A 288,358-nucleotide genomic window follows, 5' to 3' on the forward strand; every position below is an offset into this window, starting at 1 on the left:
ATAAAACAAACTCTATCAGCATTGAAAAGTGAGATAGACAGCTCCACAACAATAGTAGCAGACATCAACACACCACTTTTGGTGAAGGACAGGACATCCAAAAAGAAGCTCAATAAAGACACGGAACATCTAAATGCCACAATCAACCAACTTGACCTCGTAGACATATACAGAACACTCCACCCAACAGCAACCAACTATACTTTCTTTTCTAGTGCACATGGAATATTCTCTAGAATAGACCATATATTAGGTCATAAAGCAAGCCTTACCAGAATCCAAAACACTGAAATATTACAAAGCATCTTCTCTGACCGGAAGGCCAGAAAAGTGGCAATCAATAAAAGGAAATGGAATCAAACACTTGGAAACTGAACAACACCCTGCTCAAAAAAGACTGGGTTATAGAAGACATTAAGTATGGAATAAAGAAATTCATAGAATCCAATGAGAATGAAAACACTTTCTATCAGAACCTTTTAGACACAGGAAAAGTGGTGCTCAGAGGCCAATTTACATCAATAAATGCACACATCCAAAAAGAAGAAAGGGCCCAAATCAAAGAATTATCCCTACAACATGAACAAATAGAAAGAGAGCAACAAAAGATACCCACAGGCACCAGAAGAAAACAAATCATAAAAATTAGAGCTGAACTAAATGTAATAAAAAAAATTTTTTTTAATGTAATAAAAAACAGAAAAACAATTGAAAGAATTAACAAGACCAAAAGCTGTTTTTTTAAAAAACTCAACAAAATTGAAAAAACATTGGCCAAATTTAAAAAAGAAAAACAGGAGAGGAAGCAAATAACCTGAATAAGAAATGAGATGGGCGATATTACAACAGACCCAACTGAAATTAAAAGAATCATATCAGATTACTATGAAAAACTATACTCAAACTTGAAAACCTAGAAGAAATGGATGAATTCCTAGAAACACACTACCTACCTAAACTAACACAAACAGAGGTAGAACAACTAAATAGACCCATAACAAAAGAAGAGATTGAAAAGGTAATCAAAAAACTCCCAACAAAAAAAAGCCCTGGTTCGGACGGCTTCACTGCAGAGTTTTACCAAACTTTCAGAGAAGAGTTAACACCACTACTACTAAAGGTATTTCAGAGCATAGAAAACGATGGAATACTACCAAACACATTCTATGAAGCCACCATCTCCCTGATACCAAAACCAGGTAAAGACACCACAAGAAAAGAAAATTATAGACCTATATCCCTCACGAAACTTAGATGCAAAAATCCTCAACAAAATTCTAGCCAATAGAATTCAACAACATATCAAAAAAATAATTCACCATGACCAAGTGGGATTCATACCAGGTATGCAGGGGTGGTTCAACATTAGAAAAACAATTAAAGTAATCCACCACATAAATAAAACAAAAGACAAAAATCACATGATTTTATCAATTGATGCAGAAAAGGCATTTGACAATGTTCAACACTCATTCATGATAAAAACTCTCAGCAAAATAGGAATAGAAGGAAAATTCCTTAACATGATAAAGGGCATTTATACAAAGCCAACAGCCAACATCACCCTAAATAAAGACAGCCTGAAAACATTCCCATTGAGATCGGGAACCAGACAAGGATTCCCTTTATCACCGCTCTTATTCAACATTGTGCTGGAAGTCCTAGCCAGAGCAATTAGGCTAGATAAAGAAATAAAGGACATCCAGATTGGCAAGGAAGAATGAAAAGTATCTCTATCTGCGGATGACATGATCTTAAACACAGAAAACCCTAAGGAATCCTCCAGAAAACTACTGAAACTAATAGAAGAGTTCAGCAGAGTATCGGGATACAAGATAAACATACAAAAATCACTTGGATTCCTCTACACCAACAAAAAGAACATGGAAAAGGAAATCAGCAAATCAATACCATTTACAGTAGCCCCCAAGAAGATAAAATACTTAGGAATAAATCTTACCAGAGATCTCAAAGACTTATACAAAGAAAACTACAGTACACTTCTGCAAGAAACCAAAAGAGACTTACATAAGTGGAAAAACATATCTTGCTCATGGATAGGAAGACTTAAGATTATAAAAATGTCTATTCTTCCAAAAGCGATTTATACATTTAATGCAATTCCGATCCAAATCCCAAAGACATTCTTTAATGAGATGGAGAAACAAATCACCAATTTCATATGGAAGGGAAAGAGGCCCTGGATAAATAAGGCATTACTGAAAAAGAAGAACAAAGTGGGAGGCCTTACTTCACCTGATTTTAGAACCTATTATACCACTGCAGTAGTCAAAACTGCCTGGTACTGGTAGAACAACAGATACATGGACCAATGGAACAGAATTGAGAATCCAGACATAAATCCATCCACTTGTGAGCAGCTGATATTTGACAAAGACCCCAAAACAATTAAATGGGGAAAAGACAGTCTTTTTAACAAATGGTGCTGCCATAACTGGATATGCATCTGCAAAAAAATGAAACAAGACCCATACCTCACTCCATGCACAAAAGGTAACTCAAAATGGATCAAAGACCTAAATATAAAATCTAAAACGATAAAGACCATGGAATAAAAAATAGGGACAATGCTAGGAGCCCTAATACATGGCATAAAAAGTATAGAAAACATTATAAAGAAAGTAGAAGAAAAACCTACATAACTAGGAGCTCCTAAAATTCAAACACTTAGGCTCATCCAAAGACTTCACCAGAAAAATAAAAAGACTACCTACAAACTGGGAAAAAGTTTTTAGCTATGACATTTCTGATCAGCGCCTGATCTCTAAAATCTACATGATAGTGCAAAAATTCTACTGCAGGAAGACAAATAACCCAATTAAAAAATGGGCAAAAGATATGGACACTTCACTAAATAAGAAATTCAGGTAGCTAACAGATATATGAGGAAATGTTCACGATCATTAGCCATTAGAGAAATGCAGATCAAAAGTACAACGAGATTTCATCTCACTCCAACAAGGCTGGCACTAATCTTAAAAACACAAAATAATAAATGTTGGAGAGGCTGTGGAGAGATTGGAACACTTAAACACTGCTGGTGGGAATGTAAAATGGTACAACCACTTTGGAAATCGATTTGTCGCTTCCTTAAAAAGTCAGAAATAGAACTACCATAGGATCCAGCAATCCCACTCCTTGGAATATACCTTGGAGAAATAAGAGCCTTTACACGAACATATGCACACCCATGTTTATTGCAGCACTGTTTACAATAGCAAAAAACTGGAAGCAACCAAGGTGCCCATCAACGGATGAATGGATAAATAAATTATGGTATATTCACACAATGGAATACTATGCATCGATAAAGAACAGTGAAGAATCTGTGAAACATTTCATAACTTGGAGCAACCTAGAAGGCATTATGCTGAGTGAAATTAGTCAGTTGCAAAAGGACAAATATTGTATAAGACCACTGTTATAAGAACTTGAGAAATAGTTTAAACTGTGAAGAAAACATTCTTTTGTGGTTACAAGAGGGGGGAGGAAGGAAGGGTGGCAGAGGGGTATTCACTAATTAGATAGTAGATAAGAACTACTTTAGGTGAAGGGAAAGACAGCACACAATACAGGGGAGGACAGCACAATTGGAATAAACCAAAAGCAAAGAAGTTTCCTGAATAAACTGAATGCTTCACAGGCCAGCGTAGCTCGGGCAGGGGTCTGGGGACCATGGTTTCAGGAGACATCTAAGTCAATTGGCATAATAAAATCTATTAAGAAAACATTCTGCATCCCACTTTGAAGAGTGGCGTCTGGGGTCCTAAAACACTAGCAAGCAGCCATCTAAGATGCATCAATTGGTCTCAACCCACCTGGATCAAAGAAGAATGAAGAACACCAAGGACACAAGGTGATTATGAGCCCAAGAGACAGAAAGGGCCACATGAATCAGCGATTACATCATCCTGAGACCAGAAGAACTAGATGGTGCCCAGCTACAACTGATGACTGCCCTGACAGGGAACACAACAGAGAACCCCTGAGGGAGCAAGAGAGCAGTGGGATGCAGACCCGAAATTCTCATAAGACCAGACTTAATGGTCTGACTGAGACTGGAAGGACCCCGGTGGTCATGGCCCCCAGACCTTCTGTTAGCCCAGGACAGGAACCATTCCCGAAGCCAGCTCTTCAGACATGGATTGGACTGGACAATGGGTTGGAGAGGATGCTGGTGAGGAGTGAGTTTATTGGATCAGGTGGACACTTGAGACTATGTTGGCATCTCCTGCCTGGAGTGGAGATGAGAGGGTGGAGGGGGTTAGAAGCTAGCAAAAAGGACCCAAAAAGAGAGAGTGGTGGGAGAGAGCAAGCTGTCTCATTAAAAAAAAATGGGAGAGTATTTGTGAGTGTGTAGCAAGGTGTATATGGGTTTTTGTGTGAGAGACTGACTTAATTTGTAAACTTTCACTTAAAGCACAATAAAAATTATTTTAAAAAAAGATAAAAAAGTAGATGGAAGGAATACACAGAGTCATTGTACCGAAAACAATTGGTCGATGTTCAACCATTTCAAGAAGTAGCATGTGATCAGGAACCGATGGTGCTGAAAGAAGTCCAAGATGCTCTGAAGCCACTGGCGAAAAACAAGGCTCCAGGAATTGATGGAATATCAAGTGAGATGTTTCAACAAACAGATGGAGCTCTGGAGGTGCTCATTCGTCTATGCCAAGAAATATGGAAGACAGTTTTCTGGCCAACTGACTGGAAGAGATCCTTATCTATGCCTATTCCCAAGAAAGGTGATCTAACCAAATATGGAAATTATAGAACAATATCATTAATATCATACGCAAGCAAAATTTTGCTGAAGATCATTCAAAAATGGCTGCAGCAGTATATTGACAGGGAACTGCCAGAAATGCAGGCTGGTTTCAGAAGACGACGTGGAGCCAGGGATATCATTGCTGATGTCAGATGGATCCTGGGTGAAAGCAGAGAATACCAAAAGGATATTTACCTGTGTTTTATTGACGATGCAAAGGCATTTGACTGTGTGGATCATAACAAATTATGGATAACATTGCAAAGAATGGGAATTCCAGAACACTTAATTGTGCTCATGAGGAAACTTTACATAGATCAAGAGGCAGTTGTTCGGACAGAACAAGGGGATACTGATTGGCTTAAAGTCAGGAAAGGTGCGCATCAGGGTTGTATTCTTTCACCATACCTATTCAGTCTGTATAGGCTGTGCAAATAAAACCAGAAGCTGGGCTGTATGAAGAAAAACCGGGCATCAGGATTGGAGGAACACTCATTAACAACCTGTGTTATGCAGATGACACAACCTTCCTTGCTGAATGTGAAGAGGACTTGAAGCACTTACTAATGAAGATCAAAGACCATAGCCTTCAGTATGGATTGCACCTCAACAGAAAGAAAACAAAAATCCTCACAACTGGACCAATGAGCAACATCATGATAAACGGAGAAAAGATTGAAGTTTTCAAGGATTTCATTTTCCTTGGATCCGTAATCAACAGCCATGGAAACAACAGTCAAAAAATCAAAAGACGCATTGCATTGGGTATATCTGTTGCAAAGGACCTCTTTAATGTGCTGAAGAGCAAAGACGTCACCTTGGAGACTAAGGTGCGCCTGACCAAAGCTATGGTATCTTCAATCACATCATATGCATGTAAAAGCTGAACAATGAATAAGGAAGATCAAAGGAGAACTGATGCCTTTGAATTGTGGTGTTGGCGAAGAATATTGAATATACCATGGACTGCCAAAAGAATGAATAAATCTGTCTTGGAAGAAGTAAAACCAGAATGTTCCTTAGAAGCAAGGATGACGAGACTGCGTCTTACATACTTTGGACATGTTGTCAGGAGGGATCAGTCTTTAGAGAAGGACATCATGCTTGGCAAAATACAGGGTCAGCGGAAAAGAGGAAGACCCTCAAAGAGGTGGATTGACACAGTGGCTGCAACAATGGGCTCAAGCATAACAACGATTGTAAGGATGGCACAGGACCGGGCAGTGTTTCGTTCTGTTGTGAATGGGGTTGCTATGGGTCAGAACTGACTCGACGGCACCTAACAACAACTAACTACAAAGAAAACATTCTGAATCCCACTTTGGTGAGTGTCATCTGGTGTCTTAAGCACTAGCAAGTGGCCATCTGAGATGCACCAATTGGTCTCAACCCACCTGGAGCAAACGAGAATGAAGAACACCAAAGACACAAGGTAAGTATGAGCCCTAGAGACAGAAAGAGCCACATAAATCAGAGACTACATCAGCCTGAGACCAGAAGAACTAGATGGTGCCAGGTATGCCCGATGACTGCAACTGAGAATCCCTGGTGGAGCAGGACACACAACAGAGAATCCCTGATGGAGCAGGAGAGCAGTGGGATGCAGACCTCAAACCTCATAAAAAGACCAGACTTAATGATCTGACTGAGACTAGAAGGACCCCAGAGATCATGGTCCCCAGGCCTTCTGTTAGCCTGAGACTGGAATCATTCCCAAAGCCAACTCTTCATACAGGGATTGGACTGGACTATAAGATAGAAATGATACTGGTGAGGAGTGAACTTCTTGGCTAAAGTAGACACATGAGACTATGTGGGCAGCTCCTGTCTGGAGGGAAGATGAGAAGGCAAAGAGGGACAGAAGCTGGCTGAATGGGTAAGGGTAATACAGGGTGGAGAGAAGGAGTGTGCTGACTCATTAGGTGGAGAGCAACTAGGACTACATAGCAAGGTGTATATAAATTTTTGTATGAGAGACTGACTTAATTTGTAAAATTTCAGTTAAAGCACAATAAAAAAAAAAGAAAGGAACACCGCCCCGCTGACACCTTGATTTTAACCCAGTAAGCCTTGTGTTGGCCTTCTGACCACAGAAGTGTGAGGTAATAAATTTTTGCTGTTTTAAGCCCCCTCCCAAAAAAAGCTCCTAGTGACCCTATGTACAATATAATGAAACATTGCCTGGTCCTGCACCATTCTCATAATCATTGCTATGTTTAAGCCTTTATTGCAGTCACTGTGTAAATCTATCTCAATGAGGGCTTTCCTCTTTTTCACTGACCCTTTACCAAGCATGATGTCTCCAGGGACTGGTCTCTCCTGATTAAAAAAAAAAATCCTGATAACATGCCTAAAATACTCGAGATGAAGTTTTTCCATTCTTGCTTCTAAGGAGGGTTCTCCTGTACTACTTGCAAGACAGATTTGTTTGTACTTCTGGCAGTATATGGTATATTCAACGTTCTTCACCAACACTATAATTCAAAGGAGTTGATTTCTCTCCAGTCTTCATTGTCCAGATTTCCTATGCAGATGAGGCGATTGAAAATATCATGGTGTGGATCAGAAGCACCTTAGTCCTCAAGGTGACATCTTTGCTATTTAATACTTCAAAGAAGTCTTTTGCAGCAGTTTTGCCCGATGCAGTGCATCATTTGATTTCTTGCTTGCTGCTTCCACGGGTGTTGATTGTAGATCCAAGTAAAAAGAAATCCTTGATAGCTTCAATATTTTCTTCGTTTATTGTGATGTTGCTTATTGGTTCATTTGCGAAGATTTTTGTTTTCTTTATGTTGATGCGTAATCCATCCTGAAGGCTTTAGTCTTTGATCATCAGTAAGTGCTTCAAATCCTCTTCACTTTCAGCAAGCAAGGTTGGTCATCAGCATATTGTAGGTTGTCAATGAGTCTTCCTCCAATCCCGATGCTGCATTGTTCTTCATGCAGTCCACGTTCTCGGATTATTTGCTCAGCATGTGGATTGAATAAATATGATGAAAGGATACAGCCCTGACACACACCTTTACTGATTTTAAATCATGCAGTATCCCCTTGTTCTGTTCAAATGACTGTCTTAGTCTATGTTCAAGTTCCTCAGGAGCACAATTGTGTTCTGAAATTTCAATTCTTTGCAGTGTTATCCACAATTTGTTACGATTCTCACAGTTGAATGCCTTTGCAAGGTCAATAAAACACAGGTAAACATTTTTCTGGTATTGTCTGCTTTCAGCCAAGATCCATCTGACCCTTGCTCCACGTCCTCTTCTGAATCTGGCTTGAATTTCTGGCAGTTCCCTGTCAATGTACTCCTGGAATCATTTTTATATCTTCAACATAACTTTACTTGCATGTGATATTAATGATATTGTTCAATAATTTCCACATTCTGTTGGATCACCTTTCTTTAGAATGGGTACAAATATGGATCTCTTCCAGTCAGTTGGTCAAGTAACTGTCTTCCAAATTTCTTGGCATACATGATTGAGCGCTTCCAGCACTGCATATGTTTATTGAAATATCTCAATGGTATTTCATCAATTTCTGGAGGCTTGTTTTTCTCCAGTGCCTTCAGCGCAGCTTGGACTTCTTCAGTATCATCAGTTCTTGATTATATCCTACCTCCTGAAATGCTTGAACATCATGTTCTTTTGATGCATCCTGAGTCATTCAATATTTTGCCCATAGAATCCTTCAATATTGCAACCAGAGGCTTGAATTTTTTCTTCAGTTCTTTCAGCTTGAGAAATGCCAAGCATGTTCTTCCCTTTTGGTTTTCTTACTTCAGATCTTTGCACATTTCATCATAATACCTTATTCTGTCTTCTTGAGCTGTCTTTTGAAATTTTTTGTTCAGCTTTTTTGCTTCATCATTTCTTCTTTTCACTTTAGCTATTCTACATCCAAAAGCAATCTTCAGAGTCTCTTTTGACATCCATTTTGCTGTTTTTTTTCCTTTTCTGTCATTTTGCTTTCTTCATGTATGATGTCCTTGATGTCATCCCACAATTTGTCTTGTCTTCAGTCATTAGTGCATCAAATCTATCCTTGAGATGGTCTCTAAATTCAGGTGGGATATACTCAAAGTCATACTTTGGTTTTTATGGACTTGTTTTAATTTTCTTCAGCTTCAACGTGAACTTGTAGAGGGGCAGCTGATGGTCTGTTCTGCAGCCAACCCCTGGCCTTATTCTGACTGATGATACTGAGCTTCTCCATCATATCTTTCCACAGATACTGTCAATTTCATTCCTGGGTACTCAATTCAGTGAGATCTATATGTATAGTAGCCACTTATGTTCTTGAAAAAAATGTATTTCCAATGAATAAGTCATTAAAAAGGTCTTGCAAAATTCCATCATACAATCTCCTGCATTGTTTTTATCACCAAAACCATATTTTCCAACTACTGGTCCTTCTTCTTTGTGTCCACCTTTCACATTCCAATCACCAGTAATTATCAACCCATCTGGATTGCATGTTTAAACAATTTCAGACTCCAAAAGTTGGCTAAAATCTTCAATTTCTTCATCTTTGGCATAAGTGGTTTGTGCATAAATTTGAATAACAGTTGTATTAACCTGTCTTCCATGCAGGCGTATGGATATTATCTTATCACTAACAGTACTGTATTTCAGGATAGGTCTTGAAATATTCTTTTTGACAATGAATGAGACAATGTTCCTCTTCATCATTCCTGGCACAGTAGACCATATAATTATCCAATTCAAAATGACCAATAACAGTCCATTTCAGCTTACTAATGCCTAGAATATCTATCTTCTAGCATTACATTTTATTTTTGACAACTTTCAGTTTTCCCTAATTCATACTTTGTACATTCCACATTCTGATTATTAATGGATGTTTGCAGCTGTTTCTTCTCATTTTGAGTTGAGACACATCAGCAAATGAAGGTCCTGAAGGCTTGACTTCATCCACATCATTAAGGTTGATTCTACTTTGAGGAGACTGCTCTTCCTCAGTCGTATTTTGAGTACCTTCCAACTGGATGGGCTCATCTTCCGGCACTATATCAGACAATGCTCCACTGCTGTCCATAAGATTTTCACTGGCCAATTTTTTTCAGAAGATCACCCAGGTCCTTTTTCCTAGTCTTCTTAGTCTGGAAGCTCCACTGAAACCTGTCCACCATGGACAACTCTGCTGGTATTTGAAATACCAGTGGCATACTTCCAGCATCATAGCAACATGCAAGCCACCACAGTGTGAAAAATGGACAGACAAGTGGTGGTTACTTTTTGGACTGGACCACTAATACATTTTTACACTGCTTTCTTGAAGTTTGTATCCAAAGATGACAATGATTCTGTTATAGCTCATCACTGGATGAAGGACTAGCATGACTTAAAATGGAAGAAATTTGATACCAATAAGCCAGACCAATTGCATCTATCAGAGACCAGTGCATATGCCATATACAATGAAATCCGACCCCAGAGTAGTGGAGGCAGTCATCTCTGTAATAGGTTTAAAGGAGGAGACCAGAAAAACCTTCCAACACCTCTGGCCTGCTCTGTTCCTAATTCTAATATTGAAGTCTCATCCTTTAGGATCAAAGCTTTGCTTCTCAGCTGGGACATGTGAAGCCCTAGAAGTAAGCCACAGGTAATATAAAACCACAGAATAAAGGTGGTACATCTTCTCTGAGAATATGTTTCACCTAAAGGTTTGGAAAGAAGCACATTCTCTATATGTTAAAACAGATATACGTGTATATTTCAGAGTGAAATTCAGCATTCACATTCATTTTTAAATCTCTATTGAGGCACAATGTACATACAGAAAAGTCCATTTTGATGAATTTTCACAAACTGACAATATCCACGGAACTAGCACCAGATTAAGAAACAGAACATTATCAACACCCCAGGAGTCACTCTTATGCCACTTCTAGATGCTACTCCGCAAGAGTAACACTATCCCAACATTGAACTTTATATTAATGGACTCATACAATGTGTTTTATGTCTGGCTTCTTTTGCTCAATATTATGTTTGTGAGACCCATGCATACTGTTTTGTGTGGTTGAAGGTCCTCCATTCTCTTTGCTGTATAGTATTCCACTGTGCTAATATACCATAATTTATCTATTCTGATGTTGATGAACATTTAAGTAGTTTCCAGTTTGATGTTATTATGAAATAATGCCACCGTGATTATACTTGTATGGTCTTTTGATAGAAAAAAGTACTTATTTTGACTGGGTATATAACCAAGAGTAGAATTGTAGGATCATACAGTAGGTATATCTTCAGCTTCAGTAGACACTGTGAAACAGTTTTTCAAGGTAGTTGTACCGAGTTCTATTTATTTTTAAGATTAAAAAAAATAGGACTGTAAAGAAATTCAATGCTTGAGTTGATGTCTTCTCTAGCCTTCAGAAGGTATCAGTTTATACTCTTTTGTTTCAAGATTTTGCACTGGTGGCTAGAAAAACAGCACCCATTTTTATCCAAGTATGCCATAGTTATTGGGGCTAATTTTCCCAATGATTTATTTAATAAATTATAATAACAACTATTTCTACTTGTGCCTTATCTAGTGCTGCTATAATAGAAATACAGCAAGTGGATGGCTTTAACAAACAGAAATTTATTCTCCCACAGTCTAGGAGCCTAGAAGTCCAAATCTAGGGTGCCAGCTTCAGGGGAAGGCTTTCTCTCTCTCTGTCAGCTCTGGGGGAAGGTCCTTGTCATCAATTTTTCCCTGGCTTGGGAGCTTCTCAGCGCAGGGACACCAGGTCCAAATGATGCACTCTTCTGGCTCATCTTTCTTGGTGGTATGGGGTCCCTCTCCTCTCTGCTCATTTCTCTTTTATGTCTCAAAAGAGATTGACTTAAGATACAATCTAATCCTGTAGATTAATTCCTGCCTTATTAACATAACTGCCTCTAATCCTGCCTCATTAACATCATAAAGGTTAGGATTTACAACACATAGGAAAATCACATCAGATCACAAAATGGGGGACAACCACACAATACTGGGAATCATGGCCTAGCCAAGTTGATACACATTTTTGGGGGACACAATTCAATCCATAACAACCTATATTAGTTACCTATTGCTGCAAAACAAATTATTTTGCAAACTTGATGGCTTAAACAATACATATTATCTCATAGTTTCTGTGGCTCAGGAGTCTAGCCATGGCTTAGCTGCGTCCTCTTCTCAGGGTCTCTCACTAACTGCAGTCGAGGTGTGGCCCAGGGCTGGGTTCTCATCAGAGGCACCACTGGAGAAGGATCTTCTTCCAAGCTCCCTCAGATAGTTGGCAGTGTTCATTTCCTTGCAGCTGTATGACTGAGGGCCTCAGCTTTTTTCTTGCTGTCAGTCAGAGCCCACCTTCAAGTCCTAGAGGCCACCCATAGTTCATTGCCACATGGGCTTCCTCAGCATGGCTACTTACTTCATCAAGCCCTCAAGGAGAATCTCTCCTGTCTGCTACCACAAAGTCTCATACAATGTAACCTAATCACAACAGTGACATCCCATAATGTAACCTATTTTATTCTATTGGTTAGAAGCAAGTCACAGGTCCTGGCCACACTCAAGGGGAGGGGACTACACAAGGGGGTGGACACCAGGAGGCAAAGATCATGGGAGTTGCCTTAGGGTTTGTCCACTATACTACCGATTGAGCTCCTGTTGGGTTCTAAGCCCGTATAAGCATTTTATCCCTCACCTAATCCTCACAGAAATCTTCAGTGATAAATATTTGTGCTTGTCAGGGTTCCTAGCTGCAGACAACCAACAACAGCTGTGGATAATTTTAGTAGAGATATTGTCTATTGGAAGGAACTTGAATCGACTGCACTGGGATTGAGTAGTTCACTGTATCTACTTAAAAGGCTAGAAAGCCCAGCTTGAAGAATGAGTAAAAACAGCAGCAGCAGCCAGAAACCAGCCAAGTCACACCACAGGAGGGATTTGGTTAAGGCGCCTCCACAACTTCCCCTGCTGCTGAACATCACATTTCTGCCCCTGCCTCCTACCAAGAATGAAGCCTAAATCACTGCCACTCACAGGGTGGTCTCCCAAATGTTTTTTTCCAATCAGTGACAAGTACATAAGTTTAAAATAAGCATTTAGAAATTTTATAGTATTTTGATGGAGTAATTTTACCTCTTGAGAAGCTAATAATACAAAATTGGGATTTGTAGCTCTTATGACTGTTTCATTTATTATTCATTTTTATAGTGATTTATTTTTTATTGTATATTATAAAACTATCAGTCCACAGCAGATTGGAAGTTTTTAAAACCTGGTCCTTCACCACAGACAGCTTGTGAAGCCCAGATCTCAACAGTCATGGTTGGCATTAGTGACTGATTTTAAAGGTGAAGTCACAGGTAAAGCACTTTGGTTTTGGACCTTTGTGTTTGCTGCTGTCAGGAGTGCAAGAACCTGTTGTTTTCTATGTCTGTGCTAGAGCAAAGAGCTTCCTCTCTCAAGAACCTCTCAAAGGTGGACTCTCCAGCTGGAGAAAGGGGTACAAATGTCAAGTAGTCAAAAATGTGACACATTCACTAAACGTTACTATGACTATTTTGCACACTGTTAGAAATTCTGGTGGGAAAGCATGACAACTACTCTCAATATTACTCTATGTAAAACGCTCCTGTTAAGTGAAAAAGCCCAGGCACTAGCACCTTTCCATGAAGGCACTGATGAAATAGCTGGTTCTCTAAGGGACAACATTCAACAGGAAATGCAAGGCATAAGGAAATTGTTCCTAGGAAGGAGAAAAGGGCCAGGATTTGATGGAGGCAGGCTTGAGGAAAGAGGGTAGTGTAGGCTCCAGCTGTGAGGGAGATGTGTGGAAAAAGGCAGAGGGGATCCCTGACTCCAGACAGAGGGAAAGAAGCTAGAGAGGAGAAAGAATTGGCTCCACCAAAAGGCTTCTCTCTAAAGGGGCACACCTGCCCAGGGGCAAGGACAAGAATGCAGGAGGGGGCAGGAAAGCTGGTAATGGGGAACTCAAGGACAAGAAGGGAGAGTGTTGACATGTTGTGGGGTTGTTAACCAATGTCATAAAACAATATGTGTACTGTTTAATGAGAGGGTAGTTTGTTCTGTAAACCTTCATATAAAGTACAATTTAAAAAAGAAAAATAAATAAATTGTTGTCCAAAGTAAAAGAAAAAAAGGCTTCTCTATTTCATCACATTGAAGGGGCCAGCCTTGGCAAATAGCATGAAACATGTTAGTCAATCCTTCTAGATTTGAAACTCCAGGAGTTTATTTTTTATATATAAGTAGAAAAGAAGAAGACTATGTTCATCAGAACAGAAATTAGTCAAAGGATTATGCAACTGGATGTTTAAGGTTGTCCCATGACTGGATTATATTTTTACTTGAGTTTGGATTTTTTGGTGTGGTGTTTCTGGTGTGGAGCCCCTGGGTGGTGAAAACAGTTAATGCACTCAACTGCCAAATGAAAAGTTGGAAATTCAAGTCCACCAAGTGGCACCTCTAAGGAAAGTTCTGGTGAACTACTTCTAAAAAATCAGCCAATAAAAACCACATGGAGAAGGTGGGGCCAAGACAGTGGAGTAGTCAGATGCTTCCAGTGATCCTTCTTACTACAAAGACCTGAAAAAACAAGTGAAATGATTATATTTATGACAAGCGAGGAGCCCTGAACATCAAAAGCAAAGTTAGAAAGTGGACTGAGCAGCAGAGGGAGGGAGAGATGGTTCAGAAGCAGAGAGGAGTTACCGGACCTGAATCACCAGGAGCCCTCAGTCACCATTGCTGCGAGTGACTGCAGTGGGCTGGTGGTAGATTCGGCCACAGTTTCCTCACAGAGAAACAGCCAGCTACACAGCCTACTCACACCTCCGGAACCAGAGAAGAACATCACTCTCAGTAAAAGCTAAGTACTTGTGTATATTTTACCACACCTTTTTTTTTTTTCTAGCCCCCAAGCCTGCTTCGCTGGCTGTTGATTTCCCTGGGCCTGAGATAGGCCCTGCTGAGTGCCTGAGCCATTTTTCCTGCCTTGGAGAAGGAATAAATTCACAATTGGTGGAAAAAATAATCTGCCAGCTCCACTAACCTGAAGAACCCAGGACAGAAGAGGATTTGAATACCATTCCCCACTGGATGGACCTGTGTGGGCCTATATCAGGAGAATAGGTCCTTGTTGGCAGACTGCAACTCTTTCAATTGTGCAGTGGAGAGGTGAGTGTTTGATGTCTGACACCACTTTGCTTATTAAACAGGGTACTCACCTACTGACATCAGAGGCCTAAGGACTGGTGACTCCATTCAGGTCATCCAGCCACACGCGAAGGGATCCAAGAATAACTGGCACCCCCCAGTCCTTACAACCAAAAGCATTGTGTGCCTATGGTCCACCTGCAGAACCCACCCTCCTGTACACTCTAGGGAAAAGGGAGGCGCTTTCCTCACAGATACTCAAGGGGAAGATTGTCAGCCCCCTGCCTTGTTCAGACTGTGACCACCTGCTGAACCAGGAACCAGTACCTACACCAAACAACCCTGCCCCTCTAAGACTGTACGACAGAGCCTGCACCACGCACTTGATGACCAACTACCTGGACACCTGAGCTGAATCCATTAAAGAAAAGTGAATGGGCTCCTAGGCTGATATACCTGGTAACAGCTCTAGCCACCTGGTGACAGGACTTTAGAGCTTCAAAGGTGAAAATATTCAAGCTACCTAACTCTAGCAACCTATTTGGGCTTATCAAAACAAAACAAAGCAAGAAGCTAAGATACGCTAAACAAACATAAAATAAACTAATACAATAACCTGTAGATGGCATGGAGACAACAGTCAATATCAAAACACATGAAGAAGCAGATCATGATCTCTTCAACAAGCTCTCAGAGCAAAGAATCAAGAGATCTTCTGGATGAAGGTGCATTCCTAGAATTACCAGATGCAGAATGCAAAAGATTACTATACAAAACTCTTCAAGACATCAGGAACAATATTAGCAAGGCCATATGCAGAATGAGCCAAGGAACACACAGATAAAGCAGTTGAAGAAATTAAAAAGGTTATTCAAGAACTTAATGAAAAATTTAATAAGCTTTAAGAATCCATAGAGAGCAATCAGAAATTCAGAAGATTAACAATAAAAATTACAGAAAAGCGAGAGGAGCAGAATTGAGCTAGTGGATGGCAGAATTGGTGAGATTAAAGCTAAAGCACATGGCACCAATATATTTGAAGAAAAATCAGGTAAAATAATTTTACAAAATGAAGAAACCCTAAGAATCATGAGGGACTCTATCAAGACAAGTAACCTACGAGTGATTGGAGTACCAAAACAGGGAGGGATAACAGAAAATACAGAGAGAATTGTTGAAGATTTGTTGGCAGAAAACATCCCTGATATCGTGAAAGATGAGAAGGTATCTATCCAAGATGCTCATCGAACTCCACATAAGGTAGATCTCAAAAGAAAGTGACCAAGACATATTATAATTGAACTTGCCAAAACCAAAAATAAAGAGAAAATTTGAAGAACAGCTAGGGATAAATGAAAGGACACCTACAAAGGAAAGTCAATAAGAATAAGCTTGGACTACTTGGCAGAAACCATGCAAGCAAGAAGGCACTGGGATGACTTATATAAAAAATTGAAGGAAAAAGTTGCCAGCCAAGAATTATATATCCAGCAAAACTGGCTCTCAAATATGAAGGCGAAATTAGGATATTTCCAGATAAACAGAAGTTTAGGGAATTTGTAAAAACCAAACCAAAGCTACAAGAAACACGAAAGGGAGTTCTCTGGTTAGAAAATCAATAATATCAGATATCAGCACAAGACTAGAACACTGGGCAGAGCAATCAGATGTCAGCCCAGATAGGGAAATCATAAAAATAAATCAAGATTAAAAAATGCTCAAAACAGGGAAACAGTGATGTCATTACGTAAAAGAAGACAACATTGAAACAATGAAGAGGGACTAAGAAATGCAGTCATAGATCTTTCATATGGAGAGGAAGACAAGGCTATATAAGGAAAATTTAGGTTTACACTTAAAAATATAGGGGTAAGTGTTGAGGTAACCACAAAGGACACTTTATGTATCTTGCAGCTCTCTCACTGGGAGTATAAATATTTAATATGGTTATATCTTCTTGGTATATTGTCTCTTTAATCATTATATAGTATCCTTCCTTATCCTTTATGATGAATTTAACTTTAAAGTCTATTTTGTCAGAAATTAATATTGCCACTCCTGCTCTTTTTTGATTGTTGTTTGCTTGATATTTTTTTCCATCCTTTGAGTTTTAGTTTGTTTGTGTCTCTAAGTCTAAGGTGTGTCTCTTGTAGGCAGCATATAGACGGATCGTGTTTTTTAATCCATTCTGCCACTCTCTGTCTTTTATTGGTGCATTTAGTCCATTTACATTCATCGTAATTATGGGTAGGTATGAATTTAGTGCTATCATTTTAATGTCCTTTTTTCTGTGTTGTTGACAGTTTCTTTTTCCCTCTTAATTTTATGTGCTGAGTAGATTATATATTGTCGTTTCCTCATATTCGTTGCTGTTGATTTTGTTTCTGCTGAGTCTCTATTTTTTTTCTTGTATTTTATTTTGATGACCAGGATAGTTTGTTTCCTTTGTGGTTACCTTATTATTTACCCCCATTTTTCTGAATTTAAATCTAACTTTTATTTATTTGTATTGCCTTATCTTCCTCTCCATATGGAAGATCTATGACTGCATTTCTTAGTTCCTCTTTATTGTTTTAATGTTGTCTTCTTTTACGTAAAAACATTGCTGTTACCCTGTTTTGAGTGTTTTTTTTTTTTTTAATCTGGATATATTTTTGTGATCTCCCTGTCTGGGTTGACTTCTAATTGCTCTGCCCAGTGTTCTAGTCTTGGGTTAATGCCTGATATTATTGATTTTCTAACCAAAGATCTCCATTTAGTATTTCTTGTAGTTTTGGTTTGGTTTTTACAAATTCCCTAAACTTCTGTTTATCTGGAAATGTCCTAATTTCACCTTCACATTTGAGAGCCAATTTTGCTGGATATATGATTCTTGGCTGGCATTTTTTCCTTCAATTTTTTATATAAGTCATCCCAGTGCCTTCTTGCCTGCATGGTTTCTGCCAAGTAGTCCAAGCTTATTCTTATTGACTCTCCTTTGTAGGTGACCTTTCATTTATCCCTAGCTGTTCTTCAAATTTTTGGTTTTGGCAAGTTCAATTATAATATGTCTTGGTCACTTTCTTTTGAGATCAGCTTTAAGTGGAGTTCGGTGAACATCTTGGATAGATATCTTCTCATCTTTCACGATATCAGGGATGTTTTCTGCCAACAAATCTTCAACAATTCTCTCTGTATTTTCTGTTATCCCTCCCTGTTCTGGTACTCCAGTCATCCATAGGTTATTTCTCCTGATAGAGTCCCACATTTTTTAAATTATTTTATCTGATTTTTCTTCAAATATATTGGTGCCAAGTGCATTATCTTCAAGTTCAGAAATTCTGCCTTCCACTTGCTCAGTTGTGCTCCTCTGACTTTCTATTGAGTTGTGTAATTCTGTAATTTTATTGTTAATCTTCTGAGTTTCTGATTCTTGTCTATGGATTTTTCCAGTTTATTAAATTTTTCATTATGTTCCTGAATAATATTTTTAATTTCTTCAGCTGCTTTATCTGTGTGTTCCTTGGCTTGTTCTGCATATTGCCTGATTTCCTTCCTGATGTCCTGAAGGGCTCTGTATATTTATCTTTTGTATTCTGGCTGTGGTAATTCCAGGAAGGCACTTTCATCTAGAAAATCCCTTGATTCTTTGTTTTGAGAGCTTGTTGAGGTGAGCGTGCTGTGTTTCTTTATATGACTTGATATTGGCTGTTGTCTCCAAGCCACTTATAAGTTATTGTATTAGTTTATTTTATGCTGGCTTACTGTGTCATAGCTTCTTGCTTTGTTTTGTTTCGATATCCCCAAACGAATTGCTTGAGTGAGCTCGCTTAATTATTTTCACCATTGGAACTCTGACGTCCTGTCCCCAGATGGCTAGAACTGTTATCAGATATATCAGTCTAGGAGTCCATTCACTTTTCTTACATGAATTCAGCTCAGGTATCCAGGTAGCTGATCATCAAGTGTGTGGTACAAGCTCTGTCCTACAGTCTTAGAGGGGCAGAAGTGTTTGGTGTATGTACCAGTATCTGATTCCAGTAGGGGGTCATGCTCTGAACAAGGCAGGGGGCTGAGAACCTACCCCCAAATGTCTCTGAGGAAAGCGTGTCACTGTTCCCTAGAGTGACAGGTGGGTGGGTTCTGCAGATGGACCATGAGCACCCATTGTTTTTGGTTGTAAGTACTGGGAGGTACCAGTTATCCTTGGACCCCTGTCGCGGGTGGCTGGGTGACCTGAGTGGAGCCACCATTAGGCCCCTGATGTGGGTAGTAGGGGACCCTGTTTAATAGTGAAAGCGGTGTCAAACATCAAACACCCACCTCTCCATCGCACAGCTGAAACAGTTGTAGTCTGCCAATAAAGGCCTATTCTCCTGAAATAGGTCCCCACAGGTCCATGCAGAGGGGAAAGGTATTCAAAGTCCATGGATCGTTTATGCCTGGACAGGAGCCACTTCTGTCCTGAGCTCCCCCAGTTAGTGGAGCTGGAAAATTATCTTTTCCCCCAGTTGCAAATATATTCCTTCTCCAAGGCCAGGAGGATGGCTCTAGGTGCTCAATGGCATCTACCTCAGGCCCAGGGAAATCAGCCACTGAAGCTGGCTTGAGAGTAGGGGAGATGGGTGTGGTAAAATATACGCAAGTACTTAGCTTTTGCCGAGAGCACCATTCTTCTCTGGTTCCAGAAGTGTGAGTAGGCTGTGTGGCTGGCTGCTTCTCCCTGAGGAAACTGCCACCGAATGGTAGTACCAGCCTGCGACAGACTCCGGAAGCGGTGCCTGAGGGCTCCCGGCTATTCAGGCCCAGTAACTCCTCTCTGATTCTGAATTGTCTCTTCCTCTTCCTTTCCCTCAGTTCTTTTTCTAACCTTGCCTTTTATGTTCAGGGCTCCTAGCTTGTCGTAAATATACTTTTCACTTGTTTTTTCAGGCCTTTGTTGTAAGAGGGCTTGCCAGAAGCGTCTGTCTATTCCGCCATCTTGGCCTCACCCCCCTCTATTTGTTTCTTGCAGTAGTGTTTGTAGTTTTCTTTGTATATGTTTTTAGGTCCCTGGTTAGATTTGTTCCTAAGTATTTTATCTTTTTAGGGACTGTTATAAATGGTATTGCTTTCTTGATTTCCTTTTTGTAGTTCTCTTTATTGAAGTATAAGAATCCAACTTATTTTTAGGTTTATCTTGTATCATGTTACTCTGCTGAGTTTTTTTGTTAGTTCCAATAGTTTTCTTGTGGAATCTTTAGGGTTCTCTACGTATTCTATCCTAGCATCCATGAATAAGGATAGTTTTACCTCTTCCTTACTAATTAGAATGCCATTTGTTTCTTTTTCTTGCATTATTGCTCTAGGTAGGACTTCCAGCACAACGTTAAATAGAAGTATTGATAAAGGGCATCCTTGTTTTTTCCTGTTCTCACTGGGAATGTTTTCAGTCTCTCTCCTTTGAGAATGATGTTAGCTGTTGGTCACTGGGAATGTTTTCAGTCTCTCTCCTTTGAGAATGATGTTAGCTGTTGGTTTTGTATAGGTGCCCTTTATTATGTTGAGGAATTTCCCTTCTATTCCTATCTTATTAATAGTTTTTATCAGGAATAGGTGTCAGAGTTTATCCAATGTCGTTTCTGCATTGATTGAGATGATCATATGATTCTTTTCTTTTGATTTATTTATGTGGTAGATTATGTTGATGGATTTTCAAATCTTGAACCATCCTTGCATATCTGGTATGAATTCCACTTGGTCGTGATTTTTTTTTAATTGTGCTGAATTCTGTTTGCTAGAATTTTGGTGAGAATTTTTGCATCTATATTCATGGTGGATAATCGCCTGTAATTTTCTTTCTTTTTTTGTGATGTCTTTGCCTGGTTTTTGTATCAGGGTTGTGCTGGTTTCATAGAATGAATTCAGAAGTGTCCTTTCTTTTCTATGTTCTGAATTAGTTTAGGTAGTACTAGTGAAACTCTTCTCTGAATGTTTGGTAGAATTCTCCAGTGAACTGTCTGGGCCAGGACTTTTTTTGTTGGAAATTTTTTTTTATACCTTTTCAATCTCTTCTCTTGTTAAGGGTTCTGTTCAGATTTTTGACCTCAGTTTGTGTTAGTTTAAGTCAGTAGTGTGTTTCTAGAAATTTGTCTATTTCCTCTAGGTTTTCAAATTTTTTTTGGAATACAGTTTTTCATTGTACTCTGTTATGATCCTTTTTATTTCAGTTGGAAATGTTGTAATGTCCCCTGTTTCAATTCTTTTTGGGTTGTTTGCTTCCTCTCCTATTTTTCTTTTGTCATTTTGGCCAATGGTTTCTTGATTTTCTCGATCCTTTCAAAAAACCAACTTTTGGTTTTGTTGATTCTTTCTACTGCTTTTCTATTCTATTTCATTTATTGCTGCTCTGATCTTTATTTCCTTTCTTCTGGTGGCTGTGAGCTTCTTTTGCTGTTTCTCTTTCTATTTGTTTGAGTTGTAAGGCTAATTTTTTGATTTTGTTCCTTTCTTTTTTTTTGATGTGTGTGCCTATTGCTATAAATTAACCTCTGAGCACTGCCTTTACTGTGTCCTGAAGGTTTTGGTATGATATGCTTTCATTCACATTTGTTTCTAGAAATTTCATTGTTCCATCTTTGATTTCATCTATTACCCAATGGTTTTTAAGCAAGGTATTTTTCAGTTTCCATGTATTTGATTTTTTCCCTTGCTCTTCCTGTTATTGGAAACACTGGTGGTGTAGTGGTTAAGAGCTACAGCTGCTAACCAAAAGGTCAGCAGTTCGAATCCACCAGGCGCTCCTTGGAAACCCTGTGGGGCAGTTCTACTCTGTCCAGTGGGGTCACTATGAGTTGGAATTGACTTGACGGCAATGGGTTTTTTTTTTTTTTCCTGTTATTAATTTCTACTTTTATGGCATTGTGATCAGGGAAGATATTTTGTAGTATCTAAATGTTTTGGATGTTGCTGAGGGTTGCTTTGTGACCTAAGATGTGGCCTATTCTGGAGAATGTTCCATGGGCATTGGAGAAGAATGTATACTTTGCTGCTGTTGGATGGACCGCTCTATATACGTCTATAAGGTCAAATTTGTTGACTGTGGCCTTTAGATCTTCTGTATCTTTGTGGAGTTTCTTTCTCAATGTTCTGTCCTTTACCAAGAGTGGTGTGTTGAAGTCTCCTACTATTATTGTGGAACTGTTAATTTCTCTTTTCAGTGCTGTTAGTTTGTTTTATGTATTTAGGAGCCCTTTTGTCGGGTGCTTAGATATTTATTATGGTTATGTCATCATGGTGGATTGTCCCATTAGCCATTATATAATATCCTTCCTTGTCTTTTTTGGTGAATTTCTCTTTAAAGTCTGTTTTATATGAGATTAGTATTGCCATTCCTGCTCTTTTTTGGTTGCTGTTTGCTTGACATATTTTTTTCATTCTTTGATTTTTAATATATCTACGTCTTTGTGTCTATAGTATGTCTCTTGTGGGCAGCACATTGATGGGTCATTTTTTTTTTTACCCATTGTGTCACTCTGTCTCTTTTTAGAGGAATGCAAGCCATTTATATTCAGCATGATTATAATAGGTGTGATTTTATTGCTGTCATTTTGTAGCTTTTTTTTTTTTAATGTTGCTGATTTCTTTTATTCCTCTTACTCTCCTGTGCTGAGTTTGTTTTGTTTGTGAAAATTCTTTTAGCTTCTTTTGTTATTGTAGATTTTGTGTTTGCTGAGATTTTGTTTATCTTCTTTATTTTGTCGAGTAGGTGTGTTAACTTTCTTTGTTGTTACCTTGAAATTTGCCCTTAACTTCCTAAGTTTGAACCAGTGTTTTATTACCTGATATTGCCTTGACTTCCCCTCCATTTGAAAGTTCTATATCTACACCATGTATTCCCCCTTTTATTGTTCTGATGTTTTTGTCATTTATAGGTTTTTTATCTCTAGCTCCCTGTTTTGAATCTTTTAGTTTTGTTTTATCCTTGAGAGTTCATTACCTATGTCAGTATTTGGCTGATACTGACCTGTGTCCTAGATTCAGGTTGTTGTCTGAGTTGTTGGTTCTCTAATGAAGGAGTCCTTTTAATAATTCTTGTAAATTTGGTTTGGTTTTTACAAATTCCCTTATTTTCTCTTTATCTGGAAATGTCCTAAATTCACCATCGTATTTGAGAGAGAGTTTTGTAAGATATATTATTCTTGGTTGGCAATTTTTTTCCTTTTGAAGTTTTATATATATACATCATTCTATTGCTTTCTTGCCTGAATGCTTTCTGCCAGTAACCAGAGCTTAGTCTTATTGTTTCCCATTGTATATGGCTTTTTTTTCCTCAAGATTCTCTCAGGATTCTTTCTTTGTGTTTGCTTTTAGCAAGTGTGATTATGTCTTGGTGACTTTCTTTTGGAGTCTATCCTCTATGTAGTTCTTTGAGCTTCTTTGATGGTCAGCTTTTCATCTTTCATGATATTAGAGAAGTTTTCTATCAGTAAATCTTCAATGACTCTCTGCATTTTCCATTTTCCTCCCCTGTTCTGGAACTCCAAACACATGCAAATTTTTGTCCTTGATTTTATCTCACATAGTTCTTAGGTTCTCTTCATTCTTTTCTCTGATTTTTTCTCAAACAAAATGGCATCTGTGGATTTGTCTTCAATTTCACTGACTCTATCTTCCATTGGTTCAAATTTGCTCCTAAAACCTTCTATTGCATTGTCCACTTCTAAAATTTTGATGTTTATCTTCTGGATATCTAATTGCTGTTTTTGTGTGATTTCTAATTTTTTATTTATTTTGACATTTTGTTCTTGTATTGTTTTCCTGAATTCTTTTGCTTCATCTGTGTTTTTCTTGATTTCGCAATGTTTTGGTTGGTTTTGTCTTTGTTTTCCATGATTTGTCTGTGTTTTCCTTGATACCTTTCCTAATCTCTTGGAGAGCCCTGAATATTAGACTTTTGAATTCCCTATCAGGTAATTTCAGTGTCTTTTCTTCTGCCAAAAGATCAAATGATGCTTTATTCTGGTTGCTTATTGGAGCCATTTTATCCTGTTTTTTTTTTTTTTAAATATGTTTTGATATTGCCTGCTGCCTCCAAGACATTCAGGTATCATTTTCTTTATTTATTCATTGTAATTTTGTTTGTTTTGTCTTTTTTTTTTTTTTTTTTTTTGGTTATGTCTGGGTAGGTGTGCTGGGACTGCTCTGTTGCTTGCTTATCTGTGGGCATGATAGTTCTCACTATCTTGTCCTGGTGTGAAGGGCCAGTCAACTCAGCTATGGTGCAGCATGGAAGGTCCAGCAGGAGGGAAGGGGCATAGATGTGTCATTTGCAGCATGAATGAGGCTAGGCGCTAGAGCAGGGCAGTGGGGGTTGGTGGGGGGAGAGTCTGGAGCTGGTGGGGAAGGGCTTGGGGTCTGGGCTGGGTCCCTTCAGGTCCATGGTGGGTGGTGGGAGGAGTCCAGAGTTGACAGGAAGGGGCCTGGGGTCTGGGCTTGGTCCTCTTGGGGCTGCAATTGGTGGAGGGAGGTGTCCGGAGCTGGCAGAAAGGGGCCTGGGGTCCCGGCCGGGTCCCCTTGGGGCTGCAGCTGGCAGGGCAGAGGAGAGAAGTAGGAGGTGGGGCGAAGGCAGGGGAAGAGAGGGATAGATGGAGGAGAGCAATAGGGTGGGTTATTATTGTGCTTCCAGCAGTTGGGGTTGCCGCAATGGGGCAGTTATAGCTGCTGTTCACCAGAGGGGTGAAGGCTGTAGGAGCACGCTCCTGTGGTTACTGAGTGAGAGAATCTGGGCTTCTCCTTGAGTTGCAGCCAGGAAACATAGTCTTACTTAGTCCTGTGTGTGTCCATGCCATACCTCTACCTCCTATTGAGAATTCCGTGGCGGTGCCTTTCTATATGCTGGGTTGTTGGCTTTATTCCAAGATGACCAGGCTGAATCACGTTGTTTGGCTGGGAAACTCCACTCCGTATCTATATGCCTTCCCTGTTTTCTACCAGTTTCTTCTTCTCCTCAATGGCTTCCAATCTAATACTTGGTCCCTTCATTTAAGGTTCAGGATTCCAGGATTGATGTATCTGTTTTACTTGATATTTGGGTCTCTGTTACAGCAGGATGGCTTAGTGTGGCTGACTAGACCACCATCTTGGCTTCACATCCACAAAAGCAATTTGTAATAAAATGTCTAAGTCCATAAATAAAAAACTACCGTAACAAGAGCATTCAGACTGTTTTCTTTGTGCTCTACAGAGAGACTGTTCTGCCTCCATTTCTCCCATGCATTTCACTCATACTTAACTAATAATTTCTCACATTCCTACTGGCCCCTTAAACTGATGACCTTGAAGTTTCATGCAGCTTGCAGGCTGTGGCATAGGCCACAGCACAAGTGGCTGGTACACTAAGTGACCAGCAGATAAAACGACATCAAATACACCACCTAAGATCAGGACTTAGCAATCTCTAGCTTCTGGAGTCCAAGAGAATTTTGCTTTATAAGCAAGCTCCTGAAGGCTATCCTTCAAAGGGAAGTGTTTGTTACATTGCATCTGGAAAAAGTTGTCATCTTTCACATTTAGCCATGTGTTAAAAAGAGAACTCTGTACACTGCCCATGCATCTCAAACACTACTATATGAGATATTTTTTGTTCTGAAATCTATTTTCCCTGATAATAATATAGCCACCTCTGCTTTTGTTGTTGTTGTTAGTATTTGCATAATACATCCTGTCCTATCCTTTTATTTTCAACCTATCTGTGTCATTGTATTGGAAGTGAGTTTCTTGTACACATTATTTTTTTTTAAATCTATGTTTTATCATTTTCTAATCCACTCTGCCAATCTGTGTTTTTTAATTGGCATATTTAGACTATTTAAATGTAAGGTAATTATTGAAATATTAAGGCTTATGGCTGCCATTTTATTATTTGTTTTTTGTTTATTTCCTATATTTCCTCTTCCTCTGTTTCTCTTTTCTAGCTTTCCATTGGGTTACTTGAACATTTGTTAGGTTTCTATCTTGATTAATTTTAGGTCTTTCGAGTATATCGCCTTGTACAGTTTAAGAATAAGGCACGGATGCCACTCTTATTCAACATAGTACTGGAAGTTCTAGCCAGTGTAATAAGGCAGGAAAAAAGAAATAAAAGACATGTATATTGGAAAGAAAGAAATAAAATTGTCCCAATTTGCAGATGGCATATTGTCTACAAAAAAATCTCAAAGAATCCACAAAATAAAAAGCCCTAGAAACAATAAGTAAGTTCATCACAAAGTCATAGGATATGAAATCAACACTCAAAGATCAGTTGCTTTCTATATAGTATCAGCAAACATGTGGAAACCAAATTGAAAAAAAAAATACCATTTGTAACTACGCCAAATAAAATGAAATACGTAGATAAAAATCTAACAAAACATGTACATGATGTGTATCCTGAAAATTACAAAATGCTGATGAAAAAAGTCAAAGAACTAAATAAAAAGAGAGATATATTCTGTTCATGGATTGGAAGACTCAATGATGTCAATTCTCCCCAAACTGATTTATAGATTTAATGCCATTTCTATCAAAGTCTTAGCAGAGATTTTTGTAGACATCGAGAAGCTCTTTCTAAAATTTATATAAAATAACACAGGACCCAGATTAGCTAAAACAATTTTGGAAAAGAAGAATAAAGTGAGTGGAACCACTCTACCCCATGCTAAGGCTTACTATATAGCTACAGTAATCAAGACAGTGTGGTTTGGCAGAGGACTAGATACACTGATCAATGGAACAGAATAGAGAACATAGAAATAGACATACACAAATATGCCCAACTGATTTTTTTACAAATGTGTAAAAGCAATTTGTAATAAAATATCTGAATTCACTTCTGATGTTTCACCACTGACAACTTTCAAATCCCACCACTTCCCCTTCTCTCACCCTATATCTGGGCAAGCTGGTAAGAAACCCTGGGCACTCTCTTCCTTGGCCCCACCAAGGAAGTTCAAACTAGGCAAACCCCAGGGCATGCAAAAATCCTTAGACCAGTCCCATATCCTAAAGACAATAAAATTCAAAGCCAGTTGACTCAAGCCATTCCAAACTCACTTGGGTGCCTTTCCTGCTCTCCTCCAGAAAGTCCCATTAAAGACCTTTTCATACTCTCTTAGTGTGTGTGTTTAGCATCATCAGGGTTAACATCTGAACGAATTTTGGGTGGAGGTTGATTCCACCTCACAGAGCAACCACAAAACAATTAGCACGGTGCAAGATTGTGCAGGTCATCCCTACACACTTACCAGAATGGCTCAAATAAAATACACTGATAACACCAAAAGCTAGCAAGGATGAAGAAAAACTATATCACTTATACATTGCTGGTGGGAATGTAAAATGGTATAATCTCTCCGGAAAAGAGTGTGGTAGTTTCTTACAAAACCAAACACGCACTTACTATAGAGCTTAGACATTGCATTCTTGGGCATTTATCCTCAAGGAATGAAAACTTATGTCCATACAAATGTGGTATTCAATACTCATAGCATATTATTGATAATAACTCAAAACTAGAAATAACCCAAATGCCCATCAGCTGACGAATGGATAAACGAAATGTGGTACATCCAATGTGGTACATCCAAATGTGGTACAACCATTGAATGGTATAAAAAAGAGCAATAAAAGCATTAAAAGGACAAACACTCCAATTTTAAAATGGGCAAAGGACTTGAATAGACATTTTGCCGCAGAAATGAGATGTTCAACATCACTAGTCATTAGGGAAATGTGAGTCAAAACCACAATGAGAAGTCACTTCACACCCACTAGAATGGCCATTATCAGAAAAATGGAAAATAACAAATGTTGGCAAGGATGTAGAGAAATTGGAACCTTCATCCATTGCTGGTAGGAATGTAAAATGGTGCAGCTGCTGTAGAAAACAATTTGGTAGTTCCTCAAAAAGTTAAACATAGAATTACCATATGACAAATACTTGTACACCAATGTTCACAGCAGCATTATTTACAATAGCCAAAGGTGGAAGCAACTCAAGTGTTCACCGACAGAGGGATGAATAAACAAAATGTGGTATATCCGTACAGTGGAATATTATTCAGCCATAAAAAGTGATGAAGTTCTAGTACATGCTACAACATGGATGAAACTTGAAAACATGCTGAGTGATAAAATCAGTTAGATACCAAATAACAAATAGTGTATGATCCCACTTACATGAAACATCTAGAATAGGCAACTTCATAGAGACAGAAAGTAGGCTGGAGTTTACCAGAGGCTGGAGGTAGGGAGCAATGAAGAGTTACTACTTAATGGGTATAAAGTTTCTATTTGGTGTAATGAAAAAAGTTTTAGAAATTGATAGTGGTGATGGTTGCACAACATTGTGGATGTAATTAATGTCACTGAAGTGTACACTTAAAATGGTTAAAATTGCAAATTTCGTGTTATATATTTTTTCATTTGATTTTTTGGAGAAAATATATACAGCAAAGGATACACCATTTCAACAAATTCTACATATACAATTTATTGACATTGTTTACATTTTCAAGTTGTGTAACCATTCTTGCTATCTTTTTCCATATTATTCCACCACCATTAACATTAACTCACTGCCCACTAAGCTTCTCATCTAACCTTTCCAAGATGCTGTTGTCAGCTTGATCCCACATAAATAATTCTTTGAAAATGTACAATGCTCAAGGCAGACATACTTTACTAACTAAGCTATTGTTTAGTTCAAAGCACACTTCAGGGGATAGTTTCGGATTGAGGTTTAAGGTTTAAAGATTACCTTGGGGCAATAGCTTCAGGTGTTCATCCAGCCTCAAAGGCTCCAGAAGGTCTGGAATTTGAAATTATGTTCTGTCTTTTCCCCCTTTTCCTCAGGATTCTTCTACGGAATCTTAGATTAAAATGTTCAGTAATGGCAGCTGGGCACCATCCATTTCTTCTGGTATCATGGCACAAGAGGTTAGTGTTCATGGAGGCCAAAAAAAAAAAAAATCTGCTGATGCTGCTTATGTACAACAAAACGCCTCACAGGATATTTTTGTTTGTTTGTCTGGAAGTCTACAGTCATGATTTCATAGGACATCTCAGTCAATTAGCCTAATACTGTTTTTCAATGCTTCTGTTCCACCTCCTACTCGTTGCATAGTGCCAGGGGTCTTAAAAGTGTACAAGCAGCCATCCAAGCTATAATAGATTTCTGTTCACCTTTTATATATTTTTTATTACAATGATTTTTTTTTAAAGCAACAAAATACATATAATAACTTGGATATATCTCAAGGGAATTATGCTGAGTAAAAAGAAACCAGTCTCAAAAGGTTACATCATGTATGATTCCATTTATATAACATTTTTTGAAAACACAAAATTACAGAGATGGTAAACAGATTAGTGGTTGCCAGGGTTTGGGAGGGTGGGGTGGGAGGGAAGTGACTGTGGTTTTACAAGGGCAACATGATGTATACTTTTGATGAAACTGGTCTGTTTCTTAACTATGGTGATGGCCATGCTATTCTACACATGTGATAAAATTGTATAAAAAACACACACACAGCAAGTGGGAGGAGGGGGGCCAAGATGGCTGACTAGGTAGATGCTACCTCGGATCCCTCTTGCAACAAAGACTCGGAAAAACAAGTGAATCGATCACACACATGACAATCTACGAACCCTGACCAACAAACACAGATTTAAAGAGTTGACCTGAGTGACAGAGACCTAGAACAAACAACTACGGGGAAGCAGCGACTGTTTTCGGAGCCTGGAGCCAGCGTCCCAGTCTGGTAACCTTGGTGCCGGGCTTTGGACTGGGCACAGGGAGCTAAGCACGACATCTGTGATGGTGCAAACACGGGGCGCGGCCCTACCCCCCTGAACTGACCTCGGGAGGGGGCCCAGCCAGTCCGCGCCGGTGGCGCAGCGACGCGGCTGGCGGGAGGAGAAGTCCCCGGGAGGCACCGACCGGTTCTGGAGCCAGGAGTGCAGTGTCCCAGGTGGGGAACCTTGGCGCCGGGCTTTGGACTGGACGCAGGGGAGCTGAGCACCACATCCTGTAACAGTGCAAACATGGGGTGCAGCCCCAGCCCCCTGAAGTAACCTGGAGGGGGCCTAGCCGGTCCACACAGGCAGCGCAGTAATGCGGCTGGCAGGACGAGAAGTCAACGGGAGGCACCAACTGTATTTGGAGCTGGGAGTGCAGCATCCCAGCTGGGGAACCTTGATGCTGTGCTTTAGACTAGCAGCAGAGGAACTGATGGTGGCTTCTGAGACAGCGCAAGCACGGGACGTGGGCCTGGCCCTCGGGAGCAATCTCTACCCAACCAGCACGCACAGGCAATGCACCCCTCGGGAATCTCAGATAAAACAGTCACCCCAAGCAAGATAAGTAACTTTGTCTATATTCCAGGGTGCTACTCTCTCCTGTTTTTCTGAACTCTCCCCTCCCCTTCCTAGGTGGCTTCATTAACATTGGAACAATACAAGTTAGGTTTTTACTTAGAAAAATAGGGGTAAATATTAAGGTAACCACAAAGACGTATAACAACTCCATAACTCAAAATAAAAACCAAGAAAAACATAACGACTCAGCAAACATAAAGTCAAATACTAGGAAAATGAGGAACACACAATTTACAAAGAAAAATGTCTCAGCACAAAAAAGTAAGTGGAAAAATGAAATTGTCAACAACACACATAAAAAGGCATCAAAATGACAACACTAAACAGATAAAAAAAAAACAGATACTTATCTATAATTACGCTGGATGTAAATGGACTAAATGCACCAATAAAGAGACAGAGAGTCTCAGACTGGATAAAGAAACACGATCCGTCTATATGCTGCCTACAAGAGACACACCTTAGACTTAGAGACACAAACAAACTAAAATTCAAAGGATGGAAAAATATATCAAACAATAAGCAAAAAAGAGCAAGAGTAGCAATATTAATTTCTGACAAAATAGACTTTAAACTTAAATCCACCACAAAGGATAAAGAAGGACAGTACATAATGATTAAAGGGACAATTCACCAGGAAGATATAACCATATTAAATATTTATACACCCAATGACAGGGCTGCAAGATACATAAATCAAATTTTAACAGAACTGAAAAGTGAGATAGACACCTCCACAATTACAGTAGGAGACTTCAACACACCACTTTCGGAGAAGGACACGACATCCAGTAAGAAGCTCAATAGAGACACGGAAGACCTAATTACTACAATCAACCAACCTGACCTCATTGACTTATACAGAACTCTCCACCCAACTGCTGCAAAGTATACTTTTTTTTCTAGCGCACATGGAACATTCTCTAGAATAGACCACATATTAGGTCATAAAACAAACCTTTGCAGAAAAACATCGAAATATTAAAGCATCTTCTCAGACCATAAGGCCATAAAAGTGGAAATCAATAACAGAAAAATTAGGGAAAAGATATCAAATACTTGGAAACTGAACAATACCCTCCTGAAAAAAGACTGGGTTATAGAAGACATTAAGGAGGGAATAAAGAAATTCATGGGAGGATAGAGAGAGTTGGAAGCTGGCAAAATTGTCACGAAAGGAGAGACTGGAAGGGCTGACTCATTAGGGGGAGAGCAAGTGGGAGTAAGGAGTAAGGTGCATATAAACTTATACGTGACAGTCTGACTTGATTTGTAAACGTTCACTTGAAGCTCAATAAAAGTTAAAAAAAAAAAAAAAAAAGCTAGCAAGTGGCCATCCAAGATCCATCAATTTGTCTCAACCCACCTGGAGCGAAGGAGAATGAAGAACACCAAAGACACAAGGAAAATATGAGCCCAAGAGACAGAAAGGGTCACATAAAGTGAGACTCCATCAGCCTGAGACTGGAAGAACTAGATGGTACCCGGTTACCACCAGTGACTGCCGTGACAGGGAGCACAACAGAGAATCCCTGATGGAGCAAGAGAAAAGTGAGATGCAGACTTCAAATTCTAGTAAAAAGGCCAGACTTAATGGTCTAACTGAGACTGGAGGGACCTCAGAGGTCATGGGCCCTGGACTCTCTGTTACCCCAGAACTAAAACCATTCCCAAAACCAACTCTTCAGACAAAGATTAGACTGAACCATAAGACATGAAACGATACTGGTGAGGATTGTGCTTTTTAGCTCAAGTAGACACATGAGACTATTTGGGCAGCTTCTGTCTGGATGTGAGATGAGAAGGCAGAGTGGGCAGGAGCTGGTTGAATGGACACGGGAAATACACTGTGGAGAGGAGTGTGCTGTCACATTGCAGGGAGAGCAACTAGGGTCACATAACAATATGTGTATAAGTTTTTGTATGAGAAACTGACTTGAATTATAAACTTCCACTTAAAGCACAATAATGAAAACATCTTAGACATCTGGTTAGGGCTGTTCAACATCAACTAGTGATGTTTTTTTGACCCCTCCTGAAGGACGAATAACTATGATTGAGAACCTCTGTAATTACTAAAATCAATCACTGTAAGTCTCTGTACCCAATTATGCAACAGACGCCCACTCCCCTCCTCTTAACCCATCCTTTTTGTGACCTCAACCAAAGACTAACCAATCAAAATACTGTAATCCCTGTTCTTTGTCTGAGCCCTATAAAATGTTTGTGTAATTATTGTGCCTTGAATGTCATGGTTTCATTTCAAAGGGCCACCTAGTTCTCAATTTGAATCATTCTTTAAGGCTTAATAAACCTCACTGTTTTACTCTAAAAAAAAAAAAAACACACACACACACACAAATGAGTGTATGTAAAACTGGTGAAATCTGAATAAGGTAGGTGGATTGTATCAATGTCCTGATTGTGATATTGTACTATAGTTATGCAAAAGTTATTATTGGGGGAAACTGGGGGACAGGGAGAAGGGATCTTTCTGTGTTCTTTCTTACGACTGCATGTGAATCTACAGTTATCTCAAAATAAGTTTTTTAAAAAAAACTTTTCCAATATCTAGGTTAAAAAATATTAACAAGTGTTTCAATTTGGACCATGTCTTCGTCTCAGTTCTCTAGCAGAGCAAAACCAGTGATACATAAAGAGAAAGAGAGAGATTGATTTACTTCAAGGAAATAGCTCATACAATTGTGGGGGCTGGCAAGTACCAAATCCATAGGTCAGATAATAGGCTAGAGACTTCTGCTTGCTCACAGGGCTGTGGGGGTTAGCAAATCCCAAATCTGCAGATTAGGTGGCAAGCTGGAGACTTCTGCAGGCTTACGCCCCAGGAACCAGAGGTCAGGCAACGAGAACAGTGCAGGGTCAAGAGAGAGAGTGGTCATTGCCAGGACATCCATTTATATACTGAAGATAAGCCACACCCCCAAGAAAACACCCACTTTGACTGATTGACTGATCACATCAGAGAAGATGATTGGATTATATTACATTATGGAAGAGCAACCAGTCCAGTGTCTGCCAAACCACTGTGAATAACAGACTAGCCAAGTTGACACATAACGTTAACTATCACGACCATAAATTTTAAGCTCATCCTCATTACCATCCCCAACACAAAATCATTGTGGAACTTGCTATTGCCAGGAGCTACACACGGCTACTGACAGAAGGGAAGGGGGAACCACTTCTGATGGGAGAAAATTCTGAAGGTCAATACCAGTCTTAAATGTGGCCAGTGAAGAATGGAGGGGGGGAGCAGGGAGGGAGGATAACAGAAAATACAGAAAGAGTTGTTAAAGATTTATTGGCAGAAAACTTTCCTGATATCATGAAAGATGAGAGGATATCTATCCAAGATGCTCATCGAACATTCCATCCAACAGCAGCCAAGTATGCTTTCTTTTCCAATGCACGTGGAACATTTTCCAGAAGAGACCACATATTAGGCCACAAAGCAAGCCTTAACAGAACCCAAAACACTGAAATATTACAAAGATTCTTTTCTGACCATAAAGCCATAAAAGCAGAAATAACAGAAAAAGCAAGGAAAAAAATCAAACACATGTAAACTGAACAACACCTTGCTCAAAAACTACTGAGTTATAAAAGAAATTAAGGATGGAATAAAGAACTTCATATAATACAAAGAGAATAAAAACACATCCTAGTAGAACCTTTGGGACACAGCAAAAACCATGCTCAGAGGTCAATTTATAGCAATAAAAGCACACACCCAAAAAGTAGAAAAGGCCAAAATCAAAACATTAACATACAACTTGAAAAAAATGAAAGAGAACAGCAAAAGGAGCCCATGGGCACCAGAAGAAAGCAAATAATAAAAAATAGAGCAGAATTAAAAGAAATAGAGAATAGAAAAGCAATTGAAAGAGCTAACAAGACCAAAAGCTGGTTCTTTGAAAAGATTAACAGAATCAATAAACTATTGGTCAAACTGACAAAAGAAAAACAGGAGAGGAAGCAAATAACCTGAATAAGAAATAAGAGGGGCAATATCACAACAGACCCAACTGATTAAAAGAAGCATGACAGAATAGTATGAAAAACTGTACTCTAACAAATTTGAAAACCTACAGGAAATGGGCAAATTTCTAGAAACAACTACCTACCTAAACTAACACAAACAGAGGTAGAACAACTAAATAAATCTATAACAAAAGAACACATTGAAAAGGTAATTTAAAAACTCCCAATAAAAAAAAAAGGCCTGGCCCTGACAGCTTCACTGGAGAATTCTACCAAACTTTCAGAGAAGCGTTAATACCACTACTACAAAAGGTATTTCAGAGCATAGAAAATGATGGAATACTCACAAACTCATTCTATGAATCCAGCATAACCCTGATACTAAAACCAGATAAAGACACCACAAAAAAAGAAAATTACAGACTAATATCCCTCATGAACTTAGATGCAAAAATTGTCAACAAAATTCTGGCCAAAAGAATTCAACAACATATCAAAAAAATAACTCACTATGACCAAGTGGGATTCATACCAGGTATACAGGGATGGTTCAACATTAGAAAAACAATCAGTGTAATCCATCACATAAATAAAAGCAAAGACAAGAACCACATGATCTTATAAATTGATGCAGAAAAGGCGTTTGACAAAGTCCAACACCATTCATGATAAAAACTCTCAGCAAAATAGAAATAGAAGGGAAATTCCTCAACGTAATAAAGGGTATTTATACAAAGCCAACAGCCAACATTATCCTAAATGGAGAGAGTCTGAAAGCATTCCCTTTGAGAATGGGAACCAGACAAGGATGTCCTTTATCACCACTCTTATTCAACATTGTGCTGGAGGTCTTAACCAGAGCAATTAGGCTAGGAAAAGAAATAAAAGGCATCCAAACTGGTAAGGAAGAAACAAAAGTATCCCTATTTGCGGATCATATGATCTTGTACACAGAAAACCCCAAACAATCCACATGAAAACTACTGGAATGAATAGAAGAGTTAAGCAAAGTATCAGGATAAAAGATATACATAAATGAGTTGGATAGTTCTACACCAACAAAGAGAACTTTGAAGAGGAAATCACCAAATGAATACCATTGACAATACCCCCAAGAACATAAAACACTTATGAATAAATCTAACCAGAGATGTGAAAGACTTTTATAAAGAAAACTACAAGAAACCAAAAAAGACCTACATAAGTGGAAAAACATACCTTGATCATGGATAGGAAGACTCAACATTGTGAAAATGTCTATTCTGCCCAAATCAATACATAGATACAATGCAATCCTGATTCAAATCACAATGGCATTTTTTCATGAGATGGAGAAATAAACAACCAACTTCATATGGATGGGAAAGAGGCCCTCGATAAGTAAAGCACTGCTGACGAAGAGGAACAAAGTGGGAGGCCTCACACTCCCTGATTTTAGAACCTATTATACCACCACAGTAGTCAAAACAGCCTGGTACTGGTACAACAACAGATACATAGACAATGGAACAGAATTGACAATACAGACAAAAACTCACCCACCTATGAGCCACTGATATTTGAGAAAGACCCAAAGTCTGTTAATTGGGGAAAAGGCAGTCTCTTTAACAAATGGTGCTGGCATAACTGAATATCCATCTGCAAAACAATGAAACAAGACCCATACCTCACACCATGCACAAAAACTAACTCAAAATGGATCAAAGACCTAAAAATAAAATCGGAAACAATAAAGATCACAGAAGAAAAAATACGGACAATGCTAGGAGCCCTAATGCATGGCACAAACAGTATACAAAACATTACTAACAATGCACAAACGCCAGAAGAGAAACGAAATAACTGGAAGCCCCTAAAAATCAAATACTTATACTCATCCAAAGATTTCACCAAAAGAGTAAAAAGACAACCTACAGATTGGGAAAGAATTTTTGGCTATGATAAATCTGATCAGCATGAAATCTCTAAAATTTACAAAATACTGTAAAACCTCCACAACAAAAAGACAAATAACCCAATCAAAAAATGGACAAATGATATGAACGGGTACTTCACCAAAGAAAACATTCAGGCAGCTAACAGATACATGAGGAAATGCTCACGATCATTAGCCATTAGTGAAATCCAAATCAAAACTACAGTGAGGCACCATCTCACCCCAACAACAAAAAAATGGTTGTCATTAATCCAAAAAATACAAAATAATAAATGTTGGAGAGGTTGTAGAGAGACTGCTGGTGGGAATGTAAAATGGCACAGCCACTTTGGAAATCAATTTGGAGTTTTCTTAAAAAGCTAGAAATAGAACTACCATACAACTCAGCAATCCCACTCCTTGGAATATATCTCAGAGAAATTAGGGCCCTCACACAAACAGATACATGCACACCCATGTTCATTGCAGCACTGTTTACAACAGCTAAAAGATGGAAACAACCTAGGTCCCCATCAACAGATGAATGGATAATCAAATTATGGTATAGTTGCACAATGGAATACTATGTAACCATGAAGAACAACGATGAACCTATGAAATATCCCATAACATGGAGGAATCTGGAAGGCATTATGCTGAGTGAAATTAGTCAAGAAAGGACAAATATTGTATGAGACCACTATTATAAGAATGCAAGAAAAGTTTTAAACAAAGAAAACAATTTTTGATGGTTACAATGGTGGGGCAGGAGCGGGAGGGGTGTTCATCTACTAGATAGTAGAAGAGAATTATTTTAGGTGAAGAGAGGGACAGCACACAATACAGGGAAGTCAGCACAACTGGATTAATCCAAAAGCTAAGAAGTTTCCGGAATACAACCAAACACTTCAAGGGACAAAGTAGCAGGGGTGGGGGCCTGGGGACCATGGTTTCTGGGGGCATCTAGGTAAATTGGCATAACAAAGTTTATTAAGAAAATGTTCTGCATCCCATTTTTGTGAGTGGTGTCTGGGGTCTTAAAAGCTGGCAAGCAGCCATCTAAGATGCATCAATTGGGCCTAACCCACCTGGAGCAAAGAAGAATGAAGAACACCAAAGACACAATGAAAATATGTGCCCAAGGGAAAGAAAGGACCACATAAACCAGAGACTCTATCAGCCTGAGACCAGAAGAACTAGGTGGTTCCCAGTTACCCAAATGACTGCTCTGATAGGGAACACAACAGAGAGTCCCTAATGGAGCAAGAGGCAAGTGGGGTGCAGAGCTCAAATTCTAGTAAAAAGACCAGGCTTAATGGTCTGACTGAGACTGGAGAGACCCCAGAGGTCATGGCCCCCAGGCCCTCTGTTAGCCCCAAACTAAAACCATTCCCGAAGCTACCTCTTCATACAAAGATTAGACTGGACTGTAAGACGTAAAATGGTACTGGTGAGGCGTGTCCTTCTTAGCTCAAGTAGACACATGAGACTAAGTGGGCAGCTCCTTTCTGGAGGTGAGATAAGTAGGCAGAGGGGGACAGGAGCTGGTTGAATGGACATGGGAAATACAGGGTGGAGAGGAGGAGTGTGATGTCACATTATAGGGACAGCAACTAGGGTCACATAACCACGTGTGTGTAAGTTTTTGTATGAGAAACTGACTTGAATTGTAAACTTTCACTTAAAGCACAAAAAAAAAAAAAGTTCAAATCTATTAAAAAGTGGCTGGTGAAATATCCTGCTGGAAGTTTTCATCTGGAGTCCCTGCTGGAGTTTCCTGTTTTGAGGGACAGAGCAGTTGAGAGAAAATGATGGAGGGTCTTGCTATTCCAATCTTGTTTCTAGCAAATTAGAGTTTTCTTGACATTCAGAAGTGGAGGTAGTTGGTCTTTTGGTATATTTCCCACCCTTTGTACAGAAAAACACATTTATACTAGAAGACATGGTGGGAGTTGAGGAAGAGAAAAGGCAAGCAAGCTCAGAGCCTCTGGTGAGAATTTTAGCCAGAATCCTCTATTGTAATCTGGCCCCATGATCCTGGGAAGGGGATGGTGCTAGAAAAGAAATTTACATAGGATATCATATCACTTTGTTGTTGTTAGATACATTGAGTCAGCTCTGACGCATGGTGACCTTATGTATAACATAACAAAACATTGCCTGTCCCTGTGCCATCTTCATGATCATTGATGTTTTTTATAGTTCATTGTTGTGGCCACTGGGTAGTTTCTTCCAACCTAGGGGGTCATCTTCGAGTACTATATTGGACAATATTCTGTTGTGATACATAGGGTTTTCATTTGCTAATTTTCAGAAGTAGATCATCAGGCTTTTCTTTCTAGTCTGTCTGAGTATGGAAGCTCCACTGAAACCTGTCCACTATGGGTGATCCTGCTGGCATTTGAAATACTGGTGGCATAGCTTCCAATATCATAGTAACATGTAAGCCACCACAGTAGGACAAACTGTAGCCAGATCTAAATGGTTGTGATTCTTGCTTTCCCATTTCTCCTTTCTTATCCATAGCCTTTGGTTCCTACTTCTTCAGTTCGAATAAGTACATCTCTTTTTCAAATGCTCTATAAACTTGGCACCTTCCATATTGCAGTTTTATTATTATTATAAAGAGAAAGACTACCTCTACTCTTTGCCCCTATCCCAAGAACAGGCAATATCTGAAGATAAATATTCCATTAGTATCAACAACCTCCCAGTCAAATACCAACCAAAAAAAGCCTGGAAAACACACCATTTTTTCTTGAGACTATTTAACATTGTACAGGCTTTTGCATAGGTACTGTTCTTATATATGTCGCCCAAGGCACAATAGTGTCTCTGTTATAAGGGAGGGACTGCTAAGTGGGCAGAAAGCTAGAAAAGTGTCTGTTACATGGAATTTCTCGTGTATACAAAACTCAAGGCATCCACATTAATCCTTCAATATGCAATAGGGGTTCTTACCCAGATATCAATATAGAATTCCACCCCACCTTGCCCCTGTTTTCCTCAAGGATGATCAGTAAAATAAGAAGTCTAAAAGGGAAAAATGAGGTTCTCATACTTCCATGAAAAAATTCCATTGTGTGAGGTGTTTATGAAGCTCAACTAAATTCGCAGTAACAGTTTAGTCCAGTATCACTTTGAAATTTCTGGAAATCACTTTCTCCAAAAGACTCAGCTCTTGAAGTTCCTCTGTTGCTAAAAAGGTCTTTCTTGACACTGTTTTCTATACTCAGAATGATTCTCATGACAATGACATTTGCAATCACAATTTAAGCACATTTGATTCACTTGGACAACATGCCATGTTTGTAGACAGTTGCGAGGAGAAAATCATAATTGTTTTGATGACAATAATTGAGGACAATTGTGAAAAGTTTTAGGATATTGGATTCTTCTTGGTGAATCATGAATAACCCATGACTTGTCATTTTAAAGCAAATGTTCTCTGTGTAATTTACAATCTTCCCTTACTCCTCCATTGTTCTCCAAGTCTGTTAACGGCATTAGCCACTATTGCCTTCTGCCTTCCTCAGCACTGCTCAGGGTGAGCCCTTGAGACCTTCACCCAGTCCTGATCCATTCCCAGCCAGAGAGCAATGGGAATTTCAGCCACAAACAGGGAGTCAGGAGTTACTAGTGTGACCATCAACCTAACATCCTGGGTGTCTCCAAGTGTAAAACTAAACTTTTTTTTTTTTTTACTTTCATCAGACCTCTTTGGGGTGTGCACATCAGATCTATATCTGCCAGCATAATAATCAGTCTCTAGATCTGATGGATTTTCACCCACCCATGTCTCTCTTAGCTCCTACATTCTCCTCTTCCCCACTAACCGTTCCACCACCACCCCCATACACACACACACATACACACACTTCCTGGGTAAAACATGGGTCTTGTGTTTTTCTCCTTAGTTCCTTCTCCTTTGGAGCAGGATATCACACAATAATTGCTCTTAATACCTGTTTGCTGAATTTATTGAAGATAACTCACCAAACCCACTGCCATCAAGTTGATTCCAACTCATAGGGACCCCATAGGGTTTCCAAGGCTATAAATCTTTAAGGAAGCAGACTACCACATCTTTCTCCCACAGAGTGGCTGGTGAGTTTGAACCACCAACTTTCTGGTTAGCAGTCAAGCTCTTGAACCACTGCACCACCAAGCCTCCTCATTGAAGATAAGCCATTCTAAATAATGCATAGTGGAATAAAGGAAGGAATCAATTGCTCTTGGAAATCTGCTCCTGCTTATAAACTTGGAAGACCTATGAGGCTGAGGGAAGAGGGAGATTAATGGGAAAGCACTATTGTGGTTAGTTGCCATCAAGTCAGCTCTGATTCATGGTGACTTCGTGTATAACAGAATGAAATGTTGCCCAGTTCTGCACTATCTTCCTTCCAACCTAGAGGGCTTATCTTCCAGCGTTAGATCAGACAATAGTCTGTTGTGATCCATAAGGTTTTCACTGGTTAATTTTCAGAAGCAGATTGCCAGAGTTTTCTTCCTAGTCTGTCTTCCTCGGGAAGGTCCACTGAAACCTGTGAACCAAGGATGGCCCTGCTAGTAGATGAAATACTGGTGGCATAGCTTCCAGCATCTCAGAAACATGAAAGCCACCACAGTACAACAAACTGACACATGGGTGGTGGTAGAAAACACTAAATTCCCAATAAGGATGCAAACAAAACATAAACACACCACCACTAAAATAAAACTGCAAGATACTTCACAGATGCAATACTGGCTAAATAAAATATACCTCAGAGTTCAGACTCCTGGAGTAAATTTTTCCCCAGGTGTATAAATGAGATTCTTCCCTCCCAAATTTATTTCCCATGTTGCAAAAACCACCTTGAGTCAAAAAGCCTGGACAAGGAAAGTGACTTCCTTACTCCACTCCTCCAAAAAATAGCTATTAGGCTGAAGCTGACTAAATCAGGAAGCTATAGAAAGCTATGGATGTCCTAATGAACATTCTATTCTGATCACTGCTCCGGCCCCAGCTGTAATTTATGCAGTTAAAGCAACCAGGGCTCCAAGTGGCCAGGAAAGGACAGAATATGAATGCTGAAAGTGCCTCATCTTTGTTGAGAGCACAAAACTCATAGGGCAGAGGGTGGGGCCAAGGTGGAAGAGTAGTCAGACAATTCCAGTGGTCCCTCTTACAACAAAGACCCAAAATAACAAGTGAATCAATTATATATATGACAAGCTAGGAACCCTGAACAACAAAGGCAAACTTAAGAAATTGGACTGAGTGGCAGGGAGAGGGAGAGATGGTGTAGAAGCAGCGAGGAGTTGCTGGACTTGATTCGGCGGGAACTGGCGCCCCTCAGCCCCGATCCCCTAGTGTGACCGTGGCGGGGCCGACCCAGTGCACAGAATCTATGCACACCTCCAGTATCAGTGAAAAAACATCACTCTCAGCACAAGATAAGTGATTTTGTCTTATTGCACAGATCTAATAGCTTCTCCTTTTGAAAAAAACCCTCTCCCATCTATCTGATCCCTCCACCCTCTGTTCCAGCCAGCTTCAGTGACAGTTGATTTCCCTGGGCCTTAGATAGGTCTTGTTGCACTCCCTGAGCCATTCACTTAGCCTTCGACAAGGAACAAATCAACAAATGGGGGAAAAATAATCTGCCAGCTCCCCTAATCTGGGAACTCAGAGCAGAAGCAGCTGCTGTCCAGGCATAAGCATTCCACAGACTTCGATTGCCTTTCACCCCTGTGTGGACCCAGGTTGACCCATTTCAGCAGCTAGGGTCTTGCTGTTATATTTCAAGGATGAATATGCTTGAGTTCTGACTGTAACTGTTTCAGCTGTGTGTTGAAAAGGTAGGTTTTTGACATTTGATACTGCTTTGCCTATTGAATATGATCCTCACCTACCCACATCAGGGCCCTGAGGACTGGTGGCTCCACCCACGCCCCCTAGCCACCAGCAACAGGGGTCCAAGGATAAGTGGTGCCTTCCAGTCCTTAAAGTTAAAAGCAATGGGTGCCTATGATACAGCTACAGAGCCCACCCACCAGTGCACTCTAGAAAACAGGGATGTGCCTTCCTCACTGACACTCGGGGGAAGGTTTTCAGCCCCTTGCCTTCCTCAGAGTGTAACCCACTGCTGCAACCAGAAATCTGTGCATCCAACAATCACCACTGCTCCTCTAAGATCATAGGTGAGAGCCTGCCCCACACATTAGGTGACCAAATACCTGGACACCTGAGCTGAATCTATACAAGAATAGTGAATGGACTCCTAGGCTTATATACCTGATAACAGCTCTAGCCATCTGGTGACAGGACATTAGTGCTTCAAAGGCTCCAATAATCAAGTTAGCTCACTCTAGTAGCCTATTCAGCTATTTCAAAACAAAACAAAGCAAAAAGCTAAGACATAGTGAGCAAACATAAAATAAATTCATCAATGACTTATAGATGGCTCAGAGACAAGAGTTGATATCAAATCACATAAAGAAGCAGACCATGATCACTTCAACAAACTCCCAAAAAAAGAATCAAGGAATCTTCCAGATGAAGATGTCTTCCTGGAATTACAAGATGTAGAATACAAAAGATTAATATACAGAACTCTTCAAGACATCAGGAAGGAAATCAGACAAAATGCAGAACAAGCCAAGGAGCACACAGATAAAGCAGTGGAGGAAATTAAAAAGGTTATTCAAGAACACAATAAAAAATTTAATAGGCTACAAGAATCCAGAGAGAGACAGCAATCAGAAATTCAGAAGATTAACAACAAAATTTCAGAATTACACAACTCCATAGAAAGTGGAGCAGAATTGAGGAAATGGAAGGCCAAATTAGTGAGATTGAAGATAAAACACTTGGCAACAATACATTTGAAGAAAAATCAGATAAAAGAACTTTTAAAAAATGAAGAAACCCTAAGAATCATGCGGGACTCCATCAAAAGAAATAACCTACGAGTGTTTGGAGTACCAAAACAGGGGAGGGAAACAGAAAACACAGAGAGAATTGTTGAAGATTTGTTGGCAGAAAACTTCCATGGTATCATGAAAAATGAGAAGGTATTTATCCAAGATGCTCATCAAACCCCATACAAGGTAGATCCCAAAAGAAAGTCACCAAGACATATTATAATCAAACTCGCCAAAACCAAAGATAAAGAGAGGATTTTAAGAGCGGCTAGGGATAAACGAACAGTCACATATGAAGGAGAGTCAATAAGAAAGAGCTCGGACTACTCGGTAGAAACCATGGAGGCAAGAAGGCAATGGGATAACATACATAAAATATTGAAGGAAGAAAATTGCCAGCCAAGAATCATATATCCAGCAAAACTGTCTCTCAAATATGAAGGTGAAATTAGGATATTTCCAGATAAACAGAAGTTTAGGGAATTTGCAAAAACCAAACCAAAATTACAAGAAATAATAAAGAGAATTCTCTGGTTAGAAAAGCAATAATATCAGATATCAACCCAACACTAGAACAGAGGACAGAGCAACCAGATATCAACCCAAATAGGGAAATAACAAAGATAAATCAAGATAAAAAAATGCTCAAAAGTGGGAAACAGCAATTTCATTATGTAAAAGATGACAACATTAAATCAATAAAGAGGAAGTAAATAAAGTAGTCATAGATCCTTCATATCGAGAGGAAGTCCAGGCGATATAGAGAGATAAAAGTTTGGTTTAAGCTTAGAAAAATAGGGGTTAATAATAAGATAACAACAAAGGAAACTAACAATCCTACACATCAAAATAAAATACAAGAAAAACATAAAGATTCAGCAAAAACAACATCAATAACAATGAAAAAGGGGAAAACACAATTTACAAAGAAAAACTCAGAGGAAAAAAAGAAACTGTCTACAACACACACAAAAAAAAAACATTAAAATAACAGCACTAAACTCATAAAAAAAAAACTCATACCAATGCATAATTACGCTGAATGTAAGTGGACTAAATGCAGCAATAAAGAGACTGAGAGTTTCAGAATGGAGAAAGAAACACGATCCAAATATACACTGCCTACAATAAAAAAAAAAAAAACAAAGTTTCAAACTAAAACTAAAAAAAGGACAGAAAAAATATATCAAGCAAACAACAATCAGAAAAGAGCAGGAGTGGCAATACCAATAACTGACAAAAGAGACTTCAAAGTTAAATCCACCACAAAGTATAAAGAAGGACACTATATAATGGTTAAAGGGTCAATACACCAGGAGGACATAACCATAATAAATGTTTATGGACCCAACAACAGGGCTTCGAGATACGTAAAACAAACTCTAACAGCATTGAAAAGCAAGATAGAAAGCTCCACAATGACAGTAGGAGACTTCAACACATCATTTTCAGTGGAGGACAGAACATCCAAAAATAAGCTAAATAAAGACACAGAAGGTCTAAATGCCACAGTCAAACAACTTGAGCTCACAGATGTATACAGAACGCTCCATCAAACAGTAGACAATTATGCTTTCTTTTCCAATGCACATGGAACATTCTCTAGAACAGACTATATATTAGGTCATAAAGCAAGCCTTAAAAAATCCAACACATCGAAATACTACAAAGCATCTTCTCTGACCATAAAGCCATGAAACTAGAAATCAATAACAGAAAAAACAAGGAAAAGAAATAAAAAACATGGAAACTGAACACTTTGCAAAAAACAACTGGATTATAAAAGAAATTAAGGATGGAATAAAGAAATTCATCAAATCAAATGAGAATGAAAACACTTCCTATCAGAACCTTTGGGACACAGCTAAAGCAGTGCTCACAGGTCAATTTATAGCAATAAAAGCACACTTCCAAAAGAAGAAAGGGACAAAATCAAAGAATTACCCCTACAACTTAAAAAAAATAGGCAGTGCAACAAAAGAAACCCTCAGGCACCAGAAGAAAGCAAGTAATAAAAATTAGAGCAAAATTAAATGAACTAGAGAACAGAAAAACAATTGAATGAGTTAACAAGACCGAAAGCTGGTTCTTTGAAAAGATTAACAAAATCAATAAAACATTGGCAATACCGACAAAAGAAAAACAGGAGATGAAACAAATAACACAAATAAGAAATGAGATGGGCAATATCACAACAGACCCAACTGAAATTAAAAGATTCATAACAGAATCCTGTGAAAAACTGTACTGTAACAAATTCATAAACCCAGAGGAAATGAACAAATTTCTAGAAAAACACCACCTACCTAAGCTACCACAAACAGAGGTAGAACAACTAAGTAAACCCATAACAAAAGAAGAGATTGAAAAGGTAATTTTAAAACTCCCAAGAAAAAAAAGCCCTGGTCCAGACGGCTTCACGGGAGAATTCTACCAAACTTTCAGAGAAGAGTCAACACCACTACTACTAAAGGTATTTCAAAGCATAGAAAACAACGGAATACTCTCAAACTTATTCAATGAAGCCAGCATACCCCTGACACCAAAATCAGGTAAAGACACCCCCAAAAAGAGAATTACAGACCAATATCCCTCATGAACTTAGAAGCAAAAATCTTCAACAAAATTCTGGCCAACAGAATTCAACAATGTATCAAAAAAAATAACTTACCATGGCCAAGTGGGATTCATACCAGGTATGCAGGGATGGTTCAACATTAGAAAAACAATCAATGTAATCCATCAAATACATAAAACAAAAGACAATAACCACATGATCTTATCAATTGATGCAGAAAAAGCATTTGACAAAGTTCAACATCCATTCATGATAAAAACTCTCAGCAAAATAGGACTAGAAGGAAAATTCCTCAACATAATAAAGGGCATTTATACAAAGCCAATAGCCAACATCATCCTAAATGGAGAGAGATTGAAAGCATTCCTCCTGAGAATGAGAACCAGGCAAGGATGCCCTTTATCACCACTCTTATTGAACATTGTGCTGGAGGTCCTAGCCAGATCTTTTAGGCTAGGTAAAGAAATAAAGGGCATCCAAATTGGCAAACAAGAAGTAAAATTACCTCTATTTGCAGATGACATGATCTTATACAAAGGAAAACCTAAAGAATCCTCAAGAAAACTATTGAAACTAATAGAAGAGTTTAGCAGTGTATCAGGATACAAGGTAAACATACATAAATCAGATGGATTCCTCTACACCAACAAAGAGAACGTCGAAGAGGAAATCACCAAATTAATAGCATTTAGAATAGCCCCCAAGAAGATAAAATACTTAGGAACAAATCTAACCAGAGATATAAAAGACCTATACAAAGAAAACTATAAGACGCTATGGTAAGAAACCTACATAAGTGGAAGAACATACCTTGCTTGTGGATAGGAAGACTGAACATTATAAAAATGTCTATTCTACCAAAAGGAATCTATAGATACAATGCAATCCCAACCCAACTTCTAATGGCATTTTTAATGAGATGAAGAAACAAATCACCAACTTTATATGGAAGGGAAAGAGGCCTTGGATAAGTAAAGCATTACTGAAAAAGAAGAACAAAGTGGGAGGCCTCACACTACCTGATTTTAGAACCAATTATACTGCCACAGTAGTCAAAACAGCCTGGTATTAGTACAACAAATATATAGAAAAATGGAACCGAATTGAGAATCCAGACATAAATGCATCCACTTGTGAGCAGCTGATATTTGACAAAGGCCCAAATGTAATTAAATGGAGAAAAGACAGTCTCTTTAACAAATGGTGCTGGCGTAACTGGACATTCATCTGCAAAAAAATGAAACAAGACCCATACCTCACACCATGCACAATAACTAACTCAAAATGCATCAAACACCTAAAAATAAAATCTAAAAAGATAAAGATCATGGAAGAAAAAATAGGGACAATGCTAGGAGCCCTAATACATGGCATAAACAGTATACAAAACATTACTAACAATGTACAAACACCAGAGGAGAAACTAGATAACTGGCAGTTTCTAAAAATCAAAGAGTTATGCTCATCCAAAGCTTCACCAAGAGAGTGAAAAGATTACCTACAGACTGGGAAAAAGTTTTTAGCTATGACATTTCCGATGAGCGCCTGATCTCTAAAATCTACATGATACTGCAAAAACTCAACCACATAATGACAAATAACCCAGTTAAAAAATGGGCAAAGGGTATGAACAGACTTCACGAAAGAAGACATTCAGGCAGCTAACAGATACATGAGGAAATGCTCACGATCATTAGCCATTAGAGAAATGCAAGTCAGAACTACAATTAGATTCCATCTCACCCTAACAAGGCTGGCATTAATCCAAAAAACACAAAATAATAAATGTTGGAGAAGTTATGGAGAGACTGGAACACTTATACACTGCTGGTGGGAATATAAAATGGTACATCCACTTTGAAAATTGATTTGGCACTTCCTTAAAAAGCTAGAAATAAAGAACTACCATACAATCCAGCAATTCCACTCCTTGGAATATATCCTAGAGAAATAAGAGGCTTCATATGAACAGATATATGCAATCCCATGTACCTTGCAGCACTGTTTACAGTAGCAAAAAAATGGAAGCAACCAAGGTGCCCGTCAATGGATGAATAAAGTATGGTATATTCACACGATGGAATACTAGGCAACGACTGAGAACAACGATGAATCTGTGAAACATAACATGGAGGAATCTGGAAGGCATTATGCTGAGTGAAATTAGTCAGTTGCAAAAGGATAAATATTGTATGAGACCACTACTATAAGAACTCTAGATAATGTGTAAATACAGGAGAAAATATTCTTTGATTGTTACAAGGGTGGGGAGGAAGGGAGAAGGATATTCACTAACTATATAATAGGCAAGAATTATTTCAGGTGAAGGAAAGGGCAATACACAACACAGGGGAAGTCAGCACAACTGGACTAAACCAAAACCAAAGAAGTTTCCTGAATATAACAGAACACTTCAAAGACCAGAGTAGCAGGGTTGGGGTTCTGGGAACCATGGTTTCAGGGGACATCTAGGTCAAATAGCATAACAAAATGTATTAAGAAAATGTTATGCATCCCACTTTGGTGAAAGGCGCCTGGAGTCTTAAACGCTAGCAAGTGGCCATCTAAGATGCACCAATTAGTTTCAACCTACCTGGAGCAAAGGAGAATGAAGAACAACAAAGACATATGATAAAGATGAGCCCAAGAGACAGGAAGGGCCACATAAACCAGAGACTCCATCAGCCTGAGACCGGAAGAACTAGATGGTGCATGGCTACCACCAATCACTGCCATGATAGGGAATACAATAAAGAATCCCTGATGGAGCAGGACAACAGTGGCATGCAGATCTCAAACTCTTGTAAAAAGACCAGGCTTAATGGTCTGACTGAGACTGAAGGGACCCTGATGGTCACTGTCCCCGGACCCTTTGTTAGCCCAACATTGGAACCATTCCTGAAGCCAACTCTCCAGAGAGGGATTGGACTGGGCTATAAGATAGACAAAGACACTGGTGAGGAGTGAGCTTCTTGGCTCAAGTAGACACATGAGATTATGTGAACAACTCCTGTCTGGTGGTGAGATGAGAAGGAAGAGGGGGGACAGGTGCTGGTTGAATGGACATGGGGAATACAGGGTGGAGAAATGTGTTGTCTCATTAGGAGGAGAGCAGCTAGGAGTACATAGCAAGGTGTGTATAACTTTTTGTATGAGAGACTGACTTGATTTGTAAACTTTCACCTAAAGCACAATAAATAAATAAATAAAACACATAGGGCAGGCAAAACCTAACCAATATCACCTCAATCTAGAAAATTCACACCATGGTCTATTGCTCTGGTATTGAAGTGTGAAATTCTCCCCGTTTTCAACCCTGCAACTCATTACACCAACTGCCTGTCGAAGCAGACAAAACCACCCTTGGAGTTTGAATTTATATTTTCCTACTCTAGAATCAATACTGTCCTACTCTAGAGATCACCCCCCACACGTCTGTCAGTCTGTCCTACTGTGGGGCTTGCATGTTGCTCTGACTCTGGAAGCTATGCCACTGGTATTCAGATATCAGCAGGGTCACCTGTGGAGGACAGGTTTTAGCTGAGATTCCCGACCAAGGCAGACTAGGAAGAATGGCCCGGCAGTCCACTTCTAAAAAGATTTAGCCAGTGAAAACCTTATGAATAACAGTGGAACACTGTTTGATGTACTGCCAGAAGATGAGCCCTTCAGGTTGGAAGGCACTCAAAAGACAATGGGAAAGAGCTGCCTCCTCAAAATAGAGTTGACCTTAATGTGTGGATGGATTCAAACTTTTGGGACCTTCATTTGCTGATGTGGCACAACTCAAAATGAAAAGAAATAGCCGTAAACATCCATTAATAATCGGAATGTAGAATGTATAACGTATGAATCTAGGAAAATTCGAAGTCGTCAAAAATGAAATGGAATGCATAAACTTGGATACCCTAGGCATTAGTGAGCTGAAATGGACTGGTGTTGGCCATTTTGAATCAGACAATCATATGGTCTACGATGCCAGGAACCACAACTTGAAGAGGAATGGTGCTGCATTCATTGTCAAAAAGAACATTTCAAGATCTATCTTGAAGTACAACACTGTCAGTTATAGGATAATATCCACATGCCTATGAGGAAGATCAGTTAATTCAACTATTATTCAAATTTACACACCAACCACTAAGGCCAAAGATGAAGAAACTGAAGACTTTTACCAACTTCTGCAGTCTGAAATCAATCGAACATGCAATCAGGATGCATTGATAATCACTGGAGATTGAAATGTGAAAGCTGGAAACAAAGAAGAAGGCTCTGTAGTTGGTAAATATGGCTTTGGTGATAGAAGCAATTCCAGAAATGGTACAATAGAATTTTGCAAGACCAACGATTTCTTCATTGCACATACCTTTCCTCAGCAACATCAATGGCAACTATACACATGGACCTCACCAGATGGAATACACAGGGATCAAATCGACTATATCTTTGTGAAGTGACAATGGAAAAGCTCAATATCATCAGTCAGAACAAGGCCAGGGGCCACCTGCAGGACAGACCATCAACTGCTCATATCAAGTTCAATTTGAAACTGAAGAAAATTAGAATAAGTCAATGAGAGCCAAAGTACAAACTTGAGTACATCCCACCTGAATTTAGAAACCACCTCAAGAATAGATTTGACATATTGAACACTAATGACCTAAGGCCAGATGAGTTGTGGAATGACATCAAGAACATCACACATGAAGAAAGCAAGAGGTCATTAAAAAAGAGGAAAAAAAGAAAAGACCAAAATGGGTGTCAGAAGAGACCCTGAAACTTGCTCTTGAATGTCAAGTAGCTAAAGTGAAAGGAAGAAATGATGAAGTAAAAGAGTTGAACAAAAGATTTCAAAGGGCAGCTTGAGAAGACAAAGTAAAGTATTATAATGACATGTGCAAAGACCTGGAGGTGGAAAACCAAAAGGGAAGAACGTGCTCAGCATTTCTCAAGCTGAAGGAACTGAAGAAAAAATTCAAGCCTCAAGTTGCAATATTGAAGGGTTCTATGGGGAAAATATTAAATGACTCAGGAAGCATCAAAAGAAGATGGAAGGAATGCACAGAGTCACTATACTAAGGAGAATTGGTCGACATTCAACCATTTTAGGAGGTACCACATGAGCAGGAACTGAGGGAAGATTCCAAACTGCACTGAAGGCATTGGCAAAAAACAAGGTTACAAGAATTGACAGAATACCCATTGAGATGTTTCAACAAATGGATGCAGCACTGGAAGTACTCACTTGTCTATGCCAAGAAATTTGGAAGACAGCTACCTGGCCAATTGACTGGAAGAGATCCATATTTATGCCTATTCCCAAGAAAGGTGATCCCACCAAATGCAGAAATTATCTAACAGTATCTTAATGTTACACACAAGTGACATTTTGCTGAAGATCATTCAAAAGCACTTGCAGCAGTATACTGACAGGGAACTGCCAGAAATTCAAGCTGCATTTAGAAGAGGACACGGAACCAGGAATATCACTGCTGATGTCAGATGGATCCTGGCTGAAAGCAGAGAATATCAGAAAGATGTTTCCCTGTGTTTTATTGATTATGCTAAGGCATTCAACTGTGCTGATCATAACAAATTATGGATAACATTGCGAAAAATGGGAATTCCAGAACACTTAATTGTGCTCATGAGGAACCTTTACATAGATCAAGAGGCAGTTGTTAGGACAGGACAAGAGGATACTGATTGGTTCAAAGTCAGGAAAGGTGTGCATCAGGGTTGTATTCTTTCACCATACCTATTCAATCTGTATGCTGAGCAAATAATCCGAGAAGCTGGACTATATGAAGAAGAACAGGGCCTCAGGATTGGAGGAAGACTCATTAACAACCTATGTTATGCAGATGACACAACCTTGCTTGCAGAAAGTGAAGCGGACTTGAAGCACTTACTGATGAAGATCAAAGACCACAGCCTTCAGTATGGATTACACCTCAACATAAAGGAAAAAAAATCCTCACAACTAGAACAATAAGCTTCATCATGATAAATGGAGAAAAGACTGAAGTTGTCAAGGATTTCCTTTTACTTGGATCCACAATCAACACCCACAGAAGCAGCAGTAAAGAAATCAAAAGATGCTTTGCATTGGGCAAATCTGCTGCAAAAGATTTCTTTAAAGTGTTGAAAATCAAAGATGTCACCTTGAAGACTATGGTGTGCCTGACCCAAGTCATGATGTTTTCAATTGCCTCGTATGTGTGGGAAAGCTGGGCGATGAGTAAGAAAGACAGATGAAGAATTGATGCCTTTGAATTGTGGAGATGGTGAAGAACATTGAATATACCATAGACTGCCAAAAGAACGAACACATCTGTCTTGGAAGATTACAACTAGAATGCTCTTTAGAGGCAAGGATGGCAAGACTACATCTCATATATATACTTTGGACATGTTGTCAGGAGGGATCAGTCCCTGGAGAAAGACATCGTGCTTGGTAAAGTAGAAGGACAGAGAAAAAGAGGAAGACCCTCAATGAGATGGATTGACAGTGGCTGCAACAATGGGCTTAAGCCTAACAGTGATTGTGAGGATGGCACAGGACCAGGCAGTGTTTCATTCTGTTATACATAGGGATGCTATGCATCAGAACTGACTCAATGAGACCTAACAACAACAGCTGTAGAGTTCCACCACTTTGTAGTTCTGTGGTAGGTTATGTATTATGATGCTGGAAGCTATGCTACCATTATTTCAAATATCTACAGTGTCACTCATGATGCGCATGTTTCAACAGAGCTTCCAGACTAAGACAGACTAGGAAGAAAGACCTGGAGATCTATTTTTGAAAACTAGCCCATGAAATCCTATGGAGCACAACAGGATATTGTCCGATATAGTGGTGGAAGATGATCTCCCTAAGTTTTAAGGAAGATAATTCAGGACCAGGCAATGTTTCGTTCTCTTATGTGTAAGGTCACCATGATTCAGAGCCTACTGGACGGCAACTAATAACAGCAACTCTAGAGTCAGTTCAGCCAACCCACAGCCAAGGGGCTCCTAGAAAGCCCTCAAATGGGCTCTAGGGGCTATGTGAATTCCTTACATTGTAAGGAAAACTTTGAGCTCCTGTGCATTTTTTGGAGGAAGAAGGACCAAAATTTTCGACAGATTCTCAGAGGAAACCCTCACCCCAAAAAGGTCAAAAACATTAGACTAGCCCTAAACAGACTCCATGACTTTTCTGTTATCATAATTTCAAGGGGAAAATGAGCCATGAAATTGGGTTTAAACCTGGGCAAGACCTAAATTCACAGCCCCCAGCTCCAGAGGAAGTTTACACGATGCCTATACAGCTAGATCCATGATGGTCACTTCTCTGAACATTATTATTTTCTAAGGACACAAAGTGAAATGGACATTCACAGGGCTTGGCTTGGGTCAAATGGTCTCTCAGCACTGGAAACACTGTGACCTTCTATTTCCCAGAATTTTCTTAATCCATTGCCACTGGGAGAAATGGAGTGATTGAATAAAAGGGAAAAAGAAAAACGGACGGTGGTGTTGGTTAAGGTTTGGAGGAGGGAATAAAGCTGAAAGAGGTTATAAAAAAAAAAAAACCTGGGTGGGAGTAAAGGCATGGAGAGAGGGGAAGAAAGTGAACAAGAAAAGAAGAAACATGGAGAAGATAATAGGGGGAATAAAACTGATATGAGGAATGAAAAGAAGATAGAAGGTGGATAGACAAAGGTTTTGAGGAGGAGAATGAGCATTCGCTGCAAGACAGTGAAAAAAGGCAAAGAAGGTATTAGAGGACAGGAGAAAAAACTGAAAGGAGATGAGAAGTAGAAAGAACAGAGGGATGACAGAGATTTTAAAATTGTACAAAGTGCTACTAAGTGTAATTAACGAGTATAAACCCGTTGCCATCAATTTGATTCTGACTCATAGCGACCCTATAGGACAGAGTAGAACTGCCCCATATGGTTTCCAAGGAGCATCTGGTGGAGTCAAACTGCCAACTTTTGGTTAGCGGCCATAGCTCTTAACCACTATGCCACCAGGGTTTCCATTAAAAGTATTAAAAGTATAGATATCATCAAATGAAAGTCAATGCTATAGGCAATATGCCAGATCCTGATGTCTCTGTAACAGCAACAGGACCACTGCTAGCCATTAGGGAATTTTGAGTGCATTGGCGAATGGCCTCTCTTCTTCAAGTAAAAATCTATTAATATATTGTTGCCAAACTGAATAAACTCACACAGCTGGGCCAGAGTGTGGCATACGACCCTTTATGTGGCATAACCCACCTATAAAAGGGGGAGGGGACTGTGTTGGTATGCTGGGAGGAGCACTGCCCTTCAGCTGAAAATTGCCCCAATGGCAGTTCCATGGATCTCTTTTAGCCATTGTCTAGAACATGAAAGTCCTGCGAGGACTCTATACAGGAGCCCCCACTATCTCCTGCTCACCTGGGCCACTTGGGCTCTTGTAATACCAGCTTATTCCCTGCCCCTCCCCACCAAAGCAGAAGGGACAACTCTTATCAGGTTCCTATTTGGAGAGCAAGGGGACAGTCAATGTAGAGAATAGCCTTGCAGATACATGCAATAGTTCATGTATGGCCATGTGATTGCCTCAATAAGCATACTGCTACACGAGCCAGTGTAGGTTGATGTAGAGAGGGGGCATTTCCCTGTTGCTGTAGGGCTCACCTATGTTCATTTGCATTCAGATGTCTACAGTGTAAATGGCACTCCATGAATGTGATACCTTGTTCAGTGTACAGCCTGAACACCCCTAGATGACTTCTCCCGCAGTAATAACCATTAGTAGGCACTTCCCAAGCACTGGGCACTTTAATACATTGTCTCTAATCCTCAACAGCCTGGAATAGATACTATTAGATTAAGAAGCTGGCCTAAGGGTACGTAGCTAAGAAAGGATAAAGATAGGATTCAGTCCTAAATATGGCAGCTGCTGAGGCCCTAGCTCTTTTTATGCTATGCTGCCTTCCTCTCTAAGGGAAGTTGCTCTACTAAGCGGAGCATCCCATTCATTTGGGTATTGCAGTAGACTCCTGGTTAATGTTTCCTTTGTGTTTCAGTCCCTCACATCTAAGGATAGTGCTTACATTGGAATGATAGCTTACTAGAGTTCAAAGAAAATTATTAAAATTCCAAATTGTGGTTCAACTATTTAAGATGGGCTTAAGAAGAGGGAATACATACTTTGTTAAAGGGATATGTAAATAAATTTATTTATACATATCTTGTTGATTTAACCCTTTAACCTTGGAAGCTGATGGAACCCAAGTCTGAGAACAACCACACAAGCCTACCCCTAAGGCTTGCCTGGCGTCCATGAAGGTTTTGCAGGATGGAGGACACAGCTTCTCTTCACCTTCTTCTTTCCCCACTAGGATTGCAGCCAGGCTTGACCAGCCTTCACTTTACAAATTCACTGACTTTGCTTCAAAACTTTGTGGTTCAAGGGTGCCATCTTGAGGCATGTTCTATTTCTCTCAGTGCCTCTGAATTTGAGAAGAAATGCGAAACATAATTAGGAATTTTCCTGCATAGCTCAGTGAGTTCTATTTGCTAATTTTTTTCTTCAGTCTTCATGGCAAAAATTCAAGCTATAAGACAATGACATGTTTTTGAGAAGACGCAATGAATTCACTTTGACAAATGATGGCTCCTCCTACAAATATATTTTATCTTTTAATGATAATCACAGTATAAACCAAAAAAACCAAACCCAGTGCCATCGAGTCCACTCCGACTCACAGCGACCCTATGGGACAGAGTAGAACTGCTTCACCGAGTTTCCAAGGAGTGCCTGGCAGATTCGAACTGCCGACCGTTTGGTTAGCAGCCGTAGCACTTAACCACTACGCCACCAGGGTTTCCAATCACAGCACAGAGGTCATTTATTTATTTATTTATTTGCTTGCTTGCTTTTGTTTACAATAAGGTACTTACTTCATTTGTTGGGAACAGTTTACAAAAGCCACACTATTAGGATTGCTGTGTTCCACAGGAAGGCACAAATCAAATCCCCAAACAGCCCAGAGATCTGAGCTCCCATTTAAAGTCGTCTGAGTGTCCCTTCATAGGATCCTAATTCCAATGGATCTACCAGACATTCAGGCCATGATTCAGCCTCCCAGGTGTATCTGAACAGGATATCAAGCCCCCAGACCAACCACCTAGTGCCCTACTGTGCCCCCAGCCAACCGCTCCCCAGTTCCACAATCCCACTAATACAGCTCTTGTCCTACCGGCCAATCATTCTCCCTGGCTCTGTTTAACTCATGATAGAGCAAGTACAAATGCAGTATTAGAAACCTTTCCACTTGAAAAATGTTCTGGGCCTTTCCAGGTGTGCCAGGGTTTCATTAGGCCCCAATTTTACTCTCCCCTGGACATACCATGTGTTTTTACACTGTCTTGCCTTTATCTGTGCTACTTCTTCTGTAAGAATTCCCACCACTCACCTACACCAACATCACCGTTTGTTTGTCTAATTACTACCCAATCTTTCAAATAGTAGCTTTCAAGAAACCTTCCACTCACTCACTTAGCCACTGCAGGAGTAACTAAAGCCTTCTTGTAAGATTAAGTCCAAACCTCCATTGTTACTTTCATTACGTTATATCATAGGATAATTTTTAATGTAATTTTCCCTTACTTTTTAGAGTGTGGACATCTTCAGGTACCCTCTTATTCATCTTTGTATTCCCATAGACTGGCTCAACGCAGCTCAATGCTCAGCAGATAATACACACATAATATATGTTAGACAATATTGCCTTATAAAAAAGGGAAATTCCATTACCGCAATCACTAAATGATGTATTTGATTAAAACATCTAGCATTTTCCCCTGCCCTTGCCCAAACTCCAAATCACTATCCCACAGGAAGATGACCATATCACAATAAAGAATAGTTCTGAACTTTTGTAGCTATTTTTTTGCAAACAGGGTAGGAAACAAGGAAAAGAAAGGAACAGTAGAATTCCCCCCTCCTCTAGTGCCAACTCAACACCTCCACCTGGATGTCTTCTTGTCCCTTAAACTCAAGATGTCCAAGACGAAATTCATTGTCTTAACCAGGAGTACGCAAACGATAGCCCCCAGGCCAAATCTGGTCCACTGCTTGTTTCTGTAAATAAAGTTTTATTGGAACACAGTCCTGCCCATTTGTTTACATATTGTTTATGATTGCTTTCACAGCAGGGTTGTGTTGTTGCAACAGAGACCATATGGCTCACAAAGCTGATAATATTTCCTATCTAGCCCTTCACAGAGAAAGTTTGCCAACCCCTGGATTCTTAATCATCTAGATTGCTCCACTGACTACACTCCTCATTTTAACAGCTGGCACTGCTATTCATTCAGGGGCTCAAACATAATCATTCTCTTCTCTCACTCTCACCCACATAGGCAATCAATCGTGAAGCACTGCTGTTTCAACCTTCCAAATATCTCTAGAATGTTCCCCCATCCCCATTCACCACATTGGTCTAGGTCAACATCTTCTTTCATCTGGACTACTGCTCAGCCTCCTACCTCCTCTTCCCACCACCAGTCTGGAGTGACTTTTCTAAACCATAAATCTGATTGTTGTTGTCCTAATTAGAACTCTTCAGAAACCTTCCATTGCCTTTAGAATAGGGTCTAAAGTCCTCAACATGGCCTGCAAAGCCCTTTGTGACCTGGACCAGACTTCATACCCAGCCCTGTCTCCAGCAACATTACCTGCTCCTCACCACAGCCATTCTTCTGTCACAGTATTTCTTCTGTTCCCTTCATGCTGTTCCTTATTCTGGATTTACCTCCTCCCTCTTTCACATCCTTCATCTTCCACTTCTAATTCCCACTCATCCTTAAATATTACTTACTCCAGGAAGCCTTCCCTGATGCCATAGGAGATTAGGCCTCCCAGGTATATTATCCATAATACCTTATAATTCTTTATTAAAACACTTACTGTAATTTATTATACTCTTTACATGCCTAGCTCTCCTTCTAGGCTTTAAGCTTTCTACATACAGGGGCTGTTCATCCTAAAGCCTGTCTCATCCACAATGAACAGTATGTCATAGGTATTCAGTTCTACACATAATGGAGATTTCCTACCCAGGGCCTCCCCTGTTATCTTCCTCCCTTTCGTAACAACATCTATGGCTGGAGTAGCCTCAACAAAGTCATTACTTTTACTGTACATTTTCTCTCCAATTCACTCTTCACTCTTCCTTTGCTCCGCTCTGTATCATGGTGGTTTGAACCATACAAATTATACTTCCCAGGCTTCTGGTTACACTCACCCAGTTGGTTTCCCTGCCAAGAGACTGGATGAGATAGAGGGGAAAACCAGGATTTCTCTCTCTCTCTCTGCTTTGGGTGGCACTTCTAACAAAGGCTTTGTCTCTTCCATAGTTCCAACAGTTGCTGGGCAGCCTCTGCCATGATTCCAGTCCCATATCACTACCCTTTTCAGTTGTCCTTTCAGTCATGGAGGTAGGGATGATTTCCTGCAGTTGCTAAGTCTCTGAGTTGTCTCATCTTTTCCAATTGGCTCTTTGTAACTTAGCCCCCTCTATTAAATTCCTTCAATTAAACTACCTGGCACAGTTTCTTTTATTCTGACTAGGTTCTGACTGATGTAGTTACTGCAGCTAGTTTCTTAACATTTAGAATTCTACCTGACATTCATGTATTGAAAAACACCTATATTAAGCACACAAATTTGGAATAAATTTCACTGGACAAAAACTGAAATCTATGTAAAAGGACATGGACAGAGAGAGTGTGTAAAATCCTAGATTTTATGAAGAAGAGGAAGGACTTCAAAGATGGAATCAAAAAAACACTACCTGTTCTATAACGTTTCAACATCAAGGTTTATTGCAATAGATAGGCTCAAATCCACAAAGCAGAAATACAGAAAGAAGACCTGGGATGAAAGGAGGTGGGAGAGAGTGACATTGGGAATGATTTGGTGGGTGGGGGGATATCAAATTCTTAAACAGATAAATTCAAGCTGAGGAGTAATTTTTAACTTGGCACTGTTAATCAAGATCCAGGCAGAAGTAAAAATATTCATCAACTAAAGAACAATTCTTAGCTGACTGCAGGAAACTCTGTTCCTACAGAGAATAACGTGGGAATAATAACCTGCCCTCTAGAACAGTGGGGAAACCGTTCATAAGATCCCAGGAAACCCTGAGAATAAGTAGACACTGAAAGTCAGCTGAATCTTTGAGGGCCAAAAATGAAAATATTAATGCACATGGGAGGCGAGGCCAAGATGGCAGAATACACAGATGCTTCTGGCGAGCCCTCTTACAAAAAAGACACAAAAAAACAAGTGAAACAAGGATATTTATGACAAGCTAGGAGCCCTGAACATCAAAGGCAAAGTTAGAAAACAAACTGAGTGGCAGGGGGAGGAAGAGTTGCTTCAGAAGGGGAGAGGAGTTACTGGACCTGAATCGCCAGGAGCCCTCAGTCACCATTCCTGGGAGCAGCTGCAGCAGGCTGGTACTAGTATCAGGCTGCGGTTTCCTCAGGAAGAAACAGTCAGCCACACAGCCTACTCACACCTCTGGAACCAGAGAAAAACAGCGTTCTCGGCAAAAGCTAAGTACTTCCACATATTTTACTGCGTCACCCACTCCCAAGCCAACTTCAGTGGCTGTTGATTTCCCTGGGCCTGAGATAGGGCCTGTTGAGTGCCTAGAGCCATACTCCTGGCCTTGGAGAAAGAATAAATTCACAGTTGGGGAAAAAGATAATTTGCCAGCTCCACTAACCTGGAGAGCTCAGGACAGAAGTGGCTCCTGTCCAGGCATAAACAGCCTGTGACTTTGAGTACTTTCCTGCCTGCATGGACCTGTGTGGGCCTGTTTCAGAAGAATAGGCCCTTGTTGGCAGACTACAACTGTTTTAGCTGCACAATGGAGAGGTGGGTGTTTGATGTTTGACTCCGCTTTGCCTGTTAAACAGGGCCCTCACCTACCCACATCAAGGGCCTAAGAACTGGTGGCTCCAATCAGATCACCCAGCCACCCGTGACAGGGGTCCAATGATAACAGGTACCTCCCAGTCCTTACAACCAAAAACTTTCCATCTGCAGAGCCCACCCACCTGTACACACTAGGGAAGAGAGAAGCAATTTCCTCAGAGACACTTGGGGGATGATTCTCAGCCCCCTGCCCTGTTAAGAGTGTGACCCCCTGCTGCAACCAGATACTGGTAGCTATACCAATCACCCTTACCCCTCTAAGACTGTAGGACAGAGCCTGTACCACGCACTGGATGAGCAGCTACCTGGACACCTGAGCTGAATCCATACAAGAAAAGTGAATGGATTCCTATACTGATATACCTGACAACAGCTCTGGCCATCTGCTGACAGGACATCAGAGCTTCAAAGGTGAAAATAATCAGGCTAGCTCACTCAAGCAAACCATCTGGGCATATCAAACAAAACAAAGCAAGAAGCTCTGATACAGTAAGCAAACATAAAATAACTAATACAATAACTTATAGATGGCTCTGAGACAACAGTCTATATCAAATCACATAAAGAAAAAGACAATGATCACTTCCACAGGCTCTCAAAACAAAGAATCAAGGGATCTGCTAGATGAAAGTGCCTTCCTAGCATTATTAGATGCATAACAAAAAAATTAATATACATAACCCTTCAAGACATCAGGAAGGAGATCAGACAATACACAGAACAAGCCAAGGAACATAGAGATAAAGCAGTTGAAGAAATTAAAAAGGTTATTCAGGAACATAAAGAAAAAATCAATAAGTTGGAAAAATCCATAGACAGAGAGCAATCAGAAATTCAGAAAATTAACAAAAAAATTACAGAATTAGAAAATTCAATAGAAAGTCAGAGGAGCAGAACTGAGGAAGAGGGAGGTAGAATTAGTGAACTTGAAGATAAAGCACTTGGCACCAATATATTTAAAAAAAAATCAGACAAAATAATTTTACAAAATGAAGAAACCTTAAGAATCATCTGGGACTCTATCAAGAGAAACAACCTATGAGTGACTGGAGAACCAGTACAGGGAGGGATAACAGAAAATACAGAGATAATTGCTGAAGATTTCTTGTCAGAAAACATCCCTGATATCGTGAAAGATGAGAAGATATCTTTCCAAGATGCCCATCGAACTCCACATAAGGTAGATTTTAAAAAAAAGTCACCAAGGCATACTATAATCAAACTTGCCAAAACCAAACATAAGGAGAGAATTTAAAGAGCAGCTAGGGATAACTGAAAAGTCACCTAAAAGGAGGTCAATAAGAATAAGCTCGGATGACTCAGCAGAAACCACGCAGGCAAGAAGGCAATGCGATGACTTATATAAAGCATTGAAGGAAAAAAATTGCCTGCCAAAAATCATAGATCCAGCAAGACTGTCTCTCAAATATGAAGGTGAAATTAGGACATTTCCAGATAAACAGAAATTCAGGGAATTCGTAAAAACCAAACCAAAACTACAAGAAATACTAAAGGGAGTTCTTTGGTTAGAAAATCAGGTATCAACCCAAGACTAGAACACTGGAGAGAGCATTCAGATGTCAACCCAGACAGGGAAATCACACAAAAAAAATCAAGATTAAAAAAAACCCTTAAAACAGGAAAACAGCGATGTTATTATGTAAAAGAAGACAACATTAAAACAATAAAGAGGGACTAAGAAATTTAGTCATAGATCTTTCATATGGAGAGGAAGACAAGGTGATATGAAGAAATAAAAGTTAGGTTTAAATTTAGAAAAAATAGGGGTAAATATTAAGGTAAACACATAAGGAGACAAACTATCCTACACATCAAAATAAAATACAAGAAAAAAATAGAGGCTGTGCAGAAAAATATCAACAACAATGAATAAAAGGAAAAGGCAATATATAAAGATAAACTACTCAGCACAAAAAATTAAGTGGGAAAAAGAAACTGTCAACAACACACAAAAAGAGACATCAAAATGACAGCACTAAATTCATACCTATCCATAATTATGCTGAATGGAAATGGACTAAATGCACCAAAAAAGAGACAGAGAGTGGCAGAATGGATTAAAAAGCATGATCCATCTATATGCTGCCTACCAGAGACATATCTTAGACTTAGAGACACAAACTAAAACTCAAAGGATGGAAAAAAATGTATCAAGCAAACAACAACAACAAAAAAGTAGGAACTGGACGATGGGATAGAAAAAGATGCTAGTGGAGAATGAGCTTCTTGGATCAAGTAGACACTTGGGACTATGTTGGCATCTCCTATCCGGAGGGGAGATGAGAGGGCACAGGGGTCAGAAGCTGGTGGAATGGACACAAAAAGAGAGAGTGGAGGGAAGGAGCGGGCTGTCTGATTAGGAGGAGAGAAATAGGGAGTACATACCAAGGTGTATACAAAGTTTTGTATGAAAGAATGACTTGATTTGTAAACTTGCACTGAAAACACAATAAAATTTTTTTTAAAAAACAATAAAAATAAAAACAGGAGCAGCAATATTACTTTCTGACAAAATAGACTTTAAAGTTAAATCCACCACAAAGGATAAGGAAGGACACTATATAATGATTAAAGGGACAATATACCATGAGGATATAACGATATTAAATATTTATGCACCCAATGACAGAGCTGCAAGATACATAAAACAAACTCTACCAGCATTGAAAAGTGAGATAGCTCCACAATAATAGTAGGAGACTTCAACACACCACTTTCGGGGAAGGACAGGGTATCCAGAAAGAAGCTCAATAAAGACATGGAATACCTAATTGCCATAGTCAACCAACTTGACCTTATACACATATACAGAACACTCCACACGACAGCAGTCAAGTATACTTTCTTTTCTAGCGCACATGGAACATTCCCTAGAATAGACCACATATTAGGTCATAAAGCAAGCCTTAGCAGAATCCAAAACATTCAAATATTACAAAGCATCTTCTCTGACCATAAGGCCAAAAAAGTAAAAATCAATAACCGAAAAAGCAGGGAAAAGAAATCAAACACTTGGAAACCGAATAATACCCTGCTCAAAGAAGACTGGGTTACAGAAGATATTAAGGATGGAATAAAGAAACTCATAGAATCTAATGAGAATGAAAACAATTCTTATCAGAACCTTGGGGACACAGTAAAATCAGTGCTCAGAGGTCAATTATGTCAATAAATGCATATATACAGAAAGAAGAAAGAGCCAAAATCAAAGAATTATCCCTACAATTGAACAAATACAAAGAGAGCAACAAAAGAAACCCTCAGGCACCAGAAAAAAGCAAATAACAAAAATTAAAGCAGAATTAAATGAAATAGAAAACAGAAAAAACAATTGAAAGAATTAACAAGACCAAAAGCAGGTTCTTTGAAAAAATTAACAAAATTGATAAACCATTGCTCAAACTGACAAAAGAAAAACAGGAGAAGAAGCAAATAACCCAAATAAAAAATGAGATGGGCGATATTACAACAGACACAACTGAAATTAAAAGAATCATATCAGATTACTATGAAAAATTGTACTCTAACATATTTAAAAACCTAGAATGGGTGAATTCCTGGAAACACAGTACCTACCTATACTAACACAAACAAAGGTAGAACAACTCAATAGACCCATAACAAAAGAAGAGATTGAAAAGGTAATCTAAAACTCCCAAAAAAAAAAAAAAAAGCCTGTGCCAGATGGCTTCCCTGCAGAGTTCTACCAAACGTTCAGAGAAGAGTTAACACCACTACTACTAAAGGTATTTCAGAGCACAGAAAAGGACGGAATACTCTCAAACTCATTCTATGAAGCCAGCATATCCCTGTTACCGAAACCAGGTAAAAGGCACCACAAAAAAAGAAAATTACAGACCTGTATCACTCATGAACTAAGATGCAAAAATCCTCAACAAACTGCCAGCCAATAGTATTCAACAAGATATCAAAAAAATAATTCACCATGAAGAAGTGGGATTCATACCAGGTATAAAAAAAATTTTTTTTATGCAGGGATGGTTCAACATTAGAAAAACAATTAATATAATCCATCATATAAATAGAATAGAAGACAAGAATCACATCATTTTATCAATTGATGCAGAAAAGGCATTTGACAAAGTTCAACACCCATTCATTGTAAGAACTCTCAGCAAAATGAAATAGAAGGAAAATCCCTCAGTATAATAAAGGGCATTTATACAAAGCCAACAGCCAACATCATCCTAAATGGAGAGAGCCTGAAAGCATTCCACTTGAGAATGGGAACCAGACAAGGATGCCCTTTATCACCACTCTTATTCAACATTGTGCTGGAGGTCCTAGCCAGAGCAATTAGGCTAGACAAAGAAAGAAACGGCATCCAGATTGGCAAGGAAGAAGGAAAAGTATCTCTGCTTGCAGATGACATGATCTTATACACAGAAAACCCTAAGGAAGCCTCTGGAAAACTACTGAAACTAATAGAAGAGTTCAGCAGAGTATCGGGATACAAGATAAACATACAAAAATCAGTTGGGTTTCTCTACACCAACAAAAAGAACATCGAAGAGGAAATCACCAAATCAATGCCATTTACAGTAGCCCCCAAGAAGATAAAATACTTAGGAATAAATCTTACCAGAGATGTAAAAGGCTTATACACAGAAAACTACAGTACACTTCTGCAAGAAGCCAAAAGATACTTACATAAGTGGAACAACATACCTTGCTCATGGATATAAGACTTAACATTATAAAAATGTATATTCTACCAAAAGTGATCTATAGATACAACTCTGATCCAAATTCCAGTGACATTTTTTAATGAGATGGAAAAACAAATCAGCGATTTCATATGGGAGGGAAAGAGGTCCTGGATAAGTAAAGCATTACTGAAAAAGAAGAACAAAGTGGGAGATCTTACTCTACCTGATTTTAGAACCTATTATACTGCCACAGTAGTCAAAACAGCCTGGTACTGGTACAACAACAGATACATAGACCAATGGAAGAGAATTGAGAATCCAGACACAAATCCATCCACATATGAGCAGTTGATATTTGACAAAGGCCAAAAGTCAGTTAAATGGGGAAAAGACGGCCTCTTTATCAAATGGTGCTGGCATAACTGTATATCCATCTGCAAAAAAATGAAACAAGACCCATACCTCACACCATGCACAAAAACTAACTCAAAAATGGATCAAAGACATCAATATAAAATCTAAAAAGATAAAGATCATGGAAGAAAAAATAGGGGCAACTTTAGGACCCCTAGTACATGGCATAAATGATATACAAAACATTACTTACGATGCAGAAGAGAAACTAGATAACTGGAAGCTCCTAAAAAGCAAACACCTATGCTCATCCAAAGACTTCACCAAGAGTAAAAAGATTACCTACAGATTGGGAAAAAGTTTTTAGCTATGACATTTCTGATCAGCGTCTGATCTCTAAAATCTACATGATACTGCAAAAACTCAACTACAAAAAGACAACCCAATTAAAAAATGGGCAGAAGATATGAACAGACACTTCACTAAAGAAGACACTCAGGTAAGGTAACAGATACATGAGGAAATGCTCATGATCATTAGCCATTAGAGAAATGGAAATCAAAACTACAATGAGATTCCATCTCACCCCAGCAAGGATGGCATTAATCCAAAACACACAAAATAATAAATGCTGGAGAGGTTGTGGAGAGACTGGAACACTTATACACTGCTGGTGGGAATGTCAAATGGTACAACCACTTTGGAAATCAATTTGGCACTTCCTTAAAAAGCTAGAAATAGAACTACCATACGTTCCAGCAATCCCACTCCTTGGAATATATCCTAGAGAAATAAGAGCCTTTACAGGGACAGATATATACACACACATGTTCATTGCAGCACTGTTTACAATAGCAGAAACATGGAAGCAACCAAGGTGCTCATCAACAGATGAATGGATAAACAAATTATGGTATATTCACACGACAGAATACTACACATCAATAAAGAACAGTGATGAATCTGTGAAACATTTCATAACATGGAGGAATCTGGAAGGCATTATGCTGAGTGAAATTAGCCAGGTGCAAATATTGTATAAGACCACTATCATAAGAAGTCGAGACATAGTTTAAAAAGAGAAGAAAGTATTCTTTGATGGTTTTGAGAGGGGGGAGGCAGGGAGAGAGGTATTCACTAATTAGTTAGTAGATAAGAACTATTTTAGGTGAAGGAAAAGACAACACACAGTACAGGAGAGGTCAGCACAACTGGACTAAACCAGAAGCAAAGAGGTTTCCTGAATAAACTGAGTGCTTCGAAGGCCAGCATAGCAGGGGTAGGGGTTTGGAGACCCTGATTTCAGGGGACATCTAATTCAATTGGCATAATAAAATCTATTTAAGAAAACATTCCGCATCCCACTTTGGAGTTGCATCTGGAGTCTTAAGCACTAGCAAGCAGCCATTTAAGATGCATCAGTTGGTCTCAAACCCCCTGGAGCAAAGGAGAATGAAGAACACCAAAGACATATGGTAAAGATGAGCCCAAGAGACAGCAAGGGCCACATAAACCAGAGATTTTATCAGCCTGAGACCAGAAGAACTAGAAGGTGCCCGCCTACAACCGATGACTGCCTCGACAGGAAACACAACAGAGAACCCCTGACGGAGCTGGAGAGCAGTGGGATGCAGACCCAAAATTCTCGTAAAAAGACCAGACTTAATGATCTGACTGAGACTAGAAGGACCCCGGTGGTCATGGTCCCCAGACCTTCTGTTAGCCCAAGACAGGAACCATTCCCAAAGCCAACTTTTCAGACAGGGATTGGACTGGACAATGGGATAGAAAATGATACTGGTGAAGAATGAGCTTCTTGGATCAAGTAGACACATGAGACTATGTTGGCATCTCCTGTCTGGAGGGGAGATGAGAGGGCAGAGGGGGTCAGAAGCTGGCCAAATGGACACAAAAAGAGAGAGTGGAAGGAAGAAGTGTGCTGTCTCATTATGGGGAGAGCAATTAGGAGTACTTAGCAAGCTGTATATAAATTTTTGTATGAGAGACTGACTTGGTTTGTAAACTTTCACTTAAAGCACAATTTAAAAAATTTATGCACATGGATCTAGAAAAGCAACTTACTTGCATTTTGGTTTTGAAAATAATATTGTTTTTTATTTCAGTTATTTGGGTTCCAGTAATTTGTATTTTTCAATAGTTCCATTTAGTAGGTTGAAATTTTATATATTCACCCTTATGGAGAAATTTTCTGAAAAGAAAGTTAAGCATTTTTAAGATCACAGGCAGTCATTAAACCAATCAATCAATCAATAAGTAATTATTTTTAATTTTTTGCAAATACTTTTTAAGGATATAAAAAAAAGTTTTGTTTGCTTTTTTATTTTTGGTAAATTTAAACAGTAAGTAGAGCCTGAGACATGGACTAGAATGCAGATAGTTTATTTAAGAGTGATTCCTGGAAGCAGGAATGAAGAAGGACAACCAATAAAGAGTACATTATTGAGCTGGTTACCTCTGTGGACAAGTGAGGCTGAATACCATTGGTGACCCTCTGAGAAATCATATAGAAGAGTATCTTAGAATTATCGTTCTGAAGAACAGAGGCTGAAGCTTTTATCCACCAACTCCTAACCCTCTCTTGGGGAGTTAATTCCACTTTGCTTCTGGGTGGAGCAAGAGAAATCCCTAAAGCAGAACAGGAAGCCAGCAGCAAGCATAGGAACTGTCCACATCAATCGAAGTCAGGCGGACCAAGGGGATGTAACACAGGGAACAAAAGAGCTCAGCTGCTAACCAAAAGGTCGGCAGTTCGAATCCACCAGCTGCTCCTTGGGAACCCTATGGGGCAGTTCTATGGAATCGACTTGACAGCAACTTTTTGGTTTTTTTGGTTTAGCACCACCCAGATCTGCTTCTGCCCAAAGAAGGTGCACTCTGTCAGTAAATCTTCAAAGTGGTGACCAGCTGCAATCTCTAATAAAAGACTTAAGACACAAAGGTTAGTAGAATAACCTATGGTCCTTGGTGCTCCCACTAGCCCCAAAGCTATAATTGATATTCATCATCTCCCTCCTCTGCCATGCGTTCTAGATTTCCCTCACCCTCAGTCAACACTTCAACTGATCTAGGTTGCTTACCAACGTGGGTAACTACACTTTCCCTTAGTTCATATTGACCTGGTGGCACAGTGGTTAAGAGCTCAGCTGCTAACCAAAAAGTCAGCAGTTTGAATCCACCAGCCACTTTTGGAAAACCCTACGGGGCAATTCTACTATGTCCTATAGGGTCACTATGAATCAGAATCGACTATGGCAACAGGTTAGGGTTTTCTTTTTCTTTTTTTCAGTTTAGTGAGAATTTGCTGTAGGGTCTCTTATACTTACAGAGTATAGGCAAGATGGAAAAAGAAGCACACAGTATCCAGAATTCAGACTGTGCATGTTAGAGAGACATGAAGTCCAATTCTGGAATCTCAGACCATCTTTCTCAAATAAAACAAGACACTAAAATGATAATATATATGATATACTTATTTACAATAAATTTGGCATTAAATACCAAATTGTTCAAATTCACGTAATGAAAATGAGCTTCATTGGGCCCCAGTTTCTATGAGCAAAAGTAATGTAAAGACGGAAGGAAAAGAATTATATGAACAAATCCTCAATTTTGGTCATTTTTCTCTCAGACCAAAAACATCTCTTGCTGAGTGAATATTATCTAGATTACAATTTTAAAATGGCAGTAAACAGGACCCAGGGAGCTACTATACAGTTTCCAAATTAAATAACAGGCCTGCTTGAACAAGATTGAAAGTGGGAAAAAATCCAAATACACCATTCACGCCAAATAAATCAGCTTTGGATGTCAACAGTTCAAACCTAAGCACTACATAATTACATCCACCACACTTATCTAAGCCGGATTTGAACTCAAATGTACTGCTTCTCATGGTCCAAAAAACCAAGCAGGACTTAAGTTGGCTATTTATGATATTGATAGGCATGCTGGCTTCTGTTCCTGCTGCTCCAAGGAATCATCAGAGCAGTGGTTCTGCTTCCTGGATGGATCTTCTCACTAGGGGGGATGCCCAGTGCTGGTGATTAGTCACAAATGTATTTCCCATCATTAAGCTTGCCAACTTATGACTCAGAATCATCAGAATAAATCCCTCTAAGATTGACCACTCCAGGTAATAAATCTGATCTTCCAGAGTCCCATACACACAAGTGCACAGCCTGTCTCTTTTCTCATTTCCTTCCTCACCTCTTAACCACATAAATACCTTATTTCTACATCAAATCACAGAGATGCAGCATGTGACACACGGTCTGGAAACAGTATAGAAGATTTGAAATAAGGTTATATGATTGCAGTAGCAGTGGCTTATTTAAACCCTTAAAGACCTTTAGAATCATCTATCAAAATTATGTTATGCCTTCCCACAGAACTATGAGACTGATTTTATATATATTATAAACTTCTCCAGCCTTATTATTCCATTTAGGAAGAGTGACAACTTATTTTGTGAAGAGTGCTCTACCTTGGAAAGGGGGAGCATGCTGTCACATTATAGGGATTGCAACTAGTGTCACATAACAATATGTGTATCAATTTTGTATGAGAAATTAACTTGAGCTATAAACTTTCACCTAAAGCACAATAAAAAAAAAAAGAGTATTCCACCTCTACTAAAAAATCTTCAGTAGAAATGGCAATTGTTCCCTACTTGTATTAACAGGATTATTTCCATGTAAAAATGCTAATTAAGAATTATCACTAAAATTGTTTCCATGTAAAAATTCTTATTAAGAAATATCTATCAGTCAATATTGCAGTTCAGTGAGGAAAGGATGATCTTTTTAACTAATTACACAAGATCAACTGAATAGCTATATGAAAAATATATGTATCTTACTCTTAAATCACTGTTTATACCAGAAGTAAAAAGAAAAATTCCAGATGGATTGCAGATCTAAATGTAAAAGGTAAAACAATAAACCTTTTCAGAGGAAAACACAGGAAAATATCTTAGAATAGGCTAAGATTCTTTAAACAGGACACTAAAGGCAATAACCATAAAAGAAAAACAAAAGATAAATAATGTTACATTAAAATTAATAACTTCTACTTATCAAAAGGAGCTCTGGTGGCTCAGTGGTTAAGAGCTACAGCTGCTAATCAAAATGTCGGCAGTTCAAATCCACCAGATGCTCCTTGGAAACCCTATGGGGCAGGTCTACTATATCCTATATGGTCACTATGAGTCAGAATCGACTCAATGGCAACGGGTTTGGTTTTTGGTTATTCATCAGAAGGAAAAATAAACAGAACGCAGAGGCAATCCACAGCATGGGAGAAGATACTCGTGACGTTAATGTTGTTGTTAGGTGCTGTCAAGTCAGTTCCTACTCATAGACACCCTATGTACAAAAGAATGAAACACTGCCCAGTCCTGTGCCATCCTCACAGTCTTTGTTATGCTTGAGCCCATTGTTGGAGCCACCGTGTTGATCCATCTCCTTGAAGGTCTTCGTCTTTTTCACCAACCCTCTACTTTACCAAGCACGATATCCTTCTCCAGGGACTGGTCCTTCCTTGATAACATGTCCACAGTACATGAAACGAAGTCTTGCCATCCTAACTTCCAAGGAGCACTCTGGCTGTACTTCTTCCAAGACAAAATTTGTTCATTCTGGCAATCCATGGTATATTGAATATCCTCCACCAACACCATAATTCAAAGGCATCAGTTCTTCTTCGGTCTTCCTTATTCATTGTCCAGCTTTTGCATGCATGTGAGGTGATTGAAAACACCATGACTTGGGTTACGTGCATCTTAGTGCTTAAAGTGACATCCTTGCTTTTTAGCACTTTTAAGAGGTCTTTTGCAGCAGATCTGCCCAACGCAATGTATCATTTGATTTCTTGACTGCTGATTCCAGGCGTTGATTGTGGATCCAGGTAAAATGAAATCCCCGACAACATCAAACTCTTCTCCATTTATCTTGACGTTGCTTATTGGTCCAGTTGTGAGAATTTTTGTTTTCTTTATGTTGAGGTGTAATCCATACTTGAAGGCTGTGGTCTTTGATCTTCATTAGTAAGTGCTTCAAGTCCTCTTCACTTTTAGCAAGTAAGGTTGTGTCATCTGCATGATGCAGGTTGTTAATGAGTCTTCCTCCGATCCTGATGCCCCATTCTTCTTCATAGAGTCCAGCTTCTTGGATTATTTGTTCAGCATACAAATTGAATAAGTATGATGAAAGGACACAACCCTGATGCACACTTTTTCTGACTTTAAACCACACAGTATCCCCTTGTTCTGTTCAAACAACTGCCTCTTGGTCTATGTACAGGTTCTACATGAGCACAATTAAATGTTCTAGAATTTCCATTCTTCACAACGTTATCCATAATTTGTTATGATCCACACAGTCAAATGCCTTCGAATAGTCAATAAAACACAGGGAAACATCTTTCTGATATTCTCTGCTTTTAGTCAAGATTCATCTGACATCAGCAATGATATCCCTTGTTCCAAATCCTCTTCTGAATCCGGCTTGAATTTCTGGCAGTTCCCTGTCAATGCACTGCTGCAACCACTTTTGAATGATCTTCAGCAAAATTTTACTTATGTGTGACATTAATGGTATTGTTCAATAATTTCCACATTCTGTTGGATCACCTATCTTTGGAATGTGCACAGATATGGATCTCTTTCAGTTGGTTGGCCAGGTAGCTGTCTCCCAAATTTCTTGGTATAGATGAGTGAGTACTTCCAGCACTGAATCTGTTTGTTGAAACATCTCAATTGGTATTCCATCAATTCCTGGAGGCTTGTTTTTTGCCAATGCTTTCAGTGCAGCTTGGACTTCTTCCTTCAGTGTCATCAGTTCTTGATCATATGCTACCTTCTGAAATGGTTGAATGTTGACCGTGATACATGAATCCAAAAAGGTCTCATATTCTGAATATATAAAAAACTCCTACTAGTCAGTAAGAAAAAGACAACAACTTAATGGAAATTGGGCAAAACACTTCCACAAATACTTTATTACAGAGGATAATCAAATCACAAAAGAAGAAGAAATGCTCAACTTATTTTTCATCTCAGAAATGCAAGTTAACACTACAGTGGAGGGGCTTTTGATCCAGTCAGAATAGATTAAGCCCCCTAAAGACTTTCTCACTGGTCATAACTAAAAATACTGGAAGAAATACAAAAAGCAACTTCCTGAGGATTCTGAGAAGTAAACAAAAGCAGGCCAAATGTGGAAGGGAGGTAAAACTTGGAAAAGTGATTCACAGAAGACTGAATTTCTTGCAACATTGCTCAGAGGGCAAGCTCCAGTCATGGAGCTGTGTAGAGGCACCAATGTGAGCAACTAAAGCTCAGATAGAAAGCTCACTTTCAGGTCAGAGGAACCAGGAAAAGGAGGTACTACAGTCCAAAGAGTTTGAGAGAAATTTCTTTATGGTCTCGTTTCTCTTGCATCTTTGTGCTGGAATGGTCCCCTGTTACAAAGCAGCAGTGCAGTGGCAGTATCGATGGCTAAAACTGATATAAAGCCCAATTTTCTGGCCACAGAAAACAAGAAAAAAGACCCCTGAGAATCAGAAAATTTAGGAGACATCCCAGAAAAGACAGCTGGAGAAAAAGATCCTCTGATTCTGTGTATGAACCCATGCAAGTGCTGGGTTTGTCTTTGAGTTGTGTGTACACAGGGAAGACCCAAAGAAGCAAAATAAGACTTTGAGAACTGTAAGTACAGTCAGTACACTGCCACATCTCAATCTAACACTGAGTGGCATATGTGAGGGACATACTCAAAGAAATAAAGCAAAGATTTTGAAAACCATAGATTAGAAACACTTCCCACATAAGGTAAGACAAAACTTCCATTCAGAAACTTACTGGGTTGATTGCATGATAAGCAAAATAAATCAACACTCTCCAGAGAATTACAACAGGATCTAGAAGCTACACAATGAAATGTCCAAAATGTCCAGGATACAACAGAAAGTTACATGACATAAAAGTAATTTTTAAAATGTGATCAATTCTCAACAGATGCCAGCTCTACAGATACCAACTGTGCAATGACCCAGGTAGTGGAAATATCGGACAAAGACTTAAAGCAACAATCATAACTATGCTCAATGAGGTAAAGGTAAACACATTTCATATGAATAGAAAGAAGTTCTCAGCAGAGAAAAGGGAACTGAAAAAAAAAATCAAATGGAAATTTTAGAACTGAAAATATAATCTCTGAAACTTTAAAATTCCTGATAGACTCAACAGCAAAATGTAGACAACATAGGAAATTGTGAACTTGAAGATATAGATGATAGATAGATAGATAGATGCTGTTGAGCTGACTCTGACTCATGGCAACAGAGCAAAACATTGCCCAGTCCTGCATCATCCTCATGATCACCGGCATGTTCAAGTCCATTGTTGAGGCTACCATGCCAATCCATTTAACTGAGGATCTCCCTTACCCTCACTGGCCCTCTATCTCCGCTTCACCAAACATGATGTCCTCCTCCAGTGATTAATCCCTCCTGATGATGTGTCCAAACTAAGCGAATCAGGAAACGTTCTGTTGTGATCCAGAAGGTTTTCATTGACTAATTTTTGGAAGTAGCTCACCAAGCCTGGGAAAGGTTAGGTAGGTGTATTGTAACCTATAGAGCAGTGACTAAAAAAAAAAAAAAAAAAACACAAAGAAATGTAGCCAAAAAGCCAATGGATAAATGAAAATGGAATCCAAAAATAATCTAGAAAAAGGTACAAAGGAGGGAGCAAAGAAACAAAAGAAGATGAGAAACATGCAAAAAAAATGGCATTCTTTAAGTCCAACTATATCATCGATTATTTTAAATGTAAAAAGTCTAAAAAAAAAAACCCAAATACATGCTGTCTACTTTAAATGTAAAAGGATGCAAAAATGTATCATGCAAACAATAACCCAAAGAAACCTGGAGGTCACATTAGTACCAGACAAAGTAGATTTAAGAGCAAGGAATTTTACCAGAGACAAAAAAGGAAATTACAAAATGATAAAAGGGTCAGCTCACCAAGAATACATAACAATACTAAATGTGTATGCCTTTAACAAAGAAACCATAAAATATTTGAAGCAAAAATTGATAGATCTGAAGGAAGAAATAGAAAAATCCAGTGATTCTCAGAGATACAATACTCTTCTCTTGTAATATACAGGAGCTGCCCACATAGCCTCATGTATCTACTTGAATTAAGCAGCACACTCCTTACCAGTATCATTTTATGTCTTATAGTCCAGTCTAATCTTTGTCTGAAGAGTTAGCTTTGAGAATGGTTTTAGTTTTAGGCTAACAGACAGTCTGGTGGCCATTACCTCTGGGGTTTCACCAGCCTCAGTCAGACCATTAAGTCTGGCCTTTTTACTAGAATTTGAGTTCTACACCCCACTTTTCTCTTGCTCCATTAGGGACTCTCTGTTGTGTTCCCTATCAGAGCAGTCATTGATCGTAACTGGGCACCATCTAGTCCTTCTGGTCTCAGGCTGATGGAGTCTCGTTTTTTGTGGTCCTTTCTTTCTCTTGGGTGCATATTTTCCTTATGTCTTTGGAGTTCTTCATTCTCCTTTGCTCCAGGTGGGTTGGGACCACTTGATGCATCTTAGATGGACGCTTGCTAGCTTTTAACACCCCAGACACCACTTACCAAAGTGGGATGCAGAATGTTTCCTTAATACACTTCGTTATGCCTGTTGACCTAGATGTCCCATGAAACCATGGTCCCCAGGATGCCGTCCCTGCTACTCTGTCCCTCAAAGTGTTTGAGTGTATTCAGGAAACTTCTTAGCTTTTGGATTAGTCCAGTTGTGCTGACTTCTCCTGTATTGTGTGTTGTCCTTCCCTTCACCTGATAATTCTTGTCTACTATCTAGTGAATATCCCTCTTTCTCCCTTCCCACACTTGTAACCAAAGAATGCTGTCTTCTGTGATTAAGCCTTTTCTTGAGGTCTTATAATAGCGGTCTAATATAATATTTGTACTTTTGTGACTGACTAATTTCATTCAGCATAATGCCTTCCAGATTCCTCCATGTTATGAGATGCTTCATGGATTCATCGTTGTTTATCATTGTTTAGTATTCCATTGTGTGACTATACCATAACTTGTTTATCCATTCATCTGTTGACAGGCACCTTGGTTGTTTCCATCTTTTTGCTAATGTAAACAGTGCTGCAATGAACATGGGTGTGCATATATCTACTTGTGTAAAGGCTCTTATTTCTCTAGGATATATTCCGAGCTGTGAGATTGCTGGATTGTATGGTACTTCTATTTCTAGCATTTTAAGGAAGCGCCAAATCGATTTCCCAAGTGGCTGTGCTATTTTACATTCCCAACAGTAATGTATGTGTTCCAGTCTCTCCACAACCTCCCCAAAATGTATTATTTTGTGTTTTTTGGACTAATGCTAGCCTTGTTGGGGTGAGATGGTTATCTCATTGTAGTTTTGATTTGCATCTCTCTAGCAACTAATGATCATGAGCATTTCCTCATGTATCTGGTAGCTGCCTGAATAACTTACTTGGTGAATTGCCTGTTCATATCCTTCTCCCATTTTTAATTGGGTTATTTGCCTTTTTGTTGTGGAGGTTTTGCAGTATTTTGTAGATTTAAGAGATTAGATGCTGATCGGATATGCTGTAGCCAAAATTTTTTTTCCCAATCTGTAGATTGTCTTTTTATTCTTTTATTGAAGTCTTTGGATAAGTATAAATGTTTGATTTTTAGAAGATCCCAGTTATCTACTTTCTCTTCTGGTGTTTGTTCATTGTTAGTAATCATTTGTATACTGTTTGTGCCATGTATTAGGGCTCCCAGCATTATCCCTACATTTTCTTCCATAATCTTTATAGTTTTAGATTTTATATTTCAGTCTTTGATCCATTTTGAGTTAGTTTTGGTGCATGGTGTGAGGTATGGATCTTGTTTCATTGTTTTGCAGATAGATATCCAATTATGCCAGCACCATTTGTTAAAGAGACTGTCTTTTCCACAGTTAACAGACTTTTGGCCTTTGTCAAATACCACCTGGTCATAGGTGGATGAATTTATGTCTACATTCTCAATTCTGTTCCATTTTCTATATATCTGATGTTGTACCAGTACCAGGCTGTTTTGACTACTATGACAGTATGTTGTTGTTGTTAGGTGCCGTCGAGTCAGTTCTGACTCATAGCGACCCTATGCACAACAGAACGAAACACTGCCCAGTCCTGTGCCATGCTTACAATCCTTGTTATGCTTGAGCTCACTGCTGCAGCCACTGTGTCAATCCACCTTGTTGAGGGTCTCCCTCTTTTCCACTGACCCTGTACTCTGCCAAGCATGATGTCCTTCTCCAGGGACTGATCCCTCCTGACAACATGTCCAAGGTATGTAAGACGCAGTCTCACCATCCTTGCCTCTAAGGAGCATTCTGGCCGCACTTTTCCAACAGAGATTTCTTCGTTCTTTTGGCAGTCCATGGTATATTCAATATTCTTCGCCAACACCACAATTCAAAAGCGTCAACTCTTCTTAGGTCTTCCTTATTCGTTGTCCACCTTTCACATGCATATGATACGATTAAAAATACCATGTCTTGGGTCAGGCGCACCTTAGTCTTCAGGGTGACATCTTTGCTCTTCAACACTTTGAAGAGGTCCCTTGCAGCAGATTTGCAATGCGTCTTTTGATTTCTTGACTGCTGCTTCCATGGCTATTGACTGTGGATCCAAGTAAAATGAAATCCTTGACAATTTCAATCTTTTTCACAAAAAGACCAGACTTAATGGTCTGACTGAGACTAGAGGAATCCCTGCGGTCATGGTCCCCAAACCTTCTGTTGGCCTAGGACAGGAACTATTCCCGAAGACAACTCATCAGACATGGAAGGGACTGGACAATGGGTTGGAGAGAGATGTTGATGAAGAGTGAGCTACTTGTATCGAGTGGACACTTGAGACTGTATTGGCATCTCCTTTCTGGAGGGGAGATGGGAGGGTAGAGAGGGTTAGAAACTGGCAAAATGGTCATGAAAGGAAAGACTGGAAGAAGGGAGCGGGCTGACTCATTAGGGGAAGAGTAAATGGGAGTATGTAGTAAGGTGTATATAAGCTTAAATGTGACGGACTGACTGGATTTGTAACTTTCACTTAAAGCACAACAAAAATTATTAAAAAAAAAAAAGACAATCCATATGGATCCAAAATCCATAACAAAAGAAGAAATTGAAGAGGTCATAAAAAACTCAGGAAAAAAAAAGCCCTAGCACAGACAGCTTCACTGGACAATTCTACCAAACATTCAGAGAAGAGGTGACATCAAATATTACTCAAACTATTCCAGAACACAGAAAAGGAAGGGACACTCCCAAATTTATTCTATGAAGTCAGCATAAACCTGATATCAAAGCCAGGCAAAGACACCAAATAAAAAAGAAAACTACAGAACAATATGGCTCATGAACATAGACGTAAAAATTCTCAACAAAATTCTAGCCAATAGAATTCAGAGACATATCAAAAAAATGATACACCATGACCAAATGGGATTCATCGCATGTATACAAGGACGGTTCAAGGTAGAAAATCAATCAACACAATCCACCACATAAATAAAACAAAGGAAAAGAATCACATGATCATCTCAATCCATGCAGAAAAGACATTTGATAAAGTCCAACACCAATTCCTGATAAAAGCTCTCACCAAAATAGGAATAGAAGGGAAATTTGTCAACATAATTAAGGTGATATATACAAAACCAACAGCTAATATTATACTCAACATAGACAGACTGAAAGTACTCTCCTTGAGAATGGGAACCAGACAAGGATGCCCTTTATCACCACTCTTATTCAATATTGTACTGGAAGTCCTAGCTAGAGCAATAAGGCAAGAAAAGGAAGTAAAGGGCATCTATATCAGTAAGAAAGATGTAAATCTATCCCTATTCACAGGCGATAGGATTCTATATGTAGAAAATCCAAGCAATTCCACAAGAAAGTTACTGGAACTAATAGAAGGATTCAGCAAGTGGCAGGGTACAAGATCGACATACAAAAATCAGTTGGATTCCTCTACACTAACAAAGAGAACTCTGAAAAGAAAATCAGGAGAACGATACCATTTACAATAGCTGCAAAAAAGATAAAATACTTTGGAATAAATCTAGTGATGTGAGAGACTTATACAAGAAAAGTACAAAACACTACTGTAAGAAACCAAAAAAAAGAACTTCATACATAGAAAAACATACCATGCTCATGGATGCCAATACTACCCAAAGCGATCTAGATCCAAATTCCAACAACATTCTTTAAAGAGATGGAAAAAGTAGTCATCCACATTATTTGGAAAGGAAAGAACCCACAGATAAGAAAGCATTGTTGCAAAATAAGAACAAAATAGGAGGCTTCACACTACCTGATCTCAGAACCTAGTATACAGCCACAATAGTGAAAACGGCCTGGTACTGAGCCACAATAGTGAAAACAGCCTGGCACTGGTACAATGACAGACATATAGACCGATGGGACAGAATTGAGAACCCAAATGTAAGTCCATCCAGCAATGGACAGCTGATCTTTGACAAAGGGTCGAAATCCGTTCAATGGGGATGAGATAGTCTCTTCAACAAATGGTGCTGGCAAAATTGGATATCCATTTGCAGAAAAATGCAACAGGATTCATACATCACACCATGCACAAAAACCAACTCAAAATAGATCAAAGACCTAAACATAAAACCAAAAACTATAAAGATCATGAAAGAAAACATAGGGACAAGCCTATAGGTCCTAATCTATGGCATAAATAGAATATCAACCATAGCTAAAAGTGCAGAAATTCCAGAAGATAAATTAGATAACTGGAACCTCCTAAAAATTAAGCACTTACACTCATCAAAGGACTTTACCAAGACAATATAAAAAGAAACTACAGACTGGGAAAAAAATCTTTGGCAACAACATATCTGATAAAGGCTTAATCTCTGAAGTATGTGGAAAACATCAACAACAAAAAGACAAAAAACCCAATCATAAAATGGGCAAAAGACATGAACGGACATTTTACCAAAGGGACATTCAGGCAGCCAACAAATACATGAAAAGATGATCGTGATCATTAGCCATTAAAACCAAAACCAAAACCAAAACAAAACCCATTGCCATAGCGACCCTATTAATAGATATTAAATTAAAGATGCAAATCAAAACTATAATGAGATACAATCTCACCCATGCAAGAATGGCACAGATCAAAAAAACAATAAATGCTGGTGAGGTTGTGGGGAGATTGGAACTCTCATACATGGCTGGTGGGAAGGTAAAATGGTACAACCACTATGGAAAATGATATGGCACTTCCTTAAAGCTAGAAATAGAAATACCATACAATCCAGGAATGCAACTCATAGGTATATATCCTAAAGAAATAAGAGCAGTCACACAAATAGACATATGCACACCCATGTTTATTGCAGCATTATTCACAATAGCAAAAGACAGAAACAATTTAAGTGCCCATTAACGGATGAATGGATAGGACAATATTATGCTGAGCAAAATAAATCACAAAAGGACAAATATTGTATGAGACCACTATTATAAAAAGTCAAGAAAGATTTACACACTGAAAGAAACAAGCTTTTATGGTTACCTGGGGGAGTATGGGGGTGGGGGGAAAATCACTAACTAGATAGCATACATGTGTCAACTTTGGTGAAGGAAAAGGCAATACACAATATAGGGGAAGTCAGCACAATTTGACCAAGGCAAAGGAAGAAACTGAGAGGAACACACACACACACACAAAAGGCAACCACAGTAAATACTATAACATATACAACCCTACAACAACAGTAAAAACAAACAATAACTTTACAAGTGGATACATAGATAAATACATATGCTGAATAGGGGTAGGAAGGAGTGTAGGAGTACACCACGTGCATATACAGGTTTGGCTGTGGATGTTTTCACACAGGTATTTGTATGTGAAGCATGTATATTCATGTATATAATAGAGCACACAGGCGGCACAGTCATAGACGCTTCCTAGAGGCAACCAAACACCTCGCGGGACCAATTTGCTGAGGCTGAGGGCTAGGGACCATGGTCTCGGGGGACTTCAGAAAGAAATTGTTCTACATCCTACTTTGGTAAGTAGTGTCTGGGGTCTTAAAAGCTTGCCAGCAGCCATCTAAAATACAATAATTGGTCTCATCATCCAGAGCAAAGGAAAATAAAGAAAACCAAAGACACAAGGAAGCAATTAGTCCAAAGTACTAACGGACCACATGAACTACAGCCTCCACTATCCTGAGGCCAGAAGAACTAGATGGTGCCCAACTACCACCACCTACCGCTCTGACCGGGATCACAACAAAGGGTTCCAGACAGAGGCAGAGAAAAATGCAGAACAGAATTCAAATTCACGAAAAAGACTACACTTACTGATCTGACAGAGGCTGGAGGAACCCATGAGACTATGGCACCTAGACACCCTTCTAACTCAGAACTGAAGCCACTCCCAAAGTTCACCTTTCAACCAAATATTAGACAGGTCTTTAAAACAAAAAATAACACCCGTGAGGAACGATCAAGCATACGAGACCAAATGGACAACACCTGCCCAAAATCAAACATGAGAAGGCAGGAAAGGGGCAGGAAAACCTGATGAATGGAAACGGGGAACCCAGGGTAGAAAGGGGGAGAGTGCTGATGCTTTGCAGGAATTGCAATCAATGTCATAAAACAATTTGTATATAAATTATTGAATGGAAAACTAATATGCTCTCTAAACTTTCACCTAAAACACAATAAAATGCTCCCAAAAAATGATTATATACTAGACCATGGAGTAAATCTCAATAAATTTCAAAAGGCAGAAATTGTACAGGTTACATTCCTAACCATATTGCAATAAAATTAAATGCAAAAGAACATTTCAAATGAAAAAAATTCCCAACCACCCGGAAATACAAAATCACTCTGTTCAATAATTCTTAGCTCAAATTTGAAATCAAAACAATATTTACCAACCACTTAGAAATAATGAGAGTTAGATAAATCAGAAGATAAAAACCCCAATATAAAAATGAGCAAAGAATATGGACAAGCAATTTAGAGAAAAAGTATTAAAGAAAAAGTATTAGTGGACAATAAACAAATGCAATGATCCCCAATCTCACAAATAATCAAAGAAGTGTACGTTAATATGAAATGTTGTTGTCGTTAGGTGCAATCGAATTGGTTCCGAATCACAGCAACCCTATGTACAACAGAATGAAACGCTGCCCAGTCGTGTGCCATCCTCACAATCATTGTTATGCTTGAGTCCATTGTTGAAGCCGCTGTGTCAATCCATCTCATTGAGGATCTTCCTCTTTTTCGCTGACCCCTTACCAAACATGATGTCCTTTTCCAGGACTGATCCCTCCTGACAACATGTCCAAAGTATGTGAGGCATTGTCTTGCCATCTGTGCTTCTAAGGAGCATTCTGGTTGTCCTTCCAAAACAGATTTGTTCATTGTCTTGACAGTCCACAGTACATGCAGTATTCTTCTCCAGCACCACAACTCAAAGGCATCAATTCTTTGGTCTTCTTTATTCATCGTCCAGCTCTCACATGTTTAGGAGGAGACTGAAAACACCATGGCTTGGGTCAGACTCACTGTAGTCCTCAAGGTGACATCTTTGCTTTTAAACAAGTTTAAGGTGGTCTCTTGTAGCTATAGGGTCGCTATGAGTCGGAATCGACTCTGCGGCAGTGGGTTTGTAGCAGATTTGCCCAATGCAATGTGTCTTTTGATTTCTTGACTGCTGCGTCTACGGGTGTTGATTGTGAATCCAAGTAAGATGAAAACCTTGGCAACTTCAATCTTTTCCCTGTTTATCATGATGTTGCTTCTTGGTCCAGTTATGAGGATTTTTGTTTTCTTTATATTGAGGTGTAATCCACACTGAAGGCTGCAGTCTTTGATCTTCATTAGTAAGTGCTTCAAGTCTTCTTCACTTTCAGCAAGCAAGGTTGTTTCACCTGCATAAAGCAGGTTGTTAGTGAGTTTTCCTCTAATCCTGATGCCGAGTTCTTCTTCATATAGTCCAGCTTCTCGTATTATTTGTTCAGCATACAATATGAATAGGTATGGTGAAAGGGTACAACCCTGACACACACCTTTCCTGAGTTTAAACCACGCAGTATCCACTTGTTCTGTTTGAATGACTACCTCTTGATCTATGTACAAGTTCTTTATGAGCACAATTAAGTGTTCTGGAATTTCCATTCTTTGCAATGTTATCCATAATTTGTTACGATCCACACAGTCGAATGCCTTAGCATAGTCAATAAAACACAGGCAAACATCTTTCTGGTATTCTCTGCTTTCAGCCAGGATCCATCTGACATCAACAATGATATCCCTGGCTTCACATCCTCTTCTGAATCCAGCTTGAATCTGGCAGTTCCCTGTCAATATATTGCTACAGCCGTTTTTGAATGATCTTCAGCAAAATTTTATTTGCATGTGATATTAATGACATTGTTACATAATTTCCACATTCGGTGGGATCATCTTTCTTGGGAATAGGCATAAATATAGATCTCTTCCAGTCCGTTGGCCAGGTATCTGTCTTCCAAATTTCTTGGCATAGACGAGTGAGTGCTTTCACTGCTGCATTTGTTTGACGAAACACCTCAACTGGTATTCCATCAATTCCTGTAGCCTTGTTTTTCGCCAGTGCCTTCAATGCAGCTTGGACTTCTTCCTTCAGTATTACTGGTTCCTGCTTATATGGTACCTCCTGAAATGGTTGAATGTCAACCAATTCTTTTTGGTATAGTGATTCTGCGTAATCCTTCCATCTTCTTTCGATGCTTTCTGAGTCGTTTAATATTTACCTCATAGAATCCTTCAACATTGCAACTCGAGGCTTGATTTTTTTTCTTTCAGTTTGAGAAATGCTGAGTGTGTTCTTCCCTTTTGGTTGTCTATCTCTGGCTCTTTGCACATGTCATTATAATACTTTACTTTGTCTTCTGGAGCCACCCTTTGAAATCTTCCATTCAACTCTTTTACTTCATGATTTCTTCCTTTCACTTTAGCTACTCAACGTTCAAAAGCAAGTTTCAGAGTCCCTTCTGACATCCATTTTGGTCTTTTCTTTCTTTCTTGTCTTTTTAATGACCTCTTGCTTTCTTCAAGTACGATGTCTTTGATGTCATTCCACAACTAGTCTGGTCTTAGGTCATTAGTGTTCAGTGTGTCAAATCTATTCTTGAGATGGTCTCTAAATTCAGGTAGGATATACTCAAGGTCGTCATTTGGCTTTTGTCAACTTGTTCTAATTTTCTTCAGCTTCAGCTTGAACTTGCATACGAGCAATTGATGGTCTGGTCCACAGTCAGCCCCTGGCCTTTTTCTGACTGATGATATTGAGCTTTTCCAGCGTCCCTTCCCACAGATATAGTCAATTTGATTCCTGTGTATTCATCTGGTGAAGTCCACGTGTATAGTCACCATTTATGTTGGTGAAAAAAGGTATTTGCAATAAAGAAGTGGTTGGTCTTAAAAAATCCTATCATGCGATCTCTGGCATTGTTTCTATCACCAAGGCCATATCTTCCAACTACCGATCCTTCTTGTTTCTAACTTTTGCTTTCCAGTCTCCAGTAATTATCAATGTATTCTGATTACATGTTTGATCAATTTCAGACTGCAGAAGTTGGCAAATGCTTCAGTTTCTTTATCTTTGGCCCTAGTGGTTGGTGCCTAAGTTTGAAAATTAGTCGTATTAACTGGTCTTCCTTGTAGGCATATGGATATTATCATATCACTGAAAGCGTGCGCTTCAGGAAAGATCTTGAAATGTTCTTTTTGAAAATGAATGTGACGCCATTCCTCTTCGAGTTGTTCCCAGCATAGTAGACCATATGATTGTCCGATTCAAAATGGCCAGTACCAGTCCATTTCAGCTCACTAATGCCTAGGATATCCATGTTAATGCATTCCATTTCATTTTTGATGACTTCCAATTTTCCTAGAATCACACTTTGTACATTCCACATTCCGGTTATTAATGGATGCTTGTAGCTGTTTCTTCTCATTTTGAGTAGCACCACATCAGCCAGTGAAGGTCCCAAAAGCTTGATTCCATCCACATCATTAAGGTCAACTCTGCTTTGAGGAGGCAGCTCTTCCCCAGTTGTCTTTTGAGTGCCTTCCAACCTGAGGGGCTCATCTTCCAGAACTATATCAAACAATGTTCCACTGCTATTCATAAGGTTTTCACTGGATAAATCTTTAAAGAAGTAGACTGCTGGTCCTTCTTCCTAGTCTGTCTTAGTCTGAAAGCTCAACGGAAATCTGTTAGCCATGGGTGACTCTGCTGGTATTTGATTACTGGTGGCACAGCAACATGCAAGCCCTCACATGACAACAAACTGGCAGACACATGGGGGTTAATTTGAAATATAATGTACTTTTTTTCCTGTCAATTTGGCAAAAATTAGAAAAGACACATCCTCTTCAATGCTGTATAAAGTATTGGAAAACATATCCCTTGGAAGTAATGTAAACTAATAAAATATCTTTAGAGGACAATTGGCAAGTATATATCTACGGAATATTAAAAGAGAAACCAACTTATACAAAAATATGTAAAACATGAATAATACCTATAAGGTGTAAGCCATATGTGTGTGTGTATATGTCTCATTATATAAACATAAATACACACATAGATACATGTTTGCAAATGCACAGAAATGGGTCTGGAGTGATATATACCAAATTGTTAAAACTGTTTTTCTCTGGGCAAGTAAAAAGCTGTAATAGGGAAGGAATGCAAACAGGAATGTCACTTTTATCTTCCGTACATATGCATACATTTGCATTTTTTATGAACACATTTTCATTTAGGGAAAAAATTTAGTTATGACAATAAATAAACTACCTTTAAAATGTATGGGCTAATTCCAATGTTCAAAGGCAAGTTCATAGCTGTAAATGTCTTACTCCTAACCCAAAACATGGATAAAAATGAATAAAATTAAGAATTAACATAAGTCATGAAAATCACAAGTAAATACAAAATCGAGGTACGCAAGAGGCAGGAATTAACGAAGGTAAACCCAGTAAATCGGAACGAAGAGGACAGGAGAACTGCTAAGTAAAATAAAAACCTGCTAAGTCAATCAAAGAAAAGCCAAGAAGGTGGACAAACTTCTGACTGGTTTTACCGGGAAAAAAAAAACCCTGAAGACGTAAATATGTATTCTTAGGAATAAGGATGAAAACTGACATAACCAATCAAATAAACTATCAGATCTTACAGTAATTGATAAAATATTAATACATTTTATTTCTTCATGGGTTGCATTGCCATACAGCATTTTAGCTACAGTTTCTCAGGGTTCTTATACTCAGACTAGTCATTTTTATGCTTCCTGATACTTTTAAAGCTTTGATTGTATATAGACAATTTTTTAAGGCAAAAAATTACTTGTTTAAATAAATGCTCCAAAAATGCATGTCATTTTATGCACCAAATTAAGTTTAAAATGGATATTTCAGTTACTCATTGTCTTAATCATCTGGTATTGCTATAACAGAAATTCCACAATTAGGTGGCTTTAACAAACAAATTTGTTCTCTCACAGTTTAGGAGGCTAGAAGTCCAAATTCAGGGTGTCAGCTCTAGGGGAAGGCTTTCTCTTTCTCTCAGCTCTGGGTGAAGGTCCTTTTTCCTTGGCTCCTTGGTGATCTTCATGTGCCATGGCATCTATCTTCCCCTATCTCTGCTTGCTTAACCTGCTATTTTATATTTGGTTAAGAGATTGACTTAAAACACACTAATCCTGGCTCATTAACATAACAAAGACAACCCACTCGCCAATGGGATTATAACCACAGGCGTAGAGGTTAGGATTTACAATACATATTTTGGGGGAACACATTTCAATCCATAACACTCACTGTAGACACTGGAAACTTCATTTCAAATAGATTAAGTAAATAAATGTTCGGGCATTTCTTAGAAGCCTTCCCTACCTTCCTGGCACTTACAAAGTCAGGTTTATAAGAAACAAGCATTCCCACAGACACTTAACCATTTGTGTAACTCGAGAAATCATGTCACACCCAGCAGTTTGTTGGGTAAAACATTTTATATAGAGAAGTTATAAAATGATATAATGTTAATGGTCATGTAAATTGCTGCAAACTTTCTGAAGGGCAATTTGGCAAACTTAATTACAAAATTTTTTAAAGTTCACATTTTTTACCTAAATTTTCTACAATCAGGAATTTCTTCTAAGAAAATAAGGTAACAGACAAAGGGTTTGTACAGAAAGGTGTTCAGTATTACATTTTTAAATAATAGTAAAAAATAAATAAAACTAAAAGCAATCTAAATGACTATAACCGAAAAGTGATTAAATTCAACTGTGTCACAATGTAGAATACTATACACTAGCTCACAGTAACGAAAAACCATGTATTAACAAAGATAGATCATTAAGACATACTGGTGAGTGAAAAACGCAAATTACAAAATGAAACACACGTATAGCATGATGCATAAAATAAAAGTGTATACCTAAAAGACACAGGATACCCTGGTGGCATAGTGGTTAAGAGCTATGGCTGCTAACCAAAAGGTTGGCAGTTCGAATCTACCAGGTGCTCCTTGAAAACTCTACGGGGCAGTTCTACTCTGTCCTATAGGGTCGCTATGAGTTGGAATCAACATGATAGCAATGGGTTTCTTTTTTTTTTTTTTTCAATAAGACACAACTAACCATAAGAAAAAGATTCATAAATTTGATCACATTAAAGTTAAGAAATTCTGTTCATCAAAAGACGCCACTGAATGAAAATTTCAAGATACAGAACGGGAGAAGATATTTGCAACACGTACAAACTGATAAAGGACTGGTATGCAGAATATATAAATAACTCCTATAAATCAATAAGAAAAAGGCAACTTAATATAAAAATTAATAAAAGATATTAAGAGGTACTTCCATAAAAGAGAAACTACAAATGGCCAATAAACATATGAAAATATTCTCAGCCTTATTAGTAATGACGGGAATCTAAATTGTACCACAAAACTACCACTACACACCCACCAGACTATAACAATCAAAAAGTATGATAACATGAAGGGTTGGAAAGGATGTGGAAAAACTGAACCTCTCATGCATTTGGAGTGTAAATTGACACAAACTTTTTGAAAAACAATTTAGCATTATATAATAAAGCTGAAGTTACACATACCCAATGGCCCAGGAATTCCACCCCTAGAATTATACAGCCTAGAAAAATCTATGCACATGGGTATCAGGACACATATTTTTAAAAAATTTCTTCCAGCATTTTTTGTAATTTTCCAAAACTGGAAACAATCCATATGTCCATCAACAGCAGAATGGCCAAACAGTGGTATATTCATATAATGGGATACTAGACTATGATGAAAATGAACAAGTGATAACTGTAGGCAAAAACATGGATTAATCTCACAGACATAATGTTCAGTGAAAGAATCAATACACAAAAGAATTTATTACATACAGCATAATTCTATCTATAGAAAGTTAGAAACCAGGCAAAACTAAACAATAACATTTATGTGGTAAAAAAAATTTTTTTTAAAGCAAGAAACTTATTACCATAAAGTACAGGATAATAGCTAGGAGACACATGGGAAGCTAGGAATGCTGACAATACTCTGCTTTTTGACCTAGGTTGTGGTAACACAAGTGTTCACTTTTTTTTTTAATTTTTATTGTTCATAAGTGAAAGCTTACAAATCAGGTCAGTCTCTCATAAAAAAAAATTATATACACCTTGCTATATATTTTTTTATATACTCCTAGTTGCCCTCGCCATAATGAGTCAGCACACTCATTCCCTCCACTCTCTATTTTCATATCCATTCAACCAGCTTTTGACTCCCTCTGCTCTCTCATCTCCCCTCCAGACAGGAGCTACCCACATAGCCTCATGTGCCTACTTGATCCAAGAAGCTCACTCTTCACCAGTATCATTTTTACCAATAGTCCAGTCCAATCTCTGAAGACCTGGCTTAGGGAATGACTCCTGTCTTGGGCTAACAGAATGTCGGGGGACCATGACCTCCGAGGTCCTTCTAGTCTCAGTCAGAACATTAAGTCCGGTCTTTTTACCAGAATTGGGGTCTGCATCCCATTGCTCTCCTGCTTCCTCAGGGGTTCTCTGTTTTGTTCCCTGTCAGGGCAGTCATCGGCTGTACCAAGGACCACCTAGTTCTCCTGGTCTCAGGCTGATGTAGTCTCTGGTTTATGTGGCCTTTCTGTAGCATGGGCTCATAATTACCTTGATCTTTGGTGTTCGTCATCCTCCTTTGCTCCAGGTGGCTTGAGACCAATTGATGCATCTTAGATGGCCGATCGCTAGCGTTTAAGACCCCAAACACCACTCTCCAAAGTGGGATCCAGAATGTTTTCTTAATAGATTTTATTACGCCAGTTGACTTAGATGTCCCCTGAAACCATGGCCCCCAAACCCCCACCCCTGCTATGCTGGACTTCGAAGCATTCAGTTTATTCAGGAAACATCTTTGCTTTTGGTTTAGTCCGGTTGTGCTGATCTCTCCTGTATTGTGTGTTGCCTATCCCTTCACCTAAAATAGTTCTTGCCTACTATCTAATTGGTGAATACCCCTCTCCCTCTCTCCCTCCCTAACATCAAAGAATATTTTCTTCTCTGTTTAAACTATTTCTCGAGTTCATGTAATAGTGGTCTCATACAATATTTGTCCTTTTGCAACTAACTCCAACTGTCATAATGCTTTCCAGATTCCTCCATTGTTCTTTATCAATGTGTAGTGTTCCACTGGGTGAATATACCATAATTTATCCATTCATCCGTTGATGGGCACCTTGGTTGCTTCCATCTTTTTGCTGTTGTAAACAGTGCTACAATGAACATGGGTGTGCATATATCTGTTTGTGTAAAAGCTCTTATTTCTCTAGTATATATTCCAAGGAGATTGACTGATCGTATGGTAGTTCTAATTCTAGCTTTTGAAGGGAGCACCAAATTGATTTCCAGAACAGTTGTACCATTTTACATTCCCACCAGCAGTGTATAAGTGTTCCAGCCTCTCCACAACCTCTCCAACATTTATTCTTTTGTGTTTCTTGAATAAATACCAGCCTTGTTGGAGTGAGATGGAATCTCATTGTAGTTTTGATTTGCATTTCTCTAATGGCTAATGATCATGAGCATTTCCTCATGTATCTGTTAGCTATCTGAATGTCTTCTTTAGTGAAGTGCCTGTTCATACCCTTTGCCTATTTTTTAATTGCATTATTTGTCATTACATGGTTGAGTTTTTCCAGTATCATGTAGATTTTACAGATCAGATGCTGATCAGAAATGTCATAGCTAAAACCTTTTTCCCAGTCTGTAGGTACTCTTTTTACACTTTTGATGATGTCTTTGGATGAGCATAGGTGTTTGATTTTTAGGAGCTACCCGTTATCTACCTTCTCTTCTGCTTTGTTAGTAATATTTGTATATCATTTATGCCATGTATTAGGGCTTCTAGAATAGTCCTATTTTTTCGTCCATGGTCTTTATTGTATAAGATTTTAAACGTAGGTCTTTGATCCATTTTGAGTTAGTTTTTCTGCACGGTGTGAGATATGGGTGTTGTTTCATTTTTTTGCAGATGTATATCCAGTGATGCCAGTACCATTTGTTAAAGAGACTGTCTTTTCCCCATTAAACTGACTTTGGGCCTTTGTTAAATATAAGCTGCTCATACATGGATGGATTTATGTCTGGATTCTCAATTCTGTTCCATTGGTCTGTGTTTCTGTAGTTGTATCAGTACCAGGCTGTTTTGACTACTGTGGTGGTATAATAGGTTCTATAATCAGGTAAACTGAGGACTCCCACTTTGTTCTTCTTTTTCAGTAATGCTTTACATATCCAGGACCTCTTTCCCTTCCATGTGAAGTTGGTGATTTGTTTCTCCATCTCATTAAAAAATGTCGTTGGACCTTGGATCAGAATTGCATCGTATCTATAGATCACTTTTGGTAGAATAGATATTTTTACAATGTAAAGTCTTCCTATCCATGAGCAAGGTATGTTTTTCCACTTATGTAAGTCTCTTTTGGTTTCTTGCAATACGTCTCTGGTAAGATTTATTCCTAAGTATTTTATCTTCTTGGGGGCTACTGTAAATGGTATAGATTTGGTGATTTCCTCTTCGATGTTCTTTTTGTCAGTGTAGAGGAATCCAACTGATTTTTGTATGTTTATCTTGTATCCCCATGCTCTGCTGAACTCTTCTATTAGTTTCAGTAGTTTTCTGGAGGATTCCTTAGGGTTTTCTGTGTATAAGATCATATCATCTGCAAATAGAGATACTTTTACTATTTCCTTACCAATCTGGATGCCCTTTTATTTCTTTATCTAGCCTATTTGCTCTGGCTAGGACCTCCAGCACAATGTTGAATAAGAGTGGTGATAAAGGGCATCCTTGTCTGGCTCCCAATCTCAAGGGGAATGCTTTCAGACTCCATTTAGGATGACGTTGGCAGTTGGCTTTGTATAAATGCCCTTTATTATGCTGAGGGATTTTCCTTCTATTCCTATTTTGCTGAGAGTTTTTATCATGAATGGGTGTTGAACTTTGTCGAATGCCTTTTCTGCATCAATTGATAAGATCATATGGTTCTCGTCTTTTGTTTTATTTATATGATGGATTACATTAATTGTTCTTCTAATGTTGAACCATCCCTGGATACCTGGTATGAATCCCACTTAGTCATGGTAAATTTTTTTCAGAAATTAGTATTGCCACTCCTGCTCTTTTTTGATTGTTGTTTGCTTGAAATATTTTTTCCATCCTTTGAGTTTTAGTTTGTTTGTGTCTCTAAGTCTAAGGTGTGTCGCTTGTAGGCAGCATATAGACGGATCGTGGTTTTTTATCCATCCTGCCACTCTCTCTTTATTGATGAATTTAGTCCATTTGCATTCAGTGTAATTATGGATAGGTATGAGTTTAGTGCTGTCATATTGATGTCTTTCTTGTGTGTGTTGATGACAGTTTCTTTTTCCCACTTAATTTTATGTCCTGAGCAGTTTATCTTTGTGTATTGTCTTTTCCTCTTATTCGTTGTTATTGATTTTATTTTTGCTGAGTCTTTGTTTCTTTTATTTTGATGAGTAGGATTGTTAGTCTCCTTTGTGTTTACCTTAATATTTACCCCTATTTTTCTAAGCTTAAACCTAAGTTTTATTTCTTTATATTGCCTTGTCTTCCTTTCCGTATGAAAGATCTATGAGTACATTTCTTTCCCTCTTTATTGTTTTAACATTGTCTTCTTTTACATAATGATATCGCTGTTTCCATTTTGAGCATTTTTTATCTTGATTTATGTTTGTGACTTACCTATCTGGGTTGATATCTGATTGCTCTGTCCAGTGTTCTAGTCTTGGGTTGATATCTGATATTATTGATTTTCTAACCAGAGAACTCCCTTTAGTATTTCTTGTAGTTTTTGTTTGGTTTTTACGAATTCTCTAAACTTCTGTTTGTCTGGAAATATTCTAATTGCACCTTCATATTTGAGAAACAGTTTTGCTGGAGAGGTGATTCATGGCTGGCAATTTCTTTTCCTTCAATTCTTTATATAAGTCATCCTATTGCCTCCTTGCCTGCATGGTTTCTGCCAAGTAATCCGAGCTTATTCTTATTGACTCTCCTTTGTAGGTGACTTTTTGTTTATCCCTGGCTGCTCTTAAAATTATTTTTGCTTTTGGCAGTTTGATTATAATATGTCTTGGTGACATTCTTTTAAGATCTACCTTATGTGGAGTTCAATGAGCATCTTGGATAGATATCTTCTCATCTTTCACAATATCAGGGAAGTTTTCTGACAAGAAATCTTCAACAATTCTCCCTGTATTTTCTGTTATCCCTCCCTGTTCTGGTACTCCAATCACTCTGTACGATATTTCTCTTGATAGATTCCCATGTGATTCTTAGGGTTTCTTCATTTTTTTTAACTCTTTTATCTGATTTTTCTGCAAATATATTGGTGCCAAGTGCTTTATCTTCAGTCTCACCAATTCTGCCTTCTACTTGCTCAGTTCTGTTCCTCTGACTTTCTATTGAGTTGTCTAATTTTGTAATTTTATTGTTAATCTTCTGAATTTCTGATTGCTGTCTCTCCATGGATTCTTGCAGCTTATTAAATTTTTCATTATGTTCTTGAATAACCTTTTTAATTTCTTCAACTGCTTTATCTCTGTGTTTCTTGGCTTATTCTGCATGTTGCCTGATCTCCTTCCTGATCTCATTCCTGATGTCTTTAAGAGTTCTGTAAATTAATCTTTTGTATTCTACATCTGGTAATTCCAGAACGCACCTTCATCCAGAAGATCCTTTGATTCTTTGTTTTGAGAGCTTGTTGAAGTGATTTTGTTCTGTTTCTTTATGGGATTTGATATTGACTGTTGTCTCCAAGCCATCTGTAAGTTATTGTATTGGTTTATTTTATGTTTGCTTACTGCATCCTAGCTTCTTGCTTTGTTTTGTTTTGATATGCCCAAATAGGTTGCTTGAGTGAGCTAGCTGATCATTTTCACCTTTGAAGCTCTAACATCCTGTTACCAGGTTGCTAGAGCTGTTATCAGGTATATCAGTCTAGGAGCCCATTCACTTTTCTTGTATGGATTCAGCTCAGGTGTCCACGTAACTGGTCATCAAGTGTGTGGTACAGGCTCTGTCCTACAGTCTTAAAGGGGCAGGGGTGTTTGAGTAGGTATTTTTATCTGGTTGCAGCAGGGGGTCATACTCTGAACAAGGCAGGGTCTGATAACCGTCCCCCAAGTGTCTGTGAGGAAAGCACATCCCTGTTCCCTAGAGCGCACAGGTGGGTGGGTTCTGCAGATGGACCATGGGCACCCAATCCTTTTGGTTGTAAGGACTGGGAAGTACCAGTTATCCTTGGATCCCTCTTGTGAGTGGCTGGGTGATCTGCGTGGAGCCACCAGTCCTTATGCCCTTGATGTGGGTGAGGACCCTGTTTAACAGGTAAAGTGGTGTCAAACATCAAACACCCACCTCTCCACCACAAAGCTGAAACTGTTGCAGTCTGCCAACAAGGGCCTATTTTCCTGAAATAGGCCCACACAGGTCCATGCAGGGGGAAAGGTACTCAAAGTCCATAGACCATTTGTGCCTGGAGAGGAAACACTTCTGTCCTGAGCTCCCTCAGTTAGTGGGGGTGACAAATGATCTTTTCCCACAAATGTGAATTTATTCCTTTCCCAAGGCCAGGAGAATGGCCCAGGGGGCTCAGCAGGGCCTCTCTCAGGCCCAGGGAAGTCAACAGCCACTGAAGCCAGCTTAGGGGTTGGGGGCATGGTAAAATATACTCAAGTACTTAGCTTCTGCAGAGAGCACCGTTCTTCTCTGGTTCCGGAGGTGTGAGTAGATTGTGAGGCTGGCTTGTTCTGCCTGAGGAAACTGTGGCTGAATGCTACCACCAGCCCACTGCAGTCACTCCCGGAAATGGTGCCTGAGGGTTCTTGGTGATCCAGGTCCGGCAACTCCTCTACGATTCTGAACTGTCTCTCCCTCCCCTCTGCCACTCAGTCTGTTTTCTAACTTTTCCTTTGATATTCAGTGCTCCTAGCTTGTCATGTATATAATAGGTTCACTTGTTTTTTCGTGTCTTTGTTGTAAGAGGGATCACCGGAAGCATCTTACTACTCTGCCATTTTGGCCCCGCCCCTCAAGTGTTCACTTTTTAATTACTTGTATTATTGAACATTTATGTCCCATGACTCTCTGAATTGATATTGCAATTAAATATTTAAAGTATACAACACATACACACACCCACTCACGTACATCCTAATTGTAATATAAACGTATGAAACCTCTTTGAAAGACCGCACATCAAACGGACAATAGTGGTTATCTCTGGGGAGGGAAGGAAGAGGATAGGGGCCAGGGTTTAGGGAAAGAGTGATCAAAGGGGACTTTGACGTTACCTATCATGTTTTTAATTTTGAAATGATATTATTCAAGCATACTTGCGTAAAGGTAAATTCTAATGGAAGCGAGAAAACAAAGAAAAACAAAAAGTATGTTTATTCTGAATTTGTAAATTTCTTAATACACAAAAGCACAGATACATCTGGAGGAAAACCGGCCCAGACATTAACTTTGTATATCACTGGGTCATGGTATTGTGGATGTTCTTTTCCGTTCTTTGTGATTTTCCTGTATTTTCTAACAATTTTATAATAAATACGTGTAAAAAAAAAAAAGTGTACATTTAGAATAGAATAAAATAACTAGTATCAATAAGAAAACTATAACCCCTCCCCCGAAAATGGGCAAAGGACAAGACAAAAGAAAGAATTTAGAGGCTTCGGCCAACATGGCACCATAGACAGAAGCACCATACCATCCCTCATGAGCAAAGACCGGAAAAACTAAGCAAAACAGAGAATGACAACAAGAGAAAAATAAAAGAGGGAATAAACAGTGTAGATACAGAACTTTCTAATGGAGAGGAAAGCAAGGTGATACCAAGTAATAATAGACTGGTTCAAACCTAGGAAAATAAAGGTAAATTTCTAGGTAACCACAAAGAAAGTTAACAAACGTACTCATCAAAATAAAGAAGAAAAACATAAAGTCTCAATAACAAAATCTACAAAAACAAAAGAAATGAAAAAGAAACCCACAAACAAAAGGAACTCAGCACAGGAGAGTAAGAGGAACAAAGAAAATGTCAGCATCACAAAAAAAAGCACTACAAAATGGCAGCAATAAACTCACACCTATCAATAATTACACAGAACATAAATGGCCTAAACGCACCCATAAAGAGAAACAGAGTGACAGAATGGATTAAAAAAAAAAAAACAGGATCCATCTATATGCTGCCTACAAGAGACACACCTTAGAAACAAAGTCATAAATTTATTAAAAATCAAAGAATGGAAAAAATATACCAAGCAAACGGCTACCAAAAAGCAGCAGAAGTGGCAATACTAACTTCAGATTAAACAGACTTTAAAACAAAATCCACCATAAAAGACAAAGAAGGGCACTAGATAATGATTAAAGTGAAGATCCAACATGAAGACATAACCGTAATAAACATCTATGCAACCAATGACAGGGCTCAAAAATACATAAAACAAACAGCACTGAAAACAGAAATTGACAGTTCCACAATAATAGTATGAGACGTCAACACACCACTCTCGGTAAAGGACAGAACATCTAGAAAGAAACTCAACAAGGTTGCAGGAGAGCTAAAAGGCATAATCAGACAACTTGACCTCATAGACATATACAGAATACTCAACCCAAAAGCTGCAAAGTACACATTCTTTTCCAATGCACATGGAATATTCTCCAGAATAGACCACATCTTAGGTCACAGAGCAACCCTCAACAAAATCCAAAACACTGAGATAATACAAAGTATCTTCTCTAACCACAATGCCATCAAGTAGAAATTAACAGGAAAAGAAAGGGAAAAAAAATCAATTACATAGAAACTGAATAACATCCTGTTTAAAAACTATTGGGTAATAGAAGAAATCAGAGATGGAATCAAAAATTTCCTAGAATAAAATGAGAATGAAAACACATCATACCAAAACCTTTGGGACACAGCAAAGGCAGTGCTCAGAGGTCAATTTATAGCAATAGATGCACACAACAAAAAAAGAAAGGGATAAAATCAAAACTTGAACAAATACAGGATAGCAAAAGAAGTCCACAGCCACCAGAAGAAATGAAATAATAAAGATCAGAGCAGAAATAAATGAAATAAAAAAAGAGAATAGAAAAACAATAGAAAGAATCAACAAAACTAAAAGTTGGTTCTTTGAAAGGATCAACAAAATTGACAAACCACTGGCCAAATTGACTAAAGAAAAACAGGAGAAAATGCAAATAACCCAAATAAGAAATGAAATGGGGGACATTACAACAGACCCAATTGAAATAAAAAGGATCGTAACAGAGTATTATGGAAAACTATACTGCAACAAATTTGAAAACCTAGAGGAATGGACAAATTTCTAGAAACACACTACCTACCCAAACTAGCACAAAATGATCTGAAAATCTGAACAGACCCATAACAAGAGAAGAGATTGAAAAGGCGATTAAAAAAAAAAAACTCCCAACCAAAAAAAGCCCTGGCCCAAATGGCTTCACTGGAGAATTCTACAAAACATTCAGAGAAGAGCTTATGCCAGTACTATTCAAACTACTTCAGAACATTGAAAAGGAAGCGACACCGCCAAATTCATTCTATGAATCCAGCATAATCTTGATACCAAAATCAGGCAAAGACACTACAAAAAAAAAGAAAATTACAGGCCAATATCTCTCACGATTATAGATGCAAAAATTCTCAACAAAATTCTAGCCAATAGAATTCAGTTAGCATATCAAAAATATAATACACCACGACCAAGTAGGATTCATACCAAGTATGCAAAATAGTTCAACATTAGAAAATCAATGTAATCCACCATGCAAATAAAAGGAAAGAAAAGAATCACATGATCATCTCAATTGACACAGAAAAGGCATTCAACAAAGACCAACACCCATTCCTGATAAAAAAAAAAACTCTCAATAAAATAGGTAAAAAAAATTTCTCCACATAATAAAGAGCATCTATAGAAAACCAATGGCCAACAGAACTCTTAACAGAGAGAGGCCGAAATCATTCCTCTTGAGAACAGGAACAAGACAAGGATGCCCTTTATCACCACTTCTATTTAACATTGTGCTGGAGGTTCTAGCTAGAGCAATAAGGCAAGAAAAATAAAGGGCATCCAAACTGGGAATGAAGAAGTTAAACTGTCCCTATTTGCGGATGATATGATACTACATATAGAAAACCCAAAAGACTCCAGGACACAGAGCGGCAGGATACAAGATAAACATACAAAAATTAGTTGGATTCCTATACACCAATAAAGAGAACGATGAAAAGGAAATCAAGAAACCAATACCATTTATAACAGCCCTTAAAAAAAAATAAGGAAACCCTGGTGGCATAGTGGTTAAGTGTTACGGCTGCTAACCAAAAGGTCATCAGTTCGAATCTCCCAGGCGCTCCTTGGAAACTCTATGGGGCAGTTCTACTCTGTCCTGTAGGACACTATGAGTTGGAATTGACTCGACGGCAGCAGGTTGGGTTTTTTGGGTTTTAAAAAATAAAATACTTAGCAATAAATCTAACCAGGGAAGTAAAGGACCTATACAAAGAAAACTACAAAACACTATTGCAAGAAACTAAAAGAGATCTACATGAATGGAAAAAAACATATCATGCTCATGGATAGTGAAAATAACATTCAACATTGTGGAAATGACAATTCTACCCAAAGTGATTTACAAATACAATGCAATACTAATCCAAATACCAACAACATTTTTTAAAGAGATGGAAAAACTTTTCACTAACTTTATATGGAAAGAGAAGAAGCCTCAGATAAGTAAAGCACTATTGAAGAAGAAGAATAAAGCAGGAGGACTCACACTACCTGACCTCAGAACCTACTATACAGTTACGGTAGTCAAAACAGCCTGGCACGGGGCAATGACAGATACATTAACCAATGGAACAGAATTGAGAACCCAGGTGTTAAACCATCCACCTATGGTCACCTGATCTTTGACAAGAACCCGAAGTCCATCAAATGGGGAAAGACAGTCTTTTTAACAAATGGTGCTGGCAAAAGTTGATGTCCATCTGCAAAAAATGAAACAGGACCCATACCTCACACCATACACAAAAACTAACTCAAAATGGATTAAAGACCTAAATACAAAGCCAAAAACTATGAAGTTCTTAGAAGAAAAGATAGGATCAATGCTAGAGACCCTAATACACGGCATCGACAAAATAGAAACCACAACCAACAACACACGAACTCCCAAAGAGAAGCTAGATAACTGGGATCTTCTAAAAATTAAACACTTATGCTCATAAAAAGACTTCACGAAAAGAGTAATAAGAGAACCTAGAGACTGGGAAAAAATTTTTGGCTATTACTAATCAGACAAAGGTCTAATCTCTAAAATCTGTAAGAACATCCAACTCCTCTACAACAAAAAGACAAATAATCCAATTTAAAAATGGGCAAAGGAATGAACAGACACTTCAAAGAAGATATTCAAGCAGCCAACACACTCATGAAGAAATGCTCACGATCACTAAACCATTAGAAAAACACAGATCAAAACCACAATGAGATACCATCTCACCTCGGCATTACTGGCAAGAACAAAAAACCAAAAAGTAACAAATGTTGGAGAGGCTGCAGGGAGATCAGAACTCTTATGTACTGCTGGTGGGAATGCAAAAGGATACAACCATTTTGGAAAACAATATGGCACTTCCTTAGAAAGCTAGAAATAGAAATACCATATGATCCAGCAATCCCAGTCCTAGGAATATATCCTAGAGAAATAAGAGTCATCACACGAATAGACATATGCACACCCATGTTCATTGCAGCATTGTTCACAATAGCAAAAGATGGAAACAACCTAGATGCCTATTCTAGGAAGAATGAAGAAAACTAAAGATACAAGGGAAAGATTAATCCAAAGGACTAATGGACCACATCTACCACAGCCTCTACCAGACTGAGTCTCCTACAACTAGATGATGCCTGGCTACCTCCACTGACTGCTCTGATGGGGATCACCATAGAGGGTCCCGGACAGAGCTGGAGAAAAATGCAGACAAAATTCTAACTCCAAAAGAAAGACCAGACTTGCTGGCCTGACAGAGACTGGAGAAACCCTGAGAGTATGGACCCCAAACACCCTTTCAGCTCAGTGATGAAGTCACTCCTGAGGTTCACCTTCAGCCCGTAAAGATTAGACAGACCTGTAAAACAAAATGACACTAACGGGGCATGCCAGCCCAGGGGCAAGGACTAGAAGGCAGGAGGGAACAAGAAAGCTGGTAATATGGAACCCAAGGTTGAGAAGGGAGAGTGCTGACATGTCGTGGGGTTGTTAACCAATGTCATAAAACAATATGTGCACTAAATGTTTAATGAGAAACTACTTTGTTCTGTAAACCTTCATCTAAAGTACAATAAAATAAAGAAAAAATGTAAATGACCCATCATAATGCAAAAAAAAAAAATCCACTCCATTACTAGGAATTTGAATTAAAATGAAAATGTCTTTTTAAACCAAGACAGGCAAAGATTACAATACTGAGACTATCCAGTATTGTCTAAGCTGTAGGAGTAATTTCATATGCTTCCTGGTGGAAGTATAAATGGAAGCAGCCTCTCTGGAAGAGCCTTTAAGATATCTGCATCCTCTGATCCAATGAAAAAGAATCAAAGATGTTCAAAATTGCTGACATATAAGAATGGTCATAGCAATATTATTTACTATCAAATATTCGAGAACACCTTAAATGTACAAATAGAAGACAGATAAAACGAAAAATACACATACCCACACATGCACACAAACACACATGTAAGCTATCCCACATATGCTAAGTTAGAAATCATTTCACAAATATTTAATAATATGGGGAAATGCTAAGAATATGTTAAACAAAGCAAGACACACAACTGTATCCCCAATTTGATTCCAGCCTTCTAAAAAAAATTCCCCAATTTAAAAGAGTATATGTGTATGATTGTGTGTAAGTGAATAAAGAAAACAATTTTTTTTTCTTTATTTATACGTAGAAAAAAGTCTAGAAGGAAATACAATGGAATATTAACAAGAGGTTTCATTAGGTGATTTTTATTTTCATCTTTATGTATTTCAATATCTCCAGATTCTCTTCATTAGAAACATTTAAATGGATATTTTTAATCTTTAAAAGCTTTATTTAAAGAGCAGACAGTACAGTGGTCTGATGATTTCTTTTCTAAAAAATTACCTCTGACATGCTAACTACTTTCATGCCTCTTTCCAGCCAACTCTGTAATTCACTCTGATCTCACCAGAAGCCTCTTCCTTGCTCTGTAAATCTTGCACTGGCCTTTAGCCAAGAGCAATAAAACCTGACTTGACCTGTTCTGGAAGTTCAGTCAGTGGAAACAAAAGGAATTTATATCTTTGCTCTGCTAAATGCTCTCTTTTCTTCCTACCACAATCCCTGCAATTGCTGACCTGCTGGCTACATACCAAATGATGTTGGCCATCAGGGACTAATGGGCAAACTGTTAGGATATCTACTGATCTTAACATGCCATTCCTGTTGACATTAGAATATTATGAAAAATACATCTATTGTAAATAATGACTTCGTGTGAATGAAATGCCAGTCTTCATAAATATTAGAAGCAGCACACTCCACATGGGTCAGCATACATCTATATATCATTACTCATTTCTTTCCCATGGGGCCCCAAAGCTAAGTTAATCAAGTTTAGGTCACCAACAGGTCATCTGACCCTGGAGAGTTGTGAACGGTGCTGGACAATTCGAAATAATGCACACCTCACCGTATATATTTCTTTGGCATATCAATGAATATCAGGAACTCTAAAAAGCAGAACTTATCTCCTATTTCAGCACTGACTTCTGACCATGTTTAATACTGCATCAAGTATTCACTAGCATTCACCAAGCACCACTCATTCGCAAGTATCCATTGAGTGTCCACTAGTGCCAGGAAACATTCTAGACACTTAGGATGCATTCATGAACAAAAGACAGAAATCTCTGCCCTCACGTAGCCTACATCTAGGGAGGCAGACTACAAACAAAAATCAGAGTAAATAGGTAAATTATATAGTTTGTTGGACTGTGATTACCAATTTCCGTTGAATCAGTTCTGACTCATGACGACCCTGTATGTGCAGAATAGAACTGCATTCCATAGCGTTTTCAAGGCTGTGACCTTTCTGAAGAAGATTACCAGGACTTTCTTTCTGGGTGGGTTTGAATTGGCAACCATTAAGGTTAGTATTCAAGTACTTAAGCATTTACCCAATCCAGGGACTCCAGACCGTGATTGTTGTTGTTGTTAGGTGCTGTCAAGTTGGCTTTGACTCATAGCGATCTCGTGTATAACAGAATGCCATCACAATTGTTACTATGTTTAGCCCAGTTTTGCATCCACTGTGTCAGTCCATCTCATTGAGAGTCTCCCTCTTTTTTGCTGACCCTCTACTTTACCAAGCATGATGTCCTTCTCCAGCAACTGGGCTCTCCTGATGATGTGTCCGAAGTAAGGAAGACAAAGTCTCATCCTCGCTTCTAAGGAGCATTCTGACTGTACTTCCCCCTGGCTGTTTTGTTCGTTCTTCTACAAGTCCATAGTATATTCAATATTCTTCTCCAAAGCCATAACACAAATGTGTCAATTCTTCTTTGGTCTTCCTTTTTCATTGTCCACATTTGTATGCATATGAGCTGACTGAAAATGTATGGCTCGGGTCAGGTACACCTCATCAAAGTGACATCTTCGCTTTTTAAAAATTTTAAGAGGTCTTTTGCCGGAGATTTCCTCAATGCAATACATCATTTGATTTTTTGACTGCTGCTTCCATAGGCGTTGATTGATGATACACATAAAATAAAATCCTTGACAACTTCAATTTCTTCACCATTTATCATGATGTTTATGGGCCCAGTTATGACAATATTAATTTTCTTCACATTCAGGTATAATCCATACTGAAGGCTGTAGTCTTTTACCTTCGTCAGTAAGCGCTTCAAGTCCTCTTCATTATTGGCAAGTAAGGTTGTAGTATCATCTGCATATCACAGGTTGTTAATGAGTCTTCCTCCAACCCTGATGCCAAGTTCTTCTTTATACAGTCCAGCTTCTCAGATTATTTGTTCAGCATACAGATTGAATAAATATGGTGAAAGGATACAATCCTGATGCACACATTTCTTGATTTTAAACCACACAGTATCCCCTTGTCCTGTCTGAACCACTGCCTCTTGATGTATGTACAGGCTCTTCATGAGCACAATTAACTGTTCTGGAATTCCCTTTATTCATAATGTTATCCATAATTTGTTATGATCCACACTGCTGAATGCCTTTGCATAATTGGTAAAACACAGGTAAACATCTTTCTTTTATTCTCTACTTTTGGCCAAGATCCATTTGACATCCACAATGATATCCCTTGTTCTATGTCCTCTTCTGAATCGGGCTTTAACTTCTGGCAGATCATCTTCAGCATAAATTTGCTAGCATATGATATTAATGATATTGTTCAATAATTTTCACATTCCATTTGCTCACCTTTTTTGGGGATAAGCACAAGTATGGATCTCTTCCAGTAAGTTGACCAAATAGATGTCTTACAAACTTCTTGATATTGACGACTGAATGCTTTCAGTGCTATATCTGTTTGTTGAAATATCTCAGTTGGTATTCCACCAATTCCTGGAGCCTTGTTTTTTGCCAATGCCTTCAGTGCAGCTTGGATTTCTTCCTTCAATACCAACGGTTCTTGACCACATGCTACCTTCTGAAATGGTTGAACATCAACCAATTTTTTTTTGGTACAGTGACTATGTGTTCCTTCCATCTTCTTTTGATGCTTCCTCTGTTATTCAATTTTTTGCCCATAGAACCCTTCAGTATTGCAACTTGAGGCTTGAATTTTCTCTTTAGTTCTTTAAGCTTGAAAAATGCCAAGTGTGTTCTTCCCTTTTGGTTTTCTAACTCCAGGTCTTTGCGCATTTCATTTAAATATTTTACCTTGTCATCTCAAGCTGCCCTTTGAAAGGTTCTGTTCAGCTCTTTTACTTCGTCATTTCTTCCAATCACTTTAGCTACTCTGCACTTAAGAGCAAGTTCCGGAGTCTCTTCTGACACCCATTTTGGTCTTTTCCTTCTTTCCTGTATTTTTAATGATCTTTTAATTTCTTCATATATTATATCCTTGATATCATTCCACTGATATTTTTGATATCATTCCACTACTGTTCTGGTCTTTGGTCATTAATGTGTCAAATTTATCCTTGTGATGGTTTCTAAATTCAGACAGGATGTATTCAAGGTGTTCTTTGGCCTTTGTGGACTTGATTTTATTTTCTTCAGCTTCAGCTAGAAATTGTTTATGAGCTTCAATTGGCCCCTAGCTTCACCTTGACTGATGATATTGAGCTTTTCCATCATCTCTTTCCACAAATGTAGTCAACTTGATTCCTGTGTAATCCACCCAGTGAGGCACACATGTTATAGTTGCCATTTGTGTTGCTGAAAAGTATTTCCAATGAATAAATCATTGGTCTTGCAGAATTCTATCATGAGATCTCCGGCATCATTCCTATCACCAACGCCGTATTTTCCAACTTTCGTATTCCAACACCAGTAATTATTAATGCATCTTGATTGCACATTTGATCAATTTCAGACTGCAGCAGTTCATACAATCTTCAATTTCTTCATCTTTGGCACTCGTGGATGGTACATAAATTTGAATAATAGTTGTGATAACTGGTCTTCCTTGTAGGCATATGAATATTAACCTACCACCGACTGTGTTGTACTTCAGGACAGGCCTTGAAATGTTCTTTTTGATGATGAATGCAATGTTGTTCCCCTTCAATTTGCCATTCCCAGCATAGTAGACCAAAGGACTGTCAGATTCAAAATGGCCAATATCAGTCCATTTCAGCTCACTAATGCCTAGGGTATCAATCTTTATGCATTCCATTTCATTTTCTATTACTTCCAATTTTCCTTGATTCATACTTCATACATTTCACATTCCAATTATTAATGGATGTTTACAGCTGTTGCTTCCCACTTTGAGTTATGCCACATCAGCAAATGAAGGCCCCAAAGGTTTTACTCCATTGGTGTCAGTAAAGTTGACCCTACTTCGAGGAGGCAGTTTTTCCCCAGTTGTATTTTGAGTGTATTCCAACCTAACGGGCTCATTTTCCAGCACTACATCAATGTCATGTTGCTATCCATAAGGTTTTCACTGGCTAATTTTCAGAAGCAGATTGTCAGGCCTTTCTTCCCAGTCTGCCTTAGTCTGGAAGCTCTATTGAAATCTGTTCACCATAGATGACTGCTGGCATTTCAAATACTAGTGGCATAGTTTTCAGCATCATACTAATACACAAGCCACCACATTATGACAAACTGACAGATATGTGGTAGAGACTGTGATTAGTGCTATGGAAAAACAAAGCAAGGTAAAGGAGATAATTTGAGAATGGGGCACAGATTGCAAGTAGAAATGAAGTAGTTAGGATAAGAATTATTAAGAATGTGACTATGGTGGACACAGTAATGTCCAGATCTCCCTTCAAGAAAGGAGTTGTTGCCACAGCTTCGGAGAGTGGTGTTAATTCTTTCAGGAAGAGTTTCAACTTCAGAAGGCTACCATGCACGAGGTCACATCCTGATAGAACAGAGGGATATAAGAGGCTAACCCTTTTGGCTCAATGGAGGGAAATGCTGACAGGCCATTTTATCTCCAAAGCTCACTGTAGGACCAACTGAGGTTGTGGTCAGGCCTAATTCACAACTCAGCTTCTCTGTCTGCCCACTTCTGCTTTCTTTCCCTTCCTCCCACACATATGGATACCAAGGTCACTTCCTAATAAACATTTACACACCAAACATCATCTCAGAGTCTGCTTTACATAGAAGCCAACCTGCAGCCATAACATTTAAGCAAAATATTCAAGAAGATGAAGGAGTGAGCCATGCATACATCTGGAGAAAGAGTATTATAGGCAAAGGGACTAGCCAGTGCAAAGATTCTAAGGCAGGAGCATGCCTGTGGTGGCCAAAGAACAGTAAGACAGTCAGTGTGACTGGAGTGGAATGAGTCTGAAGGAATTAATAGGAGATGAGGTCTTTGGCTTTTACTCAACATGAGATGAGAAGCTAAGGGTGGGTTTTAACTAGAAGCATAACATGATCTGGCTTACACTTTTAAAAATCACCCTGGCTGCTTGATGCTGTATGGAGAGTACACTGTAGAGGGCAACATGGAAGCAGGAGGCTATTTAGGAGGATATTAAAGCAATCCAGGTGTGAGAGATAATAATGGCTTGGACCAGAGAGGTAGCAGTGGTGGTAGAGAGAAGTGGTCAGGTTCTGGGGACATTCTGAAGATAAAGCAAGCTTTCTAGGATTTCCTGATGAATTGGGTGTAGAACCTACGAGAAAGAGCAGAGTTCATGTTTCTACATGTTAAATTTAAGATGTCTCTATCCATTTAAATGGAAATATCTAGTATACAGTTGATAATATAACCTGGCAATCAGGAAAGAGGTCAGGAGACAACGTCCTTCAGACTGGGTGAAATCATCAAGGGAGTGAGTGCAGATGGAGAAGAAAAGAGGACCAAGGCATTGCAATGTTGAGACTTCAGGGAGAAGAGGAAAAACTAGCAAAGGACACTGAGAAGGAAAAACTAATAAAGACAGAAGAAAGTGAAGAGAGTGTGGTGTATTGGAAGCCAAGTGAATACCACGTGATTTTTGTTGCTCGTAGGTTAAGTAAGATAAAGACTGAGAAGCAATCACTGGATGTAGCAAGGTGGAGAACATTGGTGATGTTGACAGAAGCAATTTGAGAGGAGAATGAGAATCACTGGAAGAGAAGAGAAGGAACTTTTTATATGTTCCTCTCTCTCTTTTTGTTTTTTTTGCTTCCTCTCTTTATCAAAATAGGGAGCCCTTTCTGGAAAATTTATTCTCATAGAAAACCTTTTCAAATCAAGGTGGCAACACAACTTAAGGGAGGAAATTTAGTAAAGAAATAATAGCCTTTACTTCCTTTTCCTCAGAGAGCCAATGATAAATGAGCCTTCTGTTCAACTCATTTGTCAGTCCCTTCAGGACCAAGGAAAGGCCGTCTGCACTAGGATGGAAAGATTTCAATTAAGTTCCTATGTGTGGGCTTCCCAGAACTCAGCTCTGTAAAGTAAAATCAGTTCTGTACTATCCAAAGCAGTAAACACAGGCCAACCAGGGAGTGAGCCTCCAACAAACCAGGATAGAAAGAAAACATACAATTAACACTCTTTACAACAGTCATTGAGCTATATGAATGGAAAGAAACGACTCATATTCAGCTGATGACCATCCAACAGTTTAGACTCCAATGACCTCACCCACCACCCCCACACTCCTCACCTCCCTCTATAGTCCCATCCCACACACCTACTCTTCAGCAACTGCAGGCAACTGCCGTTCCCCCCACAGACTCTGGATTTTTTACTTCACTGTCATTTTGCATAGCAATCATGTGCTCATTCAAACACTGTTGTTGTTATTACCCACCACCGAGTCAGCTCCTCGGCTCACAGCAACCCCACGTGAACTGAAACAAAATGCTTCCCAGTCCTGTGCCATCCCCATGATAAATTGCAGATCGGACCATTGTAATCCATAGAATTTTCACTGGCTGACTCTTGGAAGTAAATTACCAGACCTTTCTTCCTAGTTTATCTTAGTCTAGAAGATACAATGAATCCTCTTCAGCAACAAATGGCTGACAAATGGTTGGTGGCTGCACATGAGGTGCAGTGGCTGGGAATGGAACCTGGGGCTCCTGCATGGAAGGCAATAATTATTCCACTGCACCACCAAACTTAAAAACCCACTTCAAAAATGCTCCCTTTTCTGAGAAGCCTGTCCTGATGTTAAATACAGAGACACCCCCTTTGACTTTCTGAAGGTGCCCTATTTGAATAATAAATGAATGATCATCCTATTAATAAGCATTTTTTAAAAACAATTTTTCTTCTGCTTTAAGTGAAAGTTTACAAATCAAGTCAGCCTCTCACACAAAAACCCATATACACCTTGCTACACACTCCCAATTACTCTCCCCCTAATGAGACAGCCTGCTCTCTCCCTCCACTCTCTCTTCTCCTGTCCTTTCGCCAGCTTATAACCCCCTCCACCCTCTCATCTCCCCTCTAGGCAGGAGATGCCAACATAGTCTCGTGTCCACCTGATCCAAGAAGCTCACTCCTCACCAGCAACCCTCTCTAACCCATTGTCCAGTCCAATCCATGTCTGAAGAGTTGGCTTCGGGAATGGTTCCTGTCCTGGGGCAACAGAAGGTCTGGGGGCCATGACCACCGGGGTCCTTCCAGTCTCAGTCAGACCATTAAAGTCTGGTCTTATGAGAATTTGGGGTCTGCATCCCACTGCTCTCCTGCTCCCTCAGGGGTTCTCGGTTGTGTTCCCTGTCAGGGCAGTCATTGGTTTTAGCTCGGCACCATCTAATGCTTCTGGTCTCAGGATGATGTAGTCGCTGATTCATGTGGCCCTTTCTGTCTCTTGGGCTCATAATCACCTTGTGTCCTTGGTGTACTTCATTCTCCTTTGATCCAGGTGGGTTGAGACCAATTGATGCATCTTAGATGGCTGCTTGCTAGTGTTTAAGACCCCAGACGCCACTCTTCAAAGTGGGATGCAGAATGTTTTCTTAATAGATTTTATTATGCCAACTGACTTAGATCTCCCCTGAAACCACGGTCCCCAGACCCCTGCCCCTGCTACGCTGGCCTTTGAAGCATTCAGTTCATTCAGGAAACTTCTTTGCTTTTAGTTTAGTCCAATTGTGCTGTCCTCCCCTGTATTGTGTGCTGTCTTTACCTTCACCTAAAGTAATTCTTATCTACTATCTAATTAGTGAATACCCCTCTCCCACCCTCCCTTCCTCCCCCCTCTCGTAACCACAAAAGAATGTTTTCTTCTCAGTTTAAACTATTTCTCAAGTTCTTATAATAGTGGTCTTATACAATATTTGTCCTTTTGCAACTGACTAATTTCACTCAGCAAAATGCCTTCCAGGTTCCTCCATGTTATGAAACATTTCACAGATCCCTCACTGTTCTTTATCGACACGTAGAATTCCATTGTGTGAATATACCATAATTTATTTATCCATTCATCCGTTGATGGGCACCTTGGTTGCTTCCATCTTTTTGCTATTGTACACAGTGCTGCAATAAACATGGGTGTGCATATATCTGTTCATGTAAAGCCTCTTATTTCTCTAGGATATATTCCAAGGAGTGGGATTGCTGGATCCTATGGTAGTTCTATTTCTAACGTTTTAAGGAAGCGCCAAATCAATTTCCAAAGCGGTTATACCATTTGACATTCCCACCAGCAGTGTAGAAGTGTTCCAATCTCTCCATAGCCTCTCCAAAATTTATTATTTTGTGTTTTTTGGAATAATGCCAGCCTTGTTGAAGTGAGATGAAATCTCATTGTAGTTTTGATCTGCATTTCTCTAATGGCTAACGATCGTGAACATTTCCTCATATATCTGTTAGCTACCTGAATGTTTTCTTCAGTGAAGTGTCTATTCATATCTCTTGCCCATTTTTTAATTGGGTTATTTGTCTTTTTACAGTTGAGTTTTTACAGTATCATGTAGATTTTAGAGATCAGGCACTGATCAGAAATGTCATAGCTAAAAACTCTTTCCCAGTCTGTAGGTAGTGAAGTCTTTGAATGAGCATAGGTGTTTGATTTTAAGGAGCTCCCAGTTATCTAGTTTTTCTTCTACGTTCTTTATAATGTTTTCTATAATGTTTATGCCATGTATTAGGGCTCTTAACGTTGTCCCTATTTTTTCTTCCATGATCTTTATCATTTTAGATTTTATATTTAGGTCTTTGATCCATTTTGAGTTACCTTTTGTGCATGGAGTGAGGTATGGGTCTTGTTTCATTTTTTTGCAGATGGATATCCAATTATGCCAGCACCATTTGTTGAAAAGACTGTCTTTTCCCCATTTAACTGCTTTGGGGCCTTTGTCAAATATCAGCTGCTCATATGTGGATGGATTTATGTCTGGATTCTCAATTCTGTGCCATTGGTCCATGTATCTGTTATTGTACCAGTACCAGGCAGTTCTGACTACTGTGGCGGTATAATACGGTCTAAAATCAGGTAAAGTAAGGCCTCCCACTTTGTTCTTCTTTTTCAGTAATGCCTTATTTATCTGGGGCCTCTTTCCCTTCCATATGAAATTGGCGATTTGTTTCTCCATCTCACTAAAGAATGTCCTTGGGATTTGGATCGGAATTGCATTAAGTGTATAGATCGCTTTTGGTAGAACAGACATTTTTATAATCTTTAGTCTTCCTATCCACGAGCAAGGTATGTTGTTCCACTTATTTAAGTCTCTTTTGGTTTATTGCAGAAGTGTACTGTAGTTTTCTTTGTATAAGTCTTTTACATCTCTGGTAAGATTTATTCCTAAGTATTTTATCTTCTTGGGGGCTACCGTAAATGGCATTCATTTGGTGATTTCCTCTTCGATGTTCTTTTTGTTGGTGTAGAGGAACCCAACTAATTTTTGTATGTTTATCTTGTATCCTGATACTCTGCTGAACTCTTCTATTAGTTTCAGTAGTTTTCTGGAGGATTCCTTAGGGTTTTCTGTGTATAAGATCATGTCTTCTGCAAATAGAGATACTTTGACTTCCTCCTTGCCAATCTGGATGCCCTTTATTTCTTTATCTAGTCTAATTGCTCCGGCTAGGACTTCCAGCACAATGTTGAATAAGAGTGATGATAAAGGGCATCCTTGTCTGGTTCCCAATCTCAATGGGAATGTTTTCAGGCACTCTCCATTTAGGGTGATGTTGCCTTTGGCTTTGTATAAATGCCCTTTATTGTCTTGAGAAATTTTCCTTCTATTCCTATTTTGCTGAGAGTTTTTATCATGAATGAGTATTGAACTTTGTCAAATGCCTTTTCTACATCAATTGATAAATTCATGTGATTCTTATCTTTTGTTTTATTTATGTGGTGGATTACATTGTTTTTCTAATGTTGAACCACCCCTGCATAACTGGTATGAATCCCACTTGGTCATGGTGAATTATTTTTTTGATACGTTGTTGAATTCTATTGGCTAGAATTTTGTTGAGGATTTTTGCATCTACATTCATGAGGGATAAATCTAAAAACTATAATTTTCTTTTCTTATGGTGTCTTTAGCTGGTTTTGGTATCAGGGATATGTTAGCTTCACAGAATGAGTTTGGTAGTATTCCATCCTTTTCTATGCTCTGAAATACCTTTAATAGTAGTGGTGCTTACTCTTCTCTGAAAGTTTGGTAGAACTCTGCAGTGAAGCCTTCCGGACCACGGCTTTTTTTGTTGGGAGTTTTTTGATTACCTTTTCAATCTCTTCTTTTGCTATGGGTCTATTTAGTTGTTCTACCTCTGTTTGTGTTAGTTTAGGTAGGTAGTGTGTTTCTAGGAATTCATCCATTTCTTCTAGGTTTTCAAATTTGAGTATAGTTTTTCATAGTAATCTGATATGATTCTTTTTTAATTTTAGTTCGGTTTGTTGTAATATCGCCCACCTCATTTCTTAGTCGCGTTATTTGCTTCCTCTCCTGTTTTTCTTTTGTCAGTTTGGCCAATGGTTTATCAATTTTGTTGAGTTTTTCAAAAAAACAGCTTTTGGTCTTGTTAATTCTTTCAATTGTTTTTCTGTTTTCTATTTCATTTAGTTCAGCTCTAATTTTTATTATTTGTTTTCTTCTGGTGCCTGTGGGTTTCTTTTGTTGCTCTCTATTTGTTCAAGTTGTAGGGGTAGTTCTTTGATTTTGGCCCTTTCTTCTTTTGGATATGTGCATTTATTGATATAAATTGGCCTCTGAGCACCGCTTCTGCTGTGTCCCAAAGGTTCTGATAGGAAGTGTTTTCATTCTCATTGGATTCTATGAATTTCTTTATTCCATCCCTAATGTCTTCCATAACCCAGTCTTTTGAGCAGGGTATTGTTCAGTTTCCAAGTGTTTGATTTCTTTTCCCTGCTTTTCCTGTTATTGATTTCCACTTTTATGGCCTTCTGGTCAGAGAAGATACTTTGTAATATTTCAATGTTTTGGATTCTGCTAAGGCTTGTGGTCTACTCTAGAGAATGTTCCGTGTGTACTAGAAAAGAAAGTATAGTTGGTTGCTGTTGGGTGGAGTATTCTGTATATGTCTATGAGGTCAAGTTGGTTGACTGTGGCATTTAGATCTTCCGTGTCTTTATTGAGCTTCTTTCTAGATGTCCTGTCCTTCACCAAAAGTGGTGTGTTGAAGCCTCCTACTATTATTGTGGAGCTGTCTATCTCACTTTTCAATGCTGATAGAGTTTGTTTTATGTATCTTGCAGCTCTGTCATTGGGTGCATAAATATTTATTTTGGTTATATCTTCTTGGTGTATTGCCCCTTTAATCATTATATAGTGTTCTTCCTTATCCTTTGTGGTGGATTTAACTTTAAAGTCTCTTTTGTCAGAAATTAATATTGCCACTCCTGCTCTTTTTTGATTGTTTGCTTGGTATATTTTTTCCGTCCTTTGAGTTTTAGTTTGTTTGTGTCTCTAAGTCTAAGGTGTGTCTCTTGTAGGCAGCATATAGACGGATCTTGTTTTTTAATCCTTTCTGCCACTCTGTCTCTTTATTGGTGCATTTAGTCCATTTACATTCAGGGTAATTATGCATAGGTATGAATTTAGTGCTATCATCTTGATGTCTTTTTTTGTGTGTTGACAACTTCTTTTTCCCACTTGATTTTATGTGCTGAGTAGATTTTCTTTATATATTGTCTTTTCCTCATATTTGTTGTTGTTGATTTTGCTTCTGCTGAGTCTGTATTTTTCCCTGGTATTTTATTTTGATGAGTAGGATAGTTTGTCTCCTTTGTGGTTACCTTATTTTTTACCCCTATTTTTCTAAATGTATAACTTTTATTTCTTTGTATCCCTGTATCTTTCTCTCCATATGGAGGGGTATGATTACATTTCTTAGTCCCTCTTTATTATTTTAATGTTGTCTTCTTTTATATAATAACAGCGCCGTTACCCTGTGTTGGGCTTTTTTTTTTTTTTTAATCTTGCTTTTTTTTTTTTTTTTTCTATTTCCCCGTCTGGGTTGACTTCTGGTTGCTCTGCCCAGTGTTTTAGTCTTTGTTCAATACCTGATATTATTGAGTTTCTAACCAAAGATCTCCCTTTAGTATTTCTTATAGTTTTGGTTTGGTTTTTACAAATTCCCTCAACTTGTATTTATCTGGAAATGTCTTAATTTCACCTTCATATTTAAGAGACAGTTTTGATGGATATATGATTCTTGAGAGGCAATTTTTTTTCCTTCAATTTTTTAAATATGTCATCCCATTGCCTTCTTGCTTGCATGGTTTCTGCCAAGTAGTCCGAGCTTATTCTTATCGGTTCTCCCTTGTAGGTGACTTTTCTTTTATCCCTTGCTTCTCTTATAATTCTCTGTTTATCTTTGGTTTTGGCAAGCTTGATTATGTCTTGGTGACTTTCTTTTAAGATCTACCTTATGTGGAGTTCGATGAGCATCTTGGATAGATATCTTCTCATCTTTCCCAATATCAGGGAAGTTTTCTGCCAACAAATCCTCAACAATTTTCTCTGTATTTTCTGTTATCCCTCCCTGTTCTGGTACTCTAATCACTCGTAGGTTATTTCTCTTGATAGAGTCCCACATGATTCTTAAGGTTTCTTCATTTTTTAATTCCTTTATCTGATTTTTCTTCAAATATATTAGTGCCAAGTAGGTTATCTTTGAGTTCCGAAATTCTAGCTTCTACTTGCTCAATTCTGCTCCTCTGACTTTCTATTGAGTTATCTAATTCTGTAATTTTATTGTTAATCTTTTGAATTTCTGTTTGCTCTCTGTCTATGGATTTTTCCAGCTTATTAAACTTTTCATTATGTTCCTGAATAATCTTTTGGATTTCTTCAGTTGCTTTGTCTGTGTGTTCCTTGGCTTGTTCTGCATATTGCCTCATTTCCTTCCTGATGTCTTGAAGGGTTCTTTATATTAAACTTTTGTATTCTGCATTTCATAATTCCAGGAATGCACTTTCATCTAAAAGATTCCTGGATTCTTTCTTTTGAGAGCTTGTTAAGGTGATCATGGTCTGTTTCTTCATGTGACTAAATATCTCAACTGTTGTCTCCGACCCTTCTATAAGTTATTGTATTAGTTTATGCTTGCTTACTGTGTCGCAGCTGATTGCTTTGTTTTCTTTTGGCATACCCCTATGGGTTGCTTGAGTAAGCTAGCTTGATTATTTTCACCTTTGGAGCTCTGGTGTCCTGTCCCCAGCTGGCTAGAGCTGTTATCAGGTATATCAGTCTAGGAGTCCATTCAGTTTTCTTGTATGAATTCAGCTCAGGTTTCCAGGTAGCTGATATCAAATATGTGGTACAGGCTCTATCGTACAGTGTTAGAGGGGCAGGGGTGATTGGCGTATATACCCGTATCTGATTGCAGCAGGGGGTCACACTCTGAACAAGGCAGGGGGCTGAGAACCGACCCCCAAGTGTCTCTGAGAAAAACGTGTCTCTGTTCCCGAAAGCGTGCTGGTGGGTGGGCTCTGCAGAGGGACCATGGGCACCCAGTGTTTTTGTTGTAAGGACTGGGAGGTACCAGTTATCCCTGGATCCCTGTCGCAGGTGGCTGGGCAACCCAAGTGGAGCTACCAGCCCTTAGGTCCCTGTTGTGGGTAGGTGAGGACCTTGTTTAATAGGCAAAGCAATGTCAAACATCAAATACCCACCCCTCCACCACACCACTGAAATGGTTGTAGTTTGCCAACAAGGGCCTATTCTCCCGAAATAGGCCCACACGGGTCCACGAAGGAGGGGAAGGTGCTCAAGGTCCACGGACGGTTTATGCCTGGACAGGAGCCGCTTCTGTCCTGAGATCCCCCAGTTAATGGAGCTAACAAATTATCTTTTCCCCCCAGTTGCAAATTTTTTCCTTCCCCAAGGCCAGGAGGACAGCTCCAGGGGCTCACCAGGGTCTATCTCAGGCCTCGGGATTCAGCCGCTGAAGCTGGTTTGGGGGTGGGGGGGCGTGATAAAATATACGCAAGTACTTAGCTTTTGCCAAGAGCGCCCTTCTCCTCAGGTTCCAGAGGTGTGAGTGGGCTGTGTGGCTGACTGCTTATCCCTGAGGAAACTGTGGCCGAACGCTAGTACCAGCCCACCGCCACCGCCGCTGCTGCTTCTGCTCCGGGAATGGTGCCTGGGGGCTCCCCGCGATTCAGGTCCGGTAACTCCACTCCGCTTCTGAAAGGTCTCTTCCTTCCCCTGCCCCTCAGTTAGTTTTCTAAGCTTGCCTTTGATCTTCAGGGCTCCCAGCTTGTCACAAATACACCAGTTTCACTTGTTTTTTTTGGGTCTTTGTTATAAAGAGGGCTCAACGGAAGCGTCTGTCTATTCCACCATCTTGGCTCCGCTCCTATTAATAAGCATTTTGATGGTAGAAGCTAGACCTCATTCATCCAGTTAACTTCCACAGTGCCAGACACATGGTCGGTGATTGAGAAGTGTGTAATAAAAATCTGTTTGACTAAGTATTTATCTTAAGAATGTGTGATTGGCCAACATGGCACCCTAGACAGAAGTACCATGCCATCTCTCTACAGCAAAGACCTGAAGAACTGAGTAAAACAGACAAGTGCCAGTCCTGGAATCCTAAGTATAAAATGAAGGGATAAAGAACTAGATCGAACACTGAATAGAAGAAGACACTGATGGAAAACAGTGAATGAGGAGAGATATGTAGTGGAGGTCCCCTGCCAACTAACATTGCACAGTGTTACTATCTTGAAACACAGCCAGCAATGACCCTGGTCAGGGAGAACGGGGATGCAACTTCACAGAGCTTCCAATGGGAGACAGAGCACCTGGTAACCAGAGAAACTCACTTTCCCAGCCCTCACACTTCTGGTGAGTAGATGCAAGAACCCTCCTATCCCAGCTGTCCCCAATGCCAGGGTCCACAATACAAGATCCCTTCTTCCCCTGGGCCCAACCCACCACCTCCCACTGCAGTGTTTTTTTTCCCCCTCTCTTTCTTCCTTTTCTTTCTCTTTCCACGTAGCTTTTTTTAGCACCATATGGCACCTCCCCACCTTCCTGCCAGCCCTCACTGTGCCACTGCAGCCAGAGAGCTAGTGGCCCACTTCCACCCCAGGTCCAGCACACCCCTACCTACCAGCTCTCCCCAGGTCGCCATTTTTTTCCTTTTTTTCCTTCTCTCTTTTCTTTCTCCCTCCTACCTAGCCCCATACGTCACCTCCCCTTCCTTCCCACTGCCCCTTGGGTCAGTCTGCCCCACTCCCACTTGCTGGCCCCCACCATGCCACCAGTTTTTTAAAAATATTTTTTGTCTTTCTTCCTTTTCTTTATCCCTCCCACCTATCCCTATACGTCACCTTCACCCCTTCCCACTAGACCTCACTCACTGCAGCAGCTAGGGAGCCAGTGACACACCAGCCTGCAGCTGCCCTGGTTCTGCCCCATCCCAACCCACAGCCCCCACCATGCTGCCACTTTTTTCTTTCTTTTTTTCTCCCCACCACCTAGCCCAGTAGGTCAACTCCCCTCCCTTCGCACTGGCCCCCAGACCTGCCCTGCCTCTACTCGCTGGCCCCACTGCACCACCACTTTTCTTTTCTCTTTCTTCTTTTTTTACCCTCCCACCTAGCCCCATATGCCACCTCCCCTCAACCACCAGCCCCGCAGTGCCACCATGGCTAGAGAGTCACTGGCCCACAGCCACCCCAGGTCAACCCCACCCACACCTGCCGGGCCCTGCTGCACCACCATATTTTTTCTGTTTTTTCCTCCTTTTCATTCTCCCTGACACCTAGCCACATATGTCACCTCCCCTCCATTCTCACTGGCACCCAGGTCCACCCTGTCCCTATTCACCAGCCCCAGCCACACTGCCAATTTTTTTCTTTTTCCCTTCTTACTTTTCTTTCTTTCTCCCATTTAGCCCAATAAACCACCTCGCTCTCTTGCCACCGGCCCCTGCCATACCAGTACAGATAGACTGCTACTGGTGCACTGGCCCACCACTGCCCAGGGTCTGCCCAGCCAGCCCCCACTGCACCATCATATATCACCATCATATATTTTTTTCTTTCTTTTCTTCATACCTCCCACCTAGCCCTGTACACCACCTCTCACCCATCTGGCCAGCCTCCAGGTCTGCGCAGCCCCCACTCAACAGCTACTCTTTTCTTTTTTTCCCTTTCTCTCTTTCCTTTTCTTTCTCCACCACATCTAGCCCCATACAATACCCCCCCCTTCTGCCAGCACCTGCCATGCCACCACAGCTAGAGCATCCTTGGCACTCAGGTGTAACCACTCCTCCCTCCCACCACTCAACCAACTACTGAATGGTGAAAAGTGAGCCCATACCACTCCTGTCCCACACACCTGCCTATCTGGTGAGGGGCTGTGAATTCTCCCATACTGTTGGAGCAAAATCAGGAGGCAGACAACACTCACCAAGTCCACCCTCAGCAACCTTGCTAAATCAGTGTATGGCAAAGAGAGTTTGCCTTGCCTGCTGCTGCACTGCCCAACCAGACAAGGCGGTAAGAGCTATCCTGCCCACAGACTAGCAAGAAGTAAAGTGTATCCTGACTGTCCACAATGACATACCAAACAAAACAAAAAGCAGGACAAAATTAACGAAAATTCAATCAAAGTAGTAATGCCTTAATGCCTGTGAGACAGAAGGCAATATTAAAACATATAAAAAAAGCATGACAAGATGGCTTCAGCAAGTGACCAAAATAAAGAATCAGATAATCTTTCAGTAGAAGAAAAGGCACTGGAACGCCCTGATATGGAATTCAAAAAACTAGTATTTAGGGCTCTTCAAGGGATTCAGAGAGAGATTAAGGAAAACACAGACAAAACCAAGAGAAAATAGACAAAGTAATGGAAAAAGCAGACAAAACAAAAACATAGCCAAAATCAAAGAAAACAAACAAAGCAATAGAAGAATTCAGGAAAATAACACAAGAACAAAATGTCAAAATAAACAATTAGAAATCATACAAAACAACAACTAGAATTCCAAAAGATAAACAAGAAAATTTCAGAAAAGGACAATTCAATACAATGTTTTAGGAGCAAATTTGAAACAATGGAGGACAGAATCAGTGAGATTGAAGACAAAACCACAGATGCCACTTTGTTTGAGGACAAATCAGAAAAATGAAGAAAACCTAAAAACTATGTGGGACCAATCAAAAGCAAAAATGTGTGTGTAACCCTGGTGGTGTAGTGGTTAAGCGTTATGGCTGCTAACCAAAAGGTCGACAGTTCAAATCCATCAGGCACTCCTTGGAAACTCTAAGGGGCAGTTCTACTCCATCCTATAGGGTTGCTATAAGTTGAAATCGATTCGATGGCAATGGGTTTTTTTTTTTTTTTTTTGGTTAATCAGAGTTCCAGAACAGGGGGAGAAAATGGAAAACTCAGAGAAGATTGTTGAAGACTTATTAGCAGAAAAATTCCCAAATATAGTGAAAGACAAAAGCTGACCATCCAAGGATCTCAATGAACTAAAACAGCAGAGACCCCAAAATAAGTCACCGAGGTATCATAATCCACACTTGCCAAAACCAAAGGCAAAGAGTCTTGAGAGCAGCTTGTGAAAAACAAAGTCACTTACTAAGCAGAAAAAATAAGACTAAACCGATTATTCAGCAAAAACTATACAGACAAGAAGGCAATGGAATCATTTATTCCATTAAAACCTTGAAAGAGGGGGGCCAAGATGGCTGACTAGGTAGAAGCTATCTCGGATCCCTCTTGCAACAAAGACTCGGAAAAACAAGTGAATCGATCACATACATGACAATCTACAAACCCTGACCATCAAACACAGATCTAAAGAGTTGACCTAAGTGATAGAGACGGAGAATGAACAACCACGGGGAAGCAGCAACTGTTTTCGGAGCCTGGAGCCAGTGTCCCAGTCAGGAAACCTTGGCACCAGGCTTTGGACTGGGTGCAGGGGAGCTGAGCAGGGCATCCTGAGACGGCGCAAACACGGGACACAGCCCTACCCCCCAGAAGTGACCTCGGGGGAAGCCCAGCCAGTGCATGCAGGCAGCCCAGCCACGCGGCTGAGGAGAAGTCACCAGGACGCAGCGACTGGTTCTGGAGCCGGGAGTGCAGCGTCCCAGCTGGGGAACCTTGGCGCTGGGCATTGGACTGGGAGCGGAGGAACTAACCACGGCTTCTGAGACAGTGCAAGCACGGGACAGGGGCCTGACCTTCGGGGGCAATCTCTACCCAGCCAGCGCACACAGTCCACATGCCCCTCGGGAATCTCAGATAAAACAGTCATCCCAAGCAAGATAAGTAACTTTGTCTATATTCTGGGGTGCTACTCTCGCCTGTTTTTCTGAACCCTCCCCTCCCCTTCCCAGGTGGCTTCATTAATACTGGAATTTCCTGAGCAAGAGAGTGAATTGCACTGCGGGTTTTCTTTCTTTTCTTTTTTTTTTTTTCGTCTTTCCTAACCCATTCTCCTGGCCTGAGAGAAGCAACTACAAAAAACCCAGGGACCAAAAATCCTTCCCTAATTGGACTAAAAACACAGAACCAGCTCCAGCCAAGCATATGTGATCCACAGTCCTGGGCTTCCATCCCTACAGGGAACAAGGTGGCTATTATACTGCAAAGGCATTTCTGATAGGGATCTGACTGTAATTGTTTTAGCAGATTACTGGAAAGATAAGTTTCCCAGGTCTGATATCTCTGCGTATTCAACAGAGCCCTCACTGACCCACAACAGGGAACTGACGGATGAAGCTCCTCCCAGACCACCTAGCCTCTTGCCTTAGGGGTCTAAGGAGGGTGACACCTACCAATCTGTAGAGGTACTTGCACTGGGGGCCTAAGGTACAGCTGCAGAGCCCACCCACCAAAGTGCTTTAGGAATAGAGACACACCTACCTCACTGGCACTTGGGGGAAGCCTGTCAGCATCCTGCCCCCTCTGGAGTATGAACCCCTGCTGCTACTAGAATCTGGTGCATACAACTATCACCACTACTTCTCGAGGTGGATAGGTGACAGTCTGCACCACACACCTGATGACCCAAAATCAGATTCTACTCAAGAATAGTGAATGGACTCTTAGGCTTATATATCTGGTAACAGCCCAAACCAGCTGGTAATAGGTCATAAGTGATTCAAGGACTACAACAATCAAGACAGCGCAATCTAGTAGCCCATCTACGTATACAGAAAGAAATCAAAACAAGATAAGACTCAGTGAGCAAATATAGAATAAATCACTACAATATCTTAGTGATGGCTCAGAGACAGCAGTCGATATCAAACCACATAAAGAAGCAGACCATGATTGCATCTACAACTCCCCAAACTAAAGAATCAAAATCTTTCCCAAATGAAGATACAATCCTGGAATTGCCAGATACAGAATATAAAAAACTAATTTACAGAATGCTTCAAGGACATCAGGGATGGCCTCAGAAATGAAATAAGGCAATCTACAGAAAAAGCCAAGGAACACATTGATAAAGCAGTTGAAAAACTCAAAAAGATTACTCAAGAACATAGTGGAAAAATTAATAAGTTGTAAGAATCCATAGAGAGACAGCATTCAGAAATCCAAAAGATTAACAATAAAATCACAGAATTAGACAATGCAAGTCAGAGGAGCAGACTTGAGCAATTGGAGTGCAGAGTGGGAGATCTGGAGGACCAGGAAATTGACACCAATATAGCTGGAAAAAAATCAGATAAAAGAATTAGAAAAAATGAAGAAATCCTAAGAATCATGTGGGACTCTTTCAAGAAGAATGACTTGCGTGTGATTGGAGTCCCAGAACAGGGAGGAATAACAGAAAACACAAAGAGAATACTTGAAGATCTGTTGGCAGAAAACTTCCCTGACATCATGACAGACAAAAGGATATCTATCCAAGATGCTCATCGAACCCCATTTAAGAGTGATCCAAAAAGAAAATCACCAAGACATATTATCATCAAACTTGCCAAAACCAAACATAAAGAGAAAATTTTAAAAGCAGCCAGGGATAAATGAAAGGTCTCCTACAAAGGAGAATCAATAAGTTCAGACTACTCAGCAGAAACCATGCAGGCAAGAAGGCAATGGGATGACATATACAGAGCACTGAAGGAGAAAACTGCCAGTAAAGGATCATATATCCAGCAAAACTCTCTCTCAAATATGAAAGCAAAATTAAAACATTTACAGATAAACACAAGCTTAGAAAATTTGCAAAAACCAAACCAAAGCTACAAGAAATACTAAAGGAAATTGGTCGGAAAACAAATAATATCAGATACCAGCACAACACAAGGTCACAGAACAGAACATCCTGATATCAACTCAAATAGGGAAATCACAAAAACAAATTAAGATTAATTTTAAAAAGAAAAAAACACTTAAAACAGGGAATCAATGAAGTCAATATGTAAAAGATCACAATAATCAAAAAGGGGGACTAAATACAGGTGGCATAGAACTGCCATATGGAGAGGGATACAAGGCGATACAGGACAATACAAGTTAGGGTTTTACTTAGAAAAATAGGGGTGAATATTAAGGTACACACAAAGAGGTATAACAACTCCATAACTCAAAATAAAAACCAAGAAAACTGTAACGACTCAGCAAACATAAAGTCAAATACTATGAAAATGAGGAACACACAATTTACAAAGAAAAACGTCTCAGGACAAAAAAGTAAGTGGAAAAGTGAAACTGTCAACAACACACATAAAAAGGCATCAAAATGACAACACTACTTATCTATAATTACGCTGAATGTAAATGGACTAAACACACCAAGAGAGAGACATAGAGTCTCAGACTGGATAAAGAAACAAGATCCGTCTATATGTTGCCTACAAGAAACACGCCTTAGACTTAGAGACACAAAGAAACTAAAACTCAAAGGATGGAAAAAAATATATCAAGCAAACAATAAGCAAAAAACAGCAGAAGTAGCAATATTAATTTCTGACAAAATAGACTTTAAACTTAAATCCACCACAAAGGATAAAGAAGGACACTATATAATGATTAAAGGGACAATAGACCAGGAAGATATAACCATACTAAATATTTATGCACCCAATGACAGGGCTGCAAGATATATAAAACAAACTTTAACAGAACTGAAAACTGAGAAAGACACCTCCACAATTATAGTAGGAGACTTCAACACAACACTTTCGGAAAAGGACAGGACATCCAATAAGAAGCTCAACAGACACACGGAAGACCTAATTGCTACAATCAACCAACTTGACCACATTGACTTATACAAAACACTCCACCCAACTGCTGCAAAGTATACTTTTTTTTCTAGCGCACATGGAACATTCTCTAGAATAGACCATATATTTGGTCCTAAAACAAACCTTTGTAGAATCCAAAACGTCGAAATATTACAAAGCATCTTCTCAGACCAGAAGGCCATAAAAATGGAAATCAATAATAGAAAAATTAGGGAAAAGAAATCAAATACTTGGAAACTGAACAATACCCTGCTGAAAAAAGACTGGGTTATAGAAGACATTAAGGAGAGAATAAAGAAATTCATAGAATGCAACGAGAATGAAAACACTTCCTATCAAAACCTCTGGGACACAGCAAAAGCAGTGCTCAGAGGTCAATTTATGTCAATAAATGCACACATACATAAAGAAGAAACAGCCAAAATCAGAGAACTGTCCCTACAACTTGAACAAATAGAAAGTGAGCAACAAAACAATCCATCAGGCACCAGAAGAACACAAATCATAAAAATTAGAGCTGAACTAAATGAATTAAAAAAAAAAAAACTTTTTTTTTTTTTAATAATTAGATAACAGAAAAACAATTGAAAGAGTTAACAAAGCCAAAAGCTGGTTCTTTGAAAAAATTAACAAAATTGATAAACCACTGGCCAGACCGACTAAAGAAATACAGGAAAGGAAACAAATAACCCGAATAAGAAACGAGAAGGGCCACATCACAACAGATCCAACTGAAATTAAAAGAATCATATCAGATTATTACAAAAAATTGTACTCTAACAAACTTGCAAACCTAGAAGAAATGGATGAATTCCTAGAAAAACACTACCTACCTAAACCAACACAATCGGAAATGAAAAAACTAACACAATCAGAAATAGAACAACTAAATAGACCCATAACAAAAAAAAAGAGATTGAAAAGGTAATCAAAAAACTCCCAACAAAAAAAAGCCCTGGCCCGGACGACTTCACTGCAGAGTTCTACCGAACTTTCAGAGAAGAGTTAACACCACTACTACTAAAGGTATTTCAAAGCATGGAAAATGACGGAATACTACCTAACACATTCTATGAAGCCACCATATCCCTGATACCAAAGCCAGGTAAAGAAATCACAAAAAAAGAAAATTACAGACCTATATCCCTCATGAACATAGATGCAAAAATCCTTAACAAAATTCTAGCCAATAGAATTCAACAACATATCGAAAAAATAATCCACCACGACCAAGTGGGATTTATACCAGGTAGGCAAGGCTGGTTTAATATTAGAAAAACAATTAATGTAATCCACCATATAAATAAAACAAAAGACAAAAACCACATGATCTTATCAAATGATGCAGAAAAGGCATTTGACAAAGTCCAATACCCATTTATGATAAAAACTCTCACCAAAATAGGAATTGAAGGAAAATTCCTCAACATAATAAAGGGCATCTATACAAAGCCAACAGCCAACATCACTCTAAATGGAGAGAGCCTGAAAGCATTTCCCTTGAGAACGGCAACCAGACAAGGATGCCCTTTATCACCACTCTTATTCAACATTGTGCTGGAGGTCCTAGCCAGAGCAATTAGGCTAGACAAAGAAATAAAGGGCTTCCGGATTGGCAAGAGAGAAGTAAAATTATCTCTATTTGCAGATGACATAATCTTATACACAGAAAACCCTAAGGAATCCTCCAGAAAACTACTGAAATTAATAGAAGAGTTTGGCAGAGTATCAGGTTATAAGACAAACATATAAAAATCACTTCGATTCCTCTACATCAACAAAAAGAACATCGAAGAGGAAATCACCAAATCAATACCATTCACGGTGGCCCCCAAGAAGATAAAATACTTAGGAATAAATCTTACCAAAGATGTAAAAGACCTGTACAAAAAACTACAAAATACTAGTGCAAGAAACTAAAAAGGACCTACTTAAGTGGAAAAACATACCTTGCTCATGGATAGGAAGACTTAACATAGTAAAAATGTCTATTCTACCAAAAGCCACCTATACATACAATGCACTTCCGATCCAAATTCCAATGACATTTTTTAATGTGATGGAGAAACAAATCACCAACTTCACATGGAAGGGAAAGAAGCCTCGGATAAGTAAAGCATTACTGAAAAAGAAGAAGAAAGTGGGAGGCCTCACTCTACCTGATTTTAGAACATATTACACAGCCACAGTAGTCAAAACAGCCTGGTACTGGTACAACAACAGGCACATAGACCAATGGAACAGAATTGAGAACCCAGATATAAATCCATCCACATATGAGCAGCTGATATTTGACAAAGGCCCAGTGTCAGTTAATTGGGGAAAAGATAGTCTTTTTAACAAATGGTGCTGGCATAACTGGATATCCATTTGCAGAAAAAAATGAAACAGGACCCATACCTCACACCACGCACAAAAACTAACTCCAAGTGGATCAAAGACCTAAACATAAAGAATAAAACGATAAAGATCATGGAAGAAAAAATAGGGACACCCTTAGGAGCCCTAATACAAGGCATAAACAGAATACAAAACATTACCAAAAATGACGAAGAGAAACCAGATAACTGGGAGCTCCTAAAAATCAAACACCTATGCTCGTCTAAAGGCTTCACCAAAAGAGTAAAAAGACCACCTACAGACTGGGAAAGAATTTTCAGCTATGACATCTTTGACCAGCGCCTGATCTCTAAAATCTATATGATTCTGTTAAAACTCAATCACAAAAAGACAAACAACCCAATCAAGAAGTGGGCAAAGGATATGAACACGCACTTCACTATAGATTATATTCAGGCAGCTAACAGATACATGAGAAAATGCTCTCGATCATTAGCCATGAGAGAAATGCAAATTAAAACTATGATGAGATTCCATCTCACGCCAACAAGGCTGGCATTAATCCAAAAAACACAAAATAATAAATGTTGGAGAGGCTGCGGAGAGATTGGAACACTTATACACTGGTAGTGGGAATGTAAAATGGTACAACCACTTTGGAAATCTATCTGGCAATTTCTTAAAAAGTTAGAAATAGAACTACCATAAAAAATATACAACCCAGAAATCCCACTCCTCGGAATATACCCTAGAGAAGTAAGAGCCTTCACACGAACAGATATACGCACACCCATGTTTATTGAAGCTCTGTTTACAATAGCAAAAAGCTGGAAGCAACCAAGGTGTCCATCAACGGGTGAATGGTTAAATAAATTGTGGTATATTCACACAATGGAATACTACGCATCGATAAAGAACAGTGATGAATCTGTCAAACATTTCATAACATGGAGGAACCTGGAAGGCATTATGCTGAGTGAAATTAGTCATAGACAAAAGGACAAATATTGTATAAGACCACTATTATAAGATCTTGAGAAATAGTAAAAACTGAGAAGAACACATACTTTTGTGGTTACGAGGGGGGAGGGAGGGAGGGTGGGAGAGGGTTATTTACTGATTAGTTAGTAGATACGAACTACTTTAGATGAAGGGAAGGACAATACTCAATACACGGAAGGTCAGCTCAACTGGACCGGACCAAAAGCAAAGAAGTTTCCGGGATAAACTGAATGCTTCAAAGGTCAGCGGAGCAATGGCGGGGGTTTGGGGACTATGGCTTAAGGGGACTTCTAAGTCAATTGGCAAAATAATTCTATTATGAAAATATTCTGCATCCCACTTTGAAATGTGGTGTCTGGGGTCTTAAATGCTAACAAGCGGCCATCTAAGATGCATCAATTGGTCTCAAACCACCTGCATCAAAGGAGAATGAATAACACCAAGGTCACACGATAACTATGAGCCCAAGAGACAGAAAGGGCCACATGAACTAGAGACTTACATCATCCTGAGACCAGAAGAACTAGATGGTGCCCAGCCACAACCGATGACTGCCCTGACAGGCAGCACAACAGAGAACCCCTGAGGGAGCAGGAGATCAGTGGGATGCAGACCCCAAATTCTCATAAAAAGACCAGACTTAATGGTCTGACTGAGACTAGAGGAATCCCGGCGCTCATGGTCCCCAAACCTTCTGTTGGCCCAGGACAGGAACCATTCCCGAAAACAACTCATCAGACATGGAAGGGACTGGACAATGGGTTGGAGAGAGATGCTGACGTCAATAGTGAGCTACTTGTATCAGGTGGACACTTGAGACTGAGTTGGCATCTCCTGTCTGGAGGGGAGATAGGAAGGTAGAGAGGGTTAGAACCTGGCAAAATTGTCACAAAAGGAGAGACTGGAAGGGCTGACTCATTAGGGAGAGAGTAAGTGGGAGTATGGAGTAAGGTGTATATAAGCTTATATGTGACAGACTGACTTGATTTGTAAATGTTCACTTAAAGCTGAACAAAAATTATTTAAAAAAAAACCTTGAAAGAAAAAAAACTTCCAGTCAAGAATAATACAGCCTTTAAAACTCTCTCTCAAATATGATGGCAAAATTCAGATATTTCCGGATAATCAGAAAATAACAGAATTCATAACAACCAAACAAAACTCATGAGAAATATTAAAGGGAGAATCAACAAAATCAACAACAACTGGAGCCTAGGATACAGGATAGTATCAGCCAGTTACTAACCTAGGTAAGGAAATCTCAATAAATATAATAATAAAAAGCTAAGAGACTTAAAACAGGGAAACAGACACATCAATATGTAAATGACAACGTCAAAACAATAAAAGGAGGGATAAATGGTGTATGTACAGAACTTTCAAATGGAGAGGACGTCAAGGTGATATGAAGTAATAAAAGACTGGTTCAAACATAGGAAGATAAGTGTAAATTTCAAGGTAACAACAAAGAAAGTTAACAAACCTACTCATCACAGCAAAAAAGATAAACATAAGGGCCCAGTAAACACGAAATCTATAATAATGAAAGAAAAGGAAATCCACAGACAAAAGGAACTCAGCACAGGAAAATAACAGGTACAAAGAAAACATCACCACCACATAAAAAAGCACAATAATATGACAGCAATAAACTCATACCTATTGATAATCACATTGAATAGAAATGGCTTAAATGCACCTGTAAAGAGACAGAGAATGGCAGAATGGATTAAAAAAAAAAAAATGACCCATCAATACGCTGCCTATAAAAGACTTACCTTAGAAGCAAAGAAATAAATATAATAAAAATAAAAGGAAGGAAAAAAATATACCACGCAAACAGTAATCTAAAAAGGGTAGAAGTGGCAACACCAACCTCAGATAAAATGGACTTCAAGGCAAAATCAACCATAAAAAACCAGGAAGGACATTATATAATGATTAAAGGCACAATTCACCAAGAAGACAAAACCTTAATAAATATCTACACACCCAAGGTCTGGGCTCCAAAATACATGAAACAAACTCTAATAGCACTGAAAAGAGAAATAAACAGTTCCACAATAATAGCAGGAGGCTTCAACACGCCATTGTCAGCAAGGGATAGAACATCTAGAAAGAAACTCAGCAAATGTACAGAAGATCTAAAGGTGAAAATCAACCAACTTGATCTCATAGACATATATAGAACATTCCACCTAGCAGCAGCAAAGTATACATTCTTTTTCAATGCACATGGAACAGTCTCCAGAGCAGACCACATTTTAAGCCATAAAGCAATCCTCAATACAATCCAAAACATCAAAATAATACATAGCATTCTCTCTGATCACTACACCATAGAAGTAGAAATCAATAACAAGATGAGCAAGGGGAAAAAATCAAATACATAGAAACTGAATAACACCTTGTTTAAAAATAAGTAAGTAATAGAAAAAAAGAGGGAATAAAAATATTCCTAGAATTTATCCATCTGCAAAAAAAATGAAACAAGACCCATACCTCACACCGTGCACAAAAACAAGCTCAAAATGGATCAAAGACCTTAATACAAAATCTAAAATTATAAAGATCATGCAAGAAAAAACAGGGACAACGTTAGGAGCCCTAATGCATGGCATAAACAGTATACAAAACATTACTAACAATGCAGAAGAAAAACAAGATAACTGGGAGCTCCTAAAAATCAAACACCTATGCTCATCCAAAGACTTCACCAAAAGAGTAAAAAGATTACCTACAGACTGGAAAAAGTTGTTAGCTGTGACATTTCCGATCAGAGTCTGATCTCTAAAATCTACATGATACTACAAAAACTCAACTACAAAAACACAAATAACCCAATTAAAAAATGGGCAAAAGATATGAATAGACAGTTCACTAAAGAAGACATTCAGGAAGCTAACAGATACATGAGGAACTGCTCACAATCATTAGCCATTAAAGAAATGCAAATCAAAACTACAATGAGATTCCATCTCACTCCAACAAGGATGGCATTAATCCAAAAAAACACAAAATAATAAATGTTGGAGAGGTTGTGGACAGATTGGAACACTTATACACTGCTGGTGGGAATGTCAAATGATACAACCACTTTGGAAATCAATTTGGCGCGTCCTTAAAAAGCTGGAAATAGAACTACCATACGACCCAGCAATCCCACTCCTTGGAATATATCCTAGAGAAATAAGAGCCTTTACAGAAACAGATATATGCACACCCATGTTCATTGCAGCACTGTTTACAATAGCAAAAAGATGGAAGCAACCAAGGTGCCCATCAATGGATGCATGGATAAATTATGGTATATTGACACAATGGAATACTACACATTGATAAAGAACAGTGATGAATCTGTGAAACATTTCATAACATGGAGGAATCTGGAAGGCATTATGCTGAGTGAAATTAGTCAGTTGCAAAAGGACAAGTATTGTATAAGACCACCGTTATAAGAACTCGAGAAATCGTTTAAACAGAGAAGGAAATATCCTTTGATGGTTATGAGAGAGGGGAGGGAGGAAGGGTGGGAGAGAAGTATTCACTAATTAGATAGTAGATAAGAACTTTAGGTGATGGGAAAGACAACACACAATACAGGGGAGGTCAGCACAACTGGAATAAACCAAAAGCAAAGAAGTTTCCTGAATAAACTGAATGTTTCGAAGGCCAGAGAAGCAGGGGTGGGGCCTTGGGGACCATGGTTTCAGGGGACATCTAAGTCAACTGGCATAATAAAATCTATTAAGAAAACATTCTGTATCCCATTTTGGAGAGTGCCGCTGGGGTCTTAAACAGTAGCAAGTGGCCATCTAAGATGCATCAATTGGTCTCAACCCACCTGGATCAAAGGAGAATGAAGAATACCAAGGACACAAGGTGATTACGAGCCCAAGAGACAGAAAGGGCCACATAAACCAGAGACTACATCATTCTGAGACCAGAAGAACTAGATCGTGCCTGGCTACGACTGGTGACTGTCCTGACAGGGAACACAACAGAGAACCCCTGAGGGAGCAGGAGAACAGTGGGATGCAGACCCCAAATTCTCATAAAAAGACCAGATTTAATGATCTGACTGAGACTAGAAGCACCCTGGTGGTCATGGCCCCCAGACCTTCTATTGCCCGAGGACAGGAACCATTCCCAAAGCCAACTCTTCAGACAGCGTTTGGACTGGACAATGGGATAGAAAGGGATGTTGGTGAGGAGTGAGCTTCTTGGATCAGGTGGACACTTGAGACTGTGTTGGCATCTCCTGTCTGGAGGGGAAATGAGAGGGTAGAGGGGGTTAGAAGCTGGCGGAATGGACACGAAAACAGAGAGTGGAGGGAGGGAGTGGGCTGTCTCATTAGGGGGAGAGCAATCCGGAGTAAGTAGCAAGGTGTATGTAAGTTTTTGTGTGAGAGGCTGACTTTCACTTAAAACCAAAACCAAAAACCCACTGCCATCAAGTCGATTCCAACTCATAGCGACCCTATAGGACAGAGTAGAAGTGCCTGATAGAGTTTCCAAGGAGCGCCTGGTGGATTCGGATTGCCAACCTCTTGGTCAGCAGCCATAGCACTTAAAGCACAATAAAAAAATTTTTTTTTAATCCTACAATCAATTGAGAGTGAAAACCATCCTACCAAAACCTTTGGGACATTGCGAAGGCGCTGCTCAAAGGTCACTTTATAGAAATAGACACACCCATCAAGAAAGAAAAATAGGCCAAAATCAATATGTTAGGCCTACGACTAGAACAAATGGAAAGAGAATAGTAAAACAAGCCCAAAGGCATCAAAAGAAAGGAAATAATAAAAGATTAGAGCAGAAAGAAATGAAATAGAGAACAGGAAAACAATAGAAAGAATCAACAAGACCAAAAGTTGGTCCTTTGAAAAGATCAACAAACCACTTACCAAACTGACAAAAGAAAAACAAGAGAGGAAACAAATAACCCAAATACGAAATGAGATGGGGGCCATTACAACAGACCAAACCGAAATAAAATGGATCATAACAGAATACTTCAAAAAATTGTACTCCAACAAATTTGAGAACCTAGAGGAAATGGATAAATTTCTAGAAACACACTACCTACCTAAACTAACACAAACTGAGATAGAAAATCTGAACAGACCCACAACAAGAAAATAATTGAAGAAGTAATAATAACAATAACTCCAAACAAAAAAAGCCCTGGCCTGGAAGGCTTCACTGGAGAATTCTACCAAATATTCAGGAAAGATCTCACACCAGTACTACTCAAACTATTTCAGAACATAGAAAAGGAAAGGATATTCCCAAATTCATCCTATGAAGCCAGCATAACACTGATACCAAAGTCAGTCAAAAATGCCACAAAAAATAATGAAAATTACAGACCAATATCTCTCATGAGTACAGATGTAAAAGTTCTCCACAAAATTCTAGCCAATAGAATTCAGCATCATAACAAAAATAAATAATACGCCACGACCAAGTGGGATTCATACCAGGTATGCAAGGGTAGTTCAACATTAGAAAATCAATCAACCTAATCCACCACATAAATAGAACAAAAAAAGAGAATCCCATGATCATCTCAATCGACACAGAAGAGGCATTTGATAAAGTCCAGTGTGCATTCCTAATAAAAAGTCTCAATAAAATAGGAACAGAAGGGAAATTCCTCAACAAAATAAAGGTCATCTATACAAAACCAATGGCAAAGGTCATCTATACAAAACCAATGGCCAGCATAATTTTCAATGGAGAAAGGCTGAAAATATTTCCCCTGAGAACGGGAACAAGACAAGGATGCCCTTTATCACCACTCCTATTTTCTACTGAGCTGGAAATCCTAGCTAGAGCATTAAGGTAAGAAAAAAGAAATAAAAGGCATCCAAATTGGAATGGAAGAAGTAAAACTATCCTTATTTGCAGATGACATAATACTATACATAGAGAACCCAAAAAATTTCACAAGAAAAATGCTGGAACTAATAGAAAGATTCAGCAGAGTAGCGGGATACAAGATGAACATAAAAAATCATTTGGATTTCTATACACCAACAACAAAAACCTCAAAAAGGAAAACAATAACATTTATAATAGCCCCTAAAACAGTATTAAAAAAAAAAGATAGGAATAAATCTAGCCAGGGACGTAAAAGGCCTATACAAAGAAATCTACAAAATACTACTGAAAAAAAGAGAGAGAGAGAGAGAGAACTACATAATTGGAAAAACATACTATGCTCACCGGTAGGAAGACGCAACATTATGAAAATGTGAATCCTACCCAAAGCGATCTACAAGTATAATGCGATCCTGATCCAAATTCCAAAACATTCTTTGAAGAGATGGAAAAACTAATCACCCATTTTATATGGAAAGGAAAGAGGCCCCAGATAAGAAAAGCATTATTGAAGAAAAAGAACAAAGCAGGAGGCTCCACAATACCTGATCTCAGAGCCTACTATACAGCCACGGTAGACAAAACAGTCTGGTACTGTTACAAGGACAGACACACAGACCAAAGAAACAGGACCAAGAACCCAGGTGCAAATCCACCCACCTATGATCATTTGATCTTTGACAAAGAACCAAAGTCCATTAAATGAGGAAAAGACAGTCTGTTGAACAAACAGCACTGGCAAAACTGGATGTGCATCTGTAAAAAAAAAAAGAGGACCCATACCTCACACCATACACAAAAACTAACTCAAAATGGACCAAAGATCTAAATATAAAACCTCAAATGATAAAGATCATGGAAAAAAAATAGTAACAATGCTGGGGCCCTATTACATGGCATAAATAGAATACAAACCATAACTAACAATGCAGAAACTCCAGAAGATAAGCTAGATAACTGGGAGCTCGTAAAAATTAAACTTATGCTCATCAAAAGACTTCACCAAAAGAGTAAAAAGAGAACATATAGACTGGGGAAAAAAAATTGGCTACTACATATCTGACAAATGTCTAATTTCTAAAATCTATAGAATGCTTCAACACCTCAATAAAAAGACAAATAATCTAATTAAAAAATGGGTAAAGGGTATGAACAGACACTTCACCAAAGGAGACATTCAGGCAGCTAACAGACCGATGAGAAAATGCTCGAGATCTCTAGCCATTAGAGAAATACAAATCAAAACTACAGTGAGATACCATGTCATCCCAACAGTACTGGCGTGAATCAAAAAAAAAAACAAAATAACAAATGTTGAAGAGGCTGCGAGGAGATTGGAACTCTTATGCACCGCTGGTGGGAATGCAAAATGGTACAACCGCTATGGAAAACAATATGGCACCTCCTTTAAAAGCTAGAAACAGAAATACCTTACAATCCAGCAATCTCACTCCTAGGAATATATCCGAGAGAAATAAGAGCCATCACATGAATAGTCATACGCATACCCGTGTTCATTAGAGCATAATTCACAATAGCAAAAAAGATGGAAACAACCTAAGTACCCATCAACAGATGAATGGATAAACTATGGTATATACACACAATGGAATACTACACAACGATAAAAAAGATGATGAATCTGCGAAACATCTCACAACATGAATGAATCTGGAGGCCATTATGCTGAGTGAAATAAGTCAATCACAAAAGGAAAAATATCATATGGACCATTATTATAAAAGAAACAGTTTACACACAGAAAAAAACAATTTTTGATGGTTACAAGGGAGAGGAGGGGTGGGTGGGGATCACTAACTAGACAGCAGACAAGTGTTAACTTTGGTGAAGGGAAAGACAACACACAATATGGGGGAAGTCAGCACAACTTGACCAAGGCAAAGTCATAGGAGCTTCCTAACAGAAAAAAAGACTTCCAGCCAACATGGTGCCATAGACAGTGGTACCATGCCGTCCTTCTACAGCAAAGACCCAAAAAACTAAGTAAAACTGAGACAAACATCATTCCTGTAAACCTGAAGTGTCAAATGAAGAGATAAAGAACTCAGCCAAGCACCAAATGGAATAAGAAACTGACAGAGGACAGAAAGCGAGGAGAAATACCTGTGGAGGGCCCCGTCACTAATGCAGCATGAGACCACCATCTTGGACTCCAATCAGGGACCGGTAGATAGGGAGCACCAGAAAGCAACTTCACGGAACTCCCAGCAGGAGACAGAGCTATATATGCTTTCCCACCCGCCATTCTCTCCCCACTGCTCTACCTCTGAGCTTCCTGGCTGGCTGCAGTGGCTCCGCCAGCCCAGAAGTGCAGCATCAGTACCACTTGGATTCGCCCCACCCATGTCCACGCAGTAACGAGGAGTGTACACTTTCCTAGCCCCCCTTCCTCCCCCATCCCTTCGGCCTCCTCTGCTTCCCGCCAGCCACAGTCTCTTGGCCGAGAGGTAAGTGCTTTGGCCTCAGGCTGCTTGGATTTGCCCTGCCCACACTGGACAGGCTCCTGAGTTGGTGTTGGTTCTTTGTGTCTCTTTTGGTTTCTTCTGTGCCTCCTACCACCTCCCCCTCCTTTCTCTGGAACACCTGGCTCTCTGTGCCATCTTTGCTTCTTCTTGAAAGGCTGTGACGCCACGCTCAACTGGGGAACCACTCCCCCAGCCCATGATACCACACTGGTGGGCTCCCTAGGGTTCTTTTTTTGCCTTGTTTTGCTTTGTTCTGTTTTCTTTTGTTTTCTTTTCACAGCTTGGGAGCCCCATCTAGCCGAGCTGCACCACATTGCTTAAGAGCCACTCCCCCAATCTGGGCAGCCACATAGTTGGGATCCTTGGTGCATTTCTTTTTTCTCTCTTTCTTTTCTCTCTGTTTTTCCCTTTCTGCCTTTCTTCATTTCTCAATTCCCATCTCTCTACACTTATCTCCTTTTCCTATCTCCTGAATACCTGGTGCTGTATGACATCTACACCCCCTCTGGCCAGGATATACTGTGCGGCCTGGGAGCCACTTCTCCAGTCATAGCAGCCCCACCAGTGCGGCTCTGGGACTCCTGGTGGCTTTTCTTTTCTTTTTCTTTTCCAATTTTTTCTAGTTCTTTCTTTCTTTCTTTTTCCCTTTTTTTTTTTCTTTTTGCTTTCCTCTATTTCTTGGTTTCTTTTCTCTCCACTCCAATGGCAAGCTCCCTTAGTACTCTTTTTCTTTCTTTCTTTGCTTGTTTGTTTTTAGCTCCTGTTTTTCTCTCCTCTTTCCTGTACCCCTATTAGCTCCATACATCGCAACCTCCCCACTCTTTCCTGCCTACCTGCACTGTGCACTGACCATTACACCCCTGAGCAGCACAGGCATGGCCTACAGGAACCTGCCCAGCACTAGTTCCTAGCCTGCACTGTCGGCCCTAGTACATGCCACAAACGACCCATCCCAGCCCCTCCCCTTCAGCAAGACCTGCCCTGCTGCACCATAGCTAATTGACTGGCCCTGCCCGTTGGACAAGGAGGTGAAAAGTTTGTGACTACCATCGAGCAAACAACAAAGAATGCACAGCCCGCCTGCTCAGACATAGCCAAATAAAACAAAAAGAAGGACAAAACAAATCTTCAATCAAAAAATGAAGAAAATAACTACCAAATGTCCTGAACACAGCAGACAATATCAAAACATATTAAAAAAAAAACAGGACAGGATGGCTCCAGTAGGCATCCAAAATAAAACACCAGATGACTTTCTAGTAGCAGAAAAAGCACTAGAACTACCTGACAGGGAATTCAAATCTCTAATATTCAGAGCTATCCAAGAGTTGAAGCAAAAAGCAGACAAAAATGAGGAAAAAATAGACAAATTTATGGAAAAGGCAGACAAATTCATGGAAAATACAGACAAAAAAATGGAACAATTCAAGAAAGTAATACAGGAACAAAATGCCAAAATAAACTCACTACTAGAAATCATACAAAAAAAATTAGAAATCCAAAAGATAAACAACAAGATTTCAGAAACTGACAGTGTCATAGAAGGGCTGAGGGGCAGGTTTGAAAACGATGGAAGACAGAATCAGTGAAATTGAAGACAAACACTTGGATACAACTCTGAGGAAAAATCAGAAAAAAGAACAAAGAAAAATGAAGAAACCCTAAGAATTATTGGGATAAAATCAAATGCAAAAATTTGCAAGTGATTGGAGTTCCAGAACAGGGAGAGAAAACAGAAAACGCAGAGATCATTGAAGAATTGCTGACAGAAAACTTCCCTAACATCATGAGTGATGAAAAGCTGCCATCCAAGAGGCTCAACAAACCCCACATAGGATAGACCCCAAAAGAAAAACACCAAGGCATATCATAATCACACTTGCTAAAACCAAAGAAAAAGAAAAAATCCTGCAAGCAGCTCGAAAGAAACAAAAAGTCACATACAGAGGAGAAACAATAAGACTAAGCTCTGATTATTCAGCAGAAACCCTGCAGGCAAGAAGGCAATGGGATGACATATAAAAAACTTTGAAAGAAAAAAATTGCCAACCAAAAATAATATATCCTGCAAAACTTTTGTCCAAATATGATGGTGAAATTAGGACATTTCCAGATAATCAGAAATTAAGAGAATATGTAAAAACTAAGCCAAACTTACAAGAATTATTAAAGGGAGACCTTGGGTCTGAGAACAAACAACATCAGACCACAGCCTGAATCTAGGAGGCAAGATTGTACCAGCCAGATACCAACCTAGGAAATGAATTCTCAAGGACTATCCAAAACCAAAACAATTGCAGCAGGGAACCAGAGAGGTTACTCTGTAAATGACAACAATGTCAGAACAACAAACGAGGGAATAAATGGTGTAGGTATAGAACTTTCTAATGGAGAGGAAGGCAAGGCGATACCAAGTAATAATAGACTAGTTTAAACCCAGGAAAATAAGGTTAAAGTTCAGGGAAACGACAAAGAAAGTTAACAAACCTACTCAACAAAATAAAGAAGAAAAACATAAAGCCTCAATAAAAGAAAAATCTACAAAAACAAAAGAAATGAAAAAAATCCACAAACAAAAGGAACTCAGCACAGGAGAGTAAGAGGAACAAAGAAAATGTTAGCGCCACAGAAACACTACAAAATGATAGCAATAAACTCACACTTATCAATAATTACACTGAATGTAAATGGCCTAAATATACCCATAAAGAGACGCAGAGTGACAGAATGGATTAAAAAAAAAAAAAGACCCATCAATATGCTGTCTACAAGAGACATACCTTAGAAACAAAGTCATAAATTTATTAAAAATCCAAGGATGGAAAAAAATATATCAAGCAAACAGCTACCAAAAAAGAGCAGGAGTGGCAATACTAACTTCAGATTAAATAGACTTTAAAACAAAATCCACCATAAAAGACAAAGAAGGGCACTATATAATGATTAAAGGGATGATCCATCATGAACGCTTAACCATAACAAACATCTACAAACCCAATGACAAGGCCCCAAAATACATGAAACAAACTCTAACAGCACTGAAAACAGAAATTGACAGTTCCACAATAATAGTAGGAGACTTTTACACACACTCTCAGTAAAGGACAGAACATCTAGAAAGAAACTCAACAAAGATACAGAAGAGCTAAGGAGCATGATCAGCCAACTTGACCTCATATATAGAATACTCAACCCAACAGATACAAAGTACACATTCTTTTCCAATGCACATGGAATGTTCTCCAGAATAGACCATATCTTAGGCCACAGAGCAACCCTCAACAAAATCCAAAACATTGAGATAATACAAAGTATCTTCTCTGACCACGATGCCATCAAAGTAGAAATTAACAACAGGAAGAGCAAGGAAAAATAAATCAATTAGATGGAAACTGAATAACACCCTGCTTAAAAACCACTGGGTAATAGAAGAAATCAAAGATGGAATCAAAAAGTTTCTAGAATCAAACGAGAAAGAAAACACATCACACCAAAACCTTTGGGACTCAGCAAAGGCAGTGTTCAGAGGTCAATTTATAGCACAAGATGCATGCGTCAAAAAAGAAGAAAGGGACAAAATCAAAACATTAGTTACGCAACTTGAGCAAATAGAAAAAGAACAGCAAAAGAAGCCCACAGCCACCAGACAAACGGAAGTAATAAAGATCAGAGCAGAAATAAATGAAATAGAGAATAGAAAAACAATAGAAAGGATCAACAAAACCAAAAGTTGGTCCTTTGAAAGGATCAACAAAATGGACAAACCACTGGCCAAATTGACAAAAGAAAAACAGGAGGGAATGCAAATAACCCAAATAAGAAATTAAATGGGGGGACATTACAACAGACCCAACTGAAATAAAAAGGATCATGACAGAGTATTATGAAAAGTTATACTCCAACAAATTTGAAAACCTAGAGGAAATGGACAAATTTCTAGAGACACACTACCTACCCGAACTAACACAAAATGATGTTGAAAATCTGAACAGACCCATAACAAGAGAAGAGATTGAAAAGGTAATAATAAAAAAAAAAACTCCAAGCCAAAAAAAGCCCTGACCCAGATGGCTTCACTGGAGAATTCTACCAAACATTCAGAGAAGAGCTTACACCAGTACTACTCAAACTATTTCAGAACATGGAAAAGGAAGGGATACTTCTAAATTCATTCTATGAAGCCAGCATAACCCTGACACCAAAACCAGGCAAAGACACCACAAAAAAAGAAAATTACAGACCAATATCTCTCATGAAAACAGACGCAAAAATTCTCAACAAAATTCTAGCCAATAGAATAATACACCGTGACCAAGTAGGATTCATACCAGGTATGCAAGGATGGTTCAACATTAGAAAATCAATCAACATAATCCACCACATAAATAAAAGGAAAGAAAAGAATCACATGATCATCTCGATCGATGCAGAAAAGGCATTTGACAAAGTCCAACACCCATTCCTGATAAGAAAGTCTCAACAAAATAGGTATAGAATGGAAATTTCTTGACATAATAAAGGGCATCTATGCTAAACTAATGGCAAACATCCTTCTCAATGGAGAGAGGCTGAAAACATTCCCCTTGAGAACAGGAACAAGACAAGGATGCCCTTTATTACCACTCCTATTAACATTGTGTTGGAAGTCTTAACAAAAAAAAAACCAAACCCAGTGCTGCCGAGTCGATTCCGACTCATAGCAATCCTATAGTAGAGCAATAAGGCAAGAAACAGAAATAAAGGACATCCAAATTGGTAACACCCATTGCCATCGAGTCAATTCTGACTCATAGCGACCCTATAGGACAGAGTAGAACTGCCCCATAGGGTTTCCAAGAAGCACTTGGATTTGAACTGCTGACCATTTGGTTAGCAGCCAAGCTCTTAACCGCTATGCCACCAGATCATCTCCCTATTTGCAGATGATACGATACTATACTTAGAAAATCCAAAAGACTCCACCAGAGAACTACTGGAACTAATAGATTCAGCAGCGTAGCAGGATACAAGATCAACATACAAAAATCAGTGAGATTCCTATACACCAATAAAGAGAACGGTGAAAAGGAAATCAGGAAAACACTACCATGTATAAAATAGCCCCTAAAAACATAAAATACTTTGGAATAAATCTAACCAGGGATGTAAAAGACCCATACAAAGAAAACTACAAAACACTACTGCAAGAAACCAAAAGAGATCTACGTAAATGGAAAAATATACCATGCTCATGGATAGGTAGACTTGACATTGTGAAAATGACAATTCTACCCAAAGCAATTTACAAATACAATGCAATACCGATCCAAATACCAACAACGTTCTTTAAAGAGATGGAAAAACTTATCATTAACTTTATATGGAAAGGGAAGAGGCCCTGGATAAGTAAAGCACTAGTGAAGAAGAAGAATAAAGTAGGAGGACTCACACTACCTGACCTCAGACAGCTTGGTCCTAGTACAGTGACAGATACATTCACCAATGGAACAGAATTGAGAACCCAGATGTAAATCCATCCACCTATGGTCACCTGATCTTCAACAAGGGCCCAAACTCCATCAAATGGGAAAAAGACAGTCTTTTGAACAAATGGTGTTAGCAAAACTTGATGTCACCTGTAAAAAATGAAACAAGACCCATACCTTACACCATATATAAAAATGAATTCAAAATGGATCAAAGACCTAAATATAAAGCCAAAAACTATGAAGTTCACAGAAGAAAAAATAGGATCAATGCTAGAACCCCTAACACATGGCATTAACAGGATATAAATCACAACCAACAACACACAAGGGCCAGAGGATAAGCTAGATACTGGGATCTACTAAAAATTAAACACTGATGTTCATCAAAAGACTTCATCAAAAGAGTGAAAACAGAACCTACAGACTGGGAAAAAAATTTCGGAAAACAAATCAAAGGTCTAATCTCTAAAATCTACAAGAAAATCCAACAACTCTACAACAAAAAGACAAAGAATCCAATTAAAAAATGGGCAAAGGATATGAACAGACACTTCACCAAAGAAGACATTCAAGTACCCAACAGACACAGGAGGAAGTGCTCACAATCTCCAGCGATCAGAGAAATGCAAATCAAAACCACAATGAGATACCATCTCACACCAATATTACTAGCAAGAATCAATAAAACAGAAAATTATAAATGCTGGAGAGGCTGTGGGGAGATTGGAACTCTTATGCACTGCTGATGGGAATGCAAAATGATACAACCATTTTGGAAAATGATATGGCACTTCCTTAGAAAGCTAGAAATAGAAATACCGTATGATCCAGCAATCCCACCTAGGAATATATCCTAGAGAAATAAGAGTCATCACACAAATAGATACATGTACATCCACATTCATTGCAGCATTGTTCACAATAGCAAAAAGATGGAAACAACCTAGATGCCCATCAACAGATGAGTGGATAAACAAACTGTGGTACATACACACAATGGAGTACTATGCAATGCTTAAGAGCAACAATGAATCTGTGAAGCACCACATAACATGGATACATCTGGAGGACATTATGCTGAGTGAAATAAGTCAATCACAAAAGGACAAATATTGTATGAGACCACTACTGTAAAAACTCATGAAAAGGTTTACATACAAAAAGAAACAATCTTTGATGGTTATGAGGGTGGGGAGGGATGTGGGGATGGAAAAACAATAGGCAATAGATAAGTGGTAACTTTGGTGAAGGGTAAGACAGTACGCAATACTGGGGAATCCAGGACAGCCTGTACAAGGCAGGGCCATGGTAGCTCCATAGACACACCCAAACTCCCAGAAGGACCAAATTGAGGGCTGTGGGGACCATGGTCTCAGGGAACATCTAGCTCAATAGGCATAACAGAGTTTATGAAGAAATTGTTCTACATTCTGAGACAGGGAAGAGATCGGGCTGGCTGAATTAAATAAGGGCTACATTTCAAGGCCCTGTGTGCTTGACCAGCTATAATTAAATAGCCTCTGACTCAGTATTTTTGGAATCTAAACCTAAGTGCAGACCACCATATAACTTTTACTGCTGGCACCTGAGAACGACTTTTGATTAACAAACTAGGTACTTAGATAAGATAAGGGGCTACATTTCAAGGCCCTGTGTGCTTGACCGGCTATAAATTACTAATAATCCTCCTGAGTTGTTTTTCAAGGCCTCACCAGGTGCAGAGCATGCACAGTAAAAATCAACGTGGTCTATGAATGACCTTCCACGTGAAACAAACATGAGCAGGGACCCCTCGCCAGGGCTCGAACCAAGATTCAGAGGCATCACTCATGCACAACATCCCAGAATAAGTCCTGTTTGACATCTCAGCAGCCTTTGTGACAGACTCCATCTTAGTTCCAGCAACCTCTGCAAGGAAATCCATCTTGAATTCTAACTGTGCACGCATTTGATTTTCATAACCCCTCCTTTTCTTCTGGAAATCTCCACCCATCTAATGAATAAAGATAATGCCTTTTTCCCACCTAAAAACTTGTATAAGCCCTAGGAAATCCTTTGTTCAGGGAGAGGCTGGAGGCTAACATGGGTGGAAACCCCTCTTCCTCTCTCCCTCTCAAGCCTTTTACTTTCTTTCTGTCACTAACAAACCTTTGTTCATGTGGAACCGCTGAGCCTCTCCTGGTCATTCTTGGTCAGAAGAAGGTAAGAACCTAGGCAGTGCTTAGTCCTGAGCTGGGAAGCCTTGCCCTGCAGCAATTCTACTTTGGTGAGTAACGTCTGGGGTCTTAAAAGGCTGTGAGCAGCCATCTAGGATATTCCACTGGTCTCATCCCTTCAGGAGCAAGGAAAAATGACGAAAACTAAAGACACAAGGGAAAGATTGGTTCAAAGGACTAATAGACCACATCTACCACAGCCCCCACCAGACTGAGTCCAGTACAACTAGATGGTGCCCAGCTACCACCACTGACCGCTCTGACAGGGATCACAATAGAGGGTCCCGGACAGAGTTGGAGAAAAATACAGAACAAAACTATAACTGAAAAAGAAAGACCACACTTGCAGGCCTGATAAAGACTGGAGAAACCCTGGGAGTATGGACCCCAGACACCCTTTTGGCTCAGTAATGAGGTCACTCTTGAGGTTCACCCTTCAGCTAAAGATTGAACAGACCCATAGAACAAAACAAGACTAAAAGGGGCACACCAGCCCTGGGGCAGGAAGTGGAAAGTAGGAGGGAACAGGAAAGCTGGTAATAGGGAACCCAGGGTTGAGAAGGGAGAGTGTTGGCATGTCGTGGGGTTGTTAACCAATGTCATACAACAATGTGTGTACTGTTTGATGAGAAACTAGTTTGTTCTGTAAACCTTCATCTAAAGTTCAAAAAAAAAAAAGACCCTTTGTTGAGTCGATTCTGACTCATAGGGACCCTAATAGAACAGGGTAGAACTTCCCCATAGGGTTCAAGGAGTGGCTGGTGGATTTGAATTGCTGACCTTTTGGTGAGCAGCCGTAGCTCTTAACTACTTCACTACTAGGGCTCCAGAAGTTTCCTAGACACATCCAAACACCCTGAAGGACCAAGTTACTGGAGCTGAGGGTGGGAATCATGATCTTCAGGGACATTTAGGTCAGTTGGCATAACATAGTTCATAAAGAAAATGTTCTGCAACCTACTTTGGTGAGTAGCGTCTGGGGTCTTAAAAGCTTGGGAGTGGCCATATAAAATACATCTATTGGTTCCATCCCATCTGATGCAAAAGAGAATGAAGAAAACCAAAGACTCAAAGAAAATATTAGTCCAAAGGACTAATGGACCACATGAACCACAGCCTCCACCAGCCTACCAGCACTGTTCACTCTGACAGGGATCACAATAGAGGGTCCTGAACAGAGCAGGAGAAAAGTGTAGACCAAAATTCAAATTTACAAAAAAAGATCAGACTTACTGGTCTGACAGAGACTGGAGGAACCCCCAAGGCTATGGCCCCCAGACACCTTTCTAACTCAGAACTGAAGCCACTCTCAAAGTTCACTTTTCAGCCAAAGATTAGACAGACCTATAAAAAAAAAAAAAAGCAATAACACACGTAAGGAACGTGCTTCTTAGTTCAATCAAGCATACGAGACCAAATGGGCAGCACCTGCCCAAAAGCAAAGACCATAAGGCAGGGTGGGACACAAAAGCTGGACAAATGGACATGAGGAACCCGGGGTGGAAAGGGGGTAGTGCTGACATATTTCAGCAATTGCAACCAATGTAACAAAAAATTTGTATATAAATTTTTGAATGAGAAACTAATTTGCGCTGTAAAAAGTATTTCCGACAAATAAGTCATTGGTTTTGCAGAATTCTATCATGCAATCTCTGGCATCATTTATATCACCAAGGCCAAATTTTCCAACTACTGATCCTTTTTCGTTTCCAACTTTCTCATTCCGATCACCAGTAAATATCAATACATCTCGATTACATGTTCAATCAATTTCAGACTGCAGAAGTTTGTAAAAATGTTCAATTTCTTCATCTTTGGCATTAGTAGTTGGTGTGTAAATTTGAATAATAGTCATATTAATTGGGCTTCCTTGCAGGTGTATGAATATTAACATATCACTGACTAATGGAATATTAGGCCATAAATGGAAGTACTGATGTGTTACAACATGGATGGACCTTGAAAACTCTATGCTAAATGAAAGAAGCCAGTCACAAAAGGCCACATACTATATAATTCCTTTTATATGAAATGTCCAGAATATTCAAATCCGTAGAGACAGAAAGTAGATTAGTGGTCATCAGGTGATGGGTATAGTAGGGAATGGGGATTGACTAGTAATGGGTATGAGGTTTCTTTTGGAGATGATGAAAATATTCTAAAATTAGATAGTGGTGATAGTTGTGCAACTCGGTGAATATACTAAAAACCACTGAATTATATATTTTAAAAGGTTATATTTTATGATATGTAGATCATAACTCAATAAAGCTGTTATTTAAAAAACCTAACTTGTTCCCACAAAAAGTTAAGGCCACAACTTTCATGATTCATGGATCAGAGTTTTCTTTCCCCGGTATTTGTATGCACAATCACATAATTTAAGGTTTTATACTTCATTTATACTTCATTGACCCCTGATAAAGACTTAAGACCTACTACAAAAAACTGAAAATAAACAAAGGTAATAAAAAGTAAGGAAGCTGAGGCTTTGACTGAAACACAACTTAGGCTTTCAGTAGATAAACTCTAACAGCTTTTTTTTTAATGATTATATCTATTTCATTTTGTCTGTAGATGTCTCTCTCTTCCTGTTTTGTGTTTTCTTTCCTTTATCTTTCTCTCCACACAGCTTTTAAAAACCAATTAACAAAACAAAATCAAACAAACAAACAAAATAGTAATCAATATACTTACCCAGAGCAAGAGGGAGGTAAAATAGATAAATGGATGGATGGACGATTGGGTAGATGGATACACACATAGGAAAAGGAAAGAAAATAGCTTTACAGAGAAAGTAGCAAGTTGGTTTTAGCACTGTCTTCCCAAGGCTTCCTCTCCCTGTCGTGTGTCCTATACCTGCAACTCTGCCTGGGTTTGCCAGAAGGCTCACATACCAAAATAAGATGGAAGGTGCCTGTACTGTTGGTGCCCGTCTAGACCCCCTTGTCAGCTGATACACCCAGCTCCCAGCAGCCACAAGTGTTGGCTGATAACAATTCACAGCTGTCTGTCCCCTTCTCTGAAAAATTGCCCTGGACCAAATGGGAAAAACCTTGACCAGAAGACTCTGCCAACATGCCCCTCGCCCTAAAGGCAGACCTCCACCAATGAATGGCTGACTCAGGGATACAAAAGGCTAGCCCCTCGCCTCAAGATATGACCAATTTTGTGAAGCATTTTGTGCTGGGTAATTTTCCCATGCAATCAGGCTGAAGATAGTCTCCAGCTGAGACCCCATCCTTACTCAACATTCCTGTCCTACCCTATCCTGCTTCCCCAATCCCCTTCTCCTGAGAGCACTCCTCCAATGAATCACTCTCACAGAATCCAGAACACAGGCTCTGCTTCTAAGACAATGTGTCACCACAGGCCTTGCTTTTCTTGTCTGTTGTTTAGGCTTGCTGTAGGGCTCTATGGTCTGTGAGACAGCCCCTGCCCAGAGGTATTATGCTCTGGTCTGTTCTCACAAACTCCTGGTTAATTTTGTGTGTCAAGCTGGCTAGGCTATGGTGCCCAAGTGTTTGGTCAAACACTAGTTTCAATGTTGCTATCAGGGCTTCAAATGGGTTTGTTGTGGTTAGAACCCCAGCTGAGAATTTGCATTTCTAAAAAGTTCTCAGGTGATGCTAATGCTGCTGGTTAGAGACCAATTCTGAGAACCACTAATAGAGCAGTAATTCTCAAAATTTATTATACATAAGAATCACCTGTGGATCTTGTGAAACTGTAGATTCTGATTCAGTATATCTGGGGTGGGAATGCAAATTCTCAGCAAGGGTTTGAACTGAAGGAACTAGTTCAAAGCCCTGGTTGCTGTCACATTTACAATCAGTTGACCTTAAGTAAGGCAGATTACCCTCCATAATGTGGGTGGGCCTCATCCAATCACTTGAAGACCTAAGGAACAAAAACTGAGGTTTCCCAAGGGAGAAGGAATTTTGCCTCAAAACTGTAACATAGAAATCCTAGTGGAGTTTCCAGCCTATCACCTGACCTGCAGATTTTGGACTTGCCAGCCCCTTGGTTTTTTTTTATAGTCACATAAGCTAATTCCTTAAAATAATGTATCTATATCTATATCCATCCTATTGGTTCTATTCCTCTGAAAAACCCTGACTGATACATCCACTGTAGAATTTGAGTGACTGCCTCTCCTCCTCCCTCTTCCTCCTATAATTCTACCAAAGGAAACTCATATCCCACAAATCATGTTACAACAATTCCCCAATATCTCTCTGAAGAGTACAGAAGGAGTGGGCAGGACACATTTCCAGAGTCCAGGATTTTGATGTCGTTCAGAAGGGGGAGAATGCAGGATTCATGAAGCCTATTTTGTTTTCAATTACACATAACAAGTCCTGGCTCTGGTTTGTACCACCCTCTCCTTGTCCACTAGATACTATTAAGTTTTATTGAGTCATCAGTATTATGACTTACCTTATTCTTTGTGAGAAATTATAACCCAACTCCCTCTACTTCTTGCCCACTCTGAATAAAGTTGGTTCTTACTCTGCAAAGTACCTTGTTATGGTCTAAAACTTCCCCTGTCTCATCCTGGGAAATCACCTTTCACTCTCTATAAACACCTTTGTAATTTCTTTAAAAAATAAATGACAATAAACAGTAACAGGAAATGAAGTGTCAAAAATCAGCTTGAGTAGAGGAAGTGAAGGTCCACTGGTAATTTAGGTCTGTGTTTCTCAGACTCTAATATGTGTAGGAATCACCTGCAGATCTTATAAAATGCAGATTCTGGGGTGGGGCCTGAGATTCTGCATTTCTCACATGTTCCCAGGTGATGCCTATGCTTCTGGCATGGACCTCACATACAGTAGCAATGGCTTAGGATGTTGTTAATTTTGCAGTTGTTGTTATGTGCCGTCGAGTCTATTCTGACTCGTAGTGACCCTGTGGAGCAGAGTGGAATTGACCCATAGGGTTTCCAAGGAGTGGGGGAGAAAGAGAAAGAGAACCGTTGCCGTCGAGTCAATTCCGACTCATAGCGACCCTATAGGACAGAGTAGAACTGCCCCATAGGGTTTCCAAGGAGAGCCTGGTGGATTCGAACTGCCGACCTCTATGGTTAGCAGCAGTAGCACTTAACCACTACACCACCAGGGTTTCCTCAAAGGAGTGGAGAGGAGGTAAATATCTGCTTTTGTGACTGCTACTGAACAGAAGGCTGCTGTGTACAAAGGTGTGAAAATAAAGATGGAGTTTTGCCTTCTCCCAAATATGCAAGAACACATACAGACACTGTTCCCTGTGGAATAGAGTCTGGTGTTGGCAGACCCATTCAGGGCTTTCATAATTGTCAAAGTAAAGCAGCCTCCCCTGATGGGGCATTGTATTAGTAGGGACCAAGAACATCTTTGGATAATCCTCCAGGGTAGGCTCTGGCAGAAGCATCACCTGGAAGTTAACACCCTCTGAAGGGGAGAGAGTGCCTTGCTGTGTCTAGATATGTTTCTGATGTACTCAAAAACACCTGGGTTCTACAGGCCCTGGCAGAACACCTGAGAGCTGGCCCTAGAGCCACAGCCCAGGAGACAGGTGCTGTCTGAGCTCAGGCTAGCTCACCCTGGAGTCATTCCCAAAAATCTTGTTCAGATGAGCACTTTCCTGTAAGTAATAATAATAAAAGCTATCTATACAATAACCCATTTAATCTTCACAACTTCCCTGTGAAACAGTATGGCAGTTTTAAGACTTGACCCTCAAATTTTTTGACACTTCTTCCATTTAGAGGTAGAGTCTATGTCCCTTCTCCTTGGATCTTGGAAGGCGTATGACTATTTCGACTGATAGAATATGGCAGACATGACACCATGCGATTTCTGAGGCCAAGAGATTATGTCTGATTCTCATGGAACACTCACTCCCAGATGCTCCTTCTTGGAACCCAGGCTGTGAGAATTTCAAGCCACATGAAGAGGACACATGGCAATGCTCTGGTCAGCAATCTGCCTCTTCAACTATCCCAGCCCAAGAGTTGGATATGTGAGTGAAGAAGCCTCTAGATGATTCTAGCCCCTAGCCTTTCAGGTCAACCCTGCCTTTCACATCTTCCCAGATGAGACCCCAGACATCATGGAGTAGAGACGAACTATCTCCACTGTGCCGTTTGAATTCTCAACCCACAGAATTAATTAGCATAATAAAATGGTTATTGTTTTACAACACTAAGCTTGGGGTGGTATAACCAGAACAGATAGGTACTATTGGTAGATCCATTTCATAGATGAAAAATTAAGGCATAGAAAAGTTAAATGACTTTCCCAAGGTGAAACAGCAGTTGAGACTCAAACCTAGGCAGTCTGGCATCAGAGCCTCTGTTCTTAACCTATACTGCACAGAATAACCAACTCTTTCCTGAAAAAAGAAAATTAAAAATTCCTCATCTTTCCTCCTCTCACTATCCAACTACGTTCTCTCTCAACAAAGAACCCTCCTGACAAAGCCCTGGTCCTGTTCTTAGTTCCATCTCCAAAGCCTGAGGAGAAATGAAGTCTCTCCCAAATTCATGCTTCCAGCCTGAGAAGGGTCCTAAGACTCCTCCGGAGACCTGATGGAGCCACGGTTAAGAGCTGAGCTGCTAAGCAAAATGTCGGCAGTTCTAATCCCCCAGCTGCTTCTTGGAAACTCTATGGGGCAGTTCTACTGTGTCATATAGGATCACTATGAGTCAGAATTGACTCAAGAGCAACAGGTTTTTTGGTTTCAAGGATCCTCTCCCTGAAAGACTAAGCTGATTTGTTCCTCTAAAATCAGTTCTATTCTGTTGTATCCTGACATTAACTGCAATGCAGTATCAGCTCTTCAATTCTTCTGACCCTAACCACCCAGAATTAGGTTAGATTTCACACATTAAAAGGCCCAGTCCTCCAGACTGCCAAGTCTGCCCAAGACTTCAGACACGATCCGCAAGTTCAGGGGTTCTAATTCACTTGGACTTCAGGCCAACTGACTACATATTTGGGAGTTCCTACTACCCCTTCAGGACACTAGCTGCAAACTCAGAATTTCCCAGGACACCCTCACTTCTGATCTGCTGGCTACAAACTTAGGGGTTCCCACTACCTCCTCAGGATACCAGCCTCAAACTCGAAGGTCCCCAAAGCACCCACACTTCTGACCTGCTGACTACAAATTAAGCGGTTCCCACTAACACTTCAGGTTTGATAACTTACTAGAATGATTCACAGAACTCGGGAAAGTTCTGCAGTTACAATTACAGCTTTATTATAAAGCATACAAATCAGGACCAGCATAAAGAAGAGACACATAGGGTGAGGGAGGGTCCCCAACATGGAGCTTCCGTGTCTCCAGTGAAAAGCTACCCTCTTGGTGCATCCATATGTATCACTAACTGGGAAGCTTCAATTTCCAGAGCTTTTATTGGAGGTTCAGTATGTAGGCATACTGGTTGATTGACTCATTGCCCATGTGGCTGAGCTCAAACTCCAGCCCCTCTTGTTAGGCTGATATTACATGGTGGGTCTTCTAAACCCCACACCCTGATTCACCTCATTAGCATAAGATGTCAGAGTAGTCTGAAGTCCATATGAATAAAAAAGACACTTCACTCAGGAAACCCCAAAGGTTTAGAGGTTACTGCCCAGGAACCAAGGACAAAGACCAAATTCTTTGGGTAAAGTAATTCTTCACCCTACAGTCCCCCTCCTGGCAGCTGGCTCCACAAGGAGGGCCTTAGGGCCAGAGGCAAGACCTCCAGGCTGTAGCACACTGGGTAGGAGGGGACTTTTTCCCCTCTGATATTCACTGTGGACTTGCCTGCCTACCAGATATCCAGCATCCTCCTACCACACACTCATAATAGGTCATTCCTTGAGGTGCTTTCCTAACTTACCCTCATTTTGGACTTCCCATTAGTGACTTGACTGTCAGTGGCCAGAGGCCTATAATATGATATCTTTTAGAGCTTTTTTATTCCCTGGCAGTCACATGTTCCCAATAAGAGGTTTGTCCAGGAAGAGGTGAATTCAAGGTATCTCAGGGGGATGGAGCTTGAAAACTGTGGAGATTGGCCTCTAGAGAGGAGATAGTGAGGAAGAGAGGACTGCATATTAGACTTCCATTTGGGTACAGTCAGGCTTTGTGGGGCTTGAGGCCTATATGATTTGCAGGACCCCTCTTTGAGTAAAAGAATACAAAATTACAAAGACAAAACGAAGTCGAAAAGTGAGTTATTTATTTAGAATGAGAATGAAGTCTCAGCAAATTACAAATTTAAAAGGCCAATAAATATCACAATATTAAACCTTTTTCCAATGTCTTCTTAAAACTCCCTCCTCTTCATCGATTGGATTGTCAAACAATCCAGGAGACTGTTCATTGCTTTTACTAGAAATTTATCTCTACCTCTTCATGAGTGGTCCTGCGCTTTCCTGTCACAATGCCCGGCTAGTCAGTACTTTGGGCAGTAGGATTACTCCTAGAGGTCATTCTTACACTGGGGCAGCTAGAAATAACTACACTCAAAAGTGACTAAGAACCACGTAAATGTATCCCACTAAAGCCAAATTATAGAGTCCCTGGTGGTACAAATGGTTACTTGCTCGACAACTTTCCTAAAGGTTGATGTCTTGAACACACCCACGGCACCTCAGAAAACAGGTCTGGCAATCTGCTTCCAAAGGGTCACAGCTTTGAAAACCCTACGGAACACAGTTCTCCTCTGCACACACACACGGGGTTGCCATGAGTTGGAATCAACTCTATGACAAGTAATAACAACAACAAACCAAAATTAAATGTGTCTTCAACGCAACTTCCCCTTAGCTGGATTCCTAACACTACCCGCAGCCACTTCAATTGTACTGGCCACAAGAGGAAGTGGAGCAGAGGAAAGTCAGAGCACAAAGAGACAGCAATCTTAACCAATTCAAATTTTAAAGGCCTACTTCTGTGTGTTTTAAATATATATATATAGTGGAGATGGCTGTACAACAATGTGAATATAATTAATGTCACTGAATTGTACACTTAAAAGTGGTGAAAAGGGCAAATTTTACATTATATATATGGCAACCCCAGTGGCGTAGTAGTTAAGTGCTACGGCTGCTAACCAAAAGGTCAGCAGTTCAAATCCACCAGGCGCCCCTTGGAAACCCTGTCCTACAGAGTCACTATGAGTTGGAATCAGCTTGATGGCAGTGGGTTTGGTTTTTTGGTTTTTGAGATATATACAAAACATATATATACCACAACTAAAAAAAAAAAGACATTACTGGGGAAGGGGTGAGGATCTAGGTTTTGTGAAACGTAAAGTTTATACCTGCCACCCATCTATCAGTTTGTCATACTGTGGTGGCTTATGTGTTGCTACGATGCTAGAAGCTATGCCACCTGTATTTCAAATTCCAGCAGTGACTGAGTGGGTAGGTCTCAGTCCTTTCTTCCTAGACCACCTTAGTCTGGAAGTTTCACTGAAACCTATTCAGCATTTTAGCGATTTGCAAGCTTCTACTGACAAGCAAGTGGTGGCTGTGCTTGAGATGCAGTGGCTGGGAGTCAAACCCAGGTCTCCTGCATGAAAGGCAAGAATTCTACCACTAAACCACCCCTGCCATCAAAGTTAACCTTAGTCCTTACAAGTGGCTTGTTACACCTGATTAAATGAGCATCATTCTCAAATATGACATTCTAAGCAAGGTTGTATAACCAATTTTTCCAATTATATCCTGGTTTAAAAAAAGGCAGATTATTATTGAACTTATGTAAATAATGATATTTTCATGAAAAGTAAGAACTCAGTAAGAGTTTCTGAATTTTGCGAGGAGGTCAGGCAGAGAGAATAAAATATATTTACAAATATTTCACTTCAGTTTACAAAAGCAGAGTCTACTAAGTTGTTATGGAATTACAAATAGTTTATAAAGAAGGAGCCCTGGTAGCACAGTCGTTAATCACTTGGCTGCTAACTGGAAAGTCGGCAGTTTGAATCAACTCTACAGGAAAAATGATGTGGCAGTCTGCTTCCAAAAAGATTACAGCCTTGGAAAACCTATGGGGCAATTCTACTCTGTCATATAGTGTCAGTTTGAGCCAGAATCAACTTGACAGCAATGGGGGAGGGGCATGAGGAAAGAGAAAGGGCTTCCTTATAAATAGAAAATAGAACATTAAAATAACAGCAACAATATTCCCAACGAAAACTATCATCATCCCTCATCAGTTCATTTAGTCCTATGTAATTAATTCTTGTTCTTTTTGTCTCAGTTACCTAGTGCTGCTGTAACACAAATACCAAAAACAGGTGGCTTTAAAGAACAGAAATTTATTTTCTCGTGTTCTGGAGGCTAAAAGTTCAAATCAGGGTCTTGGCTGTGTCAGTTTCTTCCTTATCAGTAGCCCCTGGCATTCTTTGGTTCCTTGGCTTGTATATGATCCTCAGAAGGTGTCTGTCCCCAAGTATGTGCATATCCCTTGGTCTAATCTGTTCTTTTTATAACTTAGAAGTGATTAGATTTAGAACCCACCCTACTCAGGTAGGATCTAATTAACATAACAAAGAAAAGCCTACTTCCAAGCAAGATTGCATCCACAAGTATGGGGCTTAGGATTCCAACACATATTTTGAGGAGAGACACAATTCAATCCATAACACTCTAGATCTTGGGTAAGCAGTCTCATGAACTTGTCTACTTCTCACCTGAAGAGTTCTGGAAATCCTGACTCAGCCCCCTGAAATGGTCTCAAAGTTTTCTAAGCAATGTCATAAGAATCCTGTACCCAGGAGTCTATTTTCTGAAATACCTGGTACAGTCCTTTTCCACAGGGCTCTGAGTCAGTCCATCATTGTTGAACACAACAACTCTGACCTATAGCTATTTGTGGAGCCTTCAGGAAAGCATCATAATAAAACAAAAAACTATCTGTAGATGACAGATCTCAAATGGCTGTGTTTAATGTACTACTGATAATTTTCAAAAGTGAAAGAGTTCATAACAAGAATAATTCAACTGACAACTGACAAGGAAACTTTGTTTTTTCCCTGTGGCACACAAAACAAGATAATAAAGTCAATCCAAAAAGCTTTAAACAAAATGCCTATAAGCATAATGATTAAGGCTATTTTCCAAGAAGACAGTCAATGTTACATCAGATTTATAAAAATGGATACATTAGTTTCCTAGGACTACTATAATAAAGTACCACAAACTGGGTAGCTTAAAACAATAGAAACTGATTCTCTCACAGTTCTGGAGGCTAGAAGTCCAAATTCAAGGTGTCAGCAGGGCCATGCTCTCTCTGAAGGCTCTAGGGGAAGATCCTTCCTTTCTACTTCTAGCGCCTGATGGTCCCAGGCATTCCTTTAGTTACAGCAGCATCACTCCAATTTCTGCCTCCATCTTCACATGGCTGTCTTCTCTCTGCATCTGTACCTGTGCCTTCACATGGCCATCTTTCCTCTGTGTACCTATTCTCTTTTATAAGGACACTATTCATGTTGGATTTAGACCCACCCTACTCCAGTATAACCTCATGTTAACTATTTCTGCAAAGATGCTAATTCCAAATAAGATCACATCCACAGGTACAGGGAGCTAGGACTACAACATATCTTTTAGGGAACACAATTCAATCCATAACAATGGATAAACTTAATTTTTACAGAGCAAAAGTCTTGAGACATGATATATGTTTATATATATATATATATATATATATATATATATATGGGAAACCCTGGTGGTGTAGTGGTTAAGTTGTGCTACAGCTGCTAACCAAGAGGTCAGCAGTTCAGATCCTCCAGGCGCTCCTTGGAAACTCTGTGGGGCAGTTCTACTCCGTCCTATAGGGTCGCTATGAGTTGGAATCAACTCAAAGGCAGTAGGTTTGGTTCTGGTTTATACATATATGTGTGTGTATATATATATATAAAATCCTGAGATATAATATCATGCATATACCAAGAATATACCAAGATTATCAAGTAAAGAGATTCTGTTGAGTCTGGAGTAAATCTTAGACATCTGTATTTTTCTAAAACTCCATGGGTAAGTCTGATTTGCATTCCCAATTGAAAACATTGGCCTAGAAGACGCTAGATTCAAATCTAAACAGAAAGGCTGTGACCAAGTAAGCATTTTAAATAATAGCCAAAATATGACTTATAACACTATACTGTCATTGCCTAATATCATCACACAAAACAGCATCCGGGCTCTGGTAAACAGAAACGTAGAGAGCAAAAGTGCTGACAATTCTCCGGAAACTTCTCATACAGCATATGATTACTTAAATATTTATATTAAAAACATTTTACCTATGCACATTTAACCTAGGGAAAGCTGAGTGTCTCTTCTGATTTGGCAACTCTTTCCATGCAACTCATCAATAGTGACATATCAAATAAACCTACTTTTTTTTCTACCACACCTTTTTTATAAAGTGGAAAAAGAAAGAAATCTTTGTAAATGTCCAGGGATCCTCTGGGAAATCTCAAAGATAGTTTTAGATGTAAAAATATAACCTGAAAGAGCTATTTTATTTCATATTTTATTTAGGATTCAAGTTTGAGGAAGGCAAAACTTAAGAAGTTGTCAAAGGAGATTTGGACACTTGATTAAGAGAAGGTCATGGGTGGCTGAGAAAAAATACTCAGTTACCTATTTAATCAAAGTGACAATAAAACATTTTTAAATATATATTTTAACATGATTTTAATGAACTTTACCTCTTTAAAGAAGAGACTGTTTCCTTAAATGATCAAGAATATAATAAAGTCAATATATGACATAGAAAATTGTTATCTAGGCAGAGTACAGAGAAAAAGTAACCATTCATACTGTAGGTTAAGGCAAACAGTAAACCAGGGAAACAAGCTTATCAAAACTCAGCAACCTTTGCTAAGATTTTAACACATTTCATACCTTTTCAGACTCAAGCATTATAAACCAAACCAAATAAAATTTACTTTCTAAGTTTTGTCCTTTGTTATACTCATTCATATTCTGGAGCAAACTGACACTTTAGGATAAATCTTAGGAGGTCTGCAAGGTCAGAACTAATTTAATAACAACACTAAAATGCTGTTCACACGCAATGCATTCATTGTTGTCTTTAACTGATTCAATACTTACGCATTGAAAAAATTTCTCAGTTTCAATTTCCAACAGTAAATATCAATAGTAACCCACAAAATAACAATGGAAAACAACCTCTTTGGGGTCCTCAATAAATGTGAAGAGTGTAGAGATTTGAAGACCAAAAAAAAAAAAAAAAACTCTGAAAACTGCTGCTTTAGAACAAAATAATTCTTTTCCTTGAAAAACAGAAGCACGTCCGCAAACATTTATGTTTCTGAAACTATTACTCCTAACTATAGTTTCATTCACTTATATTAATTTATAAGGCACCCTGGTGTGCAGTAGTTAAGCGCTCAGCTGCTAATCAAAAGGTCGGCATTTCAAACCCACTAGCCACTCCAAGGGAGAAGGATATGGCAGTCTGCTTCTGTAAAGATTACAGCCTAGGAAACCCTATGGGGCAGTTCTACTCTGTCCTATAGGGTCGCTATGAGTCGGAATCAACTTGACAGCAGTGGATTTGGTTTTTATGTTCATTTATATTAATTTTAACAATTAACCAAAGTAACTTCTATTTCACAGAGAAAACTGGGAGGTGGATAATTGAGAACTGTCCCATACCAGTCTTAGCTGACTTGCAGAGCTCGTGAATACACATAACACAACTTTCTACAACCACACACAATTCTTATACAACCTGTCAATGTGGCAAAAATGAGCACATTCATTAACAGAACCAAACATATAGCTTCCCTGTAGCAGATAAACTGGAAGCAAAAGCATATAAACTTAAAATTATAATTAATAATCAGTGTTTCAATATTCTCTCTTATTTAGAAATGATCTAGGCATACATTGAATATCCATTGATTAACTCAATTTAATATCAATCCAAGTTTTGAGTTACCTAAAAATCCTGGAAAATATCTTCAAGCTGACATACTGCAAAACATAATTACCATTAAACAAAATTTGTCAGAGTAATGATTCAACTTGGTTAAATGCAAATTTATGATTTTCTAACCTTAAACATTAAGCAGAAGTAATGCTAGCTTAAAGAGCCCTGGTGGAGCAATGGTTAAGCACTCAGCTGCTTAGAGAAAGGTTGGTGATTCCAACTCAGCCAGCAGTTCTGCAGGAGAAAGACCTGGCAATCTGTGTCCATAAAGATTACAGCCAAGAAAACCTTATGGGGGGGGTTCTACTTTATCACGTGGGGTTGCAATGAATTAGAATAGACTGCATAGCGCCCAACAACAATGCTAGCTTATTTTTTCAATAAATCTCTACAAGTTAAGAAGAGCATACCTAAAAAAAAAATACCTAAGTAGAATAAAATTGATAAATCAGAAGACACAGCTATTTTTATTAAACCAAAAACAGTAAAATAGTCTTATCTGCTAAAGATTTACCTAAATTATGTAAAATTGGATTCCTAGACATTTCTGAGCTAGTTTTGGTAAGAATACCTTTTTTAAAATTTTTTAAATTCTACCACATTTAAAGTATTAGAAGTCTAATTTCCTTATTTTCTGTAAATATTCAACTTACATGTTTATTGTCTCTATAAGCCAATCAGAACAGAGTTCCTTCAATTTAAGAGACCTTATAATCTAGTATTATAAATACATTATCTGGAGGTAGGAAAACATTACACCCTCACACAATGAAAAGCAAAGGTCTTTCTGAATTTCAGACACATAGACACACATACACAGAGCTTATAGCTTCAATTCTACCATTTCAGCCATGAGTCAAGAATAAACACCAAAAAAAAACCCAATGCCATCGAGTCGATTTTTTACACAGAAACACAAAAACTCGCTGGTACAGATATCAAAGAGCTCTTCTCAACTGTGGACATGAAATTCTTAATTGATTTGAGCTCAAAATAGACAAATAGAGAAACAATCAAAAAGATTGTCAAACCAGGTTCTCTGTTTTCTCTCACTCAGCAGAGAGTCCAAACGAGTTGCCATCGAGTTGGTTCCGACTCATAGCAACCCTATGGGACAGATGAGAAGCTGCCCCATAGATTTTCCAAGGAGTGGCTGGTGAATTTGAACTGCCAACATTTTGTCTTAGTTATCTAGTGCTGCTATAAGAGAAATGCCACAGGTGGGTGGCTTTAACAAAGAGAAATTTATTTCCTCCCAGTAAAATAGGCTAGAAGTCCAAATTCAGGGCGCCAGCTCCAGGGGAAGCCTTTCTCTCTGTTGGCTCTGGAGGAAGGTCTTTATCATCAATCTTTGCCTGGACTAGGAGCTTCTCCAAGCAGGAAGCTCAGGGCAAAAGGACGTGCTCTGCTCCCAGCACTACTTTCTTGGTGGTATGAGGCCCTCCTGTCTCTCTGCTCACTTCTCTCTCATATCTCGAAAGAGATTGCTTCAAGACACAATCCAATCTTGTAGATTGAGTCCTGCCTCACTAACACAACTGCCATCTACCCCACCTCATTAACATCATAGAGGTGGGATTTACAACACATAGGAAAATCACATCAGACGAAAAAATGGTGGACAATCACACAATACTGGGAAACACGGCCTAGCCAAATTTATTCACATATTTTTGGGGGACATAATTCAATCTATGATAACAGCCAAGCTCAGAAACTTCCAAATGATCAGCCTGTAACGCCAAATTTCCAACCATTGCTTCCAGCAATAGGAAGCACTTATCTGCTGAAAACAAACCAAAACATAAAATTAGTATACAGAAAATTAAAATTAGAAAAACAGAGTCAGCAAAGTATTCACCTGTGGAAACCAAGAAAAATGTGTCTGGGCTTAAACCACCCATGAGGTACACTTCTCTGGTGATGAAGTTACCTGATGCTGTCAGGTGAATCCATTGGGTATCTTGATGGAAGAGATCCAAAACTGTTAAAAGACATTTTTTTTTAAAGTTTAAATCCTTACTTTCATATACATATAAAAATAATGCATGTGATTTTATTTAACTTGATCAACCAGACAGATATTGTAATCGAGTCAAAGCAGAAGTCAAAAAGTACAAATTTATATGGAGTAGAAGAATGTTGAAATGAATATGAAAATGGTGACAAAACCAGTGTTTCTACAGAAATTAGGCAAGTCAGTTGAACATCTACTTGACAGAACAGAATTTGTATGTCTTTAGACAAAAATTATTTTGCATTGCTATCCAGCTGTTCCAAAGGAGAAAGATTTGGCAGTCTGCTTCCATAAAGATTACAGCCTGGGAAACTCTATGGGGCAGTTTTACTCTGTCCTATAGGATCACTGGAAACCCTTGTGGCATAGTGGTTAAGAGCTACAGCTGCTAACCAGAGGGTCGGCAGTTCAAATCCGCCAGGTGCTCCTTGGAAACCCTATGGGGCAGTTCTACTCTGTCCTTTAGGGTCGCTATGAGTCTGAATCGACTCGGCAACAATGGGTTTGGTTTGGTTTATAGGAACACTATGAGTCAGAATCGACCTGTTGACAGTGGGTTTGGATTTTTGGATTTTTTATGTTATCTGGAGGCCCTGGCTATAGTCATGGAAGTGACTTTATACAACTTAACAATATTTTTTATTAACAATATATATCCCACTATGATGGTTAATTTTATGTGTCAACTTGGCTAGGCTATGGTTCCCAGTGGTTTGACCAAACAGTAGACTAGTTGCTGTTCCATAATATAATATAATGTAAATACCCTACATTATATGATCTAATGTAATTACTCAGTTGAAATAGTCATATTAACTGGTCTTTCTTGTAGGCGTATGGATATTATCCTACCGCTGACAGCACTATACTTCAGGATAGATCTTCAAATGTTCTTTTTGATGATGAATGCCACACCGTTCCTCTTCAATTTGTCATTCCCAGCATAGTATGCCATGTGGTTGTCCAATTCAAAATGGCTTATACCAGTCTATTTCAGCTCGCTATTGCTTAGGTAATCGATGTTTATGCATTACATTTCACTTTTGACAACTTCTGATTTTCCAAGATTCATACTTCATACATTACACATTCTGATTATTAATGGATGTTTGCAGCTGTTTCTTCTCATTTTTGAGTTATGCCACATTAGCAAATGAAGGTACCAAAAGCTTTTCATACTAAAAGCTTAATGAGATCCACGTCATTAAGATGGACTATACTTTAAGGAGGCAGCTCTTTCCCAGTCGTATTTTGAGTGTCTTCCAACCTGAGGGACTCATCTTCCAGCACTATATTGGACAATGTTCCATTGCTATTCATAAAGTTTTCACTGGCTAATTTTTTCAGAAGTAGGCCGCCAGGCCCTTATTCCTAGTCTCTCTTATTCTGGAAGCTCAGCTAAAAGCTGTTCACCATGGGTGACCCTGCTGGTATTTGAAATACCGGTCGCATAGCTTCTAGCATCACAGCAACACGCAAACCACCACAGTAGACAAACTGACAGATGTGTGGGGTCATGTATATTTATATAGTTTGTATATATATATAGGTCAAATCCACCAGCTACTCCTTAGAAACCCTGTGAGGTAGTTTTATTCTGTCCTATAGAGTTGCTATGAATCTAGATCAACTCAACAGCAATGGGTTTGGTTTGGTTTTTTTGGTGGTGTTGTTGTTGCTAGATGCTGATGAGTCAGCTCTGACTCATGATGACCTCACGCACAAAAGAACAAAATGTTGCCTAGTCCTGCACCACCTCCTTGATCATGGCCATGTTTGAATCCATCCAACCTAGGGGCCTCATCTTCCATGATGGCAAAGAGATCCAAAGGTGTAGGTATGTCCTGAGAGAGAGGGAACCAAGCAGAATCTGTATGGAATTTTATGACAGACTGAGAAGTAGCACTGCATTTTATTCCTTAGAAGCAAATCACTAAAGCCAGTCCATACTCAAGTTAGACTCTACTTCTTATTGGGAGAAGGGTTAAGGAATTTGCAGACATGGTTTAAAACCACCACACTATCTCATTGTTCCCCAGTAGGTGGCAGGGGGCCAATCATATCATCTGACCCCTGACAGCATCTTAGCTGACAAGCTTCTCTCCCAATAACCACTCAATCAAACTAATGTTCAGTCTTCAGAAAACTTTTAAGGAACGAGATGTCAGTACTTTTTATGGTTTTACAGTTTAACATAGCACAGGGAGACTTGTGCTTTCTTCCCTCACTTCAAAATCACAACGACTGCAGGCACATGCAGATATTGTGCAGATAAAACTCTCTGTTTTTTCTTGTTTGTCATATAAATGTACACTAATTTGCTTAAAAGCAGCCAAGAAGTAATTAATTGTACTAGTACATTTCTTTAATGTATATTCCAATAAGAGTAGGTTTAAAGTGATCAGGTAACAGTCTAAGACTAAATGTTCTCTGAGAAAACCTCTTTTGACATTAACTCAATTCGATTTTCTCTTCTAAGCAAAACTGCTCCACCATAGCCTGGTCCTGACAGGGAGGTACCCAGAGCCTGTGGCTAGTGTCTTCTGTTCTTCAGCCCCACGAGCACTTTACAAACATTAATTGAAACCTCTTGTCTCAGTTATCCAGTGCTGCTATAACAGAAATACCACAAGTGGATGGCCTTTACAAATAGAAATTTATTTTCTCACAGTTTAAGCAGCTGGAAATCCGAATTCAGGCCTCCAGCTCTAGGAGAATGCTTCTCTCTTTGTCAGCTCTGGAGGAAGGTCTTTGTCTCTTCAGCTTCTACTTCCTGGCTACTTAGAGATTGATTTAAGACACACTTCACACTAATCCTGTCTCATTAACGTAACATTCCCAAATGGGATTATAACCAAAGGCATAGAGGTTAGGATTTACAACACATATTTTGGAAGGACATAATTCATTCCATAACATTCCACCCTTTGGCTCCCCAAAATTTATGTCTTTGTCACATGCAAAACACATATACCCTATCACATAATCCCAAAAGTCTTAAATCAACTCCAAGTCAAAATCTCATCTTCTGAATCATCTAATCAAACATGGGTGAGACGTTGGGCTATTCCATCCAGGGGCAAAATTTCTCTTTATCTGAGAACCTGTAAAATCTAGCACACAGGTTATCTACTTCCAAAATACAACGGCAGAACAGGCACAGGTTAGACATTTCCATTATGAAAGGAATAAATTGGAGGGAAAGAAGGAATAATGGGTACCACACAAGTCCAAAATCCAGCAGAACAATTTACATTAGCTCTCAAGTCTTGAAAATGATCCTCTGTTCTCTGAAACCATCTAGGCAATAGCCCTGCCCTCCAGACTGAGTGTTGGCCAGCTCTCTGGATTCTGGGTGGAGGACCCCCAGCTCTGGACTTCAGCTCCGCCTTCCAGGCCCACTGGGATGACAACTCTGTTTGCTTGCAATTGGGCAGCCCCATTCTCCTAGTCCATCTGAGTGGCAATCCCATCTCCTCAGCCCCAGGAGGCCCCGTTCTTCTGCCCCTTGGGCATGGCAGCCTCACCCCTCAGCTTTGAGTGGTGGCCTCTTCCCCCTGGCATGCCTTAGCGGTAGTCCCACACTCTGAAACTGAGTCGGCAAAGATCCAACTCTTTGAAACCTAAGAGGCTGTGGCCCCACCTTTGAGATCCAGGAGACTGTGGCCCCACACTTCGAAAGCAAGAATGCCCTGCATCCTGTGCTCCTTCCAACAGTTCTGCTGATCTCTGAGCTGCTCCAGGGATGGTTATTTTCTTTTTTTAGAAGGTGACAGGTGTAGCTCCTTTAGCCTGTTTCCTCCCTGTAGAATTCCAAGAGGCAGACAGCATTCTTTCATTCTTTCTCCATCCCCTTCAGGTTAAACTGATGGATTTTCTGCTGTAGTGATTGGTTAGATCCATCAGTCACAGGCTTAATCTCTTTAACAAAAGATTGTGTAGCCACATCCTTGGTGAAAATTCTAGGGCACTTGTCCTTAGTTTGTACAACAGAATTTTCCAAATCTTTAAGTTTTGTTTTCATTTTGCACAGTTGACTTTTAAGTCCATCTCTTTTGTCTCACGTTTTATATAAGAGGTGAGGAGAACCATGCGGCCCCTTTAAGATCTTGCTTAGAAATCTCACCAACCAGATACCCAAGTTCATCACTTACAAGTTCTACCTTCCACCAAATATTTGAACATAATTCAGACAAGTTCTTTGCTACTACATAAAAAGCATCACCCTTCCTCCATTGTCCAATCACATGTTCATCATTTTCTTTTAAAGCCTCACCAGAAGCACCTTTAACCTCCACATTTCTAGCAACATTCTTTTGCTGGCACCATATGTATTCTCTGAGACGATAGAGACTTTCTCTATAGCTCTCCTCACTTCCTTCTGAGCCCTTACAAGAATTGCCTTTAATGCCCATAATTCTACTAACATTCTCTTCAAGGCAATCAAGCCTTTTACTATCAAGCACCTTACAACTCTTCTATCCTCTACCCATTACCCAATTCCAAAACCACTTCCACACTGTAGGTATTTGATGGAGCAGCACCCCCACTTCTCAGTACCAAATTCTGTCTTAGTTACTTAGCGCTACTATAACAGAAATACCACAAGTAGAAGGCTTTAACAAACAGAATTTTATTTTCTCCAGTTCAGGAGGCTAGAAGTTTGAATTCAGAGTACTCACTCTAGGGGGAATGCTTTCTTTCTCTTTTGGCTCTGAAAAAAAGTTCTTGTCTCTTCAGGTTCTGCTCCCTGGTTCCTTAGAGATTTCCATGTGGCTTGGCATCTGTCTTGCCCCATCTCTGCTTCTTTTGCTTCCTTGTTTAATCTCTTTTATATCTCAAAAGAGATTGGTTTAAGACACACCCTACACTAATCCTTTATCTCATTAACATAACAAAGACAACCCATTCCCAAATCCCATCACTGGAATTATAACCACAAGCATAGAGGTTAGGATTTACAACACATATTTTGGGGGGACACAATTCAATCCATAGTACCTCCCAATAGCCCAGCAAGGAAGATATTATTAACCCCCAATGTAGAGACGAGGAAAATGATGTTCAGAGAGTTTAGCTACTTCCCAGGTTCCCCCAGCTTATACTGGCTGAGCCAGAAAGGAAATCACTTCTCCCTGATTCTTTTCCACTCAGGGGCTTTACTGCTAACCTCCATCCATGCAGAGTGAAATAAAAGGGGATGTGAAACCTCTAGCATGGTTGTTAAGCTTGCTGGGCCAATGTTGGACAGACCTCAGTTCTAAGCCTGACTCTGTGTATATTAGTTTCCTGTGGATGCCATAACAAAGTACCACAAACATGGTGGCTTAAAACAACAGAAATTTATTCTCTCACTATTCTGGAGGCAAAATCAAGTTGTTACAGATCTATGCTCCCTCTGAAGGTTCTAAGGGAGAATCCAATTCTTGCCTCTTCCAGCTTCTGGTGGTTGCCAGTATTCCTTGGTGTTCCTTGGGTTGTGGAAACATCACTCCAATCTCTGCCTCCATCTTCACATGGCCTTCTCTGTGTGTCTGTGTATGTCCAAATCTCTCTTTCCAAATAAGAACTCCAATCATTGGACTTAGGGACCAGCCTAATCCAGTAGGATCTCATTTTAACTTGATTACATTTCCAAAGACCCTGCTATGGATTGAATTGTGTCCTCAGAAAATGTGTATCAACTTGGCTAGGCCATGAATCCCAGTATTGTGCAGTTGTCTCCGTTTTGCGATCTGATGAGATTATACTATATGTTGTAAATCCTAACTTCTATGATGTTAATGAGGCAGGATTAGAGGCAGTTATGTTAATGAGGCAGGACTCAATTTACAAGATTGCATTGTATCTCGAGTCAATCTTTTTTGAGATATAAAAGAAGTGAACAGAGAGAAAGACTTCCCCTAGATCTGACACCCTGATTTCAGACTTCTAGACTCCTAAACTGTGACAGAATAAATTTCTGTTTGCCAAACCATCCACTTGTGGTATTTCTGTTATAGCAGCACTAAATAAGACAGACCCTATTTCCAAATAAGGTCACATTCACAGGTACCAAGATTTAGGATTTCAGCATATCTTTCAAGGGAACACAATTCAACTCACAACACTGGACAAAATTATTAGCCTTCCTAGTCTTGGTTTACTTTTTTTGTAAAATAAGGCTAATACGTGCTTTCCTCATCATGTTGCTGAGAGGATTAAATGGGCAGATACTGTGCTGGTTATTACCTTCAAAAAAAAAATATGCCCAGAATTCACCCACTTCTCACTACCTTCCCAGTTATACTCTGATTTAAGCCAGCATCACCTCTGACCTAGATTTTTGCCACAGCCTCCTCTCTGGCCTCCCTGCTTCCCCCTTTGCCCTTTCTCTTCAATCTATTCTTGACACATTAGCCAGAGGGATCTTTTTTAAAGTAAGTCAGATGATATCATCCCTCTGTGCAAAACTCTCCAATGGCTCCCAACTCACTCAGAGTAAAAGCCAAAGTCTTTACATGGTCTCTATCAGACCCTAAACAACCTGTCCCTCTACTACCTTTCTGGCCTTGTCTCCTACCACTTCCTGCTTGCTCACACTACCCTAAAAACATCAGTTTTCTTGCTGTCCCTGGACTCTTTAACATGCTCCTGCCTCAGGGCCTTTGTACTTAGTGTTCCTCTTGATATCCATGTGGCTCACTATTTCACTCTATTTAGGTCTCTCTGGTCAAATGTCACCTTCTCAGAAAGGGCATCCACCTACATAAAGATAACATCCCGACACCAGTCACTGCATTTCCTTACCTGCTTTATTTTTCTTCATATAATTTAACATATGATAAATGTGTTTGTTGATTGTCTATCTCTTTCTCAACAGAACATAAGCTCCAGAAGAGCAAGGACTTTGTTTTGTTCACTGCTGTATCCCCAGTGCTCAGAACAGTGCCAGACACATAGTAAGTATTCAATAAATATTTGTCAAATATGTGAACATGTTCTTGAATAATGTCAACAGAGCACTAAAAAAGGGCTCACGCATAGTAAGCGCTCTATAAATTATAACGATTATTATTGTTTTTAATCATTTTCACTAAGCCCCTTTTCTTCAAGTAAATGTTTCTTTTCACATATAGTTCCCTAACCTACCAGCCACCAGTCCTTTGTCTCCGCTACACCTTCCTCAGCATGATGGATTGACTCAGAAAGTTACCAAGGAAAGATTACAATTATTTTCTCCTTTACTTTACATACTCCAATTTCTAGCCCACAGAATACTTAAATTCAATATCTATAAGTCCCAAAAGTAATCATAATATTCCTTGCCATCTCTATCCAGATTTTTAGCAAAACTTTTTTAAAAGAAGGGTTTCTCTGTGCCTCTGACATCACAGCATGTACCAGCTGTTGTAGATCAATTTCACCTAGAAGCAGATTCTGAGATAAGGATTTTTGTGCAAGTAACTTATTAATGAAGTGCTCCCAGAAGAAGTCATTAAGGGAAGCAGGATGAGAAAGGGAAGGAAGCCAAGCAGGGTTGTTAATTTCATGTGAAGTCCCAGATTTAGCCTGTTCCCCAGAAGGAGTTCTACAATGAAAATTACACTTTGAAATTTTTAAAGACAAAAGATCTGGGTTTTGTATTTCCACCCAAGTCTATCATTGGCTGCATGACAGTAGGCAGGGGGTTGGGGTGAGAATATAAACTCCCAGGCCCTTCCAACCAGTGGTGTGCTGGGACTGGTTTGTACTGACTTGTATGAGGCAATTATTCTCAACTCTGAATTCAGTAAAGTCATATTAGTAGTGTGAAATTGGCAGTAGTGGGAGTATTTACATCATGGAAAACAATAAATGCTACAAATCAGGACTTTTTTTTTTCCAGAGAGTCACTTGTTAAACATTTACCAGTACACCACTACTTCCAACTCTGTGCAAATGAGGTGACTTTTATGCCCAAGGACAATCCACTGAAGGTCACAGTTGCCAGCCATTAGCAGCAAGGCACACAGAAGCTGGGGTATAGTCACAGAGTTAGTAAACCATATGGTGGGGAGAGTGATATCACCAAGAAATCAGAAGCTCCATGCTCCAGTTCCCCAAAGAAACATTAAAAACAAGTAGAAACTGTCAGAACCAATTTTGTCAGAACTCTGGTAAACAGTCAGAAGTTCACAGCAACCAAGTGAATGATGAATCAAGAAAAAGGCAAGGTTAGGAAATGGTAGGAAAGCTCTATACCTTTTGTTACTGAACCATGCACCTCCCCTGCCCTGGCTTGGCAGCTAGATTAGAGTGACAGCACACATTTCCAGCTTGGGACCTTGGTCCTGGGATCTGAAAGAAGCAGAACACATCTAATGCACAAATTACTGTGTTTGCCTCTTTGAACCTGTCAAGTGGCTACCTAAAAGACTGAAGCAAAGCAAACATCTCTGTTCCATCCAACTTGGAAGTAGTGTAAGGCGGAAGAGCTGCAGGCATAACCCCAGCACTGTTGTTGTTGTTGTTGTTAGGTGCTGTCAAGTTGATTCCGCCTCATAGCAACCCCTATGTACAACAAAACAAAACACTGCCCAGTCCTGTGCCATCCTCACAATCATTGTTATGCTTGAGCTCATTGTTGCAGCCACTGAGTCAATCCATCTCCTTGAGAGACTTGCTCTTTTTCACTGACCCTCTACTTTACCAAGCATGATGTCCTTCTCCAGGGACTGATCCTCCTAATAATATGGCCAAAGTATGTAAGATGTAGTCTTGTCCTCCTTGCTTCTAAGGAGCGTTCTGGCTGTACTTCTTCTGAGACAGATTTGTTCATTCTTTCGGCAGTCCATGGTATAGTCAATATTCTTTGCCAACACCATAGTTCAAAGTCATGAATTTTTCTGCAGCTTTCACATGCACATGAGGCGATTGAAAACACCATGGCTTGGTTCAGGCGCACCTTAGTCTTGAAGGTGACATCTTTGCTTTTTAACACTTTAAAGAGGGCTTTGCAGCAGATTTGCCCAATGCAATGCGTTGTTTGATTTCTTGACTGCTGCTTCCATGGCTGTTGATTGTGGATCCAAATAAAATGAAATCCTTGACAACTTCAATCTTTTCTCCGTTTATCATGATGTTGCTCATTGGTCCAGTTGTGAGGATTTTTGTTTTCTTTATGCTGACATGTAATCCATACTGAAGGCTGTGGTCTTTGAACTTCATCAGTAAGTTCTTTGAGTCCTCTTCACTTTCAGCAAGCAAGGTTATGTCATCTGCATAAAGCAGGTTGTTAATGAGTCTTCCTCCAATCCTGATGCCCTTTTCTTCTTCATATACACCAGCTTCATGGATTATTTTCTCAGCATACAGATTGAATAAATATGCTGAAATGATACAACCCTGACGCACACTTTTCCTGACTTTAAACCATACAGTATCCCCTTGTTCTGTTTGAACAACTGCCTCTTGATCTGTGTACAGGTTCCTCATGAGCACAACTAAGTATTCTGAAATTCCCATTCTTTGCAATGTTGTCTGTAATTTGTTATGATCAATGCAGTGGAATGCCTTTGCATAGTCAGTAAAACACAGGAAGACTTCTTTCTGGTATTCTCTGCTTTCAGCCAGGATCCATCTGACATCAGCAATGATATCCCTGGTTCCATGTCCTCTTCTGAATCCAGGTTGAGTTTCTAGCAGTTCCCTGTGGATGTACTCATCCAGCAACTTTTGAATGATTTTCAGCAAAACTTTACTTGTGTATGATATTAATGATATTGTTTGATAATTTCCACATTCAATTGTATCACCTTTTTTGGAATAGGCATAGATATGGATATCTTCCAGTCAGTTGGCCAGGTGGCTTGCTTCCAAAATCTTAGCATAGACAAATGAGCACTTCCACCACACCTCTATCAGTTTGTCGTACTGTGGAGGCTTGCATGTTTCCAAGATGCTGGAAGCTATGCCACCTGTACTCAAATACTAGAGGCGTCACCCATTGTGGACAGGTTTCAGCTGAGCTTCTAGACTAAGACAGACTAGGAAGGAAGGACCTATTTCAGGGAAAAAAAAAGCCAGTGAATACGAATAGCAGCAGAACATTGTCTGATACAGTGCTGGAAGATGAGCCCCTCAGGTTGGAAGACACTCAAAAGACGACCGGGGAAGAGCTGCCTCCTCAAAGTAGAGTTGACCTTAATCACGTGGATGGAGTCAAGCTCTTGGGACTTCATTGGCTGATGTGGTACTATTCAAAATGAGAAGAAACAGATGCAAACATCCATTAATAATCAGAATGTGGAATGTACGAAGTATGAATCTAGGAAAATTGAAAATCATCAAAAATGAAATGAAAGGCATAAACATTGATATCCTATATATTAGTGAGCTGAAATGGACTGGTATTGGCTATTTTGAATCAGACAATCATATGGTCTACCATGCTGGGAATGAGAACTTGAAGAGGAATGGCGTTGCATTCATGGTCAAAAAGAACATTTCAAGATCTATCCGGAAGTACAATGCTGTCAGTGATAGGATAATATCCATAAGCCTACAAGGAATAGTTAACACAATATATAACACAACTATTATTCAAATTTATGCACCAAACACTAAGGCCAAAGATGAAGAAATTGAAGCTTTTTCCCAAATTCTGCAGTCTGAAATTGATCAAACATACAATCAGGATGCATTGATAATTACTGTTGACTGGAATGCTAAAGTTGGAAACAAAGAAGGATCAGTAGTTGCTTAATATGACCTTGGTGATAGAAACAATGCTGGAGATCACATGATAGAATTTTTGCAAGACCAATGACTTCTTCACTGGAAATACCTTTTTCAACAACATAAGCAGCAAGTATACATGTGGATCTCACCAGATGGAATACACAGTAGTTACACTGACTACATCTCTGGAAAGAGATGATGGAAAAGCTCAATATCATCATTTGGAAAAAGGCCAGTGGCCGACTGTGGAACAAACCATCAATTGTTCATATGCAAGTTCAAGTTGAAGCTGCAGAAAATTAGACCAAGTCAATGAGAGCCAAAGTACGACCTTGAGTATATCCCACCTGAATTTAGACATCTCAAAAATAGATTTGACATGTTGAACACTAATGATGGAAGTCCAGATGAGTTCTAGAATGACATCAAGGACATCATACATGAAGAAAGCAAAAGGTCATTAAAAAGACAGAAAAGAAAAAAAAGACCAAAATGAATGTCAGAAGAGACTCTGAAATTTGCTCTTGAACAAAGAGTAGCTAAAGCAAAAGGAAGAAATGATCAAATAAAAGAGTTGAACAGAAGATTTCAAAAAGCGGCTCAAGAAGACAAAGTAAAGTATTATAATGACATGTGCAAAGACCTGGAGTTAAAAAACCAAAAGAGAAGAACATGCTCGGCATTTCTCAAGCTAAAAGAAATGAAGAAAAAATTCAAGCCTCGAGTTGCAATACTGAAAGATTCTATGGGGAAAATATTAAGCAATTCAGGAAGCATCAAAAGGGGATGGAAGGAATACACAGAGTCACTATACCAAAAAAAATTGGTTGACTTTCAACCATTTCAGGAGGCGGCATATGATCAGGAACCCAGCACTGTAGAGTCAACTAAAAGCTCCCTGGGGCAAGAGAGGGTGATGGAGGCACACAATAAAAACTTAGGGCTAAGGCCAAGGAGCCAAGAAGAGAGTTACTTTGGGGAAGCTGAGGCATTCAGAAGCACTTGTGTATACTAAGAAATTCAGATAACCGTATACATGCCCAGGGCAAGATGTATGACCAGAAAAGACTTGAGAAAATCCTAAACTTTTACCTTGGGATGATCTCTAGAAGCAGTTTAAGCCTGGCTAAGAGTTGAAGGAGTGCCACTAGCACATAGCCAATCTGTAAAGACTTCAAGAAGTTTTTCTTCTACTGATTTTCTTTTGTTTGCTTTTTTCCTTTTATTTTCTTTTCAACTCCTAACATTGAAGGAAATCTCTTCAAAACAATAGCTGAATACAAACTAACGGAATAGAAACTTCATGTAATCCAGTCTTTGCAAAAATAATTTGGAAAAGTCACTAAACCATTGAATTAATACAGCCTTCAATTATAAAAAAATAGAGAGAAACCAGCAAACCCCAAGGGTAGAATCTAATTTCCACAGTTACTACATTATATTACTCAAATGTCCCATTTTCAACAACAATAACAAAAAAAATCACAAAGCATATAGAGAAATGGGGAAGGATGGCCCATTCAAAGGAAAAAAATATGACAGAAACCATACCTGAAAAAGCCAAGACATTGGACTTACTAGATAAAGACTTTAAAACAACTGTCTTAAATACACTCAGAGTTTATCAAGGAAAGCACAGACAAAGGACTAAAGGAAATGAGGAAACCAATTCAAAAAAATTAAAATATCAATAAAGAGGTAGAAATTATGAAAAGGAACCAAACAGAAATTCTGAAGCTGAAAAGTACAGTAACTAAAATAAAAAATATCACTAGAAGGGCTCAACAATAAATTCAACCTGGCAGAAGAAAGAATCAAGGAACTTGAAGATAAAAAAAAATTGAAATGATCCAGTCTGGGTACAGAAAGAAAAGAAAAATGGACAAAGCCTAATGGACCTATGGAACACCATCAAATGGACCAACATACACATTGTGGGAGTCCCAGAAGGAGAGAGAGAGAAAGGGACAGAAAGAATATTTGAAGAAATAATGACTGAACACTTTCCAAATTTGAGTAACTTACACATACAAGAAGTTGAATGAACTCCAATTGGATAAACTCAGAGATCAGAGACACTTTATAAGCAAACTCTCAAAAACCACAGATAAAGAGAAAATCCTGAAAGCAGCAAGAGAGAAGCAAATTATCACATACAAGGGATCCTCATTAAGACTAAATGCAAATTTTTCCTCAGGCACCATGGAGGCCAGAGGACAGTGGAATGACATATTTAAAGTGCTGAAAGAAAGCAGAAAAAAAAAACGCAACAGTTCTATACTCAGAAAAACCATCCTTCAAAAATGAGGGTGAGAGGCAGGGTCAAGATGGTGGAGTAGTCAGACGCTTCAGGTGGTCCCTCTTACAGCAAAAAAGCAAAGACCCGAAAAAACAAACCAATCAATTATATATATGACAAGCTACGAACCCTGAGCATCAAAGGCAAAGTTAAGAAATCAGACTGAGTAACAGGGAGCGAGTGATGGTACAGAAGCAGCAAGGAGTTGCCGAGTTGGCGGCAGTGCCTCAGCCCCTATTCCCCTGCAGCGAGGCTGGCAGTAGTGTTCCAGGATGTGGCTACTTCAGCAAAAGAAGGCAAGAGAAGTGGCGCAACCCCTGACCCCCTAGTGTGACTGTGGCAGGGCTGGCGGTGGCGTTTAGGATGCAGCTGCTTCAGTGAAAGAAGGTAAGTGAGGTGCTTCAGCCCTACCCCCTGGTGAGACCACGGAGACAGTGCACGCAATCTACACAAGCCTCCAGAATCTGAGGTAAAACACCTCTCTCAGCACAAGATAAGTGATTTTGTCTAATTTACTGCGTTAGCTCTTCCTTTTGAAAGAATTCTCTCCTATCTGATCCCTCCTCCCTCTGCCCTGGCCAGCTTCATTAATAGTTGATTTCGCTGGGCCTGAGATAGGTCCTGCTGCACTTCCTGAGCCATTCCCCTGGCCATGGAGAAGGAATAAATTAACAAACAGGGGAAAAATACTCTGCCGACTCCCCAAATCTGGAAACTCAGAGCGGAAGCAGCCCCAGCCCATGCACAAGCAGTCCACAGACTTCATCTTCACTCCTGCATAGATCCAGGTGGTCCCATTACATCAGATAGGATCTACCTGTTATAGTGCAAGGGCAAATCTGTTAGAGGTCTGACTGTAACTGTTTCAGCTGTGTGATCGAGAGGCAGGTTTTTGACATTTGATACTGCTTTGCCTAGTGAACAGGGCCCTCACCTACACACAGCAGAGGCATGAGGACTGGAGGCTCCACTGACGTCACCTAGCCACCTGTGACAGAGCTCAAAGGATAAGTGGTGCCTTCCAGTCCTTACAGTTAAAAACATTGCATGCCTATGGTACGGCTGCAGAGCCCACCCACCAGAGTGCTCTAGAGAACAGGGATGTGCCTTCCTCACATTCGGGGAAAGCTGTCAGCTCTCTGCCTTCCTCAGAGTGTGACCCCCTGCTGCTGCCAGAAACCTGTGCTTACACCAATCACCACTGTTCCTCTAGGATCATAGGTGAGAGCCTGCACCATGCACTAGGTGGCCAATTACTTGGACACCTGAGCTGAGTCTATATAAGAATAGTGAATGGACTCCTAGACTCATATACCTGGAAAGAGCTCTAGCCATCTGGTAAGAGGATATTCGTACTTCAAAGGCTCCATTAATCAAGTTAGCTCACTCTAGTACCCTATCTGTGTATACCAAAACAAAACAAAACAAAGCAAGAAGCTAGGACATAGTGAGCAAACATAAAATACAATAAACTAATACAATAACTTATAGATGGCTTGGAGACAACAGTCAATAATCAAATCACATAAGGAAGAAGACCATGATTGCTACAACAAACTCCCAAAACAAAGAATCAAGGACTCTTCTGGATGAAGATGTATTCCTGGAATAAACAGATGTAGAATACAAAAGATTAATATACAAAACTCTTCAAGACATCAAGAAGGAGATCAGGCAAAAGGCAGAACAAGCCAAGGAGCACACAGATAAAGCAATCAAGGAAATTAAGAAAATTATTCAAGAACATAATGAAAAATTTAATAGGTTCAAGAATGCATAGAGAGACAGCAATCAGAAATTCAGAAGATTAACAATAAAATTTCAAAATTAGACAACTCAGTAGAAAGTCAGCGGAACAGAATTGAGGAGCTGAAAGTCAAAATGAGCGAGACAGAAGATAAAACACTTGGCAACAATATATTCAAAGAAAAATCAGATAAAAGAATTAAAAAAAAATGGAGAAACCCCAAGAATCATGTGAGGCTCTATCAAGAAGAATAACCTACGAGTGATTGAAGTACCAGAACAGGGAGGGATAACAGAAAATACAGAGAGAATAGCTGAAGATTTGTTAGCAGAAAACTTCCCTGACATCATGAAAGATGAAAGGATATCCATCCAAGATGCTCATCAAACCCCATACAAGGTAGATCCCAAAAGAAAGTCACCAAGACATATTATAATCAAACTTGCCAAAATCAAAGATAAAGAGAAAATTGTAAGAGTGGCCAGGGATAAGCGAAAAGTTACCTACAAAGGAGAATCAATAAGAATAAGCTCGGACTACTCAGCAGAAACCATGCAGGCAAGAAGACAAGGGCATGACATATGAAGGTGAAATTAGGACATTTCCAGAAAAACAGGAGTTGAGGGCATTTGCAAAAACCAAACCAAAACTACAAGAAATACTAAAGGGAATTCTCTGGTTAAAAAACCAATAACATCAGATATCAACCCAACACTAAAACTCAGGACAGAGCAACCAGGCCCAGATAGGGAAATCATAAAAATAAATCAAGATAGAAAAACACTCAAAACAGGGAATCAGCAATCTCATTACATAAAAGATGACAACATCAATAGAGAGGGACTAAACAAAATAAATTTCTATTTATTTTAAATAAAGTAGTCATAGATCTTCTATATGGAGAGGAAATCAAGGAGATATAGGGAAATACAAGTTAGTTTTAAACTCAGAAATACAGGGGTAAATATTAAGGTAACCACAAAGGAGACTAACAATCCTACACATCAAAATAAAGTACGAGAAAAACATAAAGACTCGGCAAAAACAAAACCAACAATGAAAAACAGGAACATACAATTTACAAAGAAAAACTACTCAGCACAAAAAAAGGTGGAAAACTGAAACTGTCAACAACACAAAAAAAGGCATCAAAATGACAGCACTAAACTCATACCTATCTATAATCAAGCTGAATGTAAATGGACTAAATGCACCAATAAAGAGACAGAGTTGCAGAATGGATAAAAAAATATGACCCATCTATATGCTACCTACAAGAGACACACCTTAGACTTCTACCTTAGACTTAAAGACACAAAAAAACTAAAAGTCAAAGGATGGAAAAAACATATCAAGCAAACAACAATCAAAAAAAGAGAACGAGTAGCAATATTACTCTCTGACAAAATAGACTTTAAAGCAAAATCCACCAAAAAGGATAAGGAAGGATGCTACATAATGATTTAAAGGGTCAAGACACCAGGAGGACATAACCATAATAAATATTTATGTATCCAAAGACAGGGCTTCAAGATACATAAAACAAACTCTAACAGCATTGAAAAGCAAGATAGACAGCTCTACAATGATAGTAGGAGACTTCAACACACCACTTTCAATGAAGGACAGAGCATCCAGAAAGAAGCTCAATAAAAACACGGAAGAGCTAATTGCCACAATCTACCAACTTGACCTCACAGACGTACGCAAAACACTCCACTCAATAGCAGCCAAGTATAATTTCTTTTCCAACGCACATGGAATGTTCTCTAGAATAGACCACATATTAGGCGATAAAGCAAGCCTCAACAGAATCCGAAACATCGAAATATTACAAAGCATCTTCTCTGACCATAAACCGATAAAATGAGAAGTCAGTAAGAGAAAAATCAGAGAAAACAAATCAAACACGAGGAAACTGAAAAACACTTTACTCAAAATGATCGGATGGGAGGGGGGCCAAGATGGCTGACTAGGTAGACGCTACCTCGGATCCCTCTTGCAACAAAGACTCGGAAAAACAAGTGAATCGATCACATACATGACAATCTACGAACCCTGACCAACAAACACAGATTTAAAGAGTTGACCTGAGTGACAGAGACGGAGAATGAACAACTACGGGGAAGCAGAGACTGTTTTCGGAGCCTGAAGCCAGCGTCCCAGTCAGGTAACCTTGGCGCCGGCCTTAGGACTGGGCGCAGGAGCTGAACACAACATCCTCTGACAGCACAAACACGGGACGCAGCCCTACTCCCCTGAACTGACCTTGGGAGGGGGCCCAGCCAGTCTGCGTGGGTGGCGCGGCGACGCGGCTGGCAGGAGGGGAAGTCGCCGGGAGGCAGCGACTGGTTTTGGAGCCGTGACTGCAGCGTTCCAGGCAGGGAACCTTGGCGCCGGGCTTTGGACTGGACACAGGGGAGCTGAGCACCACATCCTGTGATGGTGCAAACACGAGGCGCAGCCCTACACCCCTGAACTGACCCCGAGAGGGGGCCCAGCCAGTCTGTGAGGGAGGCGCCGCGACGCGGCTGGCGGGAGGAGAAGTCCCCAGGAGGCAGCAACGGTTTTTGGAGCCAGGAGTGCAGCGTCCCAGCCGGGGAACCTTGACGCTGGGATTCGGATTGGCAGCGGAGGAACTGACCATGGCTTCTGCGGGCCTGACCCTCGGGGGCAACCTCTACCCAGCCAGCACACATAGGTGACACGCCCCTTGGGAATCTCAGATAAAATAGTCATCCCAAGCAAGATAAGTAACTTTGTCTATATTCCAGGGTGCTAAAAAAAAAAATTTTTTTTTTACTCCCTCCTGTTTTTCTGAACCCTCCCCTCCCCTTCCCAGGCGGCTTCATTAACATTGGAATTTCCTGAGCCAGAGGGAGAACTGCTCCACGGTTTTTCTTTTCCCTTTATTGGTCTTTTCCTAACCCATTCTTCCGGCCTGAGAGAAGCAACCACAAAAAACCCAGGGACCAAAAATCCTTCCCTAATTGGACTAAAAACACAGAACCAGCTCCAGCCAAGCATATGTGATCCACAGTCCTGGGCTTCCATCCCTACAGGGAACAAGGTGGCTATTATAATGCAAAGGCATTTCTGATAGGGATCTGACTGTAATTGTTTTAGCGGATTACTGGAAAGATAAGTTTCCCAGGTCTGATATCTCTGTGTATTCAGCAGAGCCCTCACTGACCCACGACAGGGAACTGACGGATGAAGCTCCCCCCAGACCACCTAGCCTCTTGCCTTAGGGGTCTAAGGAGGGTGACACCTACCAATCTGTAGAGGTACTTGCATTGGGGGCCTAAGGTACAGCTGCAGAGCCCACCCACCAAAGTGCTTTAGGAATAGAGACACACCTACCTCACTGGCACTTGGGGGAAGCCTGTCAGCATCCTGCCCCCTCTGGAGTATGAACCCCTGCTGCTACTAGAATCTGGTGCACACAACTATCACCACTACATCTCAAGGTGGATAGTGACAGGGTGCATCACACACTTGATGACCCCAAATCAGATTCTACTCAAGAATAGTGAATGGACTCAGGCATATATATCTGGTAACAGCCCAAACCAGCTGCTAATAGGTCATAAGTAAGTCAAGGGCTACAACAATCAAGACAGCACAATTTAGTAGCCCATCCATGTATATTGAAAGAAAACAAAACAAGATAAGACTCAGTGAGCAAATATAGAATAAATCAGTACAATATCTTAGTGATGGATCAGAGACAGCAGTCGATATCAAACCACATAAAGAAGCAGACCATGACTGCTTCTACACCCCCCCAAACAAAAGAATAAAAATCTTTCCCAAATGAAGATACAATCCTGGAAATATCAGATACAGAATATAAAAAACTAATTTACAGAATGCTTCAAGACATCAGGGATGACCTCAAAAATGAAATAAGGCAATCTACAGAAAAAGCCAAGGAACACACTGATAAAACAGTTGAAGAACTCAAAAAGATTATTCAAGAACATAATGGAAAAATTAATAAGTTGCAAGAATCCATAGAGAGACAGCATTCAGAAATCCAAAAGATTAAGAATAAAATTACAGAATTAGACAATGCAATAGGAAGTCAGAGGACCAGACTCGAGCAATTAGAATGCAGACTGGGAAATCTGGAGGACCAGGGAATTAACACCAACATAGCTGAAAAAAATTCAGATGAAAGAATTTAAAAAAATGAAGAAACCCTAAGAATCATGTGGGACTCTATCAAGAAGGATAACTTGCGTGTGATTGGAGTCCCAGAACAGGGAGGGAGGACAGAAAACACAGAGAAAATAGTTGAAGATCTGCTGACAGAAAACTTCCCTGACATCATGAAAGACGAAAGGATATCTATCCAAGATGCTCATCGAACCCCATTTAAGACTGATCCAAAAAGAAAAACACCAAGACATATTATCATCAAACTTGCCAAAACCAAAGATAAAGAGAAAATTTTAAAAGCAGCCAGGGAGAAAAGAAAGGTCTCCTACAAAGGAGAATCAATAAGAATAAGTTCAGACTACTCAGCAGAAACCATGCAGGCAAGAAGGCAATGGGATGACATATACAGAGCACTGAAGGAGAAAAACTGCCAGCCAAGGATCATATATCCAGCAAAACTCTCTCTCAAATATGAAGGCAAAATTAAGATATTTACAGGTAAACACAAGCTTAGAGAATTTGCAAAAACCAAACCAAAGCTATAAGAAATACTAAAGGAAATTGGTCAGAAAACCAATAATATCAGATACCAGCACAACATAAGCTCACAGAACAGAACATCCTGATATCAACTCAAATAGGGAAATCACAAAAACAAATTAAGATTAATTAAAAAAAAATGCTCAAAACAGGGAATCATTGAAGTCAATATGTAAAAGATCACAATAATCAAAAAGGGGGACTAAATACAGGAGGCATAGAACTGCCATATGGAGAGGGATACAAGGCGATATAGGGCAATACAAGTTAGGTTTTTACTTAGAAAAATAGGGGTAAATATTAAGGTAACCTCAAAGACGTATAACAACTCCATAACTCAAAATAAAAACCAAGAAAAACATAACGAATCACCAAACATAAAGTCAAATACTAGGAAAATGAGGAACACACAATTTACAAAGAACAACGTCTCAGCACAAAAAAGTAAGTGGAAGAATGAAACTGTCAACAACATACATAAAAAGGCATCAAAATGACAACACTAAACACATAAAAAAATTAAAAAAAAAAACATACTTATCTATAATTACGCTGGATGTAAATGGACTAAATGCACCAATAAAGAGACAGAGAGTCTCAGACTGGATAAAGAAACACGATCCGTCTATATGCTGCCTACAGGAGACACACCTTAGACTGAGAGACACAAACAAACTAAAACTCAAAGGATGGAAAAAAATATATCAAGCAAACAATAAGCAAAAAAGAAGAGGAGTAGCAATATTAATTTCTGACAAAATAGACTTTAAACTTAAATCCACCAAAAAGGATAAAGAAAGACGCTACATAATGATAAAAGGGACAATGGACCAGGAAGATATAACCATACTAAATATTTATGCACCCAATGACAGGGCTGCAAGATACATAAATCAAATTTTAACAGAACTGAAAAGTGAGACAGACACCTCCACAATTATAGTAGGAGACTTCAACACACCACTTTCGGAGAAGGACAGGACATCCAGTAAGAAGCTCAATAGAGACACGGAAGACCTAATTACAACAATCAACCAACTTGACCTCATTGACTTATACAGAACTCTCCACCGAACTGCTGCAAAGTATACTTTTTTTTCTAGTGCACATGGAACATTCTCTAGAATAGACCACATATTAGGTCATAAAACAAACCTTTGCAGAATCCAAAACATCAAAATATTACAAAGCATCTTCTCAGACCACCAGGCCATAAAAGTGGAAATCAATAACAGAAAAATTAGGGCAAAGAAATCAAATACTTGGAAACTGAACAATACCCTCCTGAAAACAGACTGGGTTATAGAAGACATTAAGGAGGAAATAAGGAAATTCATAGAATGCAACGAGAATGGAAATACTTCCTATCAAAACCTCTGGGACACAGCAAAAGCAGTGCTCAGAGGCCAATTTATATCGATAAATGCACACATACAAAAAGAAGAAAGAGCCAAAATCAGAGAACTGTCCCTACAACTTGAACAAATAGAAAGTGAGCAACAAAAGAATCCATCAGGCACCAGAAGAAAACAAATAATAAAAATTAGAGCTGCACTAAATGAATTAGAGAACAGAAAAACAATTGAAACAATTAACAAAGCCAAAAGCTGGTTCTTCGAAATAATTAACGAAATTGATAAACCATAGGCCAGACTGACTAAAGAAATACAGGAAAGGAAACAAATAACCCAAATACGAAACGAGATGGGCCACGTCACAACAGACCCAACTGAAATTAAAAGAATCATATCAGATTATTACGAAAAATTGTACTCTAACAAATTTGCAAACCTAGAAGAAATGGATGAATTCCTGGAAAAACACTACCTACCTTAACTAACACAATCAGAAGTAGAACAACGAAATAGACCCATACCAAAAAAAGAGATTGAAACGGTAATCAAAAAACTCCCAACAAAAAAAAGCCCTGGCCCGGATGGCTTTACTGCAGAGTTCTACCAAACTTTCAGAGAAGAGTTAACACCACTACTACTAAAGGTACTTCAAAGCATAGAAAATGACGGAATACTACCTAACTCATTCTATGAAGCCACCATTTCCCTGATACCAAAACCAGGTAAAGACATCACAAAAAAAGAAAATTACAGACCTATATCCCTCATGAACATAGATGCAAAAATCCTCAACAAAATTCTAGCCAATAGAATTCAACAACATATCAAAAAATTAATCCACCATGACCAAGTGGGATTTATACCAGGTATGCAAGGCTGGTTTAATATTAGAAAAACCATTAATGTAATCCACCACATAAATAAAACAAAAGACAAAAACCACATGATCTTATCAATTGATGCAGAAAAGGCATTTGACAAAGTCCAACACCCATTTATGATAAAAACTCTCACCAAAATAGGAATTGAAGGAAAATTCCTCAACATAATAAAGGGCATCTATACAAAGCCAACAGCCAACATCATTCTAAATGGAGAGAGCCTGAAAGCATTTCCCTTGAGAACGGGAACCAGACAAGGACGCCCTTTATCACCGCTCTTATTCAACATCGTGCTAGACGTCCTAGCCAGAGCAATTAGGCTAGACAAAGAAATAAAGGGCATCCGGATTGGCAAGGAGGAAGTCAAATTATCTCCATTTGCAGATGACATGATCTTATACACAGAAAACCCTAAGGAATCCTCCAGAAAATGACTGAAACTAAAAGAAGAGTTTGGCAGAGTCTCAGATTATAGGATAAACATACGAAAATCACTTGGATTCCTCTACATCAACAAAAAGAACATCGAAGTGGAAATAACCAAATCGATACCATTCACAGTAGCCCCCAAGAAGATAAAATACTTAGGAATAAATCTTACCAAAGATGTAAAAGACCTATACAAAGAAAACTACAAAGTACTACTACAAGAAACTAAAAAGGACCTACTTAAGTGGAAAAACATACCTTGCTCATGGATAGGAAGACTTAACATAGTAAAAATGTCTATTTTACCAAAAGCCGTCTATACATACAATGCACTTCCGATCCAAATTCCAATGACATTTTTTAATGTGATGGAGAAACAAATCACCAACTTCATATGGAAGGGAAAGAAGCCTCAGATAAGTAAAGCATTACAGAAAAAGAAGAAGAAAGTGGGAGGCCTCACTCTACCTAATTTCAGAACCTATTATGCAGCCACAGTAGTCAAAACTGCCTAGTACTGGTACAACAACAGGCACATAGACCAATGGAACAGAATTGAGAACCCAGATATAAATCCATCCACATATGAGCAGCTGATATTTGACAAAAGCCCAGTGTTAGTTAATTGGGGAAAAGATAGTCTTTTTAACAAATGGTGCTGGCATAACTGGATATCCATTTGCAAAAAAAAAAATGAAACAGGACCCATACCTCACACCATGCACAATAACTACCTCCAAGTGGATCAAAGACCTAAACATAAAGACTAAAACGATAAAGATCATGGAAGAAAAAATAGGGACAACCCTAGGAGCCCTAATGCAAGGCAGAAACAGAATACAAAACATTACCAAAAATGATGAAGAGAAACCAGATAACTGGGAGCTCCTAAAAATCAAACACCTATGCTCATCTAAAGACTTCACCAAAAGAGTGAAAAGACCACCTACAGACTGGGAAAGAATTTTCAGCTATGACATCTCCGACGAGCGCCTGATCTCTAAAATCTACATGATCCTGTCAAAACTCAACCACAAAAAGACAAACAACCCAGTCAAGAAGTGGGCAAAGGATATGAACACGCACTTCACTAAAGAAGATATCCAGGCAGCTAACAGATACATGAGAAAATGCTCTCGATCATTAGCCATGAGAGAAATGCAAATTAAAACTATGATGAGATTCCATCTCACTCCAACAAGGCTGGCATTAATCCAAAAAACACAAAATAATAAATGTTGGAGAGGCTGCGGAGAGATTGGAACTCTTATACACTGCTGGTGGGCATGTAAAACGGTACAACCACTTTGGAAATCTACCTGGCGTTTTCTTAAACAGTTAGAAATAGAACTACCATACAACCCAGAAATCCCACTCCTCGGAATATACCCTAGAGATACAAGAGCCTTCACAGGAACAGATATATGCACACCCATGTTTATTGCAGCTGTGTTCACAATAGCAAAAAGCTGGAAGCAACCAAGGTGTCCATCAACGGATGAATGTGTAAATAAATTGTGGTATATTCACACAATGGAATACTACGCATCGATAAAGAACAGTGATGAATCTGTGAAACATTTCATAACATGGAGGAACTTGGAAGGCATTATGCTGAGCGAAATTAGTCAGAGGCAAAAGGACAAATATTGTATAAGACCACTATTATAAAATCTTGAGAAATAGTAAAAACTGAGAACACATACTTTTGTGGTTATGAAGGGGGGAGGGAGGGAGGGAGGGAGAGGTTTTTTTATTGATTAATCAGTAGATAAGAACTGCTTTGGGTGAAGGGAAAGAGAACACTCAATACATGGAAGGTCAGCTCAATTGGACTGGATCAAAAGCAAAGAAGTTTCCGGGATAAAATGAATGCTTCAAAGGTCAGCGGAGCAGGGGCGGGGGTCTGGGGAACTTGGTTTGAGGGGACTTCTAAGTCAATTGGCAAAATAATTCTATTATGAAAACATTCTGCATCCCACTTTGAAATGTGGCATCTGGGGTCTTAAATGCTAACAAGCGGCCATCTAAGATGCATCAATTGGTCTCAACCCACCTGGAGCAAAGGAAAATGAAGAACACCAAGGTCACACGACAACTAAGAGCCCAAGAGACAGAAAGGGCCACATGAACCAGAGACCTACATCATCCTGAGACCAGAAGAACTAGCTGGTGCCCGGCCACAACCGATGACTGCCCTGACAGGGAGCACAACAGAGAACTCCTGAGGGAACAGGAGATCAGTGGGATGCAGACCCCAAATTCTCATAAAAAGACCATACTTAATGGTCTGACTGAAACTAGAGGAATCCCGGCGGCCATGCTCCCCAGACCTTCTGTCGGCACAGGACAGGAACCATCCCCGAAGACAACTCATCAGACATGAAAGGGACTGGTCAGCAGGTGGGAGAGAGATGCTGATGAAGAGTGAGCTAATTATATCAGGTGGACACTTGAGAGTGTGTTGGCAACTCTTATCTAGAGAGGGGATGGGAGGATAGAGAGAGAGGGAAGCTGGCAAAATTGTCATGAAAGGAGAGACTGAAAGGGCTGACTCAATAGGGGGAGAGCAAGTGGGAGTACGGAGTAAGATGTATGTAAACTTATATGTGACAGACTGATTGGATTTGTAAACGTTCACTTGAAGCTTAATAAAAGTTAATAAAAAAAAAGTGGGCAAAGGATATGAACACGCACTTCACTAAAGAAGATATTCAGGCAGCTAACAGATACATGAGAAAATGCTCTCGATCATTAGCCATGAGAGAAATGCAAATTAAAACTACGATGAGATTCCATCTCACTCCAACAAGGCTGGCATTAATCCAAAAAACACAAAATAATAAATGTTGGAGAGGCTGCGGAGAGATTGGAACTCTTATACACTGCTGGTGGGAATGTAAAACGGTACAACCCCTTTGGAAATCTATCTGGCGTTATCTTAAACAGTTAGACATAGAACTACCATACAACCCAGAAATCCCACTCCTCGGAATATACCCTAGAGATACAAGAGCCTTCACAGGAACAGATATATGCACACCCATGTTTATTGCAGCTCTGTTTACAATAGCAAAAAGCTGAAGGCAACCAAGGTGTCCATCAACGGATGAATGTGTAAATAAATTGTGGTATATTCACACAATGGAATACTACACATCGATAAAGAACAGTGATGAATCTGTGAAACATTTCATAACATGGAGGAATCTGGAAGGCATTATGCTGAGTGAAATTAGTCAGAAGCAAAAGGACAAATATTGTATAAGACCTCTATTATAAGATCTTGAGAAATAGTATAAACTGAGAAGAACACATACTTTTGTGGTTACGAGTGGGGGAGGCAGGGAGGGTGGGAGAGGGTTATTTACTGATTAGTTAGTAGATAAGAACTGCTTTAGGTGAATGGAAGGACAATACTCAATACATGGAAGGTCAGCTCAACTGGACTGGACCAAAAGCAAAGAAGTTTCCGGGATAAACTGAATGCTTCAAAGGTCAGCGGAGCAAGGGCGGGGGTTTGGGGACCATGGTTTAAGAGGACTTCTAAGTCAATTGGCAAAATAATTCTATTATGAAAACATTCTGCATCCCACTTTGAAATGTGGCATCTGGGGTCTTAAATGGTAAGAAACTGCGATCTAAGATGCATCAATTTGTCTCAACCCACCTGGATCAAAGGAGAATGAAGAACACCAACGTCACATGATAACTAAGAGCCCAAGAGACAGAAAGGGCCACATGAACCAGAGACCTACATCATCCTGAGACCAGAAGAACTAGTTGGTGCCCGGCCACAACCGATGACTGCCCTGACAGGGAGCACAACAGAGAACTCCTGAGGGAGCAGGAGATCAGTGGGATGCAGACCCCAAATTCTCACAAAAAGACCATACTTAATGGTCTGACTGAGACTAGAGGAAACCCGGAGCTCATGGTCCCCAAACCTTCTGTTGGCCCAAGACAGGAACCATTCCCGAAGACAACTCATCAGACATGAAAGGAACTGGACAGTGGGTAGGAGAGAGATGCTGATGAAGAGTGAGCTATTTGTATCAGGTGGACACTTGAGACTGTGTTGGCATCTCCTGTCTGGAAGGGGGATGGGAGGATAGAAAGAGTTGGAAGCTGGCAAAATTGTCACGAGAGACTGGAAGGGTTGACTCATTAGGGGGAGACCAAGTGGGAGTACGGAGTAAGGTGTATATAAACTTATATGTAACAGTTTGACTTGATTTGTAAATGTTCACTTGAAGCTCAATAAAAGTTAATAAAAAAAAGATTGGATTATAAAACTAAGGATGGAATAAAGAAATTCATTGAATCCAATGAGAATGAAAACACTTTATATGAGAAACTTTGGGACACGGCTAAAGCAGTGCTCAGAAGTCAATTTTTATCAATAAATGCATGCATACAAAAAGACGAAAGGGCCAAAATCCAAGAATTATCCCTAGAACTTGAACAAAGAGAAAGAGAGCAACAAAAGAAACCCTCAGGCACCAGAAGAAAGGAAATAATAAAAACTGGAGGAGAATTAAATGAAATGGAAAACAGAAAAACAATCAAAAGAGTTAACAAGACCAAAGGCTGGTTCTTTGAAAAGATTAACGAAATTGATAAATGACTGGCCAGGCTGACAAAAGAACAACAGGAGATGATGCAAATAACCCGAATAAGATATGAGATGGGCGATATCACAACAGACCCAACTGAAATTAAAAGAATCATAACACAATACTATGAAAAATTGTACTCTAAAAATTTGAAAACCTCGAAGAAATGGACAAATTTTTAGAAACACGTTACCTACTTAAACTAACACAAACAAACAGAAGAGCTAATCAAACCCATAACAAGAGATTGAAAAGGTAGTTTAAAAACTCCCATCAAAAAAAAACCCTGGCCCGAAAGGCTTCACTGCAGAGTTCTACCAAACTTTCAGAGAAGATTTAACACCACTACTACTAAACATACTTCAGAGCATGGAAAAGGACGGAATACTCCCAAACTCATTCTATGAAGCCAGCATAACCCTGATACCAAAACCAGGTAAAGACACCACAAAAAAAGAAAATTACAGACCTATATCCCTCATGAACTTAGACTCAAAAATCCTCAACAAAATTCTAGCCAATAGAATTCAACAACGTATCAAAAAAATAATTCACCATGACCAAGTGGGTTTCATACCAGGTATGCAGGGATGGTTCAACATTAGGAAACCAATCAGTGTAATCCATCACATAAATAAATCAAAATAGAAGAACCACATGATCTTATCAATTGATGCAGAAAAGGCATTTGACAAAGTTCAACACTCATTCATGATAAAAACTCTCAGCAAAATAGGAATAGAAGGAAAATTCCTGAACATTATAAAGGGCGTTTATACAAAGTGAACAGCCAACATCATCCTAAACAGAGAGAGACTGAAACCATTCCCCTTGAGAATGGGAACCAGACAAGGATGCCTTTTATCACCACTCTTATTCTACATTGTCCTGGATGTCCTAGCTGGAGCTATTTGGCTAGATAATGAAATAAAGGGCATCCAAATTGGCAAAGAAGAAGTAAACATATCTCTGTTTTCAGATGACATGATCTTATACACAGAAAAACCTAAAGAATCCTCAAGAAAACTGCTAAAACTAATAGAAGAGTTTAGCAGAGTATCAGGATACAAGATAAACACACATAAATCAGTTGGCTTTCTCTACACTAACAAAGAGAACGTCGAAGAGGAAATCACCAAATGAATACCATTTATGATAGCTCCTAAGAAGATAAAATAGTTAGGAATGAATTTAACCAGAGATGTAGAAGACCTATACAAAGAAAACTATACGACACTACTCAAAAGACTATAAGACAGTTCTCAAAAGAGAACTACATAAGTGGAAAAACATACCTTGCTCATGGATAGGAAGACTCAACATTGCAAAAACGTCTATTCTACCCAAAGCAATCTATATATACAATGCAATCCCAACCCAAATATCAGTGACATTTTTTAATGAGATTCAGAAGCAAATCACCAACTTCATATGGAAGGGAAAGAGGCCCTGGATAAGTAAAGCATTACTGAAAAAGAACAAAGTGGGAGGCCTCACACTATCTGATTTTAGAACCTATTATACTGCCACAGTAGTCAAAACAGCCTGGTACTGGTACAACAACAGATACATAGAGCAATGGAAGAGAATTGAGAATTCAGACATAAATCCATCCACATATGAGCAGCTGATATTTGACAAAGGGCCAAAGTCTGTTAATTGGGGAAAAGACAATCTCTTCAACAAATGGAACGGGCATAACTGGATATCCATCTACAAAACAATGAAACAAGACCCATACCTCACACCGTGGACAAAAACCAACTCAAAATGGATCAAAGGCCTAAATATAAAATCTAAAACGATAAAGATCATGGAAGAAAAAATAGGGACAAAGCTAGGAGCCCTAATACATGGCACATACAGTATATAAAACATTACTAACACCAGAAGAGAAATTAGGTAACTGGGAGCTCCTAAAAGTCAAACACCTATGCTAACCAAAAGAGTAAAAGGATTACCTACAGATTGGGAAAAAGTTTTTAGCTACCACATCTCTGATCAGCGTGTGATCTCTAAAATCTACATGATACTGCAAAAACTCAACAACAAAAAGACAACCCAATTAAAAAGTGGGCAAAGGATATAACAGGCACTTTACCAAAGAAGACATTGAGGCTGCTAACAGATACATGAGGAAATGCTCACGATCATTAGCTACTAGAGAAATGCTAATCAAAACAACTATGAGATTCCATCTCACCCCAACGAGGCTGGCATTAATCCAAAAAACACAAAAGAATAAATGTTGGAGAGGTTGTGGAGAGACTGGAACACTTATATACTGCTGGTGGGAATGTAAAATGGCACAGCCACTTTGGAAATCTATTTGGCATTTCCTTAAAAAGCTAGAAATAGAAGTACCATACGGCCCAGCAATTCCACTCCTTGGACTATACCCTAAAGAAATAACAGCCTTTACACAAACAGACATATGCACAGCCATGTTCCTTGCAGCACTGTTTACAATAGCAAAAAGTTGGAAGCAACCAAAGTGCCCATCGATGGATAAATGGATAAATAAATGATGGTATATTCACACAATGGAATACTACGCAACGATTAAGAACAGCGATGAATCTGTGACACATTTCGTAACATGGAGGAATCTGGAAGGCATTATGCTGAGTGAAATTAGTCAATTGCGAAGGACAAATATTATATGAGACCACTGTTATAAGAACTCCAGATAAAGTTTAAACACAGAAGAAAATATTCTTTGATGGTTACGAGGGTGGGGAGGGAGGGAGAGGGATATTCACCAACTAGATAGTAGACAAAAAATTTTAGGTGAAGGGAAGGACAACACCCAACACAGGGATAGTCAGTACAACTGGACTAAACCAAAAGCAAAGAAATTCCCTCAATACAACAAAATCTTTGAAGGCCAGAGTAGCAAGGACAAGGGTCTGGGGACCATGGTTTCAGGAGACATCTAGGTCAATGGGCATAACAAAATGTTTTAAGAAAACGGTCTGCATTCCGCTTTGGTGAGTGGTGTCTGGGGTCTTAAATGCTAGCAAGCGGCCATCTAAGATGCCTCAATTTGTCTTAACCTGCCTGGAGCAAAGGAGAATGAAGAACACCAAAGACACAAGGTAAATATGAGCCCAAGAGACAGAAAGGGCCACATAAACCAGAGACTCCATCAGCCTGAGCCCCGAAGATCTAGATGGTCCCCGGCTACCACCAATCACTGCCCTGACAGGGAACACAATAGAGAATCCCTGATGGAGCAGAACAATATGATGCAGATCTTAAATTCTCCTTAAAAAAACAGGCTTAATGGTCTGACTGAGACCAGAGAGACCCTGACAGTCATGGTCCCCAGACCCTTTGATAGCCCAAGATTGGAACCATTCCTGAAACCAACTCTACAGACAGGGATTGGCCTGGACTATAAGATAGACAATGATGCTGGTGAGGGGTGAACTTCGTGGCTCAAAGTAGATGCATGAGACTATGCGGTAGACTCCTGTCTGGTGGCGAGATGAGAAGGAAGAGGGGTACAGAAGCTGGTTGAATGGACACGGGGAACACAGGGTGGAGAGGAGGAATGTGCTGTCTCCTTACGGGGAGAACAGCTGGGAGTGCATGGCGGGGCGTGTATGGCTTTTTGTATGAGAGACTTAATTTTTAAACTTTCACCTAAAGCACAATAAATAAATTTTAAAAAATAAAGATAAGAAGCCGGGGGCTTTAAGTACTAAAGGATTTGGAGTGATGCCAGGGGATGGAGCATGATGAGAGAAAGGACTGGGTAAGGGCGAAGGGGAGAGGCAACCCCACAGAAAAAAGACACAATGCTGACTGGGAGGTATTGCTCCAAAGGGCAGTCTATAGGGTAGAGGAGAGAGAAAACACCAACATAAGCTACTGAAATAAAGAATTTGGGGAAAGTACAGTGCATCAAGCCTTGAGAGGAAGAGAGATGAAAACACAAGGTGGCAAAAGGCAAATTGGTGGAATGGCTTGTAGTCTTTTAAATCACAAGCCTGAGTTGTTGAGCTGGCTTGCACTCATTGCAACCCATGTACAACAGAACAAAATATTGCTAGGTCCTGCACCACCTTCCCGATCGATGGTATTATGCTCAAGTCCATTGTTGCAGCCAGTGTGTATTCTGAGTGCCTTCCCGCCTAGGGAGCTCATTTTCCAGGACTGTATTGGACAATATTCTCTTGTGATCCACAGGGTTTCATTGGCTGATTTTCAAAAGTAGATTGCAAGGCCTTTCTTCCTAGTCTGTCTTAGTTTGGAAGCTCTGCTCAATCCTGTCCACCATGCATGACCCTGCTGGTATGTGAAACTATGGCACAGGTTCCAGCTTAACCTTTTGCACCAACCAGGGACTCCAAATAGACTAAAAAAAAAAAAAAAAAATGGTGGCGCGAACAGTGAGATCAATCTGGTGAAGGTTGATTCCTGCCAAATCTGGGTAACTGGTACATGAGGTTCATTATTCTATTGTCTCTACTTTCATGGATATTTGCAAATGTCTATAATAAAAAAATATTTAAATTTTGAAAAAAATGAGGGTGACATTAAGACATTTCTAGATAAACAAAAGCTGAGGGAGTTTGTGATGACTAAACCTGCCATACAAGAAATGTTAAAGAGAGTCCTTCAGGTTGAAATGAAGGAATACTAGATAGTAACTCGAAGCTGTATGAAGAAATAATTATCTCCAGTGAAAGTAATTTCGTGGGTAAATATGAAGTTTCAGTTTTACTGTATTTTTGGTTTGTAACTCTACTTGCTACACCCTATGTGATATAAAAGACAAATACATTTACAAAATCATAAATTTGCGTCATTTGAAAGATGTAATATGTGACAACAATATAAAGGAGTGGATGGAGCTTTATAGGTATAGAATTTTTTAATATTATTGAAGTTAAAATGGTATCAATTCAAACTAGATTGTTATAAAATTAGGATGTTAAGTGTAATTTCCATGTTAACCACTATGAGAATATCTTAGAATTAACACAAAATGAGATGAGAAGAGAATCAAATGGTTCACTATAAAAAATCAACTAAACAAAAAAGAAGACAGTATGGAAAAATATGGGGGTCAAAAAACACATAAGACACACAGAAAGCCCAGCAAAATGGCAAAAGTAAATCCTTTCTTATCAGTAATTACTGTACATTGCAAGGGACTATTATTCAGCCATAAAGAGAAATTAAATTCTGATACATGCTATGACATGGATGAACCTTGAAAACATTGAGCTAAGTGAAATTAGTCAGACACAAAAGGACAAATAATTGTATGATCTCACTTATATGAAATATCTAGAATAGATAAATTCAAAGACAAAAGTTTATTAGTGGTTACCAGTGGATCAAGGGAGGGGCGAATGGACAGTAATTGCTTAAGGAGTACTGGTGATGAAAAACTTTCAAAACTAGATAATGGTGATGGTTGCAAAACATGGTGAATGCAATTAATGTCACTGAATTGTACACTTAAAATGGTTAAAATAGCAGTGTTTTATATACATATTTTACCACAATAAAATAAAAGAGCAGTAAGTAAGTAAAAGTTTAAAAAAACAAAAAGCTGTGGAAGGAAGGGATCTGGGTGGGGTATCAGCAGTGTTTACTACACCAGCACAAATCCCTGAAGTAACAGCCGAACAGCTATAGTTTTATGTTCAACCCTAGGAGCACTTCTGTTTCTGAGTCTCTAGAATGAACTTGGAAGTTAGGCAGACTGGATCAACCCTGCCCCCCACTCCCTGGCTCCTCCACCAGGTGCGTGGTGAGACTGATGAAGAAGAGGGTGTTTCTTTTGAAAGCTTTACATTCCTCTCTGCTTGGCCCAGTTCATGGTTCACTGTCTGCCAGGGATGGATGCTTTGCAATGAGAGCACCTTGTCCATTGACAAAGGACAGATGAAAATAAAGGTGTTTTTCTTCACGGAGAAGGGAACATAATACAACCATTGCAGCCATTGACTTAACGACTTGTAACTAGTTCCATCTCCATGGAAACAGAGAGCAGAGCAGGAAAAATAAAGGCTTTTTAGGATAATAGAGGGTTTTGTATTATGAGTTACTTTTTTTAAACAAAGACAGCAAGGTAGATCCATTCTTTCAGCCCTGACCCCTGCACTGCACTCCAGAGAAGCCAGTAGACAATGATTGTGAATGGCAAGAGGGCACCTGCCCACTCACCAGCACTCCCCACCAGTGGAGGCAACCCTAGCTGGCAGACCATACAATGTCAGCCCTGAAGAGGAGGAGACATTCTGAAAAAAAAAATAATAATAATTACCACCAAGGAGAACACAGCCTTATGTGAAGAGCTAGCTGCTTTTTGCATGTCTCTTTGACATAGAAAAAAAATTATATACATGTCTTAGAGAAAAAGAAACATCCCTCATGGAAACATCATTTTTAAATCAAAGCTTCGTACGTTGAGATGCTACAATTGCACTGGCCCTTCCCCACCTTTACTGCGCACTTTAGGGGAGAGATGGTCAGAGCACCAGCCTGTGAAGCACAGGGCTGTGTTTTCTGCCTTGGTCTCACTCAGAGGTCAGCAGCATCTGTGCTCTGCCCCTCAGCATCTAGCCTGGGCATATGCAGCTCTGCCTCAAGAGCAATCCAAGCAGCAACATCTCAGGTAACATGCCTGATTTGCTTTGTGCAAGTTTCATTTAAAGAATCAATTTTAAAAGAAATGAAGAATCCTACAGCCCACACACAATTGCCTTGGAGAGAACTGAGAAAAAAGACAACAAGATAAGTGAAGAGTGCCGCTCTCTCTTTTCAGAAAGTCAAGTTTGCCTTGGTAACCATAACTAATAGTTGCCATAGTAATGAGAACGGTTGCTAAGGAAACCTGATTTTATAGGTAGAACCTGATAAAAAGAATTCTACAGAGCTCTTAAGTTTGGCCGCATAAGTTCTACTGTGAGTGGTGGGTTTTTCCTGAAGTAGGCTCTGAGATAAGGAGTCTGGTGCAAGTGATTTATGAAGGGAATGCTCCCTGGAGAAACTGATAAGGGAGCTGAGGAAGCAGGACAATGAAGGGGAAGAGACCAAGCAAGGGTGTGAGTTCAGGTGATGTCCCAGCCTAAGCCTGATACTGCAGGGCACTCTGAGGCAAGAATTGCTCTTCAGAGTTTGTTAGGTCTGAAGGCAAGTGAGCTGGGTTTTTTATACTCTTGCACCTGGCAGTCATTGGCTAAGGGTCACCCCAGGGATGTAAACCTTCAGGCATTTCTGGCTTCAGCAGCCCAAAGGGAGCTCTCTTGAAGAAGGTCACAGCAAAGCCCACGGAAAATGGGGGAGAGACACACGGCACCAGTAAAGGGGGCCTAAGAGGACTCAAGAGATGTACCAATAACACCTGCTCTACTGAGGAAGTAGCTTTTTAAAATATGGCCAAACTACTTGCTAAACAACTCTTTGCCCATGCAACTTCTCAAAGAAATCAGCTTCCTTAAGGCCTTTCTCAGGTAGCAGGGCTTGCAACTAGGGTGAGGCAAGTAAGGCACTCATCTCAGGTGCAAAATTTAAGGGAGCACCAAAAACCTCAGTGATTAAGATAAATATTTTGATGCAATTCTTTTAAAAATAAAATTAATGCAAAAAACCCATTATGAAGAAAATACCAATATTTTAAATAAAGACAAGATCCAACCCTGTGTATGCATGACCCTGCCTCGCTTTGCCTCACCCTAATCCTGGCCCTAGCTCCAATAAAACTTTATTTACAAAAACAGATAGGTAGTCCATGGGCCATAATTTGCCCGTTTGATTTTTTTAAATAATGCATTAAAATGTTATCTATTTTTTTTAATTATATATCTTGATTACTGAGTTTTTTCAGTGCCCCCCCCCTTAAATTTTGCACCGTAGTCCTGACCATGCTCAGGCAAGTAACAGCTTCCAGAGAAGTGGGCAGCATGTAAGAATTCCTGTTCTTATGACAATTACCCTCTTCAACACACACATACACAAATATACTCTTAAATCTCTCTTTTTTCTCACTCTCCAACCCAGATTATTAATCCATAGGAATTAAGAAATTTAAAAATTTTTTTTCTGTTAAGCAAATGCACTTTTTGTGCTTTTAATATCCTCCAGCCCCTGGGAAGACTCCTATCCCACACTGGTCATTCCTTCCTGGAGGGATTTAACCCTCAACTCACCCCAATTTTCCCAGGATTTTCGCAGTTTTAGCATTGAAAAATCTTCTAGGAAACCTGTTAGTTCCAGGTAACCAATATGGTTGGTCACCCTACTTGTAATGCTGCATTTCTAGAACAAGATTGTGTCTTTTCTTCAGATTCTGGACCCCAAGAGAGAGTCTCTGGTCCAGTTACTATTGCTGCTAACTTGGTGATGTAAAACAACAAATATTTTATTTTGTTCATGGAATTGATGGATCAGGAATTTGGACAGAACACACTAGAGACAACTTGTCTCTATTCCATAATGTCTGGAACCTCAATTGGGAAGAATCAAATGCTGGGAGTGACTTGGCTATCAGCTAGAACCTCAGCTGGGCTGCCCTCCGGAACACCCCCACACACTGTGATGTAATGTCTATAATTAAGGCCCAGTATTATATGTCTTGACATCTGGGGGAAATGGGAGCACCTCAAATGGCCTAACCACAAGTTTACTTCCCCACTCTGCTCCTGCAGATAAGGTACCCTATCCAAACAACTCTCCTTGTCACAGGGACCAGGCACAGTGCCTGCTTATCCCTGAGTAGCTCCCTGCCAGATAGGAAATTATTCACACAAGCCAATGAACCATTAGCCACCACACCCTCTTGTTACTACAAAGACTGCCTCCCACAGTTCCTGCTTGTCCACTCAGTTCCAGAGTGAAACCCCCAGGTGGCCCTGTATAGCATACACAGTACAACATACTTTGTCCTCTTCCCCAGGGCTGTGAGTATATGTGACTAATAAATGGCCATTGATCTTATCTGTCCAGAGTCTGTGTGTTTGGTCATCTGCATACCCATAACCCTACGGTGGGAATTTTTCCCCACCAATAAGGTGAAGAGGAAGAGATTTTCACCAAACAATGGACTCTACGTGTGTTCTATGCACAGATTAGTTTGGGCTTCCTAAGAGCATAACAGCTGGTTCCAAGAGTGAGCATCCCAAGAGACTAAGCAAAGCAGTTTTATGATCTAGCCTCAGAAGTCACATAGTATTCACTTTTTCCATATGCTATTGGTTGAGGCAGTCAAAAAAGATTTAGCCAGGTTCAAGGGGAAGGGACATAGACTCCACCTCTTGATGGGACAGTGGCACAGTTCTAGAAGAGCATATGGGATGGAAGATACTGTTTCAGCCATATTTGGAAAATGCCGTTTTCCACAGCCACATGAGTAACAGCGTATCTCCAGAGGAAGGAAAAGGGTTGTGGAGAGGTTCCCCTGCCCAGTATGGCCTCCACCCTCTCTGAGGCTCCTGGGTGGTGTGAAGTGGCACAGGACTAGAAGTGCTGGGCAGCACGAGGGGTCTGTAGTCCTAAGGGCTCTCAAGTTGGTACCAGGCACCTGTACAATGACTGGGAAGTGGAGAACAGGAGCAAATTGTCCTTCTATGGAGTGAGGATTCCTGGCCCCTAGGAGCTCTGATCCCTGCCTGTGTACCCCAGACCACCACTTCTGACACAAAGCTCAAGTTCAAGGAAGTAAAATAGAAGCATTTGCGAGTCCCCTCACACCTACAATAGTGTGTGCCTCATAAGGTGTGGCATCGCACTGGCCTCTAATTGAACTTGACTACTAACCCCTGGAAACTTGGCAGTTTGAATCCACCAGGCGTTCCTGGGAAACTCTATGGGGAAGTTCTACTCTGTCCTATAGGGTCACTATGGGTCGGAATTGACTCAACAGCAATCAGTTTGATTTTTTTTTTTTAACCCCTGGGAAGGACCACAGGGCCTCCAGCTACTGGCCACAGGAACTCCAGGCCTGGTTGCCTGGGCTGCTGGATAAAGAGGTCCCTCCTAGAGTACTTTTAACCATGGAGGGGTACTCTTCAGAGTTCCCTCTCTGGCTCCTGTGCCAAGGCCCTCATCCGTGTTTGACTTCTAAATATTTTTAAGAGCTGGATCACAAGCCATTGAATTAACATAATTTGCAGGAAGGAAAGAAAGTAATCAGAGGCTTTAAGTACAAAATTAGAAGACACATTTTTAAAGTTCTTTGACAGTAAAAGCATCAAAATCCCATTATGTGAGGGTTTTTAAGACCAAACTAAGATCCCTGAGGGCAATTTTAGAAAGGAGAAGTTCTGCTTTTTTTAAACTTATATACTCAGGAGACGGCACACACGCTGTGTGACTTTGATTCTTCTGTTAAAAGTATAGAAAAAAAGCCACTTTTTCTCCTCTACATTTCAAGTCTGAATAGTGATGGGGAGAACAACCCACAATATATTTATAATAGCCAACTAAAAGAAAAGAATAAGAAACAAACAGCCCTTATTAATGATTTCCACAAATTGGTCTAGTCAGAAAGACTAGCCATTCCTTAAAAGAGTTTAAGTGTGGTCTGCTGAAACATCTACCAGTCACTCTCTTAAACAGATTTTGTATTTTCATGTTTTTTCCTATGCTCAAATGCAAATCAATGATGGTGTGTGATTTTGGTGGTGGTGGTGCTGATGGTGGTGTTTGACTGAGCTGCTTAGGTCCTGTAGAAATGAGTTGTTTTCTTATATTTGATTCAGACTGCCTTACAATGGCTAAATTTTTATAAAAGCATAAATTAACAACCAACCCTACAATGAATTAAAGTGAGTCCAATTTAGAGGTTATATCAGTGTAATGGATTGAACTGTGTCCCCCCAAAATATGTGTCAACTTGGTTAGGCCATGATTCCCAGTATTGTGTGGTTGTCCTCCATTTTGTGATTTTCCTATGTGTTATAAATCATAATCTCTGCCTGTGGTTAAAGAGGATTAAGGTGGGATGTAACACTCTTGCTCAGGTCACATCCCTGATCCAATGTAAAGAGAGTTTCCCTGGGGTGTGGCCTGTACCGCCTTTTATCTCTCAAGAGATAAAAGGAAAGGGAAGCAAGCAGAGAGTTGGGGACCCATACCACCAAGAAAGCAGCACCAGGAGCAGAGCACATCGTTTGGACCTGGGGTCCCTGTGCCTGAGAGCTCCTCAGCCAGGGGTAGATTGATGACAAGGAATCTTTCTCCAGAGCTGAGAGAGAGAGAGAAAACTTCCCCTGGAGCTGACACCCTGAATTTGGACTTTTAGCCTACTTCACTGTGAAGAAATAGATTTCTCTTTGTTAAAGCTATCTGTTTGTGGTATTTCTGTTACAGCAGCACTAGATAACCAAGACAACCAGTTACTACTGATTCTCTGTGTCCTATATTGGGGTTCCAGTGAATCAATAGCATAATGTGGTAGATTAGAAAGAGGGCTATGAATGTTTCCCCTCCTAACACCCATGACCCTGAAATGTATGTTGCAGACTTTTGCATCCAGAGCTGGAGTCTATATTCACACCAGTTTAATCTGAGTTTGACCATGTGACTTGTGTTGACCAATGAGACATTGGCATGTGTGACACAAGGAGAGACTAGAAAAGCATTTGTGCGTTGGGGCTTGGATTTTCCTGCTGCTCTTGAAAATGTACCACCTCTATGTGAACAAACCCAAGTCTAAGAGACAGATGACCCAATCACACCCGTCACCACAGCCACAGCCAACCAACCTCCCAGAAGTAGAGCTATTAGCTGACTGGAAGACAACCGCAAATGTCTGAGTTAGCCCAGTTGAGATCAACAGAAGAACTACCCACTGAGCCCAGCCCAAATTATTGACCAACAGAGTTGTGAGCTAAATAAATGGAAGTGTGTTAAGTCACTATGTTTTTGGGGTAGTTTGTTATGCAGCTGTGGAGTCCCTGGGTGGTGCAGTTGGTTAATGCGCTTAGCTGCTAACCAAAAGATTGGTGGTTGGCATGCAGAGGTGCCTCAGAAGAAAGCCCTGGCAATCTACTTCTGAAAAATCAGACATTAAAAACCCATTGGAGCACAGTTCTACTCTGATACACATGTGGGAGCCATGAGTTGGAGTTGACTTAATGGCAACTTGTTTCTGGTTGTTGCAGCAATGGTTAACTAATACACATAGACTCTCAGGCTTTTTATTTTACTTTAATATATAGAGGATGATTCTTTGTAGTCAACACCAACTGATAGGCATTCTTGAGACAAGTGCCACAAGACTAGGAGCAAGAGAAAGCCCTACCGTAAGAAGCAAAAGTATGAGTTGGGATGCCCAGCTGCCAACACTAAGATTGGCCCCCACCTTATACACAGAGTTTGTGAGTGAGGAGGCAACAAGAAGTACCATGACCTGAAGCTGGACATGAAGAATGTCTTCTGGAGCTCTGAGTGTTGTACTCACAAAATGAGGATCATCCATGTTGTCTACAATGCATCCAGTAACGAGCTGGTCTGTACCAAGACCCTGATGAAGAACTGTGCATTGCCCCAGGGCTGCAAGAAGGGGGCCAAGCTGACTCCTGAACAGGAAGAAAGTTTAAACAAAAAGTAATCAAAGAAAACTCGAAAGCAATATGATGAAAGGAAAAAAAAAATACGCCCAGATAGGCAGTCTTCTAAAAGAGCAGTTTCGGCAGGATGAGCTTCTTGAATATATCACTTCAAGGCCAGACCAGTGTGCCCAAGCAGATGCCTTTGTGCTAGAGGGCAAGGAGATGGAATTCTGAGGAAAATCAAGTTCTAGAAAGGCAAATAAATCCTCCTTCCTCCCATTTTAGCTTATGTAATAAAGGTGTTTATATTCTATGAAAGAAAAAAATCTAGAGGATGATTTTCTTAGCAAGAGAAGTAAAAAAGAGCCTTATCAAATATATTAGTGTTTACTCAATCTCACGATAGATGCAACTGCCATCACTTTTGATTTTTTTAAACGTATCTTCCTCTTGCCTCCTCCTGTTAATGACACTGTGTGCTGGTAGGGGTTAGATTAAATGAAAGGTGTGACTGGTGGGTAAAGGGCAAAACATGAAGCCAGGTACTTCCAGCCCTTGTTTTCCACCCAGCACTGGAGGGTGCAGCAGCCAAGTAGCTGAGGCTCCCTGTCCTCATAGCCACTGACCTTGAAGGCTTTAAGGCTCCTCTCTGTGGCCATGTACCTGGGAGAGCAGCCTGTGCTGTTCTGCATTTCTATTACCTTTTCCATAGCAAGACTTCATTCAGCAATATAAGGAAAACCACTGGGGCCAGTTTCTTTGGTGTGCAACCAGTGCAGTTGCACAGGGTCCTACACTCAGAAGGACCCCTGTGCAGAAAGGAGTTAACATGGCAGGCCTGACTTCTTACCCTTTGAAAGGTCTGCTTATAAGATTGGCCCTTGGTTGGCATCCAGAAAACTGAATTTTGAGAGGGCTCCTACCTCACTGTGCCTGAATTGTTTAAACAATGTGGTTTACGTTGAACACCTGTTTTCCTTCTGGGGGTCTAGAATTTGGATACACTCAAGGCAGGGAGACCCTACACGACCAACCTCCAACAAAAATCCTGGCTGCTGAGACTCTAACAAGCTTCCCTGGTTGGCAACATTCCACACGTCTTGTCACAACTCATTTCTGAGGGAATTAAGTGCATGCTGTGTGACTTCTCCAGGAGAGGACCTTTGGAAGCTTGCACCTGGTTCCCCCTAGACTTTGCCCCGTCTGCCTTTTTTCTTTGTTTATTGTGCTTTGAATCTTTTCTCTGCAATAAATCATAGCCATGAGTAAAACTATACGTTGAGGTCAATGAGTCCTCCTAGAGAATCATCAAACCTAGGGGTGGCCTTGGGGACCCAGCCATACACTTGGCGTTTAATGCTGTTCGGTGACCATCTTGAAATCCTTAATAATTTTACATTAGAACTTGTATTTTGTAAGTGAAGCCTGGTAGAACCCCTGGAGCATGCTCCAGGGGTTTTGAGCCTCGACTCTTGTGTTGTCCTGCCCACACTCCCTCCCCCCACCCCATCTCCCACGAACAGGTTCTCAGCCACCCATTTCCGTGTCCCCTGGCACCTGGGGTGGCAGAGGGGCCAGCCTAGAATTGTTACTGCACTCCTCCCCCAGCAGGGACCTAGGCACAGGCATGGGTGGGGTCAGGGTCAGGGCCAGGCACATGCACCTTGGAAAGACATGGTGGCTGCCATGCCTTCCTGGACTGGCAGCACCACTGCACATTCAGCGAGTAACTGAGGGGGTCAGGCCTCTTGCCCACCCACAATCCAGGTACTAAGGGGTCCTGACACAGTGGTTGCAATTTCTTGGGGGTCACCCCTTTTCATCTGCTGTGGGTTGGGACAGTGGGTCCATGGGATGTCGGCAAGGCCATTCTCACTCTGAAGGCTCTGGGGAAGATCTTTTCTTGTTTCTTTCAACTTCTGGTAGCCATAGGTGTTCCTTGGCTTGCAGCTGCAGCATCACATGGAGTCCTTCTTCTGTCTCTCAGTGTCTTTTCTCCTTCTTTTATAAGGATATCACTTATGTTGGATTAAGACCCACCCTACTCCTTTATGACCTCGTGCTAACTTAATTGATAACATCCTCAAAGACCTAATTTCCAAACAATGTCACGTTCAAAGATCCCAGGGGTTAGGACTTCAGTATACCTTTTGGGGGAACACAAACCAATCCATAACAGAGGGAGACCCCAAGCTATGTGCACCCAGTCTCTGGGTGGGGCCTCAAGGCACCTATGAAGGTCTGCACTTGCCCAGCAAGTATCACCATGCCTGAAGGAGCACGACATTAAATAACAAATAAAAACAACATGACAGGTGGAGAGATCAAGGAAGAAAGAACAAAGTTTTATATTTTAGTACATTTAACAGTGCTCTTCATTGATTTTTAAACAGGAGCTCTGCATTTTCATTTTGCACTGGACTCCACAAATTATGCAGCCAGCCCTCAACAACAGTTGAGCTCTTGGCACTTTACCTGAACTGTCTCATTTCACCCTCACAACTGTCTCCATGTTTTTAGAACTGTGTTTTTCAAACTTTTCAACTATGACTCTTAGTAAGAAATATATTTTACATCATAACATGTACATATAAATGAAACAAACATTTCACTAAGTAATAAAAAGTAATACTTACTCTTATTACATATGATAAAGTAAAAACATAAGAAAGTTAACATCACATATGATTTTTTGAAAATTGAAATACAGTATCAAAAAAATCCCCCAAGAAATCGTGTAAAACTTGGGAAAAATAAATGTGTTTGATGAAGCTTCCCAGCCCAGATCAGAAGGGGAGAAGGATACATGCATATCTGGAGCACTGGTGAGCCTGCTTCTAGATTAGCTTTTTTTTTTGAAGTTGATTACAACCTAAACTGATTTCACAGCACAGGATCAATAGGTCACTTCCTGTAATTTGAAAAACACTATTCTAGAGCAATATCTCTGACCCCAATGTCAAGCAAAATGATTATTAGCAGTTCCACAGAAAAAGAATTCCATGGTAAATAAATGTAGGAAATACTGCATATTCATTAAACCAGTTGCCATCAAGTAGGTTATGACTCATGGCACCCCCGTGTGTGTCAGAGTGGAACTGTGCTCTATAGGGTTTTTAATGGCTGATTTTTCAGATGTAGATTGCCAGGCCTTTCTTCCAAGGTGCTTCTGAGTAGACTTAAACTGCTAACTTTTCAGTTAGCAGCCAAGCATGCTAACCATTTGCACCACCAGGGACTCCTGTAAATTCATTACTTGCCTAAAAATTTGCAATACACGTTACCATATTATTGTCTCTGAGAAATCCTGTAGTGGAAAGAAACATATACAATTGATTATCCAGTCTTTATCAACCAGTAGTATATAATTCTTCTTATGTGGTTACTAAAGTTCCCTGGGTTGTGCAAACAGTTTGTGCTCAACTAATAACCTAAAGTTGGTAGTTCAAACACACCCAGCATCACTGCAGAAGAAAGGCCTGGCATTTTGCTTCTATAAAGATTACAGCCAAGAAACTCTATGGAGAAACTCTGCTCTGTAACACTTGGAATCACCATGAGTCAGAATCAACTTGACAGCAACAGGTTTGGTTTATGTAATTATTGGCTGAAAAAGAAAATAAATATACAATATATGAATATTTTAAAGAGTAAAAATGACAACACTGTATCTCAGATTTTTAAAACTGTGGTCAAAATTACCATCAATGGTAAATTCATAGCCTTAACAGATTTTATTATTTTAAAAATGTATTCAATTCAAGAAGTTTGTCAAAGGATAGCAAAACAAACCTAGGGAAACCAAGAGGAAAGAAACAATATAAAACTATAAATAAATTACTTAAAAGCAAGGAAAATATAATTTTTCTTTTAAAAATAGACAAATCTTTGCCAAATGCAATTTTAGGAAGAAAGAAAATGCAAATAAATAAAATATAATGGACAAAAGAGAAAAACAGAAATGTGGGTCTGACAATCTTGATGATATAGATAATTTTCTAGGAAACTATAAAGAAGGAGGAGAAAATCTTAACAGACCAAAAACCAATAAAGTAACATAAAAAAGTCTGCAAAGAAGTACCTTCAAAGGAAGGCTGGGGGAACAAATAGTTTTACCAGTGAGTCCTTTCAAGCTTTCAGTGAGCTAATTTCTAATATTCCATAAACCGTTCTAAGAAAAATAAAACAAAACAGAAACCTGCTCAGTTTTTCATGTAACTAAAATTAATTTGACACTAAATTTGACAAGTACAGCTAAAATCTATAAACGTAGACCCTTTTGGGTTAGTAGCCATTGCCCTTAACCACTGCACCACCGGGGCTCCTCATAGACCATTAGCACTTATAAAAAGAGGTAAAATGCATAAAGACTATGTAAAAATTAAATGTGAGAGAATATTAAATTAATAACCTACCACATTCACACATAGTTTATTTCAAGTCTGCAAGATTTAATTGATAGTAGGAAATCTATAAATAGCATTTAAAAAAAACCAAACCTACTGCCCTGGAGTCAATTCCGACTCATAGTGACCCTATAGGACAGAGTAGAACTGCCCAATGGAGTTTCCAAGGAGCACCTGGAGGATTCGAACTGCTGACCTCTTAGTTAGCAGCCCTAGCACTTAACCACTACGCCACCAGGGTTTCCATAAATAGCATAAGTCAGGTTAATAGGTTAAATAAGAAAACTCATTAGTACTAAGAATGCTTTAAAAGCATTTAATTAAATTCGAATCCAACTCATGATTTAAAAAATCAAAACTCTTAAAAATCAGGAATAAAAAGGTATTTCCTTTATATCAGAAGTTCTTACGTTAGAATTCTAGAGGTCCAGAATCCTAACATAAAAAGGCATGTTATCCCATGAAATTGAATGCAAAATTTTACGTGTGTGTGTCTATAAGCATTTCCTAGAAATAAAATTGATAAAACTATGATCGGATTCTCAAAGAAGTCTCCCTCCACCCCCAAAAAACTTTGTTTTATTGGATAAATACTTTTTACTTCATACTTGACTGAATAACTGGGAGGCATTTCTATAAATAGCGGGAACAAAAGGATGTTTACTATACATTGTTAATTTTCACATGCCTCTAGGAGCTGTGACCAAGGCTAATATGTAAAACAGAAATAAAAGCTATAACTATTGGAAAGGAGTAGACCAATTTATCACCATATGTTGGTATAGCTGGAAACCCTAAGAAAATCAACAATTAAAAAAAACTGTTCAAACTAATGAGCAAATTATGCAGGGTAGTCAATTACAAAGAAAATATAGTTATCAATTTGGTAGAAGAATGGGAAAATACCTACCATAATAATCACTAAAATTTAAAATAATGATAACCTAAGAGCCCTGCTGGAGCAGTGGTTAATGTGCTTGGCTGTCACCCGAAAGGTTGGTGGTTCAAACCCGCCAGCCCACTCCACGAGAAAAAGATGTGGCATTCTGCTTCGGTAAAGATTACAGCTTTGGAAATCCTGTGAGGCAGTTCTATTCTGTCTTACAGGGCTGCTATGAGTTGGAATAGATTTGATGGCAAAAGGATAATCTTAACAGAAATCTAAGAACTACAAGAAAATTTTCAAACATTGTTAAGATAATATTCTAATGGCCAGCAAAACATCTCACTTTCCTAGATGGCAATATTTCTATAGTATATAGATGTCAGTTCTTCCCCAATTAACTAAAAAGTCAAACAAAATTTCAATTAAAGTCCCAGTGGGGCTTGGTTTTTATTTTTTTTTAAGATTTTTTTAAAAGAAAACGTCAAACAGAATACACAGAAAGAAAAAACATAGAAACCATAAAAAAAAAAAAACCCAGTGCCGTTGAGTTGACTCCGACTCATAGTGACCCTATAGGATAGAGTAGAGCTGCCCCACAGAGTTTCCAAGGAGCGCCTGGTGGATTCAAACTGCTAACCCTTTGGTTAGCAGCCGTAGCACTTAACCACTACACCACCAGTGTTTCCGTAGGAACCATAAATAAAAAATAAAACCTGACTTTAAAGAAAAAGCTAATACAACATATAGAGTCTTCTGGAAAGATAGCAGCATAAGCAGGTGTAAAATCCCAACATTCCCACATGAGAACCAAGAAAAGCAAATAGACATCTGTAATCTCAACACTGTAAGAACACTGAAAAGTAGATGGGGAATTGCAGCAACTAACCATACCCTAAAACAAGAAAGAGGCGACTTTTAAATGGTAAGAAAACTTCTTTTTCTACAGTACCTGCCACCCATCCCCCAAGTACAGAAAGGGAGTAGTTGCAGCAAAGTGAACCATAGCTTGCATTCTCAAAGAAGAGGCTCCAAACTCTGGCTTTGCAGTGAGCAGGGCAGACTTTGCTGATGGACTTTACAGTGTGTCTGTTGTGATCTTCTAAGAGCTGCCTGAAGGGCCGAATCCTTGGTGAGATCTGAATCGGAGTTCACACAAGGCAGAAGAGGGAGTAGTAAGCAAAGATTAAAGGCTGTGACCACCTGAAACTTTCTTGCAGAAATTAACACTTTTGAAAATACAGTGCATGCAAGGAATTGAGAAAGCCACACACATTCTCAGTGCTAGCACTTTGTAATATTCTAATATCTTGGATTCAACAACAACAAAAATCAAAAGCCTTCCAAAGAAACTAAAAATGATGGCTTAGTCAAAAGAACAAGACAAAGGGAGAGAAATTGTCTCCATGGAAGACAGGATAATAGGCAGACTAAAAGACCTTAAAACAATAGTATTTAATATGCTCAAAGAACTAAAGGAATACATGGACAAGGAACTAAAGGAAATCAGGAAAAAGACAAATGAACTAAATGAGAATATCAACAAAGAGGTAAATACTTAAAAGGGAACCAAACAGAATTACTGGAGCTGAAAACTACAATAACTGAAATGAAAAATCCAGTGGAGAAACACAACAGCAGACTTGAGCTTGCAGAATGAAGACTCAGCAAAGCAGAGGATAAAGCGATCAATATTATTGGTCTCAAGAACAAAAAGAAAAAAATATCAAGAAAACTGAGCAATGCCTAATGGAATGGTGGGATTCCATTAAGCAAACTTACATACCTGTCATGAGAATCCCAGAAGGGAAAGAGAGAGAGAAGAGGATAGAAGGAATTTTGAAAAAATAGTAGGAAACGTCCCAAATTTGACAAAAAATACAGTTTACAAATCCAAGAAGTTCGTTCAACAAACTCAAAGTAGGGTAAACCAAAGACATCCTCACTGAGAAACATTATAATCAAATTATGAAGACCGAAGACAATGAGACCATGCCAAGAGCAGCAAGAGAGAAGTGAAATGTCACATACAAGGGATCCTCAGTAAGACTGTCAGTTTTTCCTCAGAAATTGTAAAGGTCAGAAGGCAGTGGAATGACGTATTTAAAGTGCTAAAAGAAACTGGCAAGAATATTATGTCTATCAAAACTGTCTTTCAAGAATGAGGGCAAACAATACATGGCATAAACAGTATACAAAACATTACTAACAATGCACAAACACCAGAAGAGAAACTAGACAACTGGGAGCTCCTAAAAATCAAACACTTATGCTCATCCAAAGACTTCACCAAAAGAGTAAAAAGATTACCTACAAACTGGGAAAAAAAATTTGGCTACAACAAATCTGATCAGCATCTGATCTCTAAAATCTACATGATACTGCAAAACCTCAACAACAAAAAGACAAATAACCCAATTAAAAAATGGGCAAAGGATCTGAACAGACACTTTACCAAAGAAGACATTCAGGCAGCTAACAGATACGTGAGGAAATGCTCATGATCATTAGCCATTAGAGAAATGCAAATCAAAACTGCAAAGACATACCATCTCACTCCAACAACGCTGGCATTAATCCAGAAAACACAAACTAACAAATGCTGGAGAGGTTGTGAAGAGACTGGAACACTTATGCACTGCTGGTGGGAATGTAAAACGATACAAACACTTTGGAAATCGATTTGGCGCTTCCTTAAAAAGCTAAAAATAGAACTGCCATACGATCCAGCAATCCCACTCCTTGGAATATATCCTAGAAAAATAAGAGCCTTCACACGAACAGGTATATGCACACCCATGTTCATTGCAGCACTGTTTACAATAGCAAAAAGATGGAAGCAACCAAGGTTCCCATCAGTGGATGAATGCATAAATAAATTGTGGTATATTCACACAATGGAATACTATTCAATGATAAAGAACAATGATGAATCCGTGAAACATCTCATAACATGGAGGAATTTGGAAGGCATTATGCTGAGTGAATTAGTCAGTTGCAAAAGGACAAATATTGCATGAGACCACTATTATAAGAACTCAAGAAATATTTTAAACACAGAAGAAAATATTCTTTGATGGTTACGAGGGTCGAGAGGGAGGGAGGGGGTATTCACTAATTCGATAGTAGACTTGAACTATTTTAGGTGAAGGGCAAGACAACACATAATATAGGAGAGGTCAGCACAACTGGACTAAACCAAAAGCAGTTTCCTGAATACAACCAAACACTTCAAAGGCCAGAGTAGCAGGGGCGGGGGCCTGGGGACCATAGTTTCAGGGGCCATCTAGGTCGATTGGTATAACAAAATGTATTAAGAAAACATTCTGCATCCCACTTTGGTGAATGGCATCTGGGGTCTTAAACACTAGCACGTGGCCATCTAAGATGCATCAATTGGTCTCAACCCACCTGGAGCAAAAGAGAATTAAGAACACCAAAGACAACAAGGCAATAGTGAGCCTAAGAGACACAAAGGGCCACATAAACCAGAGACTACATCAGGCTGAGACCAGAAGAACTAGATGGTACCCAGCTACAACTGATTACTGTCCTGACAGGGAACACAACACAGAATCCCTGATAGAGCAGGAGAACAGTGGGATGTGCACCTCAAATTCTCATAAAAAGACCAGACTTAATGGTCTGACTGAGACTAGATGGACCCCAGAGTCATTGTCCCCATACCTTCTGTAAGCCCAAGACTGGAACTGTTTCCAAAACCAACACTTCAGACAGGGATTAGATAAGAAAGAAAATGATGCTGGTGAGGAGTGAGCTTCTTGGATCAAGTAGACACATGAGACTATGTGGGAAGCTCCTGTCTGGAGGCGAGATGAGAAGGCAGAAAGGGACAGGAGCTGGATGAATGGACACAGGGAATACAGGATGGAGAGGAGGAATGTGCTGTCTTATTAGGGGGAGAGCAACTAGGAGTACATAGCAAGTTGTATGTAAGGTTTTGTATGAGAGACTGACTTGATTTGTAAACTTCCACTTAAAGCAAAATTAAAAACAGAAAAAAAAGAATGAGGGCAAAATTAAGACATTTTCAGATAAACAAAAACTGAGGGAGTTAATGATGTCTAGACCTGCATTACAAGAAATGTTAAAGGGAGTTCTCTGAATAGAACTGAAAGGTTATAAGACAACAACTGTAAGATGTATATAGAAAAGAAAGATTTCCCATAAAGGTAATCTCGTGGACAAATATAAGTGATAGTTTTATGATATTTTTGGTTTGTAACTTTAATGGTCATCTCCTACAAATCAAAAAACCAAACCCACTACCCTCAAGTCAATGCCAGCTCATAGAGACCCTACAGAACACAGTAGAATTGCCCTATAGGGTTTCCAAAGCTGTAATCTTTGTGGAAGCAGACTGACATATCTTTCTCCCTAAGACTGGCTGGTGGGTTGAACTGCCAACCTTTCAGTTAGCAGTCAAGCACTTAACCACTGCACCACCAGGGCTCCTTAATTATGTTCCATATGATTTCAAAAGACAAATACATAAAATATAATTATAAATGTATGCTATTTTGGCACATGATGTTTAAAGATGTGACTTATTATAACAGTTACATAAAATCAAGAGGAGTGGCGTAAGAATTGAGTTTTTGCAAAATGGCAATACCTGCCCAAAAACAATGATCAGAAGGCAGGAAGGGACAGGAAAAATGAATGGATGGAAATGGGGAATTGGGATGTGGAAAGGGAGAGTGTTGAGACATCACAGGGATTGCAACCAATGTCACAAAACAAATTGTATACAGATTGTTGAATGAGAAACTAATTTGCTCTGTAAAGTTTCACCTAAAACACAATTTAAAAAAATAGTTTTTGTATATTACAGAAATTAAGTTAGTATTAATATAAACTAGGTTGTTATTAATTTAAGATGTTAATTGTAACTCTCACGGTAACCACAAAGAAAATACCAAAATATATATATATATATATATGCACAAAGGAAAGAAGGAAATCAAAATGGCTTATAACAACAACAACAAAAAAAAAAACTAAATATAAATATGGCAGTATTGGAGGAAATGAGGGACAAAGGAGGTATAAGACACAAAAACAAAGAGTAAAATGACAGAAGTAAATCTTTCCATATTACCTTAAAAGTAAACATATTAAGCTCTCCAATAGAAAGGAAGAATTGTAGAAAGGATAAAAAAAAAAAAAAACATGATCCATCTATATGCTGTTTACAAGAGACACACCTGAGACCCAAAGACACAAATAAGTTAAAAGTGGAAGGATGGGAAAAAAATATTCCTTGCAAATACTAACCACAAGAGAACTGGGATGGCTATACTGGTATCAAACAAAATAGACTTTAACTCAGAATTTCTTATAAGAGTCAAAGAAGGGCATTCTATAATGATAAAAGAGTCAGTTCATCAAGAAGATATAGCAATTACATTCACAATAGCCAAAAGGTGGAAACAACCTAAATGGCCATCAACAAATGAATGGATAAACAAAATGTGATACATACATACACTGGAATATTACTCAGCCATAAAGAAAAATGAAGTCCTGATACATGTTATGACATTAATGAACCTTGAAAACATTATGCTGAGTGAAATCAGTCAGTAACAAAAGGACAAATATTGTATGATCTCATTTATATGAAATATCTAGAATTTGGTAAATGCATAGAGACCAAATTTTATGTGTTATTTTTTTTATGTATTAAAATACATCTGAAAGTTTATATGTAATGTTTCCAACCCCCAAAGACTGATACTAAAAGGTAATAATAACGCAAACCAAAAAAAAAAAAAAAAACAGGTATTCTACTTACGTCAGAACCGAATTATGACAAAGTCATCAGAACAGAACCCCGTCATAAGTCGGGAACTACATTATATGGCAGTGATTTGAACAGTAAATTGAACACTGAAGATCTGCTAGTCAACATCTGAGAACAATAACATCAGCAAATTATGTGCTCCAACATTGTATTTAGTAGATATTACTAAAGATAAGATGTACAAAAAAAAATAGGCATCGTAAATGTGGTTCATCGTAACTCAAATACATCATAAGTCAGGGACTGCCTATGGAGAATTTGAACAGCACTGTAAAACGTAGTTGTTTTATATGACTTAACAGACCTATACAGAACACTCCACCCAACAACAGTAGAAGACACATTCTTCAGTGCACATGGTTCATTCTTCAGGATGGACCATATGCTAGGTCACAAAACAAGTCTAAATAAATTTTAAAATATTGAAGTCATACAAAGTATCATCTCCGACTACAATGGAATTAAACTAGAAATTAATAGCAGAAGCAAAACTGGAAAATAAACAAACATGTAGAAATTAAACAACACACTATTAAAGAATCAGCAAGTCAAGGAAATCAGAAAATACTTAGAGCCAACTGAAAATGAAAGTGCAGCATACCAAAATTTATGGGACACAGCAAAGGCAGTGCTAGGAGAGAAATTTACAGCAGTAAATGCCTGCATTAAAAAACAGGTCTCAGCGGGACCAAGATGGCTGACTAGGTAGAAGCTTCTGCTGATCACTTGCAACAAAGACTCAAAAAAAAAAAACAAGTGAATCGATTACATACATGACAATCTATGAATCCTGACCATCAAAGAGAACTAAGGAGTTGACCTGAGTGACAGGGGAGCAAAAAGCTGAGCACTGAAGCAGGGACTGCTTCTGGAGCTGGTGTCCTGTGCCACAGCCTTGAGCCCTCGTGCTTCCCTGGAGCCAGAGTGGTGTGGCTGATCGCGGCTTACTGAGATGGGACAAGCATGGGACACAGCTTTAGCCCCCTGGAGTAACCTTGGTGGGCACCCATCCAGCGCACACCAGCTGTACACCGATGCTGCTGACAGGAGAACAAGAAACCACAGGGAAGCAGCGACTGGTTTCCGAGCCTGGAGTGCAGTGTCCCAGCCAGAAAACCTTGGAGCTGGGCCTTGGACTAAGCGCGGAGGAGCTGATCACGGCTTCCTGAGATGGTGAAAGCACAGGATGCAGCCCTTACGTTCGGGGGCAATCTTGACCCAGCCAGTGCACGCAGGCTACACGCCCCTCTGGAATCTCGGATAAAACAGTCATCACCAAGCAAGATAAGTAACTTTGTCTATATTGCCCCGCTAATCTCTCCTATCTATCTGACCCCTCCCCTCCCTGCCCCAGCAGGCTTCATTAACATTGGACTTTCCTGGGCAAGGGAGTGAAGTGCTCTGTGGGATTTTTTTTCTTCCTTTTCTAACCATTCTCCTGGCCTGAGAAAAGCAGCAATTAACAACCGGGGGGAAAAATCCTTCTCTGACTTCCATAAACTGGAATAATAATACAGAACCAGCTCCAACCAAGCATAAGAGATCCACAGTCTTTGCCTTTCATCCCTACAGGGAACCAGGTGGCTATTATAATGCAAAGGCAATTCTGATAGAGATCTCACTGTAATCGTTTTAGCTGAGCAGTGGAAAGGCAAGTTTTGGAGATCTGATACCTCTCTACCTATCAACAGAGCCCTCACTGATCCACAGCAGGAAACTGAGGGCTGAAGCTCCACCCACACCACCTAGCCACCTGCTAAAGAGGTCTGAGGATAGTGACGCCAAACAATCTTTAGAGATACAAGCATTGGGTGCTGAAGTTACAGCTGCAGAGCCCACCCACCAGAGAGCTCTAGAGAATAAAGACACTCTTACCTCACTAGCACGTGGGGGAAGGCTGTCAGCATCCTGCCTTCCTCAGAGTGTGACTCCCCTGCTGCTGCTAGAATCTGGTGCATACAACCATCACCACTACTCCTCTAAGTTAATAGGTGACAGCCTACACCACACACTAGGTGACCCACTATCAGCACACCCAAGCTGATTCTATTCAAGGATAGTGAAAAGATTCATAGGCTCATATATCTGGTAACAGCTCAAACCATCTGGTAATAGGACATAAGTGATTCAAAGGCTACAAACAATCAAGATAGCGCAATCTAGTAGCCCATCTGGGTGTATTGTAACAAAACAAAACAAGAAGATAAGACTCAGTGGGCAAATATAAAATAAATCATTACAATATCTTATAGATGGCTCAGAGAAAGCAGTCAATATCAAACCATTTAAAGAAGCAGACCATGCAACCCCCCAAATCATAGAATCAAAATCTTTCCCAAATGAAGATACATTCCTGGAATTGCCAGATGTAGAATATAAAAAACTAATACACAGAATGCTTCAAGACATCAGGAATGACCTCAGAAATGAAATAAGGCAATCTACAGAAAAAGCCAAGGAACACACTGATAAAGCAGTTGAAGAAATCAAAAAGATTATTCAAGAACATAGTGAAAAAATTAATAAGCTGCAAGAAGCCATAGAGAGACAGCATTCAGAAATCCAAAAGATTAACAATAAAATTACAGAATTAGACAACGCAATAGGAAGTCAGGGGAGCAGAATCGAGGAATTGGAATGCAGAGTGGGGGAGCTGGAGGATAAGGCAAATGACACCAATATAGTTGAAGAAAAATCAGATAAAAGAATTAAAAAAAAATGAAGAAACCCTAAGAATAGTGTAGGAATCTATCAAGAAGAATAACTTGCATGTGATTGGAGTTCCAGAACAGGGAGGGATAACAGAAAATACAGAAAGAATAGTTGAAGATCTGTTGGCAGAAAATTTCCCTGGCATCGTGAAAGATGAAAGGATATCTATCCAAGATGGTCTTCGAACCCCATACAAGATAGATCCCAAAAGAAAATCACCAAGACATATTATCATCAAACTTGCCAAAACCAAAGATAAAGAGAAAATTTTAAAAGCAGCCAGGGATAAACAAAAAATCACCTACAAAGGAGAATCAATAAGTTCAGACTACTCGGCAGAAACCATGCAGGCAAGAAGGCAATGGGATGACATATACAGCTCTGAAGGAGAAAAACTGCCAGCCAAGAATCATATACCCAGCAAAACTCTCTCTCAAATATGAAGGTGAAATTAAGACATTTACAAATAAACACAAGCTTAGAGAATTTGCAAAAACCACACCAAAGCTAAAAGAATTACTAAAGGAAATTGGTGAGAAAATGAATAATATCAGATACCAACACAACACAAGGTCACAGAACAGAACATCCTGATATCAACTCAAATAGGGAAATCACAAAAACAAAATAAGATTTAAAAAATGCTCAAAACAGGGCATCATTGATGTCATTATGTAAAAGATTACAATATCTAAAAAGAGGGACTAAGTACAGGAGGCATAGATCTTCCATATGGAGAGGAAACCAAAGTGATATAGGACAATACGAGTTAGGTTTTTGCTTAGAAAAATAGGGGTAAATATTAAGGTAACCACAAAGAGGTCTAACAATTCCATACTTCAAAATAAAAACCAAGGTAAACATAATGACTCAGCACAAATAAATTCAACTGCTATGAAAATGAGGAACAATTTACAAAGAAAAACTTGTCAGCACAAAAGAGTAAGTGGAAAAATGAAATTGTCAACACATAAAAAAAGGCATCAAAATGACGGCACTGCTTCCATCAGGTGGACACTTGAGACTATGTTAGCATCTCCTGCCTGGAGGGCAGATGGGAGGGTAGAGGGGGTTAGAAACTGGCAAAATGGTTCTGAAAGGAGAGACTGGAAGGAAGGAGAGGGCTGTCTCATTAGGGGGAGAGTAAGTGGGAGTATGTAGTAAGTTTATATGTGAGAGACTGACTTGATTTGTAAACTTTCACTTAAAGCACAATAAAAATTATGTTGAAAAAAATGACTGCACTAAACTCATACTTATCTATAGTTACGCTGAATGTAAATAGACTAAATGCACCAATAAAGAGACAGAGAGTCACAGACTGGATAAAAAACATGAACCGTCTATATGCTGCCTCCAAGAGACACACCTTAGACTTAGAGACACAAACTAAAAAAGGATGGAAAAAATATATATTAAGCAAACAACAATCAAAAAAGAGCAGAAGTGGCAATACTAATTTCTGACAAAATAGACTTTAAAGTTAAATCCACCACAAAGGATAAAGAAGGACACTATATAATGACTAAAGGGACAATTCACCAGGAAGACATAGCCATATTAAATATTTATGCACCCAATGACAGGGCTGCAAGATACATAAAACAAACTTTAACAGAACTGAAAGGTGAGATAGACACCTCTACAATTATAGTAGGAGACATCAACACACCACTTTTGGTGGATAGGACATCCCGTAACAAGCACAATAGAGGCACGGAAGATCTAATTGCTACAATCGGCCAACTTAACCTCATAGACTTATACAGAACACTCCACCCAACAGCTGCAAAGTATACTTTTTTCTAGTACACATGGAAAATTCTCTAGCATAGATCACATATTAGGTCATAAAACAAACCTTTGCAGAATCCAAAACATCGAAATATTACAAAGCATCTTCTCAGACCATAAAGCCATAAAAGTAGAAATCAATAACAGAAAAATCAGGGAAAGAAATCAAATATTGGAAACCGAAAAATACCCTGCTCAAAAAAGACTGGGTTATAGAAGACATTAAGGAGGGAATAAAGAAACTCATAGAATGCAACAAGACTGAAAACACTTCCTATCAAAACCTCTGGAACACAGTGAAAGCAGTGCACAGAGGTCAATTTATTTCAATAAATGCATACATAAAGAAGAAAGAGCCAAAAATCAGAGAACTGTCCCTACAACTTGAACAAATAGAAAACGAGCAACAAAAGAATCCATCAGGTACCAGAAGAAAACAAATAATAAAAATTTGAGCCGAACTAAATGAAATACAAAACAGAAAAACAATTGAAAGAATTAACAAAGCCAAAAGCTGGTTCTTTGAAAAATTAACAAAATTGATAAACCATTAGCCAGACTGACTAAAGAAATACAGGAAAGGAAACAAATAACCCGAATAAGTACCCAACTGAAATTAAAAGAATCATATCAGATTACTACAAAAAATTGTACTCTAACAAATTTGAAAACCTAGAAGAAATGGATGAGTTCTTAGAAACACACTACCTACCTAAACTAACACAATCAGAAGTAGAACAACTAAATAGACCCATAACAAGAAAAGAGATTGAAAAGGCAATCAAAAAACTCCCAACAAAAAAAAGCCCTGGCCCGGACGGCTTCACTGCAGAGTTCTAACAAACTTTCAGAGAAGAGATAATAGCATTACTACTAAAGATATTTCAGAGCATAGAAAAGGACGGAATACTCCCAAACTCATTCTATGAAGCCAGCATATCCCTGATACCGAGACAAGGTAAAGACACCACAAGAAAAGAAAATTATAGACCTATAGCCCTCATGAACACAGATGCAAAAATCCTCAAAAAAATGCTAGCCAATAGAATTCAACAACATATCAAAAAATTATCCACCATGGCCAAGTGGGATTTATACCAAGTACGCAAAAAAAAAAAAAAAAAAAAAATTTTATGCAAGGTTGGTTCAATATTAGAAAAACAATTAATGTAATCCACCACATAAATAAAACAAAAGACAAGAACCACATGATCTTATCAATTGATGCAGAAAAGACATTTGACAAAGTCCAACACCCATTCATGATAAAAAAAACTCTCAGCAAAATAGGAATAGAAGGAAAATTCCTCCACATAATAAAGGGCATTTATACAAAGCCAAGAGCCAACATCACCCTAAATGGAGAGAGTCTGAAAGCCCTTGAGAATGCGAACTAGACAAGGATCCCCTTTATCACCGCTCTTATTCAACACTGTGCTGGAGGACCTACCCAGAGCAATGAGGCTAGACAAAGAAACAAAGGGCATCCGGATTGGCAAAGAGGAAGTCAAATTATCTCTATTTGCAGATGACATGATCTTATACACAGAAAACCCTAAGGAATCCTCCAGAAAACTACTGAAACTAAGAGAAGAGTTCTGCAGAGTACCAGGTTACAAGATAAACATACAAAAATCAATTGGATTTCTCTACATCAACAAAAACAACATGGAAGAGGAAATCACCAAATCAATACCATTCACAGTAGCCACCCAGAAGATAATATACTTAGGAATTAATCTTACCAAAGATGTAAAAGACCTATACAAAGAAAACTACAAGGTACTACTGCAAGAAACCAAAAGGGAACTACATAAGTTGAAAAACATACCTTGCTCAAGGATAGGAAGACTTAAGATTGTACAAATGTCTATTCTAACAAAAGCCCTCTATATGTACAATCCACTTCTGATCCAAATTCCAACGACATTTTTTAATGTGATGGAGAAACAAATCACCAACTTCATATGGATAGGAAAGAAGCCCGGATAAGTAAAGCATTACTGAAAAAGATGAACGAAGTGGGAGGCCTCACTCTACCTGATTTTAGAACCTATTATACAGCCACAGTAGTCAAAATGGCCTGGTACTGGCACAACAACAGACACATAGACCAATGGAACAGAATTGAGAATCCAGATATAAATCCATCCACATATGAGCAGCTGATATTTGACAAAGGCCCAGTGTCAGTTAATTCGGGAAAAGATGGACTTTTTAACAAATGGTGCTGGCATAACTTGATATCCACCTGCAAAAAATTGAAACAGGACCCATACCTCACACCATGCACAAAAACTAACTCCAAGTGGATCAAAGACCTAAACTTAAAGTCTAAAATGATAAAGATCATGGAAGAAAAAATAAGGACAACGTTAGGAGCCCTAATACAAGGCATAAACAGAATACAAAACATTACCAAGAATGACGAAGAGAAACCAGATAACTGGGAGCTCCTAAAAATCAAACACCTATGCTCATCTAAAGACTTCACCAAAAGAGTAAAAAGACCACCTACAGGCTGGGAAAAAAATTTCAGCTACGACATCTCCGACCAGCGCCCGATCTCTAAAATCTACATGATTCTGCTAAAATTCAACCACAAAAAGACAAACAACGTAATTAAAAATTGGGAAAGGATATGAACAGACATTTCATTAAAGAAGACATTGAGGAGGTTAACAGATACATGAGGAAATGCTCTCAATCATTAGCCATTAGAGAAATGCAAATCAAAGCTACAATGAGATTCCACCTCAATCCAACAAGGCTTGCGTTAATCCAAAAAATTCAAAATAATAAATGTTGGAGAGACTGTGGAGAGATTGGAGCACTTAAACACTGCTGGTGGGAATGTAAAATGGTACAACCACTTTGGAAATTGATTTGGCATTTCCTTAAAAAGCTAGAAATAGAACTACCATACGACCCAGAAATCCCACTCCTTGGAATATATCCTAGAGAAATAAGAGCCTTTACACGAACAGATATATGCACACCCATGTTTATTGCAGCTCTGTTTACAATAGCAAAAAGATGGAAGCAACCAAGGTGCCCATCAATGGATAAATGGATAAATAAATGATGGTGTATTCACACATTGGAATACTACGCATCGATAAAGAACAGTGAGGAATCTGTGAAACATTTCATAACATGGAGGAATCTGGAAGGCATTATGCTGAGTGAAATTAGTCAGTTGCAAAAGGACAAATATTGTATAAGACCACTATTATAAGATCTTGAGAAATAGTTTAAACTGAGAAGAAAACATTCTTTTGTGGTTAGGAGAGGGCGGAGGGAGGGAGGGTGGGAGGACTGTTTATTAACTAGATAGTAGATAAGAACTACTTTAGGTGAAGGGAAGGACAACGCTCAATACAGGGGAGGTCTGCACAATTGGACTAAACCAAAAGCAAAGAAGTTTTCTGAATAAACTAAGTGTTTCGAAGGTCAGCAAAGCAGGGGCAGTGGTTTGGGGACCATGGTTACAGGGGGAATCTAAGTCAATTGGCAAAAGAAAATCTATCTAGAAAACATTCTGCATCTCACTTTGAAGTGTGGCGTCTGGGGTCTTAAGCGCTAGCAAGTGGCCATCTAAGATGCATCAATGAACCTCAACCCACCTTGATCAAAGGAGAATGAAGAACACAAAGGACACAAGGTAATTACGAGCCCAAGAGACAGAAAGGGCTACATGAACTAGAGACTACATCATCCTGAGACCAGAAGAACTAGATGGTGCCTAGCCACAACTGATGACTGCCCTGACAGGGAACACAGCAGAGAACCCCTGAGGGAGCAGGAGAGCAGTGAGATGCAGACCCCAAATTCTCATAAAAAGACCAGACTTAATGATCTGACTGAGACTAGAAGGACCCCAGCAATCACGGTCCCCAAACCTTCTGTAGGCCCAGCACAGGAACCATTCCCAAAGCCAACTCGTCAGACATGGATTGGGCTAGACAATGGGTTGGAGAGAGATGCTGATGAAGAGTGAGCTACTTGCATCAGGAGGTCAATTGAGACTGTGTTGGCATCTCCTGTCTGGAGTGGAGATGGGAGGGTAGAGGGGTTTAGAAGCTGGCAAAATGGTCACAAAAAGAGAGACTGGAAGGAGGCATTGAGCTGTCTCATTAGGGGGAGTGTAATTGGGAGTATGCCGTAAGGTGTATATGAGTTTATATGTGAGAGACTGACTTGATTTGTAAACTTTCACTTGAAGCACAATAAAAATTATTAAAAAAACAAAAAATGAAATAAAGATCTGAGACAGTAAAAAAAAAAGGTCTCAAATCGATGACCTAATTTTACAACTTGAAGAACTTAAAAAAAAAAAGCAAATTAAGCCTGAAGCTATAAGAAGGAAGAAAATAACAAAGATCAGAGTGGACATGAATGAAATAGAGAACAGAAAAACAGTAGAGTTTTTTTTAAGATCAATGAAATTGATAAATCTTTAGTTAGACTGCGAAAGAAAAAACGATGAAGGTGCAAATAGCTAAAATCAGAAATGAAAGTGGACATACTACAACCAATCCTACAGAAATAAAAAGGATCATAAGAGAGTACTATGAACAATTGCGTGCCAACAAATTTGATAACACGGAGGAAATGGGCAAATTCCTAGAAACACATAATCTACCTAAGTGACACAAGATGAAATAGAAAATCTCAACAGACCCGTAACAAGTTAGTAAGAGACTGAATCAGTGATAAAAACTTCCCCCCAAAATAAGTCCTGGACCAGATGGCTTCACTGGGGAAATCTATCAGTTAAAGAAGAATTGACCCCAGTATTTTGTAAAATCTTCCAAAAAATAGAAGAGAGAGGAGTACTTTTGAACTCATTTTATGAGACTAGCACTACCCTGATACAAAAGCCAAAGACACCGTGAGAAAAGAAAATTACACATCAATATTCCTTATGAATATAAAAGCAAAAATCCTCAAAAAACATAAGCAAACCAAATCCAACACCATATTTAAAGGATTATATGCTATAGTCAATTGGGATTTATTCCAGGGATACAAGGGTGGTTCAACATTAGAAAATCGATCAGTGTAATACACCACATTAATAGAACAAATAAAAAGAACCAGGTATTTTCTCCATATGGTGCATTGTAGCCTTCTTATGCTTAGGAACACTAGACAGCACTTCAGCACTACACCTGGGGGCCATTTTAAACACCAAAATCACGAACAAAAAGCACAAAAATGTGAAAAATTATGGCACTAAATAGACCAGGAAAAGGACATTTGTTTACAGTATGAGAGCTAAAACAAAAAGACAGGGGGATCACCTTGTTCACCTTCAGCTGGAAACCTGTGCATCAGGCAACTCAAATTTTTGCCTCTTTACATATGTCCACAAATGATCATGAAATAACCAGGGGTATTGATTTTGCAGTTAAAAATTACTTTTAGCTGGTAAATGAATTTGCAAATGTAGAATCTGGAAATAATGAGGATTGGCAGTATTTGTACCCACATATCTAATGAAGGAACAGCCCTGGTGGTTCAGTGGTTAAGAGCTTGGCTGCTAACCAAAAGGTCAGTGATTCGAATCCACCAGCCACTCCTTGGAAACCTCATGGGCCTGGTCTGCTCTGTCGTACAGGGTTGCTGTGAGTGGGAATCAACTCAACAGCAACTTTTTTGTTTTAATCCAACAAAAGGATTAGTATTCAGAATATTTATAAAGAATCCATAAGCCAAACAAAGAATCAAACAGAAAAATGGGCAAGGAATATAATTGGACAATTCAAAGAATAAGAAGCTCTAATGGCCAATGAACATATATGAGAAGATTCTCCAGGACACTAGTATTGAAAAAAAAAAGTATTGAGGACAATGAAAATTAAAAAGAATAAGGAGACAGCATTTCACATCCATCAAGTTGTAAGAAACTGATATCTGATAACACTTTTTCGTTGTTGCATCCTCATCTTCATGACCTTTACAATTTGGAGTGTCCTAGGGATCATTCTTTTTATACCTGTTCCTTAAGCAAATTCATTAATACCGCTGACTTTAAATACCATTTCCACATCGCCATCCTGGACCTCTCCTTTGACTTTGATTAGAATATGCAACTGTTTATTTGGCATCACCAATTATATATCAAATTGAGAGCTCAGGAGACGGAGCCAAGATGGTGGAGTAGTCAAACGCTTCCTGTGGTCCCTCTTACAACAAAGACCCAAAAAAACAAGTGAATCAATTATATATGAAAATCTAGGAGTCCTGAACATCAAAGGCAAAGTTGAGGAGGCAGACTGAGTGACAGGAGGAGGAAGAGACGGTTCAGAAACAGCAAGGAGTTGCTGGACTTGACCCAGCGGGAACCAGCAACCTGCAGGCAGGATCAGCTGGCACGCACGGTGAGGCAAGCAGTGGCACTTGGGGCGCATTTTCCACAGGGGGAAAGACTGAGCAAGGGAGCATCTCCTCAACCCTCCAGAACCAGCGAGAAATGGTGCTCAATCAAAAAAGATAAGTACCTGCATCTAACCTACTGTGCAGAGCAAAAATACACACTCTTTGGGAAGAATCTCTCTCCCATTCACATGCATCCTCCCTGCTCTGCACTGGGTTGGGCTGGCTTGAGTGATTTCCACATCCTGTGGGCGGGAAGTAGGACCCGTAGTGCACCCTGAGCCATTCTCGCGGCTTTGGAGAGGGAACAAATTAACAAACAGGAAAAAATAATCTACAAGCTCCCCTAAACTGGGAACTCAGGGAAGGCACACACAACCTTTGCCGAGACACAGGCATAAGTGGTCCATGGATTTTGAATGCCTTTTACTGCTACATAGACCTCTGTGGGCCCATTTCAACAGCATAGGCCCTCCCTCATTAGCACATTACAACGCGGTATATACCTGAAGCCTATTTTCAACTATATCAACTATAAGGGGGAGCAGCAAATTTGTGACATTTGGCATCGCCAGTGCACTAAGCAGGGTCTTCACCTACGCAGAGAACTTGTGGCTTCACCCATGCCACCTAGCCACCCATGACAGGGGTCCAAGAATAAGTGCTGCCTCCCAACACTTACAACCAACAGTATTGGGTGCCCATAGTCTGGCTGCAAAACCCACCCACCTACATGCTGTAGGGAACAGGGACACACTTTCCTCCCAGACAACCAGGGGCAGCCATCACCCCCCTGTATTGCTCAGCGCTTGACCACTTACTGCAGCCAGACACCTGTGCCTATGCCTATCACCCCTGCCCATCTAGGACTGTAGGTGAGAACCTACACCACAGACTTCATAACTGACTACCTGGACACCTGAGTTGAATCCATACAAGAAAAATAAATGAACTCCTGGGCTCACATACCTAGTAACAGCTCTAACCACCTGGTGACAGGATGTTAGAACTTAAAGACACCAATAATCAAATTTGCTCACACAACCAGCCTATTTAGACATATCAAAATAAAACAAAACAAGAAGCTAAGATGCAGTAAGCAAATATAAAATAAATAAATATAATAACTTACTGATGGCTCAGACACAACAGTCAATATCAAATCACGTAAAGAAGCAGACCATGATGGCCATCAGCAAGCCACCAAAACAAAGAATCAAGAAACCTTTGGAGGAAGATAATTTTTTGGAAATACCAGAGCTAGAATTCAAAACATTAATATACAGAGCTCTTCAAGAGATCAGGAAGGAGATTAGGCAAAACACAGAACAAGCCAAAGAACATACAGATAAAGCAATAGAGGAACTTAAGAAGGTTATACAAGACCATGATGACAAATTTCACAGGCTGCAAGAATCCATAGAGAGAAAGCAAACATTAATCCAAAGATAAGCAATAAAATTTCAGACTTAGACAATTCAATAGAAAGTCATAGGAGCAAAATTGAGGCAATGAGAGTCAGAATTAGTGAGATTGAAGATAAAGCACTTGACACCAACATATTTGAGGGAAAATCAGATAGATAATTTTAAAAAATGAAAAAATCCTAAGAATTATGTGGGGCTCTATCAAGAGGAATAACTTATGAGCAATTGGAGTACCAGAACAGGGGGGATACCAGAAAATACAGACAGAATTTTTGAATATTTGCTGGCAGAAAACTTCCCTGATATAGTGAAAGATGAGAAGGTATGTATCCAAGAAGTTCCTCAAACCCCACACAAGGTAGATTTTAAAAGAAAGTCACCAAGACATATTATAATCAAACTTGCCCAAACCTAAGATAAAGAGAGAATTTCAAGAGTGGCTAGGGATAAATGAAAAGTCATCTACAAAGGAGAGTCAATAAGACTAAGCTCAGACTACTCTCCAGCAACCACACAGGCAAGAAGGCAATGGGATGACATACATAAAAACTTGAAGGAAAAAAATTGCCAACCAAGAATTATATATCCAGCAAAACTGTCTCTCAAATATGATGGCAAAACTAGGGCATTTCCAGATAAACAGAAGTTTAGGGAATTTATAAAAACAAACCCAAAATTACAAGAAATACTAAAGGGACTCCTCCAGTTAGAAAATCAATAACATCAGATAAAAACCCAAGACCAGAACACAGGACAGAACAATCAGATATCAACCCAAATAGGGAAGTCACAAAAATAAATCAAAGCTAAAACACTGAAAATAGGGAAAGAGAGATGTCAATATGTAAAAGACGACAACATTAAAACAAAAAAGAGGGACTAAATAATGTAGTCATAGATCTTTCATATAGAGAGGAAGTCAAGGCGATATAAAGAAATAAAATATTGGTTTAAACATAGAAAAATAGGGGTAAATATTAAGGTAACCACAAAGGAAGCTAACACTCCTACACAACAAAATAAAAAAAAAAAAAACATAAACACTCAGCAAATACAAAAGCAACAGCAATGGAAAAAAAGGAAAAGAAAATATATAAAGAAACTCTACGGAGCACAGAAAATTAAGTGGAACAAAGAAACTGTCGACAACACACACACACACACACAAAGACATCAAAATGACAGCATTAACTCGTACCTATCAATAATTATGCTGAATGTAAATGGGCTAAATGCACCAATAAAGAGACAAAGAGTGGCAGAATGGATTTTAAAAAACTGATCCATCTATATACTGCCTACAAGAGATACACCTTAGACTTAAAGACACAACAAACTAAAACTCAAAAGATGAAAAAATATATGTCAAGCAAACAACAATAAAAAAAAGAGCAGGAGTGGCAACATTAATCTCTGACAAAATAGACTTTAAAGCAAAATCCACCACAAAGGATAAGGAAGGACACATATAATGATTAAAGTGTCAGTACACCCGGAGGACATAACCGTAATAAATATTTATGCATCCAATGACAGGGCTCCAAAATACATAAAACAAACTCTAACAACATCAAAAAAAAGAAATAGACAGCTCCATATTAACAGTAGGAGCCTTCAACACACCACTTTTGGTGAAGGACAGAATATCCGGAAAGAAGTACCACAATCAACCAACTTGATCTCATAGACATATACAGAACACTTCACCCAACAGCAGCCAAGTACCCTTTCTTTTCCAATGCACATGGAACATTCTCCAGAGTAGGCCACATATTCAACCACAAAACAAGCCTTAACAGAATCCAAAGCATCAAAATATTACAAACCATCTTTCCTGACCAAAAAGCCATAAAGGAGAAATCAATAACAGAAAAAGCAAGGAAAATAATGAAATACATGGAAACTCAACAACATCTTGCTCAAAAATTACTGGGTTATAGATGAAATTAAGGACGGAATAAAGAAATTCACAGAATCAAAAGAGAATGAAAACATATCCTACCAGAACCTTTGAGACACAGCAAAACAGTGCTCAGAGGTCAATTTATAGCAATAAATGCACACATCCAAAAAGAAGAAAGGACCAAAATCAAAACATTAACTCTACAACTCTAACAAATTGAAAGAGAGCAGTAAAAAAAAGCCCTTGGGCACCAGGAGAAAGAAAGTAATAAAAATTAGAGCAGAATTAAATGAAACAGAGAACAGAAAAACAATTGAAAGAGTTAACAAGACCAAAAGACAGTTCTGTGAAAAGATCAACAAAATTGATAAACCATTGGCCACACTGACAAAAGAAAAACAGGAGAGGAAGTAAATAACCCACATAAGAAATGAGATGGGCAATATCACAACAGATACAACCAGAATTAAAAGAATCATAAAAGAATACCATGAAAAATTTGTGCCTTAACAAACTTGAAAACCTAGAGGAAATGGACAAATTTCTAGAAACACACTACCTACCTAAACTAACACAAACAGAGGTAGAACAACTAAACAAATTTATAACAAAAGAAGACATTGAAAAGGTAATTAAAAAACTCTCGACAACAGCAACAACAAAAAGCCCTGGCCTGACGGCTTCACTGGAGAATTCTACCAAACTTTCAAAGAATTGCTAAAGGTATTGCAGAGCATAGAAAAGGATGGAATAATCCCAAACTCATTCTATGAAACCAGCATATCCCTGATACCAAAACCAGGTAAAGACACTAAAAAAACTACAGACCAACATCTCTCATGCACATAGACGTAAAAATCCACAAAATAATTCTAGCTGATAGAATTCAACAACATATCAAAAAAATAATTCACCCTGACCAAGTGGGATTCATACAAGATATGCAGGGATTTTTTTTTTTATGCAGGGATGGTTCAACATTAGAAAAACAATCACTATAATCCATCACATAAATGAAACAAAAGACAAGAACCACAGGATCTTATCAATTGATGCAGAAAAGGCATTTGACAAAGTCCAACACCCATTCATGATAAAACTCTCAGCAAAATAGGAATAGAAGGGAAATTCCTCAACACACTAAAGGGCATTTATACAAAATCAATAGCCAACCTCATCCTAAATGGAGAGGGTCTGAAGGCATTCCCTTTGAGAATGGGAACCAGAAAAGGATGTCCTTTATCACCACTCTTATTCAACATTGTGCTGGAAGTCCTAGCCAGAGCAATTAGGCTAGAAAAAGAAATAAAGGGCATCCAAGCTGGTAAGGAAGAAATAAAAGTATTGCTATTTGCAGATGATATGATCTTAGACACAGAAAACCCTAAAGAATCCACAAGAAAACTACAGGAACTAATAGAAGTGTTCAGCACCGTATCAGGATACTAGATAAACATTAAAAAATCGGTTGGATTCCTCTACACCAACAAAGAGAACATCAAAGAGGAAATCACCAAATCAATGCCATTTACAATAGCCCCCAAGAGGATACAATACTTAGGAATAAATCGAACCAGAGATGTAAAAGACCTATGCAAAGAAAATGACAAGACACTACTGCAAGAAACCAAAAGAGGCCTACATAAGTGGAAAAACATACCTTGCTCATGGGTAGGAAAACTCGACATTGTGAAAATGTCTTTTCTATCCAAAGTGATCTATAGATACAATGCAATCCTGATCCAAATTTCAAAGACATTTTTTAATGAGATAGAGAAACAAATCACCACCTTCATATGGAAAGGGACAAGGCCCCGGATACGTAAAGCATTACTAAAGAAGAACAAAGTGGGAGGCCTCACACTACCTAATTTTAGAACCTATTTTATAGGAACACAGTAGTCAAAACAGCCTGGTACTGGTACAACAACAGATACATAGACCAATGGAACAGATTAAGAATCCAGACATAAATTCATCTACCTATGAGCGGTTGATATTTGACAAAGTCCCAAAGTCTGTTAAATGGGAAAAAGACAGTCTCTTTAACAGATGGTGCTGGCATAACTGGATATGCATCTGCAAAAAAAAAGAAAGTGAAACAAGACCCATACCTCACACCATGCACAAAAACTAACTCAAAATGAATCAAAGACCTAAATATAAAATCTGAAAGGATAAAAATCATGGAAGATAAAATAGGGACAATACTAGGAGGCCTAATACATGGCATAAACAGAATACAAAACATTACTAACAATGCACAAACACCAGAATAGAAACTAGATAACTAAAAGAGCTCCTAAAAATCAAGTACTTATGCTCTTCCAAAACCAAAAAGAAAAAACCAAACCCATTGCAGTCGAGTTAATTCCGACTCACAGCGACCCTATAGGACAGAGTAGAACTGCTCATAGAATTTCCAAGGAGCACCTGGTAGATTCCAACTGCTAAGCTTTTGGTTAGCAGCCGTAGCACTTAACCACTATGCCACCAGGATTTCCATGCTCTTCCAAAGACTTCACCAGAAGACTAAAAAGACAACCTACAGACTGGGAAAAAATTCTTGACTGTGACATATCCCATCATGGACTAATCTCTAAATTCTACAAGACACTGCAAAACCTCAACAAAAAGACAAATAACACAATTAAAAAATGAGCAAAGAATATGAACGGGAACTTCACCAAAGAAGACATTCAGGCAACTAATAGATAAAGATACATGAGGAAATTCTCACGATCACTAGCCATTAAAAAAATGCAAATCAAAAGTACAATGAGATTCCATCTCACCCCAACAAGGCTATCATTAATCCAAAACACACAAAATGATAAATGTTGGAGAGGTTGTGGAGAGACTGGAACACTTATACACTGGTGGTGGGAATGTAAAATGGTACAACCACTTTGGAAATCGATTTGGTGCTTCCTTAAAAAGCTAGAAATAGAAGTACCATGCCATCCAAGAATCCCACTCCTTGGAATATTTCCTAGAGAAATAAGAGCCATCACACGAATAGATATATGCACACCTGTGTTCATTGCAGCACTGTTCACAATAGCAAAAAGATAGGAACAACTAGGTGCCCATCGATGGACAAATGGGTAAACAAATTATAGTATATTCACACAGTGGAATACTATGCAATGATAAAGAACAGCGATGAACCCGCAAAACATCTCAGATCATGGATGAATCTGTAAAGCGTTATGCTGAGTGAAATTAGTTAGTCACAAAAGGACAAATATTGTAGGAGGCCACTATTATAAGAACTGAGGAAAAGGTTTAAGCACAGAAGAAGACATTCTTTCATGGTTATGAGGGTGGGGAGGGAGGGAAAGGGGTATTCACTAACTACATAACAAAAAAAAAACCAAACCCACTGCCGTCGAGTCGATTCCAACTCACAGATGACTAACTACATAAAAAAAGGTGAAGTGAGGGACAACACACAGTACAGGGGAAGTCAGCACAACTGGACTAAACCAAAAGCTAAGAAGTTTCCTGAATATAACCAAACACTTCGAAGCACAGAGTAGCAGGTGTGGGGGTCTGGGGACCATAGTTTCAGGGGACAGCTAGGTCAATTGGCATAAGAAAGATTATTAAGAAAACATTCTGCATCCCACTTTGGCAAGTGACATCTAAAGTCTTAAAAGCTAGCAAGCAGCCATCTAAGACGCATCAATTGATCTCAACCACCTGGAACAAAGGAGAATGAAGAAATCCAAAGACACAAGGAAAATATTAGCCCAAGAAACAAAAAGGGCCACATAAACTTGAGACTCCTTCAGCCTGAAACCAGAAGAACTAGATGGTGCCCGGCTGCCACCAAGACCACCTTGACAGGGAACACAACAGAGTCCCTGATGGAGCAGGAAAAAAGTGGGGAGCAGAACTCAAATTCTAGTAAAAAGACCAGACTTAGTGGTCTGACTAAGACTGGAGGAACCCCAGAAGGCATGGCCCCTGGACTCTGTTAACCCAGAACTAAAACTATTCCTGAAGCCAACTCTTTGGACAAAGAAAAATGACACTCGTGAAGAGTGCGCTTCTTAGTTCAAGTAGATAAAAAAAAAAAAAATTTTTTTTTTCAAGTAGATAATACATGAGACTAAATGGGCAGCTCCTGTCCGGAGGCAAGATGAGAGGGTAGAAAGGGACAGGAGATAGTTGAATGGACCCAAGAAATCCTGGGTGGAAAGGAGGAGCGTGCTGACATATTGCAGGGATTGCAACTAGGGTCACACAACAATGCATGTATAAATTTTTGTATGAGAAACTAACTTGAGCTGTAAACTTTCACTTAAATCACAATAAAAAAAAATAAATACATAAAAATTCAGAGCTCAACATGTTCCACGTCCAAAACCAAAGTCTTAACTCCCACCAAACCTTTAATTCACCCAGGTTTCCCCAACTTAATAAATTCATTCATCCTCAGGATAAAATCTTGGAGTCAAATTTAATCCTCTCTTTTGCTCATATCCTTGATATATGTCTTTCCTTCACATTCCCCATTGCATCCTGGTCCAAGCCACAATTTCCTCTTATTTAGACTGCTGGGATAGCCTCCTTTCTAATCATCCAATTTCTACAGATAGACCAATGGTCTAGAATTGAGAGTCCAGAAATAAACTCACACATCTATGGTTGTTTTTTGACAAGAGTGCTAAGTTCATTCACTGGGGAAAGAAGAATCTCCTCAATAAATGCTCTTGGGAAAACTGGAAGAGGCATGCATTCTGTTTCATTTTTCTGCATGTGGAGAAACAGAATGCATGCCTCACATCATATACAAAAACAAATTCAAAATGGATTAAGGCCTAAATGTGAAAAATAAAACCGTAAAATTCTTACAAGAAAATGCAGGGGCAAGGCTGTTGGGGCTAGCTTTTAACAACAAATTATCTAATATAGTAACAAAAGGAAAAATAGCAAAAGATAAAATAAATAAATAAATGAGACTTCATAAGAATTAAGAACTTTCATTCATCAAAAAAGTGAAAACACAAGCTACTGACTGGGAGACTATCTTCAGAAGCCATATATCCAATAATAATCTAATAACCAAAATATATATATAATTTCAACAACTTAACAACAAAGACAAATAACCCAATCATAAAATGGGCAAAGGACTTGAATAGACATTTCACCAGAGCATTTTCAAATGGCCACCAAACACGTAAAAAGATGCTCAACATCAGAGAATTGCAAACCACAATGAGATACCACTTCACTCTCACTAAGATGGCTAAGATAGAAATAAATGTTGGTAAGAATGTAGGGCAATTTTAATACTTATCCATTGCTGATGACCATGCAAAATGGTGCAGCCATGGTGGGAAACAGTGTGGCAGTTACTCAAAAAACTAAAAATAGAACTACCATATGACCATAAACCAAATATGACCTAGCAATTCCACTCCCAAAAGACTTGAAAGCAGACTCAAACAGAGACTTGTACACCAATGTTCACTGGAGCAATATTCACAGTAGCCAAGTGGAAACAACCTAAATTCCCATCAGTGAAAAAAAAAAAAAGAAGGAATGCATAAATAAAATGTGGTACTTATATACAATAAAATATTCCTTAGTCAGTAAGAGAAATGAAGCCTTGACAACGCTACAATATGGATGAAGCTTGATGACATTATACTGAGTGAAATAAGTTAATCACAAAAGGACAAATATTGTATGACTCCACTTGTATAAAAAGACAAGAACAGGCAGAAGTACAGAGACCAAAGTTTGTTGGCAGTTGCCAGTGGGGGGGGTGGATGTTGTTGCTTATGGAGTGTTGAATTTCAGTTTGTGGAGGTCGAAAAATCACATTGATTAAGGGTAGGGTTGCACAGCTCATTAATGTAATTGCTGTCAATAACTTGCATACCTGTAAAAAGTTGAATTGGCAAAAGTTATGTGATGCATGTATTTACTACAATGATTTAAAAAAGAGTAGCTGCTCAGGCGGCTTATGTACAGACAAAAACCTCATAAAATTTGGTTCCTTACTTTGGAGGTCTAGGGTCATGGTTTCATGGGACATCCCAGTAAATTTACCTAAGAACATGTTTAGTGCTTCTATCCTTCCTCCTAGTTCTTTGTGTAGTCCCAGGGATCTCAAAAGCTGGTAAGTAGCCATCCAAGCTACAGAAATTGGACTCTATTTGCCTGAAGCAACAGAAGGAGGACAGTCAAGAATAAGAGGAAGAAATGTGTGGTCAATTGCCTCCATGGATAACTGCCTCTTTTGCTATAATACCAGAAGGTGAATGGTGCCTGGCTACCATTACTGAACATTTTGATCAAAGATCCTATAGAAGAATCCTGATCAAAAGGGGAAAAATGCAGAACAGCATTTCAAATTCTCATGAAATCCAGATTTTCTGGAGCCATGAAGACTGAATGAACCACTGAAACTATTGTCCTGAGATAATCTTTAAACCTTAAAACAAAAATATCCACTGAAGTCTCCCTAAAACCAAACAATAGTTTTAGCTTAAATAGTAAAGAATGTCAGCCTTGAGCATTGTGCTTTTTTAAGATCCATCTATATGGGATCAAATCTACAACAGCAACTCAAAAGATAAACTTGGGAGCAGTTTAGTTTATGTTAGTGGGGGAGAAACAACTCAGAAAAGGAGTGTGAGAACGGTCGCACAAGTTAAAGAATATAATCAATGTCACTGAATTGTACATGTAGAAATTGTTGAATTGCTGTATTTCTGCTGTGTATATTTTCAACAACAACAAAAATAAAATAAATTTTATTTTAAAAAAATCTCAGCCAAGAAAAAAAAAAATAATACTCACCTTTGACTTAAAGAAATGTGCTGCTACATGTTCCATGTCCTAGAAAACATGTGGAAGGAGCACGGGATGAATCCAAAGCCAAGATCAACTTCTGGCAGAACCTTTGTAAAGGAGATGGAGATTCACACAGTGCAGGCTTAAAGAAACTTCTTTCAGAAGGGCAGAACTGAGAACAGGAGTGCATGTTTAATTCCTGAATTAAAATATGGCCAGGAACCTGAATATGTCCCTGAAGGTGCAAGGCCAAGATTTGGAGTGTCTCCCTTTGGGAAGAACTTTTTTTTTTTTCACTTTTGACCACAGGGACAGATATTTGAAATATTCCAGTTGTTATTTCTCCTCTATAATCACCCCTGGACCTTCAGAAAAGTCTGATCAACATTGGTAGTTCTAAGAAGAACAAAAGGAAGTGTGTGACCTTCCCTACATTCACCCCTTTGCTGACACCACAAGGCAGGGGAAAGGGCATATTATAAATGGGACCAAGTCCAGGAACTCCTGCTAGGAACCAGCACAGGAGGGAAAAGAGGAAATGCTAGAAGATGGGAGTAGGGGCAGGACCCCCAGAAAAGCATAGCTGTGAGACCAACTCAGTCATGCGACCTAAACCCCTCTCCCCACTATATGCCAGAGTAAGGAGACCAGAGACAAAGGTGTTCTAGTGATCCAGATTCATTTTTTTGCTCTTTCAAAAATATGTATTGAATACCTGTTGTGTGCAAGGCAGCAGACTAGGTTCTGGGAATATGAAAGGAACAAAACAGACAAAGTCCCTGCCCTTCGCTGTAGTGGAAGAAACAGACAATGATCAAATGAATATATAATATAAAAGGAACTGAAAGAAAAATGTAGAAAAACTAAACTGGAGTAAGGGAATAGTGAGAGAAGGGAGGGTAATATTTCAGATAGAACAGTGAGAGGCAGTCTCTCTGAGGAGGTGACTTTGAGAGAAATCTGAATGAAGTAAGGGGGTGAACCAGACAGGGGTCATAGGAAAGCATATAGCCCAGAGAAAGAGATGGAAAGATTTCCAAAAGATCTATATTAATTTTCAGATTGGGTTTTGGATCAGACACAGAGATCTGCCCCTCAGATCCTCCTTTAAGAAAGAACTTGCCATCCAGCTGCAATAAGTGTGATTAACGGATAGCCTCTATCTGTTAGCTTCATTAGCGCTCACCTCAGCTTTGAAGTGCTTTCTCAGAGTATGAGAGTCATTGCCCCTGGCCAATGACTGAGGAAAGATGCGGTAGCTGAGAGCACGCTTTTCGGGGGCAGCCCCCAGCAATTAATTAAAGAAGGTGTGGTAAAAGGGCCTAGCCATTTCCACTCAATGCAGGACTCCTCTGAGGGAGAGCGCTCTACCAGGCTGACAAATATCATTCCAGTCTGACAGTTCCCCCTGCCCAATCCCGCTTCCTCCATTTTCCTTTCAATATTACTCCCTGTTAGGTGCAGAAAGCAATTTGGCCTTACATTCTAGATTCCTCAGAGCCAGACCACCTGGGGGCCTGCTATTGACTAAGCTTCATGAGTCATGATGTAATTTATCACAGCAACATGGTGAGGTCAATAAAGATTTGGAAGATGGAGACTCAGTGGAGCTTCTGGGTTGGAGATAGTGAACATCTGCTCTTGGGAGGGTATCTTAGGCTGGGTTCTCTAGAGAAGCAAAACCAGTAAAGCTTATAAATATATTTATATAGAGATTTATATCAAAGAAATGGCTCACAGGATTGTAGAGGCTAGAATGTCCCAAATCTGTGGATTTGGATAGAGGCTTCTCCCAATTCACTTAGCCGCTGGGGCTGGCAAACCCAAGATCAGCAGGTCGCAAAGCAAGGCTCTTGCTCACAGGCTGTGAATATCTACAAATCCCAAGATTGGTAGGCAAGACCAAAAGGCTCTCCTGATTCACATACCTCCTGATTCACATAGCTCCTGATTCACATTTGGGGCTGGCAAACCCATGATAAGCAGATCAGAGAGCAGGGTTCTACTCACAGGCTGTGAAGATTGACGAATCCTAATATCAGCAGATAAGTTGATAGCTCAAGCTCCAAGAACCAAAGGTCAGATGAACAGGAGGCAGCCGTGGGATCCAGAGTGAGCAAAAAGCAAGAACGTCTGCTTATATTTGGATTCAGGCCACTCCCCCAAGGAAACTCCCTTTCAACTGATTGGCTACTCACAGCAGATGCCATCATGGAAGTGATCACATGTAGAAACTGAGAATCATGGCCCAGCCAAACTGACACACAATCTAAACTATCACAGTCCACCCCTTGTAAACTTCGCACATGTACACATCTCCTTAAACCATACATAACCTCTGAATAAAGACAATTATAAAGTCATAATTGCACCTAGCATGATACAACTAGCATGCATACAACCAAAAACGCACTAGCCCCATTTACATCTTATATTTTATAAGTGAAGAAAACAAAAGTATTTGATACACACATACAAAGCAGAAATACTCATAACAATTACAGTCCTTGTTTCTGCAACTGGTCACATGGTTGTAACTGGTATTTAGAACGACCTTCATCCACCACTCATTCTGTATTCCCTTTGCCCTTAGCAAGCACCTAGCTGGTCATGGTTCTTTGCCTGGTGGGGTGACCCAAAACTTCATTCCTGAAGGGCCTGGGTCATTAGTAGTCATGTCTGAAATGAGTTGCTGTAGTTTTCCATTGACTTTAATCACAGGGCATGGTAGTACTAAGAGATACCCTGAGGGAACCCCTGCATTCTAGACATACTCTTCTTTAACTCCATTATGTAATATCAATCTGATTTCCCCTTGGTAATCAGGATCTATCCCACCAGCCGGTACGGTAACTCCCTTCTTTGCCTGTTAATCCAGAGGCATAAGGAGCCCAAAGTGGCCAGGTGGCATTCTTAGCTTCCAGTTCAATGGAATCAATGATGTATCTCTAGGTGGGAACATTCCTCCCTTTGGAACTAAGACCTCTAGACCTGCAGAGCATGAGGTCGCAGGGACAGGAAGCAAAAGTCTTGAGAGTGGGTCACTAGGGGTAATAGTGTATGGTGCCGCTCCCATTTCCACCCCTTGATTCCTGGACCCACGAATCTTGGCTCTGGGATAAACAGCACCATATATTGGATGCTGGTTTAGAACATATACAGCCTCCTGGAGAACGCTGCCGCAACCCTGCAAGGTATTGCTACCTAGCTGGCACTGTAATTGTGTCTTTAGAAGGAAGGCCATTCCATCATTCTATGAAGCCAGCTGCTTCAGGATGATGAGGAACATGGTAAGTACAGTGAATTCCATGAGCATGGGCCCACTGCCACACTTCATTTGCTGTGAAGCTAGCCCTTGATCAGAGGCAATGCCGTGTGAGATACCATGATGGTGGATAAGGCATTCTGTAAGCCCATGGATGGTAGTTTTGGCAGAAACATTTCGTGCAGGGAAGGCAAATCTATATCCAGAGTAAGTGTTTATATTAGTTTATACTAGTAAGGACAAAATGCTCCCCTTTCCATGATGGAAGTGGTCCAACGTAATCAACTTGCCACCAGGATGTGGGCTGATCACCTAGAAAGATGGTGCTTTATCAGAGACTCAGTGTTGGTCTCTGCTGCTGGCAGATTAGGCGCTCAGCAGTGGCTGTAGCCAAGTAAGCCTTGGTGAGTGGAAGTCTGTGTTGCTGGGTCCATCCATAACCTCCATCCCTGCCACCATGGCCACTTTGTTCATGAGCCCATTGAGCAATGACAGTAGTAGCTGGGGAAAGACGATGACTGGTTTCCACAGAAAGGGTCATCTTATCCACTGATTGTTAAAATCATCCTCTGCTGAAGTCGCCCTTTGGTGAGCGTTCACATAAGATACAAATATCTTCACTTCTTTGGCCCATTCAGAGAGGTCTATCCACATACCTCTTCCCCATAAATCTTTGTCTCCAATTTTCCAATCATGTTCCTTCCATGTCCCTGAACATCCAACCAAACCATTGGCCACAGCCCGTGAATCAGTATACAATCGCACATCAGGCCATTTCTCCTTCCAAGCAAAGTGAACAACCAGGTGCACTGCTCCAAGTTCTGCCCATTGAGAGGATTTCCCTTCACCACTGTCCTTCAGGAAAGTCCCAGAAAGGGGCTGTAGTGCTGCCGCTGTCCACTTTCAAGTGGTGCCTGCATATCACACAGAACCATCTGTAAACCAGGCACGAATTTTCTCTTCTTCAGTCAACTGATCATAAGGAACTCCCCATGAGATCATAGGTACAGACTGAGAGATAGAAGGTAATGTGAAAGGAGTGGAGACCATGGGCATTTGGGCCACTTCCTCATGCAACTTACTTGTAACTTCAGGTCCTGCTTGGGCCAGATCTTGTATATACCACTTTAGTTTAATGATGGAGTGCTGCTGTGCACATCCGATTTTATGACTCTGTGGCTCAGACAACACGCAGTTCATAACGGGCAGTTCAGGCCACATGCTGACTGGGTGTCCCATGGTTAAGAGTTCAGTCTCTACTAAGGCCCAGTAACAAGCCAAAAGTTGTTTCTCAAAAGGAGAGTAGTTATCTGCAGAGGGATGGCAGGGCTTTGCTCCAAAATTCTAAGGGCCTGCACTGTAATTCACCAATAGGGGCCTGCCAAAGACTCCAAACAGCATCTCTATCTGCCACAGACACTTCAAGCACCATTGGATCAGCTGGATCATATGGCCAAAGTGGCAGAATGGCTTGCACAGCAGCCTGAAGCTGTTGCAGAGCCTTCTCTTGTTCAGGGCCCTGCTCAAAACTAGCAGCTTTTCGAGTCACTTGATAAATAGGCTGGAGTAGCACACCCAAATGAGGAATACGTTGCCTCCAAAATCTAAAGAGACCCACTAGGCGTTGTGCCTTCTTTTTAGTTGTGGGAGCAGCCAGATGCAATAACTTATCCTTCACTTTAGAAGGAATATCTCAACATGCCCCACATCACTGGACCTCTAGAAATTTCACTGAGGTGGAAGGTGCCTACATTTTCACGGGATTAATTTCCCAGCCTCTAGCTCACAAATATTTTACCGATAAGCTCACAATTCTTTTTTAGCTCACAAATATTTTACCGATAAGCTCACAAATGTTTTACTGATAAGTCCAGAGTCATTGACCCTTCTTCCTTATTAGGTCCAGTCAGCATGATGTCATCAATGTAATGGACCAGAGTGATGTCTTGTGGAAGGGAAAGGTGATCAAGTTCCCTGCAGACTAAATGATGACATAGGGCTGGAGAGTTGATATAGCCCTGAGGTAGGCAAGTGAAGGTTTTTTGTCATACTGCTGGCCTTTGCCAGCTGAAGGCAAACAGCTTCTGATGCTCCTTTGAAACAGGTATGGAGAAAAAGGCATTAGCCAGATCAATACCTGCATACCAGGCACCAGGAGATGTATTACTTTACTCAAGCAATGAAACTATATCTGGAACAGCAACTGCAATTGGAGTCACCACCTGGTTAAGTTTTCGATAATCTACTGTCGTTCTCCAAGATCCATCTGTTTTTTGCAAAGGCTAAATAGGCAAGTTGAATGGGGATGTGGTGGGAATTACCACCCCTGCATCCTTCAAGTCCTTGATGGTGACAGTAATCTCTGCAATCCCTCCAGGAACATGGTATTGCTTCTGGTTTACAATTTTCCTAGGTAGGGGCAGTTCTGATAGCTTCCACTTTGGCTTTTCCTATTATAATAGCCTTTACTCTATTTCTCAGGGATCCAATGTGCGGATTCTTCCATTTGCTGAGTGTATCTATTCCAATTACGCATTCTGTAATGGGGGAAATCACTACAGGATGGGTTCAGGGACATACTGGACCTACTGTGAGGTGGATATGAGCCCAGGCGCCATTAATAGCCTGACTTCCATATGCCCCCACTGTGACTGGTGGACCACAGTGATGTTTTGGGTCTCCTGGAATTAGTGTCAGTTCAGAGCCAGTATCCATTAATCCCCAAAAAGTCTGATTATTTCCTTTTCCCCAGGGAACAGTCACTCTCATAAAAGGCTATAGGTCTCTTTGGGGAAGGTTGGGAGAGAGACTAACAGTAAAAATTTTTAGAGTCTTTCCTCAAGGGAACCCAGTTTCCTCTTCATTCAAGGGGTTGTGGGTCTTTAAACTCGCTCAAACCTGGGAACTGATTGCGGGACCGTGAGTCTCTATTCTGGTGATTCAAGTTAGACTGCTGTTCATCTGACCTAGAATTCATCCGTTTATACAGATCAAGGAAATATTTAGTAGATTTCCTGTCTATTTCACTCCTAGAGACACCATGGCTAAGTAGCCAATGCCATAAGTCCATACAAGTCAGACAATTCTGATTGCTAGTTTGACTTTCCTTTTCGGCAGGTGTTGTCCATTAGGTCTCCTGTTTTAACAGTGCAATTCTTTTAAAAAAAAAAAAATTTATTGTGCTTTAAGTGAAAGTTTACAAATCAAGTCATTCTTTCACACAAAAGCCCATATACACCTTGCTACACACTCCCAATTACTCTCCCCCTAATTTTTTTTAATGAGACAGCCTGCTCTCTCTCTCCACTCTCTCTTTTCGTGTCCTTTCGCCAGCTTCTAACCCACTCCACCCTCTCATCTCCCCTCCAGGCAGGAGATGCCAACATAGTCTCAAGTGTCCACCTGATCCAAGAAGCTCACTCCTCACCAGCATCCCTCTCCAACCCATTGTCCAGTCCAATCCATGTCTGAAGAGCTGGCTTCGGAAATGGTTCCTGTCCTGGGGCAACAGAAGGTCTGGGGGCCATGACCACCGGGGTCCTTCCAGTCTCAGTCAGACCATTAAGTCTGGTCTTATGAGAATTTCGGGTCTGCATCCCACTGCTCTCCTGCTCCCTCAGGGATTCTCTGTTGTGTTCCCTGTCAGGGCAGTCATCAGTTGTAGCCAGGCACCATCTAGTTCTTCTAGTCTCAGGATGATGTATCCCCGGTTCATGTGGCCCTTTCTGTCTCTTGGGCTCATAATCAGCTTGTGTCCTTGGTGTTCTTCATTCCTCTTTGATCCAGGTGGGTTAAGACCAATTGATGCAGCTTAGATGGCTGCTTGCTAGCATTTAAGACCCCAGACACCACTCTTCAAAGTGGGATGCAGAATGTTTTCTTAATAGATTTTATTATGCCAATTGACTTAGATGCCCCCGGAAACCATGGTCCCCAGACCCCTGCCCCTGCTACGCTGGCCTTCTAAGCATTCAGTTTATTCAGGGAACTGCTTTTGGTTTAGTCCAATTGTGCTAACCTCCCCTGTATTGTGTGCTGTCTTTCCCTTCACCTAAAAGTAGTTCTTATCTACCATCTAATTAGTGCATACCCCTCTCCCAAACCTCCCACCCTCCCTCTTCTCATAACCATAAAAGAATGTTTTCTTCTCAGTTTAAACTATTTCTCAAGTTCTTATACTAGTGGTCTTATACAATATTTGTCCTTTTGCAACTGACTAATTTCTGTCAGCACAATACCTTTCAGGTTCCTCCATGTTATGAAATGTTTCACAGATTCTTCACTGTTCTTTATCGACGCGTAGTATTCCATTGTGTGAATATACCATAATTTATTTATCCATTCATCCGTTGATGGGCACCTTGGTTGCTTCCAGCTTTTTGCTATTGTAAACAGTGCTGCAATAAACATGGGTGTGCATATATCTGTTCGTGTAAAGGCTCTTATTTCTCTAGGATATATTCCAAGGAATGGGATTGCTGGATTGTATGGTAGGTCTATTTCTAACTTTTTAAGGAAGCGCCAAATCGATTTCCAAAGTGGTTGTATCATTTCACATTCCCACCAGCAGTGTAGAAGTGTTCCAATCTCTCCACAACCTCTCCAACACTTATTATTTTGTGTTTTTTGTATTAACGGCAGCCTTGTTGGAGTGAGATGAAATCTCCTTGTAGTTTTGATCTGCATTTCTCTAATGGCTAATGATCGTGAACATTTCCTCATATATCTGTTAGCTACCGGAATGTCTTCTTTAGTGAAGTGTTTATTCATATCTTTTGCCCATTTTTTAATTGGGTTATTTGCCTTTTTGCAGTTGAGTTTTTGCAGTATCATGTAGATTTTAGAGATCAGGCGCTGATCAGAAATGTCACACCTAAAAACTTTTTCCCAGTCTGTAGGTAGTTTTTTTACTCTTTTGGTGAAGTCTTTGGATGAGCATAGGTGCTTGATTTTTAGGAGCTCCTAGTTATGTAGTTTTTCTTCTACGTTCTTTATAATGTTTTCTATACTCTTTATGCCATGTATTATGGCTCCTAACGTAATACATGGGTGTCCCTATTTTTTCTTCCATGATCTTTATTGTTTTAGATTTTATATTTAGGTCTTTGATCCATTTTGAGTTAGTTTTTGTGCATGGAGTAAGGTATGGGTCTTGTTTCATTTTTTTGCAGATGCATATCCAGCTATGCCAGCACCATTTGTCAAAAAGACTGTCTTTTCCCCATTTAACTGTTTTGGGGCCTTTGTCAAATATCAGCTGCTCATATGTGGATGGATTTATGTCTGGATTCTCAATTCTGTTCCATTGGTCCATGTATCTGTTGTTATACCAGTACCAGGCTGTATTGACTATTGTGGCGGTATAATAGGGTCTAAAATCAGGTAAGGTAAGGCTTCCTACTTTGTTCTTCTTTTTTCAGTAATGCCTTATTTATCTGGGGCCTCTTTCCCTGCCATATGAAATTGGTGATTTGTTTCTCCATCTCTTTGAAGAATGTCCTTGGGATTTGGATTGGAATTGCATTAAATGTATAGATCGCTTTTGGTAGAACAGACATTTTTATAATGTTAAGTTTTTCTATCCATGAGCAAAGTATGTTCTTCCACTCATATCTCTTTTGGTTTCTTGCAGAAATGTACTGTAGTTTCCTTTGTATAAGTCTTTTACATCTCTGATAAGATTTATTCCTAAGTATTTTATCTTCCTGGGGGCTACTGTAAATGGCATTGATTTGGTGATTTCCTCTTCGATGTTCTTTTTGTTGGTGTAGAGGAATCCAACTGATTTTTGTATGTTGATCTTGTATCCCAATACTCTGCTGAACTCTTCTATTAGTTTCAGTAGTTTTCTTGAGGATTCCTTAGGGTTTTCTGTGTATAAGATCAGATCATCTGCAAATAGAGATACTTTGGCTTCTTCTTTGCCAAACTGCATGCCCTTTATTTCTTTATCTAGCCTAATTGCTCCAGCTAGGACTTCCAGTACAATGTTGAATAAGAGTGGTGATAAAGGGCATCCTTGTCTGGTTCCCGATCTCAATGGGAATATTTTCAGTGGCCATTTAGGGTGATGTTGGCTGTTGGCTTTGTATAAATGTGCATTATTATGTTGAGGAATTTTCCTTCTATTCCTATTTTGCTGAGAGTTTTTATCATGAATGAGTGTTGAACTTTGTCAAATGCCTTTTCTGCATCAATTGATACAATCATGTGATTCTTGTCTTTGGTTTTATTTATGTGATGGATTACATTAATTGTTTTTCTAATGTTGAACCACCCCTGCATGCCTGGTATGAATCCCACTTGGTCATGGTGAATTATTTTTTTGATATGTTGTTGAATTCTATTGGCTAGAATTTTGTTGAGAATTTTTGCATCTACATTCATGAGGGATATAGGTCTATAATTTTCTTTACTTGTGGTGTCTTTACCTGGTTTTGGTATCAGGGATATGGTGGCTTCATAGAATGAATTTGGTAGTTTTCCATCCTTCTCTATGCTCTGAAATACCTTTAGTAGCAGTGGTGTTAACTCTTCTCCGAAAGTTTGGTAGAACTCTGCAGTGAAGCCTTCCGGACCACGGCTTTTTTTGTTGGGAGTTTTTTGATTACCTTTTCAATCTCTTCTTTTGTTATGGGTCTATTTAGTTGTTCTACCTCTGTTTATGTAAGTTTAGGTAGGTAGTGTTTTTCTAGGAATTCATCCATTTTTTCAAGGTTTTCAAAATTTCTTCGAGTATAGTTTTTCATAGTAATCTGATATGATTCTTTTAATTTCAGTTGGGTCTGTTGTAATATCGCCCATTTCATTTCTTATTCAGGTTATTTGCTTCCTCTCCTGTTTTTCTTTTGTCAGTTTGGCCAATGGTTTATCAATTTTGTTGAGTTTTTCAAAAAAACAGCTTTTGGTCTTGTTAATTCTTTCAATTGCTTTTCTGTTTTCTATTTCATTTAGTTCGGCTCTAATTTTTATGATTTGTTTTCTTCTGGTGCCTGTGGGTTTCTTTTGTTGCTCTCTTTCTATTTGTTCAAGTTGTAGGTATAGTTCTTTGATTTTGGCCCTTTCTTCTTTTTGGATGTGTGCATTTATTGATATAAATTGGCCTCTGAGCACTGCTTTTGCTGTGTCCCAAAGGTTCTGATAGGAAGTGTTTTCATTCTCATTGGATTTTGTGAATTTCTTTATTCCATCCTTAATGTCTTCTATAATCCAGTCTTTTTTGAGCAGGGTATTCTTCAGTTTCCAAGTGTTTGATTTCTTTTCCCTAATTTTTCTGTTATTGATTTCCACTTTTATGGCCTTCTGGTCAGAGAAGATGCTTTGTAATATTTCAATGTTTTGGATTCCGCTAAGGCTTGCCTTATGACTTAATGTGTGGTCCATTCTAGAGAAGTTCCATGTGCACCAGAAAAGAAAGTATAGTTGGTTGCTGTTGGGTGGAGTGTTCCGTATATGTCTACGAGGTCAAGTTGGTACATCGTGGCATTGAGATCTTCCATGTCTTTATTGAGCTTCTTTCTGGATGTCCTGTCCTTCACCGAAAGTGGTGTGTTGAAGTCTTCTAATATTATTGTGGAGCTGCCTGTCTCACTTTTCAATGCTGATAGAGTTTGTTTATGTATCTTGCAGCCCTGTCATTGGGTGCATAAATATTTAGTATGGTTATATGTTCTTGGTGTATTGTCCCTTTAATCCTTATATAGTGTCCTTCCTTATCTTTTCTGATGGATTTAACTTTAAAGTCTATTTTGTCAGAAATTAATATTGCCAATCCTGCTCTTTTTTGCTTGTTGTTTGCTTGATATATTTTTTTCCATCCTTTGAGTTTTAGTTTCTTTGTGTCTCTAAATCTAAGGTATGTCTCTTGTAGGCAGCATATGGACAGGTCTGGTTTTTTAATCCATTCTGCCACTCTCTGTCTCTTTATTGGTGCATTTAGTCCATTTACAGTCAGGGTAATTATGCATAGATATGAATTTAGTGCTATCATTTTGATATCTTTTTTTGTGTGTTGACAGTTTCTACTTCCCACTTGATTTTATGTGCTGAGTAGATTTTCTTTATATATTGTCCTTTCCTCATATTTGTTGTTGATGATTTCGTTTCTGCTGAGTCTGTATTTTTACCTTGTATTTTATTTTGATGATTACGATAGTTTGTCTCCTTTGTGGTTACCTTATTATTTACCCCTATTTTTCTAAATTTAAAATTAACTTTTATTTCTTTGTATTGCCGTATCTTTCTCTCCATATGGAAGATGTATGATTACATTTCTTAGTCTCTCTTTATTATTTTAATGTTGTCTTCTTTTATATAATAACATCGCTATTACCCTGTGTTGGGCTTTTTTTTTTTTTTTAATCTTGCTTTTTTTTTTTTTGGATTTCCCTGTCTGGGTTGTCTCTGGTTCCTCTGCCCAGTGTTCTAGTGTTGGGTTGATACCTGATATTATTGATTTTTCTAACCAAAGAACTCCCTTTAGTATTTCTTGTAGATTTGGTTTGGTTTTTACCAATTCCCTCAACTTGTGTTTATCTGAAAATGTCTTCATTTCACCTTCATATTTAAGAGAGAGTTTTGATGGATATATGATTCTTGGCAGGCAATTTTTTTCCTTCAATTTTTTAAATATGTCATCCTATTGCCTTCTTGGAAACCCTGGTGGCATAGTGGTTAAGTGCTACAGCTGCTAACCATAAGGTCAGCAGTTTGAATCTGCCAGGTTCTCCTTGGAAACTTTATGGGGCAGTTCTACTCTGTCCTATAGGGTTGCTATGAGTTGGAATCAACTCGACAGCATTGTTTTGTTTTGTTTTGTTTTGTTTGCCTTCTTGCCTGCATGGTTTCTGCCGAGTAGTCAGAGCTTATTCTTTTTGGCTCTCCTTTGTAGGTGACTTTTCATTTAACCCTCCTTGCTCTTATGATTGTCTCTTTATCTTTGGTTTTCGCAAGCTTGATTATAATTTGTCTTGGTGACTTTCTTTTAACATCTACCTTACGCGGAGTTCGATGAGCATCTTGGATAGATATCTTTTCATCTTTCACAGTATCAGGGAAGTTTTCTGCCAACAAATCCTCAACAATTTTCTCTGTATTTTCTGTTATCCCTCCCTGTTCTGGTACTCCAATCACTTGTAGGTTATTTCTCTTGATAGAGTCCTACATGATTCTTAAGGTTTCTTCATTTTTTTTAATTCTTTTATCTGATTTTTCTTCATATATATTAGTGCCAAGTGATTTACCTTCAAGTTCAGAAATTCTAGCTTCTACTTGCTCAATTCCGCTCCTCTGACTTTCTATTGAGTTATCTAATTCTGTAATTTTATTGTTAATCTTCTGAATTTCTGATCGCTCTCTGTCTATGGATTTTTCCAGCTTATTAAACTTTTCATTATGTTCCTGAATAATTTTTCTAATTTCTTCAATTGCTTTGTCTGTGTGTTCCTTGGCTTGTTCTGCGTATTGCCTCATTTTCTTCCTGATGTCTTGAAGGGTTCTGTATATTAAACTTTTGTATTCTGCATCTGGTAATTCCAGGAATGCACTTTCATCTAAAAGATCCCTGGATTCTTTGTTTTGAGAGCCTGTTGGGGTGATCATGGCCTGTTTCTTTATGTGATTTGATATTGACTGTTGTCTCCAACCCATCTATAAGTTGGAGACAACAGTAAGCAAGCATAAACTAATACAATAAGTTATAAACTTATTGTATTAGTTTATGCTTGCTTACTGTGTCGTAGCTGCTTGCTTTGTTTTGTTTTGGTATACCCTTATGGATTGCTTGAGTGAGCTAGTTTGATTATTTTCACCTTTGGAGCTCTGGTGTCCTGTCCCCAGCTGGCTAGAGCTGTTATCAGTTATATCAGTCTAGGAGTCCATTCAGTTTTCTTGTATGAATTCAGCTCAGGTTTTCAGGTAGCTGATATCAAGTGTGTGGTACAGGCTCTAACAGTGCAATTCTTGATGCTAAGAGGATCCTGAGGACAATACTCTCAGAAGAGCATGTTGGCTCCAGGCCCATTCATAAAAACCTGGCATCCACAACAGCTCCAGCACAGAGCAGTGAAAGTTCTTCCCTTGGGAGAAGCAGCCTGGTGTTCTGCAATGCTCACTAGACTGAGAATCCACAGACTTGAGTTCAAGTCCAAGTCAGGAACTTCAGGAGCCTAAGACCCTAAAAACATTATGATGCCCCACCCCATATATACTACTCCCAAATTATAAAATAAATATATGTGAACTTAAAGTTCTGGTGATTCCATAATAACAACTTCAATATTTTAACTATCAACTATGAAATTCTTTCCAAAAAAGTAACTTTCTTGCTTTGCCAGCGTCCTAATGACATGCTTAGTCTGAATTAAGTTACTAGCCCTGTCAGAATTCCCTCTTAGGATCTGCAGTTCATTGCCCTGAAGCTAACCAATTCACCTCTCTTGGCCTCAGTTAAAATGCAGTAGATGAAACTGGTCTACAAGATTGCTAAGGTTGTTTCCAGTTCCCAAGTTCTGTGATTCCTCCAGCTGTATTAACTAGTCCTTGGTCTTCAACCTGATGTTGGGGGATGAAACCCTTTCCCGCAGCAATTTCCTAGGTGCCAACTGTAGTGCACACAGTTAGCTTCTCACCTTAGCAGACAGTGTGGATGCTTAGCCCATTTGCCCTTGGCACTTCCTTCATTCCCATACTTGGTACCTAACTGGTGGCTTCCAACTGTAGATATTTGCACCTCTTTGCCTGAGGCCTTCTCTTACCACTGGAGCTCACTCAGGCTGTGTAGGGTAGGCTGGAAATTCCAAGGAGTTAATACCCCCAGAGAAGCCCTCGACTAATAACTGATGAGAGTTGCTATGTAAAGATCCCAGTTGCCTGTGCTTCTGTTGGTATAGCTCTGACATGTCTGCTCTACACTTATCTCCCAGAGTTCACCAACAGGAATGAACTCCAGTTTCCCACAGTTATAGCTGACTTGATAATGTGCTCTTTACTGACTTCTTTCTTTTTCCAATGTCAGTTCCCCTCTCCTCTACCATCGTTTCCTAGGTCCACCTCCCAGATAAACTACTTGCATTCAAACCCCTCTTTGAGAGTTTGTTTCTGGGGACTCCAACTCAAGACACTAGCCAGCATTTGTTTTCCCACTTTCTCTTTCTCCAGCCACACCTTGTTTTGGTTTAGCTATCCACCGTACAAGAGAATGTATTCCTATCCCCAGCTATACGGATAGAACCAAGCCAACCAAGGTAATCTCAGTCCTCTTCCCAGTGATAGGGTAGGAATTGATTCAATTCTAGACAATGAGACTTGAAGGAAGGATTCTGGAAAAGAGTTTCTTGCTCCAAAGGGAAAAAAAGGGGGGGGAGGAGAGAGAGATGTCCCCTACCCTTCCACTGGAAATTGACATGTCTGAATGTGATGCCAAGAACTGCAGTCACCAACTGGTGGCTTGGAGAGCCAGCCTGAAGGGAAAGCTGTCTCACTTAAGGAGCAAAGTGGAGAAGTGGCAAAAAAAACTTCTCTCCTCAATGACATATTTGAGTGGCTGGAACCCACTGAACTTCTGAACTTCTTACATGCGATAGTAGATTTTGAAGTATTTAGACTGATTTCAGCAGGAGTATTCTGTTACTCCCAGCCAGAAGCATCCTATCTGATATACTTCCCCAAAGATTTCAGAAACCAAATCAGAATGTTTTGTTTTCAAACCTGCAACTTCAGAAATTAAATCCTGAATAAATTTTAGCAGAATATGTGGGGCCCCTATCACCACGTTCTGGAAAGTCTATCTGTCACAGGGTCTGATTGACTTTAAAGAGAAACTCTTTAACTTCTAGTGCAAATTAACTCAATTAGAAAAAATGAAACTATACCTCCAACCAAATAGGACATGCAGAAAAACCTGTTATGCTTTCTGGGGCAGAAAAACATTTGGAGGCAGTAATCTGTGTTTTTGTTACCCCTGAATTTTCTTCTTTTTGTCTCCCCAATTCAAGAAAGAGTTGGTCCCTTTCTCATTTCCTCAGGAGGTGTGATGGTTAATTTTATGTGTTGACTTGGCTAGACTATGGTTCCCATTTGTTCAGCCAAACACTAGTCTTTTTGCTGTTTCATAATGTAATCTAATGTAAGTTGTAATGTAATTACCTTCCATAATGTAATCTAATGTAATCAATCAGTTGAAAAGGGAATTTCCCTGAAGTGTGCTCTGCCTCCAAAATATAAGTAGATATTTTGGCAGAACAAGTAAACATACAGAAACTAATGTTCATTAGCTGTTACCATGGATGGGGAGGAGGAGAGAGGGGGATTCACTCTCTGGATGGTAGATAATTGTTGTTTTTGGTGATGAGCAAATAACACCCAGTGAGGGTGAAGTGTACACAACTTGATGAAGGTAAACGATGTCACTAAAAAGTACACAAGAAAAAAGGATCTGTTGGTAATTGCATATGTAATTTGGAAACAACAGCAAAAACAACCAAAAAATATATTTGTGGGTATATATGTACGTATACAGGCGTATCCAAAATCCAAACTCATTGCCATTGAGTCAATTCGGACTCATAATGACCCTATAGGACAGAGTAGAACTGCCCCATAGAGTTTCCAAGGAACACCTGGTGGATTCAAACTGCCAAACTTTTGGTTAGCAGCTGTAGCTCTTAACCACTATGCCCACCAGGGTTTCCGTGTATGTGTATAGGTATGTATATATGTGTGTATACATAAAAAAAACCAAAACCCATTGCCATCGGGTTGATTCCGACTCATAGTGACCCTATAGGATGAGTAGAACTGCCCCCATAGAGTTTTCAAGGAGCGCCTGGTCAATTTGAACTCTTGGTTAGCAGCCGTAGCACTTAACCACTATGCCACCAGGGTTTCCATGTGTATACATAGGTGTAGGCATATATATATGCATGTATGCAACTGTATACACATATATTCATATATATAATAAAGCTCATAGGCGGCACAGTTACAGATACTCTTTAGACATAACCAACACCTCACAGGACTGGATTTGGGGGTTTAAAGGACTAGAACCATAGTTTTGTGGGACATCTCAGTCAACTGGCACAATATAGCTTATAAAGTTATGTTCTATATCCTAGTTTAGTGAGTAGTGTCTGGAGACTTAAAAGCTTGCAAGCAGCCTTCTAAGATATAACCATTGGTCTCTACTTGTCTGGAGCAAAAGAGAAAGAAGGAAACCAAAGACTCAAAGAAGAAACTAGTTTACAGGACAAATAGTCTACAAGCACCATGGCCTCATCACCTTGGGACCAGGAGAACTAGAGGGTAACTGGCTACCACTACCAACAGTTCTAATCAGGGCTACAATATGAACTCTGATAAAATGGGAGAAAAATGTGGAACAGAACTTCAAGTTTCTAAAATGACAAAATCCATACTTACTGGATTGGTTGAGACTGGAGGACTCCCCAAGACTACTGCCCTGAGCTACTCTTGAAACCTTGAACCAAAACTAGCCTCTGAGGTCCCTTTGTAGCTAAACAAATTGGCTCAAAAAATAACAAATATCACCCATAAGTACTGTGCTCCTTTAAAAAATCACCTATCTGTTACAAAATAATCAACAATTACTTTAAAACAAAGATGAGAATAAAAGGAGGCAGGGAAACTAGATTAATGGAAATGAAACAACCAGAACAGAAATAATGAGAATGTTCACACATTGTGAAGAATGTAATGGATGTCACTGAATCACTTGTGTAGAAATTGTTGAATGGAATCCTAAGCTGCTCTGTAAACCTTCACCGAAAACACAATAAAATATTATTTAAAAGAAAAAGAGTTACATGCTGACTTCCTATCCATATCTGAAGGCTTTTACGGCAGGACAAATGGGCTTGTCTGTTGTAACTCAACAGCAAAACTAAAGCCAATAATTGGAAATTACAAAGAGGCAAGCTTGAGCTCATCATAAAAACATGCTTTCTGTTAGAACTATCCAAAAGTAAAATAGGTTAAGTTACAAAAAAAAAAAAGACAGGTTATAGAATTGTATAGTATAATCCATTTTTAGAAATGGATTTTCTTTTAAAAAAATCTGGAATGACATATACCAGGAGTTTAGCAGTGGTTATATTTTGGTGGTATAAGTAAGACAGTCGATAGGGAACTGCCAGAAATTCAAGCCAGATTCAGAAGAGGACATGGAACAAGGGATAGCATTGCTGATGTCAGAAGGATCTTGGCTGAAAGCAGAGAATACCAGAAAGATGTTTACCCTGTGTTACACTGACTACACAAAGGCATTTGACTATGTGGATCATAACAAATTATAGATAATATTGGGAAGAATTGGAATTTCAGAACACTTAATTGTGCTCATGTGGAGTCAAGAGGCCGTCGTTTGAACAGAACAAGGGGATACTGCATGGTTTAAAATTTTTTAAAAAGTGTGTGTCAAGTTTGTATCCTTTCACCATACTTATTCAATCTGTATGCTCAGCAAGTAATCTGAGAAGCTGGACTATATCAAGAAGAATGCAGCATCAGGATTGGAGGAAGACTCATTAACAACTTGTGATATCAGATGACACAACCTTGCTTGCTGAAACTGAAGAGGACTTGAAGTGCTTACTGATGACAAAGACTACAGTCTTCAGTATGAATTGTACCTCAACACAAAGAAAACAAAAATCCTCACAAGTGGACCAGTAAGCAACATCACTGATAAATGGAGAAAATATTGAAGTTGTCAAGGATTTTGTTATACTTGGATCTACAATCAACATCCATGAAAGCAGCAGTTAAGAAATCAAACAATGTCACAAATCCCACAGCCTCCCACGACTGAGTCCAGCACAGCTAAGATGGTGCCAGACTACCACCACTGGCTTCTCTGACAAGGATCACAATAAAGGGTCCTGGACAGAGCTGGAGAAAAAATGTAAAATAAAATTCTAACTCACAAAAAAAGACCAGACTTACTGGTCTTACAGAGACTGGAAAAACCCTAAGAGTATGGCCCCTGGACACACTTTTAACTCTGTACTGAAGTCACCCCTGAGGTTTACACTTCAGCCAAAGATTAGACAGGCCCATAAAACAAAACAAAACAAAATGGGTATACCAGCCCAGGGGCAAGGATGAGAAGACAGAAGGGGACAGGAAAGCTGGTAACAGGGAACCCAAGGTAGAAAAGGGGAAAGTGTTGACATGTCGTGGGGGTGGCAAACAATGTCACAAAACAATATGTGTACTAATTGTCTAATGAGAAACTAATTTGCTCTGTAAACCTTCACCTAAAGTATAATTTAAATAAAAAAGAAAGAAATGAAATGACGTATTGCATTGGGTAAATCTGCTGCAAAAAATCTCTTTACAGTGTTAAAAAGCAAAGATGTCACTTTTAGGACTTAGGTATGACTGACCCAAGCCATGCTATGTTCAATTGTGTCATATGCATATGAAAGCTGGACAATGAGTAAGGAAGACCAAAGAAGAATTGGTGCATTTGAATTATGGCGTTGGTGAAAAAATTGAATATACCATATACTGCCAGAAGAACAAACCTGTCTTTTAAGCTGTACACCCCGAACGCTCCTTAGAAGCTAAGATGGTGAGATTTCATCTCATGTACTTTGGGCATGTTATCAGTAGGAACTGGTCCCTGGAGAAGGACATCATGCTTGGTAAAGTAGAGGGCCAGTGAAAAAGAGGAAAATCCTCAACAAGATGTATTGACAAGGTAGCTGCAATAATAGGCTCAAACATAGCAATGATTGTGAGGATGATGCAGGACAGGGCAGTGTTTCGTTCTGTTGTGCAAAGGGTCCCTATGAGTCAAAGCTTAACTCGATAGCACCTAACAACAACGGTGAAGTAAGGCAGTATTTTTTTCTTTTGGTTATCTGTATTATGTCATTTTACTATAACAAATATGGATTATCTATGTAATAAAAGACTAAGAGCTAAAAAATTAAATGGGCTGTCTTGTAAGATTAAGTGTGTGGCTGCCAGTCACCAGTATGATCAAGCAGAAGCTAGAGAAAAAAGCTTAGCAAATTGCTTAAAGGAGTGGTTCTCAAAATTTGAGTGTGCAAAAGAATTTCCTGAAGAATTTGTTACATTACAGAGCGCTGAGTCCCACCATCAGTTTCTGATTCAGTAGGTCTGGGGCGGGGGGGGGACTAAAGAATATGTATTTCTAATAATTATACAGGTAAGGCTGATGTTGCTGGTTCTGAATAGCTCTGCTATGTTAGGCGTCTTCCTAAAATGACTCCCAATTTTTCCCATCTTCTGGTATTCATGCTCTTGTTTAATCCCCTCCTCTTGTGTGTGAGATGGACCTAACAGCTTGCTTCTAACAAATAAATGCAACAAAAGTGATAATGTCACTTATGAGATTAGGCTATAAAAGACTGTGAAGGATTTCTGCTCTGGAAAAATGGAATAGATGTGCTTTACCCTATTCCTCCTGCGAAATACAGCTAGAAACCCTGGCCATTATATGTAAAGCAAAAATAAGACTCTGAAACTGAAAAGAAGAAGACAGCTTGGCTAGGGGCCTTGGAACCCAAGAAATGACACAATGGTAGGTAGTTCCCTGGGTTCTCTTTTTGCCTGATTGCTGGACAAACTGGACAAACTGGCTACCAGGAAACACTAACAGATGGAGGGAAAAAAGCCCAAACAAAATTGTATCCCTTATACATGAGACTAAAAGGGCAGCTCCTGTCCAGAGGTGAGGTGAGAAGGCAGAAGTGGACAGGAGTTGGTTGAATGGACACAGGAAATCTGGGGTGGAAAGGAGGAGTGTGCTGTCACATTATAGAGAGAACAACTAGGGTCACATAAAAATGAGTGTGTAAGTTTTTGTACAAGAAACTAACTTGGCCTGTAAATTTTCACTTAAAGCACAATAAGAAAAAGTTGTATCTCTCTAGCCAAAGACTAAGAAAGGGGTAGCCTGGAAAGGCTGGAAAAAAAAAAAGTGCATCCGTACCCCCACCAGAAGTCCAAGAGGAAAGCCTAGACTTCCATCCTTTCCAGGTTGTAACAAGGCAGTCCAGCTTCCCTACCTGAGTGATGTGAGAAAAGGCCAAGTAGGGAGGCAGGACATTATTCTTACCAGGCAGTAAAGAGACACACTCATCCTCCCCCACCAACCATCAGTGGAGACCATGTGGGGAGCCTGGACTTCGACTCCCAGCCGATGGTAATGGATTGCCCCTCTGCTTCCCAGCTGGGGTGGTATCAAAGGAGGCCTGGTGGAGAGTCAGGACATTCACCACTGCCTAGCAATAATGAGGCTACAGACACACACCCTGCAATATCAACTGGGGCCACATGGGGAGCAGTAATGTGGCACTCCTGACTTCTCAGCCAGAAAGAAATCAGCAGAGGCTCAGAAGGGATCGGGGACTCCCATAGTCACCCAGAAGTAAAAAGGAGACCCTCCTCCCAAGTGTCAACAAAGCTGAGTGAGGAGCCTGGACTTCCCCTCCCATCTGGAAGTATGGAGAAGGTGCCCTGCACAGGCCCCTGCCATAGCAATGTCAGAGGAAGCCAGTTAAAACATAAGATTTAAATACAATCTTGAGTTCATAACAAAATATCAAAAAATCCAAGTTTCAAATGAAAATCACTTATGCTGAAACCCAAGAGAATTTCAACTTTACTTTAAAAAAGCAATCAATAGATGCCAATACCAAGATGACAGAGATGTTGAAATTACCTGACAAGGATTTTAAATCAGCCATCATAAAAATACTTCAGTGAACAACTACAAAAATGCTTGAAATAAATGGAAAAAAATAGAAAGACTGAGCAAAGAAACAGAAAGTCCCAGCAAATAAAGAAGAACAAAATGGACATTTTAGAACTGAAAAATACAACTCTTGAAATGACAACTCAATAGAAAGGATCAACAGCAGAATGGAGGGAAGAGAGGAAATAATCAGTGAACTTGAAGATAGAAGAGTAGAAATTACTCAGTCCTACAATGGAGACAAAATAGACTTCCCCCACCAAAAAAAAAAAGAAAATGAACAGGGCCTCAGGGACCTGTGGAACTATAACAAAAGATCTAACGAACATGTCCTTATAGTCCCAGAAGGAGAAGAGAAAGAAGGAGAGGCTGAAAAAGTATTTGAAGATATAGTGGCTGAAATTGTTTTTAAATTTGGTAAAAGACATAAACCTACAGATTCAAGAAGTTGAATGAACCCCAAACAGAGGTAAACTAAAGAAATTCATCAATTACACATCAACGTCAAACTTCTAAAAACTAAGAACAAAGAAAAAAATATTTAAAGAAGCCAATGACAAACCTATAGAGAAAAAAAATTTGAGAGTTTGACTTCTTATTAGAAGCCATGGAGGTCAAAAGAAAGTGGCACAACATTTTTCAAGTTCTGGAAGAAAAGAACTGTCAACTCAGAACTCTATATTCAGTGAAATATCATTCAGGAATAAAGTGGAAATCAAAGCATTCTCAGATGAAAGAAAACCAAGAGAATTTGTTGCCAGCAGATCTACCCTAAACAGAACAGAAATGATAAAAGAAAGAATCTTGGATCATCAGGAAGAACGAATAATAGAAAGAGTGATAATATGAGTAAATACAATAGACTTTCCTTCCCTTCTTGAGTTTTCTAAAGTATACTCGACTTTAGAGAACACAGTTTTTACACCATCTGGTGTGGTTCTCAATGTATGTAGAATAAATATTGAAGACAATTATAAATAAAGGGTAGTAAAGGGAGGTAAGGTTTCTACACTTCACTCAAACTGGCAAGCGCTAATCATCAGTATACTATTACAAGTTATGTGCATGTAATGTAATACCTAGAATAACCACTAATAAAGCTATACGAGGAGGTACACTCAAAAATACTACAGATGAATAAAAATGGAATTCTGCAAGTGTTCAAGTGGCCTACAGGAAATCAGGACAACAAAAAAAAGAAAAAACATAGATGACACACTTAAGCCCTAAGTTTTCAATATTTGCATTAAATGTAAACGGTATAAATATACCAGTTAAAAGACAGGGATTGGCAATACAGATTAAAAAAACAAAACAAAACAAAAACATGACCTAACTACATACTGTCTACAAGAAACTCACTTAAAATATAATGGTATAAGTAGGCTGAAAATAAAAGAATGGAAAAAGACATACAGTAATCAAAAGGAAGCAAGAGTGGCTATGTTAATATCACATAATGTAGACTTCGGGGAAAAGAAAATTATCAGGGACAGAAGCATAGCAAGAAGGCATAGTAATCTTAATTGTGTGTAGTAAACAAGAGAGTTGTAGAATATGAAAAGTAAATACTGATGGAACTGAAAGGGGAAATAGACAAATCCACAATTACAGTCAATCCACAATTGATAGAACAACTAGACAGAAAATCAGCAAGTATAGGAAAGAACTTAACAACTCTATCAACCAACAGGATCTAATCGGCATTTATATAACACTTGATTCAGCAATAGCAGTATATGCACAGAACATATACCAATATAAATCATATCCTGGATCATAAAACAACCTTAACAACAAAAAAATCACGCAGAGTGTGTTCTGTGATCACAATGGAATCAATAACGGAAAGATAACAGGAAAACCTCCAAACACTTGGAAACCGAATAGAGCACATCAAAATAATTCATGGGTGACAGTGAAAGTCTCAAGGAAAGTTTTAAAAGTACATTGAATTGAGTCCAAATAAAAATACAATGCCTCAAATTTTGTGGGGTACAGCTAAAGCAGTGCTAAGAGATAAATTCATAGCACTAAATACTTACACTAAAGTAAGGAAAAGTCTCAAATCAATAATCTAGGTTCCTATCTCAAGAAATTTTTTAAAAATCCCAATAAACCCAAAGCAGGCACAAGGAAACAAATAACAAAGACAAGACCAGAAATAAATGAAATTGAAATAGGAAAACAAAAATCAATTGTACATCTATGGTCAACTGATTTTTGACAAGGGTGCTAAGTCCATTTGGTGAGGAAAGAAGAGTCTCTTCAATAAATGGTGCTAGGAAAATTGGATTTTCACATGCAGAAAAATGAAACAGAATCCATGCCTCACATCATACACAAAAATAAATTCAGAATGGATTAAGAACCTAAATGTGCAAACTAAAACCATAAAATTGTTAGAAGAACAAGCAGGGACAACACTGTCACGCCAGGCTTTCAACAATGGATTATCTAATACAATAAGAAAAGCACAAACAGCAAAAAATGAAATAAACAGGGCCTCATAAAAATTAAAAACTTTTGTTCATCAAAAGACATTACCAAAAAGGTGAGAAGACAAGTGTGGTATAATGGATTGCTTTTTGTGTGGCCTAAATTCCCACTCAGGTGACTGGGAGGGACTATGTGATAGGGTAATTGTGACCCACCAAGGGGATTGGTCAGTTTTGGTATCCTGCTGAGCTTGAAATGAGCCACCCCAGAGGCAGGAAAGAGAAGACACCACCACCACCAAGGAAGAACAGCCGGGAGCCAGCATGTCTTTTGGGCCTAGGATCTCTGTGCTGAGAAGCTCCTGGACCCAGGAGACAGAGAGCGAACTGTAACCCTGAAGACAGTGAGACCTGGCAGCAGAGACTTGGCAGCAGGAGTCAGTGTGATGGGCTTACCAGTTCATGGAGAAAGAAAGCTGAGTGCCTTTGGGAAGAGACAGAAGGCCAGAAAGGGGCGTGCCTCTGAGCATGGCTGGGAAGGCTGTGTCCTGTTGGAAGAACTGTATCCTGAGTGTTTCTGAACCTGCATTGTAACTTGTTACTTCCCTAATAAACCCCGTAATCGTGAGTATTGTCTGGGAGTTCTGTGTGGCCACTGTAATGAATTATCAAACCCAGCAGAAAAGTAGAGAGTGCCATGGGAGGGACGGTTGGCGTCAGAGTTGGTAAAAATGGTGGAGAAATAAGGCATGTCTGACCTCCGACTCGACAGCACTGGGAGTTCTGGGTTGGACCTCTGACTCATAGGAATCAGTCTTGAGCTGTTGATATTGATTCTCCCCTCCTCATGAAGTTAGAGGAGGTCAGACAACATCCCCACACAGTTTTTACAACAAGCTACTGCCTGAGAGAATAACTTCAGAAACCATATATCTGACAAGAATCTAATTACCAAAATATATATAAAACTTCAATAACTTAACCGAAAGACAAATAACCCAATCGTAAAATGGGCAAAGGACTTGAATAGACATTTCACCAAAGAGCACACTCAAGTGACCACCAAATACATGAAAATACGCTCAGCGTCATTAGCCATGAGAGAGATGCAAATTAAAACCACAAGATTCCATTTCACTTCTACTTCATTTCCACTACGATGGCTAAGATTAAAAAACAAGAAAATAACAAATGCTGGACAGGATGTGGGTAAATTGAAACCCTTGTCCGTTGCTGGTTGGAATGCAAAATGGTACAGCCATTGCAGAAATTAATGTGGTGGTTCCTCAAAAAACCAAAAATAGAGCTACTAAATGTCCAGGCAATTCCACTTCTAGGTATATACCCAAAAGACTTGAAAGCAGAGACTCAAGCAGAAACTTGTACACCAAAGTTCATTGCAGTACTATTCATAATAGCCAAAAGGTAGAAACAACCTAAATGCTTATCAACAAATGAATGGATAAACAAAATATGGTACATACATACATACAATGGAATACTATTCAGCCAGTGAGAGAAATGAAATCTTGATACATGCCACAGTATAGTTGGAGCTTAAAGACATTTTGCTGAGCAAAATAAGCCAATCACAAAAGGACAAATATTGTATGGCTTCACTTATATAAAAAGACAAGAAAAGGCAAATGTATAGAGACCAAAGTTTATTAGTGGTTACCATGGGTGGAAGAGAGGGGCGAAAAGGGGTTAACGGTGATGAAAAAATTGAATTGATTAAGGACAGGGTTGCGCAATTATTGTAATTGCTGTCAATAAGTTGTACACCTGTAAAAAGTTGAATTGGCAAAAGTTGTGTAACATATTAGCGACAACTACAAAAAAAAAAAGACTAGCTACTGAGGCTGCTTATGTACAACCAAACACTTCATGGGATTTGATTCCTTGGTTTGGAGGTTTAAGGTAATAGTTTCATAGTTAATGGGCCTAATAACATGTTTAGTACTTCTGGTCTACCTCCTTCATTGCATAGTGCCTGGTGTCTTAAAACCTTGCAAGTGGCCACCCAAGGCACAGCGATTGGCCTCTATTTACCTGGAGCAACAGAAGAACAAGGAAAGTCAGGAATAAGAGGAGGATGTAGAATGTGTAGCTACTTGCCTCCATGAACAACTGCCTCCTTTGCCATGAGACCAGAAGGGCCAGATGGTGTCCAGCTACCATTATTGAACATTTTGATCAAAGATTCCATAGAAAAATTCTTAGCAAAAGGGGGAAAATGAAGAACAGAATTTCAAATTCTCATGGACTTCAGACTTTCTGGAGTCATGGAGGGTGGATGAACCCTTGAAACTATTGCCCTGAGATAATCTTTAAACTTTAAATCAAAAATATCCTGAGAGCAGCAATACTGAACATGGCACTATAGTCAGAAGCACCATGCTGTCCCTCTGCAGGAAAGACCCAAAAAACTAAGTAAAACAGATACAAACATCCATCCTGGAACCCTAAGCATCAAATGAAGAGATAAAGAACTACATCAAGCACCAATGGAAGAAAAAATTGACAGAACAGAGAATGAGGAGAGCTAGAATGGAGGTCCCCTGCCAGCTAATGTGACACAGTTTCGCCTTCTTGGAACACAGCCAGCAACAACCCTGGACAGGAGTACAGGAAGGCAGCTTCATGGAGCTCCCAACATGAGACACAGCACCTGGTAACCTGGCTCCACTGCTTTCTAAAGACACCAGCTCACTGTTGTCCTAGGTCCACCTTGCCCCCTCCAGCCAGCTCCCTCAGCACCATGTTTTTTCCCCTTTCTTCCTTTCTTTCTCCCTTTCACCTCAACCCTGCACTGTCTCTGCTACTTTCTAACAGGATGTGCTGCGCCATCTGGCAAGAGAGACACCTGCTCGCCACCACCCCGGTTCCATCCTGCCCTCAAAGACCGGTTCCCTCAGCACAATATTTTTTGTTTGTTTCATCTCTTTCTTTCCCTTCCTTCCTTTCTTTTCTCCCACCCACCTAGTCCCATGCACCACCTCCTCCCCTTCTCAGTGAGCTGTACCATGCACTAGGCTGGAGAGCCACTGACACATGGCATCACCAGGTCTGCCCTGCCTCCACATGCCTGCTTCAGCCATTTGCTTTTTTTTTGCTTTTTGCTTTTTTCTCTCTCATCTCCCTTTTCTTTCTCCTTCCTACATAGCTTTGCACATCATACCTTCTCCCTTCTTTCCTGCTCTCTGTATTGCCCATCAAGTGCTGTGCCACCAAGTGGGAATGGTGCACACCCCTGGGCCCCTGGAACCCATCATGCACCACCCCCAGGCTCCATCTCACTGATGGCAGCACCCTCAAATGGGAACAGCAGATACACCAGGACACCACCCCATGCCACCCCCCAGACACACCCACCAAGAATCATATCCTAGAGTTGGACCAGCATGGACCGCCAGACCCTGCCCCACTTTGCCACTGGCCCTGCCCTGCCAAGCACTGCACCCTGTGTGGGACTCCAGGACCCTGCCTCGATCTCTCCCCAAATGCACCCAGCAGAGTGCCATGCCCCTGAGCAGGACCTGTGTGGACCTCCAGACCTCTGGTACCACTCCACTGTGCCGCTCCTAGACCCACCCTCCTGGCCCCAGTTTGTGCCACAGACAAATGACCCAACCCTGCCCTTTTCCCCAAATGCTGAACCTTCCCTGCTGCACCATGGTTGAGGGACTGGCCCTGCCAACCTGCACAAGGTAGTGAGAAATATGGTGCCCACGGACTAGCAAGCAACAAAACACACTCAGCCTGCCTGTCAAAACATAACCAAATGAAACAAAAGGCAGGATGAAACAAACAAACCTACAATCAATAAACAAAGAAAATAATTTCTTAATGTCTCAGAGACAGCAGACTATATAAAAACATATTAAAAAACAGGACAGGATGGCTCAAGTAACTGACCAAAGTAAAAAACCAGATGGCCTTCTGGTAGAAGAAAAGCATTGAAACTACCTGATAGGGAATTCAAAAGTCTAAAATTCAGGGCTCTCCAAGATATCAGGAAAGAGATCAAGGGAAGCACAGACAAAACTAAAGAAAAAATAGACAAAATCATGGAAAATACAGACAAAATCATGGAAAACACAGAAAAAGCAATGGAAGAATGAAGGAAAATACTACAAGAACAAAATGTCAAAATAAAAAAAATTAGAAATAATACAAGTACTGCAATTAGAAGTTCAAAAGATAAACAACAAAATAGAACAATACAGTAGACGATTTTAGGATCAAATTTGAAACAATGGAAGACAGGATCAGCAAAATAGAAGAAAATCAAAGGGTACCACTTTGAGGAAAAATCTGAGAAACAAATGAACAAAAATTAAGAAAACCTAAGAACTGTGGGATACAATCAAAAGCAAAAATTTGTATGTGATCAGCATTCCAGAAAACCCCAAAGAGGGCAAAAATGGAAAGCGCAGAGAGGATGTTTGAAGATTTGCTGACAGAAAACTTCCCTAATATCATGAAAAATGAAAGCTGAATGTCCAAGAAGCTCAACAAACCCCATATAGGATAAACCCCAAAATAAAGTCAATAAGATATATCGTAATCACACTCACTGAAACCAAATACAAAAAAAGAATCCTGAGAGCAGCTCAAGAAAAACAAAAAGTAACATAAAAAGGGGAAACAATAAGACTAAGCTCTAACAAAAAAGACAAATTGACAGTTCTACAATAATAGTAGGAGACTTCAACACATCACACTCAATAAAAGAAAGAACACCTAAAAAGAAATGCAACAAAGATACAGAAGATTTAGAGGACACAATCAGCCTACTTGGCCTCATGGACATATACAGAACTGTCTACCCAACAGCTTCAAAGTGCACATTCTTTTCCAACACATATGGAACATTCTCCAGAATAGGCCATACCTTAGGATACAAAGCAACTCTCAACAAAATTCAAAACACTGAGATAATACAAAGTATTTTCTCTGATGACAATGCCATGAAAGTAGAAATTAACAAAAGGAAGAGCAAGGAAAAAAATCAAATACATGGACACTGAATAACACCCTACTTAAAAACCACTGGGTAATAGAAGAAATCAAAGACGGGAAAAAAAAATTTCCTAGAATCAAACAAGAATGAAAAAACATCATACCAAAACTTTTGGGACAGAGCAAAGGCAGTACTCAGAGGTCAATTTATACCAAAAGATGCACACATCAAAAATGGAGAAAGGAACAAAATCAAAACATGAGCTACACAACTCAAACAAATAGAAAGAGAAAAGCAAAAGAAGCCCACAGCCACTAAAACAGCCACTAGAAGAAAGGAAATACAGATCAGAGCAGAAATAAATGAAACAGAAAAAAACAATAGAAAGAATCAATAAAACCAAAAGTTTTTTCTATGAAAGGATCAACAAAATTGACAAACCGCTGACCAAATTGACAAAAGACAAACAGGAGAGGAACCAAATAAGAAATGAAATGGGGGACATTACAACAGACCCAACTGAAATAAAAAGGATCACAACAGAGTACCATGAAAAACTATACTCCAACAAAATTGAAAACCTAGAGGAAATGGACAAATTTCTAGAAACACACTACCTACACGAACTAACACAAAATGATATTGAAAATCTGAACAGACCCATAACAAGACAAGAGATTGAAAAGGTAAAAATAATAATAATAAACTCCCTCCCCCCCCCAAAAAAGCCCTGGCCTAGATGGCTTCATTGGAGAATTCTACCAAATATTCAGAGAAGAGCTTACACCAGTACTCCTCAAAGTATTTCAGAACATAGAAAAGGAAGGGATACTTCGGAATTCATTCTATGTAGCCAGCATAACCCTGATACCAAAACAAGGCAAAGACACCACAAAAAAGAAAATTACAGACCAATATCTCTTGTGAATATAGATGCAAAAATTCTCAACAAAATACTAGCCAATAGAATTCAGCATCATATCAAAAAATAATAATAATACACCATGACGGAGTGAAGTTCATACCAGGTATGCAAGGATGGTTCAACATTAGAAAATCAATCAAGTTTATCCACCATGTAAATAAAACAATCACACGATCATCACAATGGACACAGAGAAGCCATTCGACAAAGTCCAGCACCCATTCCTGCTAACTCCCAATGAAATAGGTGTAGAAGGAAATTTCCTTAACACAATAAAGGACATCTATTTGGGTTATACAAAACCAACAGCCAACATCATTCTTAATGAAGAGAGGCTGAAAACATTCCCCTTGAGAACAGGAACAAGTCAAGGATGCCCTTATCACCACTCCTATTTAACATTGTGGTAGAAGTCTTAGCTAGAGCAATGAGGCAAGTAAAAGAAATAAGAAGCATCCAAATTGGCAATGAAGAAGTTAAACAGTCCCTATTTGTGGATGATATGATACCATACATAGAAAACCCAAAATACTCCATGAGAAAACTACTGGAACTGAGAGAAAGATTCAGCAGAGTAGCAGGATACAAGGTAAACATACAAAAACCAGTTGGATTCCTATTCACTAATAAAGAGAACCACAAAAAGGAAATCAGGAAAACAATATCATTTATAATAGCACCTAAAAAAATAAAACATTTAAGAATAAATACAAAGAAAACTACAAACACTACTGCAAAAACTGCAAAAAAACAAAAAAGATCGGCATGAATGGAAAAAAATTCCATCCTCGTGGATAGTAGACTCAACATTGTAAAAATGTCAATTCTACCCAAAGCAATCTAGGAATACAAGGCAATCCTGATCCAAATACCATCAGAATTTTTTAAAGATATGGAAAAACTAATCATTAACTTTATATGGAAAGGGAAGAGGCCCTGGATAAGTAAAGCACTATTGAAGAAAAAGAACAAAGTAGGAGGACTCGCACTACCTGACCTCAGAACCTACACTGACCAATGAAACAGAATTGAGAACCCAGATGTAAATCCACCCACATACAGGCACCTGATCTTTCACAAGGGCCTAAAGCCCATCAAATGGGGAAAAGACAGTCTTTTTAACAAATGGTGCTGGCAAAACTGGATGTCCACCGCAAAAAAAAAAAAAAATTAAACAATGCGCATACCTCACAGCATACACAAAAACTAATTCAAAATAGATCAAAGACCTAAATATAAAGCCAAAAACTGTAAAGATCATAGAAGAAAAAATAGGATCAATGCTAGAGGCCATAATACATGGCATTAACAGGATACAAACTATAACTAACAAACTGCAAACTCCAGAAGATAACTGGGATCTTGTAAAAATTAAACACTTATGCTCATCAAAAGATTTCACCAAAAGAGTAAAAAGAAAAGCTACAGACTGGGAAAATTTTTTTGGCTGCGACAAAGGCCTAATCTCTAAAATCTACAGGGAAATCCAACACTTCTACAACAAAAGGACAAATAATCCAACTGAAAGATGGGCAAAGGATATGAACAGACACTTAACCAAAGAAGACATTCAAGTGGCTAACAGACACGTGAGAAACGCTCTTAAACACTAGCCATTAAAAAATCAAAACCACAATGAGATACCATCTCACCCCAACATTACTGGCTCGAATCAAAAAAACAGAAAGTAACAAATTTTGGAGAGGCTGCGGGGAGATAGGAACTCTTACACAGTGCTGGTGGAAATGCAAAATGGTACAAACATTTTGGAAAACAATATGGTGCTTCCTTAGAAAACTGGAAATAGAAAACCATATGATCCAGCAATCCCACTCCAAGGAATATATTCTAGAGAAATAAGAGCCATCACATGAATGGACATATGCATACCCATGTTCATTGCAGCATTGTTCACAATAGCAAAAAAATGGAAACGACCTAGATGCCCATCAACAGATGAATGAATAAACAAATTATAGTACATACACGCCATGGAATATTATGCAATGATAAAGAACAATGACGGATCTGTGAAACATCTCACAACATGGATGAATCTGGGGGGCATTATGCTGAGTGAAATAAGTCAATCACAAAAGGACAAATATTGTATGAGGCCAGTACAGTACTGAAAAAGTTTACACACAAAAAGAAACAATCTTGGATGGTTACTAGGGAGGGGAGGGGTGGGGATGGAAAAACACTAAAGAGACAATAGATAAGTGGTAACTTTGCTGAAGGGTAAGACAATACGCAATACTGGGGAAACCAGCACAGCTTGTACAAGGCAAGGTCATGGAAGCTCCCTAGGTACATCCAAGGTCCCTGAGGGATTGAATTGCTGGGCTGAGGAATGTGGGGACCATTGTCTTGGGGAATATCTAGCTCAATTGGCGTAACAGGCTTTATAAAGAAAATGTTCTACATTCTACTTTGGTGAGTAGCATCTGGGGTCTTAAAAGCCTGTGAGTAGCCTTCTAGGATACTGCACTGGTCTCACCCCTTTGGGAGCAAGGAAGAATGAAGAAAACTAAAGATACAAGGGAAAGACTAATGGACCACATGTACCGCGGCCTCCACCAGACTGAGTCTAGTAAAACTAGATGGTGCCCAGCTACCGCCACTGACTGATCTGACAGGAATCACAATAGAGGGTCCTGGACAGAGCTGGAGAAAAATATAGAACAAAATTTTAACTCAAAAAGAAAGACCAGACTTTCTGGCCTGACAGAGCCTGCAGAAACCCTGAGAGTGTGGCCCCTGGACACCCTTTCAGTTCAGTGTTCACCCTTCAGCCAGGGATTGGACAGGCCCATAAAATAAAGCGAGATTGGAGGGACACACCAGCCCTGGGGCAGGGACTGGAAGGCAAGAGGGGAAAGGAAAGCTGATAATAGGGAACCCAGGGTTGAGAGGGGAGAGTGTTGACATGTCATGGGGTTGTTAACCAATGTCATGAAACAATGTATATTCTGACTGATGAGAAACTAATTTGTTCTATAAACCTTCAACTAAAGTACAATAAAAAAAAAACTCATGAAAAGGTTTACACACAAAAGAAACAAACTTCAATGGTTATGAGGGAGGGGAGGAGTGGAAAAACACTAAATAGACAATAGATAAGTGTAACTTTGGTGAAGGGTAAGACGGTACACGATACAGGGGAAGCCAGCACAACTTGTCCAAGGCAAGGTCATGGAAGCTTCTTAGACACATTCAAACTCCCTGAGGGACCAAATTGCTGGGTTGAGCGCTATGGGGACCATGGTCTCTGGGAACATCTAGTTCAATTGGCATAACAGAGTTTATAAAGAAAATGTTCTACATTCTACTTTGGCGAGTAGCGTCTGGGGCCTTAAAAGCCTGTGAGCAGCCATCTAGGATACTCCACTGGTCTCACCCCTTTGGGAGCAAGGAATAATGAAGAAAACTAAAGACACAAGGGAAAGATTAGTCCAAAAGACTAATGGACCGCATGTACCACAGCTCCACCAGACTGAGCCCAGTAAAACTAGGTGGTGCCCAGCAACCACCACTGGCTGCTCTGACAAGGATCACAATAGAGGGTCCCGGACAGAGCTGGAGAAAAATGCAGAACAAAATTACAACTCAAAAAGAAAGACCAGACTTGCTGGCCTGACAGAGACTGGAGAAACCATGAAGAGTATGGCACCAGACACAATTTCAGCTCAGTAATGAGGCCACTTCTGAGGTTCACCCTTCAGCCAAAGATTGAAAAGGCCCATGGAACAAAGTAAGACTAAAGGGGCACACCAGCCCTGGGGCAAGGACTGGAAGGCAGGAGAGAACAGGAAAGCTGGTAATAGGGAACCCAGGGTTGAGAAGGGAGACTGTTGACATGTCATGGGGTTGTTAACCAATGACATACAACAATGTGTGTACTAACTATTTGATGAGAAACTAGTTTGTTCTGTAAACCTTCATCTAAAGTTCAGTTTTTTTTTAAATCATCAAAGAAAATGTTCTACATTCTACTTTGGTGAGTAGCGTCTGAAGCCTTAAAAACTTGTCAGCAGCCATCTAAGATACATCTTGGTCCCACCCCATCTGAAGCAAAGGAGAATGAAGAAAACCAAAGACGCAAGGGAAATTAGTCCGAAGGACTAACGGACCACATCTACCACAGCCTCCACCTGACTGAGTCCAGCACAACCAGATGGTGCCCAGCTACCACCACTGACTGCTCTGACAGTGATCACAATAGAGGGTTCTGGACAGAGCTGAAGAAAAATGTAGAAGAAAATTCTAATCCACAAAAAAAGGCCAGACTTACTGATCTGATGGAGACTGAAGAAACCCTGAGAGTATGGCCCCAGACACCCTTTTAACTCAGTAATGAAGTCACTCCTGAAGTTCACCCTTCAACCAAAGATTAGAGAGGCCCATAATACAAAATGAAACTAAAAGGGCACATCAGCCCAGGGGCAAGGACTAGAAGGCAGGAGGGGACAGGAAAGCTGGTAATAGGGAAACCAAGGTCGAGAACTGAGAGTGTTGACTTATGTCATGGGGTTGGTAACCAATGTCACAAAACAATATGTGTACTAATTGTTTAATGAGAAGCTAGTTTGTTCTGTAAACCTTCATCTAAAATACAAAAAAAAAAGACTGAGCTCTGATTACTTGGCAGAAATCACGCAGGCAAGAAAGCGGTGGGATGACATATATAAAATCTTGAAAGAAAGAATTGCCAACCAATAATAATATATCATGCAAAATCTTGCTCAAATATGATTAGGACATTTTCAGATAAACAGAAATTAAGGAAATAAATAAAAAACAAACCAAACTTACAAGGATTATTTAGGGGAGTCCTTCAGTTAAAGAACCCACAACATCAGACAATAACTGAATCTAGAACACAGGACAGCATCAGCCAGATACCATACTAGGTAATGAACTCTCAAGAAAAAAAGAAAACTAAAAGATTTACAACAGGGAAAAGAGAGGTCAATCTGTAAATGGCAGCAAAGTCAGAACAATAAAAGAGGGAATAAATGGTGTAGGTATAGAACTTTCAAATGGAGAGTAAGTCAAGATGATATCAGGTGAGAAAAGACTGGTTAAAACTTAGGAATGTAAAGGTAAATTTCAAGATAACCATAAAGAAGGTTAACAAACCTATTCATCAAAATAAACAAACAAACAAAAATTCTCAGTAAACAAAAGAAACGGAAAGAAATTCCACAGACAAAAGGAACTCAGCACAAGAGAGTAAAGGGAACAAAGAAAACGTCAGCAGCAAAATTAAGGCAGAAAAAAGCACAACAAAATAACAGTAATAAACTCACACCTATCAATAATCACACTGAATGTAACTGGCTTAAATGAACCCAAAAAGAGACAGAGAGTGACAAAATGGATAAAAATACATGACCTATCAATATACCATCTGCAAGAGATACACCTTAGAAACAAAGACACAAATATATTAAAAATGAAAGGATGGGAAAAAACATATCAAGCAAACAACTAAAAAAGAGCAAGAGTGCAATACTAATTTCAGATAAAATAGGCTTTGAAACAAAATCTACCATAAAAGAGAAGGAAGGGCATTACATAATGATTAAAGAGACAATCCACCATAAGGGCATAACCGTAATAAATATCTACCCACCAAATGACAGGGTTTCAACTACATCAAACAAACTCTAACAATACTGAAAAGAGAAATTGGCAATTCCACAATAATTGTAGGAGACTTCAACACACCACACTCAATAAAAGAAAGAACATCTAGAAAGAAGCTCAACAAAGATACAGAAGATTTAAAGAACACAATCAACCAACTTGACCCCATAGACATATGTAGAACACTCCACCCAATAGCTGCAAAATACACGTTATTTTCCAATGCACATGGAACATTCTCCAGAATAGACCACATCTTAGGACACAAAGTATTCCTTAACAAAATCCAAAACATTGAGATAATACAAAGCATCTTCTCAAATCACAATGCCATAAAAGGAGAAATTAATAACAGAAAGAGAAAGGAAAAACCATCAAAAGCATGGAAACTGAATAACACCTTGCTTCAAAACCACTGGGTAATAAAAGAAATCAAAGATGGAAACAAAAAATTCCTAGAATTAAACAAGAATGAAAACACATCATATGAAAATCTTTGGGAAACAGCAAAGGCAGTGCTCAGAGGTCAATTTATAGCTATAGATGCATGCAGCAAAAAAAAAAAAAAAGAGTGATAAAATCAAAACGCCAGCCCTACATCTTAAACAAATAGAGAACACCAAAAGAAGCCCACAGCCACCAGAAGAAAGGAAATAATAAAGATAAGACATAAAATAAAGAATAGAAAGAATCAACAAAACAAAAAGTGGGTTCTTCGAAAGGATCAAGAAAATTGAAAAACCATTAGCCAAATTTACAAAAGAAAAACAGGACACGAGGCAAATAACCCAGATAAGAAATGAAATGAGAGACATTACAACAGACCCAACTGAAATAAAAAGGATCATAACAGAGTATTATGAAAAAACTATCCAACAAATTTGAAAACCTAGAGGAAAAGGACAGGTTTCTAGAAATCCACTACCTACCTAAACTAACACAAACTGAGGTAGAAAATCTGAATAGACCCTTAACAAGAGAAGATATTGAAAAGGTAGTTAAAAAAAAAATTCCAACGAAAAAAAGCCCTGGCCCAGATGGCTTCATGAAGAATTCTGCCAAACATTCAGAAAAGAGTTTACACCAGTACTACTTAAACTGTTTCATAATATAGAAAAGGAAGGGATACTTCTGAATTCATTCTATGAAGCCACCATAACCCTGATACCTAAGCCAGGCAAAGACACACACACAAAAGAAAATTATGGACCAATATCTCTCATGAATATAGACACAAAAATCCTCAACAAAATCCTAGCCAATAGAATTCAGCATCATATAAAAAAATAATACGCCATGATCAAGTGGGATTCATACTGGGTATGCAAGGATCATTTAACATTAGGAAATCAATCAACATAATCTACCACATAAATAAAACAAAAGAATCAAATGATCATCTAAATGGACACAGAAAAGGCATTTGATGAAGTTCAACCCTCATTTCTGATAAAAACTCTCAATAAAATAAAAGTAGAAGGGGAATTTCTCAACATAATAAAGGGCATTTAACAAAACCAACACCCAACATCACTGTCAATGGAGAGAGGCTGAAAACATTCCCCTGAGAACATGAACAAGACAAGAATGCCCTTTATAACCACTTCTATTTAACATTGTCCTGGAAGTCATAGCTACAGCAATAAGGCAAAAAAATAAAATAAAGGGCACCCAAAATGGCAAGGAAGAAGTAAAACTGTCTCTAATTGTGGATGATATGATACTAAACATAGAAAACCCAAGAGACTCCACAAGAAAACTACTGGAACTAAGAGAAAGATTCAGCAGAGTAGCAAGATACAAGATAAACATACTTTACTATAGACCTCAAGAAGATAAAATACTTAGGAATAAATCTAATCAGAGAAGTAAAAGACCTATACAAAGAAAACTACAAAACACTACTGCAAGAAACCAAAAGAGATCTACATAAATGGAAAAACATACCTTGCTCATGGATAGGTAGCCTCAACATTGTGAAAATGTCAATTCTACCCAAAGCACTCTACAAATACAATGCAATCTTGATCCAAATACCAACAGCATTCTTTAAAGAGATGGAAAAGCTAATCTCTAGCTTCATAAGGAAAGGGAAGAGTCCCTGGATAAGTAAAGCACTATTGAAGAAGAACAAAGTAGGAGGACTCGCACTACCTAACCTCAGAACCTACTACACAGCTACAGTAGTCAAAACAGCCTGGTACTGGTACAACAGATACATAGACCAATGGAACAGAATTGAGAATCCAGATGTAAATTCATCCACTCATGAGCAGCTGATATTTTACAAAGTCCCAAAGTCCACTAAATGGGTAAAAGACAGTCTCTTTAACAAATGGTGCTGACATAACTGGATATCCATCTGCAAAAAGAATGAAAGACTCATACCTCACAACCACATACAAAACTAACTCAAAATGGATCAAAGACCTAAATATAAAATCTAAAACGATAAGGATCATGGAAGAAAAAATAGGGAAATGCTAGCATAAACAATACAAACCATAACTAACAACACACAAACTCCAGAAGAGGAACTAGATACCTGGGGAAAAAAAAATACCTTCTAAAAATCAAACACCTATGCTCATTTAAAAACTTCAACAAAGACTTCCGGCCAACATGGCACCATAGACAGTAGCACCACACCATCCCTCCACAGCAAAGACCCTAAAAACTAAGTAAAACAGAGACAAACGTCATTCCTGGAACCCAAAGTGTCAAATGAAGAGATAAAGAGCTCAGCCAAACAACGAATGGAATAAGAAACTGACAGAGGACAGAGCGAGAAGACACACATGCAGAGGTCCCTTATCAGCTAACGAAGCATAGATTCGCCATGTGGGACTCCTGTTGGGGATTGGTGGACAGGGAGCACAGGAAAGCAGCTTCATGGAGCTCCCACCAGGAAACAGAGCACCCAGTAACCAGCAATACATGCTTTCCTACCCCCCATTCTCTCCCTGCTACTCTACCTCTGAGCTTCCTGGCTGGCTGCAGTGGCTCAGCCCGCTGGCAAGTGCAACATTGGTGCCACTTGGATTCGCCCCAACCACATTGCAGATCGGCAGACAGGGAGTACAGGAAAGCAGCTTCAAGAAGTTCCCAGCAGGAGACAGAGCCCCCAGTAACGAGCGATATATGCTTCCCTAACCCCTACCCTTCTTCCCTGACCCAATGACAACAGGTTTGGGTTTTTGGGTTTTCATACCAGTTTTAATACCCCCTAAAAAAATAAAATATTTAGGAGTAAATCTAACCAGGGACATAAAAGACCTATACAAAGAAAAACTACAAAACACTACTTCAAGAAACCAAAAGAGACCTACATAAATGAAAAAACACACCATGCTCATGGATAGGTAGACACAACACTGGGAAAATGTCAATTCTACCCAAAAACTCACTGCTCTCGAGTCGATTCCCACTCATAGGGACCCTATAGGACAGAGTAGAACTGCCCCATAGGGTTTCCGAGGAGTGCCTGGTAGATTCAAACTGTCGACCTTTTGGTTAGCACCTGTAGCTCTTAACCACTACGTCACCAGACTTTCCACGCAATCTGCAAATAAAACACAATCCCGATCCATATACCAGCAGCATTTTTTAATGAGATGGAAAAACTAATCATTAACTTTATATAGAAAGGAAAGAGGCCCTGGATAAGTAAATCACTACTGAAAAAAAAGAATAAAGTAGGAGGACTCACACTACCTGACTTCAGAACCTACTGTACAACAACAGTAGTCAAAACAGCCTGGTACTGGTACAATGACAGACACATTGACCAATGGAACAGGACCGAGAACCCAGATGTAAATCCATCCACCTATGCTCACCTGATCTTCAACAAAGGCCCAAAATCCATTAAGTGGGGAAAAGAAAGTCTTTTTAACAAATGGTGCTGGCAAAATTGGATGTCCATCTGTTAAAAAAAAAAATGAAACAGGACCCATACCTCACACCATACACAAAAGCTAATTCAAAATGGATCAGAGACCTAAATATAAAACCATAAACTATAAAGATCATGGAAGAAAACATAGAATCAACACAACGGGTTCTAATATATGGTATAAACAGGATACAAACCAGAAAATAAGCTAGATAAGTGGGGTCTTGCAAATATTAAACACTTATGCTTATCCAAAGACCTCACAAAAGAGTAAAAAGAGAGCCTACAGGCTGGGAAAAAATATTTGACTGTGACATATCCAACAAAGGTCTAATCTCTAAAATCTATAGGAAAAACCACCACCTCTACAGCAAGACAAATAATTCAATTGAAAAATGGGCAAAAGATATGAACAGACACTTCCCCAAAGAAAACATCCAGCCAGCTAACAAACACATGAAGAAGTGCTCTTAATCACTAGCCATTAAAGAAATGCAAATCAAAACCACAATGATACCATCTCACCCCGACATTATCTCACCCCGACATTACTGGCATGAATAAGAAAAAAAAAAAACAGAAAGTAACAAATGTTGGAGAGGCTGTGAGACGATTGGAACCCTTTACACTGCTGGTGGGAGTACAAAATGGTACAAATATTTTGGAAAACGATATGGTGCTTCATTAAAAAGCTAGAAATAGAAATACCATTCTATCCAGCTATCCCACTTCTAGGAATATATTCTAGAGAAATAAGAGCTGTCACAGGAATAGACACATGCACACCCATGTTCATTGCAGCATACTCACAATAGCAGAAAGATGGAAACAATCTAAGTGCCCATCAACAGATGAGAGGATAAACTATGGTACATGCATACAATAGAATTCTACACAACGATAAAGAACAATGATGAATCTGTGAGACATCTCACAACATGGATGAATCTGGTGGTCATTATGCTGAGTGAAATAAGTCAATCACAAAAGGACAAATACTGTATGATACCACTATTATAAAAACTCATGAAATGTTTTACACATGGAAACAATCTTTGATAGTATTGAAGGAGGGAAGGATTGGGAAGGGAAAAACACTAACTAGACAAAAGATAAGTGGTAACTTTGGTGAAGGGTAAGACAGTACACAATACTGGGGAAATCAGCACAACTTTACCAAGGCAAAGTCATAGAAACTTCATAGACACACCCAAGCTCCTTGAGGGACCAGGTTACTGGGCTGAGGGCTGGGGACAATGGTCTCGATGGACATCTAGCTCAATTGGCATAGTTTAGTTTATAAAGAAATTGCTCTACATCCTACTTTGGTGAGTAGCATCTGGGGTCTTAAAAATTTGCTAGTGGCCATCTAAGATAAGTCTTGGTCCCACCCCATCTGGAGCAAAGGAGAATGAAGAAAACCAAAGAGACAAGGGAAAGATTAGTCCACAGGATAATGGACCCCAGCTACCACAGCCTCCACCAGACTGAGTCCAACACAACCAGATGATGCCCAGCTACCATCACCGACTGCTCTGACAGAAATCACAACAGAGGGTCCTGGACAGAGCTGGAGAAAAATGTAGAACAAAATTCAAATTCACAAAAAAGACCAGACTTACTAGTCTGACAGAGACTAGAGAAATCCTGAGAGTATGCCCCCCTGATACCCTTTGAACTCAGTGCTGAAGTCACTCCTGAAGTTCACCCTTCAGCCAAAGATTAGAGAAGCCTATAGAACAAACAACAACACATGTAGCTCAACCATGTATTAAATGGTCACACCAACCCAAAAGGAATGACGAGAAGACAGGAGAGGACAGGAAAAGTGGACGAAGGGAAATGGGGAACATGAGATCAAGAAGGGCTGAGTGTTAACACATCACGGCGTTGGCAACCAATGTCACAAAACAATTTGTATATTCATTGTTTAATGAGAAACTAATTTGCTCTGTAAACTTTCACCTAAAGGAAATAAATAAATAAATCCTGATGTCATCTTAAAACCAAATAATAGTTTAGCTTAACTAGTAAAAAAAAGGTTTGCCTTGAGCATTATGCACTTTTAAGAACTATATGAGATCAAATTGACAATAGCAACTTGAAAGATTAGATAGAAAACTTAGGGGGCGGTGAGTTTATGTTAATAAAGGAGGAACAACTCAGAAAAGGAAAAGTGAGAATGGTTGCACAACTTGAATGTAATCAGTGTCACTAAACTGCAGATGTAGAAACTGTTGAACTGGTATGTTTTGCTGGGTATATTCTCAACAACAACAAAGTAAATAATTTTTTTTTAAAAAAAGCAATTTTATTACCATATACTAGCAATAAACACATGAAAACTAAATTTAAAAATACAATACCATTTACAGGATTTAGTTGCTGCAATTTACAAAAAACTGGTGAAAGAAACCAAAGAAAATCTAAATAAATGGAGATACATACTGGATTGGAAGGCTCAACATAATAAAGATGTTAATTGTCCCCAAGTTCATATACAGGTTTAATTCAATTCCTATGAAAATCTCAGGATTCTTTGTAGATGTTGTTGTCAGTTGCTGTTGCGTGAGCTCCAACTTGTGGTGACCTTATGTATAACAGAAAAAAACATTGCCTGGTCCTGTGCCATCTTCACGATTGTTTTGTAGATATAGACAAGATTATTGTAAAATTTATGTGGAAAAGGAAAGGAAAAATAACAGTTAAAATAATTTCAAAAAAGAAAAAAATGAGAGGAGTTATTCTACCTAATTTCAAGACATTATATAGCTACAGTAGTCAAGACTGCATGGTATTGGCAGAGGGATAGACACATAGATCAATGGAACAAAATAAAGAACCAAGAAATAGCCACACGCAAGAACAGGCATCTGATTTTTTTCTTTTTTATAATTTTTATTGTGCTTTAAGTGAAAGTTTACAAATCAAGTCAGTCCCTCACACACAAAAAAAAATTTTTTTTACTCCTAATTACTCTCCCCCTAATGAGACAGCCCGCTCTCTCCTTCCACTCTCTCTTTTCATGTCCATTTTGCCAGCTTCTAACCCCCTCCACCCTCTCATCTCCCCTCCAGGCAGGAGATGCCAACATAGTCTCAAGTGTCCACCTGATCCAAGAAGCTCACTCCTCACCAGCATCCCTCTCCAACCCATTGTCCAGTCCAATCCATGTCTGAAGAGTTGGCTTCAGGAATGGTTCCTGTCCTGAGCCAACAGAAGGTCTGGGGGCCATGACCACAGGGGTCTTTCCAGTCTCAGTCAGACCATTAAGTCTGGTCTTTTTATGAGAATTTGGGGTCTGCATCCCACTGCTCTCCTGCTCCCTCAGGGCAGGCATCTGATTTTTTGACAAAGATACAAACAAAATTCAATGGAGGAAGGATAGTCTTTTCAACAAATGAACTTCTATATAAGGTTTCCTTGACTTAAGCCTCACATGTTGTACAAAAACTCAAAATGAATCATAAATTTAAATATAAACTAAAAACTTTTATAAGAAATTACAGGAGAAAATCTTTGGGACCTAGGGCTAGGCAGACTCCTTAGACTTGACACCAAAAGCACAATCTATAAAAGTAGACATTAATAAATTTGACTTTATCAATATTTAAAACTTATGCTCTTAGAAAAACCCTGTTAAGAGGATGAAAAGAGAAGAGACTACTAGAAGAAAATATTTGCAAACCACAAATCCAACAAGGAACCAGTATCTAGAATAAAGAAGTGTCAAAACTGAACAATTAGAATTAAAAAAATGAACAAACATTTCACCTTAGAGGATATACAGATGGCTAATAAGCACATGATTAACTGTCAGAGAACTGCCTTTATCCTGCTCTTCCCACCAAAACAATCTTTAGCAAAGTTCCTCACCCTTCCTACAGGAAGGCAGGCAAACCTGCATTCCCTGATTTGGTCCTTAGGGGCTCTCTCTACTCCCAAGTTATCACTCCCATTGACCCCATGCTGTGGTCCTCATTTTAGCATTAAGAGGAAAATCATACTTGGGAAGTTAAATTCAAGTTAAATGCACTGGAACATCTATTTACAAGTAGTTCTTTAAAGAAGAAACAAGCACCCTCAACAGAATGGGCATGATCAAGAAAAACACAAAAGGAAAATAACAGATGTTTTGGAGGATGTGGAAAAATTGGAACCTGCATCCGTTGCTAGTGGGAATGTAAAATGGTACAATCACTGTGGAAAACAGTTTGGAAATTCCTCAAACACTTAAATAAAGAACTATCATATGGCCCAGCAATGCCAATCCTAGGTATACACCCAAAAGAATTAAAAGCAGGAACACAAACAGAACCTGTAAACCCGTGTTCATTGCAGCACTGTTCACAATAGCCAAAAGGTAGAAACAACTTAAATGTCCATCAACAGATGAATGGATAAACAAAATGAGTTAAATCCATTCAACGGAATATTGTTGTTAGCTGCCATCCAGTGTACAACAGAACGAAAAACTGAAAACATCATGGCTTGGGTCAGGCGCACCTTAGTCCTCAAAGTTACATTTTTGCTTTTTGACACTGTAAAGAGGCCTTTTGCAGATTTGCCCAATGCAATATGTCATTTGAGTTCTTAACTGCTGCTTCCGTGGGTGTGGACTGTGAATCCAAGTAAAATGAAATCCTTGACAACTTCAATCTTTTCTCCTTTTATCATGATGTTGCTTGTTGGTCCACTTGTGAGGATTTTTGTTTTCTTTATGTTGAGGTGCAATCCATACTGAAGGCTGTAGTCTTTGACCTTCATCAGTAAGTGCTTCAAGTCCTCTTCACTTTCAGCAAGTAAGATTGTGTCATTTGCATATCACAGGCTGTTAATGAGCTTTCCTTCAATCCTGATGCCCTGTTCTTCTTCATGTCATCCAGCTTCTGGGATTATTTGCTCAGCATACAGATTGAATAAGTATGAAGAAAGGATACAACCCTGACACACACCTTTCCTGATTTTAAACCATGCAGAATCCCCTTGTTCTGTTCGAATGACTAGCCTCTTGGCTCCACATGGGCACAATTAACTGTTCTGGAATTCCCATCCTTTGAAATGTTATCCATAATGTGTTATGGTCCACACAGTCGAATGTTTTTGTGCAGTCAATAAAATATAGGTAAACATCTTTCTGGTATTCTCTGCTTTCAGCCAAGGTCCATCTGACATCTGCAATGATATCCTTGGTTCCACATCTTCTTTTGAATCTGGCTTGGATTTCTAGCAGTTCCCTATCAACTGTCTTACTAACACGACCAAAAGATAACCACTGCTAATCTCCTGGTATATGTCATTCCAGATTTTTTTTTAAATCCATTCATAAAAATGGATTATACTATACCTACAATTCTGTAACCTGTTTTTTTGTTGTTGCTGTTTTTGTTTTTTAACTTAATCCATTTTACTTCTGGATAATTCTAACACAAGGTGTGTCCTAATGATAAGCTCAATTTTGCCTCTGAGTAATTTCCAATTATTGGCTTTAGTTTTGCCATTGAGTTACAACCAAAAAAAAAAACCTCATTGCCATCAAGTCAATTCCAACTCATAGCGATCCTATAGGACAGAGTAGAATTGCCCCATGGGGTTTCCAAGGAGTGCCTGATGGATTCGAACTGCCGACCTTCTGGTTAGCAGCCATAGCTCTCAACCACTACGTCACAAGGGTTTCCTGAGTTACAACAGAGAAGCCCATTTGTTCTGCCATAAAAGCCTGAAAATATGGATGGGAAGTCAGTACGTAACTCTGTTGCTTTTAAATGATATTTTCTTGTGTTTTCAGTGAAGGTTTATACAGCAGTTCAGGTTCCCATTCAGCAATTTCTACAAAAGTGGTTCAGTGACATTGGTTACGTTCTTCACAATGTGTGAACATTCTCATTATTTCTGTTCTGGCTGTTTCATTTTCATTAGTTTCCCTGCCTCCTTTCATTCTCATCTTTATTTTAAAGTAATTGTTGATTATTTGGTCTCATAAAGGTGACTTCTTAAAGGACCACAGTACATATGGGTGATTTTTTTTTTGCCAATTTGTTGTTTAGCCTCAAGGTGACCTCAGGGGTTAGTTTCGATTCAAGGTTTCAAGAGTATCTCAGGGCAATAATCTTGAGGAGTCCTCCAGTCTCAACCAATCCAGGAGGTCTGGCTGTTTTTTTTTTTTTAGGAATTTGAGGTTCTGTTCCACATTTTTCTCCCATTCTGTCAGGTCCATCTTGTGGCCCTGATTAGAACGGTTGGTAGTGGTAGCCATGCACCATCTAGTTCTTCTGGTTTCAAAGTGATGAGGCCATGGCCCATGCAGACTATTTGTCCTGAAACTAATTTTTTCTTTGAGTCTTTGGTTTCCTCCTTTCTCTTATGCTCCAGACAAGTAGAGACCAATGGTCCTTAGATGAGTCAGCTTTCCCTTCAGGCTGGCTCTCCAAGCCACCAGTTGGTGACTGCAGTTCTTGGCATCACATTCAGACATGTCAATTTCCAGTGGTAGGGTAGGGGACATCTTTCCCCCTGCCTTTTTTTCCCCTTTGGAGTAAGGAACTCTTTTCCAGAATTCTTCCTTTAAGTCTCGTTGTCTAGAATTGAATCAATTCCTACCCTGTCACTGGGAAGAGGACTGAGATTACCTTGGTTGGCTTGGTTCTATCCACACAGCTGGAGATAGGAATACATTCTCTTGCAGGGTGGATAGTTAAACCAAAACAAGGTGTGGCTGGAGAAAGAGAAAGTGGGGAAACGAATGCTGGCTAGTGTCTTGAGTTGGATTCCCCAGAAACAAACTCTCAAAGAGGGGTTTGAATGCAAGTAGTTTATCTGGGAGGTGGTCCTAGGAAATAATGGTAGAAGAGAAGTGAACAGACATAGGAAAAAGAAGAAGTCAATAAAGAGCGCATTATCAAGTCAGCTATAACTGTGGGAAACTGGAGTTCAATCCTGCTGGTGAACTCTGGGAGACATGTCAGAGTTACCCCAACTGAAGCACAGGGAGCTGGGATCTTTACATAAAACTCTCATCAGTTATTAGTTGAGGGCTTCTCTGGGGGTATTAACTCCTTGGGATTTCCAGCCTGCCCTACACAGTCTGAGTAAGTTCGCGAAAGAGGAAGGTCTCAGGCAAAGAGGTGCAAGTGTCTACAGTCGGAAGCCATCAGTTAGGTGGCAAGTATGGGAATGAAGGAAGTGCCAAGGGCAAATGGGCTAGGCGCCCACGCTGTCTGCTAAAGTGAGAAGCTAACTGTGTGCACTACAGTAGGCACCTGGGAAATTGCTGCAGGAAAGGGTTTCAACCCCCAAAGTCAGGTTGAAGTCCAAGGACTAGTTAATAAGCCTGGAGGAATCACAGAAGTTGAGAGCTGAAAATAAGCTTAGCAGTGTAGTAGACTAGTTTCAGCTATTCCGTTTTAACTCAGACAACGAGAAGTGAATTGGTTATCTTCAGGTCAATGAATGGCAGATCCAAAGAGGGAATTCTGACAGGACTAGTAACCTAACTCAGACTAAGCATGTCATTAGGGTATTGGCAAAGCAAGAGTATTACTTTTTTGGAAAGAATTTCATACTTGATAGTTAAAATATTGAAGTTGTCATTATGGAATCACCAGAACTTTAAGCTCACTTATGTTTATTTTACAATTTGGGAATAGTATATATGGGGTGGGGCATCATAATGTTTTAAGATCTTGTGCTCCTGAAGTTCCTGACTTGGACTTAAACCCAAGTCTCTGGGGTCTCAGGCTAGTGAGCACTGCAGAACACCAGGCTGCTTCTCCCACGGAAAGAACTTTCACTGCTCTGTGCTGGAGCTGTTGTGGATGCCAGGTTTATATGAATGGGCCGGGGCGGGGGGCGCACCATGCTCTTCTGAGAGTATTGTCCTCAGGATCCTCTTAACATCAAGAATTACAGTGTTGAAATAGAAGAACCTAATGGGTAATACTTGCCCAAAAGCAAAGACGAGAAGACAGGAAATTTGGACAAATGGACAAGAGGAACCTGGGGTGTAAAGAGAAAGTGGGAGAGCGCTGAAACATCGCAAGGATTGCAATGAAAGTCACAAAACAATTCATGTACAAATTATTGAATGAGAAACTAATTTATGCTGTAAACTTTCACTTAAAACACACAAACACAAAAGAATTACACAGTTGAGTAGGATGATACATGTGATTGAGGTTCAGTGTTTCTTGAAGTGTGTTCTATGAAAAAAAAATCTGCAGGAATGTTCATGAGTTTTACAAGAATAAAGGCTTACAGCATAACTCTGAAAGCAAAACCAGGTAATTGTTGTTGTGGTTAGGTGCTGTTGAGTCAGTAATGATTCATAGCTACCCTAAGTACAACAGAAACAAAACAACGCCCAGTCCTGTGCCATCATCACAATCATTGCTATGCTTGAGCCCATTGTTCAAACCACTTTATCAATCAATCTCCTGAGAGTGTCTCCCTCTTTTCCACTGACCCCCTACTTTACCAGCCATGATGTCCTTCTCCAGGGACTGATCCCTACTGATAACATGTCCAAAGTGAGATGAAGTCTCATCATCCTTGCTTCTAAGGACCTGGTTGCACTTCTTCCAATACAGATTTGTTCATTCTTTCAGCAACCTACGGTTTAGTCTATATTCTTTGCCAACACCACAATTCAAAGGTGTCAACTATTCTTTGGTCTTCCTTATTCATTGTCCTGCTTTGGGATGCGTACGAGGTGATTAAAAACACCATGGCTGGAGGAGGAGCCAAGATGGCTGAATAGACAGATGCTTCCGGTGAGCCCTCTTTACAACAAACACCCAAAAAAACAAATGAAACAAGTATATTTAAGACAAGCTAGGAGCCCTGAACATCAAAGGCAAGCTTAGAAAATGAACTGAGGGGCGGGGGAGGAAGACTCATTTCAGAAGTGGAGAGGGGTTACTGGACCTGAATCGCGAGGAACCCTCAGGCATCATCCCGGGAGCGTCGGCAGCAGGCTGGTACTAGCATTTGGCCACAGTTTCCTCAGGGACAAGCAGCCAGCCACACAGCCTACTCACACCTCCGGAACCAGAGAAGCAAGTCACTGTCAGCAAAAGCTAAGCACTTGCGTATATTTTACTCCCCCCCCCGCCCCCGCCCCTAAGCCGGCTTCAGTGGCTGAGTTCCCTGGGCATGAGATAGGACCTGTTGAGTGCCTAGAGCCATACTCCCGGCCTTGGAGAAGGAATAAATTTGCAATTATTTGCCAACTCCACTAACTGGGAGAACTCAGGACAGAAGTGGCTCCTGTCCAGGCATAAATAGTCCGTGGACTTTGAGTACCTTTCCCCTCTGAATGAACCTGTGTGGATCTATTTCAGGAGAAAAGGCCCTTGTGGACAGACTCCAACCTTTTCAGCTGTGCGGCACAGAGGTGGATGTTTGATGTTTGACGTTGTTTTGCCTATTAAATAGGGTCCTCACCTACCCACATCTGGGGCCTAAAGACTGATAGTTCCACTGAGGTGACCCAGCCACCCACAACAGGGGTCCAAGGATAACTGGTACCTCCCAGTCCTTACAACCAAAAACATTGGGTCCGTCTGAAGAACCCACCCACCTGTACTCTCTAGGGAACAGGGACACACTTTCCTGAGAGACACTTGGGGGATGATTCTCAGCCCCTGTCTTGTTCAGAGTGTGACCCCCTGCTGCAACCAGATACTGGTACCTAAATCAATCACCCCTGCCCCCTAAGACTGTAGGACAGAGTCTATACCACACACTTGATATCAGCTACCTGGACACCTGAGTTGAATTCATGCAAGAAAAGTAAATGGCCTCCTAGGCTGATATACCTGATAAAAGCTCTAGCCAACTGTGAACAGGACGTCAGAGCTCCAAAGGCAAAAATAATCAAGCTAGCTCACTCAAGCAACCCATTTGGGCCTATCAAAACAAAACAAAGCAAAAAGCTACAATACAGTAAGCAAACATAAAATGAACTAATACAATAACATAGATGGCTCGAAGACAACAGTTGATATCAAGTCACATAAAGAAACAGACCAAGATTGCCTCAACAAGCTTTCAAAATAAAGAATCCAGGGATCTTCTAGATGAAAGTGCCATCCTGGAATTACCAGAGGCAGAATACAAAAGATTAATATACAGAACTCTTCAAGACATCAAGAAGGAAATGAGGAAATACGCAGAACAAGCCAAGGAAAACACAGGTAAAGCAATTAAAGAAATTAAAAAGATTATTGAGGAACATAATGAAAAATTTAATGAGCTGGAAAAATCCATAGATAGACAGCAATCAGAAATTCAGAAGATTAACAACAAAATTTCAGAAGTAGACAATTCAATAGAAAGTCAGAGAAGCAGATTCGAGCAAGTGGAAGGCAGAATTCCCTAACTTGAGGATAAATCACTTGGCACTAATATATTTGAAGAAAAATCAAATAAAAGAATTAAAAAAAAAATGAAGAAACCTTAAGAATCATGTGGGACTCTATCAAGAGAAAGAAATTACGAGTGATTGGAGTGCCAGAACAGGGAAGGATAACAGAAAATATAGAGAGAATTGTTGAAGATTTGTTGGCAGAAAACTTCCCTGATATTGTGAAAGATGAGAAGATATCTATCCAAGATGCTCATTGAACTCCACATAAGGAAGATGTTAAAAGAAAGTCACCAAGACATATTATAATCAAACTGGCCAAAACCAAAGATAAAGAGAGAATTTTAACAGTGGCTAGGGATAAACGAAAAGTCACCTACAAAGGCGAGCTAATAAGGACAAGCTCGGACTACTCGGCAGAAACCATGCAGCCAAGAAGGCAATGGGATGACTTATATAAAAAATTGAAGGAAAAAGATCGCCAGCCAAGAATCATATACAGCAAAACCGTCTCTCAAATATGTGGGTGAAATTAGGACATTTCCAGATAAACAAAAGTTTAGGAAATTCGTAAAAAGCAAACCAGAACTACAAGAAATACTAAAGGGAGTTCTCTAGTTAGAAAATCAATAATATCAGGTATCAACCCAAGACTAGAACACTGGGCACAGCAATCAGAAGTCAACCCAGACAGGGAAATCAAAAAAATAAAGCAAGATTAAAAAAAGCTCAAAACACAGTAACAGCCATGTTATTAAGTAAAAGAAGACAATATTAAAACAACAAAGAGGGACTAAGAAATGTAGTCACAGATCTTCCATATGGAGAGGAAGATAAGTTGATACAAAGAAATAAAAATTAGGTTTAAATTTAGAAAAATAAGGGCAAATAATGAAGTAACCACAAAGGAGACAAACTATCCCACACATCAAAATAAAATACAAGAAAAAAATAGAGACTCAGCAGAAACAAAATCAACAACACTGAATATGAGGAAAGGACAATATACAAAGATAATCTACTCAGCACATAAAATTAAGTGCGAAAAAGAAACTGTCAACACCACACAAAAAAAGACATCAAAATGATAGGACTAAACTCATACTTATGTGTAATTACTCTGAATGTAAATGGACTGAATGCACCAATAAAGACACAGACGGTGGCAGAATGGATTAAAAAACACAATCCGTCTATACGCTGCCTACAAGAGACACACCTTAGACTTAGAGACACAAACAAACTAAAACTTAAAGGGTGGAAAAAAAATCAAGAAAATAACAATCAAAAAAGAGCATGAGTGGCAATATTAATTTCTGACAAAATAGGCTTTAAGGTTAAACCCATCAAAAAGGATAAGGATGAACACTATATAATGATTAAAGAGACAATATATGAAGAAGATATAACCATATTACATATTTATGTATCCAATGACAGGGCTGTAAGATACATAAAACAAACGCTATCGGCACTGAAAAGTGAGATAGACAGCTCCACAATGATAGTAGGAGACTTCAACACACTGCTTTCCGTGAAGGACAGAACATCCAGAAAGAAGCTCAATAAAGACACAGAAGATCTAAATGCCACAATTAATCAACTTGACCTCATAGACATATACAGAACACTCCACCCAAGAGCAACCAAGTACACTTTCTTTTCTAGTGCACATGGAACATTCTCTAGAATAGACCATGTAGTAGGTCATAAAGCAAGCCTTAGCGGAATGCAAAACATTGAAATATTACAAAGCATCTTCTCTGACCATAAGGCCATAAAAGTGGAAATCAATACCAGAAAAGGCAGTGAAAAGAAATCAAACATTGGAAACTGAACAACACCCTGCTCAAAAAAGACTAGGTTGAGAGGCGGGGCCAAGATGGCAGACTAGGTGGACGCTACCGCGGATCCCTCTTGCAACAAAGACTCGGAAAAACAAGTAAATCGATCACATACATAACAATCTACGAACTCTGAACAACAAACACAGACTTAGAGACGGAAAACGAACAAATACGGGCAGACAGCTATTGTTTTCAGAACCAGGAGCCAGCGTAACAGCCAGGTGACCTTCGGAGCCCGATCTGGAGCAGAGCCCAGGGGGGCAGACGGCACAGACAAGGGGCCCAGCCCTACCCCCCGAACTCATTCCAGGAGGGAGCCTGGCCGGTTGACACAGGCGGCATAGCGGCGCAGCCGCTGGGAGAAGCACCCGGGAGGCAGTGACTGATCTTGGAGCGGGGGGAGCAGCGTCCCAGGCGGGGAGCCGTCCAGCCGGGAGTTTGGCGGGAAGCGGGCGTGGCGCGAGCATGGGGATCAGCTATATTTCCCTAAAGCGACCCCGGGGGGAGGCCCAGACCTTCGTACGGGCGATGCCCACCCAGTTCACGCATGCGGCACGGCGCACCGGAGGGAGAAGTCCCCAGGAGGAAATGACTGGTCTTGGAGCGAGGAGAGCAGCGTCCCAGCGGGGGAGCCGTCCCGCTGGGATTTTGGCGGATGCGGGCAGGGCGTAAGCACGGAGATCAGTTATATTCCCCTGAATTGACCCCGGGGGCGGGCCCAGCCATTCGTGCGGGCGACGCCCACCCAGTTCGCGCGAGCAGAGCTGCGCGCTGGAGGGAGAAGTCCCCGAGAGGAAGTGACAGGTCTTGGAGCCGGGAGACAAGCGTCCCAGCCGGGGAGCCGTCCCGCCGGGATTTTGGCAGGCGCGGGCGGAGCGCGGGGATCAGCTCTATATTCTGAGGTGCTACACTCCTAGCTCTCTGATCCCTCCCCCACCATCCTCAGGCGGCTCCATTAACATCCGAGTACCCTGAGCCAGAGGGAGAATTCAGATAGGGATCTGACTGCATTTTTTTTTAGCTGATTACCTGGAAAAACTAGTTTCCCAGTGATGGCTCGGAGACAGCAGTCCATATCAAACCACATAAAGAAACAGACCGTGACAACCTCTCCAACCCCCCAAACAAAAGAATCAAAATCTTTCCCAAATGAAGATACAATCCTGGAATTATCAGACACAGAATATAAAAAACTAATTTACAGAATGCTTAAAGACATCACAAATGAAATTAGGCTAACTGCGGAAAAAAGCCAAGGAACACACTGATAAAACTGTTGAAGAACTCAAAAAGATTATTCAAGAACATAGTGGAAAAATTAATAAGTTGCAAGAATCCATAGAGAGACAGCATGTAGAAATCCAAAAGATTAACAATAAAATTACAGAATTAGACAACGCAATAGGAAGTCAGAGGAGCAGACTCAAGCAATTAGAATGTAGACTGGGACTACTGGAGGACCAGGGAATCAACACCAACATAGCTGAAAAAAAATCAGATAAAAGAATTTAAAAAAATGAAGAAACCCTAAGAATCATGTGGGACTCTATCAAGAAGGAAAACTTGCGAGTGATTGGAGTCCCAGAACAGGGAGGGGGGTCAGAAAACACAGAGAAAACAGTCGAAGAACTCCTGACACAAAACTTCCCTGTCATCATGAAAGACGAAAGGATATCTATCCAAGATGCTCATCGAACCCCATTTAAGATTGATCCAAAAAGAAAAACACCAAGACATATTATCATCAAACTTGCCAAAACCAAAGACAAACAGAAAATTTGAAAAGCAGCCAGGGAGAAAAGAAAGGTTTCCTTCAAGGGAGAATCAATAAGAATAAGTTCAGACTACTCAGCAGAAACCATGCAGGCAAGAAGGGAATGGGACGATGTATACAGAGCACTGAAGGAGAAAAACTGCCAACCAAGGATGATATATCCAGCAAAACTCTCTCTGAAATATGAAGGAGAAATTAAGATATTTACAGATAAACACAAGTTTAGAGAATTTGCAAAAACTAAACCAAGACTGCAAGAAATGCTAAAGGAGATTGTTTGGCCTGATGACCAATAATATCAGGTACCAGCACAATACAAGGTCACAAAACAGAATGCCCTGATATCAACGCAACTCAAATAGGGAAAGCACAAAAACAAACAAATTAAGACTAATTCTAAAAAATAAATAAATAAACAAAATAATACACATAACAGGGAATCATGGAAAACAATAGATAAACGATCACAATAATCAAAAAGAGGGACTAAATATAGGAGGCATTGAACTGCCAGACGGAGAGTGATACAAGGCGATATAGAACGATACAAGTTAGGTTTTTACTTAGAAAAATAGGGGTAAATAATAAGGTAACCACAAAAAGCTATAACAACTCCGTAACTCAAGAAAAAAGCCAAGAAAAACGTAATGACTCAACTAACATAAAGTTAAACATTATGAAAATGAGGATCTCACAATCTACTAAGAAAAACGTCTCAGCACAAAAAAGGATCTGGAAAAATGAAATGGCCAACAACTCACATGAAAAGGCATCAAAATGACAGCACTAAAAACTTATTTATCTATAACTACGCTGAATGTAAATGGACTAAATGCACCAATAAAGAGACAGAGAGTCACGGACTGGATAAAGAAACACGATCCATCTATATGCTGCCTACAAGAGACACACCTTAGACTTAGAGACACAAACAAACTAAAAATCAAAGGATGGAAAAAAATATATCAAGCAAATAATAAGCAAAAAAGGAGTAGCAATATTAATTTCTGACAAAATAGACTTTAGGCTTAAATCCACCACAAAGGATAAAGAAGGACACTATATAATGATAAAAGGGACAATTGATCAGGAAGACATAACCATATTAAATATTTATGCACCCAATGACAGGGCTGCAAGATACATAAATCAAATTTTAACAGAATTGAAAAGTGAGATAGACACCTCCACATTTATAGTAGGAGACTTCAACACACCACTTTCGGAGAAGGACAGGACATCCAGTAAGAAGCTCAATAGAGACATGGAAGACCTACTTACAACAATCAACCAACTTGACCTCATTGACTTATACAGAACTCTCCACCCAACTGCTACAAAATATACTTTTTTTTCTAGTGCACATGGAACATTCTCTAGAAGAGACCACATATTAGGTCATAAAACAAATCTTTGCAGAATCCAAAACATCGAAATATTACAAAGCATCTTCTCAGACCACAAGGCAATGAAGCTAGAAATCAATAACAGAAAAACTAGGGAAAAGAAATCAAATACTTGGAAAATGAACAATACCCTCCTGAAAAAAGACTGGGTTATAGAAGACATCAAGGAGGGAATAAGGAAATTCTTAGAAAGCAAAGAGAATGAAAATACTTCCTATCAAAACCTCTGGGACACAGCAAAAGCAGTGCTCAGAGGCCAATTTATATCCATAAATGCACACATACAAAAAGAAGAAAGAGCCAAAATCAGAGAACTGTCCCGACAACTTGAACAAATAGAAAGTGAGCAGCAAAAGAACCCATCAGGCACCAGAAGAAAACAAATAATAAAAATTAGAGCTGAACTAAATGAATTACAGAACAGAAAAACAATTGAAAGAATTAACAAAGCCAAAAGCTGGTTCTTTGAAAAAATTAACAAAATTGATAAACCATTGGCCAGACTGACTAAAGAAATACAGGAAAGGAAACAAATAACCCGAATAAGAAACGAGAAAGACCACATCACAAGAGCGAAATGAAATTAAAAGAATCATTTCAAATTACTATGAAAAATTGTACTCTAACAAATTTGAAAACCTAGAAGAAATAGATAAATTCTTGGAAAAATACTACCTACCTAAACTAACACATTCAGAAGTAGAACAACTAAATAGACCCATACCAAAAAAAGAGATTGAAACGGTAATCAAAAAACTTCCAACAAAAAAAAGTCCTGGCCCAGACGGCTTCACTGCAGAGTTCTACCAAATCTTCAGCGAAGACTTAATACCACTACTACTGAAGGTATTTCAAAGCATAGAAAATGACGGAATACTACCCAACTCATTCTATGAAGCTACCATCTCCCTGATACCAAAACCAGGTAAAGACATTACAAAAAAAGAAAATTATAGACCTATATCCCTCATGAACATAGATGCAAAAATCCTCAACAAAATTCTAGCCAATAGAATCCAACAACACATCAAAAAAATAATTCACCCTGATCAAGTGGGATTTATACCAGGTATGCAAGGCTGGTTTAATATCAGAAAAACCATTAATGTAATCCATCACATAAATAAAACAAAAGATAAAAACCACATGATCTTATCAATAGATGCAGAAAAGGCATTTGACAAAGTCCAACACCCATTTATGACAAAAGCTCTTACAAAAATAGGAATTGAAGGAAAATTCCTCAACATAATAAAGGGCATCTATGCAAAGCCAACAGCCAATATCACTCTAAATGGAGAGAACCTGAAAGCATTTCCCTTGAGAACGGGAACCAGACAAGGATGCCCTTTATCACCGCTCTTATTCAACATCGTACTTGAAGTCCTAGCCAGGGCAATTAGGCTAGACAAAGAAATAAAGGGTATCCAGATTGGCAAGGAGGAAGTAAAGCTATCACTATTTGCAGATGACATAATCGTATACATGGAAAACCCTAAGGAATCCTCCAGAAAACTACTGAAACTAATAGAAGAGTTTGGCAGAGTCTCAGGATGTAAAATAAACATACAAAAATCACTTGGATTCCTCTACATCAACAAAAAGAACACCGAAGAGGAAATAACCAAATCAATACCATTCACAGTAGCCCCAAGAAGATAAAATACTTAGGAATAAATCTTACCAAGGATGTAAAAGACCTATACAAAGAAAACTATAAAACTCTGCTACAAGAAATTCAAAAGGACATACTTAAGTGGAAAAACATACCCTGCTCATGGATAGGAAGACTTAACATAGTAAAAATGTCTATTCTACCAAAAGCCATCTATACATATAACGCACTTCCAATCCAAATACCAATGTCATATTTTAAGGGGATACAGAAACAAATCACTAATTCCATATGGAAGGGAAAGAACCCCCGGATAAGCAAAGCATTACTGAAAAAGAAGAAGAAAGTGGGAGGCCTCACTCTACCTGATTTCAGAACCTATTATACAGCCACAGTAGTCAAAACAGCCTGGTACTGGTACAACAACAGGCACATAGACCAATGGAACAGAATTGAGAACCCAGATATAAATCCATCCATGTATGAGCAGCTGATATTTGACAAAGGACCAGTGTCAGTCAATTGGGGAAATGATAGTCTTTTTAACAAATGGTGCTGGCATAACTGGATATCCATTTGCAAAAGAATGAAACAGGACCCATACCTCACACCATGCACAAAAACTAACTCCAAGTGGATCAAAGACCTAAACATAAAGACTAAAACAATAAAGATCATGGAAGAAAAAATAGGGACAACCCTAGGAGCCCTAATACAGAGCATAAACAGAATACAAAACATTACCAAAAATGATGAAGAGAAACCAGATAACTGGGAGCTCCTAAAAATCAAACACCTATGCTCATCTAAAGACTTCTCCAAAAGAGTAAAAAGACCACCTACAGACTGGGAAAGAATATTCAGCTATGACATCTCAGACCAGCGCCTGATCTCTAAAATCTACATGATTCTGTCAAAACTCAACCACAAAAAGACAAACAACCCAATCAAGAAGTGGGCAAAGGATATGAACACACATTTCACTAAAGAAGATATTCAGGAAGCCAACAGACACATGAGAAAATGCTCCCGATCATTAGCCATTCGAGAAATGCAAATTAAAACTACGATGAGATTCCATCTCACACCAACTAGACTGGCATTAATCCAAAAAACACAAAATAATAAATATTGGAGAGGCTGCGGAGAGATTGGAACTCTCATACACTGCTGGTGGGATTGTAAAATGGTACAACCACTTTGGAAATCCATCTGGCGTTATCTCAAACAGTTAGAAATAGAACTACCATACAACCCAGAAATCCCACTCCTCGGAATATACCCTAGAGATACAAGAGGCTTCACACAAACAGATATATGCACACCCATGTTTATTGCAGCTCTGTTTACAATAGCAAAAAGCTGGAAGCAACCAAGATGTCCGTCAACGGATGAATGGGTAAATAAATTGTGGTATATTCACACAATGGAATACTACGCATCGATAAAGAACAGTGACGAATCTGTGAAACATTTCATAACATGGAGGAACCTGGAAGGCATTATGCTGAGCGAAATGAGTCAGAGGCAAAAGGACAAATATTGTATAAGACCTCTATTATAAGATCTTGAGAAATAGAAAAAACGGAGAAGAACACATACTTTTGTGGTTACAAAGGGGGGAGGGAGGGAGGGAGGGAGAGGTTTTTTTATTGGTCAATCACTAGATAAGAACTGCTTTGGGTGAAGGGAAAGACAACACTCAATACAAGGAAGGTCAGCCTAATTGGCCTGGACTAAAAGCAAAGAGGTTTCCGGGATAAAATGAAAGCTTCAAAGGTCAGCGGAGCAGGGGCTGGGGTCTGGGGAACATGGTTTGAGGGGACTTCTAAGTCAATGGGCAAAATAATTCTATTATGAAAACATTCTGCATCCCACTTTGAAATGTGGCATCTGGGGTCCTAAATGCCAACAAGCGGCCATCTAAGATGCATCAATTGGTCTCAACCCACCTGGAGCAAAGGCAAAGGAAGAACACCAAGGTCACACGACAACTAAGAACCCAAGAGACAGAAAGGGCCACATGAACCAGAGACCTACATTATCCTGAGACCAGAAGAACTAGTTGGTGCCCGGCCACAATCGATGTCTGCCCTGTCAGGGAGCACAACAGACAACTCCTGAGGGAGCAGGAGACCAATGGGATACAGACCCCAAATTCTCATAAAAAGACCATACTTAATGGTATGACTGCGACCAGAGGAATCCCGGAGGCAATGCTCCCCAGACCCTCTGATGGCACAGGATAGGAACCATCCCCGAAGACAACTCATCAGGCATGAAAAGGACTGGTCAGCGGGGGGGAGAGAGAGGCTGATGAAGAGTGAGCTAATTAAATCAGGTGGACACTGGAGAGTGTGTTGGCAACTCTTGACTGGAGGGGGGATGGGAAGATAGAGAGGGAAGATGGCAAAATTGGCACGAAACGAGAGACTGAAAGGGCTGACTCAATAGGGGGAGAGCAAGTGGGAGAAGGGAGTAAGATGTATGTAAACTTACATGTGACAGACTGATTGGAATGGTAAATGTTCACTTGAAGCTTAAAAAAAAATAATAAAAAAAAAAAACACCAGAATAAATTCCCTTTTATTGGTTGTTTTAAAACTAAAAAAAAAAAAAAAGACTAGGTTATAGAAGACATTAAGGATGGAATAAAGAAACTCATACTATCCAATGAGAATGAAAACACTTCCTATCAGAACCTTTGGGACACAGCAAATGTGGCGCTCAGAGGTCAATTTATATCAATAAATGCACACATACAAAAACAAGAAAGGCCAAAATCAAAGAATTATCCCTACAACTTTAACAACTAGACAGAGAACAACAAATAAAACTTTCAGGCACTAGAAGGAAACAAATAATCAAAATTAGAGCAGAACTAAATGTAATAGAAAACAGAAAAACAATTGAAAGAATTAACAAAACCAAAAGCTGATTCTTTGAAAAAATCAACAAAATTGATAAACCATTGGCCAAACTGACAAAAGAAAAACAGGAGAGGAAGCAAATAACCCAAATAAGAAATGAGATGGGCGATATTACAACAGACCCAACTGAAATCAAAAGAATCATATCAGATTACTATGAAAAATCGTACTCTTAACAAATTTGAAAACCTAGAAGAAATGGATGAATTTCTAGAAACACACTACCTACCTGAACAAACAGAATCAGAGGTAGAACAACTAAATAGACCCATAATAAAAGAAGAGATTGAAAAGGTAATCAAAACACTCCCAACAAAAAAAGCCCTGGTCCGGATGGCTTCACTGCAGAGCTCTACCAAACCTTCAGAGAAAAGTGAACACCACTACTGCTGAAGGTATGTCAGAGCATAGAAAAGGATGGAATACTCCCAAGCTCATACTATGAATCCAGTATATCCCTGATACCCAAACCAGGTATAGACTCCACAAAAAAAAGAAAATTACATACATATATCCCTCACGAACACAGATGCAAAAATCTTCAACAAAATTCTAGCCAATAGAATCTAACAATATATCAAAAGAATAATTCACCATGATCAGGTGGGATTCATACCAGGTATGCAGGGATGGTTCAACATAATTAATGTAATCCATCACATAAATAAAACAAAAGACAAGAATCACATGATTTTATCAATAGACACAGAAAAGGCATTGGACAAATTTTAACACTCATTCATGATAAAAACTCTCAGCAAAATAGGAATAGAAGGAAAATTCCTCGACATAATAAAGGGCATTTATACAAAGCCAATAACCAACATCATCCTAAATGGAGAGAGTCTGAAAGCATTCCCCTTGAGATCGGGAATGAGACAAGGATGCCCTTCATCACCGCTCTTATTCAACATTGTGCCGGAGGTCCTAGCCAGAGTAATTAGGCCAGATAAAGAAATAAAGGGCATCCAGATTGGCAAGGAAGAAGTAAAAGTCTCTCTACTTGCAGATGACTTAATCTTATACACAGAAAACCCTAAAGAATCCTCAAGAAAACTACTCAAACTGATCGAAGAGTTCAGCAGAGTATTGGGATACAAGATAAACATACAAAAAATCAGTTGGATTCCTCTACACCAACAAAAAGAACATTGAAGAGGAAATCACCAAATCAATACAACTTACAGTAGCCCCCCAAAAGATAAAATACTTAGGAATAAATCTTGCCAGAGATGTAAAAGACTTATACAAAGAAAACTACAGTACGCTTCTGCAAGAAACCAGAAGAGACCTACAGAAGTAGAAAAACATACCTTGCTCATGGATAGGAAGACTTAACATTATAAAAATGTCTATTCTACCAAAGGAAACCTTGGTGGCGTAGTGGTTAAGTGCTACAGATGCTAGCCAAATGGTCAGCAGTTCTAATCCGCCAGGCACTCCTTGGAAACTCAATGGGGCAGTTCTACCCTGTCCTATAGGGTCGTTATGAGTCGGAATTGACTTGACGGCACTGGGCTTTTTTTTTTTATTCTACCAAAAGCGATCTGCAGATTTAATGCAATTCCGATCCAGATTCCAATGACACTTCTTAACGGATGGAGAAACAAATCACCAACATCGTATGGAAGGGAAAGAGGCCCCGGATAAGTAAAACATTATTGAAAAAGAAGAACAAAGTGGGAGGCCTTACTTTACCTGATTTCAGAACCTATTATACCACCACAGTAGTCAAAACAGCCTGGTACTGGCACAACAACAGATACATAGACCAAAGGAACACAGT

General features: G+C 39.4%; 1 non-coding gene and 1 pseudogene across 1 annotated transcript; one reads left to right on the forward strand and one right to left on the reverse strand.

The window, feature by feature from the left end:
• Positions 1–30,089: 30,089 nt before the first annotated feature.
• On the forward strand, positions 30,090–195,864 carry LOC126068788 (40S ribosomal protein S8-like; annotated as a pseudogene).
• On the reverse strand, positions 149,904–149,974 carry TRNAE-UUC (transfer RNA glutamic acid (anticodon UUC)). Its single transcript has one exon. It is a non-coding gene; the product is annotated as a tRNA-Glu (tRNA).
• Positions 195,865–288,358: the final 92,494 nt, after the last annotated feature.

The sequence above is a fragment of the Elephas maximus genome, chromosome X (assembly GCF_024166365.1).
Source record: "Elephas maximus indicus isolate mEleMax1 chromosome X, mEleMax1 primary haplotype, whole genome shotgun sequence".
NCBI lineage: Eukaryota > Metazoa > Chordata > Mammalia > Proboscidea > Elephantidae > Elephas > Elephas maximus.